Consider the following 274,067-nt stretch of genomic DNA (forward strand, 5'->3'; position numbering starts at 1 on the left):
CACGAGCCGGTCATCTCCCAGCATGCTGGATGAAACATTTTAGAGCGTTGCGTGGCCCCCAACGATGAACGCTGGACGGGAACCGTCAACATGGGTCTTCCCGTCGTGATCTCGTATCCCTGAAACGGATCTGCAACAACGCGTTACGTTGCCCATCAATCGGTCCGCACACCCCCCACCCAGCAATTGGGGAAGTTGTTAAAACTTGCCCCAGGACAACGGGCAAACCCAAATCGTTTCCAACTCTCCTTTTTTTTTCTTCACTCTATCACCGCCCAGTTCCACCGTATTTACGCTAGCAAATCTCTCTCCCTTCTCATTAACCAACACAGCCAAATACAATGGGTAGCTCCAGCCTCAGTCCATCCTCGCCCCGCGACGACGAAACCGTGCTGTTCCTCTTCATCGCCTTCGCCATTCTCATCGTCCTCTTACTATTGCTGGTGTTGATATCGTGCCAGACGTGGATGTTGTGGAAGATGGCCAAGGCGGTTGTTGAGCAGGATACCCAGATTGCACAGCGAGGGCGAAGGGGGTACGGATATGGGAGTAATGATGCAAGTAAGAGAAGGAGTGTTAGGGCTAGTGTTTATACAGATGGGGAGGAAGAAAGGAAGCTGATGAGTGGAGGGAATGGGAATGGAACAGAAGGGAAGAGGAGGACGGGGGTTTGGAACGTGGGAGGCTGGGTTTGAAGGGGACGGGTTGTTCACTTTAGAGTAAGAGGGGGGCTAGAAAAGTTGTAGGGACGATAACATTGATTTGGTATACTACAAGGAAGCCGAAGTAGAACCAAGGATAGACAAGAGGAGGAGAACGCTACGAAGCAACACGCCCGCCTTTCACCTCACACCACCAGCTTCGCCTTTGATTTCAACAAGATATGCTTCAACAACCGACACTCCTCTCTCAAGGCCGCGACTTCCTGTCTCAACGCCCTTTGGTCCTCAAACAAACATTTCATCTCCTCCGCCACGGATTTGGCCTCTCTATTCACACTGACCGACCCTATTTCCTCCGACTTCTCCACAGACGGCCCGTCGACAGCGTGTAAACGATCATAAAACTCACCTTGTGGAACTAGTGGATACAAAGTACTCGGCGAGGTATCGGACAGTGTGGTACCCAAGGCATGAATACTGAGTTGATGACGTTGTGGTAGTGGTGGAGTGGGTGCGTTGAAAGAAGATACTGATTGATCGGTATTTTCGGCAAGGCCAGCATCGACAAGATTTGCATCTCTGACCACGCCAGAGATGGAGCGGGAGTACACGCTGCTTGGTGAATTCGCTCGCATATCGAGCGAGCTCCGTGTAGGCTGTTGCAGTGGATTTGGTGTCAAGTTGCGATGGCTGTAGTTTTGGAAAACACCACCTTTAGCTAGGAGACCAGATGCGTGATAGTAGGGGCTTTCGAGCGAAGATGAAGAGTCTGCCGTTGTGGAGGCGACCAATGCGTGGTTTGGGGGGGCTTTTGGCCTGGGAACCATATTGCTTGGGCCCGCAACGTCGCTTACACTTTCATCGGCAACCGGATCTCTTCCGATGTCTGGCGTTGAGCATGAGCATGCACTATTGAGTGATGCTGTCTCAGAGTCGATTCTTCTAAGAGCAGACTTCAAGATTGAAGGCGGAGGTCTATCCGGGAGAGCAGAACCCAGATCCAATTGAAGCTTTTGTGTCTCTCTCGATAGAGGCCTCTCAAACATCTGAGCGGTGGGACGGGAGTACATACTACTCGAGCTATCCAAAGGCGACAATAGTTCTGGATCGACTATAGTAACGTGTCGCTGAACCTTTGGCACGATCGGCGAACCGCGCGACGCTTCCACCACAGTCTCTCGATGTTCAACAGACCTCTTCTTCATCGTGCCGGAGGTTTGACGAGAGTTGAGACTACTAGGTGTGTCGAATGCAATGGGGGAGGTCTGTGGGAAAGACACTGGACGGATTTTCGTTAAAGTCGAGGAAGTCAATGCTGATTCTGGGCTTGGATGACGCTGTGGCGCTTTTGTTTTGCGTCTTCGTGTGGAAGGAGGTGTAAACCATTCTTGGTCCGAAAATTCCGAATCATCAGACGAACTGAGCGATTCCTGAGAAGCAGGAAAAAGCTGTGCCTGTGACGGGACTGGTACGACTGGCATCTGATGTATTCGGGGCCATCTCCGACTTTCTCGAACCGGAGGATCGGGTTTGGGTAAAGAGTTTGTGGCACCAACGTAGGGCGGATCATACGGCGAAGGCTCCGGAGGCGACTGGAATGTCTCCGTGGAGATGCGCGGTCGTACTGATGATGTTGTCTTCATGGGTCTGTTGCGTACTCTCTCAAAGCGGAGAGGCGAACCGTTCAACACATCCGAGGTTCTGCGACTGGAAACTCTTGACTTGTACTCCCTGGACTCGTCGGAAAACAGATCTGGCCGCGGCCCAACAGATACTGGCTTTCTTGTCAAAGCTGACTTGTGGGATGATCTAACCTTCTTGACAGTGCCCGTCTCCTCTTCAGAAGAAGTGGACCCCTCTGCATCCACAACATCGACGACCGAACGAAGCTTGGGGGACAGCGGTGATGCGCAAGTCGGAAGGACCGATGGCGCGTTCATATCGCCGACCCACTCAACAGCCGTGACAGACGCTCCCACAGTGATCTCATGTATCAGTAGGCCCAGTACGTTGAAAATAAGGACTTTTCCAGCCTGTGTACCAATTGCAATCAATGTCTCAAAGCCGTCGTAGACATCTCCGACATCTTCTGCTGCGTCGCCTCCCAACAGAACCACCTCATCTACTCGTCCTCTTGAGCGTATTGGGCCTTTCGCAGATACCGACATGCAAGAAGCGGGATAAGAGACATGCTATGTCCGGAGTACTTTCACTCCTCCTTCAAAGTCGACAAGTCGACACTTTGCATCATGCCTAATGCTAACAACCCGCGACTTGTAGCCCGGTATGAACTCCGCTGCAAGTACACCGCCCATGGCCGGCTTATGGAGTTTCTTGATGACACATATTCTGACAGGCTGTAATTGGAAGAATGGAGATTGATTTGTGTGCGACTCTGCGGACCTCTTTCGAAGTGAAGGCAAGAAGAGACGATACATCACTAGCAGTCCGTCCTGAAACCCGATCACAAAGTTGGTATACGATGGTTTCGCGGGACCGTCCAACTGTTGGAATGCAGCACAGGTAGCGGGATAGCGGGCGTCTGTTGGTCGAAAGTCCACCGGCGCGCTGTGTCCCCATCCCTGGTCTTGAAGGTATATAGTCGGTGGGTTTGGTGATGCTGAGAGAAGTACAGTGCCATTACTGGAGATCGCGATCACGTTCGGTGGAGATGGATGTGATGGTAAGGAAGGCAGAAGCTTGTCATCTGGTATGGAGTACGCTTGGACTGAATTGTTTAACGTCGTTGTGAAATACAGTGTGCGTGAGTCAGGTGAGAAGAGAAGAAGACGTGGCTCGCCCTGTGCTTTCGTCAGTTTGTAGACCACATTGTCGCTCGAGAAGATGTCATACATCACCACTCTTCAACTTGTACTTCCTGTCCTTGTTTCGCATAGCATCGTGCAATATCACAACCTGACCGTCTGCTACAGCGAAGAGGCTGCTGTTGTCTTTTGAGGCACAAGCGTTGACTATGCCGTCAGCGGTCTCGCACTCAAACAGCGTCTCGCGGGCAAGCTGCGTCCTCAAATGAATCGTGTTCGGAGTCGCAACGAACAAGCTCTGTCCAAACGGTAAGCGTTGTGGATCTGCCATTGCTCGAAATAGAATAGTGATGAATTTAGGGGTGTCGTTGCGATAAGTGACAAGAGAACAACATCGAGATCGTGCGATATCATGATCGAATGCGCTACGGCAGTTGCCACAAGCCGGCACGTGGAGTTCCAGGGTAGGCACGACGGGAATCAACCTTCATACGAGTACTCTACTGTCATCCGGACTATTTGCTTCTCCCTAGCTGTAATAAGCACCCTCTAAACAAAGAAACAAAGTCTACGCAGCTAGCAGCCCGTATCGGATCACAAGTCCAATCTACTTCAGCTTAGCGTACTGCTTGCCCCATTTCTCTGCAATCTCCTCCTCTGAGAACTTTCTTGTCTTGCGTTTTAGCATCTCGACTTTCTCATCGAGCGTAAGCTGCATCTGGTCACCCATAGGTACGAGACATTTAGCAATGTGCTCATAGTTCTTCATCAGCAGGTTGACTGTAAGAAAGAAGTAGTCTATGTTGTAGAAAACGATTGCATGCTCGTCAGAATACTGCTTCTTCTGTGAAAGGAACGCAACTGGGTGCTCTCGCCAGTGGCGGAGGGGGTTGAGGTGGTGAGAAGTGTGATAGCCATCATTGTAGCAGTGGCGGTTGCTCTGTTGTGATGTTAGTGGGGTGCCCGGAAACTAATCGATTAAGGATGGATGACGGCTTACGGGTACGTCGATGAGTGTGATGCTTGACCTGAAGTCGGAGTCCGGCTCGACCTCGTCGACGAAAGCGTGCTGGCCCCAGTTTCCCGTCATCAAAGCCAGGCGCATGAAAGCCAGAGGAATCAAGAACACGAACGCTGTTGCACGAGCGTCTACAAAGTTGTACATCATGTACAGGAAGATGTAGTTTCCAACTTCACAGCCACCCGCTTGGAGCGCGAGATTAGGCTTGCGGTTGCGCAAGAAGTATGCGGGCAAATCGAGCCAGATCAGAAAGTAGAACCGGCCAACATATTGGGCAAAGTCCCACAAACTGTCCCGCTGGTATCGGATCGTAGAAGAGAGGTCGTTAGGTCCGTTGCCTTCAACATGGTGGTGCTTGACGTGATGGTAGTAATAGGAGTTCCAGGTGTGGCCCATCATTGGATCGAGAATGTATGGGAATAACCGGTCGACGAGGGCATAGTTCTTGTTAAGAACACCGCGCATATGAATATGCTGATGCTTCAGGAGCGTATATGGTCCCATGTAGTAACCTTGCATTACGCAATGGAGCACAGCGTGCCACCAGTGGAAGTTCATGTACAGGTAGATCGCTGATGGGATGCTGGTGCAAAAGTAAAGCAGCAAATGCGTAACCATGATAACATCGGTCTCGACTCGTACAATCTGCTTTGCCCATCGAATGTAGGGATCGATGATCCATTTACGAAGAAGAGGATTCTTGATGTCCGCATCATCGACAGAACTGAACACAGTAGTCTCGAAACTATCAGACTTGGGGTCGTTCAGCTTCTTGAGATATGCGATTGCTTGCTGCTCTTGGTCTTGGAGATCTGTGGAAGTTTAGTCATATGAATCAGCCACGGTGTCTAAAAAGAGGATCACTAACCCTCTGGTGATGGTGTCACGATCTCGGAATGCTTGACACCAGAGTCATCTGAATCTTCTGCTGCATCTGCCGTTGATTTTGCAGGCTTGGTCTCATACAGCTCATACTCCTTTTTTAGGATGTCGAGAACAATCCGGTCCGGACCAGTTAGCTCTTTATCGAGAGGGAAAGCCAATTTGCCCATGTTGCCGGCGACCTGTTAGGATCGTTGTTGGGTTGTGCCGTGATGGCGTGACGGTTGCGATAGCAAGGACAAGTGCCCGCTGAAGCGATTTGCAACAAGCGCCTTCTACTGATGAACAAGTAGAAAACGAATCAATGAATGTGAAGAGTCTGACGGACGTCAATAGCAGAAGCGCATGATGGCGTTGGAGCGAGCTAGGTATGAGGCTGTCGCTGTGAAGCCAAGCAAGTGGAAGCGGTGACAAAACCGTTTAGCGCGCCCCTGGCGACCCACACAGGTGGCGAAGGATGACTGAACGCGTATGTACCATTTCACATGGCCAGTGGACTACCTAAGAATACTGGACACGATGGATCGATCATTACTTGACGCAGTAGCAAAGGTATGACCAGTCTGATAGATTGTTGATATGGCAGCGTATCACATGCAAAAGAGCAGTCGCAGCCTTTATGTGGCGAATTCAGGGTCCTCGACTACCCCGCATCCGCCCAAGCGCCCTCACAGAATTCAGTGGGGTGGACATCGATCTTTCAACACTATATCGAAAGCTGCAGGTAAAGAAGACACTTCGTCTGCACATTACCGCCTAATGTTCCTTCTCCGCCCAGAACTGCAAGAACCTACTCACAGTCCTCTCTTCCCAATAATGCGCCTCCCTGATATAATCCGGCTCAGCGCTAACGTTCTTGATACCATAGCTGTCCCAATGATGTCCGGCTCCCGCAATTAGGTAGCTCGGGTACTTATCGCCACTGATCCTGGGCTGAGGAGCCAGATTCGAATGGTAGCATAGATCAAGCCAGACATCGGTATTGCCATCGATCAGAGCGAGATTCTCAGCATGGACGTCCCAACCCCCGTACTTGTTGTAGTAGTGCAACTGGGGTGTTGCAGGAATGCTATTGTGCTTGCCAGGTGGGAAGGCCCAGGTACACCACTGCTGGGTGTAGTCGACTTGGAGGACGCGTGAGATGAGTGACGGGCCGTTCGTGGGCGCGACTTGGTAACCGCCAGACTCTATGCAGGTTGAGTAGAGGTATGAGCGCGCTGCACCGTTTGTGGGATCGGCGTAGTATGTCTCATTTTGCGTGCCGAAGCATCCCTCGTCGGTGCTATCAATCCGTCCACTCTCGCAGTTCGGGATGAGCGTCTTTTTCACGTAATCGGCGTAACCACCTAATCCAGTCCAAGCCTCGCCCTGAGAGTATTTGGCAAGCGCCATGTCGACGTTGCTGATATTTGCTGATGGGCTGACGTTCGTCACGTTAGAGCAGAAGTTGAAGAAATCTTCCGAACCGTAGCGGTCAGACCAGTCTGCAGGAGGGTAAGTATGTGTCTGGCAACCAATTTGTACAGCAAAACAACTTACTGAGCTCTTGCCAAGTGTTGGTGGGATAATTCATGGGCCCACCAATCGGAAAAGCAATAGTCATAGCAAAGTCTCTCAGATCTTGCAATGCGCCCAGGCCGAAGATCTCCTTCAATTGCTGGATGCCTTCTTTATTTCCACTCCAGATGAGTTCATCAATCTTGTCAACGATGTCGACAATCCTGGATACGCAATCTGCAGGACCGAACTTGATGATGGGATTGTACCATTGAGGGTATTCGAATAAAGCCTGGGTAGTCGCACTGCTACCAATGCCTCCAGCAAAGATATCGTTGTAAGTCTTCATGGTGAATGCAGTATGAGCACCAGCAAGAGAACCGCCATACATAATCCAAGGTGTGTCAGCACTATTCAGACTAGCGTTGACACCTGGGAAGGTAGCATGCTGCCTAAAGTAGGCATTGTCGGCAATGGCTGTTCAAAGTTAGCTCGTTGGCATCATGGCTTGAACTTAATCACTAACTCTGCTCAGTAGTCAAGAACCTCAGTTCATCCGTCGTACTAGAATTGTACGGGTAGCTTTCGCCATAGTATCGATTCTCAAGAATGACACCAAGACCATTGAATTTTTCCATGAGAATCTGGATAACTAAAAGACCGATAAGTCGTTTGTGCAAACATTTCAAGTAGGTTTGCTGTATCCACTTACTCCCAGTCTGCAAGTTGGAGAAACGCGACTCTCCGCTCGTCTCTCCACCAATGTAGAGAAACACTGGTCCGCCAGACTTGTAGTAAGACGAGTCGAAAACTGGTTCAAGAACTTAGTGTATACTGCGTATGCATGGAGTAGATTTGTACTTACAGTACCGCTGCTTGAAGGTGGCATTGGTGTGAGGAAGATAGCGATCGCTATCCTGAAAATGATCAATCTGGCATAACGGTCAGCTAAAGCACGATAGTGAAAGTTACATCAACGAACCGGTTGATCGATCGTATGCGCCGCATAAGCTGGCGCATCAGCAGCCTGTCTCTTGCGCTGCCATGAAGCCGAGCTCGGCGCCGGAGTCGCGGACGCCAAAGCCACAAAACTGTAAACCAATGTTAGAACTCTCATATTGATCGCTGCTTCGCATCGGACGCACCGGACTTCTTCGGGAGTACCGTATCACTCTTATACGGACCTCGAGCTCGGCTTTCCGGATACCAGGACGCAAAGCTATTCCATCGCGTCATGTTCGTTTGTACCTCAAAGCGGGGCAAGGCGTGCAGCAAGCGATGCCTATATAGGCAGGTAGACGCAAGGCTTGTGCAGGCTTGGAGAAGCTTGTCGGTGCTTGGTATCTGCCTTCTGCTTTGGAGCTATTTGCTTACCATCTTATCGTGCGGTGAGGGTTTTTAAGCATGTGTAGCGTGGTGTTGGTCGGGTTCGTGCGAGGAAGGTACGCGCGGACCCTGAACACATCGCATCACGGAAGGTATCGACGCGTCTGTTCACACGATGCAGTAGATGCTTGGGAGGCATGAATGACTGGTATTCTGAAAGTGAGCAGTGTGTGCAAATTAAGATGCGCATATGCCTAGACAACAGAGCCGTCCGGATATGGTGAGTTCAATGATCGACCCCTGCCATACGAACTCGTATACCAAACTCCAGTAACCTTATCTGACCAGAGATACAGCAAAGATGACGCAACACTGTATTTCCATCTCCAGAATTCCCACTAGCTATTCCAACTCCTTGCTAGTAGGTCTAAGCAACATACCAGCTCTCTCATAAGTCCGATCCGTGGCTTCCATCTGTTTGATACTTTCCTCACCTTCGATCCACGCACCACTTCCCTCTCTCCGCTTGACCTTGTTCACAAACTCCTCAAGCATGTATCGATACGTAACCCACCAGTCCTCACCCCTTTGGTCACCACCCATACCCTCTGGCCACTTGTACGCTTTCTTGTACTCCGTCTTCTTTTCTTCCTTGACAATCTTGCCAGAAGAGGGATCGCGCAAGATAGTCGTAGTGGTGATATCGATGCGATGGTAAGCGTGCGGGCCCATGAAGCCCCAGAATATGACCGACTTCTGGCTAGACTTGTGCAGACCGTTGTCTGTTGTTCCAAGGTTCTCAGGACGCAAAGTTACTGAGATCCAAGCAAGCACGTCACGGAAACTTGGCCAGTTTGATGTCAGCCACGGAAACCAGTAGCCACCTCGGGTACCTAGATCGGATGAAACGTGACCGCTACCGCCATTAGGGAAGGTGTATGTAGCGTACATGGCTCGATCGCAGAGATGATGTTGTGAGGAGTCAATAAAGCTTGGTGTTGCGGAGGTGACGTCCGTAGGCTCGGTTCCAAAGACACCTCGTAGTGCAGATAGGGTGTAATGTCCTATGTCCATTGCAGCACCGCCAGCGAGATCGTAGTCGTACCTGATATCGGTGCCGGGGAAAACTCCTTTCGGTATTCCCGCACGGGCGCTTGCCTTTTCTACATTTTCCTTGTCGAATTGTGCTAGGAAGAGATGCCAGGCGGGATGGAAGCGATAATGACTTGCTTCAACAAGTACAGGAGCATTTGAAGCCCTAAGAAGTTGGTGATGGAAGAGAGAGCGTGCCTCTTGCGCATTGGAAACGGAGGGTTTCTCCAGTAGAACGTGTTTTCCTGCCTTGATGGCGGCGAGCGTCCATTTATAGTGCAACCCGTTGGGCAAAGGGTTGTATATACAGTCAATGGACGGATCATTAACTAGCGCTGCGATGGATCAACATGATATCGCGATAGCCTAAAGTGGCCGTAGTAGGTGCTCATGGGCTGAGAGATTATCATCACCTGGCTCACTTACCTTCATAACTATCATGAACGATAGGAATATCCCACCTCTTCGCATATGCTTCTGCTTTCGCTCTGTCTCTTGCTGCAACAGCAGCGATTATGACATCTGCATGTGAGCGCGCTGGAACGATCAAAGCCATCGGACTATCAACGACTCAATTTAGCTCCAAGATCCTATCTCAACTTCCTCATTTCGATAACGAAGACAGGGCATGGACATACGCAATTCTGGCAGCCCCCAGTATACCGAAGCGTAACGCATCCGAATTCTTTGTTACTGGCTTGCGTCCAGCGGCCCATTCAGTAAACTCGGCATTGGAATTCAGCCAGTCAACGAATCCCATCTTCGATTAGGTGCGTGATGTGAAAAGTGAGGAGATCGCAGTATGATGCTGAACAAGAGGAGACACTTGTGTGTCTACAGAGACACAAGATGTTGTTCTATTGCTTACTGTCATCTCGTAACGGGGCGTTGCCTTCAGCTTGCATCTTACATGCAGTGTGATTGAAGTGCGGGGCATAGTCATTGATTGGCCCGCGGTGGCTTGAACTTCTAAGTGGCATCTGTGGCTGTGCAATTGGACGATGGATTTCATGGCGATGTCAGTCCAGTTTCAACATGGTGACAATGTTGGGGGATGCAAGAGGTCTACATTCTCAATAGTTCCAGCAAATACCTAGGTATAATACAAGCAAGTATGCCGACAATCGATAACCAGCATTAGCAGTTGGTGTGTAGTGAAGGTAATGTATTACACTTCAGCCGGGTACGGCATCCTCCAGCACCTGAAGCGTAGGGTGTGCCTGGCTTACGTCCTCCAAGCCGCCTCGGAACCGTATAGTTCAGCTAGGTGAACTTACAGTGCGGCAGCCATGCCCAAGAGACCGCATATTCTGACACCTCAAAGATAAGCCGAATCTAATTTCGCACGCCTCAAACCCACTGACCCGGCTAATGATCACAAACTCTGTCTTTGCATCAACCGAGTGACCGAACTCCGAAGCATCGTCTGAAGCGGAAGATTTTCAACTCCGTAGATCGTGTAAATCAGCAATGTCCGATGCCAGCGGTAACAGCGGCGATAACAAGTGTGGCAAATATCGAATCACGGCACGAATATTGGCGAGGGTCGTTTCAGAAGTCAGATGTGGTGGCAAGACAATCCCACTTTGCCAAATCGGATGACGTGCATGAACGGCATGTTCAGGGCGCTGCTGTTTGATCGACGGGGTAGCACACAATTGTGTGGAAAAGAGTGGGCATGGAAGTGTATTGTCCACGAATGCCTGACTGCCTGCGAAACTGATTGCGCAAGCGAAGGATACGGAGGACACTTACCCCTGTTGTTACACTATATCTTGCAGGCATCGCGTATCAAGTACTGAAGTAGGCAGGTAGAAAGTAATTTCGTCCAAGGCTTGCCTCAATGATCTTCGTCAAGACAGCGGAAATTTGTCGGTGAGGAATACGGTGACGGAAGTATTACAATGTTCATCACCGGTGCCATTCGGCGAGGTGAAAAGAGCAGAAAAATAATTGCGCCGAGCTCGATCGCCCGGACACAACGTTTGCCGTGCTGGGGCCTTTCAAGTGACTGCAACGCGGTTCGCTTACAGCCGCAATGCTTGGTTGGCGGTGAATCTGCGTAATGATCACCAGTAGGAGTGTGATAGGCGAACATCACAATTCCCACACAACAGGTCACAAGATGGAAAATTATCCTTGCGGCTTGGAGATGCTGCATTGTAGATTTCACATGACCTACTGCGTCTACAGCGGTGAGAAATGTAAGGGTTTTCAAGCGGCAGCCGGCAGTTACAGAGTCAACGGCTTTTCCCTTTTGTGCGACAAAATCCGAGGACCTGGTTATAGCGACATGGGACAACGGCCAAATCGTAACGGCGTCCGTGTCGTAACGGTGACAGGTTGGGTACACCGCTGAAAGTGACTCACAGCGAGTGACCAAATCGCCGAAGAGGTACCAAAAAAGGCCGTCTTGTGGATGTGTGGATAGCGGACTTTTCTAGCGCTGGGATGTGGTAGGCACCAGCAAAGTAAGGCTGCATGCTCTGTCCGCGGACCCATGATCTGCGAAAAAGGAACGTGGTTTGTGGAATTGCGGACGTGAGTCAGAATGATCTGCCAGGGATTGAGCAACAGCATGCATGCACTTGGATGCACACAAAAGGGTTGCATGGGCGTGTGATTGATGTGCGCTGGCTTGCGTAAAGTTGATGTATCGAAGGACGACTGCAGGTTTCCACATGTTGTACGCACGGCAACGCGCAGTCTGCGTCAGCCGATGGCGCACATGGAATGCCTCGCGTCTCGCAGGATGAATTAACGTCTGACAGACGTGGCTGACTGCGCACTTCGCCCTACTTAGCACGATCGGTGCTGAGAGAGTTTGGATAGCTCGGCGGTAGGTCTGTGTGCACGTGGAGGACCGATTGCATGGTTGCTCACGTCCATTTCTATCAGACCGGAATGCAGCCTCGTTGTCTTGGGCCAATGACTGAAGCTTCAACGATAGAGGACGGGGGACGAGGGCGCAGTTCGAGAGTCTAATTGCTTACTGAGCGCCGTGAGAATGCAGGACTCTGGTGGTAAGCTCGGACATGCGCAAACTATACGTCGCAGATCCAGCCGTCTCTGTTCGCCTGCTGTGAACATCCGGCATGCTCATCCGAGTGTCAGAGGTCGAACACGCCCTGTATGCTCTGCCACTCTTGATGTGACCGCCCCCAACGTGGTGTGGGCGGACCCGCTCAGAGAAGTGGAGATTGGCGTCAAATTGCGGCGTAGGCACGACAATAGTACTTACTGCATAACCGCGGGATGCGCTGCTTGATGTTGATGCTGCTGCTAATGATGATGATGATGTTAATGGAGGGGTACCGTCCTGCGGGAGAGAGTGGACTGCAACTTGGCAAACCGCTAACGGGTGTGGAGTTGCGGGCACGTCTTGCTGAGCGGTGAAGTGGTGCAACCTGCGAAGCAGCAATAGTCAAGGACGGTGTTCGTCTAGCGTTCAGTGGTCGCACGTCTGCGTTCGACTAGCAATGCAGCTGGTAGTTGGCTATGCGAGCAGAGGAGTCATCTGCCTCAGCTGAAAGCAGGGCATGGATTCCCAAAAAGCAAAGCACTTGTGCCTGAACGGTTACATGGCCGTGGTTGGAGCTAGGTAAGCGCAACCGAGCCAAACCACCACGAACCGACCCTGCCAATATTCGCATTTGTGGTGTGAGGCCGTATCCGTTGTGCTGATTAGCGTTCCAAGATGAAGCTGCGGCAAGTATCAACGTTTGCTGCACATGCCGGGGTGGTGCCGTAATATCCAAGGTGAACCGGTCATACGGAAGGTTTCGGTAGCGGCGGGACACTTGAACATGCAACACGGTTAAACGAGTCGACTTATTGGCCCTCGACTCGACTTGTCAAGTCTACGTCACGCAGCCCACGTGTGTGCGGTCAAAGCGCTTGCAATGTACGGGTGCCTGATTGTGGAGGAGGCATACCTGATCGCTCAAACATGCTGCAGCGCTTGTGAAGCACCAGCGGATCCTATCACAGCCATGTGCCTTGGCGGTTAGCAGAGGTGGTGTGCAAAGGAGCTACCGCGCGCGCTGACAACCTGGCGGCGTCTCTACCGGCAGATGCTCTGAAGGAGGCGTGTCCTCGACTGAGGACGGCCTTTTAGCCCCCATGTGGAAAGCCGAGGCATTAATCATCAGGAGACTGACTCTACAAGCGAGTTTCACACTGAACCATAATAGAACAAATGATGGACAAATATAGGTGTAATTGATCTGAGATCAAACAATTAATGCTACGAGACAGTATTGGGTATTCCTCCTGGCTATGATGCCGCCTAACCAGTAATAGAACTCCAACAACTAATGATGCTATGATGCCACACAACCAATCCCAAGCGCCAGCTAATGCATGTTCTAAAGCAAGTAATACGCTCAATATTAGAAGGACTGTGATGTGTATGTGCCAAAGTAAAGTAGGCGTCTATAGAGAAGGTTCGTTCCAGACACCCGGACCAGCGTGTGTGGAATATGCAATCGTAGCCATGGCTCATGTGGAAATCAGATGAGCAGGTCCTGGAAGATGCAGCAATGCTGCATGGTAGCAGGGTGCAATGCGAAGGGCTTGCGATGCAAGGCTGAACTGGCGTCGAGTGGCTTTCCGAAGACAAGCGTAGTGTGCTTTTAACCGGAAATCGCGGCGGATGTCAGGTGAGTGACAGGGAGTTGTTCTGAGTCTGAGGCACAGAATGCCTCAGAGATCAGGTCGAACTGGATGCTGCAGATGCACTGCATGATGGCGGCATACCAGGCGGCAAGGTGCAGATCGATGTCGAATGGCGTGGAGTTTGAAGGTGGAGGGCGTTGAGGATGTTGTTCGGATAAGAATGCGGAGTTGATATCGATGTTGAGATGCGCCAAAGCCAAGTGTAGATCGAACAAGACAAGCGTGGGGTGGAGGAGTTGATGTTTGCCTTCTATTTCGATGGGACAGGAGGAAGAGGGCGGGTTGGTGGTGGGCCAGGGCAAGGTGGGAGGTTCTGGGATGCCATGTTGGACTCGTCGTAGATGGTAGCGGCCATTGTGTTGATGTGTGAAGGATGAGCTGTTAGGCTGGTGTTGAGCGGAAGTGTTGTGTAGGTTGTTGGAGTCTTCGTTGGATGATGTCGTTGTAGTGGTAGTAGACTGTAGAGATATATACTCTTTGTGTAGTAGTCTTCGGCTCTGGATGATGAAACGAACTTTCCGGATGGTGGGGGGTCAACGTATTTATGTTTGTGCTCAGATTGCAGACCCCCAAAATGTCGGTCAGCTACGTACTTTGACGATGAGTGTAATAATACTAGGCAAGGGCATGGCACGGCCCAAGCGGTGAAAGAGGCGTTGGGCTGATGAGCAGGAAAGGGGTGGCTCCTGGCTTGTGCATAAGCTAAAGCACGCCGAAACATCGCTGATCCTGGTCAGTTAATGAGCAGGGGGGAGAAGAAACACGAACTTGCGCGTTACCGCCTTGTCGTTTCATCGGCCTCGTGACAGCGTGAAGATCGCGTTGATCCAATCCTGTCGCAGTATTGTCGCCGTCGCGGCATGTCCTTCATACAACGCATCATCCTCCAGGCAAGGCAGCAGGCCCAGCGAGGCATGATTGACCCACGGGCAAGTCTATCTTTTGCTCATCTGACATCACCTATTATTCCCTGACATTACCGGCTTCTTGCTGGCTAGCAGACATGGCTAGTGCGAACGGTCGTGAATGAATGAAACGTAGCCCTCCTTTTCATCTTGATGGTGCGCAGGGCTGGCATGTATCGGTCGCCGTCTTGGGACCGCTTCCAAGAGGGTTTGCTTGCGAGCGCTTTCAGGAACAGGCATCGCTCGGTGCCTGGTGCCGTACGTGTCAGGAGCAAATTCTGACACATTGACAGTAAATTTCCGTCACACAATTTGCAACGTCGCCTATTTGCCAACGTCGGACTCCCACCGACCTCGAGCGCAGGACGAAGATCTAGCGCCCATGCCGACCTTCTCCCGTGCTTCTTTGACGCTTCTACCCAATTTCGAAGCCCCCTAGAATTTTCCGCTCCACAATGTCCACAGCTGCTGGAGCCCGTGCTGGCGGTGTGAGGTCAAGGCATGACATTTGCTCTTGCTATCCTGAATCAGCTGGCCGGGGTATACACGTTTGTTCGTGGGCAACTAGGCTGAGAATGCAAAGCATTACACAAAGACATGTCATGATTATTTTTGTCTTTTTGGTTGCCCGTCTTCGTGCAACTCGTATTAATCCTGGCTCGCGCCTGTGTCCAAGTTGGGCGTAGCGGCCGACGCCCAGGTGCCCTGTTTCTCAAAGAGTTCCGGCGACCGCAACTGGCTGGTAGTGGCTGCTCGATAAAGGTTATCATGGATGCTCGGCTGGTCCGGAAGGAGAGAGTTGAACGGGCGCCATGCAGCCACTTGGCGCAGCTGTTAACCACTCTGCAGAGAGGGACAGAGCATCGCTGCTCGCTTGTCGCAGCTGGCCAAACTCCACGTGGACTCGCCGGGGTTTACGACGGACTTCAGGCAGGCATTTGTTTGATTGACAGGCGACAATATGCCACCTTTCACCCCTGCAACTTGCCAGACGAAAATCACGATTGTCGAAGCGTTTGCAGTACCCTGAAAGCCTGTGCGCAATAAGCAAAAAGATTTCCCCTGCCCACCAGGATTGAGGAGAAAATTCCGGCGATGCGCTCATCGTTGACAGTAAGCGACTAGACTTACAGGGGCAGCTGGTGCGTCAAAACTCAATGCAGCAAGCATCGTCCTCACCATCGCCACCCCCTTCGGTAGTTCAGTAGCTCAGACTCAACGCTTCTCAAAGGCTGTTGTTTCAGCGTAGTGGGGAAGGATTGCGCAGCTGTTACAGGTCAATGCGAAAGGCCAGACGACGCGGTGACCTGCTACAGAACCAACGATCTGGTCCCAGCCAAAGGCGTTTAGGGCTGATAGCCGTTCCAACCAACTGGCCAGCGCGGAGAGACGAGAAGAGACGAGAAGAGATCGAGCTTTAGTCTGCCTACCGTTGATTGACAGCTCATCAGATTGAAGCCACGCTCCTAGGAGGGTCCCTTGAAGCTGCAGGCACGGCTGTCTACCACGTAAAATGAACGGCGTTATTTGACCGACATACTTTTCGTCTAAAATTGCTTGAATCAATAAGCCTCTCAAGATTTCTCATGCAAGCCTATTCACAGCAACAATCACGATGTTCGCGTTGGCGCAGAAAAAGTACGTAGTATTAGTATTGAACTCCATCCACTGGCTCCATATTCGTCGCGGTGGCCAGCCGATCGCAACGTCATTTGGACTAAAGACTTGATTCTGCCGTAGTATGGCGGCCATGGTCCGATAACGACGAATAAAGCTGATCGTCGTGAGCAGATCGATAGCTTGGTGCGGAGAAGGATGTTCAGGCACGTTGCTGCAGGTACGCGCACCATTCTGGTGGCGCTACCGCACCTTATGTGGCTTGCGCGCCTTCATTCTCAGGCGATCGCGAGCACACTGCGCCACGCATTTTGGGGCCGGCGAGTCCGAAGCGCTACTGGTGAGGCGCTCAGAGGAGACAAAGACGAGACATCGGATGGGTACACACGCCGGATAAGCACCGAGTCTCCATGCGCCAAGGCGATGGTTCCCCAGTGCTGTTCTCATTCAAAGAGCTGTTTGACGCAGGACTCAGCGTTACGATCGATCCCAAAAAGATCGCCCCACTTATGGGTGCGAGTATGTAAATACCCAATCGTTCCGAACGGCCGATTCTCACCTCGGTGAAGACGTCGGACCGCTTTGAACGCTCAGTTTCAGGTTCGTTGTGCTCATCAGGTTCCGAATGGAACCTACGCCATGCTTGCGGCGGAAATAAGACGCACACGCACAAAATGGTGCGCGAGTATCGTGGCGCATCTTGTACTCCTCTGGGAAAATGGTTCGCTAGGTCGCCTGATGCGCAAGGGCTTCCTAAAGAACCGCGCATTTACCCGGTGTGACGGTTCAGCACGTACGTCCACGTGGATGAAGCCTATCACGAACTCATTGTGTTCAGATTCGGCAAATCGTAGCCGGCGGTGTTATTTTTATCCCTGGTAGCTCGTAATCGTCTCAGTCCGCATCAAGATCCGACTGTCTTGTTTCGACGGCGGTCATGTAGTACGGTGATGCTAAATCTATTCACATAGCGTCCTCATCGTCGTCGAGCTGCTCTGCTACAGCTTGTGTCAAAACCCAATTCTCCAGCATAGCCTGGCTCGAATTTGCACCAATTGGGCCCGCAACGTTTCGTACGCCACGGCGCTTGATGACAAGACACAATATACGGCCGTAGATGCTGAAGCCGTCATATGACGTGCTGAGGCCAAGCTTCTTCTTATCATCCGCATGTGGCTCATCGTCACTATCCTGATCTTCAGTCTGTGGAGGAGCCTTGGTCCGATGTGGATCGGCGGGCTCAGACACAAACAAATCCGAAGCTTCGCTATCGCTGCGATTACTGAGTGCCGCATCCTCATTTTCGGTTCTTCGGCGTCTTTGACGTGCTGAACTCTTAGGCTGCTGTCCAGATTGGCCAGCTGCGGGGATGTCAGCAAGATTGATGGGCTCATCGCTATCCTCCTCTCTGATGACGATCGGATCAGCGACATCTTCGTCTATAACAACAGGCTGACCGCTAGTTCCGGCTGTCAGCCAGTTGGTGAGTTTGCCCGAATTGCTCTGAATGCGGGCCTTGTCCTTGAAGATCTTCTGCTTGGTCAAAACGGAGTGGCGGGAGGAAAGGTCCGTTAAAAAGATGGAGACCTCGAAGTCATCTGAGGTGAGGTTAGCCGTCTGCGTAAGCCCGCAGCATCGATGCGGGGATGCCTGTACGGTGGATACGGTATCAGAGTTGTATGCAGCTTACCTTCAACGACGACGTCCTTTACGCCCTTCTTCTTAGATTTGGCACTACCTCGGCCTCTACCCTGCTCGTTTTCTTCTCGGAGCTTGGGCAAAACCAGCGGTCTTATAGCCTGGATGACGCGTGGTAGTGCTGGATCATCGCGCTTCAACAGCCATGCTTCAGCATCGGCAGGTCGATCGAGATAGATGCGAACCTCGAGAACAGAATGCTTTGTGATTCGCAGGTAGCGTCGGAGTGGTGCCATGTTGGAGGGCTGGAGAGAGTGGTGTCGATGCTCCGGTGTTGACAATGTAAGCAAGCGAAATGCAACTGCCAGCATAGACACGGGCGATGATGATGCGTGTTCACGTGCGAGCGTTCCGACGCTAGTTCCGATCGGCATGCGCAGAAGTTGATGGGAGAGTGGGCATCGGCGCATCGCAAGCACACACAAGCCGCACCACAACACAGTCCTAGACATGGTGCTCGAGCTTCATGTATGGGGCCCCGCCTTTGGGCTCCCTTCAATAGAGCCCGAATGCATAGCCACGGTCGCCTACTGTCAGCGTGTCATCCCCAGAGGAGAATGGTCACTGGTCGCCGCGCACAACCCCACGATTGGCACCACAGGTACGGGATCCATGACTGATCGTGACCAGAGCGAGTCCTTACACATGTGCAGAGAGCCTACCGATACTCTTCGATGACGGTGTTGCAACAGCCTCTGGCTTTGAGGACATTGTTGCATACCTCCGCAATCACCCTGCAGTCACCGACGACCTTGATGTCAACTTGTCAAGTCGACAGCAGACCGACAGGACTGCGTAGGTACCGATCCATGAGTCGATACATGTATTCTTATGCATTTGCAGCTTCATCACATTCCTACAATCCACGGCAACGCCTCTGGTCGACCTATCCCTCTATGTTTCCGCCGAAAACTACAACACTACCACCTCGTCTGCGTTTACCGCCATTCTTCCCTGGTATGCCAACTATACCGTCCCTCCGAAACGACGAGATCTCGCCAGAGCCAGGACGGCGCACATGGGGTTGAGCAGTCTGGATGTGGATACCACAGCCGACGAGGGGTTCGCGCCAGGTCGAGGTACCGCTTCGTCCGAATATGAGGCTGCCAAGCGGGCAGCCGGCATACCTACTGAGAGTCAACCAAATGCCATGACTATAGGACGTGGAAAGGGTCTTGGCGGCCTTTTGGGTGGTCAGATATACGCCGCGCGCTTCAGACTCGATGCTCTGTCAGGCGAACTCTTGGATCCATTATCAGATCTGCTGGGAAAACATGATTACCTCTTCCGTGGTGACCAGCCCTCCAGTCTGGACTGCCTTAGCCTTGGATACTTGTCCTTGCTGTACTACCCGCCAGTGCCCCAGGCATGGCTCAGGGAAACTCTCAAGACCAAGTACCCACGCATCGAAGCATATATACATAGGCTGCACAAGGATCTATTCCGCGGTGAGCAAGTGAAGGCTGCAGATGTCTGGTTCGTCTCCACTGGTGCGAAGAAGACGTCAAGAAGTACGTCTTTACCGTGGGCAGCAAGATCAGAAACCTTGGCTTCAAGGACGCTAGCCGGCGCAAAAGAGATCTTGGGCAATGTTCCTGGATTGTCCATCTTCGCACGGCGGAACAATGTCGTCGTCTCGGAGCCGCTGGTATCAGCGAAGCGCATTCGATCGGAGCTTCCCTCTCCGCTGTTTGTCAACACCCTCCTGGGTGTAACAACCGTGTTCGCAATAAGCTTAGCATCCCTAGCTGTGCACCACCGCCGGTCACCGCGAGAAGGTGAGCTCATCTTTTGGGCTCTTCGCCCAAGCAATGGCCTCGGCGAAGCTGGAAGCATCCTCAGCGTCTTCGCCAATCAGCTTCACGACGGCGCAATGTATTCCCAGTTTTGAGTACGATGAATTGATGATACACCCCCAAAATTTTATGCACGGTCTCTACGTGGCCAGCTTTGGACCTTTGCGAAAATCAAGATTCTGCCACTGGTCAATGCTTGCTATGGCATGACCTAATTTAGAGCCAAGATAGTCACTTTTCTACCAGCAATGTCCGTACAAGTCGCGGAACGCCCGGCTCCCGAGTCACACACCCCTTTTGAGTAGCCTCGCCGATGCCATAGACTTGTCGCTTTGCACAAGCTCAGAGTAATGGTAAAATGAGATGGCTGGACCCTTGGTAGATGCACAAGGCGGATACCAGTTGACTTGAATGGCTCGCTGTAAGGGTTTAGGGAAGATGGATTCTTGGTAGCGTGGTTGTCATGGCGGCCGTAGGGTCCCGGACGCAGGCACAAATCAACGTCACATCAGCCGGAGAGAACATAGCCACTGGCGCCAACTGTTCTGGCTCTAGCCTTGATTAGCGCAAGCAGGGCAACTGCGGTCTGACTGCGTGTGCGATGTGCCATGTATGCGCGTACAATTGGCAGAGAAGGGCTGCAATTGGAACATTGGGGGCAAGCACAACACCAGGATGTCCTAGACGGGCCAGGGATTGCCAATATTGCAGTGTGGAGGATGTGCGAATGATGTGAGGGTAGCGTGCCCGAGAACATGATCGCCGCGGGAGAGTGGGGCTAAGCAAGGTCTACGTCATTGAAGTCCCCTAAACAAAACCTCCGTCATACTGCGACGTCTCTGCGCCTTCCCTATCGACACAACCCTTGAAAAGCTTCACACCCGCCCACACTCAGCCAACTCACATTTTGATACATCACTACCACACCGACGCCAAGATGCACCGAACGTACAGCATGCGCCAGTCTCGCGCGCCCACGGCGTCGCAGATTCAGAGCCCCCCGCCTCCTGCGTCCTCGACCAAGAGCGGACGCTTCTTTGGCAAGGCCAATATTGGTACGCATTTCTCCCACGAGCTTCTCTGTATTCACCACCTCTCGGTTTTGCGCGAACAAGGAGCGACGAGGACTGTGCAATGCCGTTTTCGCGCAACCGCATAAACAGCGCCTTGTCGCATGGTGCAGCGACAGCACTTGTTCCAAGAGCGCGTCTTACCGGATGATCACCAGAGTGTTACACATACGCTTTTCCACGATGTAGTCGCTAACTGCTTCGCTCTCGTGTAGGCCACACCTTCCGCCACAAGTCTGCCGGTGCCTTTGGACCCGACCTAGCGAAGAAGCTGTCACAACTCGTAAAGATGGAGAAGAACGTCATGCGCAGCATGGAGCTAGTTTCCAGGGAGCGCATGGAGGTCGCAGTAAGTCTGCACCACCATGTACAACTCTGCGTAGTACTGACTAGCCACAAAGCAACAACTCTCCATTTGGGGCGAGGCTTGTGACGACGACGTCTCTGACGTCACCGACAAGCTCGGAGTTCTCATCTACGAAATTGGTGAGCTCGAGGACCAGTATGTCGACCGTTACGACCAATACCGTGTCACCATCAAGAGCATCCGCAACATCGAGGCTTCCGTCCAGCCCAGCCGTGACCGTAAGTCAATCACATGCGCACCACCAGAAAGACGCTTACAGTCGTACAGGCAAGCAGAAGATCACCGACCAGATTGCTCAGTTGAAGTACAAGGAGCCCAACTCCCCCAAGATTGTTGTCCTTGAACAGGAGCTCGTACGTGCCGAGGCCGAGTCTCTGGTTGCCGAAGCCCAGCTCTCCAACATCACGCGTGAGAAGCTCAAGGCAGCCTTTACATACCAATTCGATGCCATGCGCGAGCACTGCGAGAAGCTGGCTATCATCGCCGGCTACGGAAAGCACCTCCTCGAACTTGTTGACGATACACCAGTCACCCCAGGAGAAACCCGTCAAGCTTACGACGGCTATGAGGCTAGCAAGGCGTAAGTCAATTTCCTATCTTCTTCACAAATAAAAAAACATCTGCTGACATACTACAGTATCATCCAAGACTGTGAGGATGCTCTCACCAACTGGGTATCCCAGAATGCTTCCGTCTCCTCCAAGCTCTCTCAGCGATCGCGTACCCTCTCTCAACGCCGCCGCAACCAGAACCGCAACATGGGTGAGGGTGTAGACCTCTCAGGCCAAGACCAGGCCCTCGACAGGGAGTCTGGCCTGTGGATCCCTGCCGCCGACCACCAGGGCAACGGTTACGACGACCGTGAGGACCTTGATGATGATGTCAACTCGACCATCGCTAGTGAGCACCAGCGTGGTCGTGAAGACGAGAGGGTCGTTGCTGCTTAGACGTTCTACTGACGGCTCGAGCAGTGTTCCACTCTCTGTCAACTAATAGTCCGTCTTCGCAAGGACTGGCGACTTATACCCCTGATGGAATGAGCGATGGCGCTGCAGTTTTGGATCCGATATACCCGTTTCATGTGGCGAGGGCTATGTGATTGAAAGCTTTCTGGTTAATCAATCTCATTGGGAACCAACGTCTAGTTTTGCGTATACGGATATCATGACTTCTTGACGATTTTCACCGCGTGGTACGCTTGTATGAACTTTGCAATAATAGAGTAATGAGAATAATACACATGCTTCTTCGAAGAAACGAGTGACATTTGCATTCCTTAATGTCAAGTTTTGCCTTCTCCCATTACGGACATTGATATGAGGCGAGCAATATCTCAGGTCGTCTCTAGAGGACAATTGCATATACTTAGCTGGTATTTACGTATCTTTTGTCGAGACGATTGTGACTGGTCGTTTCAAGACGACACCGGCTTCCAACGACGGCACACGTTAACCCGAACGCAAACCCCAAGGTCCACAACGACAACTGCCATATCCAACACATTCGTTCTCGAGGCGGCGCACACGCCGAACCTCCTCATGCATCCTCTGCCTATCCGGCTTCCCCAACGCAGATTGCCATCGGTCATTTGCCGACGACCCACTTTCGGCGGGTGAGCAATACTCCGCCTTACCCGTTTCGCTCACGGTGCGGGGCAACACAGGATGAATGTCAATGACCGAAGACGGGTCTTTTGCCGGACCAAGGCCATTTTTTTCTGGGGAAAATGAGGGTAGTGCGTGACGTCGGGCCGGGTGGGGTGATGGCGAGAGATGTACATGGTTGATGGTTTGTCGTTGGCGTGGTTTGACTTGAAACCTCAAACTTCATGTTGTATATCTAGAAGAGAGTATTTGAACAAAAGCTAGGAATTGGCTATAACGAAACGAGGAGAAACAAGTTCACAGCACAGTGTTCGTTGACGTTTAGCATCAGTATTGATACAGGTTACCTTGGAAACATTCAACGACGAAATCAGTCAAAACACCACAACGATGTCGTCTAAACCCCAGATCGGCTTCTGCGGCCTAGGTGCTATGGGAATGGGCATGGCAACGCATCTCGTCAAGCAGGGCTACCCCGTAACCGGTTTCGACGTCTACCCACCATCGCTCGAGAAGTTCAAAACCGCGGGTGGCACGCCATCGTCTTCGCTCTCAGAGTCTGCAAAAGACAAGCCTTTCTACATTGTCATGGTCGCCTCGGCCATGCAAGCCCAGCCCGCGCTTTTTGACAAAGACGGCATCGTGAATGCGCTACCAAAGGGTGCTACGCTCTTGTTGTGCTCGACAGTACCCAGTGCGTACGCGAAGAGTGTAGAGAAAGAGCTAGTAGATATCGGCCGGGACGATATCCTGTTCATCGATGCGCCTGTTTCTGGTGGCGCAGGACGAGCAGCAGATGGCACTTTGTCCATCATGGCCGGTGCCTCGTCTGCGGCTTTTGAAAAAGGTCAATGGTTGCTGGAGGAGATGTCCGCACCTTCTAAGCTCTTCATTGTCGAGGGCGGTATTGGCGCAGGTAGCAATATGAAGATGGTACATCAAGTCCTTGCCGCAGTTCAGATTCTTGCTCTCAGCGAAGCATATGGTTTCGCTGCTAGGCTGGGCTTGAACGGCAAGGATGTGTACGATAAGGTGCTGGGGAGTACGGGGTGGAGCTGGATGTTTGAGAATCGCAGCCAGAGGACTTTGAAGGAGGATTACTTTCCAGGGGCGAGTGCTGTGACTATCATTCTGAAGGATACTGTGAGTAGTTCTACATCTTCCAAGACCCCATATTCGGAGGGACGAGACGACGTGACTGCGTGCTGACAAGGAATCCAGGGCATCATCACATCTATGGCTCGCAGTGTAGGGTTCCCAGCGACTCTCTGTTCAGCCGCAGAACAAGTCTACTTTTCCGCGCTCGACCGGGGCTGGGGAGCTAACGATGACGCTGGTATCGTCCGCCTATGGACTTCTGAGCCTGTCACCAGCATCCAAAGCAACCTCTCAGCCGAAGACAAAGAAGCAAAACTCCAACTCGTCGTCAACCTTCTCACTGGTATCCACCTCGTTTCTGCTGCTGAAGCTATTTCCCTAGCCAAACACGTTGGTATCCCTTTGCCACAGTTTTACGAGTTGGCCTGTGATGCTGCAGGTGGAAGCAGCATGTTCAAAGATGCAGGTGCGAAGATGATTGCGGTCTTGGAGGGCAAAGAGGATGGCAAAGGAAGGGTGCTTGGAGGGTACGCGGAAACACTGAAGCAGGCCGTAGATGAGGCACAGGCGATCAAATGTCCTGTGTATCTTGGTACTGGCGCCTTGAATCTTCTGTTGCAGACAGGGAGTGAGTTGAGTTTGGGTTCGCTGCTCAAGTGCTATATGCCTTAGAGTTAAAGAAGAATGGTGTAGCCGAGCGATGCTATTGAGTTATCTGGGAAATGGAATCGAATGGATAGCCCACAGGGATTTCGAGCCGGAATACGAATCCCAAGCAAAAAGGCCTAGTATCCATGCTAGTCGGTAACGAAGCTGTTTTTGCCTCGCAAGCTATTGGCCATGTCCTAAGGTCTTGTAGTTCTTTTGGTAGCGTGAAGACCGACAACGATGAGAAGAGCTGAATCATGGCTCCCTCTTGCGTCCCTCACTGCCCCTCACGCTTGATTGCCGTCTTCCGTACTAGTTACGAAGGATACCCGAAGTGTAACATCAGCCTAGGGCCGCAGATATATTCCAGAAGCCACCCCAATTGAGTCCAGGTTCCCATCGTTCTCGGGTACGGGTACACTCCACATCAAAGGTAGTATTCCATTCCTCCACGTGCCGCATAAAGCTCTCCTCAGTCCTTTGCCTATGGCGTCAAGGCATAACGCATGGAAACTAGCTGTCCCTGACTCTGGTGAGTGCCCTGTCTGTATTGGCACGATTGTATATTCGAATCCGGTGCTGGCACCTCGTAGCTGATGATCGAGCTCGTGGCGTGATTGGGATCGGATCGCGGCGGTTTTCGACGTGTTCGAGGTAAGAGCATCCACGGAGTCTTGAAGTTACTGCGTCTTCTTCCAGCATCATGTCCGCATCTCCATCTCAAGGTCCCTAGTCTCTCTGCTCAAATCTTGCACATCGTCTTGAGCCATAGTTTGCGCGCTAGCGTCCAGGTCCTGTATAACGTTCTCTAGGCCTCGTACTAGGGCTTCTATTTCGGCGCGCTGGGCGGTGATGGTCGAAAGCAGCTCGGTGTTCGACTGCTGAGTCTCGACGAGTTTAGTGTTCATTTCCGTTGCTTGCTTCTCGAGGAAAGGCATGAGGTGCGCCAAGTGGATTTCGGCCGGAGTGAGAGTATGGGGTCTTTGGCAAGGAATCAGTATTTGAAAGTAATAGTGATTCATGCTTTCACAGTACTCACGGTACAGGTGTCTCGACGGGTCCACCATTGGCGCTTGCTTCGGCGCGCTTCTTTCTCAGTTTCGCATCTTCTATGCACTGGTCGAGCGAGTTGAGAAGCTTAACAACATTCCTCCTCTCCATGATGTCCTCGAAGTTGGTCTTCCATGTCCGGTCCAGCTGATCCACAATCTGCCCTCTCAAGTTGTCTAGCACCTCTGGGCTGTACTGCGCGGCCGTTGGGAAACACGAAGCAAAGTTCTTGGCCGAACACTTGTCTAGAGTCGCTTTTGAAGCCTGGTTGAAGACATTGATCAGACCTTGCGCGCGCGGGCCAGGAGCATCAGCGATAGGCCGGGCCGGTGTGGGCGATGGAGAGCGCGACTCCGGGTTCGTGGCGGTAGGCATAGTATCGTAATCGCGAATCGATATGACGGGTTGCAGTCTGGCGTAGAGCGGACCAGTAGACGTTGTCGTTGTCGCATTGCCCTCATCGCTGCCCAGGCGTGTTTACTCAAAGGCGCGCTAGTCGATACACGTGATAGCGTGTCCTGCTAGCTCAGCCCCACTTCCCCACAACCGTCTCCAATAACTATTGTTACCTTGCCCAAGTTGTCTCACTTCGTAGCATCAATTGATCAATACAGTGTAACTCAACAGGATTATACCTGCGTCTTGTCACCAGCACGCCCAACAAATCAACAGCAGTATCAGTTAAACACGACCAATATGGCTCGATCGCGGCCTTCCACCAAGTACGGCGGTCTCGGTCACTTTGGAATTGCTACAGGCGTAAAACCCGTCAAGCCACAAGGAGATTATGGAACCAAGTCCATCAACAAGCTGATAGAATTGCGCGACTCTGGCCTCATTGCCCAAGCGAGCGCCGAACACAGGGCAGATACCTCTGGAGGTCTCAACAATACACTGGATTTGTACGGGAGACTATCGAACAGACCTAGCTTTCTTATTCTCAAGCTAACCTCACTTCTAATCTTTTAGCAAGGGGACAGGGTTTCAAATCAAGGTTCCATTCAGGCCTAAACTTCGGACCCCTCAGTATGGAAATGGCTACCAGAAGCCGAGCCGTCGAGGAAATCCAAAGCCGCCCGTGGACACGGCTGTAGTTCGAAAGTGCAAGGAAGCCGAAAAACCTAGGAGCTCACTGAAACAACTCTCACGCGTTCAGCGTGCCATCATCCAAACCGCCGGCCCACAGACCGCACCATCACCCCTTTCACAGATTCCCCACACCCAGGACGAGCACCAGGACAACACGAGCAGGAAGCATGGTTTCCAGGAAGATCGAGGTGGAAGTGCGAAGATAGACCAGCCGGTCGAGAAGGAACCAGCCACCAAGGAGCTACACTCTGTCCAGAAGAAGCAGGCATCCGAGAAGAAAAAGGCACGATCTGAGCGGAATGCTAAGAAACGTGTCTTCCAGGAGGACGAAGACCAAGTCATGAACGAAGAGCGCACGACCGGTGAGAAAACTACCATGAAGGCGCCACCCCTAGTCAGAAAGAAGCGAGTCACCATAAAGGAAGAGGTGCAGATCGGTGGAAAGGTCATGTTCACAGTACAGCAGGCCATCGCTATCTACGAGGTACATGAAAAGGATGGGTTTCCGTTGGATCTGCAGGTAAAGAGATCCAGGATGGAAAGATGAGGGGAAAGAGAGGTGATAACGACTTGCATGAAACGTGGCAGCATACCCACGACCTGGAGTCTTGCGATGGAAGCCGATGGCCCAAGGAAAGGAACCAGGATGGATTTTGCGCTTGGCGGGTACTTGGTATAAGAGGTGCTTGCCTGTCAGGACAGGCGACGCAAGTACGGCTACCCATTGCTTGATTGGAAACTCTGCTCTGTAATCAGAATGATTTCTTGCTCCATGACGGAATCTGTCCATGTTTAAAGGCACAATGACAGGCATGAAGAAGTCCATTGTATGAAAAGAAAAGTTTATTACAACCAAGGTCAAGCATATAATCTTCTGCTAATGGAAAAAGAAGGATTAGATTTTCTTCCTAGTATGTCCCTACCAGAAGACGCAAGGATGAATCAAAACTATCAACGATGGATCGAACATGTTGCACAAAGCAAAGCGCTAACGTGCAAGCATTTACTCTTCGAGATAAGAAAGCTTGCGCATCTCACCCAGCCTCGTCCTAGCCTGAGCAAGCGAGTTTTCGAGTTGCAAAATCTCGACCTAGAAAGATGTGTTAGCACCCATTTTGTATCAAATGACTTTCGACAACCACGTACCTGTTGCTCCATCTGGCGAACCTTGAATTCGTGATCGCCCAACTTGCTGTAGTCGACATCTTGGCCCTCGTCCCTGTTCTTCTGGGCGATAATCTCCTGCACCTGCCTGACAAGCGACCTGCAAGCCGCCGTGACAGTCTTGGACGCACCCTCAAGCCTGTCTTGCGTCTTGCTCATAAAGCTAGCCTTGACACGACTAGCAGCCACCAACTGGGCGGTGGAAGCAGCGACGTCGTTGGAAGCGACAATGAGCTGCTCGGGCGAGTTGCGGCCAGAAATGACACCATCGGCGGTTTCGATGAGCATGTTGGTCGATGTGGCGACGGCCTTGGCGGCACTGATGAGACCTTCGGTCCAGCGGTTGTGCTTCTTGTAGAACTGTGTCTTGGACATGCTTCCTCGACCTTCGCGAACAATCTCTTGCTGCGAGGCGGTTGCTGCCTTGATGAGCTGGGCAATAGCGTTCGTGACGGCGATAGCGGCCTCGAGAATGGAGTCGTGGATCTTGAGTTCGTAGGTTGAGTACTGGTCCCTGGGCTTCTTCATCAGCTTTGCTAGACGCTCAGCAGCCGCGTCGATGGCGTTGGCCGCCTTGGTCAGCTCATTGTCGACCAGGTCGCCGAGATCACCAGAAGCATTGGTGATCTTGCTCTTTGGCGCAAACGCGTCTGCAAGCTTAGACAAGCTCTGCAGATTGCGCACGACTTCGGTGCTGTTGTTGATGACCACGTTGATCTTCTGCTCTGCGTCCATGTCGTACATGCGAACTGACTGCACGTTACGGAAGAACCTGATGGTTGACATGGCCGAAGTCCTGGCAGCACCGATGAGCTGGTCAGCCTTGTTCTCATCAGAAGCGAACCGCGTCAATCCCTTCGTGTTCACCAAAACATCAACTATTGAGCCGCCAAAGTTGTTGACGGCGTTGATAACCTCAGCATGCTTTGCGTTTGGCCCGTCAGCGATGAAGTTGTTGAACGCGGTCGAGAACTCCATGGTACATGTCGATGCCCTCTCAATCTGCGAGAGCACATACGCACCAGTAGCGTTCTGGTTTCCAGCCTGCATTGGAGAGTCCAGTTCGTACAGCGCATCGTCGACACGCTGTACGCCACTTTGGAGAACCGAGTCGATGATGTCGTTGATCTTCTGGAGACTGTCTTGGATGAGGGTGTCCAAGTGACCGTCCAGGACATCGTCGTTCGTGCCGGCGTTGAGCTTCAGCTCGTTTAGCTCGAGTAGTGTCTGGTCCATACCGGCACGGAAGATCTCCAGCTCTTCTTCCTTGTCGCGCAATTGACGCTCCAAGTCAGAATCGCCTTCGCGGTACTTCATCTGGAGCTCATCCAACGCACGGGTCTTATTTCGCAGCGCTTCTTCAAGATCCGCAATTTCTCGGTTGTGTCTTGACAGCATTGCGGAGAGTTCCGAGCCCTTGCCGCGCTCGAGGTTGTCGGCTCTATCCAAAGCAGCGCGAAGTTCCCGCTTCAACTTCTCGGTCTCCTCGCGGTGACCACCAGTGTGACGGTCCTTCTCCATGAGTGCTCGGTCGCGCTCGCGGATCATGTCTGCCAGCTCCAAGTTCTTGGTCTTGAGCTCGCGTTGCAGTTTGTCCCGGCTGTCTATGGCTTCCTGGGCAGAGTTTGCCTTGAGCTGAACCGTCTTGAACTTTTGCAGCAGTTGAAGATGCTCGTGACGCAGTTGCGAATATAGCTTGGCCAATGACTCGTACTTTGATCTCCATGTGTTGAGCTGCTCTTGAAGTGCCCTGATCTGATCGTCCCGCGAGCCCATCTGCTGTTGGAAGTTTTGGTTCATCTGGTTGATCTCGCCCTCTAGCGCCTTCATCCTCTGGTCGTATTGTTGTAGCATCAGCTGGTCGCGTTCATACTGTGCGCGCGCATTCAAGTTCTCCCGCTCAAGCTCAGCAAGACGCCCCTGTGTCTGCTGTTGATATTGATCGCGCATGAGTTGTTCTTGCGCCAACCGAGCTTGCTCTGCCTGGAGCCTCTGTTGCTCTTCAAAGTCACGTTGTGCTTGCAACGCTTGCTGTTGCTGCTGTTGTTGAGCCTCCTCCCATTGTCGCTGTAGTCGCTGCTGTTCGGCTTCGTATTCCTCTTGCTGCCTGCGCTGGTTGTCTTTCCAGAACTCGTTGATCGGCTCGGGGTCGACAGAGGGGGCGCGCGTGGGTTCGGGCTTTTCGTTCCGCGGTCGTGTAGGTAGCGCCGGCGCATTCTCGTCTTCAGAAAGCAGGTTCGGTGGTTCTTGCGGCAGCTTCGGTACTGTGATCAGGTTTGTCAGGTATCGCAGATTCGAGCATTCGTAGTAAAACTTGACGAGACGGTAGTGTTGCGCGTCGTATCGTCCGCGGAGAGGCGAGAGCGCTTCATCGTCACCAAGTGCTACACTGGTTAGCTGGGTTGCAACTTGGCTTGAAGTCCTGCTACTTACTTGTATGCATTGCGCGCAACATGCTAGTGATGAACTTGTAGATTCCGTACGACTCCTGAACTAATGGCACCAACGCTGCTATCCTGCACTCGTTGTTCGCGCCGCTCCGGAAGTGAGAGAAGATGAGCTTCTGGAAGGCATCGATCTGATCCTGCAGGGTCATCAGGTCTGAGATGGTCTCATACCCCTCGTTGGGGTCGTTGATCGACTTTAAGCTGATGTACTCCTCGTATTCGAAGGTTCCTGTTCCAATCAGCCCAATATCCGTGTCCTGCTGTCACATGTCGTACCATTGAACTCTGGGTGCTGTCGGTGGAAGGCAAGCTTGGCCATGAGATAGTAGATGTACTCTGAGATGAGCGGCGCATATCCTCGCATGCCTTCGCCGACCGAGGAGCCCCGTGATAAGCTCTCGAGCCAGCTGGTGTTGGATTGCGCCTCCTTGAGAACGATGGGATGGCCTTCCTGTAGGACCTTGTGGACGGTAATAAGCGCCTTGAATGTCTGCACCTCGTCGGCGAGAATTGGCTGCCTGGAATATGCCATGAGTACTGGGAGCAGTTTGGGTAGTATGGATGCGCTCCAGTTGACCTACACTTTCATGCCCTGCCAGAAGGACGCAGAACTCTTGTGATCCCATGTGTAGACAATGCATGCTCGCACGTGTTTCCCTGTGCCAGTATAAGCCTCGTTCGCGTTCTCGGGAAGTTCGGTACGTACTCTTGGGTGAGACCTCTTCGATGCTTGTAGCTTTACGAATGTTGATGGCAAGCTCCGACTCCTGCCTGAGATGTTTCTTAGTCTGTGCTCTAGATGCTGCAGCGACCGGTCCTTCGACATATTTGTGCCAGTCCACCATGGTAGCAATGGTATACGTACTTCCCCATGTCAACGTTGCGCGAGCTTCCGTAGAGCGCCATCTTGCTCGTCGTGAGCCCCTTCTGGGTTTGGTTGTTGGTGGTATCGGGCGATTATAGAAATGAAAGGTTGTGGGTCCGCGTCGGGAAGGCGCGCAAAAGGAATGCGCAGAATGGAGGAGGTGTGGGGATGAGTTATGTGGTTGCGCTGTTCGGGTCAGTCAACCACCATAGGAGCTCCTACTGCTCGACCCTGGGAGGTGGTTCGTGCTGCTTGGCGCTTCGTCATCGCCTTCACCCGCGACGAAGCATCGCACGCGGTAATTGGTTGCTGCCCAACTAACCCTCTTGTGTATACCATCTTACCTAGCCATAATCCTCCTAAGGCGTGTTCTGGTCGCAGCCTGTGCCGCGAACGCCTCCGCCCGGGCTATGCATCCTAGCATAAACAGCTGCCTTCGCCTTCGACTAACAACGCATACGCGGCTGCATGCGCAACCGCCTCGGAGTCTGAGTTGGCATTCGTGATGGAGGGGGAGAGGACGCATCTTCACTAATAGGGCTGCATGGCTTTGCTGCATGCACCCTTCACCCGTGAACTGTACGGATCACGCATGGCCAACGCAATGATCATCAGGAACTGCTATGTCATTTTACATGGTATGCTCGGATGCGACTCAAGGGTATAAACGCCATGCAATGCTACTAGTAATACAATATTGATGCCCTATGACGCCGCAACGAAAGGCTGGACAACTCAAACCGCCTCACTTTTGCCTCCCTTGCTGAGATATGCTGCCATAGGGTCGGCAGCCATTGTCCTCTTGCGGCGATACTCTTCCATTTCTTCTTCATTTACGCCTCCAGTCATCTCGTCGAGAGCTCGCTTCCGACTGGCAGCATCGCTTTTCGCTTTTTCGGCGCGGTCTGGCGCATTCGGTACGTGTTCCTCAAGGGCCGCCTCTTCTTTCCATGCAATCTCTTTGGGCACTTCGTCCAGGTCAGCACCTGTTCGCATCCGGTCTGCTAGCTCAAAAGCCTCCTTGCCTGCCTCGCCTGTACAGTAAGAATTCTTGACGGTGGAGTGACAGCATGCAAAACCCCATTGAAAGTTTGACCACCAACTCCCCCAAACCGATGTGTGGTTGTTGAGTAGCACATCCTCTGGGTACTTGGACTTTGCCTTGACTTTCGGCGCACCCTTGATGGCGCCCCGCTCGTCGTACTCGACGTACCGCTCATTCTCCGTGACGGCCGTCTTGCGAAGTGTGTCGTCGGTGAACTTCTCCTGAGTGCCGTACTTCTCAGCCAGGGCCTTCTTCCTGGCTGCAGCCATCTCCTCAGCCTCCTTGAGCTGTTTCTTCCGCATGACCTCGCCAGATGTAGGATTCGCCTGCAAATGCAGCTTGTTCTTGTCTCCGCGCTCCTGTGTCTCCCAGGCATATCGCTGCGCCTTCTCAAACTCGGCTGCGTCCCCAGAAGCCTTCATGAATCCCTCTTCTGCCACCAGCTGGGCTGCATTGTCGGCTGTTGCACCACTGTCCACCATGGAGCGCGTCTTGGGATCGTATTTGGCCGAGTCGAGGTCCAGGTTGAGCAGATACTTTGCCGTGTCTTCGCGTAATCGCAGGTTGCGCGTGGATGTGGCTTGTTTCCTTCCCATGTCTGTCTCGGCGTCGTACTTGTCGCCCTCGTCTTCGTCGTCGGACTTGTCACCCTTCTCGGCTTCTTTTGCCTTTTTCCGGATCTCCTCCATGGCGTTGTACTCCTCGATGACTTCCTCAAAGTGCGATGCATCGTAGCCGTTCCATCGGTCGCGCTTCGCATCGAAGCCTAGTTGCACGTCCTGGATGACCTCGTCTGCCTCGATGTTCTTGCCCGTGAACTTGGCGCCGGCCTTGCGTGGCCGACTCAAGCAGTCCTTCTTCTTGTGCGTCATGGCTCCGCAATTCTCGCATGCGCCTTTGCGGAACTTTGTCGCAGCCGGGCCCAACTTCTTTCCGCGATCGTACCATTTTGAATCTTGCTCCTGCTTCTGCAGACGCTGATGCTCGAGGTAATCGGTGTTGTCCTCGCCAGTCTCGTCGACTGCGTAGAAGGGCTTTTTCGAGATGAAAGAGGGAATGTACTCGTTGCGCTCTTTCGCCGCAGCGGATACATCGGGCTTCTTTGGTTGAGAAGGCGGCATGTTGGTGTTGGTGTGACGCCTCGGTCGCGTTGGGTGGTCAAGGTTGTGAGAGTTGGTAGAAGCTTTGGGTTGGCGGCGAGAGTGGATCGCGAATTAGCGGGCGTGGGGCTGCAGCGTCGATCTCGCGTCTCACGGGACCACGCGCACTCCGGTCGCGACTCGCTGAGCACCGCGTCTCTTTCACCCTCTTACACCACCAATTCTTTCGCGAGTGCGATGCGCGACTTTGGTTTTGGATGATCGCCTGAACACGATGCGAGTCTATACCTTCGCACACACTTCCTGGTTACCGGCCGTGTCGTCATGGCTCCTTTCCGCTTTCGCCTGAACTGCGTCGACAACTACCAAGCAGCTCCAACAGACCTCGACCCTCCCCTACGGCGCAAGGTCGGTTCTGCGGGTCGCTTGGACGCGCCACAAGTCCCGGTAATTCGAGCCTTTGGTGCGACCGAGACCGGGCAGAAGGTGTGCGCTCACATCCATGGAGCGCTGCCTTACTTGTATCTAGAGTACAGTGGCGCTTTGGAGAAGGAGGTTGGTGGGTGTGACATAGCCTTTGAGTGGGAACAAATCTAATGTCTCTTAGTCAATGCATACATCCTCGAACTTCGCACCGCTATTGACCACGCCCTCGCCGCCACCTACCGACGTAACGTGTACGATGAAAAGTCGATCTACGTTGGCCATATCTCCCTCGTCAAGGGCGTGCCCTTCTTTGGGTACAATGTTGGATACAAGACCTTTTTGAAAGTCTACATGCTCAATCCTATGCACATGACGCGGTTTACGGATCTTCTGCATCAGGGGGCAATCTTGAACAAGGTGTTCCAGCCATATGAGAGCCACCTGCAATACCTCCTGCAATGGATGTGCGACTATAACTTGTACGGGTGTGACTACATCAACTGCAGCAAAGTACAGTTCCGAGGACCCGTTCCAGACAGTGACGAGATAGACACTACGGTGCACAAGTGGCACGATGCCTCTATTCCCGATGAATTCATGGCGGAAGCGGACCAGTATCCGCGACAAAGCCACTGCACCCTCGAGGTCGATATATGTGTTCAAGACATCTTGAACCGGCACGAATTACAATACCGACCCATCCATCATGATTTTCTAGAACGCTCGAGCCAGCTGCCTCGCAATCCAGACGACAAATTTGTGCCATCAATGGCTGGTCTATGGCGAGATGAAACTCGTCGAAGAAAACGTCGTATGGGCCTTTCCGATCCTTCGAGCAGCCCCTTTCCCGCTGAAGTCCTCGTGTCAATGTCGGCGGATACACGGGACACAAACAAGGGTGGATGGATTCATGAAGAAGAATATCGAGAAATTGTCGAGAGCTTGATCATCGAGGAAAGACAAGGACGAGGAGAAGCGAGACTCGATGACTTCGTGAAACCCGTCGTCGGTCAAGAGCACATCAGAACTGCTGTAGAAAGCATCGAAGATCTCTACCCCGACATTCTGTCTACACAGCAACTCCAAGATGACAACACCGAACAAGATACCGATATGACAGAAGACGATGGTCTGCCCATTGATAGTGGAGCCCAGCTGGTATTCGATGCGCTGGAAACGGATCAGCTGCATAGCGATGCTACTGCTGGTGACGAGCGAGATGAGAATCTAGCAGACGCCGATAATCAGACCGACACTGAAGAGCAGCAATCACTGGATCCCCTGACTGCATCGTTACTCAAGGGTTCGAGTGAGATGGAGAGTGAAGATGTACACATCGATGAAGGAATTGATTTAGTTGATCCGGACGATGACGGCGAACCACTTAGCAGTCCGAGGAACACGCGGAAGCGCTCTCTCGAGCCTATAGACTTAGATGATAAGAAGCGTCAACGAGTATTAGCCGCAACGCCGAGTACTAACAAACGTGTTTCGTTTCGCAATGCGCTCAACAAGGGCGAAGACCCGCCTCATCCTGTTCAGGCTTCGCAAGGAAGTATCAGAGTTCAGGGCCCAGGAGGATCGACAACACTTTTATTTCCTGTAGTGAAGAATCCCAATGCACCAGGGACGAAACTTCGCTTGAGTCAATCGCGGTATTCAAATTCCCAAGAAGGCCTTAAGACACCTGGACCGAAGTATCTCGAGGCAAAAGCCTCGCAACACTCTCCTAAGACTCCGTGGACGCATCAGAAGACTTCGCCCATGATACCGCACAGCAATACCCCGAAAGCTCGCACTCAAGCAATCTCTTTAGTGCAGCAGTTGGAAAAATCACAGAAGCACATGCATCCTACTGTCTACTACGGCTCACTACCTCCATCAGTCGAGGTTGTCGAAAGCACTATGATGTATGCTGGTCTCCCGCCGGTAATCTATCAGGATGCCTACTACAGCGAGGAGAAGGATGTTCCGGACCGACCGAGAAACTATGCGGGTCGAGAGTTCAACCTACAGAACACTACGTTACCATACCTTCCTCCGTTCGACCCTACCGGTGCGTCTCTTGCCAATATCGGAGAGCATCCGCCTGTTCTAGTAGACAAAAACAAGGAGACTGCAATGAATCAAGCAAGGGCACGTCGTTGTGGCCTGCGTCACTGGGAACTTGCTAGACCTCCACCTACTTTCAAGGAAGTTGAGAACTGGAACAATCGGCGAGTGAAGCCACGCAAGGTAGCAAAGCCCAAATCCAAAGCAGAGGAGCCGACGCCAGTACCATTACGCAAATTCAACCCCATGAGTCATCTATCGCAGATCGAAGGTCCAACACAGAAGAATGCACACGGCTTCAAATATTCTTTAAAACAAGATTCGACGAGTGTCAAGCACGAGTCTCAATATATGAGCATCATGAGCTTAGAAGTTCACGTGAACTCTAGAGGTTCTCTCGTACCAGACCCGGCTGAGGATGAGATTCAATGCATTTTCTGGAGCGTGCAGGGTGAAGAGAACGCAACTACCGACCGCCCACGTGCCGGTATCCTGTGCTTCTCCGACGAGGAAGGCATTGCTGGACGGGTTGCCAAGCAAGCCCCAGTAGAGGTTGAATACGAGGAAGATGAGTTGGATCTGATCAACCGCGTTGTCGATATCGTCCGTCAGTTCGATCCGGACATACTCACCGGATATGAAGTGCACAACAGCTCTTGGGGTTACCTTATAGAACGTGCAAGGATGAAGTACGAGTACAATCTGTGCGATGAGATCAGCAGGATGAAGTCGCAATCTCACGGCAGGTTCGGAAAGGAGGCCGATCGATGGGGCTTTACACATACTTCGACTATTCGCATCACGGGCCGACACATGATCAACATTTGGAGAGCTATGCGAGGGGAGCTGAACTTACTTCAGTACACTTTGGAGAACGTAGCCTTCCACTTGCTTCACAAGCGCATACCACACTACCAGCATTCTGATCTTACGGCCTGGTATCTGAGCGGAAAGCCACGGGATCTGGCAAAAGTGCTGGACTACTTTCTAACACGCGTACAACTCAACTTCGACATCCTGGAAGCCAACGAGACTGTGCCTCGAACTAGCGAGCAAGCTCGCCTGCTTGGCGTGGACTTCTTTGCCGTCATCTCGCGAGGCTCCCAGTTCAAGGTAGAATCTACCATGTTTCGCATCGCAAAGCCTGAGAACTTCATCCTTGTTTCACCAAGCCGAAAGCAGGTCGGCCAGCAGAATGCGCTCGAGTGTCTACCTCTGGTAATGGAGCCGCAGAGCGCATTCTATTCCAGTCCGGTACTTGTCCTCGACTTCCAATCGTTGTACCCTAGCGTGATGATCGCTTACAACTATTGCTACTCAACATGTCTTGGACGCATCGTCAGTTGGCGGGGCCAGAACAAGATGGGTTTTATGGACTTTAAACGCGAGCCGCAGCTGTTGGAGCTGGTGAAAGATCACATCAACATTGCGCCAAACGGTATGATGTACGTCAAGCCAGAGATGCGGAAGTCGCTGTTAGCGAAGATGCTTGGTGAGATCCTGGAGACTCGTGTAATGGTCAAGAGCGGGATGAAGCAGGATAAAGACGACAAAACATTGCAACAGCTGTTGAACAACAGGCAGTTGGCATTGAAGCTACTTGCCAACGTCACTTATGGGTACACGTCTGCATCATTCTCTGGTCGCATGCCATGTTCAGAGATCGCAGATAGCATCGTCCAGACTGGTCGCGAGACCCTCGAGAAGGCTATCGCCATCATCCACGCAACTGAGAAGTGGGGTGCAGAAGTCGTATACGGAGACACTGATTCACTCTTTATCCACCTCAAAGGACGTACCAAGGACCAAGCATTCACCATCGGCGAGGAAATTGCTACAGCCATTACCGCAGCGAACCCACGACCCATCAAGCTCAAGTTCGAGAAGGTATACCATCCTTGTGTTCTACTTGCGAAGAAACGCTACGTAGGGTTCAAGTACGAGCACCGGAACCAGAAGGAGCCGGACTTTGACGCCAAGGGAATCGAAACAGTCCGTCGAGATGGTACACCTGCGGAGCAAAAGATCGAAGAGAAAGCATTGAAGCTTTTGTTCCGCACGGCAGACCTGAGTCAAGTAAAACGGTACTTCCAAGAACAATGCGCAAAGATCATGGAAGGTCGCGTCAGTATCCAAGACTTCCTCTTCGCAAAGGAAGTCAAGCTGGGCACATACTCTGACAGAGGCCCTCCGCCACCCGGTGCCCTCATTGCCACGAAAAGAATGCTCGTCGATCCGCGTGCCGAGCCTCAGTATGGCGAACGTGTGCCCTACCTAGTTGTCACTGGTGCACCCGGAGCCCGCCTTTCCGACCGCTGCGTCAGTCCCGAAACCCTACTTCAAAGCGATCATCTAGAGCTTGACGCGGATTACTACATTAACAAAAACCTTATTCCACCACTCGAACGCATCTTCAATCTCGTCGGCGCCAACGTACGGCAATGGTACGACGAGATGCCCAAAACACAACGCATTCGTAACGTTTCAATTCCCGTGGCTCTCAGACATGACAGGGGCAATGCTCTTCTCGCAGGTGGTAACACGGCTCTCAAGAAAACACTGGAAAGCTACATGAAATCCTCACATTGCATGGTCTGCCGTTCGAAACTCACTACTTCTGTACCGGCACAATTTCCAGGCATCGAGGCCAAACCATACGCCATGCTGCCACTTTGTGTAAATTGTCTCAAGCGGCCAGCGCACTCGTTACTATCGTTGAGATACCGCGCCTGGGAGACCGAGACACGTGTATCGGAGATTGAAAGTGTGTGCCGCCGATGCTCAAATCTAGCTTGGGGCGAAGAGATCAAGTGTGACAGTAGGGACTGTCCTGTTTTCTATACGCGCATCAAGCAGCGCTCGAAATTACTGGCAATGAAGGATAGTGTCTTTCCTCTCATTGACCTAATGGAGAAAGCGGACGATGAGGCAGTTTTAGAAAGTGAAGACAGCGGAGGGAGGAATGAGTTGGCTTGGTGAAATATCTCGCCCTTGGCTTGAATGTCAGTCCTACGTCACGATTCTAGTGCGAGCTACTTCGAATCCAAAAACGTATAACAAGCCTTGATCTTTCCGCCTACAATCGTCAAGATATCCTCGCCCATCAACCCCATTTTCCCACTGCCAGATGCCTTGATACCCCACTTCACCTTGGTCACCCACACATCATCTTCATTGTCATGTTTCAAGCACTCAACGTCATCTAATGATCCATCAGTTTTTCCCGTTGTTCGAGAACTCATCATGATTTAAGATTTACCTAAAGCAACAAACTCATCGCCCGCTTCACCCATACTTTGTATCTTGTCCACCATTTCGCTAATGGCCTCGTGTGACTTGAAAACACCTAGTGCATCTACGAAGAGCACGTCTGCGCTTGGTACCCACAAATCGGCAATGGCTTGCATACGTGTGGGAACGTCTTTCTGGCCAAAGATGGACGAGAGATTGAGGAGCGTTAGGGATTTGGCACGGGATTGGGGGGTTGACATCTCTGTGAGGGATGAGGTAGAGGGAAATAAACGATATGGGAGAGACTGTGAAGGAACAGATAGATGATGTTATGCGAAGAAGGTTCACAAGTTGGAATGAGTGAGAGACCAGAGGTGTATGGATGAGTGGTGTGTTGTATCAAGATAGCATAGTGAGTAAGCAAAAGCTATGTGCGCTAACAGGATTGGGTAGTGACAAACCCCTGCTCATGCAGCCACGCCTATGCTATGGCGTAGCAGCCGCAACTGGGATGGCAGAGAATCTATCCTCTTGACTAAAGACATGACTCCTCGTGGTATGACTATTAAATCACCACTGGACCCGACCGAATTCAAAGTCTACTTGCATACCAGTAATGTAGCATGAGTTCTCGTCTATTTCTTGTCGCCATCCTCCAACTCCACAACAGAAACACCTAAACCATCATCATCTTTGTAAGGCGGGGGTAGGGTAAAGTCTACTACAAAAGTGTCCAGGCAGGGCTCGCCATTAGTAGTAAGAAGTGGCCGTGTATCAGCTTCATCGCGACGTACAGTATGGACCTCACCTAATTCACAATCGACATGTCTGGCCCCCAATCGGTCGACAACATAATGCGCTATTTCGGATGCTAGGCAGATGACAAACAACTCCAGAAAGACGGCAGTAAGAACGATAAATGTAGCCGATGTGCTGAATGGCATGGCTGTACCGTCCTTGGGTGAGGGCTCCATTGCGACGGAGAAGTTGGAGTAGGCGTCTTGAATCATTTCGGGCATGTGTCAGGTTTTCAAGGTTAGTCGAGGTGATGCTGGTTGATGGCCCGAGGAACGATGAGCTGGTGTAATGTATAGCAGTGTCGCGACATTGTGAAGTAGGTGCTGTGCCATTTCTACACGTTTCCCTTGTGAAGAACGTAAGATTGATATCACAGAAGGCTTTTCGATCGCACCAAAGCGCGCTGTGAGAGCCCAAGTCAACACAAAGGGAGGTTTCAGGACGGATTTGCAGCGATAGGCGGGGCCTGGGTAGTGGATGACGGGACACTAGTGCTAATTAGGATTAGTGCATATTATTGGCTGTTTTCCTACCTAGGTGGCCAGCGGAAAGACTGATCCGCGCCTCCTACTCCTTAGCCTTCATCAGCGCTATCTCCTCCAAGGCTCTCTTCTTTTTTAACCTCTGTTTCCGCCAACATAGCCTCCATTCAATTTTAGAGTCATGTGCTACTGCTCAGTCCTTCGTGCTTTCCAGTATATCACAACTGTATCTTCTGCGATTTGCTGAGCGATTACGACAGCGCAGCTATTCCACATAGCACGCCAGTGGCTTACTACGGTATGGGAAACACGCATAAGCACTTGCGAAGTCAGCTTGTATGATGGCTGCATCAAGTCTCAGTTTAACATGCCAAGAGCTGTGACGCCAAGTCTACAGACGGAAGGAAACTTACGACAATGGACATGGGCCTTTATGTCCGCTGGAGGCCTGAGGATTGCAAGGCAACAGTAATTGGCAGGTCTTTGTTGACCGGCAGGATTCAAGAGCCTTGGTCGTATTCCGCTCGAGGCCGTCTAGTCACGGTGAGAGTGAATCTAATGCAGGACGAAAATCCTGCGAATAACTGGCATCGAAGCTGATATAGGCTGGCAACACGGATGCTGGCGGACCATTGGCGTATCATCAAAGGCGTTTTAGACTCGCTGTGTGCATCCATAACAGGGCACATTTGGGGTTGGAGACGGGATGTCGTTTGTGATTTGCTGACGGGTTGGATATTTCTAAGCGTCTTTTCTGACATGTCTTAGCAGGGCGATGTTATCGCTAGCTCTTACCTCTCACACGGCTGGTCATATGGGGGAAGAGAGCTCATGAATACAAGCCTGATGGGCAATGGACTCTTATCTTCAACAGTGTCAACGCACAGTTCTCGAACGGCCTTGCAATCTTCTGCAGCACCGCCATCTCTACTGCCATATCCCGTTGGAAAAACATACAGTCTTTTGATCCAGTGCATAATAACAGGGTCGCCTGCGACCTTGTCCCACCCTCTGTCCATACCTAGGCACCCGAGATGGCGACTTTCGAGAAGGGTAGCTTAGTGCTTCCCAAGGCCCTTCAAAATCTCACGACTTTACAGGTTTTAACCACCGTAATTGTACTGGTAATGAATATGGTCGTCGTCAACAACTTCATAACATAGTCTGATATAACAACAGTTGTTCGCAAGATGGATCCTCCAAGGCATTTACCGACTGTACTTCCATCCTTTAAGCCACTTCCCCGGCCCAAGACTTTCAGCTTTCACCCGCATACCGGTAAGTGTGTCTGCACGAACTGGATAGAAGAGGTGCCCTAACTTCATCCAACCACATCTAGCAACTCTACGCTACGTTTACGGGTAGGTTGCACGTCTACGTTACCGACTGTCACAACAAATACGGACACGTTGTGCGCATATCGCCCAACGAGATTAGTTTCACCAGCTCCGAAGCATGGCGGTAAGATCTCAAGGCCCACAGAACATGCCTCTCACTGACCCTGTTCCCTTAGTGACATCTACGGCTACGGGTCCAAGACTGGTCCTGGTTCCGCGCCTCCAAAACACTGGCCCCGCTACGGTACAAATCCCAACGGCGTAGCCGCCTTACTTCAAGAATCAGACGACGCAAAGCATGCTCGCGTACGTAGGATCTTCAGCCCGGCGTTTTCGGAACGCGCGATCAAGCAGCAAGAGCCACTTTTCACAAAGTACATTGACGATTTGGTGCAGATTCTCAAGGATGGAATCGTCTCCAGCACGACTGGCACTGCAACATACGATCTAGTCAAGTTATACAGTTTCACGACCTTTGATGTCATGAGCGACCTTACCTTTGGAGAACCCCTCCACATGCTCAAGACTGGCACCTACGACCCATGGGTGGGCACGATTCTCGGCTTCATGAAAGCAACGTTGCGCATGAACCTCAGTAACGCTCACTACCCGCTCGCTGCCAAGTTTCTAAAACCCATCACGACGGCTCTATTTTCGAAGACACGATCTCGGCTCTTCGATACAAACGTCAAGCGCGTCACAAAAAGGCTCGAGAAAGGAAGACAGAGTAAGATCGGAGTCGATCTATGGGATCTAGTGCTAAACCAAGAAGAGATGGGCAAGCAGGGTCTGAGCAGGAAAGAGATGGACAGCAATGCTACCACGTTCATGGTAGCTGGCACAGAGACTACAGCAACACTGTTAGCCGGACTAACCTACCTGCTCTTGAAGCATCCAGAATGTCAGACGAAGCTTGTCAAAGAGATCAGAAGCACGTTTCAAGACGAGGCAAAAATCAATATGGAGGCTATCGCGAAACTACCCTACCTCAAAGCATGCATCAGCGAAGCTTTTAGGTTGTATCCACCCGTTGCAGTAGGATTGCCGCATCAGACGCCTAGCGATGGGTCGACGGTATGCGGACACTTTATCCCACCAAATGTAAGTTGATACATACTTTACATCAAGAACATAAGCGCAGCTAATCCACATACCCGACAAGATAACCGTCTCAGCATCGCACTACGCCATGTATACGTCTCCCAGGAACTTCACTGACCCGCTTTGCTTCATCCCCGAACGCTGGACCGACGATGCACGATTCGCAGATGACGATCGCGCGGCGCTGCAACCGTTCTCTGTAGGCCCGAGAGATTGCATAGGGAAGAAGTAAGTCTCGCAACGGATATGATTGTGACGTCTGGCTGACTGGCGTGACAGCATGGCGTACCATGAGATGCGATTGATTATAACAAAAGTGCTGTGGAACTTTGATCTGGAGTTGTTCGACGAGAACAAGGACTGGCTTGATCAGACTGTCTATACGCTTTGGCAGAAGGAACCGTTGGTCGTGAAGGTGAGCATGGTAGAACGGGCGTGATGGGTGTAGCATCTGCGGTGTACTGTCTCTGGTAGTGGAAGCCGTTGTTTGCATCATGATATGTTCATACACGTTATCAAAACATGACCTATTTACCCTCTTGACACTCCGATATCAACCCCATCCCCACAACGTCTTTATGGTATCACCGAATGTCGCTTGGCCGGCCTCTCTCCGCTTCATACGAGCTACCCGCTCTTCGATGAATGTCTGCTCCAACTGTTTCGAGACACCCGTCTGCGCCCGGATCTCACCTACTATGGCCATCCTCTCAATCTCGCGCTCTTCTGGTGTCAGACTTTGAAGCTTCTTTTCGTACTCCTTTCGTACCTCTGGCTTGATCTGGCTCCAGACCTCGGTATCATCCAAAGCGGTGCTTGATTTGCCAATCTCAGCTACGGACACAGCTTTCCGTGGTGCTGATGATGCGCCACCCACTGCATCGACAACGTTTCGTTTCGACAAGATGCTCTCGAACTTGGGCACTGGTCGCCCCTCTGCTTTCGCCTTCTCCGCCTCCTCTTCTTGTTGCAGCATGCGCTGGTAGAGTTTGTCCGCGTGCATTTGTATCCGCTCATCGTCCTCTGGCGATCGCTCGTCCATGGTCATGTATCCGAGCGCCTTCAGAAACTTGGATTGTATATCGTAGCAGCGGTTGAACTTGCGCGACTCGGCGATGCACATGGTTCCTGCTGACCACCATGACTTTGGATTCCGGAAGCATTCAAATTGTTCCATGTACTCGAGCGCACAGTTTTCCATGGCTACGCGTCCAATTGAGGCTTTGCGGTCGTTGTAGGCGTCTACGAGATCTCGCAACCGGTCTTGCTCCGACTTTCCACGGTCGTCGATGATACTTTGAGGGGTATAATTCTTCCACAGGTCTGCATAGCGGCCGTCTTGGAACTGTGATTGCGGTGGGACGAACGGTTTTTGGGCGTCTGTTTGTGTTTGCGGTTGAGTATGAGCTGGGGATTCGGCGGGCTTTTCTTTGGGAGCGGGCGGCAGTGAGGGTTTGGGGCCGGTAGGCGCTTCTTTTTTGAGGAAGTCGCGGAGAGATGGATCGAGTTGGTCTTGCCCGTTTGAGCTATCGCCGCTTCCCCAGAGCCAGCCCATGGTCGCGTTGATGTGTGGTCTTTGTTCGTATTCGCGCCGTGGACAGGTGAAAGTTCCCAAGTTGCGGGGACGGTGAACATGGGTTCGGCCGTCCGAGCTTTGCGACATGTCCTAGCGCGTCTGGCTCACAACACCGACTCGATTACGCGACAGCGACGACATCAACCCCGACAATTGTTACGACTGACATTGTTATGGCGCCAGTCGGTACGTGCTAATTATTTCCTAGTCCAGAATCTGGGAGCAATGCTTACAGGTCCGTAGATCGCCGCGAACATCGACAACAACGCGTGCGCGGTGCTGGGTAAGACAGTCTGAGAGATCGCGAGACACGCAAACACTGACAACCACAGACCCTCATCTGTCCAGGCTTCTTTTGGCTTCAATTTCGGCGCTCTTGGCTCCCAACCACCCAAACAAGCCCCTCTCGCGCCCCAAACATCGCCGCGTCGAACTCCAATCCGAAGTACCCCTCGCGCCGCAAATGGCTCAGCACAGCGGCAGAGAAGCGCGTCGCTCCAGCGCAGCAGTGTCTCGAAACAGAAAAGCACGCCAAAGGATAACGCTGTGACCCCGCAGTTGGGCAAGAGGAAGCGGGGTTCTCCAAATGCGCAACCCGGCGCAGCCGACGGGGTGGAAGATGAGCTCAGTCCTGATCGGGATGAGACCGTGCGCTCCATCGAGAAGACCCGGAGAGTGGTCGGGACAGTCCCACCTATACGTGAGGAGCAAGACAATGTGCCAGACGAGTTGTCCATGTTGGATGAGGGCACCAGTACTGTGCGCGAGACAGTCTTCGCCAGATCTACGGTAGTCAAGCGGACTCCTCCACAAGTATCGTCGCAAATACGCGCGTCCCCCGGTAGCTTCCACAAAACGACGCCCATTATCGACAGAGTAGAGGAAGCGTCGGTCGCATCACGGCCATCGACATCAAGACGATCAAAATCGACCGACGCTGGCCCAGCCACACCTAGTCTGCTTCCGAACGGCCAGCCGAGAACATCGTCCGCTCCGCAGTCCGGAACTGTTCTCGAAACACCAACCGCTGCTCCAACACACGAAGAGGGTGAGGACGAGTTATCACCACAACTCAATGGATCTACACCGCGAGTGGTTGGTAGCGAACCGCGACCGCAGCCAATGACCCAAGAAGAGACTGAGATGCATGTAGACGAGCTCTCTCCACCCACCCAGCCGACGCCAGTCCAGATCTCACCAATAGCAAACGGGATATCAACGCTACAGATACAAGAGCATGAATCTGTAGAGCAAACCACTACGCCGCTGCCGGCCAAACGCAGAAGACCGCGACATGTTTCGGACAATGGAAATCTGGAAGAGGAAACCCTTCCAAACCTCGCCACGGCGAAGCCCGCCAAACGCGGAAGGCCGCGACGAGTCGAAGAGGATATCCAGAAAGAAGAGACCCCTCAGACAAAGCCTGCTAAGCGCGGCAGACCAAAGAAAGAAGTTGCAGCCCAGCAAAGTGAACTTGAAGCAACACCAGACGTTCACGAGTCGAATCAAACAAATGGCGTGAACCCTACAGCGAAAGAAGCAGAAGTTGTCGACGAACTCTCCCCTGTTCGTGAACGAACGCCTATACATCCTTTGGAATCGATATCCCGGGAAGAAGATGTTGTGGAAATCTCCAGTGCGGACGAAGAGTCCGACGCATTCGAAGTACCGGAAGTTGAAGAAGAAGCTGAACCTTCTCCACGACCGGAAACAGGAAAACTATCTCCCAAGCAGATGCAGCGTACCAAATCTACGACGGAGAAGCCCCCTCGCAAACGCCAGAAATTCATGGGACCGAAGCATGCCATCTCCATCATGCGTATCAAGGGCTCTACCGTACGAGGCATCACAGTCGCAGATACTACGCGCACCATCCTAGAAGGAACAATCGACCACCGTCTCAGCCGCATGGCCGAGAAGTTGCAAACCTCGCAAGATTCTGCCCGACGCAAGGAACTGCGATCCGAGATCAACCTCTCACTTTCCTTCAAGGAGAGCCTCAACGAGAAGCTGCTAGACTTGCAGGATGCTAACGACCTCCTGAGCACTAATTTCAAGAAGATCAAATTGCTCAGACGCGATAATGCTGAGTTACGCAGAGAAATCCTTGGTCTTCAAGACAGCAGACAGGAAATTGCCATCGAACACGACAACATTCAAGCACGTTACGACGCAGCGAAAGCTGAGGCCGAAATCAGAAATACCCTTAGTGACAACATGTTTGAGATCGAAGCGGCAATCAAGAATGGGCGTGACAAGGCACGTAAGGAGGGAAGGGAAGATGAAGGCCCCCAAATTCCACTTGGCATGCTGCTGGAAACAGTAGGAAATGACGTTGCCTCGCGTGGCGGCGGTCTTCTTGCCAATGTAAAAGGACTCAATGGGCTCTTGGAGAGAGCTGCAGGCTGGCTCGAAGGAAGAGCGTGATTGCACAGCGAATAGCTGGAGGGCGTTTATTCTTGTGTACTTTCGGCTACGATACCCGGCAAAATCGCCACCTTTGATATGATATTTGTCCTTTTCACATCCCACAATGTTCATCTCACACTGTCTCAACGCGAGCATAGCGATGTTGGAGAAGATATTCACGATGTCTGGATTACTGATAATCCAATTTGCGGCAGTGCTACCGGGAGTAGTCGCGTGTGCCTTTTTCCTTTCGGTCTAGCGGCCGCTATGCAGATCTGGGGGACATCGGATCCGCTATCATGCACATTGCGTAACCGTGCATCATCAAAGACACTGATCTTGCTGTGCGCATCACAGGGTCCAGAGAACCATTAACTTAACAGCCCAGCCGTCTGGTCAACGCTCATCTGACAGCTCTTTCCACATCTCGTGAATTTTTGAGATCCCATCTGTTCGCGTCTTGACACTTGCACTTTGCCCTTCTCGAACTTTGCTTCCAAAGGCCAAACTCCCGAGGTCCCATCCTCGTCGTCTCCAATTCTACAAGGTACATCTAGCGTAGACCCTTTCTTAAAAAAAAAGCAAAAGTCTTGTAGCCAGCCCCCAGTTTCGCTTTCATTCAGGACCTCATCGTTTGCAAGTGGGGAAGCAAAGAACATACCCGGGCGAAGTGATTAGTCTCTGCCGACGTCGGGGGCATCACCCGACCTATTTCACCAAGTCTGCAGTTTCCCCGACGTTCACCGGATCGATATACCACTCAACTGACGTAAACCGGTCTTTCATCTCCCATCTGCAGTATGACTCGTGGTTCCATCACCTGCGACACTAGCCTCCCAAAAACATCAAAGACGACGTTAGCACCAGCCACGCCAACAGACTCGGTCACACCCCCTAGGACCCCACCGTCGACAAAATCTCGTCGCAATCCCTCGAACCGATTCTGGGCCCAGGAACAGCAGAGAAGATTATTCTTGGACCACCTGAAACGATGGTCCATGAGCCACGACTCGAGCACGTTCTTTCAAGGCAAGATAAGTTTGCTTCCTCCTGAGCCCGGTTCGAATGAGGATTTGGCGCTCGGCAAGACTGTGACGTGTATCCTGACCGACTCGAGTTTTACCGACTTTAGGAAGACTGTTGCTGTTAGGCTTTTCAAACCGCAAAAGGACAGTAACAAGGGTACCATTGGGCGATTTGAACGGAATATGAAGAGCAAGAGCATGGACCTGGTTAGCAGCGAGATGGGGGTCGCTGAGCGCCGACAAGATTGCTTTACTGGAGAAGAGAATGCATGGTCATTATCTGTATCAAAGCCAAAACCATCGACCAGCTACTACAAGCTCGTCATCCGCTACGGCTCCGGCTGGCTCTCGGCACGCGACTACCTAAACAAACTCTACTTTTCGCATTTCGCAGCCCGTCTACCAAGCCGACACGTCCACTGCGTGACCGGCATAGTCGACTACATTTTCGGCGTTCGCTCCCAAGCCCTCGGGCCACCGCCCTGTGACAAAGACACCGTACCCATCCAGCCACTCTTCCACCCCTTCCAGCGCCTACCCACCGAACTCCAGGAACTGATCCTCATGACCGCCGTCGGCCTAACCCGCAACTACGATCTCACCAACGACCCCCGCAGAAAAGGCTGCAACAACAGCGCAAAACCCACCGAAAGACACATCAGTCTATCCACCATGCTACGAATCTCACGCCACATCTACACCACCATGCAACCGTACATTTTCCACCGCACAACCTTCCACTTCGGCCTAAGCGGCACGACAAACTTCCTCTGGCAATCCGGACCCGTGCACCGCCCCCAGATCCGGCGTCTCGCTTTCCATTTCGGAAAGAATGCGTTGCTGCACTGTGTGCGTTGGTTGGCTGCGGATCCCATCTTTGATCTGCTGGAACCGCCGCAGCCGAATGGGGGTTCGGGGTTGCCGCTGTTTTGGCGTTGTCAGTTGCGTGCGCTGGCGCTGGAAGTGCATTTGTTGGAGCTGGTGGTTGATATTGAGGGGATACCGAAGGCGGATATTGCGATGGTGGTTAGGATATTGAGAGGGGTGTTTGGGAGTGTGGAGAGGGTCAAGTTTGTAGAGGGTGCGGCGCCGGGTAAGACGGAAGTTGTTGACAAAGGGGATGAGAGGTTGGCTGGGGTTGGGAAAGGGTCGTGGAGGGAGATGGTGAAGGGGTATATTGAGAGGTATCGGCACCACATTGGGTGGCATAATTGGCATTTTAAGATGGAGCTGGTGCCGTTGAATGAGGAAGAGGTTGATGGTTTGATGGATAAAGAGAGGGAGTTTTTTGACGCTTGATGACTGTGAATGGATGCTAACGACACTGGACGGACGTATTTTGGGTAACGATGTAAGAGAAATGGGTTATGAATCATGAGTCACGTAACCGAAATTTCTTTGTATATATTGCTAGGAGTTCCTAGAATGTGTGCTGGTTCCGGGACGATGTGAGGGGCCCTCAAACGAGCATGATGATTTTTCGGTAACGTCGTTCTTCCGGTGGAGCACACAAACATACTATGATTACCGTGGCCAATCGAGAGTGCTAGGTTCCTTGGGGCAATGAGGCTCTTCAACGGTCTAGGAACGCGTACCAGCTTTCTTAGCGTATCATATGTCCGAAGAATGTAGTCTTGGAACATCTTTCTACCGACTAAAGTTTTTATGTCCACCTTGTAAGTTTACCGATTTAAACTATTGCTCAAGTTACCGCCTCACCTTATTTGCGGTATTGTATTTCAAAATCGCTTCGATACCGCACCTGTAAGAGGTATTTCTCGCCCTATGCTGTAGCAGTTCACCGGCTACGCGAAAAGTTCACATCATCGAGACTTGGAGGATGCGGGAGCATTTTGCAAGATGGAACCAAAATACCATTGAAGGTGGGGATGCTTGGATCGACGCTACGCCTACGTATGCCCTGTCTTTTGAACCCAACGTCCAAACGCCGATGATTGTAACAGAAGAAGAAGTAGACAAGACGGGTCTCCCCGAGCCCATACCGAACGCCGTGACTATGCATAGAGACTAGAACAAGAGAAATACAAAACGCTCACACTACACAACAACTATTATCTCAGCAACTAAGTACTCCCATGACTCCTCAGTTTCCTCCCTGCCGCAAGTCCAGGGCCGACGCTATTGCCAAAATTCGCAATATTCTCCCTATCGACGCGGTCGCCAGCGACGCCCACCGTCTTCCTTGTCGTCTTCTTCATGGGAAGCTTACTTGCATCATCGCCATTGGTTCGCATCTTCTTGCTTGGAGGGGCGCCATTGGTGAGCGAATCGCAAGATGACTGGGATGCGAGATGGGGAAGAGGCTGGGTATGAGCTTCCTGCGCCACCACGTTAACATCTAGCTCCCGCAAGGAAGTAGGATTGCCTGTTGGGAGATGTGAGATGGTGTGGGCGTGCGCACTAATGGAGCGGGAGAAGTTGGGCTTGTTGGCCGTGAAGGTGAAGTCGGTTGGAGAACTGAGGGTATTCGTAGCGTCATTGAAGATGGGTTGCTTCGAGGGGCTGCGCGTTGTAGAGTCGGCCGTTGTGGGGCGGTCTCGGAGACGAGAGAGGATTGTCTCGTGGGCTTCGGTGCGCGGAAGGGTTGAGGGGAAAGTGTAAGAGACGCGTTGGGGAGTTTCGCCAGTGGGATTGTACTCGATCAAGTCCTGCGAACCAACGACTTCGCGAAGCTCTTGGAGCGGCGCACGAATGTCGGCGTCTGCAGCGAGTGCAGGCAAGGTCTCTTTCAGAATACTTGCTTGTGCTGACATGTCCGATTCGAGAGATTGAACGCGATCAAATGAGGAAGACAGATGATCGCCGATGCTAGAGTAGGAAGCTGCCACTGTGGACGACAGAGCGCCCAGCGACGCAGTGTGGGCCGCGTGGTGGGTGTTGTTTTGTTCGCGGACTCGGGCTACGATGTCATCCAGAGCCTGGAGTTGAGTGTCCAAGTGTGCCATCTGCGCCTCCACTGTCTTGACGGTGCTTTCGTGCACAGATGTAGTGGTTTCCTTAATCGAGGTGGAATGCTGAGTTGCAGCTGCAAAGTCAGACTTGATCTTGGTCTTGACAGCATCTCTTGACTTTGAGACACCTGTCAGGATGTCTCTCGATTTATCTGACCACGCAATGACACCTTCGGCATAGGCATCTTGCTTCGTCTCGAATGCAACATTCGCAGTGTTCAGTTCCTCTCGCACAGACTGGAGCTTCTCCTCCAATCTCTTCTCTTGCGCATCCGCGTTCGCGTTAACGATTGCGGTAATCTGCGACAGGAGCTGTTGGCGATCTTCGGCCGACCTCTGCTTCTCCTCGTTCACAATCTTCACCAGCTGACCCTGAGAAGCTTTGCTCGCCTCGACCAATGCCGCATTGGCCTCGACCACTTGCTGGTGAAGCTTCTCGTTCTCACTCTGCTGCTCGCTCAAATCCTTGACTAGATCGTCGAACGTCGTCTTGAAGTCGCGGCCTAGCCCAGCATAGGATGCGTGAACCTGCGTATGGAAAGCATCTAGTTCTGTGATGATGTTGGCTGAGATTGTTTCTGCCGCCGCTGAGAGCTCATCGAGCCCTGCGCCAATCTTCGTCTTGACATCTTCACGAAGAGTCTTAATCTCCTCTAGAACTTCGTTCATGTGATCGCGTGCTTGCGCAGTCTGACCGTTGACTTCTTGCTCGGATGTCTGGTATGCCTCCATCTTTTCCTGTAGGAAAGATTGCGAAGCGCCGAGCTTCTCAAGCTCATCTCTGACAAAGGTTTGCATGCGTTCTGTTATGGTGCTCATCAATTGTTCTTGTTGCTGATGAAACTCCTCGATCCGATCTTCCACCATACGAGTAGTATCAACGACTTGAGTTTTGGAGGAGTTCCAGTTCCGTCTGTTCTGCGATTGGAGTTCCGACTTGCGTCGTATTTTTGACCGCAAGCCATCGATGGCAGATGTGGTCTTGCCGAGTGTTGAGATCATGTCTTTTCCAACTTCTGCCAGCTCTTGCTCAGTCTTCTGGTGCGCCTTCCGTAGCTCCGTCTCTTCTGCAAGGTTTTCGCGAGTGTGCTGCAGGACAATCTCCGTCTTCTCCAGTATGCCCTTGGTGCCGTCCAAGGCCAACTGCGTTTGCTCATTGTCTTTCTTCAAGGTCTGAAAGTTGGTTGTGAGCTTGAACAGATCTTCCACCTTATTACGGAGGTTGACCTCCATGGTTTCGAGCCGGTCGCGTTGCTCTTCGCTGAGGATTCGTCTCGATTCGCTGACGGTGGTAATCTCGTCGTAGTTCTCCTGCGTGAGATAGACACCATTGCGTTGCCGGGTCGCTATCAGTTCGCTCTTTAGCTTCTCGATTTCGGCGGTGTATTCCTTGAGCAGAGTCTTCTTGTTGATGGGCTGGTTCATTTGCGGCTTGTTCCGGATGTTCTTCGCGCGGAATGCGTAATCCAGGGTGGATATCGTTTCCTCGAGATTGCTTTTCGCAGGCGATAATGTTGCGATGATACATGTTTTGGTGCGACCACCGAGTGAATCCTGTAGCAGACGGGTCAATTTTGATTCCCTGTACGGGATGTGAGAGCTGCGCTCCACGAGCGCGTTGATAACGCGACCCAGCGTTAGCAAACTCTTGTTGATAAGACCGGCCTCTGCTGCGCGCTTGTTCTCAGCACCGCTGCGCTGGATGTTCTCACTGCCCGCAAGATCGACGAGGTTGAGCTTTCCGGCGCTCAGATACTCCTGGCCATCTTCTGTTGTTCGTTTTATGTAGACGGTGATGGTGAAGACTGTGTGACTTCGCGAACTGAGGTCATTGCACTTGGTCGCAGCTACCTGGCGCTTGTGACTTCCGTTGCGCAACATTGTAATTCCCTCAGCGGCAGTCTTGAGATGGCACTCTTCCATGCCCTGGACCATGGTTGTAGTAGAGCCCTTTTTGCTGTTGTCGTCGTAGATCTTGAGCTTGGTCGCGTCGTCAGGGGATAAGAGATCGCGAAGTTCTTCGTTGTATAATTCGATGAATGAACATTTGACCGAGTTGTCAATCTCGTCGGCTTCGAGGCGTTCAAAGAGGGCGTACAGGACGCGCGGTACGATACCGGCGGCGTCTGGAAGGGGGAGGACGTTTGAGATGTCACCGGTCATGGTGTAGGTTTTGCCTGTGCCGGTCTGACCGTATGCGAAGATTGTGCAGTTGAAGCCGTTGATGACCTGCGGGGTTGTCAGTAGCGTTTGCCATGCTTGTCTCGTCCCAACTCACTTCGTCCAGTATAGGCGCCACAACTTCGTCGTAGATCATGGCCTGGTCGGCTGCCGGGGAGAAGACCTTGTCGAATTGATATGTCTTGTTGCTCAGCGCACTTGGGCCCATGGAAAGGTCTACGGCTGTGCCTCTGATTCCGTTGGTCGATACCACGACGCCGCTGTTTTCGCGCACTTCGCGATCGTTGCGCCCTCTACACCGCACGACGACGTTGATGTTTGTCTCCTCGCCTCCATCGCCGTCAAAGTCAATTTTGCGCTTGAGGGGCGACGATCTCGGAACTCTCGCGGAAGCCACTGATTCTGCTCTCGAGGAGCGGCCATCCATTGCAGGCGTCGCGCAACGGCCGCGCGGCAGATGAGGGGGGCGCGTCGTGGGAGGGCGCATGCTCGTCGTATTCCGCTTGACGGGCGCTCCTGGTCTGGGTAGTCCAGACATGGTGACGTTCGGGGCAGGGTGAACGTATATGCGCTGGGTTAGTATGACATGCGTCTGGTGTTGCGGAACCTGCAGCAAAGTAAACAGTCGGTAAACACATGGACGCAGGGATCCGCCAGGCACGGACTGCGCGCTACTACCGACAGCCGTCACGAACACCTCGCGCTACGTCAATGCAGCACCACTTGCACATCTCTATTGCACGCTATCTTTATGTCTTGATCTCACGTAACACATCTCACCTAGTCGTCGTTGTTTTTATATAGTGCAGCATACTAAAGCCTCCCAACAGCGCAAGGGTTACGCTGTATTCCCCAACGTTTGCCCCGCCACCCCTCATCTGCCGTCGCAGTGTCGCGGATTGTACCTGATTGTATAGTGCGTCGTGGCAAGACCGGGCCTCCTGTCATCTTGACTCGGCTGTGTTGATCTCCGTTGTGTATTCCAGGGGCTAGAAGGATATACCCGTTACCCTGTCCTCGTGGACACAGCACGCGCGTGCGAGCTCCCTGTTATCTACGAGCTAGGCAGCACATCGCCTAGCAAACACATCGCCATTACTTACTACTATCATACACCTAGCAAAGACTCACCATGGAAGATGGAAGCATGCAGCTACAGCCAGGGCGCAGTGTAGGGTTCATGAGTCCGTTGCAACCATCGTTGGGGTTACCAAGCTGACTGAAGCACAGCCCTCGGATGCTCCCTACACGAAGTACTGACGACCATCAAAGCCGAAGTCAAGGCATTTCCTCGCTTTCAGCTCTATCACGACGAGTTACGACCCATCTCATCCCCCGTCCAGGTCGTTCTTCCGGACAACGGTCTGCGACTACAGTTCGACGGCCCCGACCAGCGGCTGCGCCTCATCGAAGTGCTCGATTTCGCAAAAGCCAAGTTGGTCTACAAGGATATCGAAGTGTACAAAGCCGGTGAAGTAGGCTTCTCAGGGGGCGTGTCGGGACCGAGGTTCCGACATGTTTATGACAAGCTTCTGGGGCCGACGTACGGCGGAGAGTACATACCCCCGAAGTCGGAAGACCCAAATGCCAGAGGTACTTACAACCTATCGTATCCGGGAATAGCTTTCAACTTTTCCGTTCAGCACTCTGCATACTCTCCGAAGAAGGATTTCATCTCGCTCCTGTCCTCGTCGGCTACAGGACCCGCGACTTCCATGGCAGTATTCAATGGCGAATCGTGGCAGAAGGCTCGCGGTACGCTGTTCACAGCAACGCCGCCGAATCCGAGATCACTAGCCCTGGGCAAAGCAAAGGACGGTGGGCCAGACGAGATTGAAACAGTCAAAGTACACGGAGAAGGTAGGATAGAGCTTGTCCGGCGGTCTAGTCCTCCATTCTGGATTATCCTTAGCGAAACAACGCCTCAGGATCTGATCATGGAGCTTGGTGCCCCTGACTCCATCTACCGTAAGAATGACCATCGGCTATCGATACACAAAGATCGGAGGACGAGCGACGCATCAGATCTCTCGCCCGGTGGGCTTACTCCAGACGATGACTCAGATCACGGCTCGGTGATTAGAAGCGATAATGAGGATGCATGGGAGGACGATGACGAAGCCGCGCTAGAGGCCCAGGAGCGAGAGGTTGCAGCGGCCGAGCACTTTTACAACTACTACCACCATGGCTTTGACATTCTGATCTCACAGCCGACGCAGATCTCTCCACCCTCTCCTACTGCAGAAAGACGGGATTCGGAGCTGCACAACCAAGGCGAGCTCAGCGCGCAACCTCTGAATCATCTCACTGCAACCAAGGTCATATTTCACGGCAACGTCCCTGGTTCGTACCAGTTTAACCGACATAGACGAAGCAGATGGACGCTCGAGCACGTGCCCTCAGCCATGTACCGTGATCCACTCAGCTCCGAGATGGGCTTCGGGGATATCTCAGGCCGACTAAAGGAAGTCTTCAAGCCATATTACGAGAACGAAGAGCAGGAGAGGCTACAGCAACGGGGCATGGCTCTCAACAGAGGCTGGGGTGATAGCCCAGGTAGCAGTTGCGAGCTACTTGGGGGATGGGAGGACAGCTCTGGGAAGAAGAGCAAGTTTGCGAATGCTGGCAGTGTCTTGATGGAGGGTGCGGCGGATGTTGGGAATGTAGAGCTGTTCGGCTTTCCAGGCATGGTCTTTGAGGTGTTGAAGAATGGAGCTGTGAGCTCGTTGACCGTATATTGAGACGGCATGTCATAATACACAGCGTGGTGAGTATTCGCGCGCAAGCCAGCCTGTTCAACGCATAGTGCTTGGCATGTAGTATGGGTATCAGACTGGCCTATGGTATGGTCGTCATGGGTTGCTATGACTACATCAATCGATCTATACCGACCTTGAAATCAAGCCTTGGGAAGTTCAGTCTGGATACTTTATGTGTCGTCGTATTGCTCCCAATAGCTAATAGCGTCAACATCGTCCTACTGCGATATCGTTCCCTCCGGCATCATTTCCTCTATCTCCGTGCTATCACCGAACCATGCCGAACCATCACCACATGAGTGGTCGATCCAAAAATATTGGAACTCCAACCACCACTTCCCCGCCGATCCGCCAGCCCAGGATGCTATTATGCTAACCCCAACACGCATCCTCCGCGCATCATGGTCAAACACCCTCCGACTGCCAAAATCTAGTTTTCCGCCCCGACCGTTAGCGTCAACGAACCCAACGTACCTCAAACGATGCACCGATGACCTGTATGCGTGGCAGGCGAGCCCCGAACGCGTTATACGTTATGGACATTTGGAGAAGCGGTTGAATGGACAAAATGGCGAGGAAGAAGGCAATGCGCCGAGAGAGACTTTTACCTTGCATGATGGACCGCCATATGCCAATGGCCCATTGCACATTGGGCATGCATTGAACAAGATCACCAAGGACATCATCTGTAGGCACCAGGTCGGGCAAGGGAAGAAGGTGTCGTACATTCCCGGCTGGGATTGTCATGGTCTACCTATCGAGATCAAAGCTCTCCAGGCGCAAAAGAAGGATGCGGCACAAGCAGATCCTGTAAGCGTGCGGGACGCGGCGCGCGAATTGGCAACCCGGACAATCGAGGAGCAGAAGAAGGGCTTCAAAGAATGGGCTGTCATGGGCGATTGGGACAATGCGTACCAGACGATGGAGCGGGGTTTCGAGATTAGACAGCTGGAGGTCTTCAAGGCCATGTTCGAAAAGGGCCTGATCTACAGGCAGTTTAAACCCGTATACTGGAGCCCAAGCTCAAGGACAGCGCTTGCAGAAGCTGAGTTGGAATACGATGAGGGACATAAGAGCTTGGCTGCTTTTGTGCGGTATCCTATACACCTGTCGGACACGTTGAAAAATGGAGCGCTGAAGGATGTAGACGGCGAGGTCAGTGCAGTCATCTGGACAACCACACCCTGGACTTTACCCGCAAACAAGGCAATCGCAGTGCACAAGGACATGCAATATTGCATAGTCAAAGACGCTGAGAAGGATGAGCTGATTCTTGTTGCGGCTTCACGAGTAGCGGAATACGAGAAAATCCTTGAGAGGAAGCTCGAAGTCGTTGTAGAAGATGTGCGTGGGTCAGAAATCGCCGAGCAGGTACAATACGAGAACCCGTTCCAGAAGGCGAGCGGACTGCAACCGATTATTCACGCGGACTTTGTCACCGACTCCTCGGGTACTGGGCTGGTTCATCTCGCTCCTGGACATGGTATGGATGATTATAATGTTTGCATGGCGCTCAATGTTCCAGCCTTTGCACCTATAGACGATGCCGGCGCCTTCACAAAGGATGCGTTTCCTGAACAGCCCGAGCTTCTGGAAGGACTCCCTGTTGCTGATATCAAGAAATCGGGTAGCAATGCCGTGTGCAACTATCTCCAGAAGCTCGACATGCTCCGAGGCAAGCAGAATTACCGTCACAAGTACCCCATCGACTGGAGGACCAAGGAGCCTGTCATCACGCGAGCTACTGAGCAGTGGTTTGCAAACGTAGAGGGTATCAAGGACGCTTCGATGAAAGCAATCGCCAATGTCAACTTCCTGCCTGCGACTGGCAAAAGTCGTCTTGAGAGCTTCATCCAAGGGCGAAGCCAATGGTGTATCTCACGACAGCGCGCTTGGGGTGTCCCTATTCCTGCTCTGTACAAGGTCGAGGGCGATACCCTCACAGCGACTATGGACTCTGAGATTATCGACCATGTCATTGAGGTGATCAAGGAACGTGGCATCAACGCGTGGTGGACAGATGCACAGGATGATCCAGCTTGGAAGCCGAAGCATCTTACAGGAACCTACGTGCGCGGCAGAGATACCATGGATGTCTGGTTCGATAGCGGTACCAGTTGGAAGCTTCTTCCGGAGAAAAAGGACCAGCCTGTTGCCGATGTGTACCTTGAAGGCACCGACCAACATCGTGGATGGTTCCAGTCGTCACTCCTTACCCACGTCGCCACCCAACCTTACTCGACCGAGACTGTCAAAGCACCATACAAGACTCTGATCACCCATGGCTTCACGCTCGACTCCGACGGCCGTAAGATGAGTAAGTCTCTCGGTAACGTCATCTCTCCTATGCAAATCATGTCGGGCGAGCTCCTTCCACCCGTCAAGCGGAAGAAGCAAAAAGGCGTCAAGCAAGATCCCGCAGCAAAGAACACGCCAACATATGATGCCATGGGTGCCGACGCGCTTCGCCTCTGGGCCGCAAGCAGCGACTACACGCGTGATGTCACCATTGGCCAGCCGGTCTTGATGTCTGTAAATCAAGCTTTGCATAAGTACCGCGTTACCTTCAAATGGCTGCTAGGCATCTTCTCGCTGCCATCTTGCCCGCCGCCCTTTACCTCTTTCAATGACCTCACACCCAACATTACCGATTTCAGGGAACTCACAGATCGCCTCGCTGTGCACCGACTTGTACAGGTCAGTGCGGAAGTACATAATCACTTTGGGAAATATGAGTTCTTCAAGGGTGTCAACGCAATCAACAAGTACATCTCCATGGATCTGAGTGCGTTCTACTTCGAAACGCTCAAAGACCGTGTCTACACTAGCGACAGAAATGATTGCGAAACGCTCCAGCGTGTTTTGGGACTCATCTTCTATGAACTACTGCAGATGCTTGCTCCAGTCTGTCCGCTGCTTGTAGAAGAGGTCTGGGATCATGTTCCTGCTGAGCTCAAGGAAAAGAGTATTCACCCCGCACGCGCGGTATGGTTGCCTCTTCCTGCGCTCAAGGAGTCTGGTGCAGCTAGTCTGGAGTCTATGAACGAGACTACAAGTACACTGGGAGCTGCAATCAAGGTCGCCCAGGAGCGTCTCCGCGCGGACAAGAAGATTGGTTCGAGTTTGGAAAGCGCAGCTACGGTCTACCTACCGGCTTCCAACGCCGAAAAGCTGCACGCAGAGTTCGCGGCGTGTTTGCAGCCCTCCATGCCCAAGCCCATGGACGTCGAAACCCAACTTGCTGGCCTGTTTGTCATTAGCGAGGTTAACATCCGTACATTGTCTGATGCCTCCGTTCCCGGGAACAACGGCTTTGCAGCTGAGGATCCCGATGTGATGAAGCAGCAATCGCAGTGGTGTGAAGAGGAAGTACTTTCAGGTGATAGTGAAGTTTTGGGCAAGGCGAGGGTGCTCGTGCATCCACCTAGCAGAGAGAAGTGTCCGAGATGTTGGCGCTTTGTCAAGGAAGAGCATGAGGAGGTTTGCGGGAGGTGTGGAGATGTTGTTTCGCAGCAGGGTGGTGTGTAATTGCGCTGGTCAGGTTATCTGAATTGTGGCTGAATAGCTACGTTGTATATTATTGTAAAATCCTGAACATTATGTAAAGCCAGAGTATACCATCAATGATATATGCAACACGAAATGGATTGTGTATACATAAAACAACACGGCTGTATCACCTTCACTCCTCGACAGTTTCGCATACCATGTCATCTCGCCCCAGTCAAATCCTCCCCCGGGTAAATGAAGGGAGCCATGGCTTCACTTATTTCCTCGTCGCTTTCGCGTTCATACAACGCTTCCATCGATGCAGATCTCCTCTGCGGTATCGGTCTACCAAGTACGTTTGTAGGGGCATTGCTCCTGCCTCTGTCCGTTGTAGATGATCCCTGCCGCCATGGCGGTGGGTTCACAACACTGGTGGAACCTGTGGGACTGTTGTTCGGGACTTCTGTACCCTGTTTGCGGAGTGAAGCGTCCCGAGGATCAGAGTATATGGGGCGTGGTTTGATTGAGACTCGATCCACGCCGAGCATGGCTCCGCTGTTAGGATCAAAACCACCCCCATGTCTTTGGAACCGAAGCGACGGTTCATGAAGATTTGGATTCCGAGAACTCTCCCCAGGTACCTCTGGCCACATTTCGGGATTTCTTGCGCTAGAAGGTGATGGAGACACGTCCAAGGCTCTGCCACGGTCTCGGCTCGGCGCAGGATCGTACAAGTACGCTACCTTGGGGTAAACGTCGTCTGCAGGCTGAGCTTCCTTTTGACGGCGAAAGGGAGAGAGAATGTTTGAGGCAAAACGACCAACTCGCTGCCGACGAGACAAGGGAGGAGGTTTTGGCGCAGAGCGAGGTTCTTCGTAAGGAATTGTGGGAATTTCAAGAACGTCACGCCGTTCCAATCTCGATGCATCAAATGTTGCAGATGTTTGATATGATTGAGCGGGCACATCGGGTAAAGGCTCTCGTGGGAGGTCGAATATAGCCTCTATGGAAGGGTTTCGGGTCGACTCTTCCGGCATCAGTGAATTTCGACTTGACTCAATTTGGTGCTCAGAGGCTTCTGCTTCCTGATCGCTCTCCATTGCAACACGAGCTTCTTTGAACTTTGGCGTGATTTGATCCCATGAGGTATCTACCTCGTCTCCAGAATCATCACTCATGTCTACGAAGCTCAAATCTCCAGGTGGTATTGAGTACCCTTCATTGAGCTGTTCACGTGGTGTGTTGCCTGGGTGAAGTTTTGCAAGATTACTCGCAAGATTTCCCACTTCCGGATCGAACTCGAGATCCGATATTCCGGATGCTAGATCTGATGAGCCGGCGTTGGACAGGGCGTGGAAACCCTTCCGTGCAGCGTTTGATGACGTGTCATCTTCTTCCAAAGCAGCCATATAATCCGTTTGAGGAATTGCGAATAGGGCAAGTTGTTCAAGATGTCGTGCGAGATGAGACTTTAGTTTGCTTGCATATTGACCACATAATGTACAGGTCCCCGAATGCGCATTCGAAGGTCTCTGAAAGCCACGATGAAGATTCAGAAGCTGGGTCTTATCGAGAGGTTCTGAATGAACCTTGTGCATGTGAACCAGAAATTCCTCCATATCGACAAAAGACTCGTGCGACGCAGTGTTGCAGAACCACTCGACGCGGTGCGTGTGTGACTCATGGTGAAACCAGTCGTCTTTGTTCTCGAAGAAGTAGTCGTTTAGTTGACAGTCTGCGTAGGTGCATATGTACGGCTGGAGGTCGGACAAGACATGCTTTCTTACGCGCGTGTATTAGCGACATTCTTGAGATCTACTACTGAATTTACCTACTTCCATCTTCGTTCCGATGTAGTTATCTGAGCGGTGGAACAGTAGGGACATATGTACTGTTCCAAAACTCGTCCTTCTTTTGTCCTGGGCCGATGCGGAAACCTGATCGTAATCGCATTTGCAGTCTGCTCGGATGCGATCGAAGATCCAGAATCGGATACTGACTGGGCATAAAGTCCAGTCGCCGGCCAGAGTGTTCCCATTGGGGCGTTGAGTTTCAAGGTCGTTGCCTTCGTCAGTTCTGTACGTTGACTTGGGGTCTTTAAACTGGGCGTCCACTCGCTGGCCACATCGACTTTAAGAGGAGAAGATAGTGGATTGTTTCCAGGCTCTGGAATTTTGATCATAATAGCAGCTTTTTCTTCTTGCAAGGCATCGGTGTGGTCTTTGCGGTACCGTATCAGCTGCCTGCGCCTCGATATCATTTTCGCCAGGCGTGCAGTGACTGTCTCATGAAGGCCGGGGAACTTATCCTTTACGTACATGAGATCGAACGGTAAGTATCCCGTTGTATCAGCAACGTTTTTGTCTTTCATACGATCAGCTGGCGCAGGACGTCGAATGGGTAGCCTCCAAAGACATTCAACAATGAAATTAATCGAGCCCAACAGCGCTGGCTTCGCTGGAGATTGAGGTCGACCATTTTTCCGATCTGCGTCGACAATACGCAGCTTCTTTTCCGGTTGCTGCTCGACCTCAGAGTCAGAAGAAACTTCCCACGGGGAGTCGGACGAGTCTGATTCGTCCGTACTTGGACCTGATGGTTCGGAATCCTCGGTCAATGGATGGACAGTTGCCCCATGCTCTTTCAGAAAAGATACTGAGGCTTTCAGAACTAAGGTTAGCAAGCTTTACAAGTTTTATACCTGATATGTTCACCGTACCTTTATGCAACTAAGTCTCGCGTTTCTGATTAGTTGTTGTCCTTGATACGAGATGACTATGAAAGGTCATGGCAACGGAGTTCAAATTGCTTACACAGCTCTGCAGATCCTGCATCAACTTCAATATCTAGAAATTGTGTCAGCATGAGCGTGTCAGATGCGACAAGTTAGTAATACCTGACTTTTGTAGAAAGACGCCTCTCTCAGCCGGTAGTCCAGAGATAGCCTGTACTTATCGATACCGTGTATAGCGCCAACATTTCCAGCCCAAAGCTTGTATCTATCGAAGATATCCTGCGCTTCACTCTGACGTTTCGTGTAAGAGGGAGAACGCGAGGCTTCGATGAGCGCGAGAAAAGCAGAAACGCAGTTGACGTGAGCTTGTGAGATAGACAGATCCATGTCTGTAGGACATCATCTCGTTGTCAAAATAGAATAGAGATTGCGATGATAAGACGAGAAGGCTGAGATGTGGTTTCCAAGCTTGTAGACGAGACCACGTGGTTCAGCTGAAGACTAGAACTCTTTGAGCCTAGCCACAAGGCTGAGAGATCGTACCTTCTATACAGCCTCATCAATCCTCCGTTCGAACCTTCTACAATCCAGTACTCGGAATTATTCGGGGCCCTGGCTCTATTGTGCGGCTCCTACATAACTTATACGTCCCGTCGCTATTTCCCCGAAGTTAACAGTCTGACCGATTAGCGCCACCACAAGCTCCCTCGCCATGTCTGGGTTCGAGATAGCTGGGATAGTACTGGGATCACTTCCGTTGATCATAGTGGCTTTGGAACACTATGCTGATGGGGTACGTGAAGCCAACACTTGGCATATCATGACTGATACCAGCGCAGCTCTCAACCATAAGGAGCATGCAAAAGTATGAGGAAGCATTCGGATATCTTCATGCATCTTTCGTAACTATAGCTTGCATCTACAGAAACTCCTGTGAAGAGCTTTTGAGTCCACTAGCTCTCTCCGATGCTCAACTATCTCAACTCCTTGAGAACCGCGAAAGTTCAGCATGGGAGAATCCGGAGCTGAATGATGCTCTGCGCAATCGACTTGGAAGCAACTACCTGCCCTTCAAGTCTTCTGTGAAGCAACTGAACAAGAAGATCAACCTTTTCGGCCGGAAGTTGCAGCTAGACAAGAATTTTCAGGTGTGTACAACATGGTGCAACAAAAGAGGATTTGCTAAGATATAGCAGCCACCTTGGACTACAGCAACAGGATGTGTCGATGCAACAGCGCGAAACAAGTTCTTCAACGATCCCTGGGTCCGTATTAAAGGAGGGTTCAAGTCGAAACACTACAAAGAACTGCTATCATCGATTGAAGAGGACATTAGTCGTATCTCCAATCTCACAGCGGGAGCAATTGCGCTCGAACCATTGCGACTCCAAAGAAGGCGTAAAGCCAACACAGAGTACCTGATAAAATTCCGTCAGCAGGCGGAGAAACTTTACGACGCTTTCAACACGCGGTGGTCGTCGAGGTGCATGTGCCAATGCATACATCAAGCAAACTTGCGTCTTGACATACAAAAAGACGACGAAACAGGCCAATCTTCCACGTTCAAATTGGTGTTTACGTTTGGGTCGTTACATGCTGGGAACACGACTCCATGGAAATCGATTCCAGTGGAGATCGAGGCTGTTGATGTCATTGATACAACAAACCCACACAGTGGCTCACTGCTCCCCAATATCATAGTCCACTCGAACATCAAAGCACACGACCACTGGAAATGCCTGAAAAGAGCTCCGGACATCGTCGATCTATGCGCGACATTGCAACGCTGTCCAAGTCCAGACTGCATAGGGGTAATGAGCAGCAAGCTTGCCAAACATCACATCCACACTCTTCACCTACCCAACGCAAACACGACCGACAAACGAGTCACCTTGCAGCAGATTATGGTGACACAAGGTACAACCTTCCAGATCAAAGAAAAGTGTACACTCGCCCTCACCCTCGCCTCGGCAGTCTACCACCTCCACAACACACCCTGGCTAGAAGAAACCTGGGACCTCAACGACATATGTATCCTGAGCCAATCCTTGCTCTCCGACCAACCCTACATATCGCGTGACTTTCCTGCTACAGCCACATCACCAGCTCCGAGCCAGAGGATGCGTATCATCAAGAACAGCATCATCTTCGCTCTCGGCGTCGCGTTGCTAGAGATCTCGTATGGCAAGCCGCTGAACACGTTTGTCGTTCCAGACGACCTCGATGCGAACGGTAACCGTATGGCTTTTACGGATTATCTTGTAGCGGTTCGGTTGGCGGAGGGCTTGCGGACGAGGGAGTTGCCCAATTATGCGGATGCGACGCAGAGGTGTATACATTGCAACTTTGAGGCTTCGGTATTCAGTCTCGATGACGACGATTTTAGAGAGAGGTTTTATCAGGGCGTCATTGTGCCGTTGAGGAAGGACTATGAGTATGTTGTTAGTACTGTCGTGGCGTGAAGTGTATGGAGGGTAGTATACTTGAAGTGCATCATGACTGTTCAGCGCATCAAGACATGACTGTGATTTCGCCTAATCTATAGCTATACCAGTCGAGAAGATATGAAGATGTACACCATGTACAGGAACCAGAGTTTGAAGAACATGAGTAGATGATACCCGAGGTAGATACTCAGGAGCTGTGCGAATTGAACACTGCTCCACTCAGTGGGACTGCGGAGCGATATTCCGCAAGTGAAGCGAATCTCTCACGCCATCCCACCGTTCTCAATGCTCTCCTTCCTGTAGCCAAAACCAGTAGCGTAACTTGAAGCGCAGGTTTCCTTGACGAAGACTGCGTTGGCATCCAGCACTGGCATTTTTCTTCTGATGTGAGATACAATAGTTGGGATACTTTGGCGGCAAAAGCGTTTAGCCTCCAGATGCCGGACTTGCCGACGGGGAACGCAATTGAAAAGCATCCCCGCATCTGGGATGACAGCACTAGAGTTCTCCTGCATCCGTGAAGATAGCACTAGGATTCAAGCGCCATATGCAGACAGACTACAGTGTTGGACAAGCAGAGTCCCAGTGTATTGACTTTTGCTTCTGGACTTTGGAGAGTTGATCAAGAGCCAGGCTGAAGAGCTCCGACTGAGGGACCGACCCTTGGACATGGATATACAGAACTGACAGGGTATCCGTCTTTGGGTACCAAAAGCGTACCGTGAAGTCTTGGATACGAGAAGTATGTGAGATGATGATTATATCAGCAAGTGTTTCCAGGGCGTTAGGCAGGAATGTCCCTGCGTGGGTTCGTGCTGAGGCCCGATGAGTAGACAGTACATGGTTGAGCAAGATTCACCAGTGCTTCTGGATGGCTGCAGGCCATTCCGCTCTACCAATCTCGACGTATACCGTGTGTAAGGGTTAAATGAGACAGACATGGAGGCAAAATAGGCGGCGCCATGGCAAAGGTAGGGAGCCATGGGTTTGGTACGTGCGAGGAATACTCCGGACTGTTCGATTGGAGGCGACTTTGTACAACGCGCAATCGACCCTGCAGTACGTCAGCTGAATGAGGTGCTCTGCAAACCTCAAACATAGTCAGCGATAGCTTGTAGGCTAAGGGGCCGTCGGTGGACGTGGAATGCGAGCGATTGGAGGCGTACTATGCATCTCGCGGTTTTGCAGGGTAGTGCGGTATAGCAACGAAAACGAAGGCTATTTGTTGCAGTCATGTGCTAGCTCGCAGTACACTGGCAGTTTTGTAGTGCTGGTTGGAGGGCAACAGCACTGCAGACTTGGCGCCGGGATCGGAGTGAGTGGTACAAGCAGCGGGACGAGAGCTTGTCGCGATTGCCATGGAGGAATTCATTGCCGTGACAGGTGGTGACCCCGGATTTCTGCTTACCAAGACTGAGATCAGCAGTCTTGTCACGGCCTTATCTTGTCTGTATAAGGCAGGGTTGGTGTTTGGGGAGCGAATAGCGGAGGGTGCAGAGATGGCAACGGTCTTAGCGTGGCCTCTTAGCGTAGTCGCAGCTCCTTGCTAATTCCAGAGTATGGAGCGAGTACGGCAGCGCAGTGGTCACGGACCAAGCTGCTTACGTGTAGCGTGCCCGAGGCTTCGGCATAGAGCAGTGACCTGCCGCAATCGTGTTAATGGCTGGGTGAGGCGGCTGAAAGCAAGCGCCTTGGACATGGAAAGACGGACAAGATAACGGCATATGCCGTGTGCCGCAAGTCGCGCTGTGGTACATGGAGTACTGTGTAAGACACGAGGGCAGACGGGCGGGGATCAGCAGTGGTTGATCAGCAAGCAATCGCCCGCAAGCGGACCGAACAGGGGCTCTTTGTTTCCTCGCCCCTCCCCACAGCGTGCAGCACTGACGGATGGTAGGATCTGCAGGCAGCTTCACGAGTCGCCACTTCCAGAAGACTTGTGAACTGGCTTCTCCCGGACAGATGACGACGCTGCGTGGCAACAGCTGGCGGGGCGGGCGAGCACGGGCGCGCAGGCGTGGGATGCAGGCGACGGCAGAGGGGCATGTGTACGAGAATACATGGTGTGGGAGAGCAAAAAGGAAAGCAGCAGCAGGGTGGTGCCAGCGCACAGCAAGTAGCAGATGCGATGCTGGCCAGTCATGGGGCAGGCAGCAGAGGCAGGCGTGCTGCTGTAGGTAATCTTTGCAGCGTGCGCGGGAACTGGGCCAGCCCTGGGATGCGTTTCAGGACCGAGGCCGTCCTGCAGCCAAGCTTCCCCGAGCGGCTCTCTGGGTTCGTCGCAGCCCTGCCCGGGGCGCGAGCGAGGCAGGCAGGGCGCGCGTGAACGTCTGGCTGGCAGCGCCCTGCGAGTGTCGCGCTCCAGAGGCCGACAGACGCGCACCGTGAGGCGGCGACGGCGGCGGCGTAATCATGGGCAGGCTGGTAGGGCGTGCGACGGCGCTGGGGGGAGCATGGAGACGGAGGGAAAAGCTTCCAGAAGGCCTCAGGGCTTCGACGGCTGCTGGCCAGTTTCGACATGAGTGGGGATTGCCCACCAGTGCGCCTTCCTCTTTTCGTCTCGAGTAGCCCAATCACGCACCGCCTGCACCTCTCCTCCACCACACTCACTCGATTCCTATCCCCGACCTCTGTCCCTGCTGCCCGCGCCCTCAATCCACCCTCACCACCTTGCCCGCGCCCGATGCTGCTCACACTGCAGCCCATACTGCGAGTGCGCTCATGCGACACTGACGCCGAGGACCACTAGCCCCCTGCGTCTGCGACCAAACCAGCCCACGACCCTCGCCCGCAAGCCCAGAGCACTTGCGCCCCGTCGACAAGACGCTCCCCAAACACGCTGCACTCGATTCCCCGAGACACGCCCGTCAAGCGCCGTGTGCACCTCTCGAGTCTGGCCCGCTGCCTCGTCCTGCCTGCACACGAGTCAGAGAGAAAGAGAGAGTGAGAGAGTAGAGCGGGAAGGAGAGAGAGAGACCGCGCGCGCGAGGCAGCTGCGTCCTGTGCCCTCCCGCCATCGCACCTTCCATCCCACGTCGCTACCCGCCTCCTTTGTCGCATCCGCCCGTTGCGCCTTGCTCGTATACAATAAACAGAGCACTCTAGTGTCGTGTGCACTGGCTGCCGCTCGCTGTACCGCTAGGTTCCCTGGAGCTCACTCACACGTCGTCGTTTCAGACTGCACCCCAGACCGACTGGCGCACTCCCGCGATCCCATCTCTGCGCTCCCCCACGCTTCTAGACGCACTGCACCGTCCCAAGCTCTCCTGCCTTCACTCCCACTGCGCTCGACACGTGCAATTGGCCATCGCACCCACCGCGCTTCCGCTCCACATCCACCCGTGACCCTACTCGACCCCCTTCAGCCGCCGTCTCATCGCCATCCACCACTCGCCCCATTTTGCGACTCCTCTGCAACAACCTCCCCTCTGCGCTGGAGACCAGTGCTGTCTGGTCGCCGCACATAGGTGGAGACAATGGAACATGGCGCGTGCAATGTTGTCTACATTGACCGGCGGGCCAATGACGAGCATGTGCGCAAAGAGACGCTGTCCAAGTCGCTTGTTGCGAGGACCACCACAGGGAATGTAGGCCAGAGCTACTTTGCCCTCGGCAAAACATCACCGCGCGAGGTACACGACAATGTCGAAGCCATGTTGTCCATCTCCCCAGAAGGTAGTCTGTCCGCCATCTGCACCCATGTCCTTACTGACGCGTCCTACAGTACACATCTGCAGCACCGGCCGCGCCTGCCTAAACAAGATCGATCAGCTCGTCAGCTCCACCAAATCCGGCATTCCCACTTTTGTCATAATAGACATACCCTACGATGAAGAGCAGCGAATGAAGCGCCTGTCTCGTGAACCGCGCACGCCGTCGCCTACCTCGTCGCGTCTCGCACGCATAGATACCAGCGAACCCGACGACATCTATGCCATGCACCTACTCACCCACATATCCTCCGAAATCTCGTCGCGAAACTTCTCCAAGCTCGTCGTACCTGTCGTTATGCTCTCGGGTCTTGGCACCGAAGAGCCGTCTTCAGCTGGCCCGCTCCCATCGCCCGGTCTACAAGTGTCCTTCTCGCTCGGCGACACCGTTCGATTGACTCGCTATCTGGACGCCGGTGCCGTCGACGTTCTGACGAGTCCCATGTCTAGAGATCGCATGCTTGGCTTGGCCGTCCACGCCTATCGGTTACAGAAGGAGTTCTCGAGAGAAGAAGCAAGCTTCCTGACTACTAAGAGAAACCGGAAGCTGTCTTGGGTCGGCGTCGATGATACTAAACCATACGCCTATCTCCGGGAGGCCATGGTGTCCAATTTGATGACCGGCATCTGCAATCCTGAGACAGTGGGTGATTCACTCGAATCTACGTAAGTGCACATGATCACCTGGACGTCCGCGACTGACAATGATAGGGATTTCCATCTTGATGAAGATCGCCAGATGGTTGTTGAAGATGCGGTAGGCACCTGGGCCTTTTCAGCGCACGACTATACCGACGACGAGCTTCTTTATGGTGCCTTCATCATGCTTAAGCATGCTCTACAAATGCCTGAATTAGAAAAGTGGGCGATAACTGAAGGTGAGTAAAGTACCTGCCAGCTTTCTCTCTTCTGCTAACGGGTCGCTAGACGAGATGATTGTCTTTCTCTTGGCCAGTCGTACCGCCTACAACGAATTCGTCAAGTACCACAACTTCCGTCACGTTGTCGACGTCCTCCAAGCGCTCTTCCACTTTCTCGTCCGAATCGGCACTCTACCTCCTTATCCTTCGGCTTCCGCCAGCATCTCTGCTCCAAAATCACCAATCGCTGGGCTTCTCAAGCCTTTCGATGCTCTCACGCTGTTGATATCAGCCATCGGACACGATGTCGGTCATCCAGGAGTCAACAATGCTTTCCTCGTCGCATTGAATGCACCACTCGCCCAACTCTACAACGATCGATCTGTCCTAGAATCTTTCCACTGCGCTGCCTACTCTCAAATACTACGCCGCTATTGGCCAAGAGCATTCGCTGATGCTGCGATGCGCAAACTTATGATCAACAACATACTCGCAACAGACATGGGTCTCCATTTCAAATACATGAGCGACTTGGGTAATCTCCAACAGAAGGTTGCGCATGACAAGGGAGTAGTCGACGGATGGAGCGCTAAAGTACAGGAAGAACAGAAGGATTTAACTTGTGGGCTTCTTATCAAGTGCGCAGACATCTGTAACGTGGTAAGTTTTGTGCCAACACTCCATTGGCGCACCGTAACCTAACCTTCCCAATCTAGGCGCGGAAGTTCGAGACCGCTGCCAGATGGGCCAATATTCTTACGGACGAATTCAGCAACCAAGGACTTATGGAGGAGGAGCTGGAGATGCCGTCATGTTTGTTCGGCGGCCCACCCGTACGAGAGGATACTATCAAGCTTGGTGAATCTCAGATCGGCTTTATGAACATCTTCGCTAGGCCGCTCTTCGAGGCTGTCACGGATATTCTACCTGCGATGCGCTTCGCTGTCGACGAAATACTGACCAACAAGGCTGTTTGGGAGAGAAAGATTGACGAAGAACGCCAGAAGAAAAGGAAAAACAAGGGTATGCATCTTGGACTACTTACACCTGGCTTTGCTGTCGATCCAACTCCGAGTCCACTCTCTGGAGGGGCTAGCGCACCCGCCGTGAAGATACCCCTGAGTGCGATCAAAACCATCTCTCCAGAAGAAGCAGCCCGCCGAGGATCGACAGGCTCAATCCGCTCCATTCCAGTCGCGTCTGATTCACGAAGATCCTCTTCGATTATTGACAAAAGCTCACGCCGATCGTCGACGACCGCCGTGCCTGGCCAGAGAGCCATGAGCTCTGCTGAAAATGCTACTTCGTCAAGACGAGGCAGTAGAGACCCTAGTCTCACTGCCATTCTGGTAACACAAACACCAAACGCAGCAGACCCGAAAGGACAATCTCCCGTTCCTGAGGATTGGTCAAAGACTGATCGCAAGGACACATTGACGAGATCGTCGTCTCCAAAGAAGGACGGCGCTAGACCGGTCACAGCTCCTTCCCACGCCAGACGCAGTCAGGGTGAGTAGACGTCACTTTAGACCCGTCATGGCATTTGAGCTAACTATAGAAAAGTTCTTGATCCTTACCCTGCACAACAACCAACGTCGCAAAGTCACTCCCAGGTCGATCTGTCGCAAAGTGCCAACGGAAACTACGATGGCTCAAAGTTGCAGCAATGGGACACACACAACAAGTTGAGCGCCGACAGTAATGCAACACGATCTGATGTGTCGCGTGACTCGAGTTGGTGGCGACATGTAAGCACAAAGCGACGCACTCGTGATGTGAGGAACGGCGATGCAGACGGACGAGCTCCGTTGAAGGAAGCAACACCGGATTCCGTCGCGCCTCCGAACTCCGATTCGACTACCACATCGCCCACGTGCTCTAGTCCCGGCAGGAAGACGACAACGGGCAAGATCATGAGCTTCTTCAAGCGAAAGCCCAGTCACAAGGAGCCGGAGAAGCAACTATCCAGCTTCGGTAGCTCCTCTCAGCTGCGAACACCACAGACGAGCGATCCCGGGCGATCACTCAACAGCGACGATTGATTTCACTAATACCTTTCTACGCCTCTATTGACCTTACCTTAATGACCAACGCCGCATCCGATACCACGGTATTTCCTTTAGTCTCAACATACCATTTCAAAAGCAGTCCTTGGTCTCTGCGACGCTTGCTTTTGGGTCTCCTTCATCTCTGGCACTTCTAGGATTTGATACCTCTTACGCATGGTATGCCAGCGGAAAGCAAGAGTACAACACTCCCACTGAGGTTCACTCATTCTGCCTTCGGGTGTCTTTCGGCGAGCCTTCATCCGTGTTCTACTTTAGCGCGCTAGCATTCCTGGGATACCAGGCTTGTCTCTGCATCTTCACTCTTCCTTTGTCGCTTACCTTCATCTCGGCGGGGCCCTTGGCTGCGTACGTCGAGCGCGCTTCATGTATATTGAGGGCAGTTGCTGTTTGTCATGCTTTTTAGCCTCTATAGTCAGGGAGACTTCGGTCTATTGTTTCGTGCGCGACCAGGAGGACGCATTTGTTTACGCGACTTTGCAGTTGTTACGACAAGAGGGCATTCAGACTCTGGGTGAGGCATGGACCGGTGCGAGCATGGCGCTGTCACATAAGGAGGACACTGGCTGAAGAGCTGGCACGAGAAGAGAGTGTATAGCTGGCTCTTCTCTGACCTTTTTAGACGTGGATCAGCGGCTACTATCCCAAGCTTGGCATTTGCCGCTCAGCGAACTGATGATTAACCCCGTAATGAAATGTATATTCTCAATCTCTGCTCACTCGCAGCAAGCGACTTGTTGAATGCAGCATCAGTCATACAAACCTCGTTCACAATCATGGCCGTCGGCACACGCCGATGCCCTTATCAAGGTCACGAGCGACCTCCGCAAAGTGGGTTTCTGTAGCACAGAACTACCTAATTCGGGCCAGTGCAGTCCGTGTAGTGCGGCGCTAAACCCCACTTGCTTACTTGACAACACCTACTCTGCGACGTACAGCTTTGTGATCTCTGTACACCTTTCTCAAACACACAGCAACACAAACATGGACGACAAAGTCAAATACCTCCTCTCGCTCAGCGCGGTGCGAGAGCGTGCTAAGATTGTAGGAGAGGCCGCCGAGGCCGGCAAACTGAGTCACTTTGATGTGCACGAGGAGCGCTTGGGCGAGGCTGCGGATTATGTGACTTCTGTCATCAAGGTTCGTTGTCAAGGTCATTGAGCTATTCAGTGATGAAGGTACTGATTTTGTATTCACTAGCGCGACTTTGGTCCAGATAAATTCCACACCATCCCGCCTCACGGTCGCTGGCAGCACTTTGAAGTCGGCGGCGTGCCCCGCATCGCCAACTTGCTCGATGAGTGGAAGGAATCTGGATGTGACGATCTGGAGCTGACTCGTCGTTTGATTGATCTGTTTTTCGTTTCGGTGCTGTTGGATGCTGGTGCGGGAGATCACTGGCGGTATGTGGAGCCAGGGACGAAGACAGAGTACGAGAGGAGTGAGGGCATAGCGGTGGCGAGTTTGTACATGTTCAAGAGTTGGGGATTCGCTGCGAAGAAGGACGGGGGACCGATTGTTGATGGTGAGTATGCGCTCTGCGGTTGAACGAGGACGGAGCTGACTGCGTTGCGTGTAGGAAAGGGACTACAAGATTTGAAGACGGAGACACTAGCAGAAGGCTTCCAGATTTCGGAAAGCAATCCCATGCTAGGCGTTGATTCTCGAGCCAACTTGTTACGCAGTCTGGGAAAGTCATTGCTTTCTCACCCTACCATCTTCGGCGAACAAGGCCGTCCAGGAAACGTTGTTGGTACGTTTGTCTTTTACACAATGACTATACCAAGAACTCACCAAATACTATAGACTACATGAAGACCACGACTTCCGATCCTTCAACGCTAGATATTCTAACATTCTGGGATGTCCTCCAAAACCTACTCATCCCCATCTGGCCCCAAGACCGTACCGTGGTAAACGGCCAAGCCCTGGGTGACGCCTGGCCTCTATCCACACTCAAAACGCAATCCAAAGGAGACAGCTCCGACGAAAGCAACTTCATCCAACCCTTCCACAAACTAACCCAGTGGCTCGCCTACTCCCTCACCGTCCCCTTTACCCGCATCCTCTCCCTAACATGGAAGAACATGTCTTCCATGACCGCACTCCCTGAATACCGCAACGGCGGTTTATTCGTCGACCTCGGCGTTCTGACTCTGAAACCTGCGTCTCTGGACCGTGGTCTGAAGGCTACTTCTGACGGAAGCGGTCTCCCTTCTTTCACTGCGGGAGACGATGCCATTGTCGAGTGGCGAGCAATGACGTTGGTGCTGGTGGATAAACTGTACAAGTTGGTCTTGCAGAGGATGGAAGGGGTGGAATTGAGTATGGCGCAGTTGCTCGAGGCAGGGACGTGGAAAGCGGGGAGGGAGGTCGCAAAGGAGAAGAGACCCAAGACGAAGAGCAGTCCGATTGTTATTTTGAGTGATGGGACGGTTTTCTGAGGTAGTAGTAGGGCTGTAGATTGGGGTATGATAGATGCAAGCATTACAGTAAGTACGTCAAGCTTGCTGCAACAATTGAAAAGTAGCCAAAGGTCTGTCATCACAGCCAAAAAAAAAATCATGACAGACTAGCGAGAAAAAAAAACCTACATTCTTCGCAAATCCTCACGTTCGTCCCCTCAACCCGTTTCCTACATCTCTCCTCCCCGCCCCTTGCCCATCCATCCTATCCCTCTCCGGCGACGCATCATCCAACACACCCAAACGATACGCCCCTACCCTTTCCCCTAGCTCCCCATCTCCCCTCCGTTCTCCACGTCCCTGCTGCTCAAAAGCCATAGCCTTCGTACCCCTCGACCCCCAATCGTGAGGCGCCATCCACGCCTGCGGTGGCGGATTCGAGTTTTGCATCTGCCCATCTATAGAGTTCTGCTCGCTCTTCCACATCCTGCCCAGTACCGGTGATTCCGGCTGTAATTCCCCCGCGCTATCTAATTCGTTTCTCATTCCGTCGCAGGATAGTTCGGATGGACCCCTCGCGTGGCCGTACATGAATTCGTGGCCACGGAACTGCGCTGGTGTGAGAGCGGAAACGGGAGGGGTGGAGTTGGGGAGTTCTTGGGGTAGGGTGTGCCAGTTGTGTGCGGGATTGTGGTTGTCAGAGGCGTAATTTGGATCGTGGTGGGCGTAGGCTATCTGGAGCGGATTTTGAGGATCGTAAGGGGACTGCGGGTGCTGGCTAAGAGGAGAGGGTTGGTTGTAAAAGGTGCTGTTGAAGCCTGGGTTGGGTGATGTGTAGGTCGGCGGGGCTGTATCTGTTATGTTAGTATGATACTTCAGTCCGTCAGTGAAAAAGATTCTCCTCGACTCACGGTCTTTTGGTTTCGATCGTATGTGTATGTAATGCCGTTGCCTTTGTTGTTCTTCCGTCATTCCGCCGATAGGTAGGCCGTCTTCTCTCTGCTCCATTCCGTCTGCACTCCCATCGTTCTTTCCTTTCTTCCTCCTGAAGCAAAGACACCATATTATGATTCCAACGACCGAAGCGAGCGCAAAAGCGCCACCTGCTGCGCCACCTGCTATAGCAGCGACTGGCGTTTTCTGTTCGGCTTGGACGGAAGCAGTGCCGGATGGGGATGTCGTGGTTGTTACAGGTGTAGTAGTGGATGAGGGTGCGTTTGCCACATTTACGGATGCGTCGCCGGTAGATGAAGATGGCGACGATGTAGTTGCAGTGCTGGATACTGCGGTAGATCCACCAGTGGCATGATAGGCGCTGAGCAGGTCCGGTCGATTGATGATGGCGGGCTCAAGATCGCCATCTGGACAGCCAGACTGGGCGCATGCGTTCGTTTTACAACATCCCCAGAAAGTTCCTGGACTTCATCAGCTAGCTCTCAGAAGTTCTATTCTAATCGTAACTTGGATCGACGGTCTTCGGTATACATCCAGGGATAATCAGTCTTGAATGGCGACTCACCACTAGCAGTGCATGTGTAGAACTTGCTCCCAGTTCCGCACGTCGCATCCGGAAACGTTCCATACGCGGCAGGGTCGAAAGCACCCGGATACAAGTTCCCTTGCGCACAAGTGATTTCGCATGGATCTCTCGCGCAGCAGCCTACGAAGAATCTGGACCCATGTTAGCGATTGGAGATGATAACGAAGACGGTCCCTCACGTTCCATAGCCGCACGACCACCACGTACCCCCAGAAGGACAGGAAGGAGAGAACGCCTGTCTGCTAGTGATGTTGATCGACATGATTCGAGGCGATGAGGCCCATCGATGGCAGATGACGCAAGTACGACCAACGTGGAACAGCAGCGGCGACTGGAATCCAACAAGAGCTCTTCAAACTGGGTGATTCGAAATAGGCAAATAAAATTCGAAAGGAAGTCAAACTGAAACTCGAACACAGCCATAAGTTGGCATATCTAGTGGGTGGTGAGCGCATAGACCTACGAACAAAGGGCAACCCTGCGGCTCAGCAATCCTTTTGGTACGCATCACGACTACCGTATCTACGACGCGTTTCCTCTCCAATCTTCGGGCTGAGAAATACCAAGGAAGCCTGCATACATGACCACATGATGGGGGCCAGCCTTTCGGGTGTTACCTGCAAGTGAGAAATCTGACGCATGTCGTGCATAGTTCCTCAGCACTACGAAGCTGCTAGAACCCTATCTCTTTTTTAGATCGCAACGTTACCTGGAAGGTGTACGCGGGTCGATATTCGAACGTATCAGCTAGAACGTAGTGAGTACCCTATCGCGAATGTACTTGTCGCGTTCCAACCCAGAAATAGGAACACCAGCCACTACTGCTGTCCACCGCACTATTGCGCAAAGCTGACCGGTAGGAGCAGCAGCAGAAAGAGTTTGGACAACGAGAAACATGCAGATCTTGGGAGTAATTAGTATGACGAAGGGTACGAGGTGGTGTGAGGGATAACCGGAATAAGTTAATGGCTGCCGCGTGGCGGCGCAGTGAGATGCATTGTGGGAGGCTGACGTTTGGCTGGGCCTTAGCTTGAGGGTGGCCGCTTTTGGTCGCACCGCGTGCGGGATTACGGAGAAGCTCATGTCTTCTGATCTCTGACGCCAGCGCGATAACTTGGTCTAATAGTATACATTTTTGTCTATTTAGTCGGGGTGTTGTCGCGAATTACAGTGAAAACTTCAGATAACCAATGCTCCTTCGGAAGGGGAAAAGGGGCAGCTTAGGCAGATCTTCTTCGACAGGGTTTCGATTCTCTATGAACATTTAATAATTTGGATGTTAGATTATACATGTGCGCTCCTTTGTTAGAATGGGTATGATATGCAGGTACAGTATAAGGTCCAATGAAACCACCCAAATACAAGGACCTAAGCGAAAAAGATACGAGAATTCCATGAAACGATATAGCCTTCGCGTAATCAATTCCTTTGTGACAGCCCTTCTTCAGTCATCACTCCCAGCCCTCGACCTTGGCTCGCTCGCTTAGCCATATCATTCGAGAATCCTGTTTGTACGGGTCGAGGGGAGACTTGCGGTGACTCCAACTCGGAGGGAGGAGCGGGTCCTGAGGCATCGGCAGGAAGTTCAGAGAATCGTCGAGTATCTACATCATTCGATGCACCAGCAGGGAGTTCGGAGTATCGGTGTGTGTTGGATGAAGAGACCTCCGCTGGCAGCTCTTGGGGTTCGCTTGCGTGGCTGGCATATTGGTGGTATGATTGATGGCCCTTGTTAGGGGAGTTGTCTTGGTAAGAGCCCTGGATAGGCGCAGAGTATGTAGGAGGTGCTGTTATGACTGTTAGCGTATCGTGAGATGAGTTGATGAGAAAGCGTACGTGATTGGCCGTGAAACTGTGACGAGTGCCTGTTGTGGTCGTGCTTCTCGTTGTTCATCATTGGAACCATGGCCGCTGCGCCCATATCGCCTTCGGCAGGCTTCTGGTTACGTCTCTTGCGAAGGACAAAGAAGATAATCAGTCCAATGATAGCAAGGCCGACGACACCTCCGACCACTCCGCCAACAATAGGACCAGTATTGCTCTTTTTATCATCTGGTGTGGAGCTTGCGCTTGGGGTTGCGCTCGTGGTATTGGAGCCGTAGGTGCTGAACTGCTCTGGTCGGCCCATGAAGGCAGGAACTAAATCTCCGGTCGGACATACGGCCCCTGGTGTTGCTTTGCATGGATCTGTTTTGCAACATCCCCAGAAAGTGCCTGAAAAGCCGCATGTATAAAAGTCGCTGTTTACTTCGCAACTGGCGCCTGCGAATTCTCCGTGATGTGAAGCGTTGTATCCACCAGGGCGGATGTCTCCTTGTTGGCAACCAATGGAACACGGATCGTTCGTGCAACAACCAACAAAATTACTTCCACCTTGAGCGTCACAGGCATACCTGGAGTTGATTTAGTATTCAGGTTGCTCATGAGTTCTGGGGTTTGCCTTACCACTGGCCTCCCTTTGGGCAATGGAAATCGTAAAACGATGAATTAGACATGATGTAAATAGCTCCAATACCCAAAAATAAGCCTTCGATGTGTAATGTTTACAGTGAAGTATATTGTTGCAAGCCAAACGGCACAAAAACAAAGATGGGACCAGAGCGAGAGAGGTACAGCGAATCCTAGTAGGAAGACGGTAGATATGATAAACAACGGGGCCTGTCAGCTAGATTAGAGATGAACAGCACACGGACAAACTTGTATCTCCATGTCTCCAAGCACGCGGAGGGAACGCCTGAATGAGGCGTTACCTGATCGGTAGCACTGCAGGAAGACATTGTGCATAGCACCCGCCAATAGAGGATCACGCGTATTCGAATGTGGTATAGTAGATACTCCGCCTTATGGTGGCTGGCCTTGTGTGGTGTATTTTGGTGTACTGTCAGAAGCTTGTCCGCATAATTCGCGTTAGGTAGCTGGAACAAGGTAAGCGAAGGATTGACGAGCCCGGAGCCCGACCCGTACCCCGTGGCAGGATTTGATCTGAGCGTGAGAGCCTCAGCACAGCCTTCTTCCATCGCGGGAGCAACGGCGTGCACAGCGGAAAGTCGACGCGATGCTACAGTGTCAGGCCTACTACCAACACGTCACAAAGCACAAACCCATCTGTTCTCTTTCTTGGTGGCATTTTGTCAAATAACCCACCACAGACCTCAGGCGTACATAAGGCGGTGTGGCATAGTGGCAATCACCACTTCGTTTCCTTTGGTGGCGTCGTTAATCGAAATGACATCCCAGATGCGCTTAGGAATGGGGCCAATTCTCAACAGCGCGCGCGGGCCCCACAAGATGTCAGCATGAGCCAACATTACCCCGAGAAGACTGTAAAGTCAGGCTCGATGTCTTAGAAATCGTGCTCATCGACACTCAGTCGCCACGTTATGCGACAAAATCAGGGCTCGCCGACCTGAGGAGATGATGCGGCTGTACGGGTAGGTCAGCCGTAAGCAGTCGGTTTGGCGTCTGCGTTCCGCTCTTGAAGTCGCTTGTGGCGCGGCTGAAGCCAAGAAGAGTTGTCTTTTGTGCTTCAGATGCCGCTCTTAGAATCGAGGGTATCCTACGTTTAGCCAATATCACTTAGTCGGATCGTTCAAAGCCCAGACTAATATGTGGAAACCTAAACAGAAGAACAGCGCACCGTACTTGGCTGAAAGGGGCTTAGGCGGCCAAGCTCTGGAGTCCGATTTCATAAGTACAGCCTGGTTGCCTTGTTGCAGTGCCTGAGGGCGAAGCGGCTGTGCTTAGACGGTACAGCCTCGATGGGGAAAATCAAGCGTGTTGTTGCGGCTACCTCCTAACGGCTACAAACATCCGCTGAAGCGAACATGGTGAGCTACATATGTCAAGCCGACGCTGCCGCTTCGGCCTGGACCTTTGAGCTGAGAGCTCTACGTTCTGCAAAACTACCATGCGCATTGCAAATAACGAATTCATGGCTCATGGGCCAAGGAGTTTGCGCGACCACCTTGGCAAGGATGCAGCGATAAGGGCGGTGACGAATATAAGAGCGTCCGAAATCACGTCGAAACGCGGTAGAGGATAAGAAACATGGCTGAAAGAGGTGGTATGCGACTTTTAAGAGTTACGGTCGGTTTTCTCCGTGAGGAGATGGCGTTGGAGGATGGACGCGTGGTGCGCACGAGCCTCTCCGACTGGGGCCCGTACATCGTCACCGCGGGGAAGCTATCGTGGCTATCTCCAGTGACAGCACAGCAGGCATACCGCAACAACATCCAGCGAATGGCATGCGGAGGATGCGAGAAACTTGTTCATTCCCGGTTCCATCGATGACTTGATACATGCGTCGCGCCAATGTGATCCCAGCGGTGATGTGACCAGCCTCCCAAGCATAATCGGGTGGCTGGCAGACAGTTTCAAGCACCCGCCTTCTCAAGTAGAAAACTTCTCCACGCCCAGCTACGAAAAACTTTACAATGCTATCATTCCTTGAAGACTCCACTTGATTAGTGTACCGAAGACGATATGAGTGTGGAGCCTGAATTCCAACTCAAGCAAACCAACGGTAGGTAAGCTGCCCAAGCTATTCACGATGCGCATCAGGCTGACCGAGGTAACCAGTCTCTCAACCTCAACTGTCCCACCAAACCTCGCAACAGAGCGTTGCCGCTTCACTGGCTGCTTCCGAAGGCTACTATAGCGCGTCAGAGCACGCGTCTAGTTCGAGCGAAGAAAGACAGCCTCTCTACCGGACACCACCTTCCAACCGAACACCAGCGCAAAGTCATGAGCAGTTGGTGCCACACACTGACGTCCCAATAACATCTCTACGAGGCATCGGTATCCCACGGCAGCAGCCTCAGCCTTCTTTTACCCACGGACGCCCTCAGTCACCCGCTGTGTCTACCATTGCCGAGGAGACGAGACCAGACACGCGCGACGCGAGGCGCTCCCAACTACTGTCCAACATGGACACCGAATCGCAGGCAACCACACCGGGCCAGGACACCACGCCATACATCCGGTTTGCTATCGACCAGCTTACGCGGGACGAGGAGGTCAGAGGATCGAGGATATACCCAGAGGTTCGGCCCGAGGACGACGATGACGACTATCCTGTCGATAGGATCGTCCACGACAATGGCCTGGGATACATGGCCCAGGAGCAGAGGACACAGCAAAGGATGTCGCAACAAATACCACGGAAACCCTTGAGAAATTCAGCCACACCGCTTGCGAAAGCCCCAGCACCCATGGCTACCACACAACCCTACAACCCGCACTATCAATCCCAGCAGAACAGGCAACACGGGTCGCCTTCGCCTCCTCGGTCACAAGACGACGTCTTTGTAGCCCACACTCAACATGCGCCGCTCCACTTCCTCCCGGCCATCCTCCGCCCACTTTGGCTTGGTATCTTCATGTTCCTATGCATCCTTATGCTCGCTGCACTGATCTTCGCCGCGGTTTACTCCAACCGCAACGACGTCAACGGCCTATGGAACTACAATGCTTTTGGCGATAGCCGCTACTTTGTCTTCCAATATCTCCCAACCCTACTGGGAATGTTCTTGCTGCTTTGGCTCATCCAGATCCAGACGGCTCTCCAGCGCCTCATTCCCTTCATCTCAATGGCTTCTGATTCTTTTCACAAGCGATCTGAAGCTGTCTTCCTCCGACTGTACCCCATGCAGTTCTTGTTGCCCAACTTTGAGCACTTCCGCTCTGGACACCCCGGCGTCGGAGTTTTCTTCTTCATATCATGGTTGTTTACTTGGACGATACCCCTTCTTGCGTCTGCTTTCAACGTACGTTATGACTTGGAACGTAGTGTCTGGCGATGGGTAGCCGTCCAAGGCGTCGTCTGGACCATCGTTGTTCTTTACATTCTTCTCGTCGTCGCCCTGATCTATTTGCTGGTTTTCCTTATCCGCAACCCGACTGGTCTGAAGTGGGATCCTCGATCGCTCGCCGATATCATCTCGCTTCTCGAGCGCTCGAACAATCTCACAGATTACAACGGTTCCGAGACATTTGAAAAGGGCGATTGGCATCTTGTCAGCAACCGCGCAGATCGCCTCGGATACTGGACAACCACTCAGAGACCTAGCGACGTCTTCTACGGCATCGGTGAAGAGGGTGCTGGAATCCGGAGGTTCTCGGTCCAGCAGGGGCGCATCACGGAGAAGGGAGCAGAGCGCTCCAATTCTGAGCCAGGCCAGGGCAACGATTTCACCATCCGCACTGACATCCGCAACCCGAGCGTACGACTACGATATCTTCCATGGTATCTGAAGGACACTTCCGTCATTGCATGGATCGTCATCGCCGGAGTTTTGTTGGTTGCCTTTTTTGTCGTCAGTTTTGTGAACGACGCTGTTCGTCTTGGATTCCTGCCCCAGGTCTTCGCCCGCACAGGCTCAGATGGCTTCTCGGCTTCAAACTTCCTCTACTCCTTCATCCCGGCGCTGATTGCCAACTTCCTCTTCCTGGCCTTCTTGTCCTTGGACTACTCCCTACGTGTCCTCCAGCCTTATATTGCGCTCTCCGCAAAGGGTGGAGCCACCGCCGAAGCCTCCCTGCTCGTCGACTATGCCTGTCGCCTACCTCTCTCGGTCACTCTATCAGCGCTCGAGAACAGGCATTGGCAAACAGCAGTTCTGTCTTTTGTCTCGTTGACATCGGCCACCATTCCTGTTCTTGCTGGAGGCTGCTTCTGGACGCAATACTACGGCAGCGAAGACGTCGTCCGTGTCGCAGCAGAGCTTGCAGGATACTACGCCCTCTGCTTCTTCCTCGCCTTGTACGCTATCAGCCTCCTCGCTCTCTTGCCAGGTCGCCGCCGAGCCGCCCTTCCTCACCGCAGCAACACTCTCTCTGAGATCATCAGCTGGGTATACCAATCTCCCATCCTCGCCGACCGCGCCTTCTCTCGTCCACAGACAAAGCCCGAGCTCGTAGCAAAGCTAATGGGAACCACGTACGCCGAGCGCACATGGGCGCAATCTGCCTTTTCCCTGGTCCGCCCGTCGCGCAACAACCTGCGCAACGAAGAGGCTGCCGAACCTGCCCTGGGCGACAAGAACAAGGGCAAAGAACGCAAGAGCGACAAGCACAACTCCTACACCGATCCTCACAAGATTCGTTATGGCTTCGGTATCCACATAGGCCGCGATGGTCTCGAGCACCTCGGTATCGACCGCGTACACCGCGGTGGAGAAAGGAGTGGTCGCGAGCTTGTCATCTGGGAAGAGCAGCAACAGAGTAAGAGGAAGAGTTGGACGAGCCAGGCTTAGGCTTCTCACACTCACACTCACACATACACACGAACGTAACGCAACGCACGTTTACGACTACAACCGCGCTCGCATGCAATATTCGAGCTTTTGTTTCCACAGCACAGTCACATTTTAGCATCGGCGTTTTTTGGGTGGTGGTTTACCATTATTTTCAGGACTCACGGGACTCACGGCATTTTGAGATGACTGGCGCATTGATTTTTGGAATAGAACGAATCTTACGCAACGTAAAAAGAATTGTATAGTACGATATGGTAATAGTTGGGAGGGAATTTTTGGATACATAACGTGGGACTTTCTCCCATGTTGTAATGATATGTACACGGGAAAGGCAGGCATGATAGGCCTAAGTAATTATGAGAGCTGGATAGAGCAGCGACGTGGATGACGATGATGATGATGAATATGGAGAGAATGACAACATACCAACGCACACATTGTGATGCGATTGGAGATTTAGAACCTTTGTTTCCTCAACTCGTTGTATTTGATGCATCTGAAGTGTGAAAAGTCTTTGATATTCAAGTCTCAAAACGACTACGCAGCAATAGCCGCCTCGGTTAGTCTACTAATCTCCAACTCGCCATCCCCACCCAGGTTATCCAATCCATGGAACCCTTCCTCGACAATCCATCGTTGTTCATACTTCATAAGCACTTTACACGCGTTACCCACGACCAGTAGGCCAGGCGGTCTGCTGCCCTCCTCTTCGACAGCAGCACAGACATGTTCTAGTGTTGTTCTAATGACTCTCTGGTCGGGACACGAAGCCCGTTCTAGTACAGCGACGGGCAGATCTGCAGGGTACGCTTTGCCGACTAGACTCTCGACTAGTGCAGAAAGACGGTGGAGCGACATGAGGAGGACGAGGGTGCGAGAAGCTACGAACTCCGGTGGGTCGAGGGGCGCACCCTTTCTACCCGTGCCGGTGCAAATGAGCACTTGGTCTGCGATACCACGGTGTGTGGCGGGTATCGCTGCGAAGAGGGGTGCGCTCAGGGCACTTGTGATACCAGGTAGGACACTGGGTATGAAACCGTGCGCGCGGAAGAAGTCGTACTCTTCGCCGCCACGACCGTAGATGTACGGGTCGCCCTGCTTTATCCGGACTACGACCTTGCCGGCCTTGAGTCCTTCTAGACCCAGCTCCAAGAGCTCTTCCTGCGCCTTGTCTGCGTTTCCGGGAAACTTTCGTGCAATGTGGACGGTTGCGCGGCGGGGAACGAGGTCGAGAATGGGTGCAGGGACGAGTTTGTCGGCGAGAATCAGATCGGCGGAGAGAATGGCTTTGTGTGCTGCGCGGGTAAGGAGATCGGGATTGCCGGGGCCAGAGCCTGCGAGGATGATACGACCTGCACGTCTTTCGGGAGTGGTAGCAGTGGGTCCGACTTTCGAGGGGCTACTGCTGGCGAATTCGCGGAACAACATATCGACGTCTGCATCTGTAATATTCGCAAGACGGCGTAGAGGCCAGTATTCGCATATTTGTGCCAACCAGCGCATGCGACGTCCCCGTGCTGCTTCTTTGCTTTCTTCCAGGATCAGCTTGTTGAATGTCGCTGGCTGACCACTATCCTCCTCCTCTGCTTCCAAGTCTTGCGACAGTTCGGCTGCGTGATCTTCCTCCCATATGCGTCTCCGCAGTGTCCCCAGCCTCTCTACCGCATCGCCCAGCCGCGGTGGGAGCGAGGCCGCAATCTCCCTCCTTATTCTTGCGGAGAGTTTGCATCCCTTGCCAGATGTTGTGATACCGATCTGTAGGGGGCCATCCGAATGTGTGGAGAGGAGAGTGAAGGAGCATAGGTTCGGTGCATCGGCGACGTTGACTGGTATGCGCAGTCTCCGGCAAAGACTTGAGATGTGGGTTGCTGTGGCGAGTTAGAAAGAAGACTGGAATGTAGAGGCATGCCACCTACCTGATGTGTGTTTACCGCCCGCAGTAACAAATACGGCATCCACGACGCCGTCCACCTCTGGCCGTCCAAGTGTGGTCAAGTCTTGGTCGACGAAACTCCGCTTTAGCCATTTTACTTCGCCCGCTTCAATTCGCTTGACGAGACCGTAGTGAAGTGTAGAGTCCTCTGGCGCAAGCAGTATCGGTTTCGCACCGACCTCTATTGATCGTGCGCATCGCGCGCCTGCAAGTGGATTGGAGCCGACTATAAGGTGGATGTGGGATGTGGCGTCAACCGCGGTAAGAAGTGCTGGAGCCATGTTGAAGTGTGATGTGGAATAAGTTGCAACAACTTGGAATTCCAGCAAGGAGGGGCAAGAATATGAGTAGAAACAATCGCCGATGCGGTAACTCCTCGGCGGCGTTGATAATGGGGGTGCACATTATTTGTTCCGATAGCGACGAGCCGATATGGCGCGATGCGCACTAAGGACATCCCCGCGGAAAAAGGCGACATGTGAGTGGTGGTCCCGCCCAATGGTCGATGGTGCAATTGACTGCTGTCAAACTTGCGCGGAGTTAGTCTATTTGCTCGTCGCGGCCCATGACAATGTTGAGCGCTTTTCGGCTCAGCATGACACTGTGTCCAAGGGCGTTGAGCTTTGCTGAGGCAGAGATTAGAGCAGGGTCTTGGCTCTCCACCCGTATCTTCTCTTTGACGCGAACGTCGTGGTCCTTGTATCTGAATGTGCGATCGGCTTCATCGTGTGCAGGCGCTCTGGCACCACCGAGCGCCGATGCAAACGTGTTGCGAATGCTGAAGCCGGTGAGCGACGTGCTGTCGCCGGCATTATGTGGTTCGAGAGTGCGGATTTCGAGCACAAGGGCGGCGTCGAAGACGAACAGATGGAAGGATACGTTCGCTGGCAGTGGAGGGTCGAAGGTCTGTGACTTGTCAGCAATGCGCGCATGTGTTGTACATGTGAAGGCTACCTTGTCGTCTACCGGACTCTCCCACCACGGCTTCTGCACGTCCGAGTAGCCTTTCAGTGCGGCCTGGGCTTCGAGGATGTGGTCGTGTAGCAGCTGCAGTTGGCCAGAGACAAAGTTGGCGTTGGTAGCATCGCCTCCCCAGGTAGCCACGTCGATGACGTCGAGGCAGCTGTTGATGGACGTCCGGATCGCAGTAAGCTGGGGCACGACGAGTGTGGGCGCATGCGGCGCAGAGGATATGGCGAGGTCGTATGTCAGAGAGCCTTTGGGCGGTGGGAGGCTTGCGAGACGGAGCTTGACATTCTGCGCCGTGTGAGTTGGTGCACCATGACAGACAAGGAGAGACATACGCCTTTGGTGATGCGGGTGCCAATGCGCGTAATGAGGCCTTTGAGACTCTCGGAGCGCACCGAAGTCAGCACAAGCGTCGAGCCGTTCTCTGAAGGCGCGAGCAGAGCAGCGCACTCTTCCAGGCCTGCCTTGAGCGACTGCAGCGTCTCGCGGAGCTGGACCAGCAGCCATTCGAGCTCCCGCGCTTGCGACGCCGCCTGTTCGTCGGCGAGACGGGCATCGTCAATGGGCGGCCATACAGCGGTGGACATGGTGATGTGCTTCCAAGGCACAACGGTCCAGGTTATTGTTGTTATTGTTGTTGTTGGCTGCTGCTGCCCAGGCTCGATGGCCAGGCTCCACTACTCACGCAGCAGATCTTCGCTACTATCCGAGCAAGGAAGCCATCCCTGCACCCCTCGTCGCCCATGTCACCATGTCATGCTGCACACCTCACACACTTGTCGACTGATTCACTCGCACCGTCACGATCCGTTCCATCCGCCAGCATGCTTCCAGCCAAGCCGCGGACCCTTGGTGTGTCGACGACTGTCGCGATGATGCAAAGCGCGCGCGATAGTGTCGTAACCCTGTGCGGTCATGGAGCTAGTCGACGACGCCAATAAAGAACCGATTCACTTGTTTCTACGGCTACGTCACCGCTGGCCAGCGCTCATAAGCAAGCTCGCCAGACCTCTTTTCATCCCACTGTAATAGCACCCTTAATCGACCCTTAATCGCGCATCCTAATCTTAATAAACACGCACCCTTGCCAGAACATCTCCTTTGGGCGCATTCAACCATGGCAGTGGCTAGTAAGCCGCCCGTCGCTTCCTCTTCTGGTTGCGCGCTTGCTAACATGCTGCCCAGGACCCATTCTCGCCTTGAGCTCGCTGATACTCGTCGCTGCTGGCCTGCTCTTCCAATTTCTGACCATCCTCACTGGTGGTGTCAACAAGGCTCCTCTGAACAAATTCTACTTCCTCGAGGCCTCCACCAACGGCATCCCCAACGCGCGGAACCCATCGCGATGGACCTTCTTTGCCATCTGCGGCTCTGACCCGTCATCCGGCAACAATGCAAACTGCGGCTCACCTGTCCCAGCCCTGCCATTTGATCCGCCCAGGAACTTTGGCACCCAAGAAAACATTCCCGAGCAGTTCATCGGTACACACCAGTACTTTTACCTGTCTCGCTTCATGTTTGCTTTCTACCTCATCGCTCTCTTCTTCGCCGCCATTGCTCTCATCTCCGGTCTACTTGCTCTCTGCAGCCGTCTTGGAGGATACCTCTCCTCCCTGATGACTTTTGTCGCTCTCTTCTTCCAGGCGCTCGCTGCAGCTCTTATGACGTAAGTACATCTTGACGAAGCTCTGTACCATTCATACTAACTTTACCAGCGCATGGGTAGTCAAGGGTCGCGACGCCTTCCGTTCCGCCGGTTTCGAGGCACGCATCGGAAGATACCTCATGGGTTTCACCTGGGCTGCCGTCGCCTGCTATTTCCTGGCGACCGTCATGTTCTGTCTTGGTGGCCGTCTCGGAGGCGATCGCTCGTCCAGCATGCGCCGAACACGCTCTACCAAGTCAAACCGCAGCCGAGGTAGCTTCTTGGACACTGAATCTCAGCGCAAGACCAGGGATTACTCTCCGTAAATTGGAACTGGATGTTGAGAAGAGCGCGAGGCTGAAGAACGCCATGTGGACGAACATTGATCTTTTACGCAACGATATCCATGATTTGATTTTGTAATGCACCAACATAATACCATGTTATAGCGCCCCAGCGAGTTAATGCTATCAATGTACATATGCCATATAGCAAATGTAACTTTACATACAAAGATTATTTTAATGATAGTTTTTCAAGCCTGCTAAAAGTGCACGGGAAGATTATATCATGCGCTACACATGAACTGCGCAACCACATCTGCCGCGGAACTCGACCAACTCCATCAGGCCTCGTCAACTCCACACCACGTGTCAAACATGTCCCCCAAATCCAACGCCTTGCTACCCTCTACCGCCGTCCTTTTCTCAACCAAGGTCCACAGGTCAAACACACCCTCTTCGTCTTCCTCATCACCATTCTCCATGTCATCATCTCCACTACCACCACTAACCGGCACATACGCCTTCACCCCTCTACAACTCGCCACACACTCATCCAGCAAATTCCAGTCCTGTACCCCTCTAAGCTCCATTTGTGCATCGCCTAGCCCCTCATACCTCATCACAGGCGGGGCGCCGTTCGATAGGGTATAACTTGTTTCCAAGCCCGTCATCTTCGACACGTACGAGTGAGATTCGTTGCGCGAGGCAGGCATCGGCAGAGTATGCGCATCGAATTCCGCGAGAGAAGTCGTATACAGATCCTGATCTTGTTTGTTGAAGAGCTGTATAGCTAGTTTGCGGGCGCGTTCGGTGTGAGATTTGACGAGACCGATGGCTGGGAGAGGAACATATCGTGTCGTTGTTGTCCTCCTTTGCTTCAATACTTCTCCAGCACCACTTTCGCCTTCCTCCTCCGCACCATCCACAGCCCCACAAAACGGCGGCGCAACACCCACGCCCCCAGCCCCTAGAAACTGTGCCCACGGCTTCACCCCACTAACCCAAGGCCCCGTCTCATACTCGCCCGCAGGACACCACGCCTCGCCCCTAGGATCATAAAGCACCTGGTCGCCAGTAGACTCTCTCCGTCCCCAGATCGTAACCTCGAACAGCGAAACCGTATCCCTAACGCTCTTCTCAAACGCCTTAGCATACTCCGCGCCCCGGACTGCTGCTCCAAGGCCCCCAGCGACATCGTCTCCTTCCAGCACCGCTTCGTACGGAAGGCGCGCTGCGCTTTCTTGCCAGATGTCCAGGAGGTAGAACCATATTGACTGCATGAGCGGGGTGTCGCTGGCGTAAAAGTCGGCGAAGTAGTCGAGCAGGATCGCGGCGCAGGACCAGTACTTGGTTGTGAAGGCGGATTCGCACGTGTTGCACGGCCAGACGGAGGGGTTATGGCGGTGCGGACAGGCCGGGTGGGAAAGAAGGGATTTGATCTGTGTGTAGGCGGTTGGGAAGACGATGTCGTTGGTGCCGCAAATGTACTGCGTGGCTGTTGGCGGTACGGTCGTGTGGTCTGTTATGAAGATGACGGGTGGCGGTGGCATTGCGATGGATTTCCGAGGGCGAGAAGCTATTACTTTCAAATCTGTGCTTTTGAATTTATTCCGAAATTGTAATACATGTGTTGGTATCGAGTAGAGGTTGAGTTGTTGTCTAGATCATAACTAGTGCCAAGGCTGCAGCCTTGCACAATACACCACCTGGGAGTGTCTCACAACAAGAGCCTCAGTGGTAATAGAAGCAAATCCATCCAAAATCCGAAACACTACCTTCTATACTCTTCACTCTTCCTACCACTTCGACATGCGACTAAGAGTGCTCATTCTCCCATGTTGCATGTTACTCAGCAGCGCTTCCTCCAGGGCAGACTGGCTGATACCCGCATCTATCCAATGTAAGTACATGTATCATTCCAAATGAGGGCAACGTCATGACTCACCATCGATATCGCTGAAGCTGCTGCCCATACTAGGCGTGCCTTCACTGCCTTCGACCCTGGATCGAGGTCCTCCACGCCGTGGACTGCCGAGTCGACCTAGTACTGCACGATGATCTGAAGCCGGACTCATAGGGCTTTTGGCTGCTGATGGAGGTCCACCGGAGCTGGTCATTGATGACGCCGTCTCCGTGGTCGCAAGTGACTGCACGTCCATGGACTTTGGTCTTGTTGACGGAGTATTTCTCGTGCGGTCAAACTGAAATGCGTTTTGTCCGGACTTGTTACTGGTACTGGGACGTGTATCTTGTGAATGCTTGCTGTAGCTGGGCCGTGTTCTAGCTGCCATTGCAAAGGGTAGACTTGTCTCATGTGAGCCCATGTCATCAATCTCCTGGGTCCCATCACCCTCCTCGAACGTGGAAAGGTCTCGAGGTTTTTTCTGTTGAAAACGTGGAGGACGTTTGAAAAGTTGACTCCGATGCGCTGGATGATCAGTATCCGACAGCGAGGATGAGCTCGAAGACGAGATATCAGGAATGTCTGGAGAAGCAGCTTCGTCATTACGATAGCCGGGCGGTGCGGCTGGCGTGTTTGCACGATCGTCAGACTTCCGACTAGTCAAATTAGGGCGTTGGTTGGAGCGCGTTGACAGATTTCGAGCTGGCACCTGAGTGTTTGCTCGAGACTGAGTAATTGTAGTCGTAGATGGCGTCCTCGAAAGGGAAGGCGCTAGATCGTGTCAGAATATATGCTTATCGTACAGTCTACCATGTTTGTTAAGTACTCACCTGGTGTAGTTACTTCTGCACCACGTAGACTTGGACTGTCCTTTGATCGCCCAGCCAACGCAGACGTGGTCCTTCCAGCTATTCCTTGTTAGCAATATCAAATGACAGCGAACAATTCTCCTACCTCCAGATCCAGCACTGCCACCCCTCCGCATCGCAACACCACCAACACCAGTAAAAGTGCTTCCACCGGTCGGCGATGGCGATGGAACAGCGTTTGAGATGCTGACCTTCTTCATCTGATTGCGGACGTGATCAAGATGCCGCTCGTACAGCCATGCTGCTTGCTGAAGAAGAAAGGTCGGAGGAACTTGAAACTTGTCGGCTCTGTTATGGTCAGCAAGGCTGATGCGTTGCCCGATGTGCATGTACATACAACTCGACCCCTATAATATGTCAGCGCCCTTGCCATCGCGTCACATAGAAAAGCTCTTACAGTTCAAATCACTTGTTTTTGAGGACTTCGATATAACCTTCCACAATTGTCGGTCCCTCTCGGCATCCCATTGTGCCTGGGCAATAGTCAGATGAACGTCCAAGACGCAGACGGAGGTGGCTTTACCTGCGGAGGATCTTCAAAGTCACCCCGGATGAACGGGAGACGTATCAGCGCTGTGAACTGGACTGAAGACATTTAGAGATGATCTGACATAGACGCGAAGGTGTAGGCTGATGGAGAGATGGTCAACAGAGGTGTGGTGATGCGACTAGGCTGTCGAATAAAGTAAGGCGTGAACTGATCTACACATGTGGCTGGCCAGGCAGAAGCAGCAAGTCTGTGAATCGAGCGCGAGTCGGAGATGATTCTACTTCACTCAGGTGTTGTCTGTGTTTATACCATGCAGCCTGACGATCAGTACCGGGTTGTTCAGGATCACCTGGAGGCCCCAGGTCGCGTGCACCCTTGGGGAACGCGGATTCCGCACCGCCACAACTTTCCCCGTGAAAAGCCACAGCGGCCCCGCTGCCAGGGCATAAAATACTCGACACGGGCGCATGCATAAATCTCCACCAAACACAGTCATTCCACCAACATCAACTCCAGAAAATCAATTGACTGGAACAAGATGTCGACTCAAGCAATTACCAGCATTGACATTCAAGGCAAGTTGCCCAAGGTCGCCTCTGGAAAAGTGCGCGACCTGTACGCAATTGACGATGACACACTGTTGTTCGTCGCCAGCGACCGTATATCAGCATACGACGTCATCATGGAGAATGTAAGTACCACAATTGCAGAAATCCAAGAATCTCCTTTGACAAAAATCACCAGGGCATCCCAGGAAAAGGCGCTCTTCTAACCGCCATGTCAATCTACTGGTTCCACTACCTCCCTACCAAAGTCCCCGGCCTAAAAACCCACTTCCTCTCCCAAGACCTCCCACCCGCCATCCAGGACCAAACTCACCTCAAGGACCGCAGCATGCAAGTCCGTCGCCTGCGCATCCTCCCCATTGAATCTATAGTCCGCGGCTACATCACCGGATCAGGCTGGTCCGAGTACACCAAATCCGGCACCGTCAACGGAATCAGCATGCCCAAGGGATTGATCGAAGGCCAGAAACTTCCACAGCCATTGTGGACACCGAGTACCAAGGCCGAAGTAGGCGGCAAAGACGAGAATATCAGCCCCGAGGAAGCTAGACGTTTGATTGGCGATGAGAAGATTGCGAAGCGTGTGGAGGAGCTGTCGCTGGCTATTTACAGTGCTGCTGCGGACCGCGCAGAGGACGTCGGTATCATTCTTGCCGACACCAAGTTTGAGTTTGGGGTTGATGGTAGGGGTGAGGTGGTGCTTGTTGATGAGGTTTTGACACCGGATAGCTCGCGGTTCTGGCCAAAGGAGTCGTGGGAGAAGAACTTGGGAAAGGCGCAACCGAGCTATGATAAGCAGTTCCTGAGAGACTGGCTGACAAGCAACGGGCTGAAGGGCAAGGAGGGTGTTGCGGTGCCGGCAGACATTGTGGACAAGACAGCAGCGAAGTACAGGGAGGCTTGTGAGAAGCTTACAGGGAAGAGTGCCTAAGGGTGCGCTGAGGACGGGAGAGTTGAGGAACATGATGCGCAGGGTATGATCCATAGGAAGCCGTGGTAATACCAGGCTTGAAGATGAAGCAAATCTACATAACGTCAGAGTCACCTCAAACATGCACTGCGTGAAGAACCCATCATCAAAGTATTTCTTCATTCAGTTAATCTATATACCTCATTCCAGTCCTCTCGACAACACATTCAGGCTATGCACAAATTGCCGCATGTCGCATTTCCGTTCTCAACGCCATGCCGCGTATATCTCACAGCAATGCAAATTCCAAACAATACCCTATGTAGATCCATAACGCTCTATGCAGATAAATCCCTCCCACTAGAAACTCCGGTGTGATGCAATGTCATGAGCAGATCATAGCAGTAACCCGGGAAAACGCCTTGCCTCATGCTTTAGAATCGAAAACGAGGCTGATGTGCAGCCCAACAACATATGAGATAAAGAGCGGAAGAAAATACATAAGCGAAACGAAGGTGATCCACCAAATTGGTGGATGTGAGCATAGAATAGAAGTAGTATAGTGCATGCAGACTCATACCTTCCGCGCGCCAAAGAGACTCAAGTTGATTGCAGTCTCATTGCCGTTCGGGTTGCCAGAAGACTCAGCTAGAATCTCCCACCTCGGCTGTACGAACGGGTAGTGCCGAATCTCCCTGTCTTGCCTGATTTGCAGCTTGCCCGGCGCCTGCGTACCCGTCTGGCCTTGGCTACTCGTTTGGCCCTGACTCGCTGCAGGAGTCGAACGCTGCGAGTAGACAGGCGAGGGTTGCATGGCGCGCTGTTGCATTTGCTGCATCTGCTGCATTTGCTGCATCTGCTGCATTTGCGACATTTGCTGAAGCGGAGAAGGAGAGGCTTGACCCGACGGTGTTCGTTGAAGCTGAGCAGGCAGCATCTTGTTCTGCGGATGCTGATGGTATTGCTGCTGCTGTGCGCGCATCTGTTGCGCTTGTTGAGCTGCCTGCATCTGCTGCTGTCTTTGCTGTTGCTGCTGATGGATGTAGCGTTGTTGCGGCGTTGCAGAACTATTGGCTGATCCCTGTGGGCTTTGATATGGCGACGGCTGGTTTTGAAGGGGTGTCGGTGTTGGTGGTTGTGAGGACGCTTGGTTCAGAGGAGTGTTGACTGGTTTGGCGAGAACAAGCCAGCCGTCGACTGGTGCTGTCACTCCCAGAATGAAGACACACCGTGCATCGCTTGCAAGCCTGGCACCTTCCAATCGAGTAACGTGAAACCGGACGTCATCCGATATGTAGTCTGAAAGGAACACTGTAACATCGAAGACATGCTCAGTGATTGTAGGGTATAATTCCAAAGATGGATGCATGAGTAGAGCAGCCATGGCGCTCATCATGGCGGTTTGGTGTGGATGGGTCGCGTCGCTCAGCATGACCGATGCATGAGACACAACCAGACGGAGGAGGGCATTCAACCAAGAGTATACCTCAAGAACTGAGAGTCTGCCGTCTTCAAGCGCCTGGCCTAGACCTTTGAATCTCTCGATCAAGGCCTGAAGCAGAGCAGTCTGTTCCGTGGTCTCCGAGCGCTTACTGGAAGTCAAGTCAATGACCGTAAGATACTTTTGAACTACTGCCGGCGAGACCATTTCAACCTCTTCTGCTTTGACTGCAGTTGGCATGCGCAAGAATGCAGAGGCGTTTATGATCTCGCGTTCGGCATGTTGTCGAATCTGGTCAGTGAGAGTAGCATCCAAGCTTGCGAGAAGCTCTAACCCTGAAGGTTGATCCTCTTCTACTGCTGTCTTGATAGCGCTTAAGAGAGATGCAGAAAGTGGCTCACTTGAGCCTCCCAACGAGGCTGCGCTTGATGAGAACAGCTGTTCAATGGTCGCTTGGCAAATCGGCAACGACAGCTCGCTTGCAAGCGCAAAGACTGCGAGTACTTGCTGTCCAGGGTTCTTTTCTGGCAGTCGCATATGGCCTTTGGGATCTAGGAGGTTGTCTAGTGACGACTTGAGGTAATGACTTGAACCCTCTTTGTTCAGCTTGGACAGGCATCCCGGGTCGCTAACAAGGCGATGTTTCAGGACATGAAGCATGGGCTTGCTGCGCAGGAAGTCTGAAAGCTGCCCTTGGGCCTTCTGAGAAGACATCATTGAACCAAGCCCAATTACCTCACTAATACACTGCGTAAAGCGTCCTTCGGTTTCTAGGAAGAGCTTTCGTTGCTCCAGGCGATATCGATATGCATCTTGGGGCGAGCAAGACTGAACAAGTGTATCAGACGGCAAAGCAATCAGCATGCCCTTGAGAGCGCTCTGGAAACCGCCTTCAGAAGGACTGGTCTTGAACTTGGCGATACAAGCTCGAAGAGTATCCAGGAAAGATGCCAAAGGAACACAGCCGGAACCAACAAGAGTAGGCAAGGCTACCCGCAGCGTGTCAGTCCTTTGAGCCATCAGGCTTAAGATCAGCCATTCGTTTACGACCATGTCGAAGGTCGGCTCGTCGAAGCAACGCAGCCGATGGAACCAAGCATGGTGGCTGTTCAAGTGGAACGAGCCCTTGGCTAGGTGTTCTTCTAGGTTACTGACAATCTTGCGAAGTACTCGTCCCATCATTTGCTGATCCATGCTAGTACCACTTGAAAGAACGCGCTCAATCTCGTCGTCCGACGACGATCCGGTTTGCATGACCTCACCCATGTTGTCGGAAGCTGGCGAACAGGCTACGAGTGAGTTTTGCTGGTTCAATTGACTCAAGTCATAGTTGATGAGCTGCGGGACTTGGCCATCAGCATGCGCCGTACGAACCAAGCTGGCGAGACTGAGCAACAGTTCGCGGTCGGGTAGTCGAATCGTTCGCAGGGCAGTATATCTCGATGCGATTCTATGAAACAGAGGATCAAATGCACCTATAGCACGAAAGGCTTTGGCGTGGTAATTGATTGTGTCTGCAGCAGAAGCAAGAACACTAGGATCCAAAGATGAAGTTGCCACGCCGACAATGTCCGCGAGTATAGCGAGGTCTCCAAAGCGCTCAAGGTAGGATCTTACTATGTGGAAGTCCCATGGCGTCAACAAAGAGACAGCAGCGGTTTCTTCGATAGACGAGTCCTTGGTAGGTATGCTATACAACGTAAGTGAAAGCGTGGCCAGTGTACTGAAGGAACTTACTGTGTGCTGACCTCAGCATACTGAGCGACATGTTGACGCAACCAGATGCCCAGCTCAAGCTTTACTGTCGAACTAAGCCTGTCTAGCTCTACGTCGTTCGGCTTAGCTGTGGCGCTGTAGATACCGAACAAGGTAGGTAGTGTCTGGGATATCATGTGCTCGGCGTAGCCAAGGGCTCTTTGTTCTGACTCGGCTGAATGCATAGTTCCACGTAGGAGTGTATTCCGTAACGTACGGATTTGGTCTGGTAGTCCACTGAGAGGTATTTCAGTGACCAAGCGCAGCGGCCAGGATTGCGGTGAGGATAGATCTGTGTTGTGTTCTGTGGACCCCGTAGCGATGAGCCACTGGAGATAGCGTCCGGTCGCGAAAGTCTTTGAGCGAACCAACTCAGCAACGATTCTGAAGAGAATGCCCGGGTCACCGGTAGCCACCCAGGCCATGTCACGGAAGTACAAAACGACCCCGTCGTACACGTCTGCGCCAAGATGGTTCCACCTGCGGAGCAGCCGGGTTGCCAGGTAGATCCTGTGCGCTCCATCTCGATAACACGTACATGACCACTGGAGAAGGATGCCGATTAATCGTGGAGCGTCGGCGACAATCTCCATACAGTCACAGGACAGGTCCTCAATGCGCACTGGCTTGGTGTAGTCCACAGAGTCTAGTATCCGGTAGACGCGGCCAGCCGGTGTCTGCGAGGCGGAGGGGACTCTGATTGGGGATTGCAGGAGCCTAGTATTTCTCAGCTCGAGCCTCCGGACGGCTTGCGTTACATGTGCATGGTTTTTCCTCTCTGCGAGTTTTTGCAGAAGGGGGCCATATCTGGCCCACGCCGTCGGAAGCAGCAGACAGGCAGGCCGTGTCGCGAGCAGTCGGATGACCGTATTCTCTAGATATTGCAAGACGGCCAAGTAAGGCCTCAGATCCTCGAGTCGATAGATCTTGTCGAGCTGATTGAGCAGTGACTCGGCAAGAGATTTACCACGGCGTCGACAGCAGGTTACGGCCGTCCAGTAGTGAGAGATGGATACGACCAGCAGCCAGATGAAGAGGCGTTCGGAGGGACATGTGTCGAGGCCATTGACTATCCAATCCAGAAAGTGGTCGTCGTCGAGGAGGTGTTCTTTGTAGAGGTGAGTCGCAAGCTGCAGGGCATACGTGATCCGGGGTTTCCAGTCACCCTGCCCAATACTGCCAATGACGCCGTCGATGAACTGCTCGACCGAACTGGTCCAGCCTCTGCCCCATGTCACCGTGCCGGCCTGGCCCTTTCTCTTGTGAGCACGCAGCTCGTTGATGCCGACGCACTTGGCCAACCACAGGGCTCTTGGGAGAGGGATGTTCTTGTTGAGACATTGTTCCAGCAGCACTTTGCCTGTGAGCCCGTGGGGGATGGTGCGGCTGAGTCTGCGGAGGCCGGTCGTTGGATTTGCGAGGTCGTGCAGCCACTGCTCGCGGGTCGAGTCTCTCAACGTCAGGCGCGGCGGAGGCTTGAAGGTATTAGGGGTTTGCAGGCGGCCGGCCTGTTGTCTCTTCTCGAGTACAGCGACGAACAGGGTCGACAGCGTGCTAAGCCCGGACTTGTTCTTGAGGTTGTTGATGAGCGAGGGGCGGGCCGTGTTGGACTCGTTCATAATCTGCGGCTTGTTGCTGACGCCGGCCTTGATGAGCGCCTCAGTCAGGTTGTCCTCGGGATTGTTGCCGGTCCATGGAAATAGATCGGCCGCCTTCCCACCGGGAAAATGGACAGGTGGAGCCACGGCTTCAGGACCGCCGGGCTTGGGCGCATCTTTGACTCCTGTGCCGCCGGGCAGTATGCGACGCTGGTGCGAAGCGTCTCTCAGGTGCAGGGAGCCTGGGCGTGGGGGTTGGGGCAGGTTCGCGGTCGGCTGGTACGGCAACGCGTGCAGGGGCAGCTCGAGGGCGTGGATTGGGGGGACGGTGGTGTAGAAGAGCGGCGGGCGGCCGCGAGGCGGAGGTCTCGCGGCATCGTGGGCAGCACTGTGGTTAGAGGGCGGGCGCTCGTCGTCGAGGGCCGGATCGATGCAGTCCGGCTGAAGGAGCGTATGGGCAGGCTTCGAGGGCCGGCGCTGCGCCTGGGACCGAGGAGGCAGGGCGGTGCCGCGATTCTGTAGAGATTCGTGAATCCCCGGGCCAGGTCGAGAAGTCATCGCACACACAGCGACTTCATCGTTGTATCAGGCGCATGCAGTTGTTGGGCCACGGGAGCGGGCGAGGGCTGGGCGAGGTCAGGAGGCGCCGGTGTTGGGGCGGCAGCATGTGCGAGCAACACACTCGGGAAGGGCACGGAGGGGCTGATGTGTTGCTCGGATGAGGGCAATGGGGGCCGGACGCAGAGGGATTGACGTGAGGTCTGAGGTTATCGTGGATTGCGAACAGCGGAGACGATCAGCCGGTAATACGACACAGCGACATGGGTGCCACACTAAGACGGGGCCAACAACATGCCGGCCCGGTGCCAGACACAGCCAGCCGCCGCTCACGCCTCACGCTGCAACAAAGATTACTCCATCCATCTCCACTCTGCCACTCTGCGGTACATATCTCGGCCACCGACGACACACCGCCCGCACCACCAGCTCCACGATGGCTTCCAAGAAGGACCTGCGCCGCGCCGACCTCAGTACGTACGATAGCATAGCCGCCGAACTGCCGTCATAGGGGTTCCTGCGGTTTAACCTTTCCACCTGCAATGCCCGCGGTCACGTGTCTAACGCGCCTTCACCTGCAGTCGTGCCCTATGCCGAGCCAGCAAAGGCCAAGGATGAAAACGAGATGGCGAGCACCCTCTCGACCACGCTGCCCATGGCTGCTGTAAGTGACCTTGCCCACCCCGATCCCATGCTGCACGGCTGATATATCGTGTCCCAGATCTTCACACGAAACAAGTAGGCACTACCCGAATACGTGTCTAGTTGTGCCCAATATCAATCACTGACATCACGCGTGCTGCACAGGTTGATCGGCTGGTAGGTTTTGCCCATCTTGTGCCACGTTCCCCATTGACTCGATGCAGGGTGGCTGTAGTATTCGCTATCCAGTCGTGGCTCGCTGAGACACCCGATCAGAGGAGGACCTCGTCCACACCCGCCTACTACCAGGTGGGCATGTCTGGTACGTATCAGTAATTCCCAACACTCGTTCATCAAGCTAACCAAGATACAGCAATGTCGCTTGTAGTTGTAAGTTTGGCCCCCTGGACGTGACACTGACTTTGAGTGGTTGCTCTTATTGATGCCGTGATACAGAGTTACTCGTCCCTGTTCCTTCCGCCCCCGCCGGTCAGGCCTGGCCAAGCGTCTGGAACGGAAGCGTTCCCTGCTGCTCCGCCGTCGTAGGTTGCCGTGCAAGAAGTTGGGGTGTAGCTGGTAGTCAGGTAGCCACTGTACCATGTAAATGTATAATTCCACATTCTCACCGAGTAAGCGACGAGACTCGTCCCTCGGCTCGTAATACCCATATTACCTGGTCCTCATCATCGTCCTTTTGTCATCCGCGTCTTACGCCAGTCGTACCGATCAGCTTCGAGACGGCAAGCAGCACAGCACCACCCTTTACTGCGCACAGACCACGGCGGGGCTCGCCTTCCTCTCCCGCCGCGTTCCCCACCTCTTTCTCTCAGCCTGCTCGACCCTACCAACACTCACTTGCAGCCTCCCCGACTTGTGCACCACCGCGACCAAACCACCCAAACTCTTCTCCCAGCCCACGCACGACATTCGCCCGCTGCCCACGGCATCCACACCCCAACAACCCCCCACCTACACGCGCGCTCACCGACTGTCGTATGTCCATCGAGAACCTCAAGACCTTCGGTAAGACGTCACACCTGAAGCGCACGCGAGGCAGCTACTGACCAAGTGTGTGCAGACCCGTTCGCGGAAGCGGATGAAGATACCGGCCAGGTCAAGCAGACTCAGCAGGACTACATTCATATTCGTATCCAACGTACGTGCCTCACCGCCCTTGCACGCTGGTGCAAAGTCCTCACCATGCACCCAACCCCCTTGCGCACTCCCCAGCATGTCCCCAAAGGCTCACGCATGCCCTGTGATATACTTCAAAAAAACATCACAGCTGACACATCACAGAGCGCAATGGCCGCAAGACCCTGACGACCGTCCAAGGTCTTCCCAAGAAGTTTGACCAGAAGAAGATCCTCAAAGTGATCAAAAAGAAGTTTGCCTGCAATGGCACCATCGTGAGCGATGCCGAAATGGGCGAAGTCGTCCAGCTCCAAGGCGATCAGCGCAAAGATGTCCAGGACTTCTTGACCGACAAGAAGGAGGGACTTGGCCTCGATGCTAAGACGATCAAGGTGAGTCACAGCAACGTGAGTTTTGTATCGAGCCACAAACTGACCGTAACCCCAGGTCCACGGTTTCTAGTCTTCCATGACTGCTACCTTGTGCCCTTTCGATATGCCGGCTTCCTTCGTCTGCAGCGCGGCTAAGGCGGCACAGCTTTCTGTAAGCCTGAGTCATACGCCCTGGTACCAGAACGAAGAGAAGGTCGAATTTCGACGTCGAATCGAGCCTATCGCGACAGTGAAATGCTGGGCGCAGAAAGAATGCATGTACCCGGGTTGTCGTTATTGCTACTAGCAACTAACACTCGAATGACATGCCTATCCTCTATATACCGCAGTCCCTGGGTGAACAATCCTCCCGTATAGCACACTCCACGTGATGTCAAGATTCTGCACACTTGTGATTTCGACGTCGTGTCTCCATGCCATGTATGATTACACCTGAAGTTTCTAGAGGGCAACCACATGCTCTTATCACGTCCATCGTATATACAAATATGGTTACAGAGTCTCTCTTTCGTTTCTCCTTCTCTCCCACACCCCAGCTGTCGAAGCTAAGCAGAACCAACCTGTGTATCCAACATCTGAGCCCAATACCTCTCGTCCTTTTCAATCACACTCGGCGTCGACTCCTCGGCAAAACCCCACACCTTCCAGTCCTCCTCTGTCCCCCGGACAACCCTCTTCTGCAACACAATGTACTCGACCACCGTCTTGGGCACTCCGTTGTCTGGGTACTTGTCGCTACTCTTGACAACCTGGTTCTCGTTCTCGCCCTCATCCTCTAGTTTCTGGATCCGTTGGCGCGCCTTTTCAACTCGTTGGCGCACAGCATCCGGGACCCAGGGGAGACGAGCCGGTATCGCATATGAAGACTTGGCAGACGAAGACTTGGCAGGTTTAGACGACGACGAAGAAGAAGAAGAACCGGATCGTTTGAGCGATTGAACCGACTCGATTCGCACAACGACTTGTCTGTATGCCGAATCTGGTTGTTCGTCGCCCAGAGGCGCGGCGCGGTGCGAGACTACGCGTGTGGATTTGACTTTGTGGAGGCGCCACGACATTTTGAGTTTGCTTCCGCGGGCGTTGATACGCTGTTTGAGCTTCTTGACGAGGGGGGGGAGGCATATTTGCTCGAGGGGGGCGATGTTGCCTCTGTTGGATTGGGTTAGTCCTGTCGTGTGTAGGGTATTGCGGGACTGGAAGGATATAGTGCAGAGACGTACTTGGCAAAGCATTCTTGGATTTGTTTGTAGTGTTTCTGCGCGAGGGATTTGTATTGTCTGTTGTTGAATGGATCGACGGGTAGGTATTTTGTCCAGCCGGATTTTTGGATGCATGCGCGGTAATAGTATCGTCTGGGTGTTTCGTGTCAGCTCTCAATGTTCAAAAGTTTCTGCACAATTCTCCAATTCAATATGAACCTGGTTTCCCCCTCTCTTCCTTTTGCTCATGCTCTCACTCCGGATTTAACCCAAAGAAAGCCCAACTTACGAATAAAGAGCCGTTCCCTTGTGCTTGACCATGTTCCAGTAATATCGCATTACCCCTCGAACTCCATCCGCCTCTTGCCACAAGGCCATAAAGGGCGCTCTGATAATTGTATGCTGCAAAATACCAATATCCTCCGCCATGGAATCTGCATCGCGTTGCGCACGTTCAAAGTTGACTTTCGGAGAAGGTGCAACTTGGGCTTCGGCCGCAGCCCTTGTTTGCGCCTTGTCCTGGCCGAATTGGCTGCGCTTCTTCGGGCGTGAGGGGGTGCTCGAGAAAGTGCGGCGGGATGATGGATGGGTTATGACGGGTTGGGCGGAGCGGAGGAGGATTTGGTGGCGTTGAAAGAGGCATTGCCGTTGGAGCGCTGGTATTCGTATACTCCGGAGGGGTAATTGTGAAGACATGGTGGGCGGGACTCGTGCTCGGGGCGAGCGTCGGGCGTTCGCGATGAGGATGTTCAATATGTCAAAGTCGATGTTCGGGCGGGAAGTCCGCGCTAGTGAGCCTATAGTACGATTGGCTCTACGTATTTACTGCAAGCTGCAGGATGCAAGAACAATCATATGCAATGCAAAATGCCCGTTTCGTGAATTGCAAAGACATTTCTTTGCGGAAGAGCGGTACACGCTTGCTATTGGTCTTACATGTCTACCACAAACCATATCCACAGATTTCATTTCGTCGTACATGTTCCCGTATTCTCGACATTATACAAGTACATGCTCAATCAGAGCTGAGTGGTGATACAAGACGCCATATATGCGTCCCAAGGTCCCAACTTTTCATAACGCCGTTTCTATGCATCAAAACCTGTACTCTTTTGCACAATTATGCCAAAGACATTGAATCATCACATGTTGCTGCTCTCTCCGAGGAACTTGAGCACGCCTTCGTAGGTACCAAACATGATGGCAGCACTGGGTACCACGCGGAACATGTGAGGAACCAGACCGCCGTAGAGCGCCGCCATGCCTTCTTCTTTCCATATCAGTCGGAAACATTGGACGAGGCCGGTGTACTTTTGTCGGCCGTCCTCCATTGGTGCCTGCCTTAGACGTGTGCGGACGACTTCATGTGGGTATGTGATGAGTGCAGCCACGAATTTAGCTGATCCGGCGGCGGTTAGTTTGCCAGTCCACGCCACAGTCTGGTCCCACACAGTTGGTGGTTTCCCGCTGGCGATGACACGCTCTTCTCTTCGCGCCAGCGACAGCTTCATCTGCTCGTACAGCATCCATTGCAATGTGCTCTCGGTAACACCCAGGTAACTGGCAGTCAACCCGCGATACAGACCACGAACACCTTCTTTCCGTACAGTCTGCATGGTGCAGTCGAATGCGTTCTTGTACTGCCGGCCGCGGCCATCCGCGTGTGTGTTCTTGTCCAGTTGTAATCTCGTCTTGACGAGCCAAATGGGGTTGGTGGCGGTTCCGGTCACAATACCAGCAGCGGCCGCACTGCAGAGATGCACCCATGCTGCCTCTTGACCATTGTTGAAGTGTGTGCTGATCAGGCGCTTGCCGTTGCCGTATGCGAAGAAGTTGATTGCGCGCGCGGGGACTACGCCGATAAGATTGGGTCCCAGTCCTTTGAACAGTGCCCGCCATCCCTCTGCCTTGGGGACCTGCCATAATATCTCTCCGGTTTCCCGAATATGTAGGAGCGAGCTGCGACCGAAGGACATGGTTTCGATTGGGGGCAGGCCACGGGCTGTACGCATTGCGGCGAGATGCTGCTGGTAGAAGGTAGATTGTAGTCGAGTCTTGAGGACATCAAGCGGGGCTGTCAGCGTCGCCGAGGCCATGCCACCGAGGCTGTTCAAATGTCAGTCCTAGAGTCATGATTGAGGGTTGGTGGTGGCGTTACCCTCCAGCGACAAAATGCGCCCATGACTTTCCCGACTTGGGATCTTGTTTGGCTACCGGTGCGCCATCTGGTAGTTTGGGGGGAGTGACTTCTCCCAGCTCTCGCGACGACGGTGGGAGGGGTTGCAGCGGGTGGGTCGTGTCGTCTCGGATACTTCGAGGTCTGGAGGCTTCTTGCATTGTCATCGAGGCAGAGAAGGCGTGTGGCGAAGTGTGGAAATGTGGGCTGAGGAAGGCACACGCGGGAGGAAATTTCGAAGTGTCAGAAACGCCGGGGTATTAGTGTATCATTGGGGGGGTTTGTCTCGTCAGGCAGCGGAGGTGGTGGGATGTATTTGCACATGCAGCGGTCCCCAGATTTTTGGAATGGTCAACTAAAGCGGCTAGCCTCTGACGAGACTACCGCGGCGTCATTCGCAGTGCGTCGTGAGCTCATCCGAGTCCGACTGCCATTGCGCCCGCAGCTTTCACGGACTGTGCCTTGAAATTCCCCACACATTCCACGCCACCATGCGACCAACCTCGGCCTGCCTCGCGCCAGGCTTCATGAAGAGGAGCCTGGACGAATTCAAGCGCCTCTCCAACATCGGTGAGCTCTGCAGTTGCGTGTGCTCGATGCGCCGCCACTAATCTCCGCAGCACTCAAGCTCGAAGGCCTCAGGTCGCCGACCAAACCCTTCCCTCTGATCCACTTCAACCAGCCTGAAGACCTGGAACGATGCAAGCGCATGAGCGACAAAGACATTGGCGGCTTTTCCACCGCAAACTTCGACTACCATCCTGCCACCCAAACCGAGCCCCCACACGTCCGCTTCCACGGTACCATATCCACACAACTACCACAGAACCAACCACACATTCAGAGAACAGGCTATGCGGGCTGGAGAACGCTTGACCGGGGCTCCACCATCTTCGGCAAGTCAGTATGGGATGTGAGCATGTACAACTTCCTTGCAATTCAGTTCAAGTCGGACGGTCGCAAATACTTTGTGAACGTGCAGACCGAGTCCATTGTGCCCACAGATATCCACCAGCATCTGCTGCACTCCAAGACACCCGGCGAGTGGGAGACGATCCTGATAAAGTGGAACGAGTTTGTGCGGACGAACCATGGGCAGGTTGTAGAGCCACAGAGGGAGATGTTGACACAGAAGGTAAGGACGGTGGGTATCTCGTTGATAGATCGGATACCTGGGCCATACGATCTAAGCATCAGCAAGATCTGGGCGACCAACGCAACTAGCGAGGATGAGTTCCTGAACAGCGCCCCAGTACCGCGTCTGCAGTCTAGCCAAAACGACCTCAAGAACGTTGCGAGGAAAGACTCTGGATTCGGTGAGGCGTCGCGAGAGACGATTACTTAGTTGTAAATAATGAATACAAACTTGCATTCTCTTTTGCACCACTTTCCAATAGTCCTGCGCTACTGACCCCTACGTAATATGATTGTATGGCAATAGTATCACAGACAAAGTCGTAAGTGGGACCATGCTTGAGACGCATGACTTCGCGACAAGTACGCGCTGCGCGCCTCGGCTGTTGACACCTTCCCACCACTTTCAACAAACACCCATCTTGAACCTCGCAGCCTTGGCAGGTAGACCAACGATCACTTTGCCCGAATGCAGTGCAAATGTCGCACGGCCCTATACAACAGTTCTTGTGTCGGCGATAATTGCGACTACTAACATCGTCTGCGCCCAACGCTTTGTTCTGCTACCAACTTCAACCCTCAACCACAAAGATGGCTACCCCGCGCTACCTCACAGCGCAGAAGATCAGCCTTCTAGTTCTGACTCGCCTTTACTGCAGTTCAAGTCTTCCGTACTCCGCTACGATACCCGTACTTTCCTTCATCTTGTCAAACAATTTACCCCCAGCACAATCCAGCGCTCGGCCACAGCGCTCGACCACTTCCAATAAACAAGATACATCTTTCTCAATCGATGCCTTTGAAGATGTGCTCTCGGAACATGCATCAAACATGCCGGGCAGGACCCTGCTCGATCTCTTCCTCAAGCACATGTGGGAAATGAACTCTTTCGACGCACTCCATGCGCTGTTCGACAGTATCTTGGATCTGGTCACTCCACCGCCAGCCGGCGCACAAGACGAAGAGTCGCCGGACCGGATCTATCTTTCCAAGACATCGCCTCTCGGAGCTTTCGTCCGTAGGGCACATCTGGAGTTCACGAGGCTACAGTTTGATGATTCGATGAAGCTCTGGTCTTCGTTCATCAGGTACAGGGCCCCCACAGCTCAATGGACGAAGAGGTTGGCTGGTCTTGCATCGGGTGGTGTAGACATGGTGGCATCCGAGATGGGCCTGAGAGGTGGTGACGATGTGTATGAGCTCGCGTACGGACATCTGGAAGAGGACCAAGAGCACGGAGCGGGTATGAGCCTGAACGATCTGGATCGGATACTGGATTTCCAACTCGACCGACTCCAGAGATTTGGAGATCGCGTTCCCGAAGAGATGAAGGGCCAGCTCCGCAGCATGGTCAGCTCGTCGGGCATAGTACACCGGCAAGCGCACTTGGTGCAGTTCTTTGATGCCTGGAAAGCTGGAGACTACACTTCTGCGTTCGATAACCTGCACCGCTACTACGACTATGCCATGCAGACTCGGGAGAAAATTCACTACCAGTATGCTCTGCTGCACATGGCTATCCTACAGGCCGACTTTGGCTGCTTTGGCGAAGCGATCGCTGCCATAAATGAGACGATTGCTACAGCACGAGAGAATCAGGACATGACTTGCCTGAGCTTCAGTCTCAGCTGGCTGAATCATATGGCGAAGGCCTACCCAAAACAGATGAAGGGTGTTGGTTACATGAGCATGTTGGGAACTGAAAGGGATGCGTTGACATTTCTGAAAACCAAAGCCAAGGAGGCCAGAATGTACAGTCTGCTCAGTGCAACTCTACTAAACGAGGCAAAGCTGTCTCTTACCATGGTACGTGATTATTGTTTGACGAGATAGATCACCAGAGCTAACGTATATAGGGTGATTCTATACCTCGGGCACTAGAACACATCTACCAATCCTCGCACCTTAACATCAAGGAGAATGTCAACAGCTACGGTATCCAGATGCTGCTGACGGCGACACTTTATCAGCGACTTGGCATCCCACATCTCGCCAACGTCCACTGCGAGCTTCTTCTCGATTGCTATTCACACTCTAGTCCGATCGAAGAACGTCTCCGTGCTATTGGCCGGCAGGCTTTCGTTATAAGCCAGAGCGGGCGCTACGACGAGGCTATCCAGATGCTCGAAGCTATTGGCCCCTCGGTGTACAAGTCTTTGAAATTCTATCAATTCCTGGTTCTTTGCGTTGGCCTCATTAAGCTCCGGAGAGCTATCCGAAGGTAATGTCCTGCTTATACAGCCTCAAATCCCAGTCGGCGATACTAACATTTCAACGCAGATCCGACTGGTCAACTGCCTCCCATCTGCTCGAGACTCTGAAGCCTGCGGCCACGCCCTCTGCTCCCCCACTCGACCCAGAACTCTCCTTTGTCCAACACGACACCTATATCGACTACCTGATTTCCACATCGCAGTATCCTCTCGCCTACCAACATATTTCTTCACTTGGCCAATCTCTCAAAGAAGACAATGCAGACATCCAGCAGCGTGTTTCGGTTCTGCTCTTGCAAGCAGAGCTGTGGAGACGAGCAGGTAGACCCGAGAGGGGATTCAGTGTAGCGCTCAGGGCGGCGAGTGTCAGCTTTAGGACACGGCTTGCAAGTTCGCTGTGGACCGCGGTGGGGTGTCTGGGCGCAATATTGAATACCTTGGGAGAGTATCGAGAAGCGAGGAGATTGATAGAGGCTGTGTTGCCGCAGGTATGTTGATTTTCCTATCTGCACTCAAACACATAGTTGCTCATACTGACGCCCGTGATAGGCGTTGGAAGGCGCAGATGCCGTGCTTACGGGTACTCTCTATTCGCACCTGGCAGACTCGTGTATGGGTCTTGGTGATCCTAACGCGTCGTCGCCAACTTCCAACACCGAGCCTCACCGCCCTTCGACACCCAAAGCAGGCGAGCAAGCATCGAATCGCACCCGTTCTGGCGATATCGCCAAAGCAGAACTCTACGTCGATCGAGCGAGGGAATGCTTCAAGAAAGCGGCGCATTTGGACGGGGAATGCGAGCAGCTAATGAAGAAGGCGATTATTGCAAAGTTGAGGGGGGATGAAAAAGTGGCAGAGGAATGGGCTATGAGACATAACCTTGTTTGGGACGAGGGTTATGGATCGCAAGAGATGTGAGATTGGTCATTAGTAGATTTTGTGTCACGGTCAACAATGCAGACACAAAGGAAATGTATTGCTGGTCTACTCTCAGCTTGCGCTCGTTGTGCTATATACACATCCAACCCTACACTTGGTCTAAATGCTGGCTCGAATGGTTCTTGATATCAGTGTTTAAAAGCGTGTAGAGTAAGTGTTTACTCGTCCTTCTTGTGGTAGTTGACCTTGTCGTTCCAGAAGAGGGTCTACTTGCATGTCAGTATATCAATGTGTCACCCCGTGCCATGGAGATCTCACCTTGTCACCGTCTCCCCAGAAGTAGTTCTTGGTACGGATGTTCTGGTAGGCGTACTCGGGCCTCTCTGAGCGGGGGTGCTCGTGCTCCTCGTGGGCTACGTGCTCCCAGTGAGCATCCCACCTGACCTTGGCGTTGACACTGGCGACGATGATGCAGGGGATGGCAACGCTATCGTAGAATTAGCATATTTCCCTTTCTGCATCAATTCCCCTTTCCAAAAGACGATTCCAATGGCATGATCCTCTCGCATGTCTTCCTTAGTCCACAATCCTTCATCTCTCCCGCGTTCCCCTCCTCTGAGTCCACACCCGCCTCAAGCAACCGGGTACTTACTAGAGCGACAGCTTGCGCCAGAACTCGCCAGACTCAGCAGCGTGCTGAGCAATCTGGGCACGCTCGCGGTTGAACTCGTTGTCCTCGGCTCCGGCAAACTGCTTGGGGCTCTCGGAGCTGTAGTTGCGGCGGCCGGCGCGGGCAGGGGCGCGGGCGAGAGCCTGGCGAGGCGCGGCGCGGGCGAAAGATCGGGCGGCGAACATGGCGACGATTGTCCGGCGTGGTAGAGTGGAGATGGGGTGCAATTGGTGTTGGCGTGAGGTGTGACGGAGGGAGCTCGAATTGACGAAACAGAGGCTTGGCGGATGGGCTGATGCGGAGTTTCCCGCTTGTTGTTAGCGTGCGCGATGCTCGGCTGCCCGGCCGGGTAATGTGACGTCGTGTCGGTCGCGCGAAGTCGCGTCCTGTGTCGTGCATGCCCCGATAGTATTCGGTGGGAGCTGAGATTGTGAGGTGATGACGATCTTCTTTTACACTTGCTGTTGTCGCCCTCCGTAGAAATACACGCCACCATGGTCCGCATCACCACCTGGAATGTCAACGGCATTCGCAATCCCTTTGGCTACAAGCCATGGAGCACGAACCGGACATTCAACGCCATGTTCGATATCCTCGAGGCGGACATTGTCATCATGCAAGAGCTGAAGATCCAGCGCAAGGATCTGACGGATGACATGGTGCTTGTACCTGGCTGGGACTGCTACTTTAGTCTGCCAAAGCACAAAAAGGGTACTTCCCCAATACTACGCAACGCGTGCGCTGCGGCCTCTTGCTAACGCGAGTGAGGATACTCGGGCGTTGGTGTTTATACGCGCCAGTCAGTATGTGCGCCTATACGCGCCGAAGAAGGCGTCCTAGGCGCCCTCTGCCCTCCTGGCTCGACGACGTCGTACCGCGACCTCCCGGAATCTGCCAGCATCGGCGGTTACCTCAGCCCATCCCAACTCACCAGTCTCCCTCCCGATCTCGACGCCGATAGTCTCGATTCAGAAGGACGGTGTCTGGTGCTCGAGTTCCCAGCCTTCGTCCTCTTTGGCGTCTACAGTCCAGCGAACAGCAATGGCCTACGAGACGACTTCCGAATCGGCTTCCTTACAGCGCTGGAGACGCGGATACGGAACTTGACAAAGATGGGCAAGAACGTCATACTCACGGGTGATCTCAACGTCTCCAGGGATCTTATCGACACTGCTAGAGCACAGGACAATATGCTGGCAGAAGGAATGACGCACGAGGAATACCTGAGCACACCGAATCGCCGAATTTTCAATCAACTGTTGCTGAACGGAGTAGTGCCGGGCCAACGAGACGAGGGGCGAGAAGAGCCGGTACTATACGATCTATGTCGAGAATTCCACCCCGACCGCGAAGGCATGTTTACGCATTGGGAGCAGAAGATCAATGCCAGACCAGGCAACTTTGGGTCGCGTATCGACTTCATACTGTGCAGTGTCGCCATCAAGGACTGGTTCAAGGAGGCGAACATCCAGGAGGGACTTATGGGGTCGGATCATTGTCCAGTGTACGCTGTCACAAAGGATGTGGTGCCAGTTCAAACAGTATCAACAGTGGAAGAGAACGAGGTCAAAGAAGAGGTGCATATCTTGGACTTGATGAATCCAACAGGCATGTTCAAAGACGGTGTACGGCAACGAGAGTACGATACGGTCAACGATGTTCCGCCTCTCAGCGGAAAGCTGCTAGCGGAGTTTACAAAGAGGAGGAGTATCCGAGACATGTTCAGCAAGAAAGCCGCTCTACCGAAGTCCACGCCAACACCGACGCCGACAGCCGTCGACAAGGAAAGTCCATCAAAGGCAGATGTTGTTACGTCTTTCACTAGCACGACCGCCGACGAGTCGGACAGAGACCTGGAATTAGCGATCGCAGCCTCTATAGCAGACATGTCTTCAGCAGGTAATGGCAATCCTATCTCAAGCCAGAGCCCGCTCAAATCGGCTGAAAAGCGACGCGCTTCAGCACCCGCATCGCCCAAGAATCCGGTCAAGAGAGGTAAATCTAGCGCTCCGACCACTGCATCCAAAGCTTCCAAGGGTCAGCAGTCGCTGAAGGGTTTCTTCCAAACCCAGATTAAACCTACAGTTATAGAGCCTCCTAAGGACTCAGTAGCACCCGCCTCTCCGTCTACAACCAACGACGCACCTAGCCAATCCAGCGCAGACATGCCTCCTCCCCAATCGCCCATACCCTCTGACTCCTTTGACGCCGACCCGCGCGCCTCGCAAGAAACGTCAAAGGAAGACTGGACAAAGCTCTTCTCCAAGAAACCGGTACCGCGGTGCGAACACGGTGAACCTTGCACCTCATTTACGACAAAGAAACCTGGTATGAATCGCGGAAGACAATTTTGGATGTGTCCTAGGCCGATTGGACCGACGGGGCAGAAGGAGGTGGGCACGCAGTGGCGGTGTGGGACGTTCATATGGTGTAGCGATTGGAAGGGTAGCTGATATCGAGGATGATACATGGACATATAGGATGAACACTCCAAGCTGGAGATACACTGGTGTGTAGGTCACAGGGACTCTTGTTAGGAGGGCGATGCCGGCACCTCGAGGGTATCTGCGGAGGCTGAGGATTGCTTTGGGAGGACAGGCAGAGCTGGGTATGTGTTGAGGTATCGCATACATGATATAGAGATAGATATGAGGACAAGGTCGAGGGCGTGTGGAAATAGGCTGGAAGTCAGACGGTAGCTCATCATGTCGTACTAAGGAATAATACAGAGACATTGGAAGAACATATTCAACCACGTATGCTCCGCTTTAATCCGCATTTTTATATACTCACATATATACACATTACCTAGATACATTTGGATTTGAAATACAGCAATCAGGGCTGCAGTGTCCTATTGTGAGTGGTATTAGGTGGGCGTAGGGAAATTGGCATACATTGCCCCAAGGCTCGACCAAGACCCACGCTACATGGAAACGCTCCGAGCGATAAAGGATACTTTGTGGAATCATCATAGAGGGACGTGAGCAGCGCTGCCACGCTTGCCGCAACTTTGAGGATGATGTGTGACATTCATGTCTTCCGCCCTAGGTTTTGTCAAGCCAAGCCCGGTCAAGGTGACCGTTACGACTATATTTAATGCTCTAAGGTTCTACGAGGTACTTTTCTAGAGGTTCTAAAGTCACCGGTAAAGACCTGTAAGGCTTCTGTAAGCAAGGCTCGTGATGTCCGCTGCTAGGTTCAATGTCGCCTCAATCTTTTGACCAAAGACTGGACAACCGATCAACGAACAATCGCCCAAGGCACTCTAAACTCATGTATTGGATTTTCTAGTATGTTCAAATTGGTTTGCAAAGCGCTTGCTACATTTGACATGAATCTGCGGATAATATACGCCGTAGTGATGCGGTTAGCGCACATGGCCGGTTTGGGATATCTGTAATGTTACGACTATCATTACTACTAGGGTTCTATAAACTTAATCAGTGGTTTCAATAATACACAAGAATCTATTGACAGCGCCCTGCCACGGTTGACACAAAACTCCACTTGTGGTACTGCCCGACATCTTTCACTCTTCGTTTCCTAGACGATATGGTTTCCAGTCTACCACTACAATTATTCACTAAAAACCTTCGCAAATGAATTTTTCAATACTTACGAAGCACCCGATAAACGCGTGCCAAGCTTGACACAAAGACGCACAGGTAGTTTCGTCTGGAAGCTTGTTGAACCTTTTGATACACAAAGCATTCTATCTCAACTGCCATGATACCAAACCATCTCAAACGCTTAAAGATCCTTCCTAATGTCTCACGATTTGTTTTGCCAAACGCGTGCCAGGCTTGACACAATGTTGCGCTGACAATACTCTTGTCAGTGACCGAGCCCCTTTCTGAGCACCCAACCTAAGACCAAGCTATATTGCCGTACCTACAAACCCATAGACTACCCAAGAGTCTCAGACTACTCTTTAGTACCCTGTAAATGGTTCCTGCACGCACCTGAGCACAAACATGTTCCTCAATATATGCGCCGCCTCCGACGAGCAGCGAGACCACCTGCATTCAAGCACCCGAGACACCAATACGCCACCACAACCATTCGGCCCCAAGACGCATCGGCACGAAGAGACCGGTAAAGAACTTGTTCCCGTCGATAAATCTCTCGGCCCCACAGACGTATATTCTGGAACAACCCTAGCGGCAGGGTCAGGAACTCTCCTTGCTTAAACGCCACCACAATGCAAGCCTATCACATCCTTCCATGCAGCCACATACATCACCATCACATATTACATACACCTCCTTGGACCCCAACACACATTGAAACGATCACATAAACCCATGCGAGCAAGTAAGTCATGTCACATCACCCCATGATCCAGCAAGGGCAGGCAGATTGGGGAAGGTTTTTGTGAATTTTATCTATTGTTTTTCTATCTGTCTCTTTTCGAGAATGGTATGATTGTCGGTCATGTGGCACTTGCTCCTCATGACCGACTGCTATCTAAACTACATGATTTGACGAAATGGACGTCCAAGGGGGTATCTAAAAGGGTTTTTTTAATGGGAAAGGTAATAGTGACCATGAACCGCACTGAGGGCTTTGGCCGAAAAATCAAACGCTCTAATATCCAGTGCTCCATCATTAAGACTCATAAGCCTCTTTTGTGATGTCGTGCAGCCGTGTGCACAATGCGGGGTAGTATGGGTCGTGAGTCGTAATCGTAATGGGGTAAGGGGGAAGGTGCGCTTGATAGTGGGTGCTGCTTGGTAGTCTCTCGTTGAGACTCTAGCCACATCTATCATAAGTGCTCATGAGGAAAGACCGCCAAAAGGAGTACAGCAATGGTGTGAAGTAGCGCACAAAGGGAACTTTTGATTGGTGTAAGCCGCAGAAAGGACATGGATTATCGCAAAGCAAGGGCGTTGCCCTGTCGATGTTGTATCCGTAAGACACGCAGCCAACAGCGATGCCGATAGGAACGAACAAGGGCGATGATCCGAGTCGAGAATATCGAAGTATGAGAGGACGCAAGGGACGGACATGCGATGAGTGACGTAGTGTGGGGTTTTCCGGTCTTCCATAACAAGCATGAACATTCGACCAGGGATGTATATGCTTTTGATGCCTGGTCTGTGAAGACGAAGCTTGAATGCCTGGGGCCTTTCTAGTAGATGTCCTGGAAGAAAGCAGGCAGGATAGCATTGCCGTCTGCGCCGTCGCGGAAGGCAAAAGCCTCGTCATCAAGCAGTGCGAGAGTTGCGCTCATGTCGAAGTCCATGCCGAACTCTTCGTCAAGGCGACCATGACGGAAAGACTCCGAGTCGTAGGCGAAGTCCGTAGATGTTGAATCTTGAGCAAACATATCAAACACGTTTGCCTGGTCGAAGAGCTGGGCGAAGTCGTCGGTGAAGGCGTTGCCAACATTGGCAGTGACGTCCTCGACAGGAAGCGCAGGCTCATAGGTAGAGCTAGACGATGCCGACACAGTGTTGGGGGTGAGTTCGAAATTGAGTACCTCCGGAACAGTTGCAGCCGCTGATGCGAGCTTAGCCTTGCGTGACTGGCGTTTCTTCTTCTCGCCAGGCTTCCTAGGGGCATACTTGTAGTCGGGGTGTTGGCGCAGGTGCTCTTCTTTCGCCGACTGTGCAGCAGCCTGCCAGGGCTTCTTGCCTTCTGGAGTCAGGCTGCGCCAGATCTCTGAGCAGCGTGTAGCTATGACACTGTTAGTATATCATGTCGAAAGCAGATAGTAGATTGTCAACTTACAGATTTCCTGGACAGTGAGATCCGGGTACTCAGCCTTCAGCTGCTTGTGCATCGCATCTCGAAAGATGATCCAGCAGTTCATCGGTCGAGGGGCCTTCTTGAAGGCAGCAGTGAGGGCGTCCATGTTAAGCGTAGTGCGGTCAGAACCTGGTGTCTGGAGAAACAGAGCATTTGATTGCTCTTGAGGTGAGAGTCCGTTGTTCTTTGGCATCTTTACGAGAGTGTGTGAGCTGTTGGCGCTCTCCATAGGAGTGAGATCGATCGGCAGTCCTGCCTTCTCGGCGAGGGCCTTCTTGAAGAGCTCGATAACCCCGTTTCCGAAGAGAGTGGAGAGGTTATCAGGAAGGATGACCATGTTTTCGCCACGGGCCCAGCCGTCAGTGCAAGTAAGAAGGGCGGCGTCGAAGCGGTCTACCACATCCATGACGACCTGGGGCTCTTCGCGAACGGCAGCAAGAGTGCGGTACATCTCGGCGTTCATGGTGATAAGAAATTGACGTTTGAACTGTTGGAGGAAGATAGAAAGAAAATAGCAAAGCAATTGCAGAGGAAAAAAAAGTTGGTGTAATGGAGGTTGTTGGTAATTAGACGAAAAGGTGAGAGCAGAGACTTTGTTTGTGGCCGTGCCAAGGCTGAGTAGGCAGCGAGTCTGCGCCTTTCAAACGGTCAGTGCATACATCAACGGTATTAACTCATCGCTCACCTAATCGGGTAACTTCAGTCTCCTTCACTTAGCCACCAATGCAGGATGAGGTTGTCTTGTTGCCTTCTGATCTCGACACGGACAACTCCTACAATAAAGATGAATAAGTGAGCAGCTTTTGCACACTGAGCAGTACAACGAGTCCTGTCTGAATGCCATGCAACGTTGTTGGTGGATGTGAGAGTGTGGAATCTAAAAGAGATTTGTGAAGCGGTCTACTTTTGTCTGCCGTGGGATGATTTAAGACAAAGGAGATAGTCTCAAGCCACACGCGAAATTGTGCTAAGACACATGAGACGCATTTACCTGATTCGACGGAAGAAGTGCACTAACCAGGTGCTGAGCGAATATGGTCGCCCCTTGCATACGCAACCCGAGCCTTGGTATCCCGAGTGTGTCTCTCATCTGTCAATCTGCGCAATTACTGGGAAATATCAAAAGCAATGCCAGAAAATGCTTTATATCTGGAGAATATTCGGGACCTTGTTTCGGGATGGCGCACTACAAACCAAGATCGAACCGACCAGATACACAAACTCTTATTTCCATGTCCAGAACAGAACTAATGGTGATGATCATGATGACACGCCGTTGGGCCTGGAATCTTGTGTGTGTTCTGAGAGACTCCAGTCTCTGACTTGACCTTTCCAATCTGCGATGCGTCCGTCACGAACCTTGACCACAACAACCCTGACCTCTGCCCCTTCAACGTAGCATTTGGTACCTCCGTCACCCTCTCTTAATGCTTCATCGGTGGTTGCTTGCGAGCTCAACCCACCGCCAGCCCACAGTCCCTCTCCAACGGGAGAACTCGAGTACGAATCCTCGGTACCCTGACTGAAGGTATGGTTGGCTAGGTGCTGGGCTCTGTACCATGTCTCTTCTTCAGAACCAGAAGGCACAAGCTCAGCAACACCATTGATGGTGGCACTGATACGACTTAGGGATGCAGTGTTCATGCCAAGAAGAAGCTCGGCTAGTGAGCCAGAACGTGGTGCAGGACGCGACGGTGAAGGTGAGCGACCTGGCTGGCTTAACGTTGGAGGCCGATGGGATACCCAATCGTGAACCAGAAGAGAAACGAGGGCGTTGGCCTCGAGGTTTTGTGTCTTGCGAGACGATGAAGGTGTTGTCATGATGATGATAGGAGTTTGAGAATAAGGAGTGTTAGGCAGGTAGGTGTAATTCATCAACGAGACATGAGGAACATTGTCCGAGCATGTTGCAAGATGGAGCTGTCCAAATCTGTCAGAACTGGGCACGTACGGATAGGAGACGCCAGGGGTGCACTGCGAAGGTGGAGCACATGCTTGCATAGCGGACATGGCAAACGAGACTTGATTCGATAAATTTCAGAGGAATTGGACAGACAAACGAAGAAGAGCAGGAGCATGCAGGGATGAGACATGGCAATGAAGGCAATTTCCAAGATGGGAATATGGGGATGAGATGAATGTCTTTGGAGAGGACTCACAAAGCGGGCGTTCTGAAGGCAGGTAACCACCTCATCTGGCAAGCCGTTGGACATTGCGGAGATGGGCAATGAACGAGTGATGGTAGTAGAGGAAGACGGAGATGCTGTCAGAGGTAGATGCAGCTGCAGTGCGTGATGGGGTGCGTGTAGATGGTAGGCAGAACTTGACGCGGGAAGGATGACGTTGCATGCTTGCTCCGTGCAGCATCTCCACCGAACCGCCCGGCATTGCGCAGTCGGACCACAACACGACTGACTGCTTAGACTGCGACCATTACGACATTTACGCCTATAATGGCTGCCCCGCCCACGATTCCGCCCATGGAAAGCACGGATAGCTTCAACCCCGAACTCAACAACGCATCCTCGCCTACTCAGGACGGCGCCCAACACTCGCCCGCTGAAGATGCAACTCCCGCATCACCCGAACAACGGACCGCGCCTCACGATGCGCAGACGCAGCAGCGCGTGCATGAGATCCTGCACTCTGATGTGGGCGTGGCGACCCTCCTCAACCGCCTAAAGGCTAGCATCGCGAGCGCCAGAGTCAGTGATGGCCCAACCCACTCGACCGCACTCAGATGCGCTAACACGCCCGGCAGGACTTCGCCAGCTTCCTCAAACGCCGGGGAGCCCTCGAGGAAGAGCATGCTGGCAGTCTCAAGAAGCTGAGCCGCCTAACGCTCGACGGCGTACGGAAGCCCGATACGCGACACGAGAGCTACCAGACGCAGTTTGAGAAGGTTCTCCACGCGAACGAGCGCATCGCCGACAATGGCACCCAGTTTGGCCTTGCTCTGCATGCCATGCACGAGAACCTGCTGCAACTGGCCAACAAGATGGACACGAGCCGCAAGACGTGGAAGCAGCAGGGGCTCTCCGCAGAGAGCAAGGTCCAAGACGCCGAACGGCTGGCCGAGAAGGCCAAGGCCAAGTACGACCAGCTGGCCGAAGACCTTGACCGCGTCAAGACAGGCGACACGGGCGCAGGCAGGAAGTTTGGCTTGAAGGGACCCAAGTCGGCCGCTCAGCATGAGGAGGACCTGCAGCGCAAGACACAGGCGGCAGACCAGGACTATGCCAGCAAGGTGCAGACGGCCCAGGTCTCCCGCAAAGAGCTCGTCGCGACTCTACGTCCCCAGGCCGTCACTGCACTGCTGGATTTGATCAAGGAAACCGATGCCGCGCTCACGATGGAGATGCAGAAATACGGTAAGTCTGTTCGCTCCCTACGTGAATCACCACACTGACGCTGCGGCAGCCTCATTCAACGAAAAGCTCGTCGTCAACAACGGCCAGGTTGTCAGCCCACAGCCGCTCAAAGGCGCCACCACTCAACCCCCGCCCAGCATCAACCAGCTGATCTTCCAGATCAACAGCGAGCGAGACTTTGAAGAGTACATCTTGAGCCATGGGTCCAAAGTGCCCATGGCCAGATCAGAGCTACAATACGTGAAGCATCCAACACAGGCGCCGACGCAGTCACATCCTACACCACCTGTAGCTGTAAGTGGTAATCGCCGCGCCTCCACGCAGCTGCAGAGTCAGCCGCCGCCCTCATTCTCCATGCCACAACCCGACGCCAATCCTCTGGCGCCCCAGGGCCCTCCTGCCCATGAGCCGCCACAGCTACCCTCGTTTGGAACTACCTCACAGCCGCCATCTTCATCGCTGCAAACGCAACCGCTGCAGCCCCAAGCACCACAGTTCAACAACTCGCCCTACTCACCTGTCACGCAGACCCCCTACCCCCAGTCAGACTATCCTCGTGGGCCTGTTGGCCAGGCTACCGCACAGCAAACCAGTGGAGTTCTTTACAGCAGCTCTCAACCCCCAGTGAATCCCGTCTTTGGCGTCACTTTGGAAGACTTGTTCCACCGAGATGGATCCCCCGTACCCATGGTGGTTTATCAGTGCATACAGGCTGTGGACCTTTACGGGTTAGAGGTAGAGGGTATCTATCGTATCCCTGGAACCTCGTCACACATCCAGCAGATGAAAGCTCTTTTCGACAGCGGTACGTTGTGATGGAGATGTAGCGGCGATTTAAACTAATGCTGTGCAGATGCTTCCCAGGTGGATTTCCGTAACCCAGAAGCGTTCCAGCACGACGTCAACAGCGTGGCTGGGTTGCTAAAACAATTCTTCCGCGAACTTCCTGACCCCCTGCTCACTCGCGAATTCTACGGCAAGTACATCGACGCTGCACGTATCGATGACGAGACCATGCGCCGAGACTCCATGCATGCGCTGATCAATGCTTTGCCTGATCCAAACTATGCGACGCTTCGTGCCCTGGCTCTACATTTGCATCGCGTGCAGCAATCTTCCGAAGTGAATCGTATGAGCACGGCGAACCTGGGCATCTGTTGGGCGTAAGTCGTCACCCGTCGAGATTCGCATACATCAGCTGACACTATGTAGGCCTTCGATAATGGGACCTCACAAAGGCAACAACATGGCCGACGCCGGCCTTCAAGCCCGCGTCATCATTACTATTCTGGACAACGTGCTCCAAATATTTGACGAGGATTAAGGTTTCATCTTCCCGGGATAAACATTTGATTCTTGCCATGGCGTCTTGGTATCAACTGCATTCTCATTTGAATTCTCATGTGTGCAATGTGTAGCATATTGCGGGCTTCATCTTTGTTTTTGCGGGACGGTTATCGTATTCACAAGTGGCGTTCCACATACGATCATGGTAGAGCATGAGTATGTCAAGGATTACGTGGTAAGAGGATATGGTCATTGCCATAAGTTCGGAGGTATTGGCTGCAGCGAGTATGATTGTCATGATTGAAAGTGGGATGCAACGACTCTCGTGCTGAGTTCTTGCGCACATGCTTGGCTTCTGGAGCTCCATGAGATCACTGTGAAAGAGACTTCAAGACTCGGGACTTGCAACGCGTGACAGACAGTAGCGGTGGTAGTTGTGGTGTTATGCAGTGATCTGTTGAAGGAGTGCATACGTAGGCGTGGACCGTTTTGGGAACCGCGGCGGGGAAGGCCTGCAGTGTGGGTCGCGCTTACCCCAGAGCCCCATCTATGCAGCGGCACGCTAGCGGTCATGACAGGGAGAGCTGCACTTGATTGAGGGGAAGCTACCAAGTCGCCCACCCAGACCAAGCCAAACACGACCCTCACCACCATTACTCCGCTCTGCACACGCTGTCAGAAGCGATACTCAAGTTGACCTCGGCCCCGGGCTTCCTATTCTGACGCCGCCATCATGCTCACTCGTCGTGTTTGTGCCAGCGTGCGCGGCATGCTCTCCCCGCCATCTGCCACAGCTGTCCGCTGTCAGGCATTCGGTACCGTGCCTCCGATACAAAGCCCAGTCAGGGTTCCTTCGCTGGCAGACATCACGCCTGATGGTGCTGCTAGCTTCAACGAGAAGCAGAAGAGCTTCCGTGACGGTCTGGCCGCAGCTCAGAAGCGAAAGGAACAGGAAGAAAGTTCGTCGTCCATCACCCAATTTCGGCGACCCAAGCGCGCTAATGTGATCAATTATAGAAGAGGCACGCGCCCGAGAGCAGGAAAATGGCAAGAAGAAGGGCGGTGCGCTGTCATCTCTCATCTACGGCACACCCGAGGGCCGCGACCTCGACAAGGACATTGAGCGCAGCTTTTCTCAAGTCCTGGCGCGAGGTAAATATGTCCACTCGATCGTGTTCCACGAGGTACAGCCAGACAAGGTCGAAGAATACACTGAGCTGGTTGGAAGTTGGTATCCGAAGATGGCCTCTATCCCCGAGAACAAGGTCCATCTTGTAGGCAGCTGGAGGACTGAAGTGGGAGACTGCAATACTTTCGGTAAGGCTGAAATCTGCCTCCGCGGCCGGAATATCCAAGTGTACTGACTATGCGCCATAGTGCACATCTGGGAATACCAGCGCTACGAGGGTTATCACGAATCGCTGCACAACATCCAGGCTCACCCAGAGTTCCCCGAGTTCGACGCCAAACTCAAGAAATTGATTACGTCCAAGAAAAACTCTCTCATGCAGGAGTTCTCCTTCTGGCCAACAACACCGCCGCGCCAGCTCGGTGGCCTGTTCGAACTGCGCTCGTATACACTACACCCAGGCAACCTGCTCGAGTGGGAGACACACTGGAGACGTGGCTTGAAGGCCCGGCGGGAAGTCATGGAGGGTGTAGGTGCTTGGTTCGTTCAGATCGGTGATCTCAACACAGTACACCACCTGTGGCAGTTCGCCAATCTAGAGGAACGCAAGATTCGTCGCGAACAGAGCTGGAGCGTGGAGGGCTGGGGCGAGACGGTGCACAAGACAGTGCCGCTCATTCAAACCATGAAGAGCAGGATTTTGATTCCCTGTTCGTGGAGCACTGTTGCTTAGGCGTCGATCAGACCGAGCTGGCCACACACATCGTGTATCTCGATGTACAACACGACCAACATTTGCCTACAGTAGGTGGACGCGATACATGCCTAACCACGAACAGGAGGGGAATAGGTCATGACGCTCAAGAATGAAGCTAGTCTGAGTAGTGGAGTCGAAAGCGGCTTAGCATGTGATGCTACCTTTGTGCAAAGGGCCGCATCAATGCTAGTTACAAATTTGCGACATAGCCTTTGACGAATACCAAATGCTGATATCAATCCTGCTTTGATGTGAAACACCCTGAAATGGCGCATGACAGTTATGCTCCTTGGTCAACACATGTCGCTTTCACGCTAAAGGATTGGCAAAACCGGGCGGTCAGATGCTACGTCATAAGATCTTGCGCTTGGCACTCCACCCACAAAGCAACACCAAGCGCCGCCCAAAACGTTTTCGCTGCCAGAACCCTACAACAGCCCGCCGACAGCTGCTGGCCAAAAAGAGAAGGAGTTACAAATCATGGTGTACATACGACAGGACAAGCTACCGAAGCTCAGGGAGTACAAGTACTCTGGCGTGGATCACAGTCTGCTCTCACAATATGTGCTCAAGCCCTTTTATACGCATGTGGTTATAAAATGTTTTCCCATGTGGATGGCGTAAGTGCTACTGAGATGGACTATAGAGCAATGCTAACCTGTATCCAGACCTAACCTCGTAAGTTTGACCTGGAGCGAAATATTGCAGTCCCGCTGCAAGTGCTTGTTTTCCTACTAACACAACTCCACAGATAACACTCTCTGGTTTCGGATTCATCATAGCAAACTTTCTAACCTTGCTCTGGTATACACCAACCCTTGACCAGGATTGCCCGCCTTGGGTATACGCCAGCTGGGCGATCGGGCTCTTCCTTTACCAAACATTCGATGCTGTAGACGGGAGTCAAGCCCGAAGGACCCGTCAGAGCGGGCCTCTAGGCGAACTGTTCGATCATGGAGTCGATGCAATCAACACGACGCTGGAGGTTCTGTTGTTCTCTGCAACGATGAACCTTGGCCAAGGATGGAAGACAGTTCTTACACTCTTTGCATGTAAGCCAGCATAAATCTGTTACCTGCTTGGTATTAGCGGTCTTGTTACTAACTACTGCAGCGTCGCTGACCTTTTACGTTCAAACCTGGGATGAGTACCATACACACACGCTGACTCTTGGTGTGATTTCCGGACCGGTTGAGGGTATTTTGACGTTGTGCATTGTGTATGCCTTGACAGCTTACCTGGGTGGAGGCAGCTTTTGGCAGCGCTCCATGCTTCAAAGTCTCGGAGTTAAAGAACAAGGTGCCATCCCGGAGCTTCTGTACAACATGGCATGGAATGAGTGGTATATGGCCTACGGAGGTGTTGTGCTTGTGTTTAACACCGTTTCGAGGTATGAACGATCACGTCGATACGGGAGAGTAAACTGACGATGGAACAGCGCACAAAATGTAATGAAGGCGCGTCGTGCCCGTGGTCAAAAGGCACGCGTTGCTCTTCTCGGTCTCCTCACCTTCGCCGCGGCCTGGGTCCTCATTACTGCATACCTGTACCTGCAGCCCATGATCTTGCACAACCATCTGGTGCCTTTCATCTTCTACGCGGGTCTCATCAACGCGTATTCGGTCGGTCGCATGATCATCTCTCATCTCACGAAATCGCGTTTCCCACGAGGCAACGTGCTCATGTACCCTCTGATATACGGAGTCATCGACTCGCTCGGGCCATGGCTGCAGGAGCACATCGGAGTGGGCTGGCCAAGTGCCCTTGGCAACGATGTCTACCAAGTCGCGTTTGTGTTCATGTGCTTGGGCTTGGCTGTAGGCGTACACGGAAGCTTCATTGTGGACGTCATTTGGACAATCTGCGATTATTTGGATATTTGGTGCCTCACGATCAAATACCCGTACCAGCCAGTAGAGGAGAATATGGATAGGAAGGAACAATGATGACCGAGGATGGAGCTTCACACGAATGGAGGGGTCGAAAGAGCAAACAGATCAGACTGGCTGTATCTGTTATTGAAGCTGATCTTCAAGCGGTGAAATGGTTGACTGTGGATTCACGAGAAACACGATAGGAGTATGAGATAATTATATAGACTAATTTCATGAAATACACCAATTATGCTTTTTCACAAGTCATCGGTATTAATGCAGGTGGCTTGCAGACGCGCCTCGCACTCCCTGCAAGCGCGACGCTAAACCGATGTAGCTCACCTCCGCGTCTGATCTCCGCAATCACTTGTCAACCAAAGCCAGGACTGACTTCTCCAACGCAAAAATGTCAGCCTTGGGGGTCAACCTGGCTGTTACCAAAGACGGTGAGACCTACAACAAACTACAGCGGCCTGACGGTTACCTTATATCGACACAGCTACCTCCAACAAATCCTGCGGCAGCATCTCCAACAATACACAGCGGCAAAAGAAAGTGCGCGCAAGAGGAAGCACCTGAGGTTAAGCGCGCCAGGATTGAGCGCAACACGGCGCACTCCAAAAGACGACCACGCGTTCTAGATTCCTACCAAGATTATGGAACACGGACGGTACTACCCGGACTCGATGGCGAAGAGCAGTCGTCCGACGAGTCTACAAGCGAAGCATTAGCATACCTCCACAGTGTTCGGTGCGTATTTGTCTCACCATTCGAGAGTCGCGCTTGAGAACTCGATATATTGAATACATTGCTTACGTGTATGACAGGTCCGAAGCATCAGCGATTCCCACCCTGCTCGTAGCGCCGAAGAACGCCAACACCGGCGACATTGATTCAGATGACGATGAATCGCATTACACTACTCCCACGCACGGTCAACGCGTCATATACAAAGAGGGAACCTGGATTGCAGTGGATAGAGAACACGATGCTGCTAGATGGGAGAAGGACCCGTCCGCTGTCGATCCCCAACAAGGTTGCAACAGCATGCTCCTCCAGCGCTTTCAGAATCTCCGCAACAAGCTCGCTGAGACCCGGGAGCATGGGCAGGTACCGAAATCAGCAAAGAAGTCTACAAACACAGAAAAGGCTGGAAAGCAGAAATGGTCGGATATCATAGACAGGGATTTTCCAAACCTCCAAGAGGTTGCTGGCATGGATGAATCGACGCTGTTTGTGGCCCTTCAAGGATGCACGTTAGCCTTGGGCCGGTCAGTCAGAGTGTCTCGTCAACAGAGCTGTTGGATATGGACTCTGCTAGCTCTGGTTGGAGATTTCGGAACTTTGGACCATGAACGCGTCAGCAGGATCCGGGATTTGGGAGTCAGTGCTGGCCGACTGATGGGGCGGTTCTGCGCAGATCTAGCGATATCGGCACGCGATGTACAAGCAGACGGAGACACCGGGTCAGACGCCCTTGAGTCTAACGCTAGCAAACAAAACCTTTGCACCAGCAACGAAGAGGTCTCTACGAAAGAAGAGGTACATACCTCCAGCCACGTTTCCGACGAGAAAGATGCTGTATCGCACTCGGCTCTTCCAAAGTCTGACGACGTCGTGCTGGGTCAAGACACAGTAATTGAAGAGGCGGATGACTCTGACGCAGAGATGATCATATCTGAGGACGAAGAAAAAACTGAAGATACTTTGAATGACGGAGGTCTTGAAGAGGCTCGGGCGCGTCTTCTTGCTCAGCTCGGCGATCGTTTGGTACAGTCTCAAATGCCTACACCCGACACACCGCCAACACAAGCCTTCCACCATCTTTCGCGAGTCGAGGCTGAGAGACAGCGGCAAGAGATACGCAGAGGGGGGCCTCAACGTGATATGGCTCCTAGAAAATTGACACCCGCTTCCGGTCCGTCGCAGGCAAAATCACTGGCCATCACTCCATTGACCGAGAGTGACTGGAACACCAAGGTGGCCATCGATATGATTTTGACGGTAGTAGCAGAGTGCTACGGACAGAGGGATTTGCTAGAATTCCGAGCAGCATGGTAGCTGCACGCAGAAACACCAGTAGATACCCATGCATCCAATCATGTAGTGTAATTCTCTGACTGTATTTTTGCTCCGGCTGTGACGTCGGTATGTATATGCACGGGCCAAGTCGCGGAACAGAACGATTCTTTGCACATGCGCGCTTGCTCTTGGGCGATTGAGTCACTTTCCAGGTCCATGCAGCGCACTTCACCCCACTTTGTCTGCCCCGCGCTCTTCCAAGACGCCCTCCGATACACTTTCGCATACCGCAAAGTCAGCCCAACGCCTATCCGCCTTCACCTCCTCGCACCCCGCCGCCGCTTCTGCACGCAAAATTCGCTTTTGGGCTTCGACGACATGGGCAAAGAAGACAAGAGCAAGACGTTCAACCTGAAGGTGCCCAAAGGCACACGCGACTGTATGTCTTGCTCCCATTGTGCGCAAATGGTCGACTGACTGTCCAAGGGACCGGCGAGGATGCCGCACTTCGCGATCACCTGTTCCAGACCGTGACGGAAGTCTTCAAGCGCCACGGAGCCACGACACTCGATACGCCCGTCTTTGAACTCAAGGAAATCCTCAGCGGCAAATACGGCGAAGACTCGAAGCTGATATACGACCTGCAGGATCAGGGTGGTGAGCTCTGCTCACTGCGCTACGATCTTACCGTTCCACTCGCGCGATGGCTCGCCATGAACCCTAGTGTGCAGAACTTCAAGAGATACCAAATCGCAAAGGTGTACCGTCGTGACCAACCGGCAATGACCAAGGGCCGTATGCGAGAGTTTTACCAGTGTGATTTCGACATTGCAGGTTCCTACGACGCTATGATTCCCGATGCCGAAGTCCTCAAGATTGCAACCGACGTCTTCGAAGCGCTCAAGTGGGATTCATACACAATCAAGATCAACCACAGGAAGATCTTGGACGGCATGTTCAAGGCAGCTGGTGTCAAAGAGGAACTGATACGGCCAATCAGCTCTGCGGTGGACAAGCTCGACAAGGTAAGAATAAGGAGAACTATAGTGTTCTGTCAATCGCTAACGCGCTGCAGTTACCGTGGTCAGAGGTGAAACAAGAGATGGAGACCAAGGGACTGCCTGCGGACATTGCGGACAAGATTGGGGAGTGGGTACAGCGCAAGGGCGGAGACGACATCATCGAGTATCTCAAGACGAACGAGACTCTCTCCCAATCAGAGGATGTCAGCCAAGGTGTTCGGGAGATGGAGCAGCTCTTCGCATACCTCGACGCTTTCGGCGCCCGCAAAAATGTCTCGTTCGATCTCTCACTCGCTCGAGGCCTGGACTACTACACTGGCCTGATCTACGAGGTTGTTACAGAAGGCTCGGCGCCGAGCGTGAAGGGCCAAAAGCAGGAGATTGGTGTAGGAAGTATTGCCGCAGGTGGTCGCTATGACGGGCTGGTGGGCATGTTCAGCGGCAAACCCATTCCCTGCGTTGGTATCTCTTTCGGCATTGATCGAATCATCAGCATCATGAAAGCTCGCGGCCAATCGACACAACGTGCCAAGGACGTTGATGCCTTCGTCATGGCCTTTGGTGGTAAGGGCTTCACTGGCCTGTTGACGGAGCGCATGCAAGTTGCTCAAGAGCTGTGGGCTGCAGGCATCAAGGCCGAGTTTTCTTACAAACTGAAGCCCAAGCTTCCACAACAATTCAAGCAAGCTGAAACAGCAGGTGTGCCGCTCGCCGTCATTCTTGGCGAAGACGAGATTAAAGACGGCAAGGTCAAGATCAAGGTCCTCGGAATCAAGGACGAGAACGATCCTGAAAAGGATGGTGTACTGGTCGAGCGGAGCAACATGATCGCTGAAATTCAGAAGAGGCTGCCAAGCGCGGCTTGATTGTTGTTGACAGGCTGGACATGCGGACTGAGAGTGCACTTATAGATACCCATACATAGACTACTTTCTACCGGCTCGCTTACCCGGGTGCTCACAGTAGTATCCGCGAAGGACCAGGCATGAAAATAGCCTGTGACGATAAAAGCTTGGATACTTTTGACCTATGGTCTCTGGCATGGCGTGTATCTCTCTACTTGGGTGGGGAACAGACTTCCTTAGCAACGCCTACGTGGGGCATGCACATACACGCACATCTGGAGTATAGCGAGCTGCAAGACCGTAGTGCTTTCCGACAAAAGTTTGTCCAGCGTTCTTACTGCACATGCGTTGCCAATGGCACCGAAATCATGAGCCACATGTATATAAAGAGAAAAAGAAGAAAGACTTGTTTGATCTATGCAGTGGCACCAATGGAGTTCTTATATACATGTGTATAACGAAAAGAGAATTCCATACCCCACTGTCATGTGCCCTCACTTGGGAATCGGGTAGTGGACAGCAGTTTGCATGTTTAGTAGCCATCCTTGCCCCACTTGTTGTATGTGTCGTGGAGCTCCTACAGTCCTCATCAGTACATTCAACTTCCGGTTCGAAACTGGCTCCAGCTTACCTTGGGGAGAGTGACGTTGGGGATGACGACGACGTTAAGAGCGGAAGGCGCATCCTTCTTGACGCTGGTGTCACCTCCAGGGTGGTACTGGTAGGGGCCTGATCCACCAGTCTTCCAGGGCTCACTGTCTGAGGCCTTGGCGACAGTTCGCTCCGACGAGGCACTCGTGGGAGAGCGGGCTTGCAATTGTCAGTATGCGAAGGCTGGCGACCGAGGCAGAATCGCAATGGGCGGGAGCTTACAAAAGTGCCATCCTGCAAGACCGAAAACGCCGCTCATGATGGCAAAGAGCACCTGTAGGGAATCAGCCATCCGCCTCGCACACTCAAGTGGGCATGTCGGCATCGTACGTAGAGCTCCGGGTCGCGCTTCGCTCCTGTCTTGAGGGCCTGCTTGCCGGCTTGTCTCTCGCCCTCGGCGGCGGCGCTGGCCCATCGTCGGAAAGCGGGCGTAGGGAGGACACGCGGGGCGGCGCGGAAGGCCGAGCGGGCAATGATGGAGGACATGGTGGGGTGCAATTGGCGTGGGTGGACTGCGAGAAATGGGATGCGTGCGTCGCGGGAGCAGTGGTTCGATGTTGAATCTCGCGGCCGCCAAGCTTCGCGGCTGCGTCACAGCGACGGCCATTCCGGAAACAGTCAGGCGGACCTTGCAGTGCGCCGGGGCAACGTCGAAGGGTTGAGCATCAACTTTATGCGCCCCTTTCAGCACAATCACACACGTCTTGTTCGACTTTTCCATTAGCCTTTGGCGTCGCCGCCCTTCCATTCACTCACTCCCAGTCGCTCCTTCCCCTGCTGCTCGCCATCTTCGCCCACCCGCGCTCTCCGTCCCCGTTCGCGACGACGCGCTGAAACCCGTCGCGCCTCCCCTCCAGCCCCAACGTGCACCGATTTGATGTCATGCTGCGTGTAGAGATTGTGATAGCGCCGGCAATAACCACAACAACACCATGGCCATGACTCCGTCTGAACAGAAGCGCAGCTCCACTGGCAGCCGCGTGCTGGGCATGACGGGCCCAGCAGGAGAGCCCGGCCTGCCGCCGTCCCGCCCGTCGTCGATTGCGACTGCAAACTCGGGCAGCCAGAACCGATGGTCGCAGGCCAGTCCAGCGCGACGAGGCGGCATGAGCGTCTCCGGCAGCATAGGACACCAGAGCCGCCCCACGACGTCTACCAGCAGAACCCATGTTCCGCTCGCCGCCCACGGCTTCTTTCGCCCCATGAGCTCCCAGCGTCTCCAACAGCAGCGCAACCAGCGCCCCACTTCCCTTCTCGGCCACGGCTCGCTCTACTCAGAGGCCACACACGAAACGGGCAGCAATCCGTACCGCCAGAGCACAGGGTCGACGCAAACAATCCGAAATGGCCCAACGCTAGGCCTTCACCATGAGCTGGACCCGCAGTCTCCGCCGTCGCGCGGAACAGACATCACTGACAGAGATATGCCTGACCGCACCACTGCCAACACCACGCCCACGGGCGCAGAGACGGTGCGTAGTCGCGGCGAAAGCATCACTCCCCTGCAGCGACCCAGGCCTCAGCACCTCGACCTGTCCAACACGCACGGCCATGATTCCGGCAAGGACCCAACGCCCAGCAAATCACCCCGTTCTTTTGGATCCAGCTTCATGCTGTCTAGTCGCGATGGGCGCTCAGCTCAGATACGACCCCATCAGGGACATGAAAAGCTCACATCCGCCGAGTCCTCCCCTAGGCTAGCTCGCAAGGAAGCTACCAAAGAAGCCGTCAAGCGGGAGCTGGGCAAGAACTACCAGTATTTCTCTGGTAACACCGCGTTTTGCTGGGGCGGCAGGTTGCAAAACACGCGAGACCGGCCGGTCAATGTAGCCACGGCTATATTGATCCTTTTACCTGCTGGTCTCTTTTTCGGATTCTCGTTCGTATAATGTTCCCTTGTGGCTGCCGTCACCCATGCTAACTATCATTACAGGGCGCCTTGGCTATGGACTCATGTTTCTCCTTCGATACCCATTCTCTTTGCATACTTGCTTCTCGTTACTATCTCCTCGTTTTTTCACGCATCAGCTTCAGATCCGGGCGTATGTCGTGCACTTCCTACACTCTGAGCATCGCTGACTCTTGCAGATACTTCCCCGGAATCTACATCCGTTTCCTCCACCTAATCCTAATGACGACCCGCTGAGTCTTGGACCTCCCACCACTGAGTGGACCATGGTCGTTTCCGCGACCGGCACCAATGCTGCCATGGAGGTGCCGACAAAGTACTGTAAGAGTTGCAATATTTGGCGACCCCCGCGTGCTCACCATTGCCGCGTCTGTGACAACTGCATTGAGACGCAAGATCATCACTGCGTTTGGCTCAACAACTGTGTGGGGCGCCGCAACTACCGTTACTTTTTTGTCTTCGTCTGTGCCACCACCTTGCTAGGACTATTTCTCCTAGGCGCTAGTCTGGCACATCTCTTGGTCTGGCGAGCACAAACTGGAGCGTCTTTTGGAGAGGCTATTGATCGATGGCGTGTTCCCTTCGCCATGTGCATATATGGACTCCTGGGATGGTCGTATCCCTTCAGTCTTGGCGTGTACCATCTTTTCTTGGTTGGCAGGGGCGAAACGACACGTGAATATCTCAACTCGCACAAGTTTCTCAAAAAGGATCGACATCGGCCTTTTACACAGGGTTCGGTCTTGAGAAACTGGATTGCTGTACTGCAGCGCCCGCGCCCGCCGACATATCTGCACTTCAAGAGAAAGTACGAGGAAGGCGATCAGAGGTTTGGCCCGCGCCGAGGCAAACGGACTGCACCTTTGGCGTCCGAGCAGCAGGGCGGCGGAGTGGAAATGCAGGATGTTCGCGGGTCGGAGGCGTTCCAGGGCCCGACTAGCAGGTCTGGACGGGACGGTGCAGATACGACTGTGGCATGAGACGACGGTTCTAATCAGCTTAATCATAGATTAGCCCATGTTAAGTAGTAGCTTCTTCATGATACGTGAGTGCACGACGAGGCACGATGCGACCATTTTGTATGCAGCGACTGTGATTTATTACAATGTACATATTTACTACAGTGTTTGTTTGCAGTGGACTTGCTCCAGAGACGTGCTTGTACGTGCCGGTGTTGAGACGGAGTGCAAGGGGTGCTTGTTCTGGCAACTGGATAGACAGGGCCGGCCTAATTGGCTGACTGACTAGCTACATATGTTTACCTCCCAATCCTCCATCCGTCCATTCATCTCCTGGGCCCGGCTCGCTGCACCTGCCAGTCCATGCTCACCTCTTCTGCTGAACCGGACCAACTGTTGTGCACGTTTCCACGCCCGTTGTCTGCCCACTGCGCGTAGACTTTGGCAGTGTTGCTTCGCGAGCGCCGATAACCCGCCCAAACCGTCGACCTCCTTCGCGCGTCAGTGCCTCACCCCTCAAGACACCGACCGCGACGCGTGCTGCAACCCTCCCTCTCCGCTGCCATGGCCGAGCGCGATCTCTCTCCCACTTCGACATCCTCTACCCTCTCCAACATCACGGTGCGGACGGACAAGCAAGGCGATGCTCGCGCCACGTCTAGCGCGTCGCCTTCCATCTCGACGCCTCCTACCAGTCTCGGCGACGAAGCCAGCGTCATGTCGGAGATGACCAAGATCGAACACGCTGTCGAAGTGTATGAGGAGCCTCCTAGCCTGCAGGCGGCCAGCGACACAGCAGCCACTGTGCAAACCGCTACGCCCGATGCCGCCGCCAGCAGTGAGACCCGCCGGCCTGCGAGGGCCTCGCGCAAATCCGTCACCACGTACAATGTGCAGATCCTCGCCGGAACTGCCATCCACACGCCGACCAAGTACCTCGAGAAACACCACAAGAACGTTGTGCACGGCTCGCTCGAGAGCATTGCCAAGGCGGAGAATGCGACACCTGTACGGAAGAAGATGCTGAAGCGGAAGTCTGAGGTGATGGACGCCAGCGATCAGATCGAGGAGCAGCTCGTCACCGAAGCCGCGCAAGCAGCACGACGTCGCACTTCCTCGCGCGTGACGGATCTCCGCAAGGAGGCCTTCCGCAACATAACCAGCACGAGTGCAGACGGAAAGGCTTCCAACCAAGGCACTCTGCGGCGCAGCACTTCAGAGCCTTCTTTGAAATCTAGCCAATCCGCTTCCTCTGCGGCGTCTTTGAAGCGCTCTCGCGCAGCAATGGAAGATGGAGGTCGCCAACCTGATAACCAAGCGCAGGAAGAGAAGATCTTCTCGAAACCCAAGTCGAAAGTCTGGCTCAAGCAAGGTCTGTACGTTGGCCAGGATCGCTACTTTGATCCTCGCCTCTCAGAGAGCCAGAACCGCGCGAAGAAGAGAGCCATGAAACGAAGGGAGTCCATTTTACCCCTCCCTATCTTTGCTTGTGAACGTGTCTTGAACGAGGATCCAAAACTCGTGTTTCGCGATTTCAAGCTGCCATTCGACACTTACAGCCCTCTACCCAGGAAGGTCAAAGTTGACGGCTGGGTCAAGCTCAACAAAAGTAAGACGACTGCGCTGTCAATCTGGTGAACACCACTAATGCCTTGTAGACAGATTTATTGGCGATGCGTCTGCGCTGTGGAAACGCGATAAACAAGACTCTTCTCAGTGCTATTGCGATGCTGAAGACGGCTGCGGAGAATCTTGTCACAACCGAATCATGGCATACGAATGCGACAATACCAACTGTCCTCTTCCTCCGGAACTATGTAACAATCGGCCATTTGCAGAGCTGAGGCGACGTGCTAAAGGCAACCGTTACGATTACGGCGTGGAGGTTGTCGATACAAAAGACCGGGGCTACGGTGTGCGTGCGATGAGAACTTTCGAGCCCCATCAAATCATCGTAGAATATGCAGGAGAGATCATTACCCAGTCTGAATGCGAGCGGCGCATGAAGCAGGTCTACAAAAAAGACAAGGTGAGTTGCCAATGTCTTTGCGCGCCTACTTGCGCTAACCCGCTGCAGTGCTATTATCTTATGAGTTTCGACAACAAAATGATTATAGATGCGACCCGTGGAACGATTGCACGTTTCGTCAACCACTCATGTGAACCCAACTGCGAGATGATTAAGTGGACTGTGGGCGGAGAACCGCGAATGGCACTGTTCGCTGGTCCTCGAGGCATTATGACCGGCGATGAGCTGACCTACGATTACAATTTCGAGTAAGTCGTTTTTCATAGCCTACGTATTGGGCCAATCTGACTTCTTTAGTCCATTCTCACAGAAGAATATCCAGGAATGTCGTTGCGGCACCGAGTCGTGTCGCGGCGTCCTCGGCCCTAAACCGAAGAAACCCATTGAGGAAAAGTCCATAGCATCGGCTCTCATCGCTGGCACTAAACGCAAGCTTCAAGATTTGCTCGGTTCCCGAAGAGCCGGTTCTGAAAGCACTCAAAACTCCCCCAAGAAGCGCAAAATGCTTAATGGAAAAGCAGCTAGTGCGAAGGCGAAGAACGCCTTTGCTCGGCTAGAGTCTGCCCGGGAGCGAGCCGAAAGGGAGGCAAATGAGCTGTCGCGTCAGAATGCGTCACGCGAGAACCGCGCGCTCAAACGCTCAAATTCTGGCACCACTGACAAACGCACAAGATCAACCAATTCGCGGGCGGCGAAACCGTCTACTATTATTCATACCCGACGCACAGTTGTCAGCTATCAGAGGAAGGTTTCCAGGCCTGGTGTTTTGAAAAAGGTTAAGCCTTCTCGACTACAATCGACGCTCAACAACAGAAAGGCACTTCGTTTTCAGCGACCGAGCACGCCTACTCGTGATGCGAGCACGGATATGATGGAATCAGAAGAGGATGCTTCACCGAATATAACTCCTGCCTCTTTGCGCAGTGCAACGAAGAAGTCACCCCTCACTAGTCCCTTGTCACAGGATGTCTCTCGCAAATCTTCGACCCGGAGTGTACGAGGGAGGTGAGGGATGTATTTTATCTTCTCGTATGCCGCAGACTTGTATCAACCTACGGTTTGTGGTAGTGTTTGTCGAGGGGCATTGATTGATGCATTTTCACTCGCCGCTTTTCAGTGTTTTACGGACGTAGGTAGATGTATGTACAGATAGTCAAGTTCCATTATCAACTATGGAAAGTAGGGATGGCTTGTTGCCACAAGTAGGTGTCATGATACGTTTTGACAATACTATTGTTATATTCTGTTTGCATGAAGTCTTTTTCTATAAATCTTTATCTGGTGGTGACTTTGACAGTAAGCGGGTACCGGCGGTTGACTATTATTCTTCCAACAAAAGGATGCGATGTCGTGTTCAAACAAACATTCAGCTAAGGGGCATCAACTGGTGGAGGGGCATTTTCACGCATTCATCACAAGCATTCAGAAGCAGACGTTGTATGGAATGGCCAAGTTTATTATATTGACAAAGCTCACAGCAAGGTTTCTGCCTTTGAGAGCTCAACTTGACTAATTATTGAGTACATGAATTCAAATTCGCGAAAAAAAGAAAAGCCACGCTGTACCAAGAACACAACGTTAATCGCATAGCCATCCATCGGTGGTATCGAAAGATTGTCGCAAGTGTCGAAATCGTTATCGGTACTGCAGCAAGGCAGCAAGGCATGTTGCCTCCGAGTACTTGTCGATTGGCTTGAGTACTAGATACGATCCTCTTTTGTGTCGGAAGAAGGGGTGATAAGAATCGAAGTGGAGGGCGAGCCAGAACCGATTGACATGTAGTTGTTGTTCTTGTTGCGTGTGACCCAACTACCGGTTCAGTCTCTCTCTCGAGACTGTTTAAACGCGGCTAACGGTGCAGCCACCGCCGGGGATGATGTCGCCGCTACGGCTGACGGTGCAACCGCCGCCGGGAATCATAGGGTTGCGGGCGACAGTGCATTGCATGCCAGGGACGGGCTTGGAGAACATCATGTTGACGGTTTGGTTTGGTTGGTTGGTTGGTAGGCAACTGGGGAAGAGATGGTTGGAAGGATTGGAAGTTGCTAAATGACTGAATGTTCTGATGGCTTGGAGGAGAACAGGTGCCTCCCTTTATACATCGTTTGCAGCGAAGTATACAGGGACGAAACAAAGGAGTTGACCTTGTGGCTGGCATTGCGAAAGGTCTGGAGCTTGCTCACGATCGGAGAGAACCGAGTCGCTGTTGCGCTTACTATTGTTCGTAGATTCGCCACTACTATTGTTCTCATATGGGGGCCGTTGTGCCAAGGGTTTTTGGTCGTCATTACACGAACCCCTCCCTTCTTGTTATCATGATAACAAAGAACAATTAGCGGTAGTAAAACGCCTCAATGATCTTTGTATCTGTTCTCCAGTAATGAGGTGATCCGAATGGCCGGTGATACCTGGTAGAACAGGCCTGGATGCTCAACGGCCTCAAGGTTGAGTCAACTGCGATAAGTTTCGATGCGGTCAGTGTAGCGATTCGGTTGTCATGTCCAGAGCTGGCCGTCCGCGTTTAAACATGCAGATGGTAAAATTTTGCACATTGCATATCTTACCAGTTGAAGAGAGCCAAGGAATAAACAGGAAATCGTTTCGTTCAAGGAACAATGCTGAAGTACCTTCAGAAAATGGTTTTTCCAGGAGATTTAAGAGAAGAACAGATGAGTGTTCTAGTGAGTTATTCTCACGTACCGTTGTACAGCACTTGATACTGTATGTCCTTAGTGCTTCTAGATAGAAAGCAGAGTCCCTGCATATGCATGTTTTGCCTGCCAGGAAGATCAGCAACGGAGAATTCATCGAAACAACCATAGAAGGATTATTTGCTCCGATATGACACGCCGCACTGTGGTGGGTGAGCATCAGGGTCCGTAGGCATAGAAGGAGCCAGCTATGACGCGGAGGTCAGCCGCCATTGAGCGCCCAACAAGCAAAGAAAGGTGCCCAGATTGAGCTGACAGCTGCGAAGTCCTCGAGAACGCCGGGCTGATTATTGTTCGCTCGACAATTCGCACAGTACGGAGCTCATGGGCGATACTATAGGATGCCCTGTACTTAAGATCTACGCGCCACGTGCGACGTTCCGCGGGCAACAGGACGATGACTAAGGATTCCACGACATGCTAACTGCTGCAAGTTAGGAAGACATCACACCTCTACAACGAACTCTAGCCGACCAACAGTAATGAACGCGACGAAGCTACTTCCTCGCTGCGGCTACCGCCTATCTCTGCGCCGCACGTTTCAGACCGCTGCTGCTCCTACCAGTCGTGCCTCCGATTTTGCTTTCGCTTTCGAGTAAGGCGGCCACGCCATCGGCCTTTCAACACAGCAGCTGACGGCTGTCAGTATCGATGGAGTACTCCTAAGGAGTTCGGACGCATTACCGCGAGCCCGAAAGGCCCTTTCTTATCTCCAGACGCAGCGCATTCCCTTCATACTCTTGACCAATGGCGGCGGCAAACATGAATCCGACCGCGTGGCCGAGTTGAGCAGCAGACTGGATGTGCCTCTCGATACATCCATGTTTGTTCAGAGTCACACTCCCTTTGCCGACATGAACGACCTGAAGGATAAGACAGTCATGGTAGTTGGCGGGGTGGAGGATAAATGCAGGAGAGTTGCAGAGGCATACGGGTATGGCAACATGCGATTACATTGTGCCGCAACATTCTAAAAAAGTCGCGTAGCTTCAAAAACGTCGTCATCCCTGGCGATATCCTAGTTGCCCATCCGGAAGTATGGCCTTTCTCGCAGCAGTTACTATCATACTATAAGACGTTCACTCGACCGCTGCCGACCCCTATTGATGCTACCGACCCATCGAGCTCGCTCCGCATAGATGCTGTCTTTGTGTACAACGATCCGCGCGACTGGGGCTTGGATGCGCAGATCATCAAGGATGTCCTGTTGTCCGAGCGTGGCATTCTTGGAACTCTGTCCCAGAAGAACGGCAACCCTGCTTTGGAGAACCGTGGTTATCAGCAAGACGGGCAACCACCGCTTTACTTCTCGAACCCCGACTTACTGTGGGCGGCGAAATACCACTTGCCACGCCTAGGCCAAGGAGGATTTCGCGAAGCGTTCGAAGGCATTTGGGCTGCGATAACTGGTGGCGAGGCACAAGGTGTCAAGCTGCAAAAGGTCGTGATGGGAAAACCACACCGGCCTACATATGAGTTTGCAGAGAAGCGTCTGATAGCGCACCGGCATAATCTAATGCAACGCTACGGTAGTCCTCTTGGGCATCTTAAGCGCGTGTATATGGTCGGTGATAATCCTGCGAGTGATATTGCTGGTGGCAATGATTACCGAAGCCCATATGGCACAGACTGGGCTAGTGTGTTGGTGGAGACAGGAGTCTATAAGAAGGGCACAAAACCAACACCTGAGCCACGCAAGATCGTGGGCGATGTCTGGGATGCTGTGTCTTGGGCAGTCGCGCAGGAAAAGTGGGAGTCTTCAGTTAATACTCCTTGATGATGTGTTGCAATCCAAGACTCCGCCATTCTATGCATAAAAATGGTGTTTAGAATTCTCAATATAGTACATGTTCTAAAAAGTTCGCTACATGTCAGGTTCATCGGTTGCCTGCTTGGCCTTCGACTAGGATTTTAGTCTTGATCTACTATTGCTCTACCCACTGCACGAACCTATTGCGAAGCAAAACCATCAGTATTCAGCATAAAAGTCAGGAGGGGGTTCGCTTACATCAAATCGCCGGGTCCAAGACCACTGGCCCTTGCCACCACCTTGCTGTCTTCAATCATTCCTGTTTCCAGGTCACGGGCGTAAATGTCGACGTTTTTGCTGAGTTGATTTGCGATCGCAATGAATGATCCATTCTTGTTCATGCCGAAGTGGCGAGGATACACACCGCCTGATTTTGCAAGCTGGACAAACGATAGCTTCCCGTCGGCTGACGGCTTGAAAGTCACAAGCGAATCGCTCGGAACTTGGGTGCTGTTGGTTGGATCTGGGTTCTCTGTTGTAAAAATTGTGCCGTTGCGGTTTGCTGCAATCAAGAATTTGTTATCAGGCGAGAGCGTCAGTTCTGAAGCGAACGTCGCTGGCGGGACGGTCTGGTTGCCGTATGTGCTGACCTCGTCGACTTCGGTAAACGCCAGGCCACCCTGCTCGAGATAGCAGACTTCGTAACTCGTAATCTTGTTGCTCAACTCGTGGACTACGAAAAGATACGTCTTTGTAGAATTGGCACCTGTCCAGAAAACTGCATGTCGCGGACCGTATCCTTGCTTGGCTTTGAGTGGCGCATGCTCTGTGAGCAAGTGGCTGACTGGATCGATGCAATAGACATGGACTGTGTCTGCGCCGAGACTAGGAAATATCATATATTGCCCTGTGGGATCGAGGACCGCTTGGTGGATCTGCTCAGGTGCCTGGAAGGTAATGTTTTGCAATGACGAGAATGTGTTTCCCCCATCGATGGTAAGTAGCGAAATGGCTGGCGCGGGTCCGTACTGTTAAATGCATCATCGAGTAAGTGACTGATCAGATAAGATATGAGAGAGTAAATTGTACGTACGTGAGCAAGGGCTAGCGCAGAGTTGTTGTTGTAGACAGCTGAGGATACTGCTCCTCCCAGCACGCTACTACTGGACACCTTGCGCAGGCTGCCGTCGTCACCAAGGCCCAACATGGTGAGAGTCGCATTGGCAGGTGATTCGTCTAGACAGACTATCCTATCCAGACCAAGGGACACATCCAACCATGTCGGCAAATTTCCACACTCGCGATTCTCTTGGGCAACTGTCATCGCATGGCTAGCGGTCTTGTTTGTGCTAGGCAGTACGTCGAGCGTCTGGATGACACCAGGATGAGTCGCATTTCCGTAGGAAGCCACCAGAAGCCGGTCGGCGGCTGCTTGCCCTAATATTGACAAGGCGACAAGTAAAGTGTTCATTGTAGGCAGTAAAGAAGATTTGAAAGTGTTGAGGTATCCAGAAGTAAGCAAATATGGTATCTTATTTCAGGGGCTGCAGCTAAAGTAGTAGTGATAAGCAAAAGAAGGGTTGTCGTCGGCGAGAATTTTATTGTATGCAAGAGATATATGAAGAGACTGACACGAAGAGAAACACAATGTAAAGGAGCGTGAGATGAATCTTTGTGAATGTTCATGAACATCCACAGCGTATGTTTCCATGCCTGTGTACATGGTGGTGTTCCTTGGATGTTTCACATTAAACGCCATCGGGCATGTTAATGGCCATAAGGTTGCAAAAGCGGCTAACTTTGGGTGCCATGTCAGATTTGAAGTAGCGGTCGTTTCCGTGTAGCAGTGTGTGACGGCCCTTTGCTGACGATTGGGTGCGGGGCTCCAACATCATTTGTCGGTGGGCCCTACTCGGAGATAACAGGCCTTATAGCTGCGCTAGTGCGTCATCTTCCTTCTCTGCGCCCATAATGGCGCGCGTATACTGGCGACTTTCCTCACGAGCCACGCATTCCTACACACGACCGCGCTAAACATGCCTGCCTCCTCGACCACTTATGCAAATTATCTCCCCGACGAGCTACTTCTTGAGGTCTTGGCTCACTTTGAAACGCTGGGCGAGATTGAGAGGCAAACGACGCTAGCGCGCTTCTCAGCAGTCAATAGGTAATCGTTGCACTGATCATTTGGTCACGTAAGCTTACAACAGCAGACAATGGTATGATGTATGTGAATGCCTATCTACTGGATGTTCACCACACCGTAACTGATCTTGCTGTCCGACTAGGTCGCGGTTCGACCGCTATACGAAGCACCGTATCTGTCTGGAAGCGCATACGAACTATTTGTACGCACAATATGTCCGTCTGTATTAGCTCGCATCAAGGTACGTTGCACCAAAGGTAATCAGTGATGTTTACTAACTTGTCACAAGCCGACAGCGTTGGCGAGTTTGGTCAAGTCCCTTGACTTATCCCACATTGTACACCAAGGCGCCAAATCCACAACGGCTAGATTACTAGGCCGAACAAGAGCATCTCTTGAAGTCTTTGTTGCGCCTCAAGCCAGCTTTGCCATCAATTGCTGGGCTAGCCTAAGCAAATGCTCTCGACTGCGCGTTCTTGACCTAAGTCTGTTAGTAAACCCAAAGCACGCGATGCATTCGTCTCGTAGACTGACATGCAACTTCAATATCAGGGTTTCGGAATGCATCAGCTTCCAAAGCTTGAACCAAACTATACGGCAGTTGGTAGATTTGCGTGAGCTTTACTTGCCTCGCTGTTCATCGAAATATGAACCACCAGCAACGCCAGGTGGTCCCAGCATTCGCTGGCCGCCCAAGCTTGAACATCTTGCGTTGTCCGGATCCGTCTCGGGACAATTTCTTTGGGATATGTTACGGCAGCCAGACAACTTCCCACCAACGTTCGCCTCACTAGGTATCTATCATAGTCCTGGGCTAGACCAGTATGTCAGAGCCACGCCTCGAGAAGTCAAATGATTGACTCAACCTAATGAACGCAATGCTGACTTTGATATCACAGTCAAGGCATCAGGCCGCTGCTTAGCAGCTTAGCTGCGTCGCTGACCGTTGTCGAACTCCGCGATTTACCAGCCGTCAAGCAAGGTCGACTGAACGGAGTACTAGACTGGCTACCGAACCTGGTATCTCTGACGATTGCGCTTGATTACATTGACAATCGGTTCGGAAACATGCCACCAGACTTTTCTCCGGCGCGATGGCAAGAAGCCAAGCCACTGCAAAGCCTCACCCTCGTCGCCTGTGGACGAATGGGCGATCCGTCACGCAGCTTCATCATGACCGATCTCTTCATCATGATAGACGAACGGTTCTTGGGCCGTTTGCGCTATCTGAACATAGGATATAGCACTGAGTGGCAGAGTGAAGATGAGGTATTGGGCGCCCTGGAGTTTAGTCTAGATGATTTGGATAAGGAGAATTGGTTGGAGCGCAGATGGCACTATCAAGATGTGGATTTTACGGATACGAGGAACATGGAATACGGGCAGTGGAGAACAAACACAGCAATGGGCAGAAGGATGAGACCGCGATTCCGACTTTTGAAAAATCGTTAACTGGACTACTTGGCACGTTGGATTGCGGGTCTAGGTGATTTTCACTGCAGCCAGCTCAAAAGTCTAGGCCCTTCGATAGGCCTATGCAAGCTACTGGTAGTGTTCAAGTAAAGAAACAAGCTGTCTATGTCGTCGTTTACATCGCATGTAATCAAAGGCTCTCGTCCAGCGGCTGGTGAATTGGTATAGTGGAGAAGTTGAGTCCACTCTAAGCGCTGCCGTTGACCTTGCGTCCCTGCACAATACCACGGATACCGCCCTTGCCACCAACTTCACGAATGATGGCGTTTATGCTCAGGTCGGCGCCAATGTTGATTTGCACCTCAACCTTTCCGCCCTTCTTCACACCACGGACGGCAGCCTCGCTTAGCACTTGGCCAACCTTCCATGTCTTTTCCCTCAGCTCTTCCTCCTCCTCTTCGCTGTCATCATCGTCGCTATCATCATCTGCTGAGTCGTCTTCCTTCTTTTCACTCTTGGGCTTTGGTTCTGGCTTCGTGACCTTGATGTGTCGTGAGCCTTCGGCAAGTTTGATAAGCACATCACCGCCCTCTCGTGGTGTCGAGATGGTTGCAGTGCGTCGGACGGGTAGTTGTGTCTCCGCGTCAACAATGGGGTGGAAAACACCAGAAGACTCATCACCTGAGATGCACAACACACCAACAGCGGTAGAAAGATGGGGCGTAACGGTGACCATGGGGTGGGTGCTTTGTTCAATGTCTTCGAGATCGAACTCCTGGATCAAGCTGGCCTGGATAGCAGCACCGCGGACTGCCAGTTCCGAAGGGTTAATGGCTGATGACGATGTGGAAGGCGCGAGGACAGTCGTAGAGTCTGGGAAGGCTGATCGTACTGCCGACGCAACCTTGGGCGTATGTGAGTTACCACCAGCCAATACGATCTCGGAAACGTCGAGAGGATCCAAGTTGGCCTTCTCCACAGCTTGCGTCACAAGACGAGTAAAAGCGGCGAACAACTTGCTTCCCAGGAGGTCGTAACGGGTGCGGTTGATGGTTGCGGTAAAGTCAGTGCCGCCGACCAAGCTCTCAACGGAGAAGTTGGCAGTGGTACCAATGGACAGCGCCTTCTTGACAGCCTCGCACTCGAGCTTCAGCTTGGCCAATGATCGGTCGTTCTCGCGGGGGTCACCAGCCGACTTGTGTTTCTTGATAAACTCCTTGGCGAAGTAGTCCATGAGCACTTGGTCGAGCTTGAAGCCGCTAACGTCGTAGTCGTGTAGAGTGGCCAGGATAGTGTAGATGCCACCACGGGACGCAACCACGGCGACATCTGAACGAGTACCACCCAAGTCGGCGACGACAACGATCTTGTCGGCGAGCTTCGCGTCAGGGCGGGCATCGTACGCTAGGACGGCAGCGGTGGGCTCGCTGATGAACTGCAGGACCTCCATGCCGGCATTTGTCGATGCCTTGTTGAGAGCCTCCTTCTGGGCGTCGCTGAAGTTTGTGGGTACGGTGATGACGGCGGCGTTGACGTCTTTTCCAAGGTAGTCGGAGGCAGAGCTTCGCAGTCTCTTCATATGGCGTGTGGTGATGTCGACGACGGAAATGGTGTTTTCCTGCTCTTCGGTAGTGTCGCGGATGGTGAAAGCGACGCCGTCTTCATGCTCTACGGGGTGAGCCGACTGGTGGCATGGCGAGGGGTCTATCGATTTGAAGCTTCAGAGCGTCAGTCTCGCTGGACATGGAGGGTTGATGAGGTTGCCTACTCTTGGCCGAGAAAGTCGCGGAAGTAGGCGACTGTGTTCTTCGCATTGCGGACGAACTGGCTCTTGGCCTGGCCGCCGTGGAGTTCCTCTCCTTCGACATAGGACAGGGCGGAGGGGATCTGGCGATCTGAGGACAAATTAGCAAGGGAGGGGATCCAGGGCGTGGGGCAGGCGCCATACCTCCGTCCTCGTTGGCGATGACTTCTGCTCTTCCTTCCTGTTATGTGTCAGAAGCACTCAGAGAAGACTGCCATAGACACCAAGGACTTACACCGCTGGTAAAGGCAATCGAGCTGTATGAATTGCCAAAGGATATTCCTATCGCGACTCGCTGCGCGGGGTCCGCTTGCGCACTCATCTTGCGCGGGTATACGTTGTCTGGTTACGTGAGGAGGTGCCGAGTCAGAAGGAGACGATCGGATATTGGCGAGAAAGCGGTAGAGGCGGAAGAATTGAGAATAGCCGACTGTGGCAGCGTTTGTAGCGCGTGTGTTTCTGCGCGGCTAAGAAATTCAGAGTCGTGCATTTTTCTCGGAAGCGCACGGGCTTCTTCGGAATGAGCTCACTCTACCTAGGATTGCCATGTGCTCTACCAACAACAACAACCAAGCACACGACTCGACACACAGTACCATGGCAGCGTCGGCCACAATTGTCCTGCCGGGCGACAACATTGCGAAGAGCGCCTTGCCTACAGGCACGGGCAAAAAGAAGACGCTCACTCTCGGGCCAGGTTTGCGACACACGCCGCCAGACACCGTCACTGCCACAGTCGCAGGCGCACTGGTGACAGACAACAAGAAGAATGCTGCTTCAGTAGAATACAACACTGGAAGGGTTAGACAGTCCTTTGTTGCACCATGCCTGCTCTTGGCCTGCTAACACTGTTCACAGTACCTTCCTTACGCGGGCGACCTCGTCATCGCGACTGTCAATGGTTCCGCCGCAGAGAACTTCAACTGCCTCCTGACGCCGAACACACCGCCTGCGACCCTCCCCCACTTGGCCTTTGAGGGCGCGACCAAGAAGACACGACCCCAGCTTCCCCCAAACTCTCTAGTATACTGCCGCGTCGCCAGCGCCGGCAAGGATCTGCCATCAGAACTCACCTGCGTCGATCCTTCGACGGGCAAGAGCGAAGGACTCGGTCTTCTAAAGGGCGGCATGCTGTTCAAGGTGAGCCTGGGCATGGCCCGACGGATGCTTGCAGCGCGTGGAGGCATCACTCTGTTGGAGACCCTTGGTACCAAAATCGGCTTCGAGGTCACAGTCGGCCGAAACGGACTTGTGCACGTCGACGGGGGCAACGTAAAGGCGACACTGGCAATTGGGCAGGCTATACAAGAAGTGGATACTGCTGCCCTTGGAGACGAAGCACAGAAGAAGCTAGCTGTTGCGACGCTGAAACAATGCTGATGGAGAAATGATGGCTGTTATATGGAATTCCGCAATCGCAGGATGGATGGGTATCGCGGTTGTTATGCCTGTCAGTCAGTCAATGTCATGGCTGAACATATGCGGGCTATCAACCGCTGGGAATGATCATCTACAAAGGGAAACAGCGAGTTTGCGCCCAATACGGTACGCATAGAGACGGATACCCCTGGCGCTGCAAACATGGGTGCTACCGAGGCAGCACCTCACGGAGTTACGTGGACTAGCACGTCCACTCGCACTCGATGAGCGTGCTGGGTTCTAGTGCGCGATGTTGAATGGGCGCGATGCGCTTCGCCGGAGACATGTCTGAAAGGTTCCGGACATGTCTGCAAAGGCGATATGCTCTATCGGGGCAAGTTTGCATCGAAAAATAGCTGCTCACTTGAGGAGTCGCATTCACCGACCCGAGGCGAGTATGTAGAGTATCTTCATTGTCTCTAGTTTACAATTGACTCTGCTGGTCGCTGACTCCATGTGACGCGACATTGCCAATACATCAGCCCCTCAATATGTCCTCCATTTCACAACCATCTGATTTCTATGCCATGTGCGAAAATCTGGAGAAACCTCTTTCCGCGTTTCGCATACACGTGCAGTATCAAGCCCATGTCCATTCTGGTAACCCATGTCTGCCAGACTTTTATCAAGCAGGAGTTTCATCACTCCCTACAGTCAGACCAAATCTTAAGGCACAACGCGCTGCGGGTCTCGGGGGAAGAGACTGCACATGCGAATGTTGGGCAGTCCGAGCCAGAACTGGACAATCCTCTCTAGACCAAAACCGCCTCCAGCGTGCGGTGGGCAACCGTACTTGAAGCAGTCTACGTAGTCCTTGGTTCCAGCACCGGCGGGATCGATCGGAGGATCATGCTTGCGCATCTGCTCTGCGAGGAGCTCTGAGCTGTGAATACGCTGTGCGCCGGAGAGGATTTCTTGACCCCTCATGAACATGTCGTACGAGTTTGAGAGAGCAGGGTCGGCGGGTGATGGCATAGTGTAGGCGGGGCGGATAGCGAGAGGGAACTGGTCCAGGACGTAGAAGTCGGTGTTGTACTTTTCGAGGACGAGACGGCCGAGTAGCTTTTCTTGTGGGGTTCTGTAAAACGTTAGTCGAGAGCCTTGGAGACCTTTTTTTCACTATACTCACGTCAGGTCGTCGTAGTCGCCCAGCTCTTCTCCGGCTTCGCGAAGCATCTTGATGCCTTCTTGGAACGGAATCCGAGGCACGTTGCCAGATTGAGGGAGCTTGAATTCATCGACGTGATACACTCCTCGTACGAGTTCAGTCTCCTTCCGGTACCGTGCGTTGAGCTCGTTGAAGATGAAGAGCATGAGGTCTTCCAAGACGCCCATGACTTCATGATAGTTTTCTTGGAATTCCATCTCAAGATCCAGTCCAGTGAATTCAGTCAGATGACGAGCCGTGTTGGAGTTCTCGGCGCGGAACACGGGACCAATCTCCATGACTTTCTGGAAGCGCGAGGCGATCAGCATCTGCTTGTAAAACTGTGGTGACTGAGCAAGATACGCGGGACGGCCAAAGTACTTTAACTCGAAGACGTTGGCTCCTCCTTCAGAGGCAGCACCACTAAACAACAAGTCAGCATATGTAGTAAACCTCCGTAAAGATGACCTACAGTATCTTTGGGGTATGCACCAAGACGAACCCCTTCTTTGAAAGGAACTCCTGGAACAAGGCGCATACACCGCTCTTGATCACAAAGATGGACTGGTTAATCTTCGCCCGAAGATCAATCGTCCTGTTATTCAGCCTCGTGTTCAGACTAACAAGCGGTCGCTCACCACCCTCCTCTTCTTTCTGATCTTCTTCAGCGACAGCATCGCTCGGCATGGGCCGTTCAGCATCGGACACCTGAAGCGGCAGCGGAATCTCCGCACTCGCCTCGACAAACAGCTTCTGCACATGAATCTCGAAATCGGTAATACTAGCGCTCTTGATGGGCTCCTTGACACGCTTGACTATACCCGTGACAACAAGTGTGCTCTCGGTGCTAACGTTGCCACAGAACTTGACCATCTGCTTGCTCAGCTTCTCGCTCGCCGCGACGACAGCCTGCACAGTGTTGAGGTTCTGCCGCAGGTTCAAGAAAGCGAGTTTCGCAGACTGAACCCTCGCATTCTCTACCCAGCACCTGAATGTGATTTCCTTGTCCTCATTGCTGGCAACGTCGGCAAGCTCGGTGCGTGGAGTACCCGTCGGCTTGTGTTCTTTGGAGCCAATGAGGGGAAGTTCGCCGTATGAGCCTGCAGAAACGTCGGCGGCGTCTTCGACCTCCTTCTTGGTACGCTCAGCGAGCTCGCGGGCTTTGGCTGCAGCTTTCTTCTCCGCCTGGGGCTATCGTGAGCATTCTAGACTTGGAAAAAGAGGGGGCTTTGCGGACCTTCTCTTTCTCCTTTTGCGCCTTCTTCAGCGCGTTCTTGGACGGCGGCTCAGCGCCAGTAGGTGCGGCGTCACTCATTGTGGTAGTGTTGGGGATTTCAAGTCGCGTTGTGCAGTCATCAGTCGTACCGTGCGGACGATTCACATTTCGATAGTGGGGCAGCCAGTCACAGCCCCGCTATCCCCCGCAGCGTCATAGCCAAGTACGATATCACCCAGTACCTAGGAAGCCTGCCTGACTAACATCATCAAGGACATGTATTTGAACTTTTGTACAATTACTAATTAATGTAACTTGGGTATAATAGAAATTGACAGTCCTGCTTGAACCCAATGCATCCCTGACGCCCGGCAGCAAAATAAACTGCTGTACTCCACCATTCAAAGAAAAAGTCTTGTCCTTGAGATGGCTTCAGAAGTCAATCACCAAATCGACTGCATCCCTTTCTCCTCAGTCTCTCGACTCTGCGAGGAGTCAATGGAATACCCTCAGCCGATTATAGATGTCCGACTAGACGCGGTCGTACTCGCATTTCCGTCCCAGATTTTCACTGTCTTGACAGCTGAATGCTTTGGTTCGTGACACGAGAAGATATTCACATGGGTATCGTTGACAGCCGCTGCGGCAATCATCAGCCGGTGGGGATGGAAGGCGGTAACAGAGATGGGAGCAGATCGGTCCCGCAGGAAACCCGAGTAGGGTTCAAGGTGGGATACGGGTTGACCATTGTTTATGTTGAAGATCTTCACACGGTGTCGTTGCGTGCCACTATCGAAATCAGCATATTCCAGTCTGTTTGCATGTCATGGGCACTTACGTAGCAAAGACCGGAGCGTGTTCATGGACGCTGAGTGTCCTGAGCGTGTCGGAAGTCGCTTGTATAGTCTTTACACTGCGGTCCCATCGTATGTCCCACAGCTTGACCTCACCACCGCGACAGCCGCTCACGAGTTCACGTTGACCACCACGCTGTAAATGGACATTGGTGATCCATTGCTTGTGCTCTTTCCAGACCTTAACCATGGCAGTGGCAGGCTTCTGGCGCTGATCATATACTCGTATGGCACCATCACCAAAGCCAGCGACGAACACGTCTCCCTCAACCTGATCAGAGGTCAAGGATGTGATGCAAGAGCCTGAACGTGCCGGGAGATCCTACTCGGGTCAGCTAGGATTTCAAACGATGCAGAAAGTGCAACTTACATTGGTGCATACTTCGGTCCCTGCGTTCCATACGCGAATAACCTTCACGTCGCCAGCGACCAGAATCAGACCTCGACCCTGCTGCCAATCAAAGACCAGCCCGGCATTCTTGTTGCTTGAAACAAGATCGGTGAGGGCCCGGAACCCAGTCACTAGTTCCGTCTCTCCTTTACGATCGTAGTTGCGGAAGATCTTGATGACTCCATCTGAAGATCCGGTCATCAACAGCGCCTGGTCATCTTCGTTGATGAATCGCACATCCGTTATCTTCGACTCGGGAGGATTTCCATTGGAGAAAGAGTTGATCCTGCTAACCGACTTTGAATAATCGAAGATGTTGACTGTATCCCGTGTATCCGTCACAACTAGGTGATCCTCGAATTGATGGAAGCACATCTTCGCAGGTTGGCTGAGGTTGTCGAAATAGCCCCGCGGCACGTCCCAGCGATTAGAGACAGCAATTTCTTTTAACGGCTGAGTCTCGGCAATAATCCTGTCGTTGCGGTTCCTCCGCCAGAGCCGGCCATTGTAGTCGGTGCTTCCGGGCTCGTCGGCCTCTGTGGGCTTCATCTGGGGCTCACGGAAGTATTCGACAGACCACTCGAAGAACACGCTCTTGAGTGGGATCTCTGGTTTCTCTGACAGATTCCTGCTCTTGAATCCTCTTGAAGTTGGCTGCTCTAGGGTGTGGTATTTCTCAGGAGTCTGGGGGCGAGACGCCGACGGGGTCGTGGCGTCATCGGCAGCCGATCTCCCAGATGGTCTCTGTCGAGGGTTTGCTGATTCTTGGCCTGCCCAGAGGTTCTTCAGCGAAGCACCGACACTGGTAGATTTGCGGATGCCACCGAAAAGAGACAAGTACGTCGAGTCTTTAGTCGGTGTTGGGGGGTTTGAGGTTTTTTGTGGCGCAGAGGTCTCCTCTACTGCGCGGCGCATGGGACGAGGAGCCGGCGCATGCTGGAGGGCTTCGTCTAGCTGGGGCTGTACAAATTTGCCTAGGGAAGATTCGATGAGTGCGATAAGAATGCAATCAACAACTATTCCGGCATCTTTTGCAATTTCCGGGTGCGGATCTACGGACATGACCAATAGCTCTTTCCATATGGCAGAATATATGGTGTTCTGTGAACAAGACGTCGATTCTGAAGCACCATCCGTCGCTCCTGTACGTGTTTTCATGTAGAGCATGTCGGTGCTTTTGTCATCTGACTGCTTTGTGTCCGTATTGGCATAGTCCTCCGATAGTTGCTCGAACGCGGCCACTATGAATCGGGCCTTGTAGCGAGCGACGAATGTTGAAAAGAATATGAGCAGTTCTTTGCGCACCATGCTGTTGCCATCCATTGTCATGATAAGGATCATTGATGCAATAGACTCCTCGATGTTGGCCACCTGGGGAGTGACATCGCGAATACCAAGAAAAGACGCCAGTGCATGCAGCATTGCCGCTCTGACTTCAGCAACAGGATCCACGATGAGCTCGCATAGTCGTTCGTGTGCCATGCACCTAATTCCGACCCACTTGGCTTCTTCGTAGTTGACCCAGAGCTTGCTTAGGCAGAGACACGACCACTGCCTGAGCAGCGGGTTCTGCATATCCTTGAGATGATCTAGGCAGCTCTCGACGAGTTCAGTACTCAGCGAGGCGCGTTGTCCCTGGTTGTAGTCCTTGCAGAACATGGAAACGATGAAGGCGCACATTGCGCGGTGTTCACTCGCGTTCTGAATGGGTATGCCTGTGTGACTTTAGCTAATGCACAGTTCTGTTGGGACAAGCTTGTTTACCAGAATTAGGATTGAATATATTGATAAAGTACTGGTAGCCATTGTCCTTGAGAAGATCGGCTTGGCAGGACTGATCGACTGCGAGAATGCGAGCCCAGATGAAAACCATGACAGGCTTGAGCTCGTTTGCTTGAGATTGTAGTAGTTTGAGGACGTATGGGAAGATGCCAATGCTGAGTGCGAGATTTACAGCCCAAGGGCCATGGTCTAAGAAACTCGATAGCAGGATAAGCGCGCGGAGACGATGGACTTGACTGAGCAGGACTTGGAGCACGATGGGAAGTTGTTCCGGTACCTTTTGCTCCACTGCGCCCTGTGTCAGATATACCTCGAAAGCGGTCAACTGTTCGGAGAAGAAGTCGGAGTGTTTGTAGTTGAATTCCTTCTCGCCCCGAGCCTCAGCCTGTAGATCCGGAAGCTGAGCCAAGATCAGCTCCACTGCCAAGTCCCAACTGCGCCAGAGCGGATGGTTGTGTGTTTGAGGGATTTCAGGATGCGAGACAGGGTTGCAGTGATATGCGCGCATGACGCGCTGTGCAAGGAGATAGTTGCGGAAGAGGGCGGCGACCATCAAATCCTGGCGGAACAGTTTCTTAAAAAGCGGCTTGGAAAGAGAATTCCAAGCGATGGTGTCAGTGATGGCCGTGAAGATCCAGTTCAGCTCACCGATAGGCGTTCTACGCTCAGAGACTTTGCCTGGGATGTTGTGGGCATCTCGTAAGGTAACCTTGCTTGGGAGTGGATTTTGCAAGATGAAGAAGCGCACCGCCATGGTGATGGGGTCAGTCAGACAGGAAGTAAAGATATCAGCAGGCAGCTCTGGATTGGTGGGGAGAGATTCACGCTCCCTACACGCAGCCAAGTGGATGCAATCACTGAAGTCGACATGCTCGACACTGGGGTCTCTCCGGCGCGCCTCCTCAAACTCGGCCTGGTGTTTCTCGGCGAAGCGGTTGAAATTGCTGATGATGAGCCCAGCATCGGAGCAGTCGTAGACGAACAGACTTGGAGCGCCAATCCAGGACTGTAGGTCGTAGAGTGACAGTGGAATGTACTGGGTATAATTCCTGTTAAAAACCCAGATTTCGCCCGAAGAAGTAGGCTTGGGGACGCCGTGGCCGTTGTAGTGGAACAAAACTCGCTCGTTGCGGGCATTCCGTCGGAGAGTGGAAGCATACTTTCGTGTCTCTTCTGTTGTCGGGTCCAGCAGCAGCTTGTAGCGCGTGCGCATGCTCAGCTGCTCGTACTGCGTCTGCAGAGCCTTTCCAATCTGGTTCATGGGCGTGTGGCCGGGCGTCTGCGAGGTCACGGTCGGGTCGATCCAGCACTCCTCCTTGGCACACGGGTTGGTCTTGATGACGTCCGGGGGGTCAACGCCAATGTTCAGACACAAGGCGAGGACAGCCGAGACAGTCTTGAGGCGGTCTCGCATGCGCCATTCCTGGACGGGGAAGGCACAGTCTTCATTCTTGGGGTGGCCGCCGGTCTCGTGCTTCTTGTCGGTGTAGTACATGAAGAAGTTTGAGGTGAGCAGGTTACTGTACTCTTCCGAGTTCAGTTGGTCGTCCCAGCCGTGGCGGATCTTGAAGTGGCCGTCGACGCTGCCCTCGTCGGTGCTCTCTGGCGGGTGGGCAGCATGGCGGGGCCCAAAGTCGCTCTTCGCGCGCATGAAACTGGGGCGGGCAGACTGTGGGCCCATGGAAGCAGGGCGGGCGGGCGGCGCGTGTTCGTCCATATGGGGGGTGGGCGATGCATCAGCGGCGGCCGCAGTGCTGGGGCGCGAGGATGCAGCAGCAACAGCAGCAGTGGTAGCGCCGTCGGGGTGGTGGGAGCCGTTCATGACGACAGGCGCAGGGGCGTGCGAAGCAAGCGGGTTGGGGTGCGTGTGGCCGCTGACAAGAGGCAGTTCGTTGGCAGTTCTCATCGTGAGCTTCAGCGAGCAGTACCGGTGGTGACGGGGCCCATAGCGCGAGGCGGGCGGTGCGCGTGGCAGGGAGACGCGTGTGGGTGAGGGAGCACAAGTCGGAAATGCGGGCGGGCGAGGGTGGTGGCAATTGCACGTCCAACGGCTATCACACTCGTTCTCATGGAACGTCGGGCACAGTACAGTAGGTGAGAGCTCGACGATGCATGTCGTCGGCGCTAGGCCCAAAGCGGCGCCGCGGTGAGCGTCGAGCTCCACCGCGATTTGACGACGCGGCCATGGGAGCAGAAAAAGAAACAACGCAGCACGGGAGCAGTGAATGGTTCGGGTGGGGATGCTGGCTGGCCAACAGTACATGTGCTCGCTAGCATCACAGCACACATGTCAACGCGCCCTCTTATACCGGAGGTTCTTTTGCAGGCCCTCTGCGTTCTCCGGGCGCGACGCAGCCAATGGCACCCGTCGCCCTGTCGGCGTCCGCTGATCTTCCCGACACACTGCTCAGGGGCGGCGCGCAGAGTGAACAGGGCTGGCACTGAGGCTAGCCATCGCTGTCCGCCTGGTCGTCTTTCCCTTGCGCATACATCTGGCCTGCTCGACCTTGGAAGCATCGCCCTTGGAACTGAGTGCTGCGCCGCCTGAGTCCGACGGCATTACGCCTCTCTGCACCACCCGCATCCCCAGCATCACCTTGCTCTGGTCGTCGCCATAGCACCATACGTAGACACACCCCAAAAGTTACCACCAGCCCTCGCTCCCACCCGTCTGCCGTCCTCCTCCCGGCCGTACGACATGCGCGCGCGCCTCGTCCATTGCTTCGCCTGATCACTTCACCCTCGCCAGCCCAGCACTTGGCCGCCCTCTCTCCTGCTCCTTCTCTCTCCGTCTCTGGTCTAGGCCGAATGCGTGCGCAATAGGCCCCGGCCGCTACTGCACCCACGCCCTCGCAGCAGCACCACCGCCGCCGCCGCCGCCGCCGCCGCCGCCATGTCTTTTCTCTTCGGCAAGAAGAGCAAGCAGCAGGCCAACAACGCGCTGCCACCCGCCACCCGAGAGATCACCTCGTCGCATGGCCCGGGGCAACCACCCCCGGCCGTCAATGGATCTGGCTCTCGCGAGCTTGAGAAGCCCCGTGCAGGCCCCCAATCCCAGACACCCACCCCCGGAGGCAGCGTAAACAACTCATTGAACTCGCTCCAGAACGCTCCAAGTGCGCCCGCCCCAGAGCCCAAAGCGCTGCGAGAAAAGGCCGACACCAACATCCAGGTGAGTTGTGTGGCAAGCCCAGTGCGCTTGCACGTGTGCTGACATGACTGCCACAGAATGCAAATCCCAGATTTGCTGGCAGCTCGCCAGACTCGCCGTACCCTTGGTCCTCGCGACGGTTGAACTTCACCGCAGGCAATCCCTTCCCGCGATACGGCGCTGCCATCAATTCCACGGCTAGCAAGGATGGCACAATTTACCTCATGGGTGGACTTGTGGGCGGCGCAGCAGTCAAGGGCGACCTGTGGTTGACAGAGATGGGCAACGGCAGCATGGCCTGCTACCCCATATCCACAACTGGAGACGGTCCTGGTCCTCGCGTGGGTCATGCTAGTTTGCTCGTTGGCAATGCCTTTATCGTCTTTGGAGGAGACACGAAACTGGCTGACAACGACGACCTGGACGATACCTTGTATCTCCTCAACACCTGTGCGTACAACTCGGAATCGCCTGTGACTTCAACTGACACTCCACAGCCACAAAACACTGGTCGCGCGCACTACCACAAGGACCCCGTCCCACCGGTCGCTACGGACACACCTTGAACATACTAGGTTCCAAGATATACATTTTCGGTGGACAGGTCGAGGGCTTCTTCTTCAACGACCTCGTAGCTTTCGACCTGAACTCGTTGCAGTCATCCGCAAGTCGGTGGGAAGTGTTACTACCAAACACCAAGGAGCAGGCTTCTCCACAGGGCAGATCACCACCAGCACGTACCAATCATTCCGTGGTAACGTGGAACGACAAGCTCTACCTGTACGTATCACGGCCCTCTGTCTTTTCCCCACTCCAATATGCTAACTATCATCAGCTTTGGTGGCACCGACGGGATTACTTGGTTCAACGATGTCTGGACATATGAGCCGCGCTCCAACGCATGGACAGAGCTTGACTGCATTGGCTACATTCCCGTAGCTCGCGAGGGTCATTCTGCCGCCCTCGTAAACGACACCATGTACATCTTCGGCGGACGCACTCAGGAGGGCGTCGACTTGGGCGACCTTGCAGCCTTTCGGATTTCGTCTCGCCGCTGGTACATGTTCCAAAACATGGGACACTCCCCTTCAGCCCGGTCGGGACATAGCATGACCGCTTTCGGAAAGCACATCGTCGTCTTAGCTGGTGAACCTAGCTCGTCTGCCAGCGACAGGAATGAGCTCAGCCTTAGCTACATTTTGGACACCTCCAAGATAAGGTATCCGCCCAATGAAAGTGCTCCTCCACCACAGCCGCAGGGCGCACCGCGCAAGATGAGTGGCGGTGAGAGAAGCAATATGCCTCCCGCTAAAGTCGGCTCCCCTCCAACGCGCGAGAGTATGATGCCAGCTTCACATCCCACGAGAGGCCCAGAAAACATGGGAAACGGCGTGAATGCAGGATCACGGTTGCCTCGTGCAGCCGGCCAACCACCTTCAGGTCCTCCGCCACTTCAGCAACCTCCACAGCCCCGTGAGAATGGAGCTGGCATACAAGGAGCCGCAAAGCCTAGAAGCAAAACGCCCACCAAGAATGAACGTGGATACGGCTCGCCTATCGACACCGGAGCGGCATCCGTGTTGGATAGAGAGAACATGTCGCCCGTGACCCGTGAAAGTCCATCTACAATCGACATGCAACGAAAGGGGTCGGACGCTGTAAGCCAACGGACCCCGAAGGAGTCCATGGATACTACTCGCTCAGGTAGCATTGTATCACGGAACACGTCCAAATCTCACCGCCAGCAAGCTTCCCAAGATAGCACAGACCAAGCATCAAGACAGTCTTTAGAGACACAACAACAGCGCAGCTTCGTGCGTGACGTCGAACAGTTACCTAACGAAGGCCTGAAAAACGCGTCACTGGCAAACGATCAACGAAATACCGACCTTGTTAAAGAACTGGAGCACGCCAAGAGTCGCAACGCATGGTACGCCTCGGAGCTCGCGCTTGCTCGTCGGGCGGGCTACAGTTCGGGCCTGTCCACGAGTCCAGTATTTGATGAACGGTCGGCCGACGCGTTTCGAGACGAGGACAGACCTTTGTTGGAGGCACTCTTGAAAATGAAGACTGAACTGGAACGCGTTCAAACCTCCATCAAAGCCCAAGGAGACGATGCTGCAAAGAGAATTGCTGAAGTTGAGAGACAGCGGGACGCAGCTGTCAGCGAAGCCATATACGCTAAAACCAAGTTGGCTGCTCATGGAGGTGGAAGTCAGAATGGAACTCCACAGCCGGATGGAACCCGAAGCACGAACACACCCGACGCCGATCGCCTCCAAGATATCAGTCGGCGACTAGCCATGTCTTTGGCGGCTCAGGGTGACCTGGCTACCAGAGTGGAGCATTTGACCCGTGAGATTGATGCCGAAAAGAAAGCAAAGCAACTAGCGGAGGAGACAGCGGAAGCTGCGCAAAAACGTGTACAAGAACTGGACTCGACCCGACAAAAGGCCACGGCTGAATCAGAGAGTCTACGCGCCGAATTACACGAGGCTGAGCGTATCGCAAGGGAGGTCTCCACTAGCGCTGCAGAAGCAGAGTCGGCGTCCAAGTTGTTGGCGATTGATAAACAAGAACTGAGCGCCAAGGTTGCTAAGTTTTCCGAGGAATCCAGAGCTCAGTCCTCTATTATCCAGTCTCTACGCGACGCGGTCTTCGCGTCCACCGAGAAGTCAACCTTGCTGGAGAAGAAGCTGAGCGAAGAGCGGACTACGAGCGAAAACCTGCGCCAGAAGTTGAGTCAGCTTCGCAGTGAATATGAAGCACGCGTACTTGAGCTGGAGACTACATCACAGAAGCTTCGTGATGCGGAGGAGCTGGCAGAGAGCCATGCAGAAGAGGCACGCCTTCATCGAGCCACCGTCTTCTCTGGTCTTCAAGCGATAACTGAGCGCTCTGAGCAAGATGGTGCCAACGACGATGAGCGGGTTATAGTACTGCAGCAGCAAGTCGAAGCTGCGAACTCAATGGCCCGCAAGAACCAGACAGCAGCTGACCAAGCATCGGAAAAGCTTCGACGTGCTGAAGAACGAATCGCCGGTCTCGAGGCCTATCAAGAGCAATCCAGTCGCGAGGGTCTGACCATTCGTAAACAATTACAGCAGGCCATGCGAGACGTACAGCTCTCCGAAGCCGAACGAACCGAGCTCCGCCAGCAACACGAGCGTTTGCGCCTCGAGAGCAACGCATTTGAAGTCCAGCTCAAGACGCTTCGCAATCTTCTCGACGAAAGAGGTGTGAACCCTGTTGACTCACGACGCTCAAGGGTGCTAGACAGTCCAAACTCAAGGTTTGGCACACCTGAGCTGAACCGAGTTCGCGAGCTGGAACAACAGGTTGACTCTATGACTAAAGCACATGAGGAGCTGCGCGCCATGTTTGAGGAGCGTGAGCACGAGGTCAGCAAGGAGTGGGAGGAGAAACTACAGGCGCTGCACAACGACCACCAAGCTGCTGTCAAGTACCTCCGGGGTACCGAAAAGATGCTTACGAAGATGAAGCAGGAGCTCGATCGCTACAAGAGTGCAAATCTCAAGCTAGAGGAAGAACTCGCCCACGCGAGGCAAGACAAGCGTAGTCCTTCTGATGAAGCCGAACGCGCCCAGCTGGTTGCAGAACGCGCGGCACTTCGCTCTGAGCTGGACAAGGCACGAGAGGACATGGAAGCCACCGTTACACGTTTCGAAACCCAGTTGTCCAAACTGCAATCCGATCTAGCTTCTGCTCGCGCCGATGCCGAAACAGCAACGAATGCTGCAAAGCAGGCGGAGCATCAAGCAGCCCAGTTCCAAGCAGATCTTGACTCGCTCCGCCGTCAGCATGCACAGACAGAGGAACGTGCCCGCGAAGCTGAGAGTCGGGTCCAGATGTTCCTTGATCAGTTTGAATCATCGGTCGATAATTACCGCCGCCAGTCTCAGGCACCAACCGAAACCAACCATACTGAACACAGCCGTCACCGTGCCCACGACAGCATCGCATCTGCTGAATCTCTTTACAGCCATAATGATGGCTCTAGTACCCCAGAGGCCATCAACCGCCCTTCGTCTGCTGCTACGCGAAACTCCGTGGCTCTGGATAACCTTGCTTCTGAGCTGGACGCTCTCAGGAGTCACTGGGAAACCACCAACAAAGCCTATCGATTGAGTGACCGCTTTGATTTTGAACGCATGCCCGACAACGATAACACGGATCTGAATGAACTCTCGCAGTGGAGGAACAAGGTGGAGAGCGAGGATGGATTCCAGGCTGCGTCAGGTAGTCAGGATGCAAAGTCCGTACAGCCGACTGCTACCATGACCTCGCCGACACAGCTCCACGGATCTTCATAAGGGTGTATACGAACCTTGGGCCGCTTTTCTGCTACCGCTTAATGGATCGGACACTTGTTTAGGGATTTGTAAGGCGTAATTTGGTTTTAATTTTCTCTTCTTTATGGTACCATCATCTTCCGATGGGATTTCGTTTTATACCATTTGCTACTACTGCAACAGCCATGACCGAAGATGTTTGAACTTTCTGCGTCTTGTTGCACTTTCTGGCAGTTATTTGACGTTGCTCGTCTTCGGCACGGGTCATATAGCAGTCGGCATGTCATGTCAGGGGAGTTTTTAAGAGTCGAGAACAACCACAGGCGAATGTAGGACATCACACATTAATGTATACGGATCGATCTATCGAGCAATGGATACCACACTTGCGAATCTGAGTTGTTGTTGCTGCTGCTGAACATGAGGAGCCCTTTCACCTGGCCACACCTTTGGGATAGAAGTGAAGGTGAAAGGGGCTCAACACACTAGTGGGCGAAACTCGTCACTCCCCACAAGGCACAATAGAAACAACGCAGTCTCATTCGCCGTATTCGTCGAAACAATACAGAAGTATGAGAGTTACGGGACTTTCTCAGCTTTTAATGGCGCCATTTGCAGCGAGGAGTGGCGCGCTATTGTCCTCACGTCTCGACAATGGGAGCGTGATACGCTTGGACGGCACGAGGGTCTAGTATAACGACTCTACAACTCCTTCTCTTTTCCTCTTAACAACCTACTTTCTACTCATCCCCTTGGTCATCGCTCAGCTTCTCTCTTCTATCAACTTTCCTTGCTTCTGACGCTGGCCGTCTCTGAACATTTTATACTTCTATTCTATCTCATCATCGGTCTGGTACCGCTCCATTCAAGTAACAATGTCTCCATCCAATACTCCCAACTCTCCCGCTCGGTCCGAGGGCTCGCCTTCATACCGTTTTGCAGATCTCCCCAAGCTACCTGTCGACAACAACCCTGGTCAGCATCATGATGCCGGTCACCATGAGCACGCCAACGACCACGAGAGCTACAATGCTGTGTGTGACGCCTTTGCATCGGTTCCTGCAATACCCACCAACGACTTTGGAGACGACGGATTTGGCCACGGCGAATTTGGACTCGACGAGTTTACCGGCAAACAAAACTTTGACAACCTTTTCGCCGATGACTTGGAGGAGATTTTGGATCTTGGATTCAGTTCCATGGCGAACGGCAACGACCTGTCAGCTCCTACGTTCAACAACTTCACCGCACCGTTCGACGACTTCATTGCACCGCTCGACAACTTCACCACTCCACTCAACAATGGATACCAGGGTCCAGGTAACAACGAGGTTGAGCGCGACGACGATCCTGAGGTTGTCACTCGACGCATACTGTCCGGAGCACTCAGTCCAGGTCAAAAGGCTGAAGCCATGAGAGGCCTTTCTGAGTCCAGCATGGATAAGTTGTACGTGGACGTGATGCGTAAACACGGATTTCGTCCAATACAGTCCGCTGCTCCGAGTGCTGCTCCAGTCAAGCATGTGGCCGCCATGCCATCCACTCTACCATCCGCCATGCCATCCGCCATGCCGACTTCCACGCCATACGAAACCCCATCCTTCACCCCTGCCGCCGCTCCAGCTCCCACTGCCCCCGCCGACCTCGACGACGACAACAACTACGAACCCATCGCGTGGGAGGAGACGCCAGAAGCAGACGCCAACGCTCCTCCACCCCCTCCAGGCCCTCAGCCCATCTACCCAGCCTACACCGGTAAATTCCAGTCCGGCCCTGATGCCCGCGCCTACCGCAAGCGCAACCGCATCGCACCCAAGTCTCTCGCCACCGATGTCGACCGCGTCAAGCGTTATGGACGTAAGTAGCGCACACAAGTCCTTTTTCCCAAACACGACACTAATTTGAATTTTACAGGCACGTACTGGGTACGACGCATCTACGAAGCCATGATCGACATTTCCAACGTCAGCGACAGTAAGAACTCGATCCACCGCACGCGATTCATGGTCGAACCCGCATTCGACCCCCTGGACCTCGAAGCCGCCGCACACCATGTTTTTGACGAGGCGCTGGCTGTGCACGAGCGCGGCTGGGTGCGTCCTACGATTTACCACAAGAAGGTGGTTCGCGGCAAGCTCACTGATGTCAGTGAGAAGTGCTTGGAGAGGCGGTTGGCTCGGATTTGTCTTTGTCTCCAGCAGAAGAAGGCGACTGTTGATGATGCGGTCCGTGGAGGTGTGACGCTGGCGCTTCTGTGCGATAACCCGGAGGCGAGGGGGTTTACTAAGCTTTCTAATAATGCTGGGAATGCGAAGCGTGGAGAGCGACTGAGGGCCGCGAAGGAAGCGGAGGCGGAGGCAGAGGCAGAGGCGGAAGAGGCAGAGGCGGAAGAGTCTGAGGAGGAATAGTCGGGAGTGTTCTTTGATGATGGAGGCGGAAGATGGCGGATTGTGAACGAGAGGTTGATTTTGGCTGGATGCCAGATCATCACTGCTGTTCGATACTCATTCCTTTGGGCCTTTGGGCTTTTTGCTTTGGCGGCTGGACCGCGCGAGTAGGAAGCTTTTATACCAGTTCAATATCAATTGTCATGTCACCTCTTATCTTCAAATTCAGTAAAACTTGACTCCGCCCACGCTCTCCACCTGCTGTTTAGTAAAGTTTTGCTTTGCTGTCTCCTGTTGGTCCTTGTTTGGCGTAGAAGCGGCATCCTGCAAAGCAGCATCTCTCAACGCCTTTCTCTTCTTTTTGCTCTGGAAAAGAGCCTCCTCATTCTGGATGTCTTTGAGAACTAATACATGTCAGCACTCGATACGTCTCTAGCTTTGGTGTCTCGGAATATCGACTTACCCTCCGCCCATTCTCTCTCATCCGCTGCGTTGCCCGTTCCCAAAGCTGCTTCGACCGAGACGTCTTCGCCTCGTTGTACGCGCTCGATAACCTCCTTCAACACACCAATCTTGGCTTCGGCTCTGCGAAGGTTGTGTGTCCTCTCCTGCTTCAACCATAGTATCTGAATGGCCTGGCTACCGACGAGCAGTCCAAGAATAATGTACGGGGTAGCGGGGTTCCATTCTTTGCGCCTAGGCTGCTCGGAGCGGGTTTTGAGTGGCTTGGGTATCATCGAGGCCCAGAAGCTCGGCTGGACAATGCGGGGGATAGACATGAAGCGTGATTGCGGCAGCGGGGGTGCGAGCATGGCGAAAGCGCGCGCATGTGGACGCGTAGGCGCGATTAGCGCAGTGCGATGTACTACCGGCATGCGTAGTAGCTGACGGAAGAGACTGGACGGGTCCATGGTTAGGCGTTGTTTCAACAGGCGGGCTCGGGGCGCGTGGGATGGAACGTTTGGTCTCACTACCCTCTGGGAATATTTTCTAATACAATGTCTCAAACAAGTTAGCGCTAATGGAGATGCCGAGGTCTCAATGTATCTATCGCGCATCCTGCTGGATCCGTACAGTGTACGTCTACATTAACAAGACTCGAATATGAGCGATCCTACACGGAAGTACCCCGCGAAGAGCGCTGAGAGCGGCGGCGATGATGATGATGTCCTTTCACCATTCCAACAAGTCCAAAACTGGGTTCGTGACGGCCGTGGATACCTCGCAGCAACACGCAGGCTAACACGAAGCGCAAGTTCGACGGAATAAACTCGAGCGACTACGATGCATGTTGTCTTTTTCACTCGATGGTGCAGCTCTGATACTTTTGCATAGGGTCACGATGCTAGCATTGCGCGGCTCCTCAAGCTCGAATCTGTGACGTTTGCGCCGACCAGCAACAACGCTAACAACTCGCGCAATGTCATGAGTTTCACCGTGTCTAGGCAGCTGTGCAACATGGGCGGCTCACTTCATGGCGGCGCTGTGGCCTTGATCTTTGACATTACGACGTCCATGGCTATTACGCCGTGTATGCGCGAAGGATTCTGGGATCGTGGGCATGTCTCACGCAACTGGTATGGTGATTCCGCACAAAGAGTCGAGACATGATTGCTAACGCTGTGACAGTAAGTGCAACCTTGTGAATACTATCGGCCTGTCAACGACCTGCCTGACGCGTCCAAAGTGAACACGACGTATCTAAGACCCGCCGCTGAAGGTACAAAGATCTTCGTTGAGAGCTGGGTTGAGCATCTTGGGAAGCGGCTGGCTCAGACGAGGGGCGTGATGAGGCTGGAATCCGAAGACGGCAAAATCTGCTATACCTGCGAGCACGGCAAAGTGAGCCTGGGCAGTTCGGGTCTGTAATTCTAGTTAGCTTGCATGTAATGATTGTCTGTATGCGAGATGCCATGGCATGTGGTGAAGGAATGGGGTCTCGCGACGACTAGTGGACCCTGTATGTCATAGCCAACCCAGCGCCAATGCATAGCTGCCATGAGCATGCGGCTTCCTACTACACCTGCGACTCCAACTCCAACCACCCCCGCACACGACCAATCATTGCGCCAATGGACCTTGGAGATGAAGGGAGCTCTCCGTGGGGAGGTGCGTGTCTACCGTCTTGCCGACGATACTGCGCAGAGCTGACAGGCTTCCAGATGTGCCCTCACGGTCGAGCCCTGCGCCGAGTGCGTCCAAGGCAGAGCAGAACGACACGCTCGAGACCGACTCTGCCGCGCCCTCTACCAAGCCGTCTGCAGAGTCGGCGCCTACTGCCGCCTCTGCTCCGCGCTCACCCGCTGGACGCGGTCCCCGACGGCGGCAGTATGGCCTGCAGTCGACCAAACTCGAGGCTGTCGATGATCCCCTGGGCCCTCTAGGCGCCCCCTCGCCGACGACAGGCACCGAGATTGCCCCTCCTGCGCCGCCTCAGAAGGAAGCCGCTGCATCGCGCAGCACTCGCCCCGCGCCGGGCGGCGCCTCTACGCCTTCGCTGCGCGGCATGATGGATTCTGTCGACCTGGATGACGACAACGACGAGCAACCCTCCGCTCAGGGCGCCAGGATACCACCTCCAGTCCAGGCGCCGTCTTCTGCCGCACCCCAGCGCCAGACACAGCCGAGCGTCAGCGTTGAGCAGGCCGCAAAGCCGTCCTTTGCCATTTCTGTAGGCGACCCTCACAAAGTTGGCGACCTCACGAGCTCGCACACAGAATACTCCGTCACCACCAAGACGACTTCCAAGGGCTACCGCAATCCCGAGTTTACCGTCTCGCGCCGCTATCGTGATTTCCTCTGGTTATACACACAACTGCACAACAACAACCCTGGAGTCATTATTCCTCCACCGCCAGAGAAACAGGCCGTTGGTCGCTTTGAAGCCGACTTTGTTGAGTCGCGGCGCTCTGCTCTGGAGCGCATGCTTAACAAGGCGGCTGCTCATCCAGTGTTGCAACACGACAGTGACTTGAAGCTGTTCCTCGAAAGCGAAGCCCTCACCATGGACATCAAGAACAAGGAGCGCAAAGACCCCGGTCTCAACGAGAGCAAGGGCATGTTTGGCTCCATGCTCTCTGGCAGCAGTGGTAAATTCGTGGAACATGATGACGTGCGTATAGCGATTTCTGTTTCAGGTCGATTCGCTAACGGTATTGCAGTGGTTCCATGACCGCCGAATCTATCTCGATGCTCTTGAAGCGCAGCTAAAGGCTCTTCTCAAAGCTACAGATTCTGTAGTCACACAGCGCAAAGGTCTGGCCGAGGCTTGTGGAGACTTCTCGGCTTCCCTACATTCTCTATCCGCTGTTGAGCTATCACCATCCTTGTCTGCGCCGCTTGATAGTCTGTCCGACATCCAGATTCGCATCCGTGAACTCTACGAGCGTCAGGCCCAGCAAGACATACTCACCATGGGCATCGTAATAGACGAGTACATTCGTTTGATAGGATCTGTAAAGACCGCATTCCAGCAGCGACAGAAGGCGTACCATTCCTGGCACTCTGCTGAGCAGGAGCTACAGAAGCGGAAAACGAATCAGGACAAGCTTTTGAGACAAGGCAGATCACAGCAAGACCGTCTGAACCAACTCAGCGCCGACGTTGCAGACGCCGAGCGCAAGGTTCATCAAGCAAGGTTGCTTTTCGATGATATGGGTCGGCTGATGCGCAGCGAACTGGAACGTTTTGAGAGGGAGAAGGTTGAAGACTTCAAGTCGGGCGTCGAGACGTTCCTGGAGAGTGCTGTAGAAGCGCAAAAAGAGGTCAGTCTACATGGCTCACCAAGTCCTACGGTTTACTAACTCGCGTATTAGCTCATTGAGATTTGGGAAACTTTCCTGATGCAATTAGACACGGACGAAGGCGATACTTTTGTCCCTCCTGCGGGTGTTATTGCTTCTCCAAACGCTGAACAGACGACAAGTCACGATTCTACCAACAACCAAGATCCGGAAAGACAAGAAGCAGGCAACGAGAGTGTGTCAGAAAACCAAGACTAGAGAGCTTAATTCAACACCAAGCGGTTTAATATGTGGTAAGCATGGGAGCGTTGCAAAAATTACCGCCAATGTGAATGGGACTACAATAGCCCGATTTGGTATCTACTGCGCGAGGTAGAGATACTTGCTTGATGGTGTCAAGTGAGCCGCATGTGGGTCACTGGGCAGCTTCTAGCGCGGCATCTCCCCATTTGGAATTAGTACAATCATTGCAAACACTCTGACTGATACTGAACTGCCTCATGGCTGTTGGTGATGCATCATTATGCTTTGCTTTTGTTCAATTACAATTGAAATCTGAACCGGTCCACCCTTGGTGGCTATACTTTCTGTCACAGTCCTCGTTACCACATGCTCCAAGACATCATAGCTATAGGCGTGCGATCATCAGCTCCAGTTTTATGCTTCCTTCGGGCCTGACGTTGCATGTCGGCTCTCAGGCGCGGGGTTGAGAACGAACACTGTGGCCAAGTTAGGCGCCGGCAAAAGACGCGGTTCGCAGCCGGCTAATTCGTTGCGGGCAATCGCCGACATTGTCTTGTCGTTGATGGGCCCCATGAATATATATAGCTGAACAATTGTGCGGCGCAACCCATACTGAGAAGAAGAGAGTCTATAGCCATCATGCCGTTGGTTCGTAATCCTATTCTTCCGGGTTTCAACGCGGATCCGTCTGTTTTACGTGTTGGTAATGACGGTAAGATATTGTAATGTTTTGCTGGCGCTGTGTAAGCTAATTGGATAATGTAGTGAGTGTTATAGTTTTTGCATTTTGCTTCTACCTACAGCCAGGGTGCCATGAGAATCATGGAAAAGGCTGTTTGATACGACTAGAAAATAACCGAACGTTAAATTTCAAAAAAAACCACATGAGATGGACTGACCATATCAAACTAGTATTACATTGCAACATCCACGTTCGAGTGGTATCCAGGAGTACAGATCCACCACTCCACAGATCTCGCCAACTGGGAGCTGCTATGCCGCCCTCTGAACAGGAAAAGCCAGCTAGATATGCGCGGCGATCCCGATAGTTGTGGTACGTACTCGACCAAGGTTACCCGTACTTGCGCATTGTTGTAACAAACGATCCAGGGGTGTGGGCGCCTTGCCTTACACACGACGGTAGCAAGTTCTGGCTGGTATACACGGATGTAAAGCGCAAGGATGGCTCGTTCAAGGATACGCCCAATTACATTGTCACGGCTGATCGCATCGAGGGTCCGTGGTCTGATCCTATCTACATCAACTCCTCAGGATTCGATCCATCCCTGTTTCACGATGACGATGGTACGAAATGGTTTGTGAATATGCTACAAGACCACCGCAGGCGTCCACAATTCTTCGCTGTTAGTATATAATTCTTATGGCCAACCGATACGGCAGACACTGACCTCGTTGTTCTACATCTAGGGCATCAGAATACAGCAATACGATGCTGAAGCGAAAAAGCTTATCGGTCCATGCAAGACCATCTTCACCGGTACAGAACTGGCTCTTGTCGAGGGCCCGCATCTATACAAGCGAAACGGATGGTACTACTTGTTGACCGCCGAAGGAGGCACCGCATACGAGCACGCCTGCACTCTTGCGCGATCGCGAGATATCTGGGGCCCATATGAACTCCACCCCCAAAAGTACATACTTAGCTCCAAAGACGCACCACTCGCATCTCTGCAAAGAGCAGGTCACGGGGACATAGTCGACACCCCAGACGGCAAGACGTACCTCGTTCATCTGACCGGCCGTCCAACGACCCAAGCCCGTCGCTGCGTTCTTGGGCGCGAGACAGCGATTCAAGAAGCATACTGGGACAAGGACGACTGGCTGTATGTCAAGAACGGACCTGTTCCGTCTCTCCATGTCGAACTGCCAGCACAGCGTGACGACAGCTCTTACTGGTCTGAGCAGCGGTACGTCTTCGATGGAAGCGACGGTCTGCACAAGGACTTCCAGTGGCTCCGTACACCAGAACCAGAACGCATCTTTAGCATCAAGAACGGCGGCCTGCACCTCGTTGGACGCGAGGCCATCGGATCCTGGTTCGAGCAAGCGCTCGTTGCACGTCGTCAGACGCATTTCTCGTACGACGCCGAAACAGTCGTGAGCTTCAGTCCAGACGACGAACGCACGTTTGCAGGTCTGACTGCGTACTATTGTCGATATAATTTCTTTTACTTGACTGTTACTGCTGACTCTGATGGTCGGCGCGAACTGCTCATCTTAAGCTCGGAAGCTTCGTGGCCGGATGGGAATCTGAAACTTCCCCTCGCGGATCCGGTGCCGATTCCACAAGAGGGTAAAGTTAGATTGGCGCTGAGTATTCGGGGTAGAGAACTCCGATTCCGCTACGCTCTGGAGGGGCTGACGGATCTGACGGATATTGGACCGGTCTACGATGCTTCGATCTTGAGCGATGAGTGTGGCGGTCATCAAGCGTGAGTTCATTCTGCCCGCTAGTGAGATGATATGCTAATGCTGACTTTGCAAAAACAGACACGGGAGCTTTACTGGCGCATTCGTGGGCGTCGCAGCGTCTGATATCAATGGCACAGAAAAGGTAGCGTCGTTCGACTATTTTCTGTACACACCTGTCAAGCATAGTACAGATCGCTACGATATGTGATGAGACAGTATATCTTCATCCACATTATGGCGTAGCATAGTTATATTCAACATCGAAAAAGGTGTGCTTGACAACGTGCACGCCCAAGTCCGTAATCTCATCTTAACTGTGTGCCTGCAACTCGGCTGAGGCATGCATTGCAAGAGGGTATGAATACGTGTTAGACACACTGTGATAGCGGGTAGTGTTGATACAAGATCGCGGCTCCAAGTGTTTCAGACCAGCATCCGTAGCGCCCGGCCTCTTCTAGTCTGAACTGTTGGAAAAGCGTAACATGACTCGCGCAGTGCTTGGTGTTGCACCAGCGAGAGATAGGGCTTGGAGCGGGGCCGTTTCGACGTACGGGCTTGACATATTGTACCAAGTGCAGGCGCAATAAGTCGGACTCTTGCAGTCCAAGGCTGAGCGGCAATCTTAGCCTGACACGGCTGTTGTTCATATGTCTGTGTCGCAGATATCGGTGTTCTGGCCCCTACGTCTCAGCATCGTTTCAAAGCATGGCCACGATAGACTACATAGAGGTAGACTCGAACCTCAATTTTTCAAAGGCCATCAAATCCAATCTGAATCCGACAAAGCCAGCTGATCCCAGCTTCCTCGCTCAGTCCGCCTGATTTCGTCATATACGCAGACGCTTTCCGGTAGCACTATCCCGACCACAAAGCCAGCACAGGATGTGGGCACCCAACCGCGTACACCCAACTGCTAAGCGTACTTCATCTGTCCATTCGATTGTGCCTTTTCAGTCAGGGAGCCGGCCCGTATCGATGAGTTCGCCCCAGATGCAGAGACAATCGAGGAGCTACGAATCAGACAACTACTCTGACCTGGGTTCAGAGGACGAACAGCCGTTCACCCGACGTCCGCAAGACACGTCAATGTCAGCGATGTCGCAGATGCAGATGCAGCGACAGCAACTTAACTCCACAGCGAGCCCAGTCCCTCAGAAACCAGGAAACGACGTTAGCTACGGGGTCTCCGCGAACAGACCGCAATATCAAGACCAGCGAACTTTTGTTGAGCGACCAGTGGACGACGATGCAACTTCGCGGTCCTCAACGCTGGATGGCAATGAAGAGGATGTTCCATATCCTCCCAAGAAGTCATTGGAGAATTCTGCCATAAAGATGAGCCTCACAGAACAGGAACCGGTATCACCAGCACCCGCACCGCACATTCCCGGCCCTCTAGAGTCGCAGCTTGCCGCCTTGATGTCCAAGCTTGTCTACATTGAACAAGCGAACCCAATCATAACGGTCAAACCAGAGGAATATGAGCAGACAGTAGCGCGTTTGAAAGCGTTGGAAGAGGAAAAGAAGCTGTGGTGGAAGCGACACGAGGCCATCTGGAGTCTCCGAGACGAAGACGTGGAGAACAACATCAAGATTCGTGTAAGTGCAAGAGACGACGGGTTGGCGAAGGCCATGTGACTAACATGATGCAGGGGTTGTTAGCAAGCTGTCGGCGCGAATTGGAGGCGACCAAGGCATTACGCGACGAAGACCTTGTAAACGTGCAAATTGTACGGAGCAAGCTTGCGGAAAAGACGAGGGAAGTAGAGCGACTCCATGCACAGGCTGGACGTACCAGCCCGAGCCGAGCACGTGTAGGCAGCTTTCTGGAACGGCGCGACACAACGGATCTGTTCACTGCGGCCAAGGTAGCAGCTCTTGAGCAACGAGCGCTCGAACTCGAAAAGAGGAATTCGGACCTCGTCGCTCAGTTGGGAATGTCGGGTGGCGGTAGCATCGATGACCTGAACCGGGCAACGGCTCACCAGGCATGGAAAGGGACAGTTGCCGATCTAGAATCAACGATCAAGGCCAAAGACGCTGAGATTGCGCGTCTGAGGGGCCAGGGTGCCGCTACAGGAAGCGGGCAGATGGACTGGTACCGGATTGAAGCTTTGCTGGAGGAGCATTCAAGCTACCGTGAGAGCATTGGAGGCAAGCTGCAGGCTCTCCGGTCGGAGAAGGAGGGGCTCATGAGAGATCTGCACCGCAAGGAGAATGAGTGCCAAGTGTTGGAGCTCAGAGTGCAGACGCTGCAGAGACGCGCGAATGTAGTGTGAGAGAGGTGGTGTAATGACAGGAGCGAGTTTGTTGCCGAATACCCATGAATGCATTTTTTTTTGGTTCAAAGCGTGTTGCGTCAGCGTGCATGTGTGGGGAAGGTGAGGCTCTCTGAATGGTGGCTGACGGAACTCGGGATAGTCAAAGCTTAGCCCTGCCTTGGCCAGTACCTGGCAAACATCGTCATATCATCCCATAGCCGTCGAGCGCAGCCTGCTTTGGGCCGTCTCCACAGCGTGCAGCAGGCTCAATCCGGACAGTGACATCGTTGGTTGCTTCGTGCAGTACTTAAAAGCCGATCATGTCTCCCTGCTTTTCCAGGTACGGCTTGCGCTCTAGCCCTCATCGCCTACCATGAAGTCGGCTCTCATATCCCTCCTAGCAGTTGCTAATGCAGCCACCGCACAGGCAGCCTATTCCTTCGACCCGCTGCAGCATCTTGCCGGTATCGCCCCCTACTTCGAGGATCCGCGCCTTGACCCAAAGCCACCCCAGGGCTGCAACGTGACGCGCGCTTCGTACCTCATCCGCCATGCTGCCATCTACGCCAACGACTTTGACTATGAAGAGTACATTGAGCCCTTCACAGACAAGCTGAAGAACACGACCGCAGACTGGCGAAGTGCAGGCCCCCTGTCATTCCTTTCTAAGTGGGAGACACCCATCAGCGACGAAGAGCTAGAGGACCTCACTACCGTCGGGAGGCTCGAATCATACAAGCTGGGTGTCGACGTCCGTCTGCGCTATCCCACCTTCAAGGACCCTGAGCGCGTATGGACATCAACTGCCGAGCGGACCGAGCTCAGCGCGTCTTCATTCATTGACGGTCTCGTGGCTGAGAGCAACAACACCGAGCGCGTTTCCGTGCGCGAAGATGCTGCTCGGGGCGCGGATTCTCTAACACCCTACAAGGGTTGCCCCAAGTACAGCTCTTCCTACGGTAGTGAGCAGTCATCTGTACGTATCCTGAGGGAGAGAGGACGACAATAACTAACCTTCTTGTAGCAATATCAGGAAATATACACCAAGCCCATTGCCGAACGTTTCAATGCGTATGCCCCTGCCTTCAACTTCACCGCCGATGATATCGTGGGCATGCAGCAGCTGTGCGGATACGAGACTGTCATCCGTGGCTCTTCCCCATTCTGCTCCCTCGACCTCTTCTCCCAGGACGAGTGGCTCTCCTTCGAGTACATGAATGACATCATGTATTTTTACAACACCGGTTACGGAAGCGCGCAGTTGTCGGGCGCCCTCGGCCTTCCTTGGCTCAATGCGTCCGCCGTCGAAATGCTCGCAGATGAGGCTGATCAGGATCTTTACGTCTCCTTCACACACCGCGAGCTGCCTCCCACCGTCATAGTCGCCATGGGCCTGTACAACAATTCCGCCGATACCGGATTGAACAACCCCAACGCCACGATGCCGCTCGACAGACCCAACCACGCAAGAGCATGGAGGTCGTCGAGAATTCTACCTTTCTTGTCCAACATTGCCATTGAGAAGATGACATGCGACAGCTACGGTTACTCTGCTGACGAGTATTTCCGGGTTCTGGTTAACAAGGATGCGCAGCCGCTGTCTTGTGCTGATGGCCCAGGGGAGAGCTGTTCCAAGACCGCGTTCCAGGATTTCATTCAAGAAAGAGCCGCACTTTTTGGCGGATTTACTGAGGAGTGCCAGCCAGAGTACTCAAACTCTACTGATATTCTTACTTTGTATAATTAAGACGACGCTTTATGTCGCAATAATGTAATGCTTTATTCTTTCTGTAATATGCGAATCATGGTTCACACGTTATCGATCGAGTGAAAAGGACGCTAGCGAGCTCGGCGATCGCGGGTACTTGTTGAAACGTCGATATGATCTTATCGTGACCTGGAGAATGCTCAACATCACACCACCAGAGGGTTGAGTAGATGGCATTCCCAGTGGTGCCAAGTCTTGGGGCAGGTGCACATTCCGCCGCCTTCCGTCGTACTGTAGCGCTGGCGCGGACAATATCTAATGTCCTGAGCCTCACCCACGTGGCTTGACAGCTACAACATCGTATGCAGGGGTCGAGGAGCACCAGGAGCGATGCACATGTTGATGGCCGAACAGCAAGACGCATTCACGTGCAAAACACATGTGCCGACGCGTTTCAACAAGTAGTCAAGGCGCCCCTAGCCATATTGATTTTTGTAGACGTCATGACTAGCAACGTTGGGTGCATTGATCCAGGAATACCCGAGTGTGGCGCGCTACAGCGCGTCTTCTTTTTAACGCTCATCGCAATTGTGCCGCTTCTCATACATCTGCCAGTCTATCAAATGGGGGACCATATCGAGAACAAGGGCGCGCGCCCTAGTGCCATCGTTGTAGGAGCGGGTGCCGGAGGTGTCGCGACGGCAGCGCGACTAGCAGCGGCCGGCTACAAGGTGACTGTGGTCGAGAAGAATGACTTTTCGGGCGGGAGATGCAGTTTGATACACCACCGCGGATATGTGAGTTGACGAACGTGCGGGCGCATCGCACAGCATCACTAATCGCTACACAGAGGTTCGACCAGGGCCCGAGCTTGTTGCTCCTCCCCCGGTTCTTCCACGAGGCATTTGAGGATCTTGGGACCTCACTCGATGCTGAGGGCATCAAGTTGGTCAAATGTGACCCGAACTACAATGTTCACTTCCACGATGACACGACGTTCAAGCTTTCCACCGACATCTCCGTCATGAAGGGGGAAATCGAGCGTTTCGAGGGAAAAGACGGATTTGAGCGGTACCTTGGTTTCCTGCAAGAATCGCATCGCCACTATGAAGTTTCAATCATCCATGTGCTAAAGAAGAATTTCTACTCGTTGGCGAGTATGGTTCGCTTCGATTTCTTGTTGCATCTCTTCGAGCTACATCCGTTCGAGAGTATCTACTACCGAGCGAGTAAATACTTCTGGACGGAGAGATTGCGAAGAGTCTTTACATTTGCAAGCATGTACATGGGCATGAGCCCGTTTGATGCTCCAGGAACCTACAGTCTGTTGCAGTACACGGAATTGGCTGAGGGCATTTGGTATCCCATCGGTGGCTTCCACAAAGTCAGTACAATCCAAGGGAGAAACTCCTCTCGCTAACCTGACCAGGTGGTTGAATCTCTTGTCAACGTCGCTGAGCGCTTAGGCGTTGAGTTCATGTTCAACAGTCCGATCCGCAACATTCAGCTTTCAGCCGACGGGAAGCGTGCAACCGGCATTGTCTTTGAGGACAACACCAAGGCCCCGCTAACCGCCGATGTCATTGTTTGCAACGCAGATTTGACATATGCATACAACAATCTCCTTCCCTCATCCTCATTCGGGCAATCTCTCCAGAAACGTCAAACTTCTTGCTCCAGTATATCCTTCTACTGGGCACTGGACCGGCAATTCCCTGAACTAAGCGCTCACAACATCTTCCTCGCTGAAGACTATAAGGAGAGTTTCGACAGCATCTTCAAGAAGCACCTGATACCGGACCAACCAAGCTTCTACGTCAATGTCCCGTCCCGCGTCGACCCTTCTGCTGCGCCAGAGGGATGTGACTCTCTCGTCATCTTGGTACCAGTTGGGCACTTGGAAAGCAACTCTGCGGACTCGCACAAGGGCTCCAAGCACACCAAAGGCCTAACTCAAGATTGGGATTCTATGGTAGCATCAGCGCGCGACACCGTCATCAGAACCATGGAAGCACGACTCAAGATATCACTTGGCCCCCACATCATCGACGAGATCATCAACACGCCGCCCACGTGGAAGTCGAGATTCAACCTCGACCGTGGTGCTATCCTGGGCCTGAGCCACTCCTTCTTCAACGTGCTCAGTTTCAGACCAAAGACCAAGCATCGCAGCATTGAAGATTTGTACTTTGTCGGTGCAAGCACGCACCCGGGCACTGGAGTTCCTATCGTGCTTGCTGGTGCTAAACTGGTTACGGAGCAAATACTCTACGACCGGAAACAAGAGAGTCGCATTCCGTGGCGCCCGTTGGGCACCAAGGAGACTAAGCCGTCGCTTGGTGCTTTGGATCGGACGCAGAACGGACCATATCTCAGCTGGCTCGTGTGGATATTGTTGAGCGTTTTCCTTGTACTTACGACTGTACCTGGTGCTTTGTATTATCACAAGGCTGGTAATGGGTTGATGGGCGATTGGTAGTGTGTAGGTGCACGGCTTGTTGAGATCTAGGCGTTCAGCGCATCGCATCACCTTGACTGTATCTACAATGTTCAATACCCATTTTTTCCTCAGTCTGGCATGGTTCATGAATGTGAAATCTGATTGTCGATAGGTGCAGGCGGCGAACGTTGACTACATCGTATCATGATTCAGACGTGGTGATGGAAAAGAGCAAAGATTCATTATGTCGCTATCAAAGAGGGTATCCAGCGTGTAATCGTAATACAACTTGCGTCACAGCCAATACATCATCATTACCACATTACAACTTCCACCATGTCTGCGTCACATCCTGCCCATTCAAGAGAGGGCACCGTTATAGTAAAACTCAAACCTCAGCCTAAACAGTGTTGTCGACGTGAGGAGCGGTGCCATTGTAGCCATCTGGGTGGGTAGCAGTCTGACCGTCGTTGACAGCACCAGGCTTGCGCTTCTCCTGGACCATAGCATCACCGTCGTAGTCCCGGATAGCGAGGCCGAGGCGGGCTGGGTCAATGTCCTTGTGGCCCCACAAGAGGAGGGCGCCGAAGCAAGGCTTGGCTAGGAAGTCAAGCACACCGTAGAAGACAGCTTCACTGTCGGGTGCGATGATGTTGCTATTCTGATGTTAGTCGCTGTATGCTTGCTGGTACGACACTTGGGACCTGAATGTGACTTACCCGCCCTCGCTTACTCCCCATGCAACGGGATACAGGATCCAGAGAAAAGCGGTCAGACTTCCGCACATCAGGAATGCCCGTTCAACATCGCGGCCGAAGGACTTGGCGTGGATGCGCGATTCCCAGACTAGCTGGTAGACGATGTAGAAGAGAGCAACGCAGCCTGCATATCGTTAGAGATGATCAAGAAAGATACTTGGACACGGAAAGAGCGAAAGTGCTTACCGAAAACGAAGTAAGCCCACTTGTAGCGGTTGTCGATGAGGGCACCGATCAAGCCAGTAACAATCATAATCTCGTCAACCATGATGACCCAAAGCATAGTCGGCCATGGCATGCCTGCAGTCAAGAGCAAGTCGAGGAGTAGAAGAGGCGTGGTGATGAACCAGTCGATGTACCGAACGTAGAAGATCGAACGGTAGTTTCCTGCTACCTTGGGGTCGCTGCGCTGGAATTCAACTGCGATTGGTGTAAAGCCTAGGTTGGCTCCCATGGTGACTGCGAAGGGAAGCGTATCAGCATATGACTCATCTGTATAGTTTATGGCTTGGATACTTACAGTAGGCGATGCATGCGACAAAGACTACAGATGCGGTGATGTAGTGGAAAAGACGGTCGCGACGCTGTTTGCGGTGGGCAAGACCTATGAAACAGAACCCAGAGAACCCCATCGCGGCGCAGATGGCAAAGTAGAAGTCGGATCCACGTTCCGTGATGGCAATGTCTGCCGTTGCGCCATTGACGGTGTTGTCTAACACATGTTAGGATGATCCCAACAAAACATCAAATCGATCAACAAGGGAAACTTACCGTTGAAACTGAGCACGTTGTTCCTGCGAACGAAATCCATGGCGAAGAGGGGTATCAAATTGCAGAATTGATAGTACGGGATGGAAGTGTACCAAGGAAGTAATTTAATTTCTGCCTAAGGGCCGCAAGCTTTGAGTTATATCCTGAACAGCCAGCCCACGAGATCCAAACCTGCCGTCATGACGACATATCTCGCGCGCGGGAATAGAGTAGATCATGCAAATATCAAACCCCTCAATCGGCCAGGGGGGTGGGAGGAAAGGCCCAGACTATGCCGCGATAACTAGACAGGCAAGTCACGACCAGTCAGAACCACGCGCTGCGTTTGACATTGCCAGTTCCCAGTTCCCGATTCTAAATGGTTGATATCATTGTGACTGCCAATGGCTGCTCGGTGTAATAGACATGTCACACACTAGGGTCATGGCCGACGCTAGAGTCTCTGAGCATAGCGCCCGGGCTTTCCGTCCCACCTGTTGGCTGGAGGTCCACCAGGATTAAGCTTTATGACGTCGATCTATTAAGCTTACTTCGACATCGAGCTGCATCGACTAGTGTAAGGCTGGTCTTGATGTGACGGTCTGTTGAGACGTCAGGCAGTGTTGATAGGGAATTTTGATATGAGAACATCGAAGCGTAGTCTACAAATATGCGGCAAAATGCCAACGATCGCGGCACAGTTGATCATTGCCGGACATCTCGGTGGTGTGATGTTCTTGTGTCCTTACTGCCCAGGCATCCATCCATCCAGTCGGTGTTTTTTACGTCAGGCGATTGCGGGCAGGAGATCTGCTTACTACAAAATCGACCGCCACGGCAAGGATCGGCACAAACAAGCATCTGTCAAAGCGGGGCGAATCTAGATTCTGCATCGGGGCTAGGGTTGTGTCTCATTCCACCCGAGCAAGTCACAGCATGTGTGGGAAGTCTGTTTCGAATTCTTTGGACATTAATTTTTACTAAAAAGACTTCATAGAGTACGTAAGATGGTGGTAGCGCTCAAGTCGCGGAACCATCCGGTTCATTAGACATGTGGTCCGAACACACAAGCATCATTAGCCCAGATAACTAATGAGAGTTTTCCGCAAATTACTCGATCCCGCCTCGGAATGTGCATCCGACTCGGATCTTACTGTCGTAACTTCTCGTTGATGAGCAATGTCTTCTTCAGTGAACCAGTTTCCGTGTAGGCCATACGGTATCCTACTCCCTAGTTGGATCTTGCAAATGACAGTCTGCATGTCGCTTGCATCCAAAACCCACAACTCGCTTTCTGCATCTGCTCTGCATTCTCCATTTTCGTCGAGCTGATCTTCGTTGAAGACGTAAAAGAGTAGGTATCCGTCTTGTTCGTTTGCGCCAGCGCCATCATCAGCTTCAGCCCCAGTCACCTTGCGAGGCACGAATCTAGCTTCCTGACCAAAGTGATTCGGCGGAAGTTGGAATGCTTTGATGGGATCGTTGCGGTCGTTCGACGCAAGGATCTCGTCGATTGAGCGGGTGTCAACACAGCCGTTGACAGCCTGCGGAGGCGATTGCTGAACGCGACTGAGTAGAGTCTGGACATCTACCCTGACAAGTACATCGATTTTAGTCGCCTTGCCTAATGCCGCACCGAAAGATTCATCTGAAGTGCTACATCCATAAATGTATCGTGCGCGCGACATTTCCGTGACAGGAGACATGGTGGGAAATTCGAAAGGAATGGCTGCTAATGCAAACTCATGAGTGATGTTGTTGGACGAGCCTGGAGCGAGGGAGAACTGGTAGTAATACAATCGACATTGTTCTTCGTCGTCATGTGAAATGGGGATGTTGTGAGGCGCCCTTGATGACTCTGGTTCATTGTGCCATCCTAGCAGAGGCGACGTGTCATCCAGGGAAGATTTCTCCGGATCTTGAACCTCTTCTTCGTCATCGTACTTGGCGAAGAAGGACATGGGCCTACTGCGCGCTGTCGCCTTGTGTTTCGGGTGTGGGGGAGGTTCGATGTTGCCAGAACTAAACACTAGAGATGCGGAAGTCAACCGGCAAGCTAGCATGCTAACAGCAGAGATGTCCCCGGCGCTGTTGTACTCGTCCCAAGTGTTGGCTGTGTGCATGATGAGACAACCATCTGTCTCGAACCAACGTACTAATTCGGGATTTCGTCGGGGAAAGACACCAAACCTGGCGGCTTTCTCAGGCTCGTAAAATAATACAGGCTTGTTCTTCGCCAGGTTGAAAGGAGTAAGCGAGAGTGGTAAGTCGAGTATCACGGTGTTGTGTCGGGATACGCCAAAATCATGCATGAGCCGTCCGCCAGAGCACCCAGGGACTGGCGCGTTGACGATTCTGCTTCCTTCTGAGCTGCTTCTCTTTGCAATCGAATTTTCAGCCGGGAGCAAAGAATAGTGGACGTAGGGTGCGACGAAGTTGCAGTGGAAGAGAACCATCTCGTTGGTCACTCTGTCAACCTTGGGATGACCCGTTGTCCACTCCTTCATCCAGCTCAGCAAGCCAGTTCCACCCAAAGCTTCACGTTTTTCATCGACATTGGTGTCACGGTCTGCAGGTGCAGGTTCTCCTTCGGCACGATTTCCATCAAACCAGCCTACTGTCTCCAGGCTTGGCAACGCGATGCGCATCGGTGGCCCACTCTCGCAGGTTGCCAATGCACGTCCATCGTGGTACAATATGCTGGTGTTGGCCACGCTGATTCGCTTGATAGCACGTGCAGAACCTGAAATGTGTGTCCAGAAGACAAGCAGAACAGTACGCAGAATGCGCCAGAGGATGAGGAGTAGGCTAGATGCTGGGTTGACAAGAGTCGCGATGCTAGGCAGAATAGGCGTGCGAAGCGTTGGGTTCTCGACGGCGGTGCGGTACACGTCGGTGATGACAAACTGGTTGACAAAGTTGACAATGGGTTTCGAAGGGTCGTTACGAGAGCGGCTAAACCATACTCCCGAGAGCATGCCATCGCCGTCAAACCAATGCGCCTCACGTCCCAAGTCGGAATTGGTTACGGGATTGCCGCCGTTGCGGACGTACATGCCGCCCAGCAGCTCTTCTGGGATACGGCCGGTCCATGAGACGGGCGTGGGAGGACATGTTGTAGTGACGGGGGCAAAGTTGCCGGAGAGGTATCTAGAGGGAATCAGTCAGAACGAGGTGTGGTCTTTGGAGAGTGGATTAGAAGGGCCATGCGTACGGGTGCTTTGGCGTCGACTTGCTATGGGGTCCAGTCCTGGACATCACGGCGGTGTTATTGTCTTGGCGGCATTGGAAGACGCGTGCGGGTTGGCTCAAGGCAACGGCGAGGGCAATTCATTAGTACAGCGGGCCCAATGCATCTTCACATGTCGCCGCGGGCAAGGCGGCGCGGTACCAGGAACCGATGACATGATGCAATAAAGACTAAAAGACAAGGCTGCTGCCCGCTTCCACGGGTATCCGGTTGACATGTGCTCGTGATGGCGGCCAGGCAATGGTGATGTCATGTTGAAGCTTGCATAGACGCTAAACTGCTTTGGGCAGCGCGCATCCTCTGAAGCCGCCCAAGCAACGCCGTTTCAACGACAGTGCAAATATTGTCCATCATGGCTTCTGCCGCGCAATCTCTTGTGCCTGACGCCCGCCGCGGCCTAGTCTGTTCCCTGCAGCATTGGTTCCATGAGTGACGCTGATTGCACATCTCTCCCCTTCTGTTTACACAAGGTGCTATCATGGGCTTCGACTACGCGCTCGTGTACGTGACGCGCCCTCTTCCCACGTTGCACCTTCATGGCTGACATTGACGGCTAGTCATCTCAAGTACACGATCCCCCCGGCCGTGGGGCTCACCTGGCTCTACCGCCCTTTCTTCACCAAACTCGACGTGTACAAGGTCGTCTACCTGATATTGGTGGGTACGCGCATCCTCGCCAACACCTGTCATGCTAACAGGCCAGGTCGCTGTGCTGTCGACCATACCATGGGACTCGTATCTCATTCGCACCGGCATCTGGAGCTACCCCGCTCATGTTATAATTGGCCCCAAGCTGCTGGATATTCCTTTGGAGGAGGTCTTCTTCTTCGTGGTGCAGACATACAACACGTCGATCCTATATCTCCTTCTCAGCAGGCCCACCTTTCAGCCCACATACCTCAGCTCTGAACGCGGCGCTTCCGGATATCGATGGCGATCTACCAAACTTGCTGGCCAGATCTTCTTCTTGGGCGTAATTGCGTGGGGATGGCGTTGCATCAAGGATGACAGCAAAGGCACTTACACAGGACTCATCCTGATATGGGCCGGCCCGTTCCTGCTGCTGCTCTGGTACGACAACCACTACCATGCCTCGAACACGTACTAACTGGAAACAGGAGCCTTGCATATCAGTTCATTCTGGCGCTCCCTCTAACCAACACCGCGGTACCCATCATCCTTCCGACGCTCTACCTCTGGATTGTCGACACCTTGGCCTTGCGGAGAGGAACATGGGTAATCAACACAGGTACAAAATATGGCGTTCACTTGTGGGATGGCCTCGAGATTGAAGAAGCCCTCTTCTTCTTGGTCACCAACTCGCTTATCGTATGTGGTCAATTGGCGTTTGACAATGCTCTTGCAGTGCTGTACACCTTCCCGGCCTTGTTCGCGAACCCCCCAATACTTCCGTCACCTGTCGTCTTGATGCGCGCCCTGCTCACTTCATGCTCCAAGTATGACGATGCACGTCTCGTAGGTCTAGGCGAAGCCGTGCATCGTCTCAAGCAAAAAAGCCGTAGCTTCTACCTCGCCTCCGCTACCTTCCCTGGACCTTTGCGGGCGGATCTATTGCTCCTCTATTCCTTCTGCCGTGTTGCTGATGATCTGGTGGACAATGCTTCCTCTGCCGACGAAGCCAAGGACTGGATAGCGAAGCTGCGCAATTTCTTGAATAATGCTTACAGCGATTCTGCATCTAACCCAACAATACAAGCTCAAGTCCGGGAAGACTTCCCAATCGGCACCCAATCTGCACTCCTACAGCTTCCGGTTGCCAAGCTCTCGCGCCAGCCGTTGGAGGATCTTTTGCGCGGGTTCGAGATGGACCTTGCCTTCGACAAGGAGCCTCTGATCAGAACCACGGAGGATTTGCGCTTGTACTCGGAGCGCGTGGCAGGCACTGTAGCCCAGATGTGCATTCAACTCATCTTCGACTGGTATCCTAGCGCTTTTCCTCTTGAGGAGCAACGTACTGTAGTTACTGCTGGTAACGATATGGGCGTGGCTTTACAATATGTCAACATTGCGCGAGACATTGAAGTAGACGCCAAGATTGGGCGTGTATATCTTCCTTTGAAATGGCTTGCTGAAGTGGGATTGAGTTACGACGAGGTATTAAAGAACCCAGATCACACACAGATAGAGCCCTTGCGCAAGCGTCTCCTGCAGGATGCATTCTCTGTATATGAAAAAGCCAAAGATGCGATCGAGCGTTTACCAATTGAGGCAAGAGGCCCAATCCGGGTCGCGGTTGAGAGTTACATGGAGATTGGAAGGGTCTTAGGACAGGACAAGTTCAAGGTCAAGGCCGGCCGTGCTACTGTGCCCAAGTCGAGGAGGATAATGGTTGCTTGGAGAACGCTTAATCGCTAAGATGACTCGCGAGAGTAATTCCTTTTGCGCTCGCAAAAATACCAAGTAATTGCTCTGGCTTGCAGAATCGCTGAGGTCGTAGTGCATGAGACGAAGGCGAGGAATGTGATTGGCTGAAGCAGAAACGTCTGTGATTGGCGCACGTGCAGTATCGTGTTTCGTTCCCTTCAACTTGCACCTAAACTATCTCTCTCCATCATCACCCACTTGTCCTGAAACTCTTGGAAAAAAAAGCGTGATATGTACCAAAATCGGCTCCTGGATCCAACAGGCGCGCCTCTTGTTTCCAGTAGCAGGAAGAAGAAGGGCGGGCCGCGGATCGTAAACCGGTCACCAAAAGGCAACTACAAGAAGCTGCTTTGGTTCAAACAGCCTTGTAGGTACCCGGGCAGATATTTGTGACAGGACACATCTGACGCGTGACAGTTCCGGATAACTATACAGATGAGACGACATTCCTTGACCATCTCCAGCGCAATCCAAGATTGCAGCCCTACGAATTCTGGTCACTGATGGGCGACACTACAGTCATCGTGCAGCATCTTGCAACCGTAGTGATATTCTGTTGCTGCTTCGTGGCCATTATTCACGACAGGGTGTCGCCTGTAGCGGTAGTGGGGTGGGCGACGTTTTGCACAGTTCTGGCCTGGTTCTTATGGGATCACTGGATGGGTCAGGAGTTTGCGAGCGTTTCCAATGTGGCACTGACATGCGCTTCGGATGCACACAAGACTGGACCGGGAGCGGGACCTTCGTCGGCGCTCTCGGGACGAGCTCAACAGCGGCTGGCGACTGCCAAGTCGGCCTTGTTGATTTATGCGGCGCTGCTGGGGCTTAGTCCGATTCTCAAGTCGCTTACACGGTCTACGACGAGTGATTCGATATGGGCGCTGAGTACATGGTTGCTTATGATGAATGTCGCCTTTTTTGATTACAGTGGAGGTACAGGTGCACAGTATGAGAATTACTCTCCTTTCTAATATGCATGCGGCTAAGTTCATGTGCTTCTAGGTTACCAGCTTCGATATCCACAAATTCGGCCATGATGGCATCGGCTGTTCTAGCCTCGCGTCTTCCATCCACTACGCATGTCTTCTCGCTGACGCTCTTTTCCATTGAAGTCTATGGACTGTTTCCGATATTCCGTCGTCAGCTCCGCGCTCGGTCTCCATGGGGCCATCTCGCGCTGACCATTACATTGGTAACAGGCGCGTGGGGCGGCCTTTTTATCACCCTGACAGGAGGAGGTCGCGGCGCGTTCTTGGCGGGCGCAATCTTAGGAGGCATCCTGACCTTTTTGAGCATGGGAATCTGCAGTTGGTGGCTCATCGGTCTCCAGAAGTATAAGAATGAGATTCATGGTCCATGGGATCCGGCGAGGCCCGTCATCCGGCGGCATTGGGATTGAGTTGTTTATCTTCAGACTCTTCTCCATGCGAGTAACGGTTCTCGCAAGCAAATAACGGACAGACTCCGTTTGGTGGCCAGACCTCTGTGCGGCTATCAGTTCCAGAAGCCCGTGCCCATGGCGCGGCGATGGTACTTTGTAGGCTCGACTTTGAGAGTACCTCTAGCTGTAATTTCCCATTATGCCTTGTCCATTTGACAAGGTTGTCGCTACAGTTGCCGGTGACACACTTGTTCATTCGAGCAAGCAAGTCGTGAGCTCCAACGTCGTCGCCGCCAACAAAATGTACGGGCGACCATGGCAGTTTTCGCTCCATTGCCTTGCCTTTACTAGCTCCAGTCACTACAATCCTGTCCAAGCCCTCGATATCTGAGAGCATGCTCTTGATGAATAGCCAAAGCTCACTCCTGATCATGGGCACTGAGTGGTGGATCACAAAGTCAGCGTAAGTCTCATACAGATTCCTGCAGGAAAACACCTACTGATAGGCCATGACTCTAGGTTTAGTCGCAAACACCGTAGGCCGACTGCATCGGCGCGGAGTGAACCCGCGGGTTCGCTCTTTGATAGCGCAGTGTATTGTAGCCACTCACGTGCAATATGAGGGCGATCCGAATTTAGTTCCCGCAGGTCAATCTCGATGTCCTGGATACGCGATCTGTACTCGAGAGGAAGCGCGTAGAGAAAAGTCCGCATCCGAGTAAGATTCGGGAAACGAAAGGTGTTGTGGGCGAACAGTGGACGGCGGTCGGTTTCGTGGTAGGTTCTGCGACATGTTTGGAGCAGGGCAGCGCCTGGTATCGTGCACGGCCTTCTATCTTGTCGGTCTTTTGAGTTGTTAATCTGAGGGTCGATTATAGGAGCTTCGGCAACGAAACAAAGTCCAAAGATGATGTGTTTGATTTCTGTAGGCAGTTGGAGGAGTGCCGATTGGGGCTGAAGATTATCCGGGGGTGATATTGTAATAGCCATGATTGTAGCAAAGGGTATGGCAAGAAAGCTTAATCCCTAAAAGGTGGTGTAACCTCAGCTTTAACTACAGTGTAAAACGCCGTGGCTTGAGCTGATGGTCACCGCCTATAGGCCGTAGTCGTGGTTCGTCTATCTCAGCATCGTGGCGTTCTGCCGACACAGCACATCAGCCCGAGCTGAAATCTTTTCACAAAACGGAGAGCCTAAGCATCATAGTACCCAGCATGCCCCGTTCATGACTTGTAAAAAGCGCGTAGAGAGGCTAGAATTTCCGTGGAGGGTAGCTAAAGCGGTGAGTTGAGCCCCACAGTTTGTGTCTTCGCCGATGGCGACGTCCATGTCGGCGCGTTCCGGAACTGGAGCGGCTCAACACAAGTGTCCGGCAGATAGTCATCAGCGTGTCTGGCGACTGCCGGATGCTGTTATGCGGATAAGACTCGTGGCTGTAGTGCAGTGCCGATGTACGTGTTGGCATGGGAGCAAGCCTCCCTCCCCGCATCCAGCGTGTCAAACCCAACGACACCAGTCTGACAATAATGCTACAACATGAACCTACGGAGCTGCTCTGCGATGTGGTTTGACGCCTCTTGGACGTCGCATTCTGGCGAGAAGCGCGACGTGAGCACAGATTTCGGCCCCCAACGTGGACATGAGCGAGGCTGAAGGAGGCGGCTATGGTGTGGCAGATTCCCGCCATCGCAATTTTGGTACTCGCGTGCACTGGACTGGACTGGACTGAACTGGACCAGGCAGCGCGTAACTCTCGACCACGCTGAACTGACATCTGCGCCGTCAATTGACGAGTGACGTGAACGAACAAGGCCATGTCTTTACGGCCGGACGACAGCTCGAGGCGCTCGCGGTCCAAGTCGCCTGGGCGCGGTCGAGAGCGTGCGCGCTCGCGCAGCCATGACGGGCGCGAGCCTCAGCGATACGGTGCAGCTGACAACGGAGCTGCAACCCCGCAGTATGAGATTAGGCAGCCGGGTCACGGTCAGGGTCAGCAGCAATATGCGACGTGAGTACTGCGCGAAGAATCGTGTCTGCACCAATGTTGCGACAGACATACCACGAATTCAACTGAGACATGGCGGCCAGACCAGCGAGCGAACCCATTACCATGGGCAACTACACCGACCTCCCTCCTCACGAGCGACCGGGCTACTCGCAATCCGCGTCTTCGGCGGGTGTCGCGTATGCCCAGCCTGGCAATGTCCAGTATGCGCCGACCGCACACAACTTTGCCTACACGGCAGCCCCAGCTTCCCATAACGCGCCCCCGAGGACAGCGGGCGCGACAGCGACGAGCAACGGTGGGGGCTTTCAGTATGCGAACCCAACCCTCCAGTACACGGCGAAGCCAGTGGGCAACGCGGGCCAGCCGCCAGCTGTTCGACACAACTCGCAGCCCATGAGTCCCTCGTACACGCAGTCGGCCCAACAACTGCAATACACAGCGGCATCGCAAGCCCCTCCGCCGCAATCGCAATACTCGACCATGCCACAGGCTCCTCAGCCACCGCCTTCCCAATATCCCCCCATGCCACAAGCTCCGCCGCCGCAGTCACAGTATGCGACTATGCCACAGGCGCCCCAGCCGCCGCCAGCGGATCAGTCTGGCGGCTACCCACCTCCGCCAATGGGTCACCACTCGCCGCGTCCTGATCACCACCGCGCCGCTTCCTACTCGGGTCCAATGAGCACACACGACGGTCGCAATGTCGTCGAGCTGCGTCCACAAGGTCACCTGGGTGCAGGCGACCGACCCGACGGGCTGCGCATGGACAGGCTGTCGGTGAGCGGAAACCGACCCGACCTGCATACCATTGTACCTGGAGGCATGCCTGGAGGATTTTCGACGGGACTACCGCCGCCGAGTCCGCTGCTCGAAGCTTACCACGGAACCTATCAGTCCATTAGCCCTATGCCCCAGGCGCTGATGCTAGACGACGATTTGGACCATCTGCCTCCCCTTGATACCCTGTCGCCGCGGGCTTCTGGCCATTCGATTCATGGCCGGCATCGTGCGCATTCTAGCTCGCGGCGCTCGCCGAGTCCTGCAAGGTCTTCTAAGCACAACGACAAGCTGGCAATGGCGGCATATGGGCGCAACGAGAGACTCCCTGAGAAAGAGAAAGAGAAGCGGAGAGTAAGGGTGTATGATGCTACGGATGACGCGCTGGCGCTTGTTGACGCTCTGGCTGCGCGAACCCCTGACGTGGATACCATTGTCGATATTCTTCCGGCGCTATCGCATGACCAGATGCTCGAGTTGAGAGCAGAGTATAAACGGCACTGCAAGGTACAAGGCAGGGGTATCAACATCGCCAAACACATCAAACTCAAAACATCTGGTAACTTTGGGAAGATTGCGTACGTGACAGCTTTAGGGAAATACGAAGGAGAGGGCTACTGGGCAAACTACTGGTACCAGTCAAACTCTGCGCGTCGCGAGCTCCTCATCGAATCTTTAATGGGTCGTCAGAACTACGAGATCCGCGAAATCAAGGCTGCGTTCAAGGATAAGCGGTACGGCGACTCGCTGACCAAGTGCATGGACAAGGAGCTCAAGGCCGACAAGTTCCGCAAAGCTGTGCTCATGGCGCTCGAGGGTGAGCGGCAGGAGGAAAGCGATGTGTGGCCCGTCGAGTACCGCGTTCGCGATGTGGATACGCTGTATAGAGCTATTAGGGCAAAGGAGGGCGGGGAGAGTACGATGCTGAGCATTGTTATTATGCGGAGCGATACGCATCTGCGCGAGGTGCTGAGGACGTATGAGAAGCGGTATCAAGCAAACTTTGCGCGAGATGCTCTGAAGAAGAGTAATAATTTGGTTGGCGAGGTCATTGCACATATCCTCAATGGCGTTAGTAAGTTCTTTTTGCCCCTCCCTACCAATAATCTTGGTATCTCATTCGTGTACTAATCGCTTTCTAGTTAATCGTCCCGCAAGAGACGCAATGCTCCTCCACCACGCACTCATGGATCTCATGGAACCTGTCAACGACGCTCGTTCTTCCAACGGCCGGCTGTCGTCGCGCGAAACAACGTCGAGTAAACATGAACGTCAGCAACGCGTCGAGCTGCTCATCTCGCGCCTCGTGAGGTTTCACTGGGATCGTCAGCATTTGTTTAGGGTCAAGGCCGAGTACGAAGAAAAGTATGGTCGGCTTGTTGAAGAGGATATTGAGGAGGCGACGAGGGGCGATTTGAGAGCTTTTGCTATTGCGATTTGTCAGACGGCGAGGTGATACCCGGGTTTTGTGGAGCGGAGAGCGTGGAGGGGGGGAAGCGTAGTTGCATTTACGGACAGCATATATCTGCTGGTCTGAAGGCTTGGGGTTGGGGGGGATAATAATGTTACAACCTTGCCATCTGATTTTATCTTGTTTATCACTTTGTAGTCGCCTTATGTGTTACGCTATACCGCAGCGAACAAACGCACATTGAGTCCTCTGCAACTCGTGACGCTACAGTTGAGGAGCACAAGGTACTTATTAAAGTTTCACATGGATAGAATTAAACGCTACTAAAATCCACTTTGCTCTCACTGCGTACATGTACACCGCCCCGTGTCTCGACCTTGTCTCCACTATCATCGTACATGCCATCTTCGTACTCGTGCTCATGTAGAGCAGGTATCCTGCTACAGTTTTCGCCTCTGTAGCCACACAATCCACCAGCCAGTTCGATCGTAGACCCAGTATCTAGATTGGTCGTTGTCAGGGGCTGGCTGCGTCTCCGTTTGGGCGCACTACCAAATGTTGGAACCGAATTTGCGTTGCCGTAATGACTGCGACCATTGGACCTATAATTTGATCTCAGAGATGTGAACATGGCGCCGCAAGAGCGGAGGATGGGGCGAAGCAGGGGAAGGGATGCTAATAGACTGATCAGTTCAATCATTCCCAATAACAACGATAGGTCGACGTAGATGACTACTGACTTGCAAAAGATGCCAAATTGACATCACACACCGCCCAGATTTGGTCGTCGATGCCATCGTACGTGAGATCCTGATTGTTCTTTCTGTCGAGTGCGACAGTGTGAATAATACTGCCGAGCGCTGAGCCGCAGACCCTTTACTCGCGTCAACAGAAGTCGAAAGGTCTTGTGTGGGAGTCTCACAGTATCCCAGATGCGAACATGGCTGCCACGGCGATCTTGCGTGCGGCTGAAATGTGGAGTCTGTAGATCTCGATGAGCGGACATAGCAGTATCGCAACTTCAAGAATGAAGTGCGGTATGCTTGATGCAAAGAGTGACAGCATCGGTGCCAGAGGGCATTTGCCTGGGACGTCTTTGTGCCAAAACTTCCGAATCGGTTGGCATAGCGTAGAGATGAGTGTGACCTTTGGAGGTCAGTGTGTTGTTCTTGGACTGTGAGGTTGTTTGTTCACTCACCCTGACGATGATCCAGCCCACCGCGCAGACGAACAGGATTCTGATAGGCTGCCTGATGATTGAAAGTGAAAAGGTTCTCCAGTAGAAGCCTAGTATCACGAACTTTGAGAGTCCGACTGAGAATGTGTAGAACCACATGTCTACCCAAAGGTCCAAGAAATAATGGTACACAATCTCATCCTCTGGCATGTCCACGTCTTGAAGTGGCTTTCCTAGTCCCCATCGCATCTCTTGCAATTGTCAGTGCGCGGTTGATTCGACTATGCGGTACTACATACTATATATGCTGATGAAGGTGAAAGCGCTTCCGTTAGCAAAGGCAATGATAGCCAGAATGTCTTCCCACACCAAAGGATGCTTAGTCTGACGGCGAGAAGCCAACCGAGAGACTAGTGCGATTGCAGCAACCGCATAGGGTATAAGCGCCGCTGCGTAGAGTTCAGGTTGTCTGTTTTGCCCCATAGCAAACCAGAAAGTTGAGTCGTATGCCAGTGATATAGGCTAGAAGGATGATACCATGGAATAAAGCACCCCATGAGCATTTGAGACAAACAGAAAACAATGTATTACGATTGGTGCCGTGACGCCGGTGAGAGTTTGGATTTGCGAACGTCATACCTTTTGCATCTCGTACGTGATGCTTGCAGCAATGGTTCCAAGCCAGGACAACCCTTACTCAAATCACATCTGCAGCACCCGCCTGAGCGGTCAGTCGAAAGTCGATAAGCGCAACACGCTTGATAGGGTCGCTATGCCCCAGTCATTACGAGGCTCCATGATGGCATGGCTCGTTTCGGCGTAAGTTTTGTCGCATTTAGACCACAATGCAGCAGCACCAACCATACATCCACGTAATCTAGAATGGGTGGCGCTGCAGACCTCATTGTTTTGGAAGACAGCCTCTTCGAATCCAGTGAAGACAATGTGCAGCAACACAACTCGCTGTATAGCTTAGGCTGTTCCCAAGGACTGATCTTGTTTCATTATTTGCGACCATCATGGTCTCGTGATTTGCACGTTTGCAGTGTATGTTAGCCAATTTCCATATCGTGCAAAACACAAATCCTGACTCAGTGAGCATTATTGGATGGGCATCTGTTCAATCGTTGGTTTTTGAGTCTTGAACCTGACTTTAGATAGTCTTACTAATGCCAGAGGTAGCTGCCTACGTACAGCAATGCAAGAAATCTCCAATGCTGCTTGTTCATATACAGGGAACGAGTGCGCAATCGATTACTTCCGGACACAGCGATGAGCTTAAAATGTAGATCGACAGTGTTCTATCGAAATATGGCTGCAGTCGATTGGCGTCATCTGACTCGGAAGCAATCCTATTTGCTCGGATCCGTCCGCAGGGCGCCCTGGCGGAACAAATAAAGGATGAAAACAAACAATCATACTGGATGCTCGTTCTCAGGGGTCGGGCCGGACGTTTATAACGGCCATGATGCATATCTTCCGATCAACATGACGCCTTTACGGCACGGTTCGCGCCAGTGGGATTCCCTCGTTCATGCGTACTACAACCCGATCTGCCATCCTACTGGGAAACTCAGATGCCATCCAGGGATCCAGGCGGCTATCATGGTTTCATGGCGGATCCGGCATGCGGAGATCTCCAGTCATGACTCGTTGCTACTGGTGGACTAACACCAAACACGCTTTGCGGTAATTCATCCGAGTAGGCGCGGAATATATGTGCGAGATTGTCCTGCTGCATTAAGATGCGTGCCCTTTCTAGTCCCCGTCGAATGAGGGGAAGATGGGCCCATGGTCGCAGTGCATCGTATCCGTTCTGGATATGCTGTTCCTGCTTGGTTTCTTCGATGAAGGCGAGAGCCGGATGCTCGAATGCAATCAGGAGATTTTCAAAGCACGCAAACGTCCTGGACAGACTTAGTAGGTATTCAGCCTCATCAGGAACAGTCGCCGTACGGATAGAGGGTAAAGTGCGTTCCCATCTTTCTTCCCATGAGCTGCTCGTCTGCTATACTTAGAAATAAAGCTGAGCTCCTTATGCAGTGTCGCGCATGATCCCTTGTAACCGCTATCGTTTCGTGGTCTTGAGCGCCGGCCTCTTCTTCGTTCATTTCCAGTACCTTGAGCACTGATGGCCAGCCAAGCACCACATGTAAAGCGATGTACTGAACCCGTAGGAAAGATTTCCTAGAGTCAAATAGCGGCGTCGAATCGAGGGGAAATTGAACGACCGAAGGTAGATGATCGTACCATTCGCGCACTTGTTTGCGCAGCTCGCCAATTACAACAGGTGCAAATATGACCTGTCCTGTAACTGAAAGGAAGGCCGCCAGGTCAGTGCACGCTGTAATCATCAAGTCTGCAGACACTTACAATATCCAACCACTTCAAGAGTCTGTGTCAGGAATTTTCTGAGACTGATTTGCGCTAGAAAGAAATAAAAGCCTGAATCCTCCTCTTCGAACTGGGGAAGCGGAACCAATTCGTGGAAATGGCTCAAACCGATGGGGTGCATTTTACATGTCGCCTCGAGCCTATACAAAGGGATATGTTAGTTGGAATTCCCACAATCAAGCCCAAAAGTGTAGGCCGCGCGCAGAAAACTCACTCATGGAGCACTGTAGAGCAAGCCCAAAACGCTCGATTGAATGCTTCTTGGTCGGACGGGTTGTATCGCTGCATTGTTCTCGACGACAGGATATGCATGCAATCACGCGCCGCTTGCGTGATCGAATTCCATGTTTGCAGAGGTCTGATAGCAAACTTGAAGTATGAAGCTTGTAGGATCCGACACTGAAGGGTGGTCAAATTTCCGATACGAAGCGACAAATGCTCAAGAATTCTTGAGCCTCGTGCAAAGTACTCTAATCCAGGTGTGAGGTTGTCTGGGCTGTTATTTCTATCTTCAGAGATTGCACCAAGGGCCAAGATCAGAAAGGCCAGACACGTCGGTGCACTGGAGAAGGCAAAGCCACCCGAGTCTGCTTGTTCAAGCACGCTGACACAGGTTCGCTGGTCGAAGATTGGTGTCCAGCGAAGGAAGTTCTCGACGAACAGTTGTTGGAGCCGCCGGCAAGTTCGTCGTGATAAATCCGCTGGACGTAAGACGGCTGCATCACATTGGTCGGCTAGCTGTTCACCAGCCAGGATCTCATCGTCATAAAAGTCAGCCGTGTAATCCCAACTCTCTACATGGATGTAAGGAGGCGCGCGGAAAGTTATAAGACTAGGTCTTGGCGTCTTGCCTTCGGTGCTTGTCTGTCGGTAAGCGAAATCATATGGTACTGGTGTGCCGACCGACGGAATGGACATGGTGGTGGTGTTGACATTCTCAATCGCCATTCTATTGGCGCTCGAGTGTCGAGATCTAGGCTCTGGTGGATGACGAATATCGCTACAAGTAGGCGTGTTGGGTGAGAGGGTGGCGGATCCATGTACACATTGCTGTGTAGAATCAAGTCTGGCTTCAACTTGTGCCAGTCGTCTTTCGATGCTTGCCCAAGCTTCTGGTGAGGGACCGACTGATTTCGTCCGGTCGCCAACTGTTGGTTTTCGATAAGTACATTCAATACCAAGCTCGGTACAAAAGCCACATGACTATGACTGTTAACAAGCGGTACATGCAGAGCGCTGTCGTCTCACTAACCGGTTTCTGGGCATCACAACGAGTCTTTCGAAATCTACAGACGTTGCACTAAACGATATGAGTGATCCAGGTCAAAAGGTAAGAGGCAATGTCGACCCACGGCTATCGCTATTCGTTTTCTGGGGTAATTCTCCACCGTCAGACTATCCACTGGGCCTGGGGATGGGCGGCCATCATCTGGTGGTAGTCGTGGCTGGTCTGATCCAACAGATTCATCATGTTTCCGTTTCTCGGCCATAGTAGCACCCGTGAGCCGGATATTGTTATAGAAAGCAGGCCAAATACATAGTGCGGGTTGGCCGCATTCATAGGAAATGGCCGTCCGGAATGGATGATTCGGCTTGCGGGATCCGTCCCGTGTGGAGACCCCGCATCTTTGTGTCGCCTCTTACTTCGAGCGAGGAAGCTGCATGAGACTTATCCTGCACAATCGACAGGCTAAATTTACGACATGTGTAAAGTCGTTGTCACACGATAATGTACATATATGTTACTTCATACGGCAGCCCATGCCATGTTCTCTTTGGCCTCCTTCTCTTTCTTGCGCGCTTCGCGTTCAGCCTTGCGCATAGCTCGTAGATCCGGTGGCTTCTCAATACCCAACCTAGCTCTTAATTGATCAATGTCTGTTTCTAGTTCTTCCTCCCAGTAGATGTTGATCACATCGGCACTCTGTGCGCCATTCCTTGTAGCCCATGGTCCATAGACGTCCCAGAAACGTCTCCATTCGGCCTTCTTCAGAGTGAAAGCGCTGAACACAGCCAGGCCGGTCATGGGAAGACCAGTGTTTGCGAACTCGAATGCTTTCAGAGCAACCTCGCCTTCACGGAACACAGGCAATCCTACCAGGGCATGGTAGAAGTCATGACATTCGCGGTAGCGTTGCATGACGTATGCGCACTCTTCATCATCTATGTATTGTACTGCCGCCCGCGTATCCGGAGAGACGCCTTCGCGGTCAAGCCATGCAGCATACGCATAGCCCAGTGTATTCGGCGGTAGGTTGCGGAGGCGTGGAATGTCAAGCGAGGTAGACGTTAATCGCGGGCGGTCGCGTAATATTCGTCGGCCCGTGGGGCTTAGGAGCATGCGATCGCGAAGCTTGTATATGAAATAGGGCTGTGCGGTTGCTTCGCCAAAGGATGCGATGAGGTCTGACTTGCGTAAGCAGCGCGCCCTGGTGTGAAATCTCGGGATCTCATCTCACCTCCTCTCCGGGGGTCCAAGAAGCTCCCGAGACCCGAACCTATTGCCAGTCCTAGCCTTTCCACGCGCGTCAATGGTATGTGGCCCTCATAGTTTGGCGGAGGGCGGTTGAGGACTGAAAAGCAGCGAGATGGCTGTACAAACGAAGGTGTTTGGAACGAAGAGCGCAACGTCAGCTTCTGAAGCTGATGTATCCGCGCATTTCTCGCCATTTACGCGTGTCAGCAAGGAATTGCGTGAAGTGTAGGAAAGCTGGTTCTGAGCTGATGACATGATGCAATCTTATCGATACGCCACATGCCACCAGCCACACCAAAGTAACTCGATCATGACTCTTCATTCGACTTCCGAAAAAGACAATTGCGCCATCGATGCGTTGATTTACATAATCAGTTGATACTATCATCTGCCGTCGTCTTACTGAGTCTGCTTGTTCAGCAACCTGGGCCTCGATCCGGCATAAAGCAATTTGTACCTAGGCAGACTGAACACTGCTTGTACAGCAAACTTTGTCAGGACCTTCAGTATGGCATTCAGTCCTTTCAATCAAAATGATGCCTGCAGATCTTGCCACTAACATCTTGTAAGGTTGTACGAGTACATCAAGCCGAAAAGTTTCAGAAATCTTCCCTGCAACCATGACCGCAGCACTAGATCCTGGTGAACAACACACCCAGTTCGTCGACTGGGCCAAATTCAATGGAGTTGAAATAAACGGAATCGCTCCAGCACGCTTCAGCGGACGAGGAATGGGTATCGTAGCCGCCAAAGACATCAAAGTCAGTTCCCCCGTCCCCCTCCCCTTCCCAAATCACCCAACCACCCAACTCTCAACTAAATCATCAAGAAAGGAGACAAGTTAGTCCACGTCTCCAACAAATCCCTCGTGCATGTCGCCCTCCCCTCCATCCACGCCTTCAAGCTTCCAGAAAACGCCACCGTGCACGGAAAACTCGCCGCTTCCTTATCCCTATGGTACAGCGGCCAGGAACCGCATTCCTACCACCTCTGGCAAGACGTCTGGCCCACGCAACAAGATTTCAAATCCACCATGCCAATCCACTACCCGTCTTCCTTGCAGTCCCTCCTCCCACCCGCATGCAAAGCGCTCCTCACAAAACAACGTTCCAATCTAGAAAAAGACTGGACAACACATTCCCCTTACCTCCCTTCTCCTTCCATCACCAAAGCCCTGTACACATACACCTGGCTCATAGTCAACACACGAACCTTTTACTGGGAATACCCCGACCTCCCCAACGCCCACCCACGCCTACCAAAGCGCCGCCAGAAACTCACCGCCGACGACTGCTACTGCATGTGTCCGCTCATCGACTACTTCAACCACTCCGACAACGGATGCCATCCCCAGCACGACAGCCAGGGCTACTCCGTGACCGCGGACCGTGCCTATGCTGCGGGCGAAGAGGTCTTTGTTACCTACGGACCGCACACGAATGATTTTTTGCTTGTGGAATATGGATTTATTCTAGAGGGAAATGTACATGACTCTTTACCTTTGGATCACGTGCTGATTCCTTTGTTGGATAAGCAGCAGGTCGATGCGCTGAAGGAGGATGGATTCTATGGCGACTACACGTTGTTTGGTGCAGGGAAGGAGGAAACGGTGTGTTATAGGACGCAGGTTGTGCTTAGGCTGCTGGTGCTGGATTCGAGGAGGTATTCGGCGTTTGTGTCTGGGGATGATGATGGGGTGAGGGATCAGGCGAGGTTGGATAAGTATCTGGCGAATGTGTTGACCAGGTACTCGAGGGAGATTGTGGATACGTTAGAAGAGGTCGAGGATGTGGATCTGAGTGAAGAAGATGAACGTGAGCTTGCGGAGGGCCAAAAGGAGACTTTGGTGAAGAGATGGAAGCAAATACGGAGTCTTGTGAACAAGGCCATCGAAGCACTTACATCGTAGAAGAGTGCAGAGAGGATTCTATAACTCAAGGCGCTTGTTGGTTGATCCCATCAACATTTAACATGTATGATCATTGAACTGTGCATATCAAGAGTGCTACCAAGAAGCCCATTGACCTTTTACGCTTTCAAGACACGCTACTAAACAAATCTCAATCCGTCATCACCTACGCCACGCTACCCACGACCAATGCAGCAACACCCTCCTCCTCGCTCCTTACGTCAATCTTCATCGTCACACCAGTCTTGGCACTAAAGGCCATCCGTACCATGGCAGCAACCTTGCCGCCTGTGATGGTCTTGCCGTAAAGCTTGAGAGTGTGTGTTGAAGTCGACAGAGCGACATCTGTGCCCTCGAGAGGTTGGAGGGAAAGAGTCTTTGTAAGTTGCTCGGTTGCATCTGTAAACTATTAGTCGTGTGTTCATCATTCCAGATATCTCGTGAAATTAATGACGTACCTGCTATGCTCTTCATGTTGCCCAACTGCAATGTCTCGGTTGCCGAATCGCCATTCGACTGATCCCAAACATTATCGAAGCTGCCTGCATATGCCGGAACAACGTAGTCAGCACCGGTGAGGTACAGATCCTCAACCTGGTACTCGTCTGGGTATCCTTCGCCTTCCTCTGGTTCGTTCGTGCTTGGGTCGATCTCCTTGCTTGTGAACTTGAGTGCATTGTTGAAGCTAGCGGCGATGAATTGTGACTCGGTCTCCAAGCGCTTGAAGGATACGTAAACGGTGCCGGGCTCGTTGGTGGTGAGCTTGGGCGCTGGGATAACGAACTCCTCTTCTAATTGCACATCTCCGTCATCCTCTGGTGTGACAACCATCTCCACGTCTATCAACACAGTATCCTCAAGAGTGTTCTTGATGTCGTATTGGATGACAATGTGATCCTTGAAGATGTGCTTAATGGCGGTGACAACATATTCGGTCTCGGATTCTGTGAGCTCGACAACATCGCTTGACTTGAGCACACCGCCGTGCGCTGCCAATTCTGGAATCTTTTGCAGTTCTGCAGCGTACTTCTGAGCATTTGATGCGGCGCTCGCGGCGGCATCGGCACCAGCCTTTGACGGTGCTTTGGCCGCACTGGGCGCCTTGAGTGTTGGAGTAGCGCCTTCAGTCTTCTTGGTAAGATCTGCCGCATCTGCTTGTTCGCGGGAGACGGTTGGGATCTTGGTGATGTCGAAAGCTGTCTCAAAGGTTTCGCGGGAATCCGAGCTGACGTACATGGCCAGCTGGTGCTCCAGTACAGGGAGTGAGAACATCGAGTCGTTGCGAATGAAGCTGACAGCCATGTCGTCGTCTTCCTGGTCCATCAGACGAAGGCTAAGCGCGGCTCGATCACGGACCTCGTCATCAACATCATCGAGACACCTTGTGAGGAGAACGTGGACCGACTTCTTGATTTCAGGGTCCTTCTGCCCAACGCCAAACTTGGAGAGAGCAGAGGTTGCCGCAGCCCTGACGATGGCATTTTCCAAGACTACGCGGTTGTAAATGTAGCGAATGTACTTGGTTGGGTGGGGCGTTGAAGGACCCTCGCGTCCAAGAACGAAAAGAATCCTGACGGCGAGCTTGGTGAACTCGCAATCTTCGATGAACTCGCACAGTGTAGCAAGCGCATCTTCCTTAGCCTCGGGCACGAAGCGGATAAGATCCATGATAGCCTCCACAACCGACCGCTTGAACTCATAACCACCCTCATCGCGCAGGATGCCACTGAGGAAAGCAAGGAATCCAGACTGCTTCGCCTTGAACTTGAGTGCCAGCGTTCGGACAGCTTCGACAATAGTAACCTTGAACTCGTCCGTGATCTCGGCCATGAAGCCTGTAATCTGCTTCATCAATCTGTCGACTGAAGACTCGTTGCCCGTCTTGAGGAGTGTAGTAATGGCAAAGGTGGCGATACTGCGGTTCGAGTTGGTGATGAGCGATTCGATGTCTTGGTTGTATGATCGGACGGCGTCCGGCTTGAAGGAAGCCATTTGCGACAAGATGCGTAGGGCGGCAAACTTGGTGACGGAGCGAGGCGACGTGAGGAAGAGCTGGAGGACATGAACGGCTTGTACGAGTTCGGCGTCGGAGACATCGCGCATGTCGCAGATGGCCTTTGCAGCCTCGAAGTTGACCATTTCCGACTTGTGGCGCAGCCAGCCGTCGAGAAGTTGCATCATGGGCTGCGAGGAGTGTCAGTGAGTCTTTTGCTATGAAGTGAACACAATTTACCTTGCGCAGGTTCGGGTCCTCTTCAGCGAGCTTAGCAGCCAGCCTGACCAGCAAGACGGTAGCAGCAGGGCTCTTGACGACGCCGGCAGCAGAGTATTGCTGCACCATCTTGACCAAGCTCATCCTGTCGCCAGCGCGCATCTGGTAGAGGAGACCAATGGCATGGTACTGTGTCATGTAGTTTGTGCTGGCCTGCAGAGTGCTATGCGACCCTCCTCCAAATCCGCCCAAGAAACCTCCACCCGACTTGCTTCCCGACGCAGCTTCCGCAGCCTCGGACTGCCATCTTCGAACGACATCCTTGGCGACTGGGAGAAGGTGGTACGACGAGACGAGGGCGGCCGAGGACACGGAGGGGTTCTTGTCGACTATGCACGTCTTGACGAGACGCTCAATGGCCTGGACGGTCGAAGCGTCGATGACGCGGCAGAGGGCGCGGATGGCGTTTGGGCGGTATACGACGTCGCTGCCGACGGACGTGTCCTTCATTATCGACGAGGTGACCATGATGACATCGTCGGCGGAGCCAGCGAGTTCCTTGATGACCAGGTAGACCATCTGGCGGAGCGAAGCATCCTTGTTCTGGAACAGCTTGGAGATGCCAAAGAAGAGGGTCGTGGCTTCCTGGCGTCCCCAGCTCTCGCCAGTGAAGAGCAGCAGGGCCAGCTTGGTCAGGATCACTCTACATTTCCTGGGCGATATAGGGCTCTGGTTGAATACTCGTGCTGGACACCGTCAGCTTTCCCCCCCGCCAGGCTATGGTCTGAGTGACAGCCGCCCTACCTTCTTGGAACACCGACGTCTTGTCAATCTGGGCGACTCCGCCAGCGTCTTCGTGCTTCTTGTCCATGGTGGTGTCGTGCAGCTTCGAACTGCGAGCTCTCTCCGCAGATGTGTAAACTTGTCCCGCTCTTCCTCCGCCTAACGTGGCCTTTTGCGACGGCGTGTGTGACTGTGTCCAAATGCCGTCCTGCAATTGGAAGTGGAGTGTGCGGCGGCGTGGGGGTGTCGGGGAGAAGTGGCAGTGGTGAATGCCTGGCCGTGTCGAATTGGCGACGTTGAAGATGCCGTCGACCAGCGCGAGCGAGTCGGCGGCCTGCAGGGATGTCGCCGTGTGGGCTGCTCTTGCATGTCCCAGGTCTTGGCGCCGGGAATGCGCAACTCAATGCGGTGCGGGTATTCAAGGCTCTGCCCTCCAACACAGACTCGACACGCCTGCTCGCTCTTTTCCTTCTTTCTTTTTTTCTTTCACACATAAACGAAAATGGCAGCCTCAATACCACGATCGCGATGTCTCTTCTCCCCCTCCACATTCAAAGCTGTCCCTCGCTCGAGGACGCCGCTTAGAACTTTTGCCACGACCTCCGATACGCCGCAAACCGCAGTCCCCGAAGCCCCCACAAAGCGTTCACGGCCAGCGACGTCTTTCAGCGATACCCTGAATGCCGGCCCGTCGTTTGGCGACTTTGTCAACCCCGATGCGCCCCTCTCCCCCGCCGAGGCATACGAGATCAAGACGGTGCAGGTCGGCCCCGAAGGCCGCAAGAAGACCATCACACGACTTCCCGAGTGGCTGAGGACGCCGATACCCTCGAATGCAAACCAGAACTACAAGCAAATCAAAAAAGACCTGCGCGGCCTGAATCTAGCCACAGTCTGCGAGGAGGCGAGATGTCCCAACATTTCCGACTGTTGGGGCGGAAGCTCAAAGAGCGCGGCAACGGCGACAATCATGCTCATGGGCGACACATGCACACGAGGTTGTCGCTTCTGCGCGGTAAAGACATCCAAAACACCCCCGCCACTGGATCCCCACGAGCCAGAGAACACGGCCGAAGCGTTGCGGAGGTGGGGGCTGGGCTACGTCGTCATCACCGTGGTTGATCGAGACGATCTCGCAGACTCCGGAGCGCATCACATTGCCGAGACGATTATGAAGATCAAGCAAAAGAACCCAACACAGCTTGTCGAACTGCTGGGTGGAGACTATGGCGGCAACCTGGAGATGGCCAAGGTAGTCGCGCGCAGTGGCGTCGACGTCTTTGCGCACAACATCGAAACGACCGAGCGCCTCACACCATTTGTCCGCGACAGGAGAGCCAAGTTCAGGCAGAGTCTGGACGTGTTGCGATCGGCCAAGGAGGCACGGCCCGAGCTCATCACAAAGACCAGTATGATGCTGGGCTTGGGCGAGACGGACGAGGACCTTTGGCATGCGTTGAGGGGTACGTCGACACATTATCCGGTATGCAAACAGATTAAACTAACATGCGTACAGAACTCCGCGCAAACAACGTCGACGTCGTAACCTTTGGCCAGTACATGCGCCCCACCAAGCGCCACATGGCCGTCCACGACTACGTCACACCGGACAGGTTTGAGCTCTGGCGCCAGCGCGCTCTCGACATGGGCTTCCTATACTGCGCCTCTGGCCCGCTCGTGCGCTCAAGTTACAAGGCCGGCGAGGCCTTTATCGAGAACGTCTTGAAGAAGCGGAGACTGGGCAATGCGGGGAAGAGCGAAGTCGCAGATCTTAGTGCGGCAGAGGAGACTAGCAAGACGTTGTAGATGTAGAGGTGCGGGAATGGACCCCACTGTGATGTTCAGGATTATTTCAACTCGGTCCTGAGTAGGAGTCTGCTTCAACCAGGCTGTGCAATGTATAACAATCTACTTTGACCATGTAAGTTATTTGGCTGTCTTCAATGGCAGCAGGGTATAGATTGTGCTGCAAATGGGATTGCCATCTTGCTATTTGTCACCATCGAACTTTGGCGCGATTGCTCTTTGCAAACGATGAGTTTATAGAACCGTATGTACGAGCCGTGTCTATGGACCCTCTTGTCCAACCAAAACCAGCCTCCCCTCTAGCCCCGTATATTCCCGTTCGGCCATTTACCATTTCAAGGAAAGAAATGAACGATTGTCGTATATACAGAAAACCCTGGGTCTTCATATGACAAAAGAAAATATCAATCTAGCTCTCTTTGCCCGATCTATCACATAAACCAGCCGTCTTGTGGCACGAAGACGTCGATGCAGCAGCACAACTACCATGACAGGATAGTCCACTAGTTGTTTGGCATGCCCTGGCGCAGATTATCGTACTTGCTCGCTGGGAAGTTGAGTAAGTTGGCCGACTGCTCCAGTTTCTCTGCTCCACCGATCGATCGCACAAACTACACCAACCCCGTTAGTCCATCTCTCTCTGTATTAAAAAGGCACCCACAAAGGCTTCAAGGAAGAAAGACAAAGAAACACATACCGTAGAAATCAAACTCTCATCCCCCGTCTTATCACTCGACGTCTCCCACCACATCCCCCCACCAAGCCCCTTATCACGAATAAACTGCGTCTTCTTCGCCACAATCTCCGGCGTATCAAACGTAACCATGAGCTTCTTGCCCGCATCATAACACCAGCTCGCAATGACCTCATTATCCGTCCTAATCTCGCAACCAGGCAATGGCAGTTTCTTATAATCGTACACGCCTTGTTCCCAGGTACCCTGGCCGATGCCCGAGAACGGTTTACCAGGACCTTCTGTGTTTTCAAAAGAGCGGCCGTACAGCGGCATACCGAGGACGATTTTGTGCGCGGGCACGCCGGCGGCGATGTAGTCGTTGATTGCTGTTGCGGTGCTGAAAGGCGTGCTGGTCGGGTTTGAAGAAGAAGATAGTACGTTGGCTTGGTGGCCGGCAGTTTTATCCCAGGATCCGGCGTAGTCGTAGGCCATCTGGATACTTGGTGTTAGCAGGCGGCGCGACTAGGGTGAGTCAGGGGGTGTGTTTTTACCAAGTTCCAGAAATCAAGGTACTGGTCCATGGCTGCGAGCTTCATCTTGTTGTAGTTGGTGGGACCTGCGGGCGAAGCAACGGTCAGGAGTAAGTGCTGACCAGGGGCATGCTGTGCAGAGTATGCATCGAGCGCCCTACGAGTTTCCTGGAGAAGAAGAACCATGTCGTTGGCCTGGGCTTCGTTCGCTGGATACTCCCAGTCGATGTCGAGTCCATCGAAGCCCAGATTCGCCAGGATGTCAACAGCGCTGCTCGCGAACTTGGCTCGACCCTCGGCCGTCGACGCAGGCTGGGCGAAATGCGCAGAGTACGTCCATCCGCCGATGGAGAGTAGCACTTTCAAGTTGCGGTTGTTCTTCTTCTGGAGGAACAACTGCTTGGCGCATCCATAGACGTTGGTACCAACATCGTTCCACGAGTCATTCGCATAGTGCTTGTCAGTGTCGGACCAAGAATCTGTCAAGAAGACCTCGCCCGTATCCCGGACATCGGCAAAGGCGTAGAGAACATGGGTAAGCTCTTTCGCAGGAAGGTCCTGGGGGTTGTATGCGCGAGCGTAAATGGCCTGCGCATGTTGTCAGATGGAGATGTCCTATATCCAGGCAAGCTGACAGACCCAATTGACAAAGTAGGCAACGTGTTTGTAGCCTGGAACGGCCGCACTAGTCATGGTGTCGTTAGTAACTTGTGGAATCGCAGCGGCTTGTACAAGAGTGGAGAACGAGAGTAACGATGTTACCCCCGCAAGTATGTTGGCGACGCGCATCCTTATGATGTCGCTAGTGGCGCGCTATCTTGTGCTACGTGTCTGTGGCGCGGGCTAGTGCAGGTACGTATGCGACTTCGCTTGAGTGCTGAACGATCACGTAAAATATTTGGAAAGAGAGGGAGAAGAGCTGGAGATGTTGAGGAGACTCGGACAAGTGTATTTATGCTCGAAACAAAAAGTGAAGATGACTCGCGGTGAAAGAGGATTGATAGGAAAATGTGTCAAGGACCGTAAAGGAGGGTCACTCGACCAACTGGCGGGTGAGTCGCGACTAGTAAATCCTACGAAAGCTCTTTGGAAGGAATGTAACAGTAGAGAAAAGGACGGAGGGCACGAGATGTGTAAAGACCCAGGGCTCAATGATACATATCGCCGCACATGCACCCGCAGCACTGTAAGTGCAGTGTAGGTGGCCAGGCTATTTGCACATGCACATTCGACATGACATACTGTACCTAGGGCCGTGAACGGTCGTGGGGAGCGCTCTTTATCGACCAGGTACAGACGGCTACGCTCTGTAGACGACGGCTAAAGCTTCCAGAGCGAACCGCTTGCAGCAATCACTAGCTGACCGGTAGGCAAAAACGACAAGTGGCCTTGGACGGAAACACCTAGTCCTTTGAGCAGAAATCAAGCGTGTGAGTCCAAGTACAGCGACGGTACCGACCGGGTATTCTTCGCCATGTTCATCTAGCCGTGAGCGGGGAACGGAACGGCAGCTCGCCTGTCATTCGGAAAGAAAGCTAGTATGTCCTTCGGACGGCGAGTGACATCAAAATTCTTGTTGCGATAGCTTCCTTTGGAGATGTGTGTCGTGTCTGAGGATTCCTATCCTGCTCCACAGATGGTCTTGCGGTTGTTGGGATGTGTAACATCGGGATACAACATGACATCAGGTTGCGCTGCGACCCTAAACGGCCTGTTTCACGCCTGGCCTACGGCGTCATGGTCTCGGTGGGTAGCCTTGCGGTGAAACCACGCCTCGGGATATGAAGACACATCTCCAATGCCGAGTGAAAAGTGATCATGTAGGGCGTGATGGTGTGTACTCGAGTACGCTCCAGGGGGCAGATACCACCTGAGCCGGGACGAGAGATAAGGCTTTGCACAAGCCTTTTCAGAGGCAAAAGTACAGCTTCTAGTCAGGGGAAGCAGTGTCGACTCTGCTCATGGAAATCCATGGATTACAGCATGTTTTCGGCTTTTCGGCGTGCGTACGTGTGGCAAGCCGTCGGATCGCTTGATCGCTTGAGCCGAGCAGAGAAATTGTGAGAAGTTTGACAGCGCCAAGTGTAGATAGATTGTGAGTTAGCCGCAGCGTATCGCGGACGAGAAGAGTGGAGACCGAGGCTGTACGAGGAGATGGTGCTCGACGGGAAGGATGGCATGCGGGACGGACGGCTAGCTGCATTGAGCGGCAGTCCATACGCGAAAGATGAGCAGATATAGAAGGAACCCCGCCCCAGATGCAGCGACGTTGTAACCTACCAGTGTACGTGGGGAGATTGACCTGTAGCGCTTCGAATGAGCCCTTCTTTGACGCATGCTAGCGTGTGATTGTTTTGATTTAACCGCGTTTGGCCACTTGTGATTGACGACACGCGATGCTTTGCTGGGGTTTTGCAGATTAAGCAGCGCTATGGAGATAGCACGCGCCGTCGAAACCCAGGGCTGGATAAGAAATCGCAAACACCATGATCTACGTGCACACCGCGCTGCATCGTACACCTGGTGCGCGGTAGGACGGCCCGCGGCTTCGGTTTCTCGCACATCGGGCGGGACAAAATAACTGCAGTACTGACAGAGAGACAAAAACAGATGCAGAATAGTGGCGAGAAGCAGGGCGGGTTCGAGCGTGGGGTTTGTTGCGACGGAGATGACTGGCGAGAGAGGTGGTCGTGTGAAAGGTGGAAGGGGTCATTCTGACTTGTGTCACCAGTGCTTTAAGAAGTGTGGCCAGTGCACGTTTAGTCTCTCACTGCACTGCAACATTTCCACACCACTTGGAGAATCATAAACGTCGTGGTGGACGATGTACGATAAAATGCTCGCAGTGCTCTTGCACCATTTGATAACAGAAACTGAGTGATGCGCACCTGCAGAATACGTTATCAGATCCCACAGCAGACAGGCGATCTGTAGGGTCCATTACGGAGTCGTGTGATTTCCTAGTCAAAAGTGTGGAGTCGTGACCTTTTAGCTAGAGCGCTCGATGAAGACGATGGGCAATTTGCTATCAAGGGGTATCGTTAAAATCATGAACGCCGTGCCTAGTAGGCCCATGAAGCCTGAGTCTTCGTAAGGCTCAGACGATCTTGCCTACTCATGCTCGTAGTCTGCGAACCAATCCGCTTATGGGACCTATGGCCTTCCTACTGAAGACGTCGTCTCGGGCCCCATCTCTTGTCCTACACACAGCCCTCTCCACTCTACCATCTTTGGTGATGGACATGACTGCTGTCCGTCTGTTGGCCCAGACGACCGTGATCTGTCTGACAGCAGCATCGGCTTCGATGTCCAGTATGCGTGCGCTATCGGCCCCGTCGTCGGCTTCCTCGACATCTGAGCTCGCCTCGTCATCGCTCACGAAAGCGTTCAAGATGCGTCCAGTTGATGCAAAGCCCTCCGTTTCGCTGTCCGGTTGTGGTTTTGCCAGACCAGCTTCCTTCTGTATCTCTTCCAAAGCGTTGGCACGCAGGTGCCAACTCACCAGCTCCTTCCGCAGCACTCTCCCAAACTGCACCAAGTCCTGTTCTGGATCATTCTCCTCGTCTTTGCCGCCCGTAGGCAACCACTTGTTGGACAATTGCTGCATAGGTATACATGGTGGGATAGTGTGCTTGTTGATTTTCAAGATGGTCTTTTCATCCTTTTGTCTGAAGCTCAGCAAAACGTGATATGTCTCGACGAATTTGCCTCTGATTGACACATCTATACTGACGCCAAGAATGTTGCCATGGTTCAGCGCATGTGGATCAGGGTCTTTGACTTTGTACGCAGTAACACCAGCGCAGGCGCGGTAGGTATTTTCGAGGTTGCGTTTCGACTGCTGTGCGATGATTGGATTGGCCTCGTCGGCGGACTTGTTGTGCGTGCTGCTACTATGGAGACGCGCTGCGAGGTGGGGTTGCGACAAGAGGACGGAAGAGAGATTCGCACGGTGGGCTTTCAGGGTGGCTATCCGGGCATGCAAGTCGCTGATGTCGTCATCGAGTTGCTCAGTAGTGTCCATGATGTGCTGGTGTGCCGCAGTGGAAGCGCATCAGTGATGGTGTTGAAACGCGTGCGCCGGCGACATGAACGCGCTAACACGTGAATAAGCGTCGGGCAGGGGGTAGGGTTGGTGCTCTCTGCCCTTGTCGTGAGCTCGAGACTACCGTGTCTGTGCGCCATCCGAGCCAGGTCACTACCCGAGCCACCCCACTATCCTAACATTACGCGTCATCCTATCTTTAACACGTTATATCTCTACTACTATAAACCTAATTTAAGAAGTAATTAAATATATTAAATTATAAGAACTAGGAGAAGGTTTCTTATCCTATAAAGTTGTGTAGATGCAAGCTATAGACTATAGTTTAAAAACTCCTCTTCTCCCTAACGTCGCTATAACTTTCTAGAACTACCTAGAGTTTAGGGCTTTAGCTTTAACCTATCCATTGTTAAACTATATATAGCTATATATAGTAAAAATAAGTATTTAGGAAATATACCTTTACTATAATTTATAATAGTATCTTTTAATAGTGTTATACTTATATCTTTTACTAGTATATTTATTATTTAAATATCTTCTAATATACTTAGGTTATTATAGGGCGTTATAGGTCCTTAGGTTTATAATATATAGTTCTTATAAGTATTTATACTATTTACTTTTAGTCTTCTAGTCTAGCTCTTAGTTAGTAATAAGAATAAAAAAGATATTTTATAGCTTTAAATAATCTAGCTTACTTTATATTACTATTTTATTTTTTATAAAATAGAAAGTTTATATAACCTCCTCTTAGTTATAGTAAATATACTATATCCTCCTTCTCCCCTTTATAATATAGTGTAATTATATTACTAGCTAATAGCTAGTAATCCCTATTATACTCCCCTTAAGGTTTAATAGGTATCTTTTTTTAGTTACTTTTAGTAAAAATATTTTAACTTTAGTTTTTACATATAGATATTAGAGCTTTACTACTATAAAACACTAATTAGTCTTTATAAAGTAGACGTTATATATAGAAGGGTAAGCTAGTTATAAAGGTAGCTTATATTTAGAATAGAGAATAGTAGATAACCTCTAGAAGAGAGGAAGAGGGAAGAGAGGAAAATATAGTAAGAAGAGAGAGAGCTAAGAGAGGAGCTAGGCCTAGTTAGGCCTAGTATCCTCTAAGTAGTAATACTCCCTTATATATACCCCCCCCCTAAAAAAGAGGCTTAGCTAGTCCTCTAGCTAGTATAAAGAAGAGAAAGTAATTTAAAGTTAAAAAAATTATACTAAAAGTATAAAAACTACTAGACCTTATACTTTTTAAAAACTAAGTATAGTTTATATAAGGCTATATATATCTATAAGGTTTCTTATATAAAAAAGTATATCTCTAAACTATTTTCTACTACCTTAACCCTAGGATATAAAAACTAAGCTAATTAGTATTCCTAGACTATATAAGGGATATTTAATTTAACTAGTTACTATAGGTTAGGTATATACTATACCTATAGAATAGCTAAGCTATTAAGCTAAACTAGTAGCTTATACTATAACCTTATTATTACTAGGGTATTTATTAAGGTAATTACTAGTATCTTTAGGGAGTAGTCTCTAGCTATTTAGTATAGTAAGTCTTAGGGGTTTTAGCTTATTAGGGTATTTCTAATAGAATAATTTAGTATTATAATAGTTAAGATAGTTACTAGCTTTATACTAAGTTAGCTTTAGATAGTTAGTTTATTTAATTTTATATGCTTATTTTCTTTTAACTTTACTAGTTTATAGAGGGGCTATATTAATAAACTTATCTATTAGCTACTTAGTATAAGTATCTTTATTACTTATTATAACTTCTACTAAGAGTAGTCTAGTAGGTACCTAATCTAGAAGGGCTTTAGTAGCTACTAGCTAGAGAAGTTTAGAGTAAAAGATAGAAAAGGTCTTATTCCTAATTATTTCTTTAAGGAGGTTAAGTTTATATACTTATCTATTATAAATAATTTACTTAACTTTAAAAGGTCCTACCTAATAGTTAGTAAGCTTCTTAGAGTTTCGTAGTATACTTTAATTAATAGTAGATATCTAAACTTTATTACTTAGACTATAGTATAGAACTATATATTATTTAGTATTTACTTAATCTAATTATTCTTAACTAGCTTATTAGAGCTATTCTTTAAAGTATATAACTAAATCTAAGTATAAGTCTATTATTTCTTTAGCGTAGATTACTTAGTCCTTTACTAGTCTTAGTAGATTTACTTCTATATCCTTATATAGATAAATACTACTTCTTAAATAGTATCTTAGGTTAGTAAAGAATAAGGTTATACTAGTACTAGTATTAATAGTATTATTAACTTAGAATTTAGCTATATAAAGCTAAGTAGCCTAGTTATCTTATATATAGTTAATAAACTAGTATAGGTAAGTTTCTAGAGACTAGTTAGTATATTCTATTTAGCTATCTATTTCTAAGTAATAAGTAGTTAATAAGATTTACTTTATCTAAAGGTATTTATAGACGTATTTCTAAAAGGGGGTAATAAAATTAGTACTATAGTCTAAAATAATACTAAGGGGTAGCTTATAGTACTTAAAGATATTTATAAAGTAGTATAAAGCTTCTACTATAGTCCTTCTATATATTAAATAAAAATAGCGCCTTTTAGTAAGATAGTTTACTACTACTAAGATATTATAGAATTCTCTTCTATTTAGTCTAGAGGGGGGTAAGTCTTAAATAAAGTCTACTATAAGGTTAGACTAGTATTAGTAAGGTAAAGATAATAGTCTAAGGTATTTATATCTACTATCTTATAGTAATTTTATTTAGGTATAAACTATATAAGCGTTATAGTATATAGTAATAGACTAGCTTATCTTTAGCTAGTAATAATAGTTATATATTAGATATAGTATTAAATATAGGCCTTTATAACCTATAATCTTATAGTTATAGTAGAGGTTAAAAATATAGTAGTAGAGGTAAGCTTCTATAAGGATATAGAGCCTTATTTTATTAATAAATAAGTAGTAGCTTAGACTATCTCTAACTAAAGAGATATTAGTAGTACTAAAGTAAAATCTATATTTATAAAACTACTTAGAAAGCTTAGTCTAGTATATATTAATAGCTTTAAAAGCGCTTATAGCTATTTTATTATTAGTATAAGCTTAATTAAGTAGTTCCTCTATTAGTTATAGATCTTCTTTATAAGGGGGAAGTAAGGGATTAGTAACTCTATTAGGTAAAAGTAATTTAGTTATCTCCTTAACCCTATTATTATTATCCTCTATATTAGTTACTATTATTCTAAGGATATATTCTTATTCTAAGTAAAAGTAATTAGAATAGTAACTAGAAGCTAGAGTTAAGGCTTAAAGTACTATTACTATAGCTAGCTATATACTTAGGGATAAGTTCTTAGGACCTAGAATAATAAATTTCTAAGTATAGTAAGGGTCTTTAAGGTTATCTAGAATATCTTATAGCTTTCTACTAAGAGTATTTACTTTAAAGTTAGAGGCGCCTAGTTAGTAAAAAATTTTAAAGTTAAACTAAGATAAGAATAGTAATTAATAAGCTTAGTAATAGGTAAGTACCTTAGTAGTTATATATATCTCTCAATTGTTATAATTAGAGACTATATATATTTAGTATCTAGAGCCTATAAGTTTAGGTTCCTATTCTTTAAATACTTAAATAATACCTATTAGCTCTAAGTTATAGATATTATTATTATATTCTATAAGTAAGTACTTTTTTAAAAAGAAGGTAATTAGTTAAAGTATACCTTATATATTTATTTATTTTATAACTCCTTTAGTAGCCTAGGCTAAGGTATCTATAAAGATATAGATAAGTTTAGAAAGGTTAAAGTATATTAAGATAAGGCTAGGGTAGAAGCTAGCTTTAAGTATATTAAAGGTTACTTTATATTCTATATCTTAGATAAGTAGTTTATATACTATCTAGCCCTTACCTTTAAAGTTTTTACTAAGTACTATATAAGCTTTAATATATTTTACTAAGGAGAGGCTAATAGTAGAGTAATTTTTAGTAAATTATTAGTAGAATCTAGTATAGCTAAAGAATATAAGTAATTCTTTTATATTAGTTAGTATCTTTTATTCCTTAATAGTAGATACTTTAGCTAGGTCTATTTCTATACTATAACTAGTAATAATTATCCTTAGGAACTTAATATAAGTTTTATAGAATTTAGACTTCTTTAAGTTATTATAGAATCCTTAGGCTTTAAGTCTTTAGAGGACCTTTTTAACTTATTTAATATAGTCCTTTTTAATCTTAGAGTATACTAAGACGTTATCTAAGTAAGTAGTATAGAACTTATTAAGGTATTCTAAGAGGGCGCTATTAATAACTCTTTAAAATATAGCTAGAGTATTATAAAGACTAAAAGGTATAACTTTATACTTATATATCCTATACTATATAGTAAAAGCTATAAGCTACTAAGAATCTCCCTTTATTCTAATATAGTAAAACGCGTAAATAATATTAAATTTAAAGAAGATTATTACTTTATTTAGCTTAGCTAGCGTTTTATAAAAGAATAGAATTAGATATCTATCTTTAATAGTAGAATTATTAAGGTCCTAAAAGTCTACGTAGACTTATAAACCCTTATCTAGTTTAGTAATAATAAGGAGTAAATTCCTTATAGGTAATTTAGATAGAGTAATATATTTACGTTTTTCTATATCTTTAATATAAGTAGTAATAGCTTCTTCTTAGATACTTAAGAATAAGTAAGGCTTATAATTTAGTATCTTAGCTCTTAGTTCTAGTTTAATCTTATAGTTATACTCTAAATAGTTAGCTAGTTTAGATATAGCTACTTTATTAAAGGTAGGGATAAACTCTATATATTCTTTAAAATATTCTAGCGTAAGAATATCTTCTAACGTAGTATCTTAAGGCTTAGAAAAGAATTTCTTATAGTTATCCTCTATAGTAGTATATTAGAATTAAGTAGGTTCCCTTAATTATTATATTATTAAGTAAAGATTTATTTAGTACTTTTTAACTAGTATCTAAATAGCCCTAAGTAAGACTTTCTTAATTTCTACTTTAAGTTTAGGGGGTTATTCTAGTTCCTCTAGATATACTATATTAGGAGGAACGTCTTTATTATCTAGATCTTTATATACTAGATCTAGTTTACCTACCTTAGGGTCCATAGTCCTTATATTTAAATTCTATTTAGTAGTACTACTATAGTAAGTATTATAAGAGGTTTATTCTCTTTAGTTATTATTTTAGGTATTTATATAGCCCTTATAATAGATAATAGGTAGTTATTCCTTTAGCTAGTAGTTTAGTTAATAGTATTTATCTATAAATTTAATTATACTATCTTAGTAGTTTAATTAAGGGTAATAGAGTTTACGCTATTTAAACCTAAGGACTAGATTAAATAACCTATAGGAGTTTACCATATAGGCTATTATTTATTTAACGTAATTATCTATCTATAATTATAATTTTTGGTTTTCTATAAGTAGGGGGGGTATTATTAAAATAAAACTTTAAAAAAGTAAAAAGTAGCTATCCCTCTACTTATTAGTTATAAAAGTTAATAAAAAAGATAGAGTAATAACGCGATTTAAACGCTAGACTAATTAGTGTTTTATAGTAGTAAAGCTCTAATGTCTATACGTAAAAACTAAAGTTAAAAAAAATTTACTAAAGGTAACTAAAAAGATACCTATTAAACCTTAGTAGGCCTGATAGGGATCGCTAGCTATTATTAGCTAGTAATGTGATTATAATATATTATAAAAAGGAGAGAGGATATAGTATATAACTATAACTAAAAGAGGGTTATATAAAAACCTAGCTACTTCTAACCTTTATACTAATACTAACTTACTTAAAGTATCCTACTATATACGAATAAGTCGCACTATATACGATCGAATCGCATTATATATAAATATATATATTTCCTCTTTATCCTTATCTAGGAGGTATTCTAGCCTATCCTAAAAACCCTAGCTAGAAAGGTACTAATTAATATATCTATAAGTACGTAATATACCTACCCTATATATACTTAGGAGCTACCTAGAGTAGTCCTTAATAAGTTAGATAAGTAATTACCTAAGTTCTACTACCTCTTATAGACTAAGATAGTAGATAATATTAATATTATTAATACCTCTAATATTAGTAATATTAAAGTAGAGGAGATAGTAAAGAAGAGTAGAATATAGATACTAAAGGACGTAGAGGAGGTTATCTATAAGGCCTAGATTAATAATACTAGTAGTAGTAAAGTCCTTATAGTTAGCTATCTTACTATCCTAGTATTAGGAAAGGGATTAAGCTAGGAGACTAAGACTTAGCTATAATAGTAAATAGGTAATATTAGGAGGGCGATTAATAATTAATATCCTAGGCTTAAGGAGAGGGAATTTAAAGAGATAATATAGGGATAAGAGAATAAGGTGTAGATAGCGCTAATACTAATATTCCTCTAACTAAAGCTAATTATTAGATAGTAGTAGCTCTACTATAGGTAGCTAGTTAGTTATTCTTAAGAAGGGGTAGCGGTAGTAGTAGAGGTAGCGGTAGTTATAAAGGGTAGTTACAAAGGTTACGAAGGGCGGAAATAGTAGAGGATAGTAGAGGATAGTAGAGGACAGCGTATATATTAGAAGGTTACGTCTTATCTCTAGTAGGCGTATAATACTATTATATATCTTTAGTATCTAGTGTTTATAATATACTATGTGTATACTAGTAGTACTAAATATAGGCTTATATAAGCCTATAGTTACCTAGTTAGCGCTTTATCTTAAAAAAAGTCTCTAAACGTGCTGTAATAATAATAAAAAAAAAGTCTGCAAAGGCTAAGGCTAAAATTATCTATTTATAGAAAGAATTTAATATAATAAGTAATAAATTCTAATAGTTTACTATTATAACTACTATAAAGAACGTGTTTAACTAGGGGAATTAGCTAAAAAGTATAGATTTAATTAGGAAACTTCTAGGAAATAAAATTAGAATTAGCGCTATTATTAGCTAATATATAATAGATATATAAGACTATATAAGAGCGTCTAAAAAAGGAATAAAATATAAATTTAGATAGTTTATCTTATATTAGGGTTAATACTTAAGATTCCTAAGTAGAGACTTATTATAGAAGCTTAGTAGATTCCTATAGAGGAATACCTATATAAGAGTCTACTAACGCTTCTAGCTATAGCTATCTATCTACTCTAAGAGGTAGCCTAGCTCCTAGAGTTTTTAGTTTTCTAAATTAAGCTTTAATTTAGTGTTATTAGACTTATATTCCTTAGCTAGGGGAGAGTTAAAACTATTATTTAAGTAGGTGTAAAACTAGTGTTAGGTAGTAGTGTCTACTTTAATTTTAGTAGAGCCTTTATTAGTAAGTTTATTTAAGTAATTATAAACTAAGTAGTCTACTAATCTATAGGTAAAGTAAGTCCTTAGATCTTTAGAAGCTAATAGCTTTTTAACTTTTAGTAGATTATTTATCTTTAGTAGGTTATTAGCCTTAGGGTAGCCTATTATATAAGGAGCTCTAGTACTCTTATTAGTACTAAATTAGCTTATTAGGTGTAGTATATTACTTTATTAATTTTAGTTAGCTTTTAAATCTAGGAAGCCTTTAAGCTAAGTAGAGTTATACTATAAGATATATTAAGTAATTTCTATTAGTATTTTATTATATAAGGCTTAAGAATCTAAAGTTTAATTAATTAAGGCTAGGTTCTAGATATAGTATATAAGTAGCTTTTAGAAGTTATAAACTCTCCTAGACTAAAAGGGAATATTTAGGTTCTAAGCTAAGGATATAAATTAGACTTTAAAGGATACTTAGGCCTCTTTATTTATCTTAAATTCCTCTAGTATAAGTAGGTAGGTAAGAGTTATTATAGAGGCTTTATTTATAATAAAAAGGTTTAGGTCTCTTTAAATATTAAAGACTACTATAAATTATTTAATTTCTATCTTATAAATATATATAAAGCTTATTAATCCTTTTACTAAAGTATTTTTAGCTTCTCTACTTATAAATAAAAAGAAAAACTAAATATACTAAAGTAAATATTAGTAATACTTACTATTAGCTTACTAGTATAAAAGTATATTTTTAATAAATTTATATAAGTATTAGGTACTACTCTTAAAGATAGTTAGTTTAGGGCTATTTTAGTTTTTAGAGTTATAGAACTATTAAAGTAAGTTAATAATAGTTATTACTCTTTATAAAGGTTCTAGAATAAGGATAGCTTCTTTATTAGCTATTAGAAATATATTATCTTTAGTAAGTATTAGTAATAGGTTATAGGACTAGTATTTAAATAAGTTAAGTTTTTTTACTAATAAAAGTTAATTATAGTTAAGGAAAGAAGGAAGTTAGTTTAGGGATAGTTAGTAAACTAGTTAATATAAGCTTAGCTAGGTATCCTTAACCTAATCTTTTTAAAGAAAAATATTATACTAAGCTATATATAGCTTATTTTAAATATTAGTAAGCTACTATTAATAACTAGTATAGTATAACCTCTACTCTTCTATAAGCTTAGTATATATATTCTAATCTATATACTCTTATTCTAGTATTTACTAAAAGTTCTAAGTCTCTTTATTCTTTATAATTTTATCCTTAAGTTATATTTATACCCTTTACTACTCTTTATATATATTAGGAAAAGTTAAGTTATATACTTTATATTCCTAAGAATATACTTAGAGGTAGCGTAAGTTACTAGTAATAAGCTAAGCCTATACTATAATAAATAGTTTTATACTATCTATAACTAGTATACCTACACTAGTTACTATTATTACCTAGGTTACTAGTATTCCTCTACTTAAATATTATCTTCCTTACTTACGCGTATTAGTAAACTATTATAAGTAAGTAAAGTATAGTAGCTTTTCTTACTATATTACGTATTCTATAGTAGCGTTTTAAAATATACTATACTATTATAGATAGTGTAACTACTAGTAGAGTAGAGGTTTAATAAAGCGTATATATTACTACGTAAGTCTTATACTATCTACTATACTTCCTTACTATACTTAATTATTATTTACTATCTCCTTAATCGTATATTAGTAGCCTATTAATCTAGTATATAATATCTATACCTACCTAAAAGTTAACCTTATTACTAACTATAGTATATCTATTATTACTATCCTCTTCTATTACTAAAATTAGATTCTACGCTACTATCTTAAATAGCTAGCGCTATAGGATACTAACCTTAACCTTACTTTTAGGGTTATATAATATATAGCTATAATATACTTATATAAGTTATCTAATTTAGTATATTTTAAAAAGGGCTTAGTTTTATTTTACCTATTAGTCCTATAGCTCTATCTTAATAAGGTAGCTTACTTTAATAAATATAATTAACTTTATATATACTATAGATATTACTATAATACGTAGACTATTATTACGCTACTACTCTTTCTATTATTCTACTCTTATATTATCTAATATACTACCTAGGAAGATAGTTATATTATAGTTTTTATACTTCTTCTCTAGGGTAAGGTAGGTAATAAGCTAGGTAATAGGTTTATATAATATAATAATAATCTTAGTAGGAAGAGTTTAAGGCTAGTTTCTAGTAGGTTAATTACTATACTTTAGGTTTAGGCGCGTTAATCCTATTACCTTATCTATAATCTTAAAAAGTACCTCTAGTTTAGCGCTATCCTTAGTAACTTCTCCTAACTTATTATAAATCTATATATTACTTAGGTCTCTAAGTTAAGGGCTAGCTATATTACCTAAAAGGTATATTATACCTATTTTAGGGTCTACCTTAAGTAGTTTACCTTTAAGTTCTATAAGGTATAGGTATATTAATACTATAATTATATAAGATTAGGTTAGCTTAAGTAGATTCTTACTAGAACTATATTTATTAAGAGTATTACTAATAGTTTCTTTCTATATCCTATTTATATATAGATATATATAAACTTAAAAGCTACTAGGTAGTAAAGAAATCTTTTAACCCTAGGGGTTATTAGTAGCTAGTGTATAGCGTAGTATAAATCTTATAAAAATATTTATACTCTTTACTAGTAAGTCTTTTATCTTCTTATTATTAAGTATTCTACTAGTGTCTTTTATCTTAGCGTCCCTACTATTCCTTATCTAAGCCTTACTTATAAGTATACCTCCTAGCTTATAATTTCCTTTTATACCTATCCTTATAGCGCTAATATCTATAAAGTTAGTATTATACTAGATTAGTTTTATTTTCTTCTTAACTATTCTCTAAGTTACTTAGTTATTAATACTATAGAGTACTTTAGTAATAAATATAAAAGCCTTACTAAGTCTATTTTCTATTAGTATACTAGATAACGCCTATACCTTCTACTAATAACCTTAGTTATAGTTACGTATACTATTATAGAATATAGCTATCTTTATACCCCTACTCTTAGTGTTATAAAATTTATTAAAGATTAAATAACCCTATACTATTACTCTAGTAGTAATTATTAAGGACCTATTCTTTATAATATCTCTATTACTTATAGTAACTATATATATTACTATAATATCTACTATTCTTAGAGGAATAAAAGTATAAGTTTTTATTAACCTCTTACTAGCTAAAATAATTAGTTAACCTAATATAAGTAATAGTCTATTAGAGGTTACTTAAGGATAGTTTATATAATTATAAACTAGTTCCTATTCTACCTTATTAGAGTACTTTTAACCCTACTATATTTAAAAAATCTTCCTATTTATTAGCTTAGCGTTAAACCCCTCTAACCTAGCTAAAATATTAATTATAATTCTTACTTTAACTATCTCTTCTATAGTAAGGGGTTTTATCCCCTTAACTAGTTCTCTAGCCTATAATATAAAGCGTAATAATAGTCTATCTATACCCTTATACTACTTAGACTTAAGAAGACCTATATATTATACCTCCCTTAGCTAGGCGTTAATAGCCCTACCTAATATAGTAATAATAGTAGGCGCTACTTATAGGTGTATATTATAGAAGGCTAACACTAGGTAATATAAGTAGATAAATAGGTATTCGCTCTATAATAAGTATACTATAGAGGTGTTAGTATTATTAACATCTAGTAATAGATATTAATCTAGGCGCTACGCTATATTATTATATATCTAAAGGTAAATAAACCTAATAATAACTACGCCTAGTATTACTCTAGTCTTACTAAGACCTATTATATTCCTAAAAATCCTTCTATTATTCTCTAATAATTCTATCTTATATAGCTAAAAGACTTTAGCTAATTAGTATAAGAACTACTTATACTCTAGACCCTATATAGTAGGAAGTTTTATCCTCCTACTAGTCTTAAAGGTCCCCTTAGGAAAGCTAAAGAATACCTTAATCTTAAGCTATTCTTTCTTATTATATTACTCTATAGCTAGAGCCTTCTTAATAGATATCTTATCTTATACCCTATATATTAAGTTAGTATAGGTAAAAATAATACCTTATAGTAACTAACTATATATATATTAATACTAATACTCTATCTTAGTCTTCTTTCTCTTTATACTTCCTCCTAGTCTCTTTATCTTTACTCTCCCTATCTTTATTACTATCTCTACTATTATCCTTTACTTTACTAGTAGTTTTCTTTAGCTTTTTAGCTAAAGTAGATAAATATTCTTTCTATAAGGTTCTTACTATAGAGAAGTTACTATAGGAGCTATTACTACTATTACTTTTAGACTTATAGTTAGGGTTATTATTAAAGGGTAGTATAGTAACTTTAGGGGGGGCTTTACTAAGGTATTTACTAAGTTATTTACTAGGTTCTTTATTAGACTCTATAATAGGCCTACGCTAGCTCTTATCTATTATAAATATATACGCTTTATCTAAGGGTATAAGAGCGTATTACTAACCCTTATTAAATAGTATTATAATAGGTAATTCTTCCTAGCGCCTATAGTTAATATAAACTAGCCCTTTATACTTTATAGGTTAAGGTAGAGAGGGGGTACTAGTATAAGTATACTTTTATTATATAAGTGTAGTGTAAGCACTAATTATCTTACCTCTAAGGTCTAGTTTACTAGTACTAATCTCCCTACTAGTATTACTAGTCTTTAATACTTCTTCCTAGCACACTATATATAATTAGTATATTATTCCTATAGTTTTATATAGACTATATAACTTTATATAATTACTTAGTTATATAGTTATTATTAACCTTAAGATTAAGATTAATATAAGGGTAAAAGTAAATAAATAGTTAATACTTAATTATAGTTTCTAGGTTATTATTATTAATAATAAGCCCCCCTTACCCTATATTAAAGAGCTAAGAGTAGTTAGCCCTAAATCTAAAGGTATATTTATTTTTACTTAAGACCTTTACTAGCTAGTAAAAAGATATATAGTTAGCGTAAACTATATCTTCCTCTATAGTACCCTTACCTAGTATATATTATATTAGAAGCCTAAGTATATTAGAGAGTAAAATTCTTATAGGTATAACGTTTATACTACGCTCTTAGATTACTATAGTAGTATTATATATTTATAAGGAGGTAGATATTACTAGTCTTCTTATATCTAGGCTAGAGAAATCTATAGACCTAATAGATAATACTAATAATACGTAATAGTACCTTACTATAGTTATTAATAGTATCTAGCTAATATATTAAGCGCTTATAGTATTATTACCCTTAGCTTTTAGCTTAGTAGTGTAATTAATTTTAAGCCCTAGTTCTATATAGTAGATAGAGTTATATACTATATAAATACTACTATAGCTTAGTAAACTACTAATAGTATCTTACTATTATATATATTAATAAATAAAGTACTATCTAACTATCTACCTAGGATATCCTTTCTTATACGCTTAGGCTATCTAGACTATAGCTCTAAGCTCTTAATCTTTATAACCTTACTATAAGTATCTAACTATATAAATATATCTCTTAAGAGCTAGCTAATATTATAATTAGTTATTCTATAGCTACTTTAACTATATAGTCTTTAAGGATATATCTTCCTTCCTAAGTTACTTATACTAGTTAATATTATTACTCTTATTCTATCTACTATTTATATCCTAGAAAAGTAATAATACGTTATAAGGTATTACGTCCTTATTATTACTACTAAGATTAGGCTCTTAAAGATCTCTAGGGGGAGGGGTATCTTTATCTAAGTTAGACTAGTAAGAGTAGGTATATCTAAGAGGTATTTATTACGTATACTCTTACGCTAGGGCTACCCTATTATAGTAGTTAGTATATATTATTAGTAGATTTAATTATTTAATTAGAGCTATAGGAAGAGTAATAGAGTAGAGTAGGTATAGTAGGGTTAAAGGTTATAAGGACGTACTTATTAAAAGATTTTTATCTATTTACCTACGCTTAGCTAAGCGTAGACTTTACTATAAGTAAGTAGTAAATATAAGGCTTATATACTTAGGCTAGGAATAGTATAATATAATAAATATAGAGAGGAAATAATAGCCCTACGCCTTATAGTATATATACTTTATCTACTAGAATAGAGGCTTAGTAGTAGAGGTAATAGTATTATATATAAGGTAATTAGACTAGTAGGTATAGTCTAGTTCTATTTAGGGCTATAGAGTACTATAGGGTATAGTACTAATATAATATAAGCTTAACTATATAAGCCTTAAGCTAGAATTACTTACGTAGTAGGCTAGTAGAGTAGAGTATTACTAGTGTATATTTAATAGGCCTATAAAAGTAAAGTTACTAGTATATAATATACCTATAACCTATAAGGGAGAAGTATTATATTAGTAGTTCTAGAGGTAGGTATAATACGCTACTTATATCTAGTTATAGTTATAGAGGGGTAGAGTTACTATATTTTCCTCTATATCTTACTATTCTAAGGTGATAGAATATAGTACTTTATAAAGTTCTATATTACCTATATATAAGTCTAGCTATAGTAGCTTATTAATATAGGGAATCTTTATTTTTATAGGTTATATACTTAGGTTAGTAGTAGATAGTCTATAATAATATATATCTACTTAGTAAGTTATCTAATAAGGGGGTATAGGGTAGTAGTTTATAGATAAGGCCTATACTCCTACTATCTACTAAAGTCCTAATCCTAGTAGGCACTATTATAGATAGTTAATAATAATACTATCTAGTTTTAAAGAGTTTATATAAAGAATTTTAGATACTAGGCCTCTAATATTATAGTTAGTATTATAGTATAGGATAGTCTAATAACTATTAAGGATAGTTAAGGATAATATTATATTATCCTAGAGAGTTTATATATAGAATTTTAGATAGTATCCCCTAACTTTATAGATAGTATAAGTAATAGCTATATAGTAGTAGTAACTTAAAGGATATTATTTTCTACTTAAAGTTATCTATTCTTTATAATAAGGGAGTTATTTATAGTATCTAAAGTTAGTACCCTAGCCTTTATAATATCTTCTATTATACTTTTATACTCCTTTCTCTTATCCTCTCTTAATTATTTCTCTTCCTATAACTCTATTACTAACTAATTATTTTTTACCTTACTACTATTAGCTTTAATATACTACTTATCTCTCTCTCTTATAATATCCCTTAAGTTACTTCTTATAGCCTTAAGTTCTTATTAGAGTTTTTCTATTACCTATCTTATAATATTACTAGACTAAACTTACGTTAAGTTATTATTACCTTTCTCTTTCTTATAAAGCCTTTTTATTTTATTAAGCTCTTTATAGAGCTACTCCTTTTCTTTATTATATTTATTCTCTAGCTTTAAATATACTATATCTTTTTATACTCTTTCTCTATTCCTAGAAGATCTATAGTAGAGATAAGATTTACTCTCTAGGATATTAAGGCGGCTAAAAGCCTACGTAGGAGCTAGTTTAAGAGTAATAAGAGGGGTTTAATTTATTATATACTAATTAGGTTCTAGATTTAGTATATAAAAGGAAACACTAAGATTTATTATTATTATCTTTATAGATATTTATCATTAGTATACTAAAACTTTCCTATTACGTAGGATAGGGTTCTTTATCTTTACTATCTAATATTATAATAATCTTAGTGTCTTTATTAGGTTTTATTATAGTAGTTATTATTAGGTAGTTACCTATATCTCCTTTATAATTAAGCTTCTATTTACTATTTACTCTAGTCTTTTAGTACTTAGCTACTAATTAAGATACTAGGTGTATAGGTATAATACACTTCTTTAGAATATTTATAGTTATCTATCTAGTGTTCTTAGTATATACTTTATAGGATAGCCCTACTACTTACTTTAGGTTTCCTTAATACTATAGTAGACTTTAATCTACTTTAGTAGGCTATCTAATAATTAAATAGTAAAGTAGTAAAAAGGTTACTAATAGGTAGGTTATATAACTAAATTAGTATTACTAGCTATTAGGTTATAAGTCTAGTAGATAGATAAGGTAAAGGTTAGGATTAGTAATTAATATAATAACTAGTACAGCCTATAGATAAGCGCTAATACCTAGGTAGCTAGTAGAGGAGAGTATTATCCTACTACTATTCTTAATAGTTAGGTATAACTTAATACTATCTTTAGGTATTTATAGGAATATAATATAATATTACTTAGTATATAGAGGATATAGGACTTACTAAGCCTTACTATAAGGCTATAGTTAAAGTAATCTTATCTAGCCTCTTAGTAGTGTTATAAAATAAGAGTAAGAGAAATTTTACTAAAGCCTTTATTACTACTACCTATTCTTTTACTTATAAACTATCTTATTTAAGAGAGCCTCTATTACTAGAAAAGGAAGAATATTCTTAGCTTATTTACTATTATAAGGCTTTATAGTTTTAGATACTATAGATACTACTATTATATAAGTAATAATAAGGATCTTATTAATCTCTTAGTAATAAGTCTAGGAATAGCTAGAGAAGTATATTATCTTTATTAAGAGTAAAGCTTAAACTCTATATAACCTTCTACCTAAGACTACTACTAAAGAGGAGGGTAACTCTACTACTAATATAAAGTATATTAATAATCCTAGTAAAGAGGTCCTAGACCTTAGCTACTTTCTTAAGAGGGTATCTAAGCTAAAATATAAGGCTTCTAAGACTATAAAGTCTATAGTAAAGAGAATTAAGTATAAGTATAATTAATCTTCTAGGTAGAGTATACTAATCTACTACTTAGTTTATATATAGCTTTAGCCTAAGCTATTAGTTTAACTAGGTTTCCTAGGACTTACTTATATAAGTAACCTTAAATAGGATTCTACTTTATATAATAAGCTAAAAACTATCTATATATACTATATAAACTTTTCTTTATTAATAGATCTAGTTTCTCTATTAATAGTAGCTCGTAGGTCTAGTTATATTAGTATTATCTATCTTTATAGATAGTAGAGGGGTTATACTACTAAAAGAAGTATATATAAATAAAGTAGTTTTATTACCTATATACTTCTACTAGAGGTCTTAGAGGACTTTTTAGCTTTATAGAATTAAGTCTTACTAGCTAACTAGTTCCTTACGTTAGTTATAGCGCTAGGAGACGTAGTAAGGAGGTAAATAGTATTATTATAGCTTAGTATAGTATTAGTAAGAAGTAGTAGTATAAGGATTAGAGTATTTATACTCTTACTACTATTATTAAGACCTAGTCTATTCTTAAGCTTATTATAGAGTTATATATATAGTTACTTAAAGAACTTAGACTTAATACGTAAATAGATAGTATTATAGAAATAATATACTACTAGTATATAGTAGGTTATAACTTAGGCTATAACGCTAAGCTCTACTATATATAGCTTATAGTTTAACACCTCTATAGTCTTAGTATCTTTCTTTAGTTTCTCTTCCTCTTAAGGGGTAATTAATCTTCCTATCTACTTAAACCTCTTAGCCTTATAGATACTAAGGTATACCTTAAACTAATACTAATAGTAAATATCTAGAATAGCCTCTTTTTCTTATTTAAAGATCTTATTATAAAAGATATAAGGACCCTCTTTCTTATTATTTAGACTCTTATTAGCTATAGTAGTACGTTATTAATTAAAGTTTAGGCCTACTATCTATTCTATAATCTACTAAGTAGTTTAGTAGAAAGTTAACCCTTTATATTTAGAAAAGTACTTATAGAATAATACCTTAATCTAAATAGTAATCTAACCTTTAAGCGCGTTAAAGAAGTTATTAAGTAGCTATCCCTAATATTTAAGAGATTTAAGTATTAGATTATTAATAATATAAGGCTTAATCTATCTTAGTACCTTACTCTAGGAAGTTTCTATAAGATACTATATAACCTTTATTATAAGATACTACGTAACCTAGTTAAGGTTAAATATACTCCCTTACTTTATTAAGCTCTAAGCTTAGTACTACTAACTTTAAGAGATAATAGCTATATATTCTTCCTAGTAATAGATATAGAGTCTTATTAAGCTTTTACTTTTTTATATAGGTTTCTAGATTACTACTAGTTAGGGTATTATAATAGGCGTTATCTTTACCTTCCTTAAGGGGCGGCGTACCTAGTTATTATTATTAGTAGTAATAGCCTTACTAGAGTATAAAAGCTATATATACTAATAATATATTTTTATATATAATACGCGACCTAGAGATAAGAGATATAATATTATTATACTTTAAGAAAGTATAATAGGTTATTATTATTTAATTAAGGGTTATAAGAACCTAGGTAATAGTAAGCGTTATATAGGACGCTACTAAGAAGTCCTTACCTTATAGCTACTAAGAATTATTAGATAATCTATATATTACCTATAGTAGCCTACTATATAGGGCTACTAGAATAAGAAACTAGTAGATTTACTTATACCTAGGTTTAATAAGTAGTATAACGCGTATATAGGATATATAAGAAATATAAAACTAGCTCTAAGTAGAAGCTTAGATTAACTCTATTATAAGATTATAAAGATAATCTATAACTCTAGCGCGAATATAGTTATAATTAAGTAAGCTAGTAAGAGATAAGAACTACTATATAATAGGCTCTAAGCTAAGCTAATAGTAATAATAGAAGACGTTAGTAGACTTAAGAAGTTAATATTTAAGTTAGTAACTATAGAGTTAAGGTAAGAGAGAAACCTTTTCTCTTATATAACTAAAGATTATTAGCTTTAGCCTTTATAGACTTTTTTTATTATTATAGTATATTTAGAGACTTTTTTTAAGATAAAGCGCTAACTAGGTAACTATAAGCTTATATAAGCCTACGTTTAGTACTACTAGTACGTACGTAGTATATTATAAATACTAAATACTAAAGATATATAATAGTATTATACGCTTACTAGAGATAAGATAATTTATAGTAACCTTCTAACTTATATACTATCCTTTACTATTTCTATACTTTATAGCTACTCCTACTCTTACCCCTACTATATCCCTTCCTTATAATATCTATATTACTACTAACTATAACCTCCTTTTACTACCCCTATAGTTATAGTTATAGCCTTATTTAAATATAGCTATCTATAATACTATTACTACTAGATAATTAACTTTAGCTAGAGGAATACTAGTAGTATAGTTATTTATACTTTATTTTACTCTCCCTATAGTATACGTTTAAACTCCCTCTCTATAATACCTAGATCGCTCTCCTTAACTACCTTATTAACGTCTAGTATTTATTAGTACAGCTACTCCTTAGTCTCTTTACTAATACCTAAAGCTACTATAGCTAAGTAGCTATACCTAATAAGCTTAATAAGGTAATATATATTAGTATATATAATAAATATTAACTTAAACCCCTTCCTCCTTAGCTTTGGCCTTTATAGATTTTTTTTATTATTATAGTATATTTAGAGACTTTTTTTAAGATAAAGCGCTAACTAGGTAACTATAGGCTTATATAAGTCTATATTTAGTACTACTAGTACGTACGTAGTGTATTATAAATGCTAGACACTAAAGATATGTAATAGTATTATACGCCTACTAGAGATAAGATGTAACCTTCTAACTTATATACTATCCTTTACTATTTCTACCCTCTATAGCTACTCCTACTCCCGCCCCTACTATATCCCTTCCTTATAATACTTATATTACTACTAACTATAACCTATAAGTTAAATAACTATATAGCTAGTATACTAAGCGTAGCTAATATACTTTAGAGCCTTTTACTATCCCTATAGTTATAGTTATAGCCTTATTTAAATATAGCTATCTATAATACTATTACTACTAGATAATTAACTTTAGCTAGAGGAATACTAGTAGTATAGTTATCTACGCCTTATTTTACTCTCCTTATAGTATACGTTTAAACTCCCTCTCTATAACTCCTAGATCTCTCTCCTTAACTACCTTATTAACGTCTAGGATTTATTAGTATAGCTACTCCTTAGTCTCTTTACTAACGCCTAAAGCTACTATAGCTAAGTAGCTATACTAAATAAGCTTAATAAAGTAACGTATATTAGTATATATAATAAATATTAACTTAAACCTCTTCCTACTTAGCTTTAGCCTTTATAGACTTTTTTTATTATTATAGTACATTTAGAGACTTTTTTTAAGATAAAGCGCTAACTAGGTAACTATAGGCTTATATAAGCTTATATTTAGTACTACTAGTACGTACGTAGTATATTATAAATACTAGATACTAAAGATATATAATAGTATTATATACTTACTAGAGATAAGACGTAACCTTCTAACTTATACGCTATCCTTCGCTATTTCCACCCTCTATAGCTGCCCTCTATAGCTGCCCTCTATAGCTACTCCTACTCTTACCCCTACTATATCCCTTCCTTATAATATCTATATTACTACTAACTATAACTTATAAGGTAAATAACTATATAGCTAGGATACTAAGCGTAGCTAATGTACTTTAGAGCCTTTTACTACCCCTATAGCTATAGTTATAGCCTTATTTAAATATAGCTATCTATAATACTATTACTACTAGATAATTAACTTTAGCTAGAGGAATACTAGTAGTATAGTTATCGACGCCTTATTTCGCTCTCCTTATAGTATACGTTTAAACTCCCTCTCTATAATACTTAAATCCCTCTCCGTAACTACCTTATTAACGTCTAGGATTTATTAGTATAGCTACTCCTTAGTCTCTTTACTAACACCTAAGGCTATAATAGCTAAGTAGCTATACCTAATAAGCTTAATAAGGTAACGCGTATTAGTATATATAATAAATATTAACTTAAACCCCTTCCTCCTTAGGATTATTATTATAGTCTCCTCTACCCTCTCCTCTATTATAATAAAGCTAACCCTAGTCTCTTTTATAAGGTCCTTATTAGGTTTAGTATAGTAAAAGTACTAAAGGACCTTAGGTTTACGCTCCTCTAACTCTTAGAAGACTTTTAGGGGTAGCTTACTAATATATATAATACTTAGATCTTTTATATTACTAAATAGTATAAGTAGGACCTCCCCTACTAGGGTATAATTATTCTTATAGTATAATATATTAAGGATTACTACAGTATTTATATATAAGTTAGTTATATATAAGGTAGTTATATATAGTATAAAATAATTATATATAGTATTAAAGCTTATAAGTTAGTATTCGTATAAAGGTTAGAAGTAGCTTAGTTTTTATATAACCTCCTCTTAGTTATAGTAAATATACTATATCCTCTCTCCCCTTTATAATATATTATAATTATATTACTAGCTAATAGCTAGTAATCCCTATTAGGCCTACTAAGGTTTAATAGGTATCTTTTTAGTTACCTTTAGTAAATTTATTTAACTTTAGTTTTTATATATAGACGTTAGAGCTTTACCCCTATAAAACACTAATTAGTCCTGTGTTCGAACCGCGTTATTACTTTATCTTTTTTATCGACTTTTGCGACTAAGAAGCAGAGGGATAGCTGCTTTTCATTTTTTTGAAGTTATATTTTAATGATACCCCTATACTTGCAGAAAACAAAAAATTAAAGCTTTATCTTATAGACCTTAGAGGTAGCTATATTAAAGTACTTATTTTTAGACTTTTTTTAAAAAAAAAGCTTATATTATAGAAATATAAAAAAGTTAAATTCTAGATTTATAGACTATATATCTCTATAACTCTAGTATTAGAAGTTTTTTAAAATATTAAGTATTAGAGAAGTTATACCTACTTTAATATTAGAGATTTATATGTAAAAAGTGGCTCGTCACGCGAAGTGGCTCGTCACGCGCACAGGCACTATACCGCTTTTGAAAAGGTGGTCTAAGCTATGTCTGCGAAGTCCTTTTGTATATTGCTTCGCTCGTAAGCTCGCTTCGCAACAAGGAAGGCAGAGGCCTGCCAAGAGAGCGCTGAGACCAGACAGTAGCTATTTCGGTAATACGTCGGTAGTATTCAAGACACCCCTATTAGCAAAAACTTTTGAAGGCCACCTCCGTACAATGTCATGTAATTGGCACATACTGATAAGCTGATCAATTAGTATCAGGCATAGAGTAATTAATCAATCAGTTGTGATGGGCTAGGCCCAGGGTAGGATCATCGGTGGTACCTCGGTGGTGCTACCTCACGTTACGGGCCGCGGCGGCGGCCTTGAGTATCAACTACGCAAGACGACACGCAGCTTTGTCGTCTTGTGCCAGCCTTTTGGCTAGGCGGTCGGCCTGTGTAGTTGCATGCAAGGCCTGGTAGGCCCGCCCGTTACATCAGTATCGGTATGGGCCTTATCAATCAGTACTGATTGTCGAGACGTCTAGCGACTCGGAAGACTTCCATGCCAAGGTCTTGGGATTGGTGCAAAGTAGAGGTCTACGGCTGTATTAACCACGGATCGACGCTAGCATATGAACAGTTATGCAAAACATATTCAGGATGTGCACCCTTTCATGCAAAACGAAAGAGCCGACCGGATACGTCCGTGGAAATATCCACTTCATCCCCACGAATGATCACGTCAGCGCTCCAACGAAGCCCTGCAGCCCTATTTATCGCATTACACTCGCTCTACAGCCCCCCCAATTCTGTTAACATAGATCATATCCTGGATCTTGTCGTCGTAATCTTCTTGTTTCTACCTCCTTGGAAAAGGAATCTGCCTTTTCAGTGGGCTTACTAGCCCACCACTTAATGCAGGTACCAAGTCGTCGGCCCTACAGCCGGTTAGACTTCGGTTCGCGGCTCTAAATCTTATGTTCGGTGAAACACGATATTAAGAGCAAAGCTACAGCGTCCGTTAATCTCCGACAATGCCGAGTAGGAGTATATAAGTTACTCATTATATCACATTGCTATTAAAGTATTGTGCCTTATTACATCAGACCTTAACATGAAGGCCTCAATTGTTATTATCTGCCTCGCCACATCTGTTTCTGCGCAATGGTGCAACTATGGTTGGGGTAGACCAAGTAACGGAGGATGTAACAGCCAAAGGGTATTTTAAATGATCTTATAAATTAAGACTTTAGCTAACGCTTAGACTGTAGCCTAATACTTACTGCGTAGGTCTTACTGGATAAAATACGCGCTCATTCCTGTTAATAGCAACCAGTGCAACAACCAAAATCAGCAATCTAATACCTTCCCAGTCTGGCGAGACTGTCGGGCGCTTCAAGATCTTAACCATCAAGGATCTTTAACCCAGTACATCAGGCCGAGTTGTGGAGCAACAGGGGTATGTCTATTCGTTTCAATAAAATCGTTATACATGAAATATTACTAATTGTCATTTTTCACTAGACAATCTATTGCGTAAGTAAGCTAGTGCGCTATAATAAAAACTCATTGACTAAGTTTTTTAGTGTTAAACGGATTAAGGGGGTAGTGTAACGTATAGGATACAGCTTAGCTAAAAGGGCGCTTATATCCCAACATAATTACTTCTTATATTAGCGCTATAGTAGAGGGATTTACTCTTAACCTACGTAGTACGCGCACGAAGACTACTAAGACTTATGGCTATTACTTCCCCTACTATAAGATATAGATATAGGGCTATATACTACTATTCTATAAAGGTCTACCTTAGTAGTCCTAAGATTTAGTTCCTAGGAATAAGCAAGCGCGATAGACGGTGTTAGTGTAATAGTATAATTAGAAGATTAATGTAGTGTTATTAGGGTTATAATTTTTTGTTTTCTGCAAGTGGGGGGGTATTATTAAAATAAAACTTTAAAAAAGTGAAAAGTAGCTATCCCTCTACTTATTAGTCACAAAAGTTAATAAAAAAAGATAAAGTAATAACGCGATTTAAACGCTAGACTAATTAGTATTTTAGGGTAGTAAAGCTCTAACGTCTATACGCGAAAACTAAAGTTAAAAAAATTTACTGAAGGTAACTAAAAAGATACCTATTAAACCTTAGTAGGCCTAATAGGGATTGCTAGTATTAGCTAGTAATATAATTATAATATATTATAAAGGGAGGAAGATATAGTATCTTTACTATAATTAAGCTTACCTAGAATTTTATATATTTCTATAAAAGCCTAGCTACTTCTAACCTTTATACTAATACTAACTTTAAGTATCCTACTATATATAATTAAATTATACTATATAAGATTAAATCGCACTATATATAATTAAATTATACTCAATATAAATATATATATTTCGTCTTTATCCTTATCTAGGAGGTCTTCTAGCCTAGCCTAAAAACCCTAGCTAGATAGGTACTAATTAATATATCTATAAGTATATAATATACCTACCCTATATATACTTAGGAGCTACCTAGAGTAGTCCTTAATAAGTTAGATAAGTAATTACCTAAGTTCTACTACCTCTTATAGACTAAGATAGTAGATAATATTAATATTATTAATACCTCTAATATTAGTAATATTAAAGTAGAGGAAATAGTAAAAAAGAGTAGAATATAAATACTAAAGGATATAGAGGAGGTTATCTATAAGGCCTAGATTTATAATACTAGTAGTAGTAAAGTCCTTATAGTTAACTATCTTACTATCTTAGTATTAGGAAAGGGATTAAGCTAAGAGACTAAGACCTAGCTATAATAGGAAATAAGTAATATTAGGAAGGTAATTAATAATTAATATCTTAGGCTTAAGGAGAGGGAATTTAAATAAATACTATAGGGATAAGAGAATAAGGCGTAGATAGTATTAGTACTAATATTCCTCTAACTAAAGCTAATTATTAGATAGTAGTAGCTATACTATAGGTAGCTAGTTAGTTATTCTTAAGAGGGGGTAAAGGTAGTAGTAGTAGAAGTAGTAGTAGTAGAGGTAATAGTAGTAAAGGTAATAGTAGTAAATATAGTAGTAGTAGTTATATAAGGTAACTATAAAGGTTATAAAGAGTAGAAATAGTAAAGGATAGTAGAGGATAGTAGAGGATAGTAGGGGATAGTATATAAGTTAGAAGGTTATATCTTATTTCTAGTAAGTATATAACTACTATAAAGACTCTAAGTTAGCTATATATACTAATAGAAGCCTTAGTATTAAAATAATATATCTTTAGTATCTAGTGTTTATAATATACTACGTATATACTAGTAGTACTAAATATAGGCTTATATAAGCCTATAGTTACTTAGTTAGTACTTTATCTTAAAAAAAGTCTCTAAATATACTATAGTAATAAAAAAAGGTTAAAAAGGCTAAAGCTAAATATAAACTTATATATATAAACTTATATATATAAACCTATATATATAATATATTTCCTTTATATTATCCTTTAGGAGGTCTTCTATTATAGCCTAAAAACCCTAACTAGATAAGTACTATTTAATCTATCTAATATATAATATACTAGCCTTATATATACTTAAGAGCTACTTAAAGTAGTCTATAATAAGTTAAATAAGTAATTACTAGAGTTTTACTATATATTCTAAGATAGTAAAGTATTTATAAAGGATTAGATTAATACTTATATTAGTAATATTATTATAGAAGAGACTATTAAAGAAAAGAGGATATAGATATAATAGAAGGTAAAGGAACTTAGGTATAAAGCTTAGGTTAATAAGTACTATAGCTATAAGCTCTTTATATTTAACTATATCTTTCTCCTTAACTAAGAGGGCTTTAGGTAAGAGACTTAGGCCTAGCTATATAAGTAAGTAGTTAATATTAAATAAGTAATAGAAGATTAATATCTAAGCTTAAGGATAAAGAATTTAAATAGATATTATAAAGATAAAAGAATATAATATAGATAGTATTACTACTAATATTCCTTTAGTTAAAGTTAAAAGTATAGTAGTAACCTTAGGTAATTATTCTTAAGAAGGGGTAGTAGAGGTAGTAGTAGTAGTTATAAAAGGTAGAAATAGTAGAAGATAGTAGAAGATAGTATATATATTTAAAAGTTATATCTTATCTCTAGTAGGTATATAACTTACTACTATTATATATCTTTAGTATCTAGTATTTATAATATACTATATATATACTAGTAGTACTAAATATAAGTATAAGCCTATAGTTACTTAGTTAGTACTTTATCTTAAAAAAGTCTCTAAATATACTATAATAATAATAAAAAAAAAGTCTATAAAGGCTAAGGCTAAAGGTTATTAGGGTTATATAAGAATAAAGTATAATTATGAGATTAAATACTAGAGTCTTATATAAAGTTAAATATACTAAGCTATAAGGGTTTAGTATCTAGGCTATATACTTAATAAGTATTATAGTTATCCTATAAGTCCTATATTATCCTATACGTAGTATATTATAGGACTTAGTAAGATATTATAGTATATATATAACTTATCCTATAAAGGCTTTCTACTAAGACTATAGGATTATATACTTACTTTAGGGTAGTATTATCTATTAGTATATAAAGGTCTACCCTTTATCTTAGTTATCTAGGGTCTTTCTCTACTACTATCCTTTATATATAGTTAGCGTCCTTTCCTCCTTAGGATTATAATACTACCCTCCCTTTCTCTTATTTATATCCTTATAAATCTAAGCTAATAGTTTCCTATAATACTACTTATTATTACACTATAGGTAATTATATAAATACTATTAGTATTTTAGCTATAGTTAATTATAAATACTATATAAAGAATAACTTAGAGTATTAAATATTATTATTAAAGAAAGAGTATAGAAATTATTATAGAAATAGAATAAAGAGCTATATTCTAGTAGAGGTCCTTCCTCTAAACTATTTAAAGTTAGACTTAGAGCTAGCTTAGCTAGAATAATAAGAGTCTAAGGTAAATATAGTAGAGTTAACTATACTAAAAGTACTATTAGTAGTTTATATAAAAAAAGATTAGCTATAGAAATAATAAAAGTTATTAGTACGTTATAAGTAGAAATTAATAGAGGAGTTAAGAAAGTTTATAGATAAGGTTAAAGCTTTAGAGGCTATAAAGAGTATTAATTATAAAGTTATAGTCCTAGAAGGTAGTCTAATACTAGGGACTCTAGTATTAGATTAGGGTACCTTCTCTCTAACTTATCTTAAAGGTAATCCTACTTTTAATAACTTATTTATAAAGTGAAGTAGTACTCTTAAAGGTATAATTAGTAGTTTATAAAGTTTATATCTAGTTCCTATATATTTTTACTACTTAGATAGCCCCCCCTAAGCCTTAGGGATAGAGCCTATAGTATTATCTTATATTATATTACTAAGAAATTTTAAAACTAAGCCTAAACTATCTTAGTATATTTAGAAGTCTCTTTTTACTTAAAATACCTCTTTATCTATCCCTTATATTATACTATACTACCTTAATATCCCTACTATTATAATTACTACTAATACTACCTAGTTAGTCTTAGCCTTTATAGACGTTTTTTTATTATTATTATAGTATATTTAGAGACCTTTTTTAAGATAAAGCGCTAACTAAGTAACTATAGGCTTATACTTATATTTAGTACTACTAGTATATACGTAGTATATTATAAATACTAGATACTAAAGATATAAAATAGTAGTAAATTATATACTTACTAGAGATAAGATATAACCTTCTAATATATATACTATCTTTTACTATCCTTTACTATCCTCTACTATTTTTACTTTTTATAACTACTACTACTACTTTTACCTCTTCTTAAGAATAACTAACTAGCTACCTATAGTATAGCTACTACTATCTAATAATTAGCTTTAGTTAGAAGGAATATTAGTACTAGTACTATCTACGCCTTATTCTCTTATCTCTATAGTATCTCTTTAAACTCCCTCTCTTAAACTTAGGATATTACTCCTCTAATACCTTTTTAATATCCTTTATCTACTAGTATAGTTAGTTCTTAGTTTCTTAGCTAAAAGTACTTTATTTAAAATAATAAAGTAGCTAAATATAAAGAGCCTATAGCTATAGTAGCTATCTATATAAGCTATATATATCCCCCCTAGGCCTTAGGGAGAGGGCCTATAGTATTATCTTATATTATATTACTAAGAAATTTTAAAACTAAGCCTAAACTATCCTAGCGTATTTAGAAGTCTCTTTTTACCTATAATACCTCTCTATCTACTCTACTTATATTATACCCTACACCGCCTTAACGTCCCTACTATTACAAGTACTACTAATACTACCTAGAGATTAAGCTCTATTATATTATAGTAATTATAGTAATTATAGTAATTATAATTATAGTTATAGTTATAATTATAATTATAATTCCCTTTAAGCAGCTATAAAGCCTATATATTAGTAGTAGTACCCTTATATATTACTACCGTAGCTACTATAGCTATCGAAGCTATTATAGCTATTATACTATACTCGTTACTATCGCGCACCTAAATCCTATCGCGTTATATCCTAAGCCTTCTATATTATTAAATTAATTATCTACTACGTAAGATAACGTCCTACTACTAATATCCTATAGAACCCTTTACTATTACTACTTCTCTACTATTATATCCTACTACTATTTTAGTTCCTAACTATACCTCTAGCTATACCTATCTTAGCTCCTTAATAATATCTATAATATATAGTAGCTAGTCCTTAAAGCCCCTATTATAGACCTTGTCTAAGTACCTATACTACTTATTAGTTATTATAGAACTAGTAACCTATATATTATATATACGCTAGACCTTTATATCCTAAAGAAGAGTAAATAACTTATTAGCTTTATTTATACCTTTACTAGCTAGTATAATAGTAGTACCTATAAGGAGGACCTTAGTAATAAAAACTAGGTCCCTAAGTATATAGTTAAATTCTTTTTTAGTAAACCTATATAATAGGCTAAGGGATTAAATATAAGTCTAGAACTTATACTTAAGGTTACTTTTAAGGGGGTTAATCTTAATAATAACTTTATACTTATTATACTACTTAATAGTAGCTGCTATAGTTAACAGGAGGGTTACTAAGCCCTCTAAAACTAGGCGCTTTATACCTATAATAATATTATATATAATAACCTTTATATTAGAGATACTAGAGTTACTAGAGTTACTAGAGTTACTAAATATACTAGATATATTAGATATATTAAAGTGTAGGAGTTAAGAGAAGAAAATTTACGTAGTTACTTAAATATTTCTTTATTCTTAAGTACTATAGTTATGAGCCTAGATATAAGCTATAAACTATAGTTTAAAAACTCCTCTTCTCCCTAAACTCCTCTTCTCCCTAACGTCGCCGTGACTTTCTAGAACCGCCTAAAGTTTAGGGCTTTAGCTTTAACCTATCTATTATTAAATATATATAGTAGTATATAGTAAAACTAGGTGTTTAGGAAATACACCTTTACTATAATTTATTATAGTATCTTTTAATAGTGTTATGCTTACGTCTTTTACTAGCACGTGTATTATTTAAATAATAAGCTATATATATTAGCTCCTCTACCTTCCTCTCTATTTATATCCTCTTCTACCTAATAGCTACCTTTATAATAATATTACTAATATTAGAGGTATTAATAATATTAATATTATCTACTATCTTAGTCTATAAAAGGTAGTAGAACTTAAGTAATTACTTATTTAACTTATTAAGGACTACTTTAGGTAGCTCCTTAGTATATATAAAGTAAGTATATTATATACTTATAAATATATTAATTAGTACTTATCTAGCTAAGGTTTTTAGGCTAGGCTAGAAGACCTCTTAGATAAGGATAAAGAGGAAATATATATATATATATAGTATAATTTAACTATATATAGTATAATTTAATTATATATAGTAAGATACTTAAAGTAAGTTAGTATTAGTATAAAGGTTAGAAGGAGCTAGGCTTTTATATAACCCCCTCTTAGTTATAGTAAATATACTTTATCTTCTCTCCCCTTCGTAATATATTATAATTACGTTACTAGCTAATAATAGCTAGTAATCCCTATTAGACCTCTACTAAGGTTTCTTATAAGTGTCTTTTTTTATTACCTTTAGTAATTTTTTTTAACTTTAGTTTTTATATATAGATATTAGAGCTTTACTACTATAAAATACTAATTAGTCTAGTATTCAAATTATATTATTACTTTATCTTTTTAATTAACTTTTATAACTAATAAGTAGAAGGATAGCTACTTTTTACTTTTTTAAAGTTTTATTTTAATAATACCCCCTACTTATAGAAAATAAAAAACTATACTTATATCTTTTACTAGTATATTTATTATTTAAATTAAAGGTATTATTTACTATAAACTAGTATATAAACTTTACTTTAGATTTTAATATTACCTAGTCCTACTTATTAATAAATTAATTATTAGTATAATTCTTTATATAGAGTCTAGCTATTATAATTTAGTTAAGGAAAAGTATAGTATTAATAAGCCTTATATACTTTAGTATAAAAGCTATATTAGCTATTATTTAGAAAGTACTTATTATATAAGACTTTTACTTATAGAGGTAGTTCTCTACTAATCTTAGTTCTAGCTTCTTAATAGTCTTTATTATACTATTTATTTTAGTCTTATATCTATTTTTTATATTAGTTATTTCCTTAATAAGAGGGTAATACTCTATAAAGGATTTATATCCCTTATACTTATCTATTAGGCCTAGAAGTTTCTTATATATTACTATTACCTTAAGTATATAATTATAGAAGAGCTTAAAGGCCTAAGAACTATTATAGAACTAAATATCTAGTATTATATACTACTAATACAGAGTCTTATTTTCTAGTTAGTTAATAAAGTTATATACTAAGTCTTAGATATTAATAGGAGCTTATTAGGCTATATTAAGAATATCTTACTTAGCTACTACTAGCTCTTAGTTTAACGTTATAATATATTACTCTTTATTAGGTACTTTAGATATATCTCCTACTCTAAGATTACTAAAATTAAATAATAAACCTAAGGTTATTAGAGGTAAAGTTTACAATAAGGAAGGAGGTATTATTACTAGTACTTTACCTTTACCTTTATCTTTATTCTTATTCTTTAGAGCTATCTATTACTCCTTTAGTAATATAAGGTACTTTAGTATATAGAACTAAGTGCGCTAGTAAGTAATTAAGTATAAGAAGTTTTTTATACTACTTTTAGCTACTACTCTTATAGTTTAAATATTTTATATATAATTAAGTTAAGTATAACAAGTAGTTTAAAAGAAAAAGAAAGAGATTAAGAGCTTAAAGCTAAGAGGTATTACTTTTATCTATCTTATAGTAGCGTATTTATAGCTTCCTTAGCTAATATTACTTAAGTAATAATATAAGTAAAGGTAAAAGAGTATATAAAAGTAAAAGTAAAATAATAGTATATAACTATAGGTATATATACTATAGAGAGGTTCTCTACTTTTATATTCTTCTTTAATTAGAACTAATAGCTAATTATTAGGAGCTATAAGTTAGCTTATTACTAGGGCTATAAATTCTAAGTTTATAACTCTTAGTAGAGGAAGAAAGAAAGAAGAAAGGAAGGATATATTCTATTTATATAGTACTAAGACTACGCCTAGATACTACTTAGTAGTTAGTTATAAAAGTTTTACTTTATATAATAAAGATTTAGACTAAGTATTATTATTTTCTTCCTCTCTATTCTTAAGGTAGTATTATAAATATACTTAAGTTATTATTTTCTAATATCTAAAGAGATTTATAATATATTATTATATAGTATATAGTTTATAATATATTCTAGTAGTTAAGATATATAATCTAAGTTATAGCTTATAAACCTAGATTCTATATTTTAAGAGTATAAATAATTAGTATTATTTTAAATTAATAAAAGAGTACTTAGAAGTATTAAAGTACTACTAAAAGCTACTCTCCCTCTCCTTCTTAGAAAGATAAACTATCTTATAGTCTATCTAGATACTAAGGAGGTATTAGAGTTAGATCTAGAGTTAGAATTTTCCTAATCTTATATATATACTTATTATTCTTCTTCTATTAGATATTTAGTAATAACTACTCTAAAGATTATCTTATTATCTTTTTATTATATAGTTAATTATCTTAATAGTCTATAGTCTTAAGGTAGTAATTCTTTAGTATCTAGAATAACTAAAATATTTAGTATAGTACTACTATTTTCTTAGTACTCTAGGTTTTATAGTTTTATATTACTTTTATCTTCTTTAATAATATTATCTTTAAGATACTAGTAGAAGAGTTTTAGCCTTTTTCTTAGTATAGTATATAGGAAAATAGTACTATTAAAGTCTTTTAAGTAGTAAGTTCTATAGTTAAACTTTACCTCTTATACTTTATATAGTCCTAGCTATCTTATATTAAGCTTTTAATCTCTTAATATATTAATTTTCTATATTAAATTCTAAAGAAGTACTAAGTCTCTAAGTATAATATCTTCTTAGTAAATTTCTTTTATATTATCTTAATATTCTTTCTTAGCTATATATATATAGTTAGTATAGGCTATAGCTTCTTTAATAAACTAATCTCTAAGATCTAATTATATTACTTAAATTATAAATAGCTATACCTAATCTTTAACTTACTAAAATAGTAAGGTTTACTATATTAGTACTATAGCAGAGAAACTAAAGGAAGTATAAGTAGTTAAAGAACTATTAGGCTTAGGGATAGTATAGGAAAAAGGAGGCTTTATAGAAACTAGCTAAATAGTATTTAGCTATAGTATAGTAACTATAATAGATACTACTTTTAATATTTCTATACTTACCTACTATATTAAGCACCTATTCCTAATAGAGAATTAGTAATAAAATACTCTACTATATATAATAACTAATTAAAACTTAAACCTTATAACCTTTTAACCTTAGGAAAGCTATAAGTATTTACTAAGTATAAAATCTATCTAAAGACTTTATAAGACGCTCTATCTTATAGTCTTAGATAGTAGGAGAAATTAGAATAGATATAGTATAGAATAAGTAAGAAATATTAAGAGAATAGTAATAGTATATAGTAACCTAAAGAATATTTTATAATAAAAAAGTATAAAGACTAGAGAATATAAATAAATAGGGATATAGAAAGACCCCTAAGAAGTAAGAAAGATATAATAGAGGTACTAAGTTACTAATAATACTAGGATTATAACTAGAGTATAGCTATACTATATAAGGTAGTATATTATATAAAGAGTATAGGCTAAGATAATAATCCTTTAAATAGCTATATAGATAAAGAATATAATAGAGTATATATAGATAGGCTAAATAATATATAAGGCTAAGAATAATAGTAATAACCTCTATAGAGTACTACTAATAAGGAAAAAACTAATAATAAATAATTAGATTAATAGACTAAAGATAGCTAACTAAGATAATATCTTAAGATATATAAAGAATAAAGTAATTACCCTCTTACTAAAAGACTCTTAGATATATAAGTAACTAACTAGTTAAACCTAAGTACTACTTTATATAGTACTTACGCTCTTTATTATAGCCTTTACTATACTTATTATATATATTACGTAGATAAGTAAGAACTAATAAGTAAAGAATAAAATAGGTAAAAGAACCTAATCTACTACTAAACTACTAGCTAGAAGCTAGAATATAGATTAGTTTACTTCTACTACTAAAATAAAGAAACTAGAAGCTTTAGCTAATAGTATAATAATACTAGTAGATTTACTAAGCGTACTAGTAGTAATACTAAGAAGCTCTATTTCCTTAGATAATCTACTAGTATAGTCCCCTAATAATAAAATAATAAAAGTCTTTTAGATAATAGTAGCCTTACTCTAATAGCTAAGAAGCTAAGACCTAATAGTAGCTATATAACTCCTACTACACCTAGCTAAAATAGTTCTAGCTATTATATAGGGGTTTACTATACTTCTCTAAGCTTAGTCCTTACTAAGGTAAGATAGGTTTAGGTAATAGTTTATAAGGTAGCGTATAGAATAATTAGGTAGAAAAGAGTTATTATTATAACTAAGAGATAAATAATACTAATTCTATAAATAATAGAATAACTAGTTAATAATCTTTATAAGAGATAAACTGTTTAAGTTAACTATAATAAGTATAATAATAAGATCTAATATATTTTTATACCTATTACCTTAGGTCCTATACTCTTTACCCTCCCTTTTAAGAGGGAGGCCTAGGAGGGCTATAGCCTCCTAATCTTTACTAGCCTCCTAGAAGCTAGGTCTTAGTAGGATACTATTCCTTTTACGTAATCTAGGCCCCACCCTAGATCTACTTTTATCTATTATATTTACTTAATAGTCTTCCTTTATATAACCTATATAAAAGGGAAGTAACTCCTTATTACCTTATAATATTACCCCCCCTCTTAGGTGTATTATCCTAATACCCTAAGTAATTATTTTCCTACGCCTAGTCTAGTAGTAGTAGTAGAGGTATAGATACTCTAGTAGTATTATATCCTCTCTTTCCTCCTTTCCTTACTTTCCCTAACTATACCTAAGGTTTAGACTTCTTAACGCGTCTGTGCCTAGAACTTAACTTAATAGCGCTAGGCTTATGCTAATTATATCTACTAATAAAGGAATAAGATAACCTTTTATTATAAGTAGTATAAGGAGAAGAATCTTTATTATTTTATAGATACTACCTCTAGGTAGTATATAGGCTGTATTTTAGTAAAAGCTAAGTATAGCTTATTTATAACTAAGGAAGAGTAGGAGAAGGTTAAGGCTAAAAAGCGTAAGAAGCGCTTAGCGCTTCTTTAAGCTAAGGCTAAGGTTACTTAACTTTAGCTAGAAGTAGCAGAGACTAAGGCGCGAGAGTAAGTATTTACTAATTAAGATTACGCTATTTTAAGTCTTTAGGATCGCGCGAAAGAGTAAGCTAAGGGGAACTCTACCCTTAGTATAGACTTTTAATTAACTAAACTATTACTACCTAGACTATTAACTAACTTAGGCTAGTTATAGGATAACGCCTCTTTTAATCCTTTTTCTAAATTCTTTTCTTCCCTTAAGGACCTAGTTCTCCCTTCTCTAAGTGTCTTTAATAGTACTTACGTACCTATAACTTATAGTTTATTAAATTTTCCTTTAGTTCCTAAGTGTTCTAGCTCTCTAGCTATCCTAGCTACTTAACTAAGTATTTCTACTAATAACTAATTTTCTATAGGTCCCTAATCTCTTTAACCTTATACTTATTATCTTTAAGCTCTATATTAGTAGCTAGCTTAGTATCTAGAGGTACTCTTTCTAGGAGTTTCTTATAAAAGATAGAGTAGATACGTATACCTAGTAGGAGTTAGAGTTTATAGTTTACGTTACCTATTTCCTCTAGAACCTTAAATAGCCCTACTTAGAGGTTATCTAGTTTCTTACTTAGTCGCTTAGTTTTTAAGTTCTATTATAATAGGAAAACTTTATCCCCCTTCTTAAAGGTTAGTCCCTTAATCCTTTACTTATTAGCTACTTTAGCTATTATAAGGTTCCTATAAGCTATATTCTTACTTAATTTATTATATAGTTCTCGCATTAAGTAGGCTTTATTATCTATACCTACTATAATACTTTCTATATCTTTTAGATCTTAATAAGTAACTAGCTTATATCTATAGTTCGCGTAGTGTAGTAAGTACTTAGTTATTATAGACTTAGTACTATTATAGGCTAATTATACTATTAGTAAGAGTTTAACCTAGTTATCTTATAGCTTATTAGCGTACATCCTTAGATATTACTCTAGTGTTTAGTTTATTCTTTCTATCTAGCTATCTATTTTAGGGTAAAAGCTAGTTAATAGCTTTTTCTTTACACCTAACTTTACTAGGAATATATTCTAATATTTAGAAGTAAATAGTTTATTATAATTAGTAATAAACTCTTTAGGTATCCTATATTCTAATATTAGTGCCTTACTAACCTTATACGCGTACTCTTCTACTATAATAGTCTCTTTAGTAGGTATAAACTTTACTCCTTTTATGTATTAGTATATAATAACTAGGATTATATTATATAATCTTCTAGATCCTAGTTCTAATAACTTTAGGAGCTTTACTATAAAGTCTATTATTACGCTACTCTATAGTCTTATTAGTAGTAGTAAGGGTTATAATAGGCTATAGGGCTTATATCTCTTAGGCTTATTCTAGTAATAAGCTAAATAGTTACCTAGGACGTCCTACACCTTCGCTTATAAGCGTAGTATTATAAACACCTTTACTAAACGTCTAACTATCTCTTCTAGCGATACATGTCTGTATTCTAGGGACTTATATAGTTCTTTAATAAGATTCGCTCTTATATATAGAGGTATATATATTTAATTACTTTAAATTATATCTTAGTACTCTCGCTTATCTTATAATAGTTTATTAGAGCTGTTCTCATCTAGCTTAAACTACTAGCTAGCTACTCTCTACTACTATTACTACTAAAGTGTTTCTACCCGCTTAGCCACCTTAGCTATCTTAGCTAGTTCTAGCTAGTTGTAACGTAGGGTGCTATTAGGCATCTTCTTAAATATAGCGTTATATAGTTCTTTATAACTATCTTTACGTAAGTTAGATCTCCTACTTAGAGTATTTATAGCTCTATTAAGTGTTCCTATATAGTAAGTTATCTTAAAGTTAAACTAAGCTAGTATCTTAGCCTATTAGACTTGTTATTAGTTAAGTTTCTTTGTTGTTATAAAACCTGCTAAGTTTTAGTAATTAGTAAAAACCTTAATCTAGTGTAGTAGTCCTAGTAAATAGACTTCCTACTATTTAAAGGAATTAACTACTCCTAGTAGCTCCTTATTATAAACGTCGTAGTTAAGTTCTACTCTAGAGAACTTCCTTAAGTAGTAGAATACTAGTCTCTACTTCTTATCTAGGTACTACTATAATAATACAGCTCTAAGTATATAATCTAACGTATTAGTCTTAACTTACGTCTCTTATTTTAGGTTATATATCTCTAGTATAGGTACCTTAAGGAATATCTACTTAATTTAATTAAAAGCTTCCTAATATTCCTTATTCTATTTAAAACTAATTTCCTTTATTATAATCTTAGAGAGGGGTGTTATAATCTTTAAGTAATCCTTAATAAACTTCTAGTAGTAGTTAGTAAACCCTAGAAAGGATTATACATCCTTAACTATTTTAGGCGTTAGCCACTCCTATACAGCTACTATCTTCTTTAGGTTTATCTTTACTCCCTCTATAGATATTATAAAGCCTAAATATTCTATTTCCTTTATATAGAATTCGCACTTCCCTAGCTATAGGTACAGCTTATATTCCTTAAGCTTCCTTAGCACTTTCTTTATATACTCTATATATTCTTCTAGCGTCCCGCTAGTGTAAACTAATATATTATTAATATACGCTGTAACAAAGATCCTAAGGTATTTATAGAGCGCGTTATTAATAACTAACTAAAACGTTACTAGGGTATTTATTAACCTAAATAGTATTACTATATACTTAAATAGTCTATATTTTGTCTTAAACACTATTATCTATTTATATCCTTCCTTAATCCTAATTTAGTAAAATCCTTCCTAAACGTTAAACTTTATAAACTACTTAGCTCCCTAGAGTTAATCTATAAGCTTAGTTATTAGTAGTAAGGGATATTAGTTCTTCTAAGTAACGCTATTTAACCTACGGAAGTTAATATATAGTTACTACTTCCTATTAGGCTTCTTTACAAATAAGATAGGTAAGGCTATTAGGCCTAATCCTAGTTAGATAAATCCCTTCTTTAGATTCTTCTAGATATAATCCCTTAGCTTAGTATTATACTTAGGCGATATAGGGTATATTAGTCCTAGGCTTAGCTTTACCCCTTTATTAAGGATAATCTTATAATCCTAATCCTAATAGTCTACTAGATCTATAGCTTTATTTTCCTTAAAGAGTTCTCTAAACTTATTAGTTTAATACTCTTTTAGTATCTCTAATAGTAAGTGTCCTTCCTTTATAGTTATAACTTATCTTATCTAGATAACTCTTACTCTCTAAGGGTCCTTCTTATAGATTCTCCTAATCTTATAAGGTAAGATCTTACTAAACCTCCTATCTTAGGTTAAGCTCTAGTCCTTTAGGCTTACTCTTCCACGTACTCTAGTAACCTTATATATAGGTTCTCTTCTAAGTATTATTTATTTTCGCTAATTAATAGCGGGGTTATAAGTATCTAGCTAATTATAACCTATTAATATATCTAGTCCTCCTAGATCTATAATATTAATATTTATTTAGCACTCTATACTAGCTATCTATAGCTTTATTAATTTAGTTTCTATCTATATTATACTATTTCTATATTCTATAAGCTTTTTATTAGCTAGCACTACTAGTACTAGATTCTTCTTAATCTAGTAGGGTACTCCGTGCTTCTCTACTACTTAGGGTAAGATTATTATTTATATAGCCCTACTATCTATAAGCGCCTTAATATTCTATCCCTATATAGATATAGTTATAAGTAACTACTTTACCTAACTATTAGTATCCTATACCTTCCTAAGGGTTGTTTTAGGCGCGCCCTTACTAGTAAGACCCTATCCCTAGTAGCGTCCTAGTTTTTTAACTACTTCTCTCCCTTATACTTAGGGAAATAGCCTATATTATTCTTTAAGCTATAGTGCGTTAAGCACCTATTATTATAATAGAAGCTCTAATAGATATTCTAATAAGGGATCTCCTCCTTAGTAATCCTCTTTCTTAGTTAGGCCTTCTTAGCCTTATATATTAGGTAATCTATAACCTTATAGATATTTAATAATAATATAGTATAGTAGTAGTTATCTACCTATCTTACCTTATTAAGTTAATCTTAATAGAACTTATATCTATTCCTATATTACGTTTATAGGAGTCTATAGTAGATTTCTACTTTTTCTAGTTTATGTAGGTAGTAGTTATCCGCTAGACATTTATCTACCTAGAGGTTTAGGTAATAGTACTAGTCTTAGTCTATTCTATATTCCTCCTTATCTTACTTATAGAACTTATAATCTATCTTATAGTTATACTAATATAAATCCTTATAATCCTTAGTATCTTCTACTTTAGAAGCTTCTTAGTCCCTAACCTTAGCTAACGGATCTTTAAAGTAGGGTTATTAGCGTACCGCTTAGTAACTAATATCCTTAGTATTCCTACTAGTAATAATGACTCGTCCTTAAATGTCGTAGTTATTAGCGTAGTGTATATTACTACTACAAATCTAGCATTAGTTATTAGCTAGGTAGTTTAACACGTCTTAGCCCTTAATCTTCTAGTTATTATTCTTTAATTCTTCCTAGGCTAATACTTTAGGCCGCTAAATTATTACGAATCTTTCCTAGGTTACCTAGTATACCTTATCGTAGAGGTCTAAGTCGCTTAGGTTATTATCTAATTCTACTAGAGTTAGGTAAGGCGTACCCTATCTAATTATTTAGATTTTGATAGCTACCTACTTAACCTGTTTATCCTTATAGTCTTAGGTAAAGTGTCCTATCTTACTATATTAGAGATATACTTTATTATTATAACGCTTCTAGCGTTCTTCCTTAGAGAGAGTATCTTATCTCTAACTTTTATTCTTCTTATCCTTAGGTTTCTCTTATACCTTACTAGTTATAATAGCATCGCTATCCTTATTATATCTATTGCGCTGCTTCCTAGTGTTAGCTATTATTAGCTAAAATTATCCTTTCTACTAAGACTATTCCTATAAGTAGTTATCTATACGCGTAGCTAGCTTAATTAGAGCCTATAGCGTTCTAGGCTTATTATAGTATATAAGACTATCCTTAATATTTTCTTTTAAGCCTACTTTAAATACTATTTAAAGTGCTGCGTTATCCTAATTAATCTAAGCCTATAGTTACTTAAACTCTGCTATATATATAAATATAGACTTAGTTTACCTTAGGAGAGTAATTTTCTTCTCTACCTAGTTCTTAGCGTCTACTTCTCTAAAGATATATCCTATCTCTTACTTAAATTCACTCTAACTAGTAAATATAGCTTTAGTTTCCTCTCTAGTTCCCTAGTGTTCTATATCTAGTAGATAGTTATCTATATAGGGTTATATCTAGTTTAAGGCTTATCCCTTTATATATATACTTACTATAAGGATCTTATCCTAGTTACTTAGTACTTTATTAAATTTATAATAGAGATTAACTTAAGTAAGGAATATATATAACTCCTCTTATCCTTTATTATATTTCTTAGGCGCTACTATCTTAGGTTTCTTAATAGTAAGTAATCTTTTATTAGGTGTAGCTATTAGCTAACTTATAAGCTAATTAATTATATCTTATATTCTAGCTATCTACTAAGCCTAGATATAGGCTAGCTACCTAAGATTCCTAAGTTCTCTAACACTTAGGCTATCCTCTATCTTAGAGTTAGATATATTAAGTATCTTATTATTACGTAGTACCTATATTAAGGGTCCTAGACCCTAGGCTATATTATTCTAAGTAGTTCTATAGGATACTATTACTAAATCTTAATTAGGTAATACTATTAGTTAAAATATCTACTAATATCTAAGGTAGTTAAAGTATTATATAGGGGTTTACTATACTTCTCTAAGCTTAGTCCTTTCTAAGGTAAGATAGGTTTAGGCGATAGTCTATAAGGTAGCGTATAAAATAATTAGGTAGAAAAGAGTTATTATTATAACTAAGAGATAAACAATACTAATTCTATAAATAATAGAATAACTAGTTAACAATCTATATAAGAGATAAACTATTTAAGTTAACTATAATAAGTGTAATAATAAGATCTAACACATTCTTATACCTATTACTATAAGTCCTATCCTCCTTACCTTCCCTTCTAAGAGGGAGGCCTAGGAGGGCTATAGCCTCCTAATCTTTACTAGCCTCCTAGAAGCTAGGTCTTAATAGAATACTATTCCTTTTACGTAATCTAGGCCCTACCCTAGATCTACTTTTATCTAACGTATCCGCCTAATAGTCTTCCTTTATATAACCTATATAAAAGGAAGGTAATTCCTTATTACCTTATAACACTAGTTTTTAATAATACTAATATTACTATATTCTTAGAATACTTTAAAGATATATCTAAGTACTATAGGTTTAGTAATAAAGCTATAGTTAATAAGCTTTTAGCCTACTATAAGTAAAAGTAGTAGATTATTATCTAAGCTTCTAATACTTATAATATAGCTTAGGTGAATAAGTCTTAATTTTTTGTTTTCTGCAAGTGGGGGGATATCATCAAAATAAAACTTCAAAAAAGTAAAAAGTAGCTATCCCTCTGCTTATTAGTTATAAAAGTTAATAAAAAAAGATAAAGTAATAACGCGATTTAAACGCTAGACTAATTAGTGTTTTAGGGTAGTAAAGCTCTAACGTCTATACGCGAAAACTAAAGTTAAAAAAATTTACTAAAGGTAACTAAAAAGATACCTATTAAACCTTAGTAGGCCTAATAGGGATTACTAGTATTAGCTAGTAATATAATTATAATATATTATAAAGGGAGGAGGATATAGTATCTTTACTATAATTAAGCTTACTTAGAATTTTATATATTTCTATAAAAGCCTAGCTACTTCTAACCTTTATACTAATACTAACTTTAAGTATCCTACTATATATAATTAAATTATACTATATATAATTAAATTATACTATATATAATTAAATTATACTATATATAATTAAATTATACTATATATAAATATATATATTTCCTCTTTATCCTTATCTAGGAGGTCTTCTAGCCTAGCCTAAAAACCTTAGCTAGATAAGTACTAATTAATATATCTATAAGTACGTAATATACTTACCTTATATATACTAAGGAGCTACTTAGAGTAGTCCTTAATAAGTTAAATAAGTAATTACCTAAGTTCTACTACCTCTTATAGACTAAGATAGTAGATAATATTAATATTATTAATACCTCTAATATTAGTAATATTATTATAGAGGTAGCTATTAGGTAGAGGAGGATATAGATAGGGAGGAAGGTAGAGGAGCTAGTATATATAGCTTATATAGATAGCTACTATAGCTATAGGCTCCTTATATTTAGCTACCTTATTATTCTTAAATAAAGTACTTTTAGCTAGGAAACTAAGAACTAGCTATTTAAATAATAAACGTACTAGTAAAAGACGTAAGTATAATACTATTAAAAGATACTATAATAAATTATAGTAAAGGTATATTTCCTAAATACCTATTTTTACTATATATAGCTATATATAGTTTAATAATAAATAGGTTAAAACTAAAGCCCTAAACTTTAAGTAGTTCTAGATAGTTATAGTAATATTAAGGAGAAGAGGAGTTAAAGTAGAAGAGGAGTTAAAGTAGAAGAGGAGTTTTTTAATTAATAACTATAGTTTATAGCTTACCTCTAGGCTTATAACTATAGTACTTAAGGCTATAGAAATATTTAAGTAACTACTAGCTCTTTAAATTTCTATTTCTTAACTTCTAATTTAATATACTAAAGAGAAATACCTTCTTTAATACTATATACTTTATAATATATAATTACGTTATAGGTGTTAAGTAGCTATTCCTTAAGTAATAGATAGTACTTAATATTAACACTAATATAGATATAAAGTACTAGTACACTAAGGATTAAATTAGCTTAATCTATAATAATCTTAAGCCTTATAGTATCTTAAGCCCCTTCTTAGACGCCTACCTCTCCTTTCTAAACTTATTAGATAATACTATTAAGAACTAATATAAAATTCTCTTCTATATAGATAGCCTATTTACTATAACTCTTATTTACTTAAGTAGTATTACTTTACTAGCTAGTACTAAGATAAATATAGAAGTAAGGTTATCTATTACTATAGAGTAGAATATTTATATTAAGAAGCTAAGTAATATAAAAGTAGCTAAGGGTATACTTATAATAAAGTAAGAGGCGTATATTAAGATAGTTATAGGTAAGGACTATAATAGATAGCTATAGTAAGTCCTTAGCTAGCTTATCCCTATCTTATAATTATATAAAGTAGGTATAGCTAATAATTATACGTATAGGGTAGGTATTAATAAGGTAGTAGATAATTAATTTAATAATAATAATAATAATATAGGAGGCTTAGGATATAGTATAATAAGACCTATTAGGTATATAGTAGCTATAGAGGAGTTTAGGTAATAGTACTACTAATATATAGGCTTTATAGCTACTTAAAGGGAATTATAATTATAATTATAATTATAACTATAACTATAACTATAACTATAACTATAATTATAATAGTAGTAGTACTACTTATACTCTTAAAATATAATTACTATAATATAATAGAGCTTAATCTCTAGGTAGTATTAGTAGTAATTATAATAGTAGGGACGTTAAGGTAATATAGGGTATAATATAAGTAGAGTAGATAGAGAGGTATTATAGGTAAAAAGAGACTTCTAAATGCGCTAGGATAGTTTAGGCTTAGTTTTAAAATTTCTTAGTAATATAATATAAGATAATACTATAGGCCCTATCCCTAGGGCCTAGGGGGGAATAAGTACTAGCTACGCTAGTAGATAAAGGATATTAAAAGGGTATTAGAGGAGTAATATCTTAGGCTTAAAGAGAGGGAGTTTAAAGAGATACTATAGGGATAAGAGAATAAGGTATAGATAGTACTAATACTAATATTTCTCTAACTAAAGCTAATTATTAAATAGTAGTAGCTATACTATAGGTAGCTAGTTAGTTATTCTTAAGAAGGGGTAGTAGAGGTAGTAGAGGTAGTAGTAGTAGTAGAGGTAGTAGTAGTTATAAAAGGGAGCTATAAAGGTTATAAAGGGTAGCTATAAAGGTTATAAAGGGTAGAAATAGTAAAGGATAGTAGAGGATAGTAGAAGATAGTAGGGGATAGCGTATAAGTTAGAAGGTTACGTCTTATAGTCTCTAGTTTACGTATAATACTATTATACATCTTTATATCTAGCGTTTATAATATACTATATATATACTAGTAGTACTAAATATAGGTATAAGCCTATAGTTACCTAGTTAGCGCTTTATCTTAAAAAAAGTCCCTAAACGTACTATAACAACAAAAAAAGTCTGTAAAGGCTGAAGCTAAAAAGTAGGTATATAGTTATAAGTCTCTTAAACTTCTTCTTTAAATATAATTAAGTTAAACACTATAAGGACTTAAGAGATATACTAGCTTTCTCGACCTTATAAAGCCTTATATAATAGTATACTTTACTAATAAGTACTATAAACTTAGTAACTAAATTTATAAGGGTTATAACTAAGATCTATAAAGAGTATATCCCTAATTACTATATACTATACCTAGATAACGTCTATATTAAGGGGCTAAAGATAAGGTATTATAATAAGGAAGTAGAGCTAGGTATTTAAAAATTTATAGCTAAATACTTTTTAAATATTAATAAGGTATTAGTAGTATAGTAGAGAAACTAGGGGAAGTATAAGTAGTTAAAAAACTATTAGGCTTAGGGATAGTGTAAGAAAAAGAGGCCTTATAGAAACTAGCTAAATAGTGTTTAGCTACGAAATAATAACTATAAGATATATACTCCTTTTAATATTTCTATATCTATTTACTATATTAAGTACTTATTCCTAATAGAGAATTAGTAATAAAATACTCTACTATATATAGTAACTAATTAAAACTTAAACCTTATAACCTTTTAACCTTAGGAAAGCTTTAAGCGTTTACTAAGTATAAAATCTATTTAAAGACTTTATAAGACGCTCTATCTTAAAGTCTTAGATAGTAAGAGAAATTAGAATAGATATAGTATAGAATAAGTAAGAAATAATAAGAGAATAGTAATAGTATATAGTAACCTAAAGAATATTTAGTAATAAAAAAGTATAAAGACTAAAGAATATAAATAAGTAGGGATATAGAAAGACCCTTAAGAAGTAAGAAAGATATAATAGAGGTACTAAGTTACTAATAATACTAGGGTTATAACTAGAGTATAGCTACGCCGTATAAGGTAGTATATTATATAAAGAGTATAGGCTAAGATAATAATCCTTAAGATAGCTATATAGATAAAGAATATAATAGAGCGTATATAGATAGGCTAAATAATATATAGGGCTAAGAATAATAGTAATAACCCCTATAGAGTACTACTAATAAGGAAAAAACTAATAATAAATAATTAGATTAATAGACTAAAGATAGCTAACTAAGATAGTATCTTAAGATATATAAAGAAGAGGGTAATTACCCTCTTACTAAAAGACTCTTAGATATATAAGTAACTAACTAGTTAAACCTAAGTACTACTTTATATAGTACTTATACTCTTTATTATAGCCCTTACTATACTTATTATATATATTACGTAGATAAGTAAGAACTAATAAGTAAGGAATAAGATAAGTAAAAGAACCTAATCTATTACTAAGCTACTAGCTAGAAGCTAAAATATAGATTAATTTACTTCTACTACTAAAATAAAGAAACTAGAAGCCTTAGCTAATAGTATAATAATACTAGTAGATTTACTAAGTGCACTAGTAGTAATACTAGGAAGCTCTATTTCCTTAGATATTCTACTAGTGTAGTCCCCTAATAATAAAATAATAAAGGTCCTTTAGATAATAGTAGCCTTACTCTAATAGCTAGGAAGCTAAGACCTAATAGTAGCTATATAACTCCCGCCGTATCTAGCTAAAATAGTTCTAGTCTTTAATAGTACTAATATTACTACGTTCTTAGAATGCTTTAAAGATATATCTAAGTACTATAGGTTTAGTAATAAAGCTATAGTTAATAGGCTCTTAGCTTATTATAAGTAGAAGTAGTAAACTATTATCTAAGCTTCTAATACCTATAATATAGCTTAGGTAAATAAGTCTTAAAAAGACTTTAGATAAGTGCTTAAGAAGTTATTTAAGAGTAATAACTAGAGCTAGTAAGAAGTATAAGCTAAATACTTTAAATATTAGCTTCTTTAGTATTAAGTAAGGTCTAATCTAAATATTAAGGAATATTTATAAGAGTTCTAAATCTATAGTAAACGTTATATTAAAGCTATAACTATTAATAAAGAATACTAAGGTTTCTATCTAGTTAAGGGATTACTACTTAGATAAGTAACTAAAGTACTTAAGAGATTTAGCCTTAGAACTAATAGCCCTTAGGAGTTTAGCTATAAGAAAATTAGTAACTACTTAACTACTTACCTTAAAGTAGAAGAGGAAGCGTATATACTTAACTTATTAAAAGTAATTAAAGAAATTACCCCTAAGGTAGAGTTTACCCTACCTAAGTTAATAGCTATTTAGTATATACTTATAGTAAGCTATAACCTACTTAATATCCTTATATAAATTTTCTAAGCCCCAAAATTATCTATCTTAATTAGGGAAGATAATTAGTACTATTAACTAACTTAGTTACCCCCTAGAAAGGCCCTTACTAATATAGAAGTAGATAAGTTAGTTAATAAAATACTAAACCTAAGAATTAATTAGGCTAGCCTAGAACTTAAACCTTAGAAGCTATAATAAATATCTTAGGAAATAGAGCTTATAAGTAACTTAGGTATTTATATAGAAGTAGAATATAGAGTTAATAATATAATAAGCTAGAATCTCTTAATAAATAGTTAGGAACTTAAAAAGCTATAGCTAAAGGGTTAGTACTAATCCTACTAGTATAGTAGGTATTAATAGAAGGGTTATTAGACTTATAATAACTAATTATATACTACTAATACCTAAGGCTACTAGAACTATAACTCTTAGTATAAATAGGGTAAAAACTAAGTATAGTTTTTTAATATAGCTATAAACTACTAAGTATATAATAAACCTAGTTACTATAAGAATAATTACCCTATACTATATATATTTATAAATAAAGGTTAGGTTTACCTTAATAAGTAATCTATACTCTAGTAAGGTATAGAAGAAAACTTATAAGGTAGAGTACTTAATCTTAGCTAATAGCTCTAGGCTAAGAATCTTTTAGTTTAGATTAAGAGGAAGTAGCTTAAATAAGATATTAACCTACTAACTATTATAGTACTATTTAAGGAAAAAACCCTTATAATAATAGTAGAAAATAATACTATTTTAGTATAGCTAATCCCTAATTCTACTAGAAGCCTTTAAGAAGATAAAGTAAACTAATACTAAAAATTATCTAGTATTTTTACTAAAGATAAGTTAGACTTTAGGCTATAGTTAATAACTCTTAGTAAATATAATAATAATATAGTTATTTCTACTATAATAATATATATAATAGTAGAATAGAAATCTTACTCTAGCTATAATAAGTCTAAAGTATAAAAACTAATATAGAAAGTAATCTTATAAAGACTAAGTAATAAGTATATTCTATACCTAAAAGGTTATAAGAGCTAATCTAAATACCTTTTAAGTAATAGGAATATTAATAAGGATAGGATAGTATAGTTTAAAGAAACTAATAACGTAATAAACTAAGATACTAATATTAATAACTATTAGAAAGAGGTAGTAGATAGTAAAAGAGATAATAATAACTAGTAACTATAAAAGAAGAAGATTATAGATAAGTTAGAGCCTAATACGTAATTAGTTATTAAGAGTATCCTAAATATAATAATACCTCTCTAAATTAGTACCCTTCTAGGTAATATACTAGAGGTATATAAAAGCCTATTTAATATAAGCTATATATTAGAGGAGCTAGACCTATTTAAAATTAACTTAATAGTTAATAAAGATTATTTAATATAAGACCTACCTAAGCGCTATTTAGGAGGTAATATTAATATACTCTACTTAGTAAATACTCTCCCTAACTACGTCTTAGTAGAATCTTAGGAAGGCTAGGTTATTAACTACTAAGGTATTAAAGTAGAACACTAGATAGACCTAAAGATTAACTATATTTAAAAAAATATTATTACTAGTACTAAGCCTAATAATATAGAAGAGGATAACTATAACTATCTAAGAGATAATTAGAGGCTATATAATAGGGTAATAGGTATTAAATACCTCTAATAAGACTACCTAAAAGTACTAATTAATATCTAAGGTAATTTATTTCTTATACTACTTAATTTAGGAGTAAAGCTTAATATAATTAAGGGAGAATTAGCTAAGAAAGCTATACTACTAATAACCTTACTCCTAGGAAGTATAAGGGCTGCTTAGATAGTTACTACTAATAATAGTATAGTAAACTTTATAAAAATTATCTAAGGAGTCCTTATTATTATAAGATAAGTTAAAGTTTAAATAAACTTCTTTATAGTAGAAACCTATACTAATCTAATTATATTAGGTAATCTATTTCTAATATATACTTAGGTAAGGATTAAGTATATAACTAATAAGCTAATATACTATTATATCTTTAGTATTAATAGCTAATATAATACTAGGTTTATATATACTAAGAGTAATTAACTATCTAAACCTAACCTTTATACTAAACCTATCTTAGGAAAAGGAATAGAAGTATAGAGACTAGTACTCTACTCTATTAACCTACTAAAAGGCTAGAAGGTAAAGTAGTATTTAGTATAGTAGAGGTAATAGAAGTAAGAATAGACTTAGAAGAAGAACTAAAGGGTATTTAACTAAGGATAAAATTTATAAATAAGTAAAAGAAATTAAAAAGTAAGTAAGAGAGGAAGAAATAGTAATATTACTTTTTATAGGAAAATAGTAACTTTATAGGTAAAGGTATTAATAGTAGTATTATTATAAGAGATAAAGAAGGACTTTATATTATTATAATAGAAGGTTATAAATAGCTATTAGACTAAGTACTAGAAGAAGTATTATAATAAGTATATAAGGAAAATACTACTAAAGATATAGAGGATATATTTTAGTAATAAAGCTTTATAAAAGTAGATAAGAGTAAGCTAATACTTATTAAGGTTATAATAGTAGGTCCTATACCTCCTAGTTAGGCTAATACTATATTTAGGCTAAATAATATTTAGATTAATAGAGTATATAAGTAAAAGGGGGTTAAGGTTAAACCTATTAATAACTTAGGCTAACTAGTATATAATATTAAAGGAAGACTTAATTAGAAAGAAAGGGTAGCTATAAAATAAGTACTAAATAATAATAGTAATATAGCTCCCTTTTACTAGTACTTTAAGCCTTACTATATACTATTCCTAAGAGGTACCTATATTACGCCTAAATATATTTTAGAGATAAAAATATCCCTAGAACTCTAGCTAAAGGAAAGGGAAATACTTCTAGAAGTCCTCTACTAAAGAGAGCTAGTACTAGCTTAGGACTTCTATAAATCTAAATAAGTTAGTAGAGATATTATCCCCTTAGTTATTATTAATATAATACTATACTAAGCTTAGAGGGTAAATTAGTTCCTAGTCTTATAAAAGCTCTATTAGGTAGTTATTAAAATAATTTAAGATTATATTAATAGGGGTACACTAGAGCTTTATAAAAGCTAAAACTATAATCTTTAGTTCTTAGTAGTAAAGAAAGATAAAGGCTATTAGTTTATTAATAATATTTAGAAACTTAATAAATTTATAATAAAAGATACTAACTTACTTCCTAATCTTAATAATTTTTTAGAATAGTTTAATAGGTATATATTTATAATTATCTTATAATTCTTATATAGATATAAAAAAATTAAACTCTATAAGGACTTAAGAGATATAATAGCTTTCTCTACCCTACTAGGCCTTATATAATAGTATACTTTACTAATAAGAACTATAAACTTAGTAGCTAAGTTTATAAGGGTTATAACTAAGATCTATAGAGAGTTTATCCCTAATTACTATATACTATACCTAGACGACGTCTATATTAAGGGGCTAAAGATAAGGTATAATAATAAGGAAGTAGAGCTAGGTATTTAAAAATTTATAGCTAAATACCTTTTAAATATTAATAAGGTATTAGTAGATATTAAATATACTAGAGCTACTATATCTAGGTATAAATTAGATTTCTACTACCCCTCTATAATAGTAGTTAGATACTATATTAATAAGAAGGGATATTACTTAGATAAGAAGAAAGTAGAAAAGATTACTAACTAGCCTAAATACTATAATACTAAAGAAGTCTATATATTTATTAGTATATATATCTATTATAGAGTATAGGTACTTAGCTTTACTATTATAGTAGCTCCTCTCTTTAAGCTACTACGTAAAAACACACCCTTTAAGTAGACTAATAAAGAGAAGTAAGCTATAAAGTACTTTAAAAAGGCGCTTACTTCCGCCCCTATATTAGTATCTATTAACTATAGTAAACCCTTATAATAAATTATCCTTATAGTTAATAGAAGTAAGAAAGGTTAGGGTATAGTTATTATATAGGTTAGTCTAAATAGCTATTAGTACCTAATCTAATTTAAAAGTAGAGTTTAGTTAATAATAGAGTAAAACTAGGACTCTAGTAAATATAAGTATAAGGCGCTACTACTTACCTTAAAGAAGTTTTAATTATATATCTATAAGGTATAATTTATAGTAGAAACTAATATAAAAATACTTATTATATAGCTATAACGTAGTACTACTAACTTACTAAGAGCCCTAATTATATAATAGCTAGCCCTCCTTAATATATAGGACTTTAATATTATCTATATTATAGGTAAGAAAAACGTCGTAGCTAATATACTATTAAGAAGACTAGAGCTAAGAGGCTAGGAACTACTAGAAGAGCTAGAAGAGGATATAGAAGACTTTATTAATATATACCTAAATATAGTTTAGCTTACCTTTAAGGAAGTACTAGTACTCTAGTATAGTATCTATAACGCGGACCTTTTATTTAATAAATAACTATTAGTAGAAGGTTATAATAAGAAGTTATAAGCTATTATAGCTTAGCTCTTATTCTATAAGCGCCTAGAATACCTCTCCTTAGCTAAGTTCTATAAGTTTAAGAAAAAGGCTCTTTAAATAATAGTTAAAGAGTACTATCTATTTATAATACTTATAGGTAGAAGACCTTTACGTAGAGTTATAGATAACTTAAAAGATTAGCTAAGGATTATTTAGTTACTCTATAATAAGTCTAGCTATAAAGGTAAGGAAGGGATATAGAGGAAAGTATAGGTAAGATACTACTAGAAAAGATAATATAAGTAAGTTAAGAAGTATATCTAATCCTATAATAAGTATTAATTATATATATTAGTAATAGTATAAGAGGAGTTATAGCTAATAGAGCTACCTAATATCCTATTTAGATAGATTACTATTATTATTATATATATACTACCTAAGCGTAATAGTAAGAAGTTCCTAGTAGTAGTACGTAATTATATCTTATAATAGGTAGAAACTAAAGTTCTAGCTAAGAATAACTTAAAAGGTGTACTAAAGTTCCTTTAGTATAACGTCTTCTACTAATAGGGATTACTACTTAATATATTATAAGATAGTAGCCTAAAGAATAAGGGACTTATTAAGGCTCTCTTAAGCTAATAAAGGATTAATAAAGTTACCTCTAGTATATACTACCTCTAAGGTTAAGGTCTAATTTAATAGGGTTATACTCCTATAGTAGCTACCCTAAAGAAGCTTCTAGGGAACTAGGTAGATAACCTACCTAATATCCTTTAGGTAAATAAAATAACTATAAAGTATACTATAAATAAAACTCTAACGTTCTTAGTATCTAGTTAATAATATATACTCCTAACTAAGCTATTAATACCTATATAGTAGATACTACTATAGGAAGAAGTTTATAATATAGTAACACTTATTACTATAAGAGCTAAGTAATTTAATAGAAGAGATAAGTAATTCTAAGAAACTATTAATTAGACTATCTAATTACGCTATAAGAATAAAAACTATTTTAATAACTCTAAGGTACTTAGGTCTAAGTACTTTTTAATTAGTAACTTAGTACTACTATAAGACTTATTCTATAATAGTAATAGATTAATACTTATAAAGTTTCTTCTTAAGTAGAAAGGTTTATTTTATATTAAGAATACTAGTAAAAAAGGATAGTACTAACTAGAAGAATTAGATAGTACTAAATTCTATAGTTATATACCTAGTAATTAGCTAAAGATCTTTTACTAATATATAATTATTAATTTAAAAGAAATTAACTCTTAACTTTATACTTAATAAGAATAGACTATAGATAATTAAGCTAACGTAGGTAGTAATTTATCTAGTAATAAGGATAATCTTAAAACTAAGAAACTATAGTATAGATAGGATATTCTAGAATTAAGTAATAAACTAGCTACTAGTCAGAGACGTAGTTCTCGTTTACGCTAACTCTAGGAAATCTAAGACGTTAATTAATAAGAATATAAAGATCTTATAAGGATAGAATCTAAACTAAGCTATATAATAGTAGTTATACTATAATAGAAGCTAGGGTTTAACCTAAATAACTATTAGGCGTTCTTATCTAGTTATAAAATAGCTATTAAATACTAGTCCTCTAGGTTTAAGAAGACTAACTACTACTAAAGTAAGAAAGTAGTAATAATACTATTATTAAACTATTACTATTATATAGAAGAATAGTAGGGAGGAGGAGAAGATAGTAATAGAAGCTTACTAAGAAACCCTTAGACTAAGTTTAAGTATACCCCTTAAAGTATAGAAAAGAGAATTAAGAGGAGATTTTATATTTATTATAATTGGTTATAGTACTATCTAGAATAAGACTAATACTAGTAATAGTAAATTAACTACGCCTAGCCTTCTTAGATAGTAAAGGCTTATTAGACTCCTTACTCTTACTAGGAATATAATAATAAATATCCTTAGAATTATTATTATTAAAAATATTACTATTAGTATAAAACCTTAACTTCTTAGAAGCCTTAATAGTTAGCTTATAAGTTAAGCGCTAAACTAAATAACTCTTAGAAGAAGTCTTAGGTACTAGAATAGAAAACTTCTTATATAGGGCCTACTTCTTTATTAGTAATAGTATTACTAGAGCTTAGGAGGTAATATACTTATAAGGAGAAAGTATCTTATAGCTAGCCTTAACTAGTAACTTAGATAATAAGGAAGTCTTACTAGTATTTAGCTTATTAATCTAGTACTAAAGATCCTTTACTTAGAGGTCCTTCTATTAATTACTTATAAGCTTAATATTAAGGTTAAGATAACTAATACACTTCTTAGGATTAAACTTAGTATTATTAAGATTAGTATCTTTAGCTATTAAAGTTACTTAGGCTATACTCCCCTTATAGTATAACTTAAGAGTGTTTAGAGGCTTAGTAGTAAAATTAGTAGGGTAGGTAGTATAAGGGAAGAGCGAAGGTAATATATAGGATAGGGAGGGTATAGAGATAGTAGATATAGAGGATATATTACTATATATATAAGAATAACCTAATATATATAGAGTTAGTAATTATTATATAGAATAGTAGAAGAGGGTATCTAAGAGGGAATTAAGTACTTATAAGTTATAGAATAAGACGCCTTAGCGCCTAAGGTATAGTAGTTTATATAAGTCCTATTTAGAAATAAGAAGTTATTAATAATAGAGGTAGTATAAGTACTAAAGGGTTTAGACTTTAACCCCTTCTTATAATTACTATATATCTCTATAATACTACTAAACTTAGAGTTAGCGCTATAAGTATTAGTATAAGTATAGATAGTCTTTAGATACTAATAGATTAGAGCTACTAGGTAGGGCTTAAAGATATAGTACTTCTAACTACTAAATAACTAGAAGAACTTACTAATAGTAATACTATCTATAATAAAGAGCTAAAGGCCTATTAGGTAAGTAGAAAGAGTAATATTATTAAGAGAAGGAAGAAAAGTAGTATAAAGGATAGGACTAAGAAAATAACTAGTAAGGTAGAGTAACTAGAAGTACTTAAGGAGGCCTATTAACTATACTAGAGTAATCTCTTTATTAGAGTTATTCTTAACTATAGTATTAGAATATTAGAATAATATTTAGGTAGACCTAGAAAGGAAGGTTTAACTTACTAAACTCTATAGTAATAGATATAAAGGAACGTAATAGAGGAGGTACCTAAAGCTTAGTAACCTAATCCCTAATAAGACTAAGGATAAATCTTAAGTAGTAAGTATTAATAATAGTAGAAGGTATAGTCTAAATAATATTTACTAAGTTAGTAGGTATAGAGGTAGAATTATAAGTATCTTTATTATTATCTTACTTAAAGAGCTAAGTAATAGTAGCCTAATTAGTAGCACTTACCTATTCTTACCTTAAGATAGTACTAGTAATAATTAAGGAAGGCTTTATATAGTAGTAGTAAAATAGGTAAAGTAAAGGGGAATCTAAGATATTATAGTCTATTACTAAAGTATTCTTAGGTAGTAGTAGAGGAGACTAGTTATCTATATTAAAGTCTAAATCTATAATATCCTAGTTAGTAATCTTATAGCTATTATCCTCTTAGCCTTATAGAGTATTATTTAGATCTTAAGCGGGCGAAGCGGAATAATACGTAGAGGAATATAGATAAGAATTAAACTTACTATTAAAGCTTAATACTAAAGCCTTCTTAGTTATAATAATATTAGTAGCTAGAACTAAGGATAAGGAAAGGAAAAGTAGTATAAGGCGGGAATTAACGCGCGACTAAATACTAAGCGCGCTGTAACCTATAGTAGTAGTAGGTTAAGTAGGTAAGGTATTATTATAAAGAGGAGTAAATATTATTATAAAGTATATATAGATAGTAAGGATATAAAAAAAGAGGTAGAGAATAGAGAGTAAAGTAAGTTTAAAGTAGTAAAGAAGAGTAGAAAGAAGAGATAAGGGTAGTAAGGAATAGATAGGCTAGTATTATTATTATAGAAAAAGACTCTAACTATTTACTATCTAAAGGCCTATTATAACTAAGGTAAAAGACCTACTTTTAAGGTAAGAGATAGTATAATACTAAAGTAATAGTAGGGTATATTATAAGAAATAAGTAAGTCTAAAAATATACTTTAGATATAAGAAATAACCTAAACTATATAGTATAAGGAACTAGGAATATATACTAAAATATAATTTAAGGCTAAAGAGTACTTAACCTAAATAAGAGATAAACCTAACTAGATAGTTAGTAGAACCTAACTACCTAAGGGAGAACTATATCTAATTACCTTAGATATAACTTAAAAAAGATAGGATATCTAGAGAACTCTACTAGAACGCACCTAGAATAGAAAGAAATAAATCTAGAGTTCTAAGAACTACCCTAAGAAGTCTAAGAACTAGAATTAAGAAAGATAGAACTATAGCTTAGGAATAAATATCTATTAAGTAGCTATTACTAATCTCTAAGGTTAAAAACCTATTATAAATATAAGAAATACTTAGTCTTTTAGTCTACTTTATTTTCTAAATACTCTTTAGAAACTAGGTTTTAAAGAAGAAAGGACCTTTAATTTCTTAAGTAAGGGAGGGAGTAGTATAAATACTTTATAAAGAAAGAAGATTAGAAGTAATACTAATATCTTTAAAAGGAATAAGAAGTAAAATAAGATAGTTAAATATAGATTTCTATAAGAACTATAGCTAAAAGCCTATTAGGATAGTAGTAATATAACTAGCTAACTACTTACTACTAAAACCTAGAGAAGTATATAATAAAGACTAGAAACTAGTACTATTACTACTAAACTTAGTAATAGAGGTATCCTTAACTATAGTAATAAGCTTAATAATAGGAACCTTAGGCTAAAGAGTAGAATTAATTAACTCTATATAATAATAAAGACTACTAATATTAATAGGATATTAGCTACTAAGAAGATACTTATAAGGAGAGGCCTTTTTATACTTTTTAACCTACTCCTTTAGAGCCTTAATAGTTAGCTTATAAAGAGAGCGCTAAACTAAATAAGCTTTAGAAGAAGCTAGAGGAGCTAGAGTAAAAGACTTCTTATAAGGAGCCTTCTTCTTTATTAGTAATAGTATTACTAGCTTTTAAGTAATAGTATACTTAAGAGGAGTAGGTATCTTATAAGTAGCCTTCTTAGGTAGCTTAGATAAAGTAATAACTTAGTTATTACTTAACTCCTTAGCTAAAGGTAGCTTAGTAAGAGCTAAATCCTTAGAGATAATACTATTAGTATCTAAGCTAAGCTTAGGCTTAAAGTTACTAGCTTTACTTTTATTTAACTAGCTTAAATAAAGACTATAGCTAGTAGTAAACTTCTTACTAACTTAGCTAAAGGAAGAGTAAGTAAATAGGGGTTTCTTAGTAGGTATTATAGCCTTACTAGTGCTAGTATAAATAAGGAGAAGTAAAGTAGGAGTATTAAGGATATTAGAGGAAAGGATAGGGGAGAGTTAACTAATATAAGTAATACTATAATAAATAGGAATATTACTTAGAAAAAAGTTTAAATTAGTAAAATATATAAAGAAGAAAAGAAGAGGCTATCTAAAAGATAATTAAGTATTTATAGTAGAAAGAATAGGTATCTAAGGCGCTACTATAAATATAATTAATATAAATACTATTCTTATATAGCTTACTATTAATATATATAATAATATAAATACTATAGACTTTAGTATAATAGTTAGAGTTATAGTAGCTATACGTATAACTAATATTATTAGAGTTATTAATACTACTAATTATAATAGCGCCCTAATAAACGCTTAGTATTAAAGTCTTAATATTAGAATTAATAATAGTATACTTTATAGAGCTAGATAAGTAGAAGTATACGCTAATAGTCCTAAACTTAGGAAGAAGATTAAGTAACCTCTTAGAGTTAACCTAAAAGTCTAAAAACTTATTATTAAGGTAAATTATAAATACTAAAAGTAAAGGTCTAAGGGTAAAACTAGTATACTTAAGTCTCTAGAAGTAGAGCTAAAGGGATCTAATCTAATTATAAGAGAGGACTTTATTAGTATTATTAATAACTATATAAGGTAGGATATTAGAAGGATATTTAGAAGGATAATAAATAGAATTTAAAACTTATAGTACTCTATAACCTTATTATAACTAGAATTAGAAGAAGGATAGGTAAAGAGCTTAAGATTAATAAAACCCTTACTACTAGGAACTACTCTCTTTAAAGGAGAGATAGGTTTAGCTTTACTAGTATTAGGCTAGATAAGAGAAGGTGTAGCCTAAAGGATATTTACTAAGTTTATAGGTATAAGGGTAGAATTATAGGTATCTTTATTATTATCTTACTTAAAGAGCTAAGTAATAGTAGCCTAATTAGCTACGCTTACTTATTCTTACCTTAAGATAGCCTTAGTAATAATTAAGGAAAGCTTTATATAGTAGTAGTAGGATAGGTAAAGGGAGGGAGAATCTAGAATATTATAGTCTATTACTAAAGCGTTCTTAGGTAGTATAGGTAGACCCCTAGATATTATAAAGATAGGATCCTAAATATTCTAGTTAAAGACTAAGTAATTAGAGTCTTACTCTCCTTAAGATTAGTTATTAAGATCTTAAATAAATAAAGCTAAGTAATATAGTAGAGAATTAGAAATAGAATTAGACTTACTATTAGAGCCTAATACTAAAGCCCTCTTAGTTATAATAGTATCCTTAGTAATAGCTAGTAGAGGTATATAAGTAAGTAAGGTAAAGAAATTAAGTAGTATAGATATAGTAGTAGATTACTCCCTAGGTAGCCTAGTACTATACTAAATATAAAGGCGCTTTAGCTTCTTAAGGGAGTTAATAATAAGAAAAGATATTATAATAAAGGTATAGTAGAGTTAAGAGAAATAGTAAGAGGGTAATAAAGCTAGTAAAGTAATATAAATAAAGTAATAAGGTAGTAGAGAGGAGGAAGAAATAAGGTAAGTAGAAGTAAGTAGAAGTAATATTATTATTATTTAGTATTTAGTTACTAGGCACTAAAAGGCCTTTAGTAATAAATAGAGCTAGAGTAATATTAGGGTCTATAGAAAAAGTAAGTCCTATAGCTAGTACTAAAGGATATTTAGAATATACCTAGGATATAAAAGGTAACCTATATAGTACTATTAAAGGAAGAGGAGGTATTCTAGATAGTATAGAGGTTAGCTAAGTAGAGTAGAAAGAGAATTAGATAAAAAGAATAGTAGATAGTTATAGGAACTTAGTTAAATATAAAGTAACTTCTAATAAATCTTAAAGGACTATTAGAAGAAGAGGTAGTTTATCCTAAGAACTATAAGGGAAGAGGAAGGGAATAAAGATAGTATAGTAGGGAAGAATTAAAATTATAATAGGAATTAGGGGATATAGTAAAGGAAGGTAAAAGATAAATAGTTAGTAAATTATACTAGGAGGGAGGACTTTAGTATTTAGTTTAGGATTTATAGGTCTACTTATTAAGGTTATATATAGGTTTTATTATATAGTAGTAAGTCTAAAAGTTATTCTAGTTAAAGAAGAGGAGGCTTTCTTCTTAAGTAAAGGAGGGATATAGTAGAGAAATTAAAGGAAGTATAAGTAGTTAAAGAACTATTAGGCTTAGGGGTAGCGTAGGAAAAGGAGGCCCTATAGAAACTAGCTAAATAGTATTTAGCTACGGGATAATAACTATAATATATACTCCTTTTAATTTTTCTATATCTACCTACTACATCGAGCACCTATTCCTAATAGAGAATTAGTAACGAAATACTCTACTATAGTAGATATTAAATATACTAGAGCTACTATATCTAAGTATAAGTTAGATTTCTACTACCCCTCTATAATAGTAGTTAGATACTATATTAATAAGAAGGGATATTACTTAAATAAGAAGAAAGTAGAAAAGATTACTAACTAGCCTAAATACTATAATACTAAAGAAGTCTATATATTTATTAGTATATTTATCTATTATAGAGTATAAGTACTTAGCTTTACTATTATAGTAGCTCTTCTCTTTAAGCTACTACGTAAAAATTTACCCTTTAAGTAAACTAATAAAGAGAAGTAAGCTATAAAGTACTTTAAAAAAGTACTTACTTCTACCCCTATATTAGTATCTATTAACTATAGTAAACCCTTATAATAAATTATCCTTATAGTTAATAGAAGTAAGAAAGGTTAGGGTATAGTTATTATATAAGTTAGTCTAAATAGCTATTAATACCTAATCTAATTTAAAAGTAGAGTTTAGTTAATAATAGAGTAAAACTAAGACTCTAGTAAATATAAGTATAAGGCGCTACTACTTACTTTAAAGAAGTTTTAATTATATATCTATAAGGTACGATTTATAGTAGAAACTAATATAAAGATACTTATTATATAGCTATTTAAATAATAAAAGTACTAATAAAAGACGTAAGTATTATACTATTAAAAGATACTATAATAAATTATAGTAAAGGTTTATTTCTTAAACACCTATTGTTACTATATATAGCTATATATATTTAATAATAAATAGATTAAAGCTAAAGCCCTAAACTTTAGGTAGTTCTAGAAAATTATAGTAATATTAGGGAGAAGAGGAGTTTAAGGGGAAGAGGAGTTTTTAAACTATAGTTTATAGCTTATATCTAGGCTTATAACTATAGTACTTAAGAATAAAGAAATATTTAAGTAACTACTTAAATTTTCTTCTCTTAACTCCTATACTTTAATATATCTAGTATATTTAGTACATTTAGTAACTTTAGTAACTCTAGTATCTCTAATATAAAGGTTATTATATATAATATTATTATAGGTATAAAGCGCTTAGTTTTAGAGGGCCTAGTAACCCTCTTAGTAACTATAGTAGCTACTATTAAGTAGTATAGTAAGTATAAAGTTATTATTAAGATTAACCCTTTTAAAAGTAACCTTAAGTATAAGTTCTAGACTTATATTTAATCCCTTAGCCTATTATATAGGTTTACTAAAAAAGAATTTAACTATATACTTAGGGACTTAGTATTTATTACTAAGGTCCTCCTTATAAGTACTACTATTATACTAGCTAGTAAAGGTATAAATAAAGCTAATAAGTTATTTACTCTTCTTTAGGATATATAGGTCTAGTATATATATAATATATAGGTTACTAGTACTATAATAACTAATAAGTAGTATAGGTACTTAGAGGAGGTCTATAATAAGGACTTTAAGGACTAGCTACTATATATTATAGATATTATTAAGGAGCTAAGATAGGTATAGGTAGTAAATAATTAATTTAATAATATAGAAGGCTTAGGATATAACGCGATAGGATTTAGGTATATAATAGTAATAAGTATAGTATAATAGCTATAATAGCTTTAATAGCTATAGTAGCTATAGTAGTAATATATAAAGGTACTAATATATAGGCTTTATAGCTACTTAAAGGGAATTATAATTATAATTATAACTATAACTATAACTATAATTACTATAATTACTATAATATAATAGAGCTACTTAATCTCTAGGTAGTATTAGTAGTAATTATAAAGTAGGGATATAAAAGTAGTATAAAGTATTAAATAGGGGATAGATAGAGGGGTATTATAGGTAAAAAGAGACTTCTAAATACGCTAGGATAGTTTAGGCTTAGTTTTAAAATTTCTTAGTAATATAATATAAGATAATACTATAGGCCCTATCCCTAAGGCCTAGGGGGGATTTATTATATAGCTATAATATAGTACTACTAACCTACTAGGAGCCCTAATTATATAATAGTTAGCCCTCCTTAATATATAAGACTTTAATATTATTTATATTATAGGTAAGAAAAATATTATAGCTAATATACTATTAAGAAGACTAGAGCTAGAAAGCTAAGAACTACTAAAAGAACTAGAAGAAGATATAGAAGACTTTATTAATATATACCTAAATATAGTTTAGTTTACCTTTAAGGAAGTATTAGTACTCTAGTATAAGATCTATAATATAGACCTTTTATTTAATAAATAACTATTAGTAGAAGGTTATAATAAGAAGTTATAAGCTATTATAGCCTAGCTCCTATTCTATAAGTACTTAGAATACCTCTCCTTAGCTAAATTCTATAAGTTTAAGAAAAAGGCTCTTTAAATAATAGTTAAAGAGCACTATTTATTTATAATACCTATAGGTAGAAGACCTTTATATAAGGTTATAAATAACTTAAAAGATTAGCTAAGGATTATTTAGTTACTCTATAATAATTTTAGCTACTAAGGTAAAGAAGGGATATAGAGGAAAGTATAGGTAAGATACTACTAGAAAGGATAATATAAGTAAGTTAAGAAGTATATCTAATCTTATACTAAGTATTAATTATATACGTTAGTAATAGTATAAGAAGAGTTATAGCTAATAGAGCTACCTAATATCTTATTTAGATAGATTACTATTAATATTATATATATACTACCTAGATATAATAGTAAGAAGTTCTTAGTAGTAGTATATAATTATATCTTATAATAAGTAGAGGCTAAAGCGCTAGCTAAGAATAACTTAAAAAGTATACTAAAGTTCCTTTAGTATAATATCTTCTACTAATAGGGATTACTACTTAAAATATTAATAGATAGTAGCCTAGAAAATAAGGGACTTATTAAGGATCTCTAAAGCTAATAAAGGATTAATTAAGTTACCTCTAGTATATACTACCCCTAAGGTTAGGGTCTAATTAAATAAGGTTATACTCTTATAGTAGCTACCCTAAAGAAGCTTCTAGGGAACTAGGTAGAGAACCTACCTAATATCCCTTAGGTAGATTAAATAACTATTAAGTATACTATAAATAAAACCTTAGTATTCCTAGTATATAGTTAATAATATATACTCCTAATTAAGCTATTAATACCTATATAGTAGATACTACTATAGGAAGAAGTTTATAATATAGTAGTACTCCTTACTATAAGAGCTAAGTAATTTAATAAAAGAGATAAGTAATTCTAAGAAGCTATTAATTAGACTATCTAATTACGCTATAAAAATAAAGACTATTTTAATAACTCTAAGGTACTTAGGTTTAAGTACCTTTTAGTTAGTAACTTAGTACTACTATAAGACTTATTCTATAATAGTAATAGATTAATATTTATAAAATTTCTCCTTAAGTAGAAAAGTTTATTTTATATTAAGAATACTAGTAAAAAAGGATAGCACTAACTAGAGGAATTAGATAGTACTAAATTCTATAGTTATATACTTAGTAATTAGCTAAAGATCTTTTACTAATATATAATTATTAATTTAGAAGATATTAACTCTTAACTCTATACCTAATAAGAATAGACTATAGATAATTAAGTTAATATAAGTAATAATTTATCTAGTAATAAGGATAATCTTAAAACTAAGAAACTATAGTATAGATAGGATATTCTAGAATTAAGTAATAAACTAGCTACTAGTAAGAGATATAGTTCTTATTTATACTAACTCTAGGAAATCTAAGATATTAATTAAGAAGAATATAAAGATCTTATAAGAATAGAATTTAAACTAAGCTATATAATAGTAGTTATACTATAATAGAAGCTAAGGTTTAACCTAAATAACTATTAGGCGTTTATATCTAGTTATAAAATAGCTATTAAATACTAGTCCTCTAAGTTTAAGAAGACTAACTACTATAAAGGTAAGAAAGTAGTAATAATACTATAATTAAACTATTACTATTATATAGAAGATTAGTAGTAGAGAGAAAAGAAGATAGTAATAGAAGCTTACTAAGAAACCCTTAGACTAAGTTTAAGTATACCCCTTAAAGTATAGAAAAGAGAATTAAGAGGAGATTTTATATTTATTATAATTAGTTATAGTACTATCTAGAATAAGACTAATACTAGTAATAGTAGATTAACTACACTTAGCCTTCTTAGATAGTAAAGGCTTATTAGACTCTTTACTCTTACTAGAAATATAATAATAAATAATCTTAGAATTATTATTATTAAAAATATTACTATTAGTATAAAACCTTAACTTCTTAGAAGCCTTAATAGTTAGCTTATAAGTTAAGCGCTAAACTAAAAAACCTTTAGAAGAAGTCTTAAGTACTAGAATAGAAGACTTCTTATATAAGGCTTACTTCTTTATTAGTAATAGTATTACTAGAGCTTAGGAGGTAATATACTTATAAGGAGAAGGTGTCTTATAGCTAGCCTTAACTAGTAACTTAGATAATAAGGAAGTCTTACTAGTATTTAGCTTATTAATCTAGTACTAAAGATCTTTTACTTAAAGTTCTTTCTACTAATTACTTATAAGCTTAATATTAAGGTTAAGATAACTAATACACTTCTTAGGATTAAACTTAGTATTATTAAGATTAGTATCTTTAGCTATTAAAGTTACTTAGGCTATACTCCCCTTATAGTATAACTTAAGAGTATTTAAAGGCTTAGTAGTAAAATTAGTAAGGTAAGTAGTATAGGGGAAGAGTAAAGGTAATATATAAGATAAAGTAAGTATAGAGATAATAGATATAGAGGATCTATTACTATATATATAAGAATAACCTAGTATATATAAAGGTAGTAATTATTATATAAAATAAAGGAAGAGAGTATCTAAAAGGGAATTAGGTACTTATAAATTATAGAATAAGATACCTTAGCGCCTAGAGTATAGTAGTTTATATAAGTCCTATTTAGAAATAAGAAGTTATTAATAATAGAGGTAGTATAGGTACTAAAGGGTTTAGACTCTAACCCCTTCTTATAATTACTATATATCTTTATAATACTACTAAACTTAGAGTTAGTACTATAAGTATTAGTATAAGTATAGATAGTCTTTAGATACTAGTAGATTAGAGCTACTAGGTAGGGCTTAAAGATATAGTATTTCTAACTACTAAATAACTAAAAAAACTTACTAATAGTAATACTATCTATAATAAAGAGCTAAAGGCCTATTAGGTAAGTAGAAAGAGTAGTTTTATTAAGAGAAAGAAGAAAAGTAGTATAAAGGATAGGACTAAGAAAATAACTAGTAAGGTAAAGTAACTAGAAGTACTTAAGGAGGCCTATTAGCTATACTAGAGTAATCTCTTTATTAGAGTTATTCTTAACTATAGTATTAGAATATTAAAATAATATTAAAGTAAACTTAGAAAGGAAGGTTTTACTTACTAAACTCTATAGTAATAGATATAAAAGAATATAATAGAGGAGGTACTTAGAGCTTAGTAACTTAATTCTTAGTAGTACTAAGGATAAATCTTAAGTAGTAAGTATTAATAATAGTAGAAGGTATAGTCTAAATAATATTTACTAAGTTAGTAAATATAGGAGTAGAATTATAAGTATCTTTATTATTATCTTACTTAAAGAGCTAAGTAATAGTAGCCTAATTAGTAATACTTACTTATTCTTACCCTAAGATAGTACTAGTAATAATTAAAGAAGGCTTTATATAGTAGTAGTAAAATAAGTAGAGTAAGAAGGAATTTAAGATATTATAGTTTATTACTAAAGTATTCTTAGGTAGTAGTAGAGGAGACTACTTATCTATATTAAAGTCTAAATCTATAATATCCTAGTTAGTAATCTTATAGCTATTATCCTCTTAGCCTTATAGAGTATTATTTAGATCTTAAGTAAGTAAAGTAGAATAATATATAGAAAAATATAGATAAGAATTAAACTTACTATTAGAGCCTAATACTAAAGCCCTCTTAGTTATAATAATATTAGTAGCTAGAACTAAGGATAAGGAAAGGAAAAGTAATATAAGGTAGGAATTAACGCGTAACTAAAAACTAAGCGCGCTATAACCTATAGTAGTAGTAGGTTAAGTAAGTAAGGTATTATTATAAAGAGGAGTAGATATTATTATAAAGTATATATAGATAGTAAGGATATAAAGAAAGAGGTAAAGAATAGAGAGTAGAGTAAGTTTAAAGTAGCAAAGAAGAGTAGAAAGAAGAGATAAGGGTAGTAAGGAATAGATAGGTTAGTATTATTATTATAGAAAAGACTTTAACTATTTACTATCTAAAGGCCTATTATAACTAAGGTAAAAGACCTACTTTTAAGGTAAGAGATAGTATAATACTAAAGTAATAGTAGGGTATATTATAAGAAATAAGTAAGTCTAAAAATATACTTTAGATATAAGAAATAACCTAAACTATATAGTATAAGGAACTAAGAATATTTATTAGAATATAATTTAGGGTTAAAGAGCGCTTAACTTAGAATAGAAATAAACCTAACGACCTAGAGGAGAACTATATCTAATTACCTTAGATATAGTTTAGAAAAGATAAGATATCTAGAGAACTTTACTAAAACGTACCTAGAATAAAAAGAAATAAATTTAGAGTCTTAAGAACTACCCTAAGAAGTCTAGGAACTAGAATTAAGAAAGATAGAACTATAGCTTAGGAATAAATATCTATTAAGTAGCTATTACTAATCTCTAAAGTTAAAAACTTATTATAAATATAAGAATTACTTAGTGCTTTTGTCTAATCTATTTTCTAAACACTCTTTAGAAACTAGGTTTTAAAGAAGAAGGGACCTTTAATTTCTTAAGTAAGGGAGGGAGTAGTATAAATACCTTATAAAGAAAGAAGATTAGAAGTAATACTAATATCTTTAAAAGGAATAAGAAGTAAAATAAGATAGTTAGATATAGATTTCTATAAGAACTATAGCTAGAAGCCTATTAGGATAGTAGTAATATAACTAGTTAACTACTTACTACTAAAACCTAAAGAAGTATATAATAAAGACTAAAAACTAGTACTATTACTACTAAACTTAGTAATAGAGGTATCCTTAACTATAGTAATAAGCTTAATAATAAGAACCTTAGGCTAAAGAGTAGAATTAATTAACTTTATATAATAATAAAGACTACTAATATTAATAGGATATTAGCTACTAAGAAGATACTTATAAAGAGAGGCCTTCTTATACTTTTTAACCTACTCCTTTAGAGCCTTAATAGTTAGCTTATAAGGAGAGTACTAAACTAAATAAGCTTTAGAAGAAGCTAAAGGAGCTAGAGTAAAAGACTTTTTATAAGGAGCTTTCTTCTTTATTAGTAATAGTATTACTAGCTTTTAAGTAGTAGTACACTTAAGAAGAGTAAGTATCTTATAAGTAGCCTTCTTAAGTAGCTTAGATAAAGTAATAACTTAGTTATTACTTAACTTCTTAGCTAAAGGTAGCTTAGTAAGAGTTAAATCCTTAGAGATAATACTATTAGTATCTAAGCTAAGCTTAGGCTTAAAGTTACTAGCCTTACTCTTATTTAACTAACTTAAATAAAGACTATAGCTAATAGTAAACTTCTTACTAACTTAGCTAAAGGAAGAGTAAGTAAATAAGAGTTTCTTAGTAAGTATTATAGCCTTACTAGTACTAGTATAAGTAAGGAGAGGTAAAGTAAGAATATTAAGGATATTAAAGGAAAGGATAAAAGAGAGTTAGCTAATATAAGTAATACTATAATAAATAAGAATATTACTTAGAAAAAGTTTAAATAAGTAAAATATATAGAGAAGAAAAGAAAAGCCTATTTAAAAGATAATTAGATATTTATAGTAGAAAGAATAGGTATCGAAGGTACTACTATAAATATAATTAATATAAATACTATTCTTATATAGCTTACTATTAATATATATATAATAATATAGATACTATAAACTTTAGTATAATAGTTAGAGTTATAGTAGCTATACGTATAACTAATATTATTAGGGTTATTAATACTACTAATTATAATAGTACCTTAATAAATACTTAGTATTAAAGACTTAATATTAGAATTAATAATAGTATACTTTATAGAGCTAAATAAGTAGAAGTATATACTAATAGTCCTAAACTTAGGAAAAAGATCAAGTAGCCTCTTAGAGTTAATCTAAAAGTCTAAAAACTTATTATTAAGGTAAATTATAAATACTAAGAGTAAAAGTATAAAGGTAAAACTAGTATACCTAAGTCTCTAGAAGTAGAGCTAGAGGGATCTAATCTAATTATAAGAGAGGACTTTAGTAGTATTAATAATAACTATATAAAGTAAGATATTAGAAGGATATTTAGAAAGATAATAGATAGAATTTAAAACTTATTTATATAATAAACGTACTAGTAAAAGACGTAAGTATAATACTATTAAAAGATACTATAATAAATTATAGTAAAGGTATATTTCCTAAATACCTATTTTTACTATATATAGCTATATATAGTTTAATAATAAATAGGTTAAAACTAAAGCCCTAAACTTTAAGTAGTTCTAGAGAGTTATAGTAATATTAGGGAGAAGAGGAGTTAAAGTAAAAGAGGAGTTAAAGTAGAAGAGGAGTTTTTTAGTTAATAACTATAGTTTATAGTTTACCTCTAGGCTTATAACTATAGTACTTAAGGCTATAAAAATATTTAAGTAACTCTTTAAATTTCTATTTCTTAACTTCTACTTTAATACTCTATCCTAAAGCTTACTACTAAAGAGAAGTACCTTTTTTAATACTATACGCCTTATAATATATAATTACGTTATAGGTGTTAAGTAGCTATTCCTAGAGTAATAGATAGTACTTAATATTAACACTAATATAGATATAAAGTACTAGTACACTAAGGATTAAATTAGCTTAATCTATAATAATCTTAAGCCTTATAGTATCTTAAGCCCCTTCTTAGACGCCTACCTCTCCTTTCTAAACTTATTAGATAATACTACTAAGGATTAATATAAAATTCTCTTTTATATAGATAGCTTATTTACTATAACTCTTATCTACCTAGGTAGTGTTACTTTACTAGCTAGCACTAAGATAAATATAGAAGTAAGGTTATCTATTACTAGAATTTAAAACTTATAGTACTTTATAACCTTATTATACTTAGAATTAAAAGATAAGTATATAAAGAGTTTAAGATTAATAAAACCCTTACTACTAGGAACTACTCTCTTTAAAGAAGAGATAGGTTTAGCTTTACTAGTGTTAAGCTAGATAAGAGAAGGCGTAGTCTAAAAGATATTTACTAAGTTTATAAATATAAGAGTAAAATTATAAGTATTTTTATTATTATCTTACTTAAAGAGTTAAGTAATAGTAGCTTAATTAGTAGTACTTACTTATTCTTACCCTAAGATAGCCTTAGTAATAATTAAAGAAGGCTTTATATAGTAGTAGTAAAATATATAAAGAGAGAGAGAATTTAAGATATTATAGTCTATTACTAAAGTATTCTTAGGTAATATAAGTAGACCCTTAGATATTATAAAGATAAGATCTTAAATATTCTAGTTAAAGACTAAGCTATTAGAGTCCTACTCTCCCTAAAATTAGTTATTAAGATCTTAAATAAGTAAAGCTAAGTAATATAGTAAAGAATTAGAAATAGAATTAAACTTACTATTAAAACCTAATACTAAAGCCCTCTTAGTTATAATAGTATCTTTAGTAATAGCTAGTAAAAGTATATAAGTAAGTAAAGTAAAGGAATTAAGTAGTATAAATATAGTAGTAGATTACTCCTTAGGTAGCTTAGTACTATACTAAATATAAAGATACTTTAGTTTCTTAAAGGAGTTAATAGTAAGAAAAGATATTATAATAAAAGTATTATAAAGTTAAGAGAAATAGTAAGAAGGTAATAAAGCTAGTAAAGTAGTATAAATTAAGTAATAAAGTAGTAGAGAGAAGGAAGAAGTAAAGTAAGTAAAAGTAAATAAAAATAGTATTATTATTATTTAGTATTTAGTTACTAAGTACTAAAAGGCCTTTAGTAATAAATAAAGCTAAAGTAATATTAAGATTTATAAAAAAGGTAAGTCCTATAGCTAGTACTAAAGGATATTTAAAATATACTTAAAATATAAAAGGTAATCTATATAGTACTATTAAAGGAAGTAGAAGTATTCTAGATAGTATAGAGGTTAGCTAAGTAGAGTAAGAAGAGAATTAAATAAAAAGAATAGTAGATAGCTATAAGAACTTAGTTAAATATAAGATAACTTCTAATAAATCCTAAAGGACTATTAGAAGAAAGAGTAGTCTATCCTAAGAACTATAAGGGAAGAGGAAAGGAATAAGAATAGTATAGTAGGGAAGATTTAAAATTATAATAAGAATTAGAGAATATAGCATAAAAAAGTATAAGATAAATAGTTAGTAAATTATATTAAGAGGGAGGACTTTAGTATTTAATTTAGGATTTATAGGTTAAGTTATTAGGGTTATATATAGGTTTTATTATATAGTAGTAAGTCTAAAGGTTATTCTAGTTTAAGAAGAGGAGGCCTTCTTCTTAAGTAAAGGAAGGATATAGTAAAGAAACTAAGAGAAGTATGAGTAATTAAAGAACTATTAGGCTTAGGGGTAGTATAGGAAAAAGAGGCCCTATAAAAACTAGCTAAATAGTATTTAGCTATAAGATAATAACTATAATAAATACTCCTTTTAATATTTCTATACCTACTTACTATATTAAGTACCTATTCCTAATAGAGAATTAGTAATAAAATACACTACTATAATAGTAATAGTTTAATTAATAGGACTAGGTTCTAGCTAGTAACTAACTATTATAAAGAATAGCTAGTTTATTCTTATATTAAAATTATATTTATAAGAAGTACTATAAGAAGGTTCTTAACTTATAGGCCTAAGAGTTTTATTAAAGTATTTATAATAAGCTTATATTCTCTTTTAATCTTATTTATTACTTATAAGTTATATACTAATAAATATATATAGTTAATTTTATAAGTTTTTACTAAATAGTTAAGTACTTTAGTAAAGTCTAATCTATTATCTACTATAAGTTTTCTTACTATACTCTATCTATATATAATATCTTTATAAATAAACTTAGTAATAGTCTTAGACTAGTTATTTAATAGTATGTAAACTTTTAGCTATCTACTAAGATAGTCTTTTATAATTACTAAGTACTTCTTTATATAATATTATAGTATATAGACTATATTAATAGTAACTATTTCTTAGATTATAAAGCTATATATATTAGTAAATATATCTACTATCTTTTTTAAAAATCTTTATTAATAATCTAAGTATATTACTAAATATCTATAAATTTAGTTATATATACTATTCTACTAAGAATATTATACTAGTATTAAGTATACTATATTAACTCTATAATATCTAATTTATTAATAAATATTCTATACTATAGTAGATTATAAGTTAAGATTATTTATAACTCTCCTAATAGTTATATTATATAAAGTTTTATTAAATAGTATTTTATCTTAGATAAAAAAGTTTAAGGCCTTCTTTTTCTATACCTAAAGTTCTTATAAGGTTATATCTTTTAGTATTTTTAAGTTTAATAGGAATTAAGTATACTATTTAGATATTTTAGTAAACTCTTACTAGAGTATTCTCCTTTTTAGTAATAGTAAAGAAAGTATATTTATATTCTTAATTATATAATTAATAAATTCTTTAAAATTATCTTTAAGTTCTTTTAATAGTTCTTATCCCTTAAGTTTTAGGTACCTTAAGAGAGTATCTACTACTATATTTTTTTTACTTAGGATATACTTAATATTAAAATCCTAGAGTATAATAGTAGATATTTATTTATTTATTACTAATCCTAAGTTATCTATAGAGGATCTATTAAGTTAGGTAATAAGAGTAGCTATATTAGTTTTAATAGTTAAGTATATTCTATATAAATATATTTAAAACTTCTTTAAAGCTTATAATACTACCTTATATTCTAACTTTATAGAATACTATATTTATTCTTATATTAACTATAAGGTATTTTTAAAATAAACTAAGTAACGTTTACTATATTCTTTAATTTACTTAATATATACCTCTACTCTATCTTAGCTAATATCTATTATAAGAAATATTTTACCCCCCCTAGGCCTTAGGGATAGGGCCTATAGTATTATCTTATATTACGTTACTAAGAAATTTTAAAACTAAGCCTAAACTATCCTAGCGTATTTAGAAGTCTCTTTTTACTTATAATACCTCTCTATCTATCCCCTATATTACGCCTAGCTATACTACTTTAATATCTTTACTATTATAATTACTACTAATACTACCTAGAGATTAAGAAGCTCTATTATATTATAGTAATTATAGTAATTATAGTTATAGTTATAGTTATAATTATAATTATAATTCCCTTTAAGTAGCTATAAAGCCTATATATTAGTAGTAGTACCTTTATATATTACTACTACAGCTACTATAGCTATTAAAGCTATTATAGCTATTATACTATACCTATTACTATTATATACCTAAATCCTATTACGTTATATCCTAAGCCTTCTATATTATTAAATTAATTATCTACTACCTATACCTATCTTAGCTCCTTAATAATATCTATAATATATAGTAGCTAGTCCTTAAAGTCCCTATTATAGACCTCCTCTAAGTACCTATACTACTTATTAGTTATTATAGTACTAGTAACCTATATATTATATATACACTAGACCTATATATCTTAAAGAAAAGTAAATAACTTATTAGCTTTATTTATACCTTTACTAGCTAGTATAATAGTAGTACCTATAAGGAGGACCTTAGTAATAAATACTAGGTCCCTAAGTATATAGTTAAATTCTTTTTTAGTAAACCTATATAATAGGCTAAGGGATTAAATATAAGTCTAGAACTTATACTTAAGGTTACTTTTAAAAGGGTTAATCTTAATAATAACTTTATACTTACTATACTACTTAATAGTAGCTACTATAGTTACTAAGAGGGTTACTAGGCCCTCTAAAACTAAGCGCTTTATACCTATAATAATATTATATATAATAACCTTTATATTAGAGATACTAGAGTTACTAAAGTTACTAAATGTACTAAATATACTAGATATATTAAAGTATAGGAGTTAAGAGAAGAAAATTTAAGTAGTTACTTAAATATTTCTTTATTCTTAAGTACTATAGTTATAAGCCTAGATATAAGCTATAAACTATAGTTTAAAAACTCCTCTTCCCCTTAAACTCCTCTTCTCCCTAATATTACTATAATTTTCTAGAACTACCTAAAGTTTAGGGCTTTAGCTTTAATCTATTTATTATTAAATATATATAGCTATATAAAGTAAAACTAAGTATTTAGGAAATATACCTTTACTATAATTTATTATAGTATCTTTTAATAGTATTATACTTATATCTTTTACTAATATATTTATTATTTAAATAAGGAATATTTTGTTAGTAAGGATATCTAAATAATCTAAATTAATAAGTACTAGTACTAAAAGAATAGACTATTTTAAAGTATATATAGCTTTATCTTATTCCTTTAGTTATATAAACTCTATATCCTCTTAGAGGAGATAGAATAAAGGTTTTATTACTAGAGTAAAATAGTTAACTTAAATATAGTAGTATATATAAATACTTATAAATAATTAAACCTTTATATAGTTCTTATAAGGTAGCTAGTTTAAAATCTTATTAACTTTCTTAGTATTTAGGTACTAGCTATCTAGACTTACTTTATATCTTACTACTTCTAATTATTCTATAAGGAAGTAGTATTTCTTCTTATTTACTATACTTCCTATTTACTTAATATTTACTAAGACTTAATTTAATTATTAAATATATTCTAGAATATACTATTATACTCTAAGGAAAGATTCTTCTCTTTTATAGTTTATTATAGGTTTCCTAGAAGTAACATTATTTATAAATAGTATTATCTCTAGCTAATAGTCTTTTAAGATCTTTATTATTACTCTTTAAAAGGTAGTAACTAAATTTATAGTACTTATAACTATAGTATAAGATTAAATAAAGCTAATTAAAGTCTAGAAAGCTATTATATCTTAACTATCTAAGTAGAGGGTAATCTAGTTATAGCTAAAGAATAAGTTTATAAGAGATATAATCTTATAGCTAGTAAAGTATTTAGAAAACTTATTAGTAGTAGGAGGAAGATTTATATCTCTTATAGTAATACTATTAAGTTTTTATATAGTACTAATCTAGTGTACTCTTATATCTTTCTTAGGGACTAAGTACTATATATTATAATATTAGCTATTATATCTTTCTTATATACCCTTATTTAATTATATATTAACTATTATAATTACTTTTAGTTTAAGGGCCTTTAGGACTATAAAGTTATATATCTACTATACTTTATATAGTATAGTCTTTATTTTATAAGGTAAGTAGATATTTAAATAAATTTACTCTACCTCTTTAAATTACTATAATAGTATGCCTTCTTAATTATAAAGTATTTTAATTATTATATAATAATTTTTTATTTTCTATAAGTAGGGGGGTATTATTAAAATAAAACTTTAAAAAAGTAGAAAGCAGCTATCCCTCTACTTATTAGTTATAAAAGTTAATAAAAAAAGATAAAGTAATAACACGATTTAAACGCTAGACTAATTAGTGTTTTAGGGTAGTAAAGCTCTAACGTCTATACGCGAAAACTAAAGTTAAAAAAATTTACTAAAGGTAACTAAAAAGATACCTATTAAACCTTAGTAGGCC

General features: G+C 45.9%; 72 protein-coding genes across 72 annotated transcripts; 39 read left to right on the forward strand and 33 right to left on the reverse strand.

The window, feature by feature from the left end:
- Positions 1-4,034: 4,034 nt before the first annotated feature.
- ACET3X_005461 (uncharacterized protein) lies at positions 4,035-5,500 on the reverse strand (the record flags this gene model as incomplete). The annotated part of the gene is made up of 3 exons (XM_069451668.1): positions 4,035-4,367; positions 4,428-5,260; positions 5,317-5,500. The coding sequence occupies 3 exons, from the start codon at positions 5,498-5,500 to the stop codon at positions 4,035-4,037; spliced, it is 1,350 nt and encodes a 449-aa protein (XP_069307505.1).
- A 586-nt stretch (positions 5,501-6,086) lies between these two features.
- ACET3X_005462 (uncharacterized protein) lies at positions 6,087-10,005 on the reverse strand (the record flags this gene model as incomplete). Its single annotated transcript, XM_069451669.1, has 10 exons — positions 6,087-6,814; positions 6,870-7,304; positions 7,354-7,479; positions 7,540-7,638; positions 7,693-7,759; positions 7,810-7,918; positions 7,973-7,979; positions 8,594-9,580; positions 9,672-9,805; positions 9,884-10,005. The coding sequence occupies 10 exons, from the start codon at positions 10,003-10,005 to the stop codon at positions 6,087-6,089; spliced, it is 2,814 nt and encodes a 937-aa protein (XP_069307506.1).
- Positions 10,006-17,407: 7,402 nt separating this feature from the next.
- Positions 17,408-18,378, reverse strand: ACET3X_005463 (uncharacterized protein; the record flags this gene model as incomplete). The annotated part of the gene is made up of 2 exons (XM_069451670.1): positions 17,408-18,042; positions 18,135-18,378. 2 exons carry the CDS (start codon positions 18,376-18,378, stop codon positions 17,408-17,410), a joined length of 879 nt encoding a protein of 292 aa, XP_069307507.1.
- A 214-nt stretch (positions 18,379-18,592) lies between these two features.
- On the forward strand, positions 18,593-20,033 carry ACET3X_005464 (uncharacterized protein; the record flags this gene model as incomplete). The annotated part of the gene is made up of 4 exons (XM_069451672.1): positions 18,593-18,743; positions 18,796-18,937; positions 18,986-19,653; positions 19,708-20,033. The coding sequence occupies 4 exons, from the start codon at positions 18,593-18,595 to the stop codon at positions 20,031-20,033; spliced, it is 1,287 nt and encodes a 428-aa protein (XP_069307508.1).
- Positions 20,034-20,875: 842 nt separating this feature from the next.
- On the forward strand, positions 20,876-22,322 carry ACET3X_005465 (uncharacterized protein; the record flags this gene model as incomplete). Its single annotated transcript, XM_069451673.1, has 5 exons — positions 20,876-20,993; positions 21,224-21,357; positions 21,410-21,593; positions 21,643-21,955; positions 22,013-22,322. The coding sequence occupies 5 exons, from the start codon at positions 20,876-20,878 to the stop codon at positions 22,320-22,322; spliced, it is 1,059 nt and encodes a 352-aa protein (XP_069307509.1).
- Positions 22,323-23,369: 1,047 nt separating this feature from the next.
- Positions 23,370-24,749, forward strand: ACET3X_005466 (uncharacterized protein; the record flags this gene model as incomplete). Its single annotated transcript, XM_069451674.1, has 2 exons — positions 23,370-24,122; positions 24,201-24,749. The coding sequence occupies 2 exons, from the start codon at positions 23,370-23,372 to the stop codon at positions 24,747-24,749; spliced, it is 1,302 nt and encodes a 433-aa protein (XP_069307510.1).
- Positions 24,750-25,426: 677 nt separating this feature from the next.
- On the reverse strand, positions 25,427-26,150 carry ACET3X_005467 (uncharacterized protein; the record flags this gene model as incomplete). The annotated part of the gene is made up of 2 exons (XM_069451675.1): positions 25,427-25,706; positions 25,765-26,150. The coding sequence occupies 2 exons, from the start codon at positions 26,148-26,150 to the stop codon at positions 25,427-25,429; spliced, it is 666 nt and encodes a 221-aa protein (XP_069307511.1).
- Positions 26,151-26,356: 206 nt separating this feature from the next.
- Positions 26,357-27,411, forward strand: ACET3X_005468 (uncharacterized protein; the record flags this gene model as incomplete). The annotated part of the gene is made up of 2 exons (XM_069451676.1): positions 26,357-26,677; positions 26,745-27,411. Exons 1-2 carry the CDS (start codon positions 26,472-26,474, stop codon positions 27,409-27,411), a joined length of 873 nt encoding a protein of 290 aa, XP_069307512.1. The 5' UTR covers positions 26,357-26,471.
- Positions 27,412-27,721: 310 nt separating this feature from the next.
- Positions 27,722-31,527, reverse strand: ACET3X_005469 (uncharacterized protein). Its single transcript, XM_069451677.1, has 7 exons — positions 31,341-31,527; positions 31,182-31,246; positions 31,057-31,132; positions 30,752-30,993; positions 30,462-30,704; positions 28,011-30,412; positions 27,722-27,954 (listed from the first exon to the last, which is right to left on the reverse strand). The coding sequence occupies exons 1-7, from the start codon at positions 31,379-31,381 to the stop codon at positions 27,868-27,870; spliced, it is 3,156 nt and encodes a 1,051-aa protein (XP_069307513.1). The 5' UTR covers positions 31,382-31,527; the 3' UTR covers positions 27,722-27,867.
- A 548-nt stretch (positions 31,528-32,075) lies between these two features.
- ACET3X_005470 (uncharacterized protein) lies at positions 32,076-33,506 on the reverse strand (the record flags this gene model as incomplete). The annotated part of the gene is made up of 1 exon (XM_069451678.1): positions 32,076-33,506. The coding sequence occupies one exon, from the start codon at positions 33,504-33,506 to the stop codon at positions 32,076-32,078; it is 1,431 nt and encodes a 476-aa protein (XP_069307514.1).
- Positions 33,507-33,809: 303 nt separating this feature from the next.
- On the forward strand, positions 33,810-38,942 carry ACET3X_005471 (uncharacterized protein; the record flags this gene model as incomplete). The annotated part of the gene is made up of 2 exons (XM_069451679.1): positions 33,810-34,044; positions 34,093-38,942. The coding sequence occupies 2 exons, from the start codon at positions 33,810-33,812 to the stop codon at positions 38,940-38,942; spliced, it is 5,085 nt and encodes a 1,694-aa protein (XP_069307515.1).
- A 2,566-nt stretch (positions 38,943-41,508) lies between these two features.
- ACET3X_005472 (uncharacterized protein) lies at positions 41,509-43,351 on the forward strand (the record flags this gene model as incomplete). Its single annotated transcript, XM_069451680.1, has 5 exons — positions 41,509-41,598; positions 41,654-41,760; positions 41,988-42,912; positions 42,974-43,140; positions 43,192-43,351. The coding sequence occupies 5 exons, from the start codon at positions 41,509-41,511 to the stop codon at positions 43,349-43,351; spliced, it is 1,449 nt and encodes a 482-aa protein (XP_069307516.1).
- Positions 43,352-43,465: 114 nt separating this feature from the next.
- ACET3X_005473 (uncharacterized protein) lies at positions 43,466-44,467 on the reverse strand (the record flags this gene model as incomplete). Its single annotated transcript, XM_069451681.1, has 1 exon — positions 43,466-44,467. One exon carries the CDS (start codon positions 44,465-44,467, stop codon positions 43,466-43,468), a length of 1,002 nt encoding a protein of 333 aa, XP_069307517.1.
- A 194-nt stretch (positions 44,468-44,661) lies between these two features.
- On the forward strand, positions 44,662-46,915 carry ACET3X_005474 (uncharacterized protein; the record flags this gene model as incomplete). Its single annotated transcript, XM_069451683.1, has 3 exons — positions 44,662-44,674; positions 44,732-44,771; positions 44,821-46,915. 3 exons carry the CDS (start codon positions 44,662-44,664, stop codon positions 46,913-46,915), a joined length of 2,148 nt encoding a protein of 715 aa, XP_069307518.1.
- A 2,807-nt stretch (positions 46,916-49,722) lies between these two features.
- ACET3X_005475 (uncharacterized protein) lies at positions 49,723-53,660 on the reverse strand. Its single transcript, XM_069451684.1, has 2 exons — positions 53,173-53,660; positions 49,723-53,123 (listed from the first exon to the last, which is right to left on the reverse strand). The coding sequence occupies exons 1-2, from the start codon at positions 53,611-53,613 to the stop codon at positions 50,007-50,009; spliced, it is 3,558 nt and encodes a 1,185-aa protein (XP_069307519.1). The 5' UTR covers positions 53,614-53,660; the 3' UTR covers positions 49,723-50,006.
- Positions 53,661-54,207: 547 nt separating this feature from the next.
- Positions 54,208-59,362, forward strand: ACET3X_005476 (uncharacterized protein; the record flags this gene model as incomplete). The annotated part of the gene is made up of 3 exons (XM_069451685.1): positions 54,208-54,259; positions 54,306-55,792; positions 56,033-59,362. 3 exons carry the CDS (start codon positions 54,208-54,210, stop codon positions 59,360-59,362), a joined length of 4,869 nt encoding a protein of 1,622 aa, XP_069307520.1.
- A 3,407-nt stretch (positions 59,363-62,769) lies between these two features.
- On the forward strand, positions 62,770-64,519 carry ACET3X_005477 (uncharacterized protein; the record flags this gene model as incomplete). The annotated part of the gene is made up of 3 exons (XM_069451686.1): positions 62,770-62,850; positions 62,897-63,205; positions 63,254-64,519. 3 exons carry the CDS (start codon positions 62,770-62,772, stop codon positions 64,517-64,519), a joined length of 1,656 nt encoding a protein of 551 aa, XP_069307521.1.
- A 3,461-nt stretch (positions 64,520-67,980) lies between these two features.
- Positions 67,981-71,116, forward strand: ACET3X_005478 (uncharacterized protein; the record flags this gene model as incomplete). Its single annotated transcript, XM_069451687.1, has 6 exons — positions 67,981-68,179; positions 68,229-68,880; positions 68,926-69,092; positions 69,142-69,734; positions 69,791-70,583; positions 70,638-71,116. The coding sequence occupies 6 exons, from the start codon at positions 67,981-67,983 to the stop codon at positions 71,114-71,116; spliced, it is 2,883 nt and encodes a 960-aa protein (XP_069307522.1).
- A 1,008-nt stretch (positions 71,117-72,124) lies between these two features.
- On the forward strand, positions 72,125-73,584 carry ACET3X_005479 (uncharacterized protein; the record flags this gene model as incomplete). Its single annotated transcript, XM_069451688.1, has 4 exons — positions 72,125-72,280; positions 72,341-72,665; positions 72,720-72,893; positions 72,947-73,584. 4 exons carry the CDS (start codon positions 72,125-72,127, stop codon positions 73,582-73,584), a joined length of 1,293 nt encoding a protein of 430 aa, XP_069307523.1.
- Positions 73,585-74,071: 487 nt separating this feature from the next.
- On the reverse strand, positions 74,072-75,347 carry ACET3X_005480 (uncharacterized protein; the record flags this gene model as incomplete). Its single annotated transcript, XM_069451689.1, has 5 exons — positions 74,072-74,075; positions 74,135-74,393; positions 74,457-74,960; positions 75,065-75,216; positions 75,265-75,347. The coding sequence occupies 5 exons, from the start codon at positions 75,345-75,347 to the stop codon at positions 74,072-74,074; spliced, it is 1,002 nt and encodes a 333-aa protein (XP_069307524.1).
- A 909-nt stretch (positions 75,348-76,256) lies between these two features.
- Positions 76,257-77,738, reverse strand: ACET3X_005481 (uncharacterized protein). The gene is made up of 3 exons (XM_069451690.1): positions 77,531-77,738; positions 76,922-77,478; positions 76,257-76,872 (listed from the first exon to the last, which is right to left on the reverse strand). The coding sequence occupies exons 1-3, from the start codon at positions 77,578-77,580 to the stop codon at positions 76,505-76,507; spliced, it is 975 nt and encodes a 324-aa protein (XP_069307525.1). The 5' UTR covers positions 77,581-77,738; the 3' UTR covers positions 76,257-76,504.
- A 1,829-nt stretch (positions 77,739-79,567) lies between these two features.
- ACET3X_005482 (uncharacterized protein) lies at positions 79,568-82,338 on the forward strand (the record flags this gene model as incomplete). The annotated part of the gene is made up of 2 exons (XM_069451691.1): positions 79,568-79,607; positions 79,664-82,338. 2 exons carry the CDS (start codon positions 79,568-79,570, stop codon positions 82,336-82,338), a joined length of 2,715 nt encoding a protein of 904 aa, XP_069307526.1.
- Positions 82,339-82,878: 540 nt separating this feature from the next.
- On the reverse strand, positions 82,879-84,555 carry ACET3X_005483 (uncharacterized protein; the record flags this gene model as incomplete). Its single annotated transcript, XM_069451692.1, has 2 exons — positions 82,879-84,209; positions 84,258-84,555. 2 exons carry the CDS (start codon positions 84,553-84,555, stop codon positions 82,879-82,881), a joined length of 1,629 nt encoding a protein of 542 aa, XP_069307527.1.
- Positions 84,556-84,814: 259 nt separating this feature from the next.
- ACET3X_005484 (uncharacterized protein) lies at positions 84,815-85,830 on the reverse strand (the record flags this gene model as incomplete). Its single annotated transcript, XM_069451695.1, has 3 exons — positions 84,815-85,180; positions 85,229-85,531; positions 85,579-85,830. 3 exons carry the CDS (start codon positions 85,828-85,830, stop codon positions 84,815-84,817), a joined length of 921 nt encoding a protein of 306 aa, XP_069307528.1.
- A 530-nt stretch (positions 85,831-86,360) lies between these two features.
- ACET3X_005485 (uncharacterized protein) lies at positions 86,361-87,214 on the forward strand (the record flags this gene model as incomplete). Its single annotated transcript, XM_069451696.1, has 3 exons — positions 86,361-86,373; positions 86,429-86,909; positions 86,959-87,214. The coding sequence occupies 3 exons, from the start codon at positions 86,361-86,363 to the stop codon at positions 87,212-87,214; spliced, it is 750 nt and encodes a 249-aa protein (XP_069307529.1).
- A 299-nt stretch (positions 87,215-87,513) lies between these two features.
- ACET3X_005486 (uncharacterized protein) lies at positions 87,514-88,722 on the reverse strand (the record flags this gene model as incomplete). The annotated part of the gene is made up of 1 exon (XM_069451697.1): positions 87,514-88,722. One exon carries the CDS (start codon positions 88,720-88,722, stop codon positions 87,514-87,516), a length of 1,209 nt encoding a protein of 402 aa, XP_069307530.1.
- Positions 88,723-88,968: 246 nt separating this feature from the next.
- On the reverse strand, positions 88,969-90,539 carry ACET3X_005487 (uncharacterized protein; the record flags this gene model as incomplete). The annotated part of the gene is made up of 6 exons (XM_069451698.1): positions 88,969-89,063; positions 89,118-89,846; positions 89,906-89,983; positions 90,030-90,230; positions 90,342-90,417; positions 90,468-90,539. The coding sequence occupies 6 exons, from the start codon at positions 90,537-90,539 to the stop codon at positions 88,969-88,971; spliced, it is 1,251 nt and encodes a 416-aa protein (XP_069307531.1).
- Positions 90,540-90,972: 433 nt separating this feature from the next.
- ACET3X_005488 (uncharacterized protein) lies at positions 90,973-91,931 on the forward strand (the record flags this gene model as incomplete). Its single annotated transcript, XM_069451699.1, has 2 exons — positions 90,973-91,125; positions 91,179-91,931. 2 exons carry the CDS (start codon positions 90,973-90,975, stop codon positions 91,929-91,931), a joined length of 906 nt encoding a protein of 301 aa, XP_069307532.1.
- Positions 91,932-92,484: 553 nt separating this feature from the next.
- On the reverse strand, positions 92,485-97,262 carry ACET3X_005489 (uncharacterized protein; the record flags this gene model as incomplete). The annotated part of the gene is made up of 2 exons (XM_069451700.1): positions 92,485-95,041; positions 95,089-97,262. 2 exons carry the CDS (start codon positions 97,260-97,262, stop codon positions 92,485-92,487), a joined length of 4,731 nt encoding a protein of 1,576 aa, XP_069307533.1.
- Positions 97,263-97,698: 436 nt separating this feature from the next.
- On the forward strand, positions 97,699-99,500 carry ACET3X_005490 (uncharacterized protein; the record flags this gene model as incomplete). The annotated part of the gene is made up of 10 exons (XM_069451701.1): positions 97,699-97,735; positions 97,844-97,926; positions 97,984-98,000; positions 98,129-98,226; positions 98,278-98,294; positions 98,361-98,446; positions 98,818-98,927; positions 98,983-99,060; positions 99,204-99,430; positions 99,486-99,500. 10 exons carry the CDS (start codon positions 97,699-97,701, stop codon positions 99,498-99,500), a joined length of 768 nt encoding a protein of 255 aa, XP_069307534.1.
- A 389-nt stretch (positions 99,501-99,889) lies between these two features.
- On the reverse strand, positions 99,890-101,381 carry ACET3X_005491 (uncharacterized protein). Its single transcript, XM_069451702.1, has 3 exons — positions 100,919-101,381; positions 100,651-100,782; positions 99,890-100,579 (listed from the first exon to the last, which is right to left on the reverse strand). Exons 1-3 carry the CDS (start codon positions 101,323-101,325, stop codon positions 99,976-99,978), a joined length of 1,143 nt encoding a protein of 380 aa, XP_069307535.1. The 5' UTR covers positions 101,326-101,381; the 3' UTR covers positions 99,890-99,975.
- Positions 101,382-101,540: 159 nt separating this feature from the next.
- On the reverse strand, positions 101,541-103,099 carry ACET3X_005492 (uncharacterized protein). The gene is made up of 2 exons (XM_069451703.1): positions 102,788-103,099; positions 101,541-102,735 (listed from the first exon to the last, which is right to left on the reverse strand). The coding sequence occupies exons 1-2, from the start codon at positions 102,970-102,972 to the stop codon at positions 101,772-101,774; spliced, it is 1,149 nt and encodes a 382-aa protein (XP_069307536.1). The 5' UTR covers positions 102,973-103,099; the 3' UTR covers positions 101,541-101,771.
- A 197-nt stretch (positions 103,100-103,296) lies between these two features.
- Positions 103,297-104,150, forward strand: ACET3X_005493 (uncharacterized protein; the record flags this gene model as incomplete). The annotated part of the gene is made up of 2 exons (XM_069451704.1): positions 103,297-103,375; positions 103,426-104,150. The coding sequence occupies 2 exons, from the start codon at positions 103,297-103,299 to the stop codon at positions 104,148-104,150; spliced, it is 804 nt and encodes a 267-aa protein (XP_069307537.1).
- A 193-nt stretch (positions 104,151-104,343) lies between these two features.
- ACET3X_005494 (uncharacterized protein) lies at positions 104,344-107,070 on the forward strand (the record flags this gene model as incomplete). The annotated part of the gene is made up of 4 exons (XM_069451706.1): positions 104,344-105,745; positions 105,796-106,160; positions 106,220-106,640; positions 106,702-107,070. Exons 1-4 carry the CDS (start codon positions 104,531-104,533, stop codon positions 107,068-107,070), a joined length of 2,370 nt encoding a protein of 789 aa, XP_069307538.1. The 5' UTR covers positions 104,344-104,530.
- Positions 107,071-107,121: 51 nt separating this feature from the next.
- ACET3X_005495 (uncharacterized protein) lies at positions 107,122-107,966 on the reverse strand. Its single transcript, XM_069451707.1, has 3 exons — positions 107,684-107,966; positions 107,350-107,518; positions 107,122-107,297 (listed from the first exon to the last, which is right to left on the reverse strand). The coding sequence occupies exons 1-3, from the start codon at positions 107,884-107,886 to the stop codon at positions 107,250-107,252; spliced, it is 420 nt and encodes a 139-aa protein (XP_069307539.1). The 5' UTR covers positions 107,887-107,966; the 3' UTR covers positions 107,122-107,249.
- A 229-nt stretch (positions 107,967-108,195) lies between these two features.
- ACET3X_005496 (uncharacterized protein) lies at positions 108,196-110,154 on the forward strand (the record flags this gene model as incomplete). The annotated part of the gene is made up of 2 exons (XM_069451708.1): positions 108,196-108,412; positions 108,470-110,154. The coding sequence occupies 2 exons, from the start codon at positions 108,196-108,198 to the stop codon at positions 110,152-110,154; spliced, it is 1,902 nt and encodes a 633-aa protein (XP_069307540.1).
- Positions 110,155-112,835: 2,681 nt separating this feature from the next.
- ACET3X_005497 (uncharacterized protein) lies at positions 112,836-113,918 on the reverse strand (the record flags this gene model as incomplete). The annotated part of the gene is made up of 2 exons (XM_069451709.1): positions 112,836-113,383; positions 113,438-113,918. 2 exons carry the CDS (start codon positions 113,916-113,918, stop codon positions 112,836-112,838), a joined length of 1,029 nt encoding a protein of 342 aa, XP_069307541.1.
- Positions 113,919-114,715: 797 nt separating this feature from the next.
- ACET3X_005498 (uncharacterized protein) lies at positions 114,716-115,668 on the reverse strand (the record flags this gene model as incomplete). Its single annotated transcript, XM_069451710.1, has 2 exons — positions 114,716-115,375; positions 115,615-115,668. 2 exons carry the CDS (start codon positions 115,666-115,668, stop codon positions 114,716-114,718), a joined length of 714 nt encoding a protein of 237 aa, XP_069307542.1.
- Positions 115,669-115,908: 240 nt separating this feature from the next.
- ACET3X_005499 (uncharacterized protein) lies at positions 115,909-118,150 on the forward strand (the record flags this gene model as incomplete). The annotated part of the gene is made up of 5 exons (XM_069451711.1): positions 115,909-116,160; positions 116,217-116,826; positions 116,876-117,631; positions 117,680-117,989; positions 118,039-118,150. The coding sequence occupies 5 exons, from the start codon at positions 115,909-115,911 to the stop codon at positions 118,148-118,150; spliced, it is 2,040 nt and encodes a 679-aa protein (XP_069307543.1).
- Positions 118,151-118,846: 696 nt separating this feature from the next.
- ACET3X_005500 (uncharacterized protein) lies at positions 118,847-121,945 on the forward strand (the record flags this gene model as incomplete). The annotated part of the gene is made up of 8 exons (XM_069451712.1): positions 118,847-119,072; positions 119,131-119,430; positions 119,491-119,952; positions 120,358-120,619; positions 120,668-120,677; positions 120,751-121,051; positions 121,113-121,389; positions 121,438-121,945. The coding sequence occupies 8 exons, from the start codon at positions 118,847-118,849 to the stop codon at positions 121,943-121,945; spliced, it is 2,346 nt and encodes a 781-aa protein (XP_069307544.1).
- Positions 121,946-122,279: 334 nt separating this feature from the next.
- ACET3X_005501 (uncharacterized protein) lies at positions 122,280-123,934 on the forward strand (the record flags this gene model as incomplete). The annotated part of the gene is made up of 2 exons (XM_069451713.1): positions 122,280-122,623; positions 122,701-123,934. 2 exons carry the CDS (start codon positions 122,280-122,282, stop codon positions 123,932-123,934), a joined length of 1,578 nt encoding a protein of 525 aa, XP_069307545.1.
- Positions 123,935-124,111: 177 nt separating this feature from the next.
- ACET3X_005502 (uncharacterized protein) lies at positions 124,112-125,783 on the forward strand (the record flags this gene model as incomplete). The annotated part of the gene is made up of 3 exons (XM_069451714.1): positions 124,112-124,334; positions 124,382-124,920; positions 124,971-125,783. The coding sequence occupies 3 exons, from the start codon at positions 124,112-124,114 to the stop codon at positions 125,781-125,783; spliced, it is 1,575 nt and encodes a 524-aa protein (XP_069307546.1).
- A 387-nt stretch (positions 125,784-126,170) lies between these two features.
- ACET3X_005503 (uncharacterized protein) lies at positions 126,171-126,950 on the reverse strand. Its single transcript, XM_069451715.1, has 4 exons — positions 126,744-126,950; positions 126,636-126,687; positions 126,394-126,572; positions 126,171-126,339 (listed from the first exon to the last, which is right to left on the reverse strand). Exons 1-4 carry the CDS (start codon positions 126,897-126,899, stop codon positions 126,295-126,297), a joined length of 432 nt encoding a protein of 143 aa, XP_069307547.1. The 5' UTR covers positions 126,900-126,950; the 3' UTR covers positions 126,171-126,294.
- A 395-nt stretch (positions 126,951-127,345) lies between these two features.
- Positions 127,346-129,302, forward strand: ACET3X_005504 (uncharacterized protein; the record flags this gene model as incomplete). The annotated part of the gene is made up of 4 exons (XM_069451717.1): positions 127,346-128,292; positions 128,347-128,455; positions 128,502-128,643; positions 128,821-129,302. 4 exons carry the CDS (start codon positions 127,346-127,348, stop codon positions 129,300-129,302), a joined length of 1,680 nt encoding a protein of 559 aa, XP_069307548.1.
- A 334-nt stretch (positions 129,303-129,636) lies between these two features.
- Positions 129,637-132,558, forward strand: ACET3X_005505 (uncharacterized protein). Its single transcript, XM_069451718.1, has 4 exons — positions 129,637-130,890; positions 130,940-131,310; positions 131,359-131,558; positions 131,608-132,558. Exons 1-4 carry the CDS (start codon positions 129,846-129,848, stop codon positions 132,317-132,319), a joined length of 2,328 nt encoding a protein of 775 aa, XP_069307549.1. The 5' UTR covers positions 129,637-129,845; the 3' UTR covers positions 132,320-132,558.
- A 1,945-nt stretch (positions 132,559-134,503) lies between these two features.
- Positions 134,504-135,798, forward strand: ACET3X_005506 (uncharacterized protein; the record flags this gene model as incomplete). Its single annotated transcript, XM_069451719.1, has 3 exons — positions 134,504-134,616; positions 134,668-134,955; positions 135,009-135,798. 3 exons carry the CDS (start codon positions 134,504-134,506, stop codon positions 135,796-135,798), a joined length of 1,191 nt encoding a protein of 396 aa, XP_069307550.1.
- Positions 135,799-135,946: 148 nt separating this feature from the next.
- On the reverse strand, positions 135,947-137,242 carry ACET3X_005507 (uncharacterized protein; the record flags this gene model as incomplete). Its single annotated transcript, XM_069451720.1, has 3 exons — positions 135,947-135,971; positions 136,030-136,799; positions 136,865-137,242. The coding sequence occupies 3 exons, from the start codon at positions 137,240-137,242 to the stop codon at positions 135,947-135,949; spliced, it is 1,173 nt and encodes a 390-aa protein (XP_069307551.1).
- Positions 137,243-137,807: 565 nt separating this feature from the next.
- ACET3X_005508 (uncharacterized protein) lies at positions 137,808-139,369 on the forward strand (the record flags this gene model as incomplete). Its single annotated transcript, XM_069451721.1, has 6 exons — positions 137,808-137,938; positions 137,985-137,997; positions 138,060-138,158; positions 138,207-138,406; positions 138,470-138,739; positions 138,817-139,369. The coding sequence occupies 6 exons, from the start codon at positions 137,808-137,810 to the stop codon at positions 139,367-139,369; spliced, it is 1,266 nt and encodes a 421-aa protein (XP_069307552.1).
- Positions 139,370-139,577: 208 nt separating this feature from the next.
- On the reverse strand, positions 139,578-141,456 carry ACET3X_005509 (uncharacterized protein; the record flags this gene model as incomplete). Its single annotated transcript, XM_069451722.1, has 4 exons — positions 139,578-141,048; positions 141,099-141,225; positions 141,279-141,315; positions 141,370-141,456. 4 exons carry the CDS (start codon positions 141,454-141,456, stop codon positions 139,578-139,580), a joined length of 1,722 nt encoding a protein of 573 aa, XP_069307553.1.
- A 275-nt stretch (positions 141,457-141,731) lies between these two features.
- Positions 141,732-142,514, forward strand: ACET3X_005510 (uncharacterized protein; the record flags this gene model as incomplete). The annotated part of the gene is made up of 2 exons (XM_069451723.1): positions 141,732-141,935; positions 141,993-142,514. The coding sequence occupies 2 exons, from the start codon at positions 141,732-141,734 to the stop codon at positions 142,512-142,514; spliced, it is 726 nt and encodes a 241-aa protein (XP_069307554.1).
- Positions 142,515-143,219: 705 nt separating this feature from the next.
- ACET3X_005511 (uncharacterized protein) lies at positions 143,220-145,015 on the reverse strand (the record flags this gene model as incomplete). Its single annotated transcript, XM_069451724.1, has 4 exons — positions 143,220-143,631; positions 143,683-144,123; positions 144,173-144,885; positions 144,938-145,015. The coding sequence occupies 4 exons, from the start codon at positions 145,013-145,015 to the stop codon at positions 143,220-143,222; spliced, it is 1,644 nt and encodes a 547-aa protein (XP_069307555.1).
- A 188-nt stretch (positions 145,016-145,203) lies between these two features.
- ACET3X_005512 (uncharacterized protein) lies at positions 145,204-150,001 on the reverse strand. Its single transcript, XM_069451725.1, has 4 exons — positions 147,926-150,001; positions 146,141-147,876; positions 145,755-146,092; positions 145,204-145,705 (listed from the first exon to the last, which is right to left on the reverse strand). The coding sequence occupies exons 1-4, from the start codon at positions 149,847-149,849 to the stop codon at positions 145,426-145,428; spliced, it is 4,278 nt and encodes a 1,425-aa protein (XP_069307556.1). The 5' UTR covers positions 149,850-150,001; the 3' UTR covers positions 145,204-145,425.
- An 835-nt stretch (positions 150,002-150,836) lies between these two features.
- Positions 150,837-155,428, forward strand: ACET3X_005513 (uncharacterized protein; the record flags this gene model as incomplete). Its single annotated transcript, XM_069451726.1, has 4 exons — positions 150,837-151,115; positions 151,172-151,544; positions 151,592-151,874; positions 151,930-155,428. The coding sequence occupies 4 exons, from the start codon at positions 150,837-150,839 to the stop codon at positions 155,426-155,428; spliced, it is 4,434 nt and encodes a 1,477-aa protein (XP_069307557.1).
- Positions 155,429-156,282: 854 nt separating this feature from the next.
- On the forward strand, positions 156,283-157,815 carry ACET3X_005514 (uncharacterized protein; the record flags this gene model as incomplete). Its single annotated transcript, XM_069451728.1, has 2 exons — positions 156,283-157,264; positions 157,322-157,815. The coding sequence occupies 2 exons, from the start codon at positions 156,283-156,285 to the stop codon at positions 157,813-157,815; spliced, it is 1,476 nt and encodes a 491-aa protein (XP_069307558.1).
- A 204-nt stretch (positions 157,816-158,019) lies between these two features.
- On the reverse strand, positions 158,020-158,606 carry ACET3X_005515 (uncharacterized protein; the record flags this gene model as incomplete). The annotated part of the gene is made up of 2 exons (XM_069451729.1): positions 158,020-158,198; positions 158,258-158,606. 2 exons carry the CDS (start codon positions 158,604-158,606, stop codon positions 158,020-158,022), a joined length of 528 nt encoding a protein of 175 aa, XP_069307559.1.
- Positions 158,607-158,898: 292 nt separating this feature from the next.
- Positions 158,899-159,484, forward strand: ACET3X_005516 (uncharacterized protein; the record flags this gene model as incomplete). Its single annotated transcript, XM_069451730.1, has 4 exons — positions 158,899-158,994; positions 159,051-159,080; positions 159,130-159,371; positions 159,424-159,484. 4 exons carry the CDS (start codon positions 158,899-158,901, stop codon positions 159,482-159,484), a joined length of 429 nt encoding a protein of 142 aa, XP_069307560.1.
- Positions 159,485-159,866: 382 nt separating this feature from the next.
- Positions 159,867-164,421, forward strand: ACET3X_005517 (uncharacterized protein; the record flags this gene model as incomplete). The annotated part of the gene is made up of 8 exons (XM_069451731.1): positions 159,867-159,903; positions 159,957-160,906; positions 160,956-161,558; positions 161,610-161,759; positions 162,693-162,834; positions 162,891-163,144; positions 163,209-164,233; positions 164,292-164,421. The coding sequence occupies 8 exons, from the start codon at positions 159,867-159,869 to the stop codon at positions 164,419-164,421; spliced, it is 3,291 nt and encodes a 1,096-aa protein (XP_069307561.1).
- A 674-nt stretch (positions 164,422-165,095) lies between these two features.
- ACET3X_005518 (uncharacterized protein) lies at positions 165,096-168,221 on the forward strand (the record flags this gene model as incomplete). Its single annotated transcript, XM_069451732.1, has 5 exons — positions 165,096-165,812; positions 165,866-166,488; positions 166,754-166,814; positions 166,902-167,450; positions 167,499-168,221. 5 exons carry the CDS (start codon positions 165,096-165,098, stop codon positions 168,219-168,221), a joined length of 2,673 nt encoding a protein of 890 aa, XP_069307562.1.
- Positions 168,222-168,805: 584 nt separating this feature from the next.
- ACET3X_005519 (uncharacterized protein) lies at positions 168,806-170,661 on the forward strand (the record flags this gene model as incomplete). The annotated part of the gene is made up of 3 exons (XM_069451733.1): positions 168,806-168,979; positions 169,033-169,566; positions 169,612-170,661. The coding sequence occupies 3 exons, from the start codon at positions 168,806-168,808 to the stop codon at positions 170,659-170,661; spliced, it is 1,758 nt and encodes a 585-aa protein (XP_069307563.1).
- Positions 170,662-170,858: 197 nt separating this feature from the next.
- ACET3X_005520 (uncharacterized protein) lies at positions 170,859-172,243 on the reverse strand. Its single transcript, XM_069451734.1, has 5 exons — positions 172,152-172,243; positions 171,901-172,092; positions 171,567-171,839; positions 171,342-171,504; positions 170,859-171,278 (listed from the first exon to the last, which is right to left on the reverse strand). The coding sequence occupies exons 1-5, from the start codon at positions 172,189-172,191 to the stop codon at positions 171,023-171,025; spliced, it is 924 nt and encodes a 307-aa protein (XP_069307564.1). The 5' UTR covers positions 172,192-172,243; the 3' UTR covers positions 170,859-171,022.
- A 963-nt stretch (positions 172,244-173,206) lies between these two features.
- Positions 173,207-175,388, reverse strand: ACET3X_005521 (uncharacterized protein; the record flags this gene model as incomplete). Its single annotated transcript, XM_069451735.1, has 2 exons — positions 173,207-175,280; positions 175,345-175,388. 2 exons carry the CDS (start codon positions 175,386-175,388, stop codon positions 173,207-173,209), a joined length of 2,118 nt encoding a protein of 705 aa, XP_069307565.1.
- A 470-nt stretch (positions 175,389-175,858) lies between these two features.
- On the forward strand, positions 175,859-177,756 carry ACET3X_005522 (uncharacterized protein; the record flags this gene model as incomplete). Its single annotated transcript, XM_069451736.1, has 4 exons — positions 175,859-175,881; positions 175,938-176,037; positions 176,084-176,451; positions 176,499-177,756. 4 exons carry the CDS (start codon positions 175,859-175,861, stop codon positions 177,754-177,756), a joined length of 1,749 nt encoding a protein of 582 aa, XP_069307566.1.
- A 240-nt stretch (positions 177,757-177,996) lies between these two features.
- On the forward strand, positions 177,997-178,736 carry ACET3X_005523 (uncharacterized protein; the record flags this gene model as incomplete). The annotated part of the gene is made up of 2 exons (XM_069451737.1): positions 177,997-178,132; positions 178,183-178,736. The coding sequence occupies 2 exons, from the start codon at positions 177,997-177,999 to the stop codon at positions 178,734-178,736; spliced, it is 690 nt and encodes a 229-aa protein (XP_069307567.1).
- Positions 178,737-179,141: 405 nt separating this feature from the next.
- ACET3X_005524 (uncharacterized protein) lies at positions 179,142-180,136 on the reverse strand (the record flags this gene model as incomplete). The annotated part of the gene is made up of 2 exons (XM_069451739.1): positions 179,142-179,584; positions 179,647-180,136. 2 exons carry the CDS (start codon positions 180,134-180,136, stop codon positions 179,142-179,144), a joined length of 933 nt encoding a protein of 310 aa, XP_069307568.1.
- Positions 180,137-180,960: 824 nt separating this feature from the next.
- ACET3X_005525 (uncharacterized protein) lies at positions 180,961-183,387 on the forward strand (the record flags this gene model as incomplete). Its single annotated transcript, XM_069451740.1, has 3 exons — positions 180,961-181,154; positions 181,235-183,006; positions 183,074-183,387. The coding sequence occupies 3 exons, from the start codon at positions 180,961-180,963 to the stop codon at positions 183,385-183,387; spliced, it is 2,280 nt and encodes a 759-aa protein (XP_069307569.1).
- A 5,273-nt stretch (positions 183,388-188,660) lies between these two features.
- On the reverse strand, positions 188,661-189,583 carry ACET3X_005526 (uncharacterized protein; the record flags this gene model as incomplete). Its single annotated transcript, XM_069451741.1, has 2 exons — positions 188,661-189,319; positions 189,373-189,583. 2 exons carry the CDS (start codon positions 189,581-189,583, stop codon positions 188,661-188,663), a joined length of 870 nt encoding a protein of 289 aa, XP_069307570.1.
- A 116-nt stretch (positions 189,584-189,699) lies between these two features.
- On the forward strand, positions 189,700-191,298 carry ACET3X_005527 (uncharacterized protein; the record flags this gene model as incomplete). The annotated part of the gene is made up of 4 exons (XM_069451742.1): positions 189,700-189,763; positions 189,875-189,895; positions 189,960-190,150; positions 190,219-191,298. 4 exons carry the CDS (start codon positions 189,700-189,702, stop codon positions 191,296-191,298), a joined length of 1,356 nt encoding a protein of 451 aa, XP_069307571.1.
- Positions 191,299-191,464: 166 nt separating this feature from the next.
- Positions 191,465-194,381, reverse strand: ACET3X_005528 (uncharacterized protein; the record flags this gene model as incomplete). Its single annotated transcript, XM_069451743.1, has 4 exons — positions 191,465-191,697; positions 191,757-193,482; positions 193,532-194,256; positions 194,315-194,381. The coding sequence occupies 4 exons, from the start codon at positions 194,379-194,381 to the stop codon at positions 191,465-191,467; spliced, it is 2,751 nt and encodes a 916-aa protein (XP_069307572.1).
- A 414-nt stretch (positions 194,382-194,795) lies between these two features.
- Positions 194,796-196,099, forward strand: ACET3X_005529 (uncharacterized protein; the record flags this gene model as incomplete). Its single annotated transcript, XM_069451744.1, has 2 exons — positions 194,796-195,756; positions 195,810-196,099. 2 exons carry the CDS (start codon positions 194,796-194,798, stop codon positions 196,097-196,099), a joined length of 1,251 nt encoding a protein of 416 aa, XP_069307573.1.
- Positions 196,100-196,602: 503 nt separating this feature from the next.
- On the reverse strand, positions 196,603-197,998 carry ACET3X_005530 (uncharacterized protein; the record flags this gene model as incomplete). The annotated part of the gene is made up of 4 exons (XM_069451745.1): positions 196,603-196,710; positions 196,797-197,267; positions 197,327-197,893; positions 197,945-197,998. The coding sequence occupies 4 exons, from the start codon at positions 197,996-197,998 to the stop codon at positions 196,603-196,605; spliced, it is 1,200 nt and encodes a 399-aa protein (XP_069307574.1).
- Positions 197,999-200,420: 2,422 nt separating this feature from the next.
- Positions 200,421-201,329, reverse strand: ACET3X_005531 (uncharacterized protein; the record flags this gene model as incomplete). Its single annotated transcript, XM_069451746.1, has 1 exon — positions 200,421-201,329. One exon carries the CDS (start codon positions 201,327-201,329, stop codon positions 200,421-200,423), a length of 909 nt encoding a protein of 302 aa, XP_069307575.1.
- A 22,297-nt stretch (positions 201,330-223,626) lies between these two features.
- ACET3X_005532 (uncharacterized protein) lies at positions 223,627-226,947 on the forward strand. Its single transcript, XM_069451747.1, has 6 exons — positions 223,627-223,779; positions 223,832-223,846; positions 223,897-224,019; positions 224,085-224,096; positions 224,147-224,456; positions 226,896-226,947. Exons 1-5 carry the CDS (start codon positions 223,675-223,677, stop codon positions 224,150-224,152), a joined length of 261 nt encoding a protein of 86 aa, XP_069307576.1. The 5' UTR covers positions 223,627-223,674; the 3' UTR covers positions 224,153-224,456; positions 226,896-226,947.
- Positions 226,948-274,067: the final 47,120 nt, after the last annotated feature.

This window comes from Alternaria dauci, chromosome 4, assembly GCF_042100115.1.
Source record: "Alternaria dauci strain A2016 chromosome 4, whole genome shotgun sequence".
Taxonomy (NCBI): domain Eukaryota; kingdom Fungi; phylum Ascomycota; class Dothideomycetes; order Pleosporales; family Pleosporaceae; genus Alternaria; species Alternaria dauci.

Coding starts and splice junctions, on each gene's coding strand:
- ACET3X_005469 (XM_069451677.1), bottom strand. CDS start 31,381: ATGGCGCTCTACGGAAGCTCGCGCAACGTTGACATGGGGAA. Junction 31,247..31,340: donor CGCAACGTTGACATGGGGAA/GTACGTATACCA, acceptor GAAACATCTCAG/GCAGGAGTCGGAGCTTGCCA. Junction 27,955..28,010: donor TTCGCCAGATGGAGCAACAG/GTACGTGGTTGT, acceptor ACATCTTTCTAG/GTCGAGATTTTGCAACTCGA.
- ACET3X_005475 (XM_069451684.1), bottom strand. CDS start 53,613: ATGTCTGGACTACCCAGACCAGGAGCGCCCGTCAAGCGGAATACGACG. Junction 53,124..53,172: donor TGGCGCCTATACTGGACGAA/GTGAGTTGGGAC, acceptor ACAACCCCGCAG/GTCATCAACGGCTTCAACTG.
- ACET3X_005481 (XM_069451690.1), bottom strand. CDS start 77,580: ATGTCTAATTCATCGTTTTACGATTTCCATTGCCCAAAGGGAGGCCAG. Junction 77,479..77,530: donor TGCCCAAAGGGAGGCCAGTG/GTAAGGCAAACC, acceptor AATCAACTCCAG/GTATGCCTGTGACGCTCAAG. Junction 76,873..76,921: donor ACAGTTTCACGGCCAATCAC/GTACGCTTTCTC, acceptor CAGTCATAACAG/CACCTCCTACATACTCTGCG.
- ACET3X_005491 (XM_069451702.1), bottom strand. CDS start 101,325: ATGTCTTCACAATTACCCCTCCGGAGTATACGAATACCAGCGCTCCAA. Junction 100,783..100,918: donor AAGGGAACGGCTCTTTATTC/GTAAGTTGGGCT, acceptor CGAAACACCCAG/ACGATACTATTACCGCGCAT. Junction 100,580..100,650: donor ATCCAAGAATGCTTTGCCAA/GTACGTCTCTGC, acceptor CCAATCCAACAG/AGGCAACATCGCCCCCCTCG.
- ACET3X_005492 (XM_069451703.1), bottom strand. CDS start 102,972: ATGACAATGCAAGAAGCCTCCAGACCTCGAAGTATCCGAGACGACACG. Junction 102,736..102,787: donor GCGCATTTTGTCGCTGGAGG/GTAACGCCACCA, acceptor ACATTTGAACAG/CCTCGGTGGCATGGCCTCGG.
- ACET3X_005495 (XM_069451707.1), bottom strand. CDS start 107,886: ATGTTCGCCGCCCGATCTTTCGCCCGCGCCGCGCCTCGCCAGGCTCTC. Junction 107,519..107,683: donor TGGCGCAAGCTGTCGCTCTA/GTAAGTACCCGG, acceptor ATTCTACGATAG/CGTTGCCATCCCCTGCATCA. Junction 107,298..107,349: donor TCTGGGGAGACGGTGACAAG/GTGAGATCTCCA, acceptor ACATGCAAGTAG/ACCCTCTTCTGGAACGACAA.
- ACET3X_005503 (XM_069451715.1), bottom strand. CDS start 126,899: ATGTCCTCCATCATTGCCCGCTCGGCCTTCCGCGCCGCCCCGCGTGTC. Junction 126,573..126,635: donor TCTTGCAGGATGGCACTTTT/GTAAGCTCCCGC, acceptor GACAATTGCAAG/CCCGCTCTCCCACGAGTGCC. Junction 126,340..126,393: donor CCAACGTCACTCTCCCCAAG/GTAAGCTGGAGC, acceptor TGAGGACTGTAG/GAGCTCCACGACACATACAA.
- ACET3X_005505 (XM_069451718.1), top strand. CDS start 129,846: ATGGCCGAGCGCGATCTCTCTCCCACTTCGACATCCTCTACCCTCTCC. Junction 131,311..131,358: donor AGGTCTACAAAAAAGACAAG/GTGAGTTGCCAA, acceptor AACCCGCTGCAG/TGCTATTATCTTATGAGTTT. Junction 131,559..131,607: donor ACCTACGATTACAATTTCGA/GTAAGTCGTTTT, acceptor TGACTTCTTTAG/TCCATTCTCACAGAAGAATA.
- ACET3X_005512 (XM_069451725.1), bottom strand. CDS start 149,849: ATGAGAACTGCCAACGAACTGCCTCTTGTCAGCGGCCACACGCACCCC. Junction 147,877..147,925: donor TATATTCAATCCTAATTCTG/GTAAACAAGCTT, acceptor AAAGTCACACAG/GCATACCCATTCAGAACGCG. Junction 146,093..146,140: donor GGACCGAAGTATGCACCAAT/GTAAGTTGCACT, acceptor TGACCCGAGTAG/GATCTCCCGGCACGTTCAGG.
- ACET3X_005520 (XM_069451734.1), bottom strand. CDS start 172,191: ATGGATTTCGTTCGCAGGAACAACGTGCTCAGTTTCAACG. Junction 172,093..172,151: donor CAACGTGCTCAGTTTCAACG/GTAAGTTTCCCT, acceptor AACATGTGTTAG/ACAACACCGTCAATGGCGCA. Junction 171,279..171,341: donor TGGGGAGTAAGCGAGGGCGG/GTAAGTCACATT, acceptor ACATCAGAATAG/CAACATCATCGCACCCGACA.
- ACET3X_005532 (XM_069451747.1), top strand. CDS start 223,675: ATGAAGGCCTCAATTGTTATTATCTGCCTCGCCACATCTGTTTCTGCG.